This window comes from Esox lucius, chromosome 4 (assembly GCF_011004845.1).
Source record: "Esox lucius isolate fEsoLuc1 chromosome 4, fEsoLuc1.pri, whole genome shotgun sequence".
Taxonomy (NCBI): domain Eukaryota; kingdom Metazoa; phylum Chordata; class Actinopteri; order Esociformes; family Esocidae; genus Esox; species Esox lucius.
In genome coordinates, this window is record NC_047572.1 from 26,854,902 (window position 1) to 27,136,445 (window position 281,544).

A 281,544-nucleotide genomic window follows, 5' to 3' on the forward strand; every position below is an offset into this window, starting at 1 on the left:
AAATATATACACTGCTCTCCAGTATTGTACCCCTTGGTAGATGAAGATGAGAGAAAAAGACAATCAACAAAATGTAGTTGTTTTTTTGATCAGCGAGACCTTCAACCATCAATCAAATGTTTTTTATAAAGGTCTTTTTACATCAGCAGTTGTAAAGTGCTTTTACAGATATCTAGCCTAAAATCTTCAACTCAGAATATCAAAGAAGTGTAACCTTTAATTTAAATACTATTGTTAAAATAAAAAATAAAAAATTAAATCAGCGTCCTCCCATTGCCAAAATAAGAGCATTGAGTTTTCTGGTATAATGTTTGAAGTGATGGAAGAATGGAATGGAAAGGAATGTGTGACCAGAACCTCTCCAGATCCTTCAGTCTTTGGTTCTCACTTGGGGACTCTTCAGCTCGTCTGACGGGTTTTCAAGGGTTTCATGTCAGGTGCCTGGGATTCCCATTGCAAAAACTTCATTCTGTGATCAAAGAGATTTTTTTGTCTTGATCTGGAGGAATGCTTTGGATCAGTCCAGTTGGAAGATTCAACAATGCCTCAGATTTAGCCTCCTGGCAGAGACAGACATATTTTGGAAAATATATATAAAATGTCCTGGTATTTAATAAAGCCCATGCTGCTATTTCGAAATAAGGTTCAAAATGGCTAGATAACGTCACAAATCAAATATTTTCTGCATGACAATCTCTCCTTTTACGCCAAACACACCTCGGGTGTTTGCAACCAAGAAAACAACACTTTGGTCTCATCTGACTGTAGAATCTGATTCCAATCAAAGTTCCAATGATGTTGAGCTAACTACAGGTGCTGACATTAATGTCTTGATGAGAGAGGAGACATTCTTCTGGAAAGATGTCCAAATCGCTTGTTAGCAATAAGGTGGCATCTTGTGGTCGTTTTGGGGACTTAATGAGCCCAAGATTTAACCAACTTCTGTAACTCTCCCACTGCGATCAATGGCAAAACTTTTACCTCTCAAACCACACGCCCTAGTGTGCTTGAGGGAAAAAATACCCCTTGGGTCTCTTACTGGCTGTTTCATCACAGCACCAGATGATTTAAACTTAATATTTGTTGCCCTAATAGTGAAGAGGGGTATTTTCAGCCATGTATTTGTTTTCTTTTCAGCCATTGCCTAATTTATGTCAAACAGTTCATGTCAAATATATACCTTCACACAATTTTTCTTTTGTTGCAACATTCATATATTTATGTAAAACATTTTTGTGCAATATTTCCTAGCAGTGGAGCTGCTCACATTTCTCCACAGTATGCAACTCTGCAGAACGTGTCCATGGCCTGCACAATGAGATTGGTTTAGTTGATACATTTTATGGATTCTCTGTCAGGAAATGTTCAGTGCCTCCTGACAAAGTGTGTGTCATGTATATGTACATATTTCCATCCCAGTACCTTGTAGTTCTCCACTATTGCTCCTTATTCCCCATACGCTGTCCAATCTTCTGTCGTTTCTGGCAAGAGTTGCTCTCCGGGCCCGTTCTCTGCAATTTGAAACACATTTTTAGTAAGGTCTGCAGAAAACAACAGACTTGGTTCCTTGTTAGGGTTGAACACATCCTGATATTAGTTCTTAACTGTTGAAAGAAAAAATAACCCAGGAACCCTAAAAAAGTTACATTGTAACATCTTAACTGCAGTTATGAGGCCAAATATTTGCCGGGTTGCTATGCAAGAGGACACAACTTAGCTACGAGAGGTAAGTTGATAACTACAAATAAATTGGCTGAAAGATTGTCTCAGTTCCATCACGTTTTGTGAGTATTTGCAATTCATTTAAAAAAAAAAAAGAAGAATGTTGTCAGTGTCATTAATATTGGAAAGTGGGTGGATAATGCTGGTTGTTCAAATAGAAACATTGTCACTCAAACAAAATCCTAGGCCTTTCACTTTCAGGCCCCTGTGGGAGTTGTTCTGCCCCTGACTATATTCAACACATTTATAAATATTTTGGGAAGAATCTCAGCTGCCATATCACTAGTCCCATAATGGATGACAGCTTGAGCTCTTGAGCTACACCTGAACAAGTCCAACTCAACTAAAGCTACCTGTCCTGATGACCAGACTTTCCAAACCGCAACAATTCTAGCTATGAAAGCCTCTAAAATTCATGCCTGTCAGAAGTTATGGTGGCTCTTTTAGGTGCTTTGCTCCCCAATGCCCTTTAGCAAGGCCTCTCATCTCCTTCCCAGAGCTGTATTCACTACATATCATCGGTCTCTGAAAGACTGCTTGGCTACTGCCTCTGAGGCTGTGCTCACAGAGTGCCCTTAATTGGGGGAGGGTAGCACCATTGAGATTCACAAGCTGTTAATGGTTTCCATTCCACACTCCCACCTGCTGCCAGGACAAGAGAACAGTGAATGGATTCACAGTGAGAAGAAATCTCCCCCCAAAAATGTGTCATAGTAATCCAGTGGCGTGAGTTTGTTTTCCTTCCATGACCTCCCTACACAATTCTGTCAGGCTCATGATTTTATTAATGTTTAATTTATCAATATGCATGACCTGTACATCGGAATGAATATTCCCATCACATTCGACACATTCGACCGCGTGCACTTGCCTCACAGGGCAATGTTCAAAGTTCAAATTTAACAGCAATGTACATACACCAGGAACCATCAACATCAAAGAGCTGTAAACCACTCCACGTAAATATATTTGCACGAATTTTGGACTTTTTCCATGACATGTAACATTGCCTCTCTAATCCCCTCATGCGTTGGCAGCAACAACGTGTGCCACATTCCGAGTCCTCCAACTGTCATTTCAGAGGGTATTACATGGCATTATGTCATCTGGGACTCAATACCAATCCAGTGTCAAGTAGTTTTTTGCAGATTCATGCATTTTTAGACATTAGAAATTCTAAGTCGCGCATCGCAAAGTTGTTTAGTCAAGGCTTTTGATACGCTGTCCTATTATAGGTGTCTGGATCCCAAGAGTAATCAGTGTACCAAAACCAAGTTACATTATGTGCTGAAGTGTCCATGTCATCAGGATTCGCAAGAAATCACAGCGATTCGTTCAGTGTGTCTGTGGCTCAGCAAGAAAACAACCGCTCATAGGTGTTATAACTTCTATGTCAACGGTACTGTAGGTGTATTTGAGGTAAATCTATCTGAATGAAGACTCTGGGATTCTGTGTGGGTGCCAAGCAATGCTTTGTTTTTGGGTTGTGTAATTCACTGTTGCACAATCACAGTTATATAAAGCTTACATTACATGTTAGTCGATTCACTGGTGTTACCTGTATTATTCAGTTTAAAACTCCCAATAAATGCAGTTATTGTATGGGGCTCTTGAAAACATCCATTACATGAGGCGTAATTCAAAACCATGAGGCGGAGTTTCTAACAACTTTTCTACTCTGTCCTCCCTTTTTGACGGTGTTCTTATAGATTTCATCGAAGCCTCAGGTAACGCCACCTCCATCTCTCCAGAGCGCGGATGTGCTGTCCGAGGCTGTGGCTGGTCTTAGCACTGTGGAGGAAGTCATGAAGTACCTGGAGCCCGAGCGATGGCAGCTGGACATGGATGAGCTGTATAAGCCCACTCGGCACATCCTAGGAAAATCTTTCCTCCTCAACAAGAAATCCAAAGGTACAGTGACTGTGGTAAAGTGATCTGCAGTTAGGCTCAAAACTCTGTGGGCAGCTTCATTGAAAAGAGAACAGTTTCACGATTTTTAAAACGGCTATTAAAATAGTAGCAATTGATGCACTCTTTGTAGTTGAGTAAAATGTATTTCAATATTTTCAGCGATACTGTGTTCAAGACCATTGCAGTAATTTAAAGGTTGTTGGTTCTAATCCCTGAGCCGACATGGTGAGAAATGTAGTAGTTCTGTCCCTTTGGAAGACCGTTCACCCAAATTGCTCTCAGGTCATTGCTGTAAATAAGAATGTGTTGTTAGCATACTTACCAGGTAAAATAATGGTAAAAAACAACAACATTGATCAATAACTGGGATTTTTATTCCCAGGAATGGATCTCAATCTGTTGAAAGAAGAGGTGAAGCTGTACAGTTGCACGCCACGCAACTTCTCAGTCTCCCTTCGTGAAGAGCTCAAGAAGACAGATGCCATTTTCTGGCCTAGCTGCCTCCTGGTGAAGCGATGTGGGGGCAACTGTGCCTGCTGCTCACACCGTTGCTACGACTGCCAATGTGTGCCCACAAGGATCGTGAAGAAGTACCATGAGGTAAGAGTGTGGCATGGGAAACTTTTAATAAAACTATGTAGTTCAAATATATCTTCATTATCAGTACAGGATGAGCTGGAAAACCAGGAATGGTCCCAAAAAGCTTTTTGGAAACCTGATCATTCTGGGAAAGTTATATAATGTTTGTAACTTTTGGCTGGAATCAGTGAAACGACCAGCCAAGTAACTTTGGGTGATTAAAATGTGATATGGGTGTATTACTAATCTGTCGAATCTGTAGCGTAGATCAATCATGAAACAACAGTTTGAAATAATGAGCAGCATTAGTTCCGGTGTTGGGAGGGGAGATTTGGCCTCTGGACGTGCTGGTGATTTTAGAAGAGGGGGAGCTTCTGGTTCTGATCTGATCTGGTTCTGAACCCAGAACTTAATAGAGCTTCTGGCTAGTTACGTGAGAATTTAGCTTTGGGTTCTTAGTGTTTCAAAAATTCATAATTTAACAATTTCTGGCATGGACAATGTTGCAAGTTGTTTCTGGTGGAGCAACCTGTTTCAGTCCACATTCCTAAAGCCCTTTTCTACTCTGCGAAGGTCCTCCTGCTGAAGCATCGTAGTGGAGGACGAGGCCTTCAGAAGTCCATAGCCGATGTTTCCCTGGAGCACCACGAGGAGTGTGCCTGTGTGTGCAAGGACGACTGGGACTGATCTAAAGCTGTTTGTAGCAGCGCCACTGACTTCCCAGGAGACACTTGAGAGGGAGCAAATGAGTCTGTTTTGCTTGCACTACTATCCTCCTGCTAATTAAATGAGAGTAAAAAAAAAACTGACTGGATCTACTTCCTATGTGGATGGATCTGGCCGCTGTGGACTACTTTTGGTTGGCTTTGAGTGCAGTAAGGGGCAGGAGATTGATAAGACTGAACTTGAATGGCGGATCAAACAAATGATTTGCTCTTGGAAGGCTCTCTCTCTCTGCTTCTAATAGATAAGTAGGTGCTAAGAGACATCTTTTGGCAGCCTCAGTCTAAGTAGCCATTCTTGTTAAAAGTCAACACACGTGGCCTGACAGTTTCTCAGAAAATGTATTTTTCATTCAAGTACTTTTATCATGTACTTAAGTGAGCTGCTTCTTGGCCAATCCTTCTGGTACTTTATTATTCATATTAGAAGAAAGGTCCTTTTTTTATCAGTGATTCCCCAGTTCTTTTCCCTCTGTTTTCAACAGTTATATCTCTGGAGTGAATTAATGATTATATTGTTGAGTCTTACTGGTGCAAACTGTATTATGTGTAAATATTTCATTTTAATGGGTTTCTTATGTACCATCATATTTTTCTACCAAAGAAACTCTTATTAATTGTGGAAATACAGTTGCACACTATCTGGTTCTTGTGTTTTTAGTGTGTTTTAATGTACATACCGTCTCAGCAAAGGCGTCAAATCCGCTTGCTTCAGAACTTAGTATAATCCCAAGTAGTGCTTGGAACACTAGATTATTAGCTATTAGATATTTATTTGTTCAATGGAAGGGAAGTTGTTGTCCAATGTTTTTTCATGCTGAAATTGTAGTTACTCAGTTACTGTAGTAGTCATTTGCACACTAGGTGCGTGTGCATCTTCAGTGTTATTCATTTCTATGACCACACCTGGGAGTTCTCTTGTCTGCATACCAAAGTTATTGAACATGATGGCTGATGATGTATTGTGTTGTGTGTATCAGACAGAACTAATAAATCAGCACCACCGAGCACACCGCCACACGGACAAACGCATGTTGAATTCCCAATGTGTTATCACTTTGCCTTCAGTCATCTAGAAGCAGAACTCCAACAGATTATTTTTTTTCCCTTTGGTTACGTTGCAGCCCATGAGTTCAAATGGGAATACAGCGTCAGATTATGTTTGTTTATTCAACACAGCTGTTGTTTAATATCAAAACCAAATGACCTGAAGTGCATTTTGTACGCACACGATGCTGTACTGAACAACCCATTGGAAAAACATTTGAATATAGTCTGCTACATCACATGGCCACACCCTCACTACTCTGGCCATGGTTCATCCACCAAACAGGAGAAAACCTACAAACCTACAAATTGTAAAGAAAAACAGAATGCAATGATGTACAAATCATTTAAACCCTATATTCAATAGGAAATGGTACAAAGACAACATATCAAATGTTGAAACTGAAAAATGTTATGTCAAAAATAATGTCAAAAACATATGCCCGCTTTGAATTTGATGCCATTGACACATTTAAAAAAAGCTGGGACAGGACCAACAAAAGACTAGAAAAGTTGCATTATGCAAAAAAAAAAAGACATCTCCCAACTAATTAGGTTAATTGGCAACAGGTCAGTAACACAATTTATATAAAAACAGAATTCCAGAGAGGATTTCAGAAGTAAAGATGGGGAGGGGTTCACCACTCTGTGAAAGACTGCACAGGGGAATAGTGCAACAATTTAAGAATAACGTTTCTCAAAGTAAAATTGCAAAGAATTTGGGGATCTCATCATCTATGGTACATAATATAATTAAAGATTCAGAAAAATCTGGAGAAATCTCTGTACGCAAGGCACAAAGCTGAAAACCAATATTGGATGGCCGTGAGCTTTGAGCCATCAGGTGACACTGTATTAAAACAGACACAATTCTGTAGTGGACTTCACTGCATGGGCTGAGGACAGGTGTAAAAAAAAAAAAATATTCACGTGCATGCAAACGTAGCTTTCAGCTGGTGTAAAATAGTACTTGAACTGATCAAAGTTTTCCCATTGGTAATATACTTAAGGAGGTTTCCAGAATGTCTGGTCATTTCTTTGGCTTTGTACCAGGATTGCATATCTTAGACCACGTTTTGATAAATTATTTAATCAGTGAACAGAAATTCATAGTTATGTGTTTAGTTTTCCGAAATTCAACATGTCGTTTTCATAAAAAAACTGTTTTGCTGTTTCTGTAAGTACCACTGCCCAGAATTGTAATTGTCTTTATCAGTACTCAGTCAGGTATAACAGGAAAATGTCTTCACATATAGAGAAAGAAGTTGGTTACTTCTACTTTAAAGTTGCTTTGGGTTAGTTATCTACAACTTTGTAACCTGCCAATAAAGTTTCGCTGTGGTGTTGGGTGAGGCCTATACATTCATATCAGTTGGGATCCTCCACTGTCATTATCTTGCCTTATTTCTACAGGGGATTGTTTGTGCTGGCTGATTAAAAGTCTACAAACCTGTAAGCAGGCCTGCTTCCATAGATTCATTCTGTATGTGTAAAATATGTACAAAAGGACAGTCATTTCCTAAAACTATGCTTGTTTGGATGGTCCTAAGTCCTATTTTGTTAATCATGATTTGTTGACGGCAAAGAAAATGTGTTGACCTACTGCAATTTTTTAAAGACTATCTTGCAGAAATGTTGTGCTGATTTCTTTGCATACAGTCATGTTCCTTTGATTAATCATTTTGTAATGTTTATGTTTTGATGAATGTATTTATATTTTGAGATGCAACTACATTTTTAAAATATATTTACTGTTTTGCAAAATGCCAAAGTTCTGTGTCTTTAGAAAACTGTTTGCTGAAAAGGAGAGACCGTTTAAATGAAATATGGATAGTGGGAATAGGGGACTACTAAGATCATTCAGTTGGCTTAATAAAGTATGGATCTGTGATACAGTGGGGAGAACAAGTATTTGATACACTGCTGATTTTGCAGGTTTTCCTACTTACAAAGCATGTAGAGGTCTGTAATTTTTATCATAGTTTAACTTCAACTGTGAGAGTCGGAATTTAAAACAAAAATCCCGAAAATCACATTGTATGATTTTTAAACAATTAATTTGCATTTTATTGCATGACATAAGTATTTGATCACCTACCAACCAGTAAGAATTCCGGCTCTCACAGACCTGTTAGTTTTTCTTTAAGAAGCCCTCCTGTTCTCCACTCATTACCTGTATTAACTGCACCTGTTTGAACTCGTTACCTGTATAAAAGACACCTGTCCACACACTCAATCAAACAGACTCCAACCTCTCCACAATGGCCAAGACCAGAGAGTTGTGTAAGGACATCAGGGATAAAATTGTTGACCAGATCAAGCAGCTTGGTGAGAAGACAACAACTGTTGGTGCAATTATTAGAAAATGGAAGAAGCTCAAGATGACGGTCAATCTCCCTCGGTCTGGGGCTCCATGCAAGATCTCACCTCGTGGTGCATCAATGATCTTGAGGAAGGTGAGGGATCAGCCCAGAACTACATGGCAGGACCTGGTCAATGACCTGAAGAGAGCTGGGACCACAGTCTCAAAGAACACTATTAATAATACATTACGCCGTCATGAATTTGAATCCTGCAGCGCACGCAAGGTCCCCCTGCTCAAGCTAGCGCATGTCTAGGCCCGTCTGAAGTTTGCCAATGACCATCTGGATGATCCAGAGGAGGAATGGGAGAAGGTCATGTGGTCTGATGAGACAAAAATAGAGCTTTTTGGTCTAAACTCCACTCGCCTTGTTTGGAGGAAGAAGAAGGATGAGTACAACCCCAAGAACACCATCCCAATCGTGAAGCATGGAGGTGGAAACATCATTCTTTGGGGATGCTTTTCTGCCAAGCGGACAGGACGACTGCAACGTATTGAGAGGAGGATGGATGGGGCCATATATTGCGAGATCTTGGCCCACAACCTCCTTTCCTCAGTAAGAGCATTGAAGATGGGTCGTGGCTGGGTCTTCCAGCATGACAACGAACCGAAACACACAGCCAGGGCAACTAAGGAGTGGCTCCGTAAGAAGCATCTCAAGGTCCTGGAGTGGCCTAGCCAGTCTCCAGACCTGAACCCAATAGAAAATCTTTGGAGGGAGCTGAAAGTCCGTATTGCCCAGCGACAGCCCCAAAACCTCAAGGATCTGGAGAAGGTCTGTATGGAGGAGTGGGACAAAAATCCCTGCTGCAGTGTGTGCAAACCTGGTCAAGAACTACAGGAAACGTATGATCTCTTTAATTGCAAACAACGGTTTCTGTACCAAATATTAAGTTCTGCTTTTCTGATGTATCAAATACTTATTTCATGCAATAAAATGCAAATTAATTACTTAAAAATCATACAATGTCATTTTTTGAAATTTTTTTATAGATTCAGTCACTCACAGTTGAAGAGTACCTATGATAAAAATACAGACTTCTACATTCTTTGTAAGTGGGAAAACCTGCAAAATTGGCAGTGTATCAAATACACTGTACAATGCTTTGAATGATTCAAAATGATTCACCAAATTTCAGTGCAGGGTAGGCCCATCTGGAATAGACTGTGGTATAGATAACATGCAGGATTTCCCTGATGTCAGGTGACGCCAAAGACATTGGTGGTATTTGTCTGGGGTAATAATTTAACACAGTCATGTATAACAATGTGACTTGTAGTGTAGGGTAACCTTTTAACACATGGTCTGATATAATCAGTAAACATCTATTAAACATCTACATGTATTGTTTTATTTGAATGCAGTCTCTCTTTTCAAGTTGTAGTGGATTTGTGGTCTTAATTCATCTAAAATGTGACCAAGTTCTGTAGATTTGTGCTAAAGGTTTTGTAGTGGTAACGGGTATATTTAGATGTAAATAAGTCATCCACCCTCCAGTTGTGTAACTAAATCACTGTCACTAATTGTATCAAAAAAAAAAATCCATAATTTTGAGGGTAAAATATAGCTTAGAATTAGTATATATTCTTATCTTCAGGTATTTTTTAAAAAATGTTTAAAGGGTGCCAGTAATCATTTGGCCTTTGATGTGTCACGGTTCCCACCCAATCAATCTATCTTAAATTAAATATTACTGAGTTTCTGTGTCACCACACAGGGAGAGAGCCTGCATCGCCAAATGTCCAAACACTACCCTGTTCTACCCACCCTTCAGGGCATCAGGTCAGATAGATGTTCCTGACAATTATTCTGATCTAATGTAGGGGCCTGGCTGGCATTCACCGTGACGCCAGATGCTACTACATAAACCTGACGTGTCTGCTGTGGTTTTTGTATTATTAAACAGACTCCCTCCCTTGGACCCAGCCAGAGTTTCATTTTTATACTTGCTGGTGGAGGAAACCTCCCTATGCTGGCACAGGACATGAAACTCAGCTCAGGCAGTTGAGCATGCATATATTCCAGCGTTCCCCACCAATGTCACTATTTAAACACTCGTACAAATGTACCTCGTCTCGGTACGCTGCTGTAACAAAAACAATCACCAGTTTAATAATCACCTGACTTGTAACATTGTATTTTTTATGCCTGAACTTTATAATATTGTAACTTGGTTTCCATGTACATATGCTACTGCTCACGTTGTTAGCCATCAGTGTCCCATGTATCTCCGTTGGTGGAGCAAGACACTAAAATCGATTCCCACAGTGGGACAGTACAAGATATTTTCTTTTATTAGAGCATTCAGAATGCTAAAATGTACAATTACAGTTTTAAGGTCACAACGCCTTGAATACAATCAGTCACATCACAGTTTGGAAATACTTTCAACTGAGAGACCTCCAAACAGCCGCCTCAAACCCTTGTCTTGATTGTTGTCTCTAATGGCTTCAGTGATAAGATGTTTTTGGTTGAATACACTTCATCACAACATATAAACATATTTTTTTGTACAGCATGCAGCCATTCAGCACGAGTCCTTCACATAAAGAAAGGGATGTTATACTGTTGGAGTAGCAGCTGAATTCCCATTGACAGGGCGAGTGCAGTTTGATATCTGGTGACATTTAAAGTTTAAACAAAAAAAAATTGTTGCACACTAGTGTGTGCTGGTTATTGTGAATACAGAGAATGAGCCACATCTGTTGGAGTCTTTTGTTCCCTTGGGTTCCCCAAAACAAGAAAACTGGAAGCATTTCAGACTGCACTCCCAACACCTCAGTGGAAGCCAGCTTTCCACCATTGTCCACATTCTTTGAAGAATCTCACAGAGTAGGAGTGCTGATCTCGGATAAGGTCTCACTGGTCCATATAATCCTTATTCATTAAAAGAAAAATCCTAGATCAGCCGTCCTCTGAGACACTTCATGAATACAGCTCATATTTGGGCCTTCAAGTCTGATTTAAAATACCACACTGGAATATACTACTGCAGTTCATAATTTTTTTTCTTTCTAGCACTGATTTTGTTGGTTGCTATTTCACTGGCTGAAATGTAATTACTACTACTGGGTTGTGTGGTTTATCTAGCTATCTTGTGACAAATGCTGATTTAAACAGAGTTTTATAATATACATTTGACTGAATGATGAATGCATAAACTTTTAATCGCTCTATTGCTCTATACTCTACATTTAAAAAAATAATATTTGCCTTGCTCCGATGCTAAATGCAAAAATGTGACTACATTCTAGCATCGTTAAGATCAGTAAAGATTGCATTGTTGGAGTAGTTTGTAACTTTGAATGATGGGAAAATCCACGAGTAATACTGTTCGATCCTGTTGTCCAACATCTAATTGGGTCGTGTATGAATGAAGAGGCCAAATTGGAGGGTGTATGTTACATTCTGATAATTATAGTCCTGCTTAACTCTGCTGTTTCTAGGAAGCAGCTGCCTCATTGGGAAATGCACTGTCCCTCTGACATCAGATTGGTATTAATCATGGACCAGGAAACGGTTTTCCTGCACCGTAGAGGGAGGCCTCATGTTAAGTATAGGTTCAAATGTTTGACAGATGGTTCCCTTTTGGTTTGTGAGGGCATTGCTCTTACTCTTCATCTCCTCAGATGTCAGATGTTAAACCAACTGGTTTCCCCCTTAAACCCCACCGAAATGACAGAGTCAGGGAGAGCAAAAGTATCACCGGAATAACCACATACAACAACAGTTTATAGATTTTTTTTTCTTTATCTCTCTGTCAAGGCCGTATTGATTGCCATTTTAATCACCTAGTAAATCTTTTGATTCCTAGTGCTCTTTTTATTTTATTACGTTTCACTCAAGTCATTTAACAAATGCCAATTGGCCAACTAGGAAAATTGGACAGTCCAACGGGGCTGGCCGCGTGTTGCCCTGGAAGCCTGTGTTAGTGTATGGCCTCCTAATGTCTGGCTGCATGCGTCCGGACAAGGACTTTAGAATTCAGGCTGTGACTTACTGTATCAACCCAAAACCCCATGGCCATAAGGAAAAATGCATTATCAATGAGACTAGGGTCAAAAGTAAATTGTATTTTGCTTTACTCCATTAACTTTCAGGGCCTGTTGGTCACAGTAGACGGTGCTCTGACGTACATTTTCCTGAGGTACACATCTAGTGTCAGGTTCCCCTCCTTCAACAGTGATTTACTTTTAGTTTAAATGCAGCAGAATTATACTGACATCCACGCAACCCCCTGCACAAATAAAGTTGCCCAGACGTCCGAATTGAAGAGTCGTTTAGGCGGTCCAGTGATAGTTGCAAATGAGATCAGCTGCACAGGTGAATGTAGCGCATATTGCCGCTTTATAGAAAATTCAGCTGGTGTCAAAATTGGTCTGGCAGTAGACTCTTTAAATACCATGTTTTCTCAGGAATAATTGTAATAATAATCATAGAAACGTGTGGGCGGGAGGAGGTAACCACAATTGCAGTAAAACCACAGTTTTTATTCTGCTTGACAGATCACCAATATTGTTCCACTCATTTGCTTCCACATCTTTCTTCCCTTCTTTCATCCAACCCCCTCCATTCCCAGTCCTCCCCCATTCCCAGTCCTCCCCCATTCCCAGTACTCTCCCGTTCACAAGGCAGGCACTAGGCTTGACCTCATATTTACTGGAGCCTGTTCCACCACTAATCTCAGGGCAACCCCCCTCCAGGTCTTTGATCACTACTATGTTTCTGTCCCCTCTGTCATCCAATCCTACCCACTCAGCCCCCAGATGGTCATGCACTGTTGTATTTCTCTCTCTCATCATTCTCACTTCTTCTATCCCAGTGGCGTTGTTAGTCCTGGGTTTCCAGGACTTCAGCCCCCAGTTTTTCTTTGGACTGGTTCCAGGTCTTTCGATCGAATTCCAGAAACATATTTACTTTTGGGATCTTTTGTGTGAGGGGTTTGCATAACTGTTTGCATAACTTGCGTGATTGTGTACAGATGTCTGCTTGTTTTGTGAGCTGACATTAATGCAGCTGGCATCGTGTTGAGAAATGAGCGCAACTTGATAGCAAAAAAAGAGCAGACGAGTGCTTCGCATTTTCTTTCAATTGCACAGCTTTGTTGTATGACAGCAAAGGGTCGTGAAGCCCCTTTGAAAAAAGGTTGACCACATCCGCACCTCATTCACTCAGCCTAATGAGTCCTCTGGTCCCAGTCATACAGAACTACCCTGTGCCATGACGCCTTTCTATCCACTCTCTCCAGATGAAACCCTGGAACTTATAGTGTCCAGCCACCCACAACCGGCAGAGTAATTCCTATCCCCCTGCCCAAACTGCAGGTTTCTCAAGGCCTTCTGTAATTCCTTACTTTCCTCATCAACTCATCCCTCACCCCCTGGCTACATCTCAGCTGATTTTGATGGCCAGTGTCACCCGTCTCCTCTAGAAATCAGCACATTTCCTGCACACAGTTCTATTGTTCAAATTTAAAGCCATTAAGATAAGCTCTGTCTTCCAATTTTTTCCCCGTAAAAGGTTAGGGCAAGGGTCTAGATTAAGGATGGTAAGGTTTGCTCTGTGAGTGAGCAATGTTGAGTAAGAATGATGACAAACACATGACCAGGATTTGAACTTCAAAACATCATTATCCAACACATTTTAGAATGAAATGGGATTTATTTTCTGTATAATACAACAGTGTGGACACCTTCAAAATGAGTGTACTCCTCAGATGTGATGTCATTATTTATTTAAGGAGCACTAATACAAAAATGACAAGGGCTACAGTTTGTTAGTGGGTAGGTGAGCATGTTTTGCTTCCTCTTTTTCATGAATCAGCCTTGTTCTGCAAACCGTGTAGACCAGCTACCAGGAATCTAAGTTCATTCACTCCCAAACTTGCCACGACCCACTAACCACAAAGTTCTGACAACATTCAAGAAAGGCTTTGACCCCTGTGTTACCTCAACTGATGTAAAGAAGCAGGACTTCTCTGACGTTCATTTCACAAGAAAGTTGCACATGACAGCCAATAAGAATTGAGTAAAAGTCAGTATGTATGAGTAAGAATGATGACAAATGAATGATGACAAACACATGACCAGGATTTGAACTTCAAAACAACATTATCCAACACATTTTAGAATGATGAAATGGGATTTATTTTCTGTATAATACAACAGTGTGGACACATTCAAAATTAGTGTACGCCTCAAATGTGATTATTTATTTAAGGAGCACTAATACAAAAATGAAGGTTTTTAAGGTTATAGACACCAGCCCACATAATTAAGAATGTTGGGAATTTGCATTTTACAAGAGGAATTGATATTATTCTGCTGAAAGGAGGGACCCATCCAAAGTATTATATGGGGGTGTGTGGACAGTGCTCCTTAAATAAATAATGACATCACATTTGAGGAGTACACTCATTTTGAAGGTGTCCACACTGTTGATAATGATGTTTTGAAGTTCAAATCCTGGTCATGTGTTCTTCATCATTCTTACTCAACATTGCTCACTCACAGAGCAAACCTTACCATCCTTAATCTAGACCCTTACCCTAACTTTTTACTGGGAAAAATTGGAAGACAGAGCTTATCTTAATGGCTTTAAATTTGAACAATAGAACTGTGTGCAGGAAATGTGTTGATTTCTAGAGGAGACGGGTGACACTGGCCATCAAAATCAGCTGAGATGTAGCCAGGGGATGAGGGATGAGTTGATGAGGAAAGTAAGGAATTGCCAGTTGGCCCCACGAAAGTTGCCAGTACCTATGCTTCTGATTGTGTCTTATTAGTTGTTTGACTGTGGAATTCTTATTGGCTGTCATGTGCAACTTTCTTTTGAAATGAACGTCAGAGAAGTCCTGCTACTTTACATCAGTTGAGGTAACACAGGGGTCAAAGCCTTTCTTGAATGTTGTCAGAACTTTGTGGTTAGTGGGTCGTGGCAAGTTTGGGAGTGAATGAACTTAGATTCCTGGTAGCTGGTCTACACGGTTTGCAGAACAAGGCTGATTCATGAGAAAGAGGAAGCAAAACATGCTCACCTACCCACTAACAAACTGTAGCCCTTGTCACTACCACAACACTGCTCAACAGAAAGAAACACTGAGAAAGTCCTGTTTACGACAAAATATTTGCCTGTAAATGATATCTTCCAGGCTGTGATGTGGGTGAAAAATTGGCTTCCACTTTAATTTACGATTGATGTGACTAATCAGCCAGCTCACGCCACATTTCAGGAACAGTAGTCAGCTAAAAAGATTTGTTTGATACATCTTGGCCTCCTTTCTGACATCTGTCGTAGTTTTAAGATAATTATAAAAAAACATTCCCCATCAACAATTGATCCAACACATTTGTTTTTGCCCTTCCTCATCACTTTATTTACAGAAGATCTCTACCAAAAATAGATGTCATGGACAATTTGAAGACATTAGGACAATTTGTTTACACACTTTCAGAAGGACGTTCAAAATTACAAGACAGCTCTAGAATTTGCACAGTTTACCCACAAGTGAAGAATAAAACCATTCCAGTGAAAACCAAGATAACTACATTAAAGGACAATTTAATAAATTATTAATCTCATAGAGCAACACATTGTTTACTCAGTAAATTTATTTTCAAAGAAATGTTTTGCTGCCGTCTCTAATTTCTTTCATGCTGTTTGACACAAAGAACTCACAGCAATAAAAGTGAGACTTTTCTCATCTCAGAGAGAAATGGCTATACAGTAAACATATACATATCCATAATACCCACATGCTTTAAAACAACAAAGCCATAACCTCTATAATGATTTATTTTCTTTTAAGTGAGTTTTTAACAGATGTAAAACATGGACAGTAGTGTACTGAATACGGGTCTAATTCATTAAGTGTCAGACTGAGTCTGGCTGTGCATCTGTCAGTGTCTGTGGGGGTCTTAGTAGCAGTGTCCCTTGTCTTCCACTGGGAGTGAATAGTTAGGACCAGGCCCTTGGAGGCTTTCTGACCTCCATGATCCGGGGCCAGATGGAGCAGGCAACTGTCACCTGTGGGATACCTCACGCAAGCCAACACGCTCCACCTTATGTGAACTCTGTGACAAACACCTGGCTGCACGTTCCCTGAATCCAAAAATAGGTGACTGTACTCCATCCGCGATACTGTTCACGTCTTCATGTTTTCTTAGTGACCTTCGTGACCCACTCTCATTCCTCCGTTAACTTCAGGCTGTGCCAAACTGGTGGTGGTCTTATTGTGCCAATTGAAATGTAGGTACGCCACACGGCAATGCAATGCAAATTCTTTTTTTGTTTTTATGAGAGTCAGTCAAAAAGAAAAATCTGGTCAATTTAAGAACCCCTACTCTACCGCCAGTTAGTTAATTAACCTTAGACCTCCGGGCTGCATTTTAATTAAGCTTATTCTCTGTTTATCAGCTCAGCTAGTGAAGCTACATTGACTTGAGCCAAATGTTATCTCAAGTAGCTAGCATTTGCAAATGTAGGCTTGGGCAGTGAAGCTAAATGCGCCCACTGTAAATGTGATAAAAGTAATACTTTGGATGGGTCCCTCCTTTCAGCAGAAAAATATAAATTCCTCTTGTAAAATGTAAATCCCCCCCCCAAAAAAAAATATTATGTGGGCAGGTGTCTTTAACCTCAAACATTTTTATGAATTAATTCATTTTTGTATTAGTGCTCCTTAAATAAATAATGACATCACATCTGAGGAGTACACTAATTTTTAAGGTGTCCACACTGTTGTATTATACAGAAAATAAATCCCATTTCATCATTCTAAAATGTGTTGGATAATGATGTTTTGAAGTTCAAATCCTGGTCATGTGTTCTTCATCATTCTTACTCAACATTGCTCACTCACAGAGCAAACCTTACCATCCTTAATCTAGACCCTTAACCTAACTTTTTACGGGAAAAGAATTTGAAGACAGAGCTTATCTTAATGGCCTTAAATTTGAACAATAGAACTGTGTGCAGGAAATGTGTTGATTTCTAGAGGAGACGGGTGACACTGGCCATCAAAATCAGCTGAGATGTAGCCAGGGGGTGAGGGATGAGTTGATGAGGAAAGTAAGGAATTGCCAGTTGGCCCCACGAAAGTTGCCAGTACCTATGCTTCTGATTGTGTCTTATTAGTTGTTTGACTGTGGAATTCTTATTGGCTGTCATGTGCAACTTTCTTGTGAAATGAAAGTCAGAGAAGTCCTGCTTCTTTACAAAAAACAATCCACAGGGGTCTAAAGTCACCAGTCAGGCCAGGGTTGTCCACAGGGGTCAAAAGTCACCAGTCAGGCCGGGGTTGTCCACAGGGTTGTAAAGTCACCAGTCAGGCCAGGGTTGTCCACAGGGGTCAAAAGTCACCAGTCAGGCCGGGGTTGTCCACAGGGTTGTAAAGTCACCAGTCAGGTCTGGGTTGTCCACAGGGTTGTAAAGTCACCAGTCAGGCCGGGGTTGTCCACAGGGTTGTAAAGTCACCAGTCAGGTCTGGGTTGTCCACAGGGGTGTAAAGTCACCAGTCAGGCCGGGGTTGTCCACAGGGTTGTAAAGTCACCAGTCAGGTCTGGGGTTGTCCACAGGGGTCTAAAGTCACCAGTCAGGTCTGGGGTTGTCTACAGGGGTCTAAAGTCACCAGTCAGGCCAGGGTTGTCCACAGGGTTGTAAAGTCACCAGTCAGGTCTGGGGTTGTCCACAGGGGTCTAAAGTCACCAGTCAGGCCAGGGTTGTCCACAGGGTTGTAAAGTCACCAGTCAGGCCAGGGTTGTCCACAGGGTTGTAAAGTCACCAGTCAGGTCTGGGGTTGTCCACAGGGTTGTAAAGTCACCAGTCAGGTCTGGGTTGTCCACAGGGTTGTAAAGTCACCAGTCAGGTCTGGGGTTGTCCACAGGGGTGTAAAGTCACCAGTCAGGCCAGGGTTGTCCACAGGGTTGTAAAGTCACCAGTCAGGTCTGGGGTTGTCCACAGGGTTGTAAAGTCACCAGTCAGGCCGGGGTTGTCCACAGGGTTGTAAAGTCACCAGTCAGGTCTGGGGTTGTCCACAGGGGTCTAAAGTCACCAGTCAGGCCAGGGTTGTCCACAGGGTTGTAAAGTCACCAGTCAGGTCTGGGGTTGTCCACAGGGTTGTAAAGTCACCAGTCAGGCCAGGGTTGTCCACAGGGTTGTAAAGTCACCAGTCAGGTCTGGGGTTGTCCACAGGGTTGTAAAGTCACCAGTCAGGTCTGGGTTGTCCACAGGGTTGTAAAGTCACCAGTCAGGTCTGGGGTTGTCCACAGGGGTGTAAAGTCACCAGTCAGGCCAGGGTTGTCCACAGGGGTGTAAAGTCACCAGTCAGGCCAGGGTTGTCCACAGGGTTGTAAAGTCACCAGTCAGGTCTGGGGTTGTCCACAGGGTTGTACAGTCACCAGTAAGGTCTGGGGTTGTCCACAGGGGTCTAAAGTCACCAGTCAGGCCAGGGTTGTCCACAGGGTTGTAAAGTCACCAGTCAGGTCTGGGGTTGTCCACAGGGGTCTAAAGTCACCAGTCAGGCCAGGGTTGTCCACAGGGTTGTAAAGTCACCAGTCAGGTCTGGGGTTGTCCACAGGGGTCTAAAGTCACCAGTCAGGTCTGGGGTTGTCCACAGGGTTGTAAAGTCACCAGTCAGCCCAGGGTTGTCCACAGGGGTCTAAAGTCACCAGTCAGCCCAAACAGTCACAGTCCCTTATGTTATCCTATACAGTGGTCTTAAGGCATGCCACACAGTTGTCTAATGTTATATGCAGTGGTAGTCTTGAATCATATCATTCAGTGGTATTATGTCGTTTCATGCAGTGGTTTAATGTCAGGTCATACAGTGGTCTAATAGAAAGAAGTTGGCCAAAAGCCCTATAAGAAGTTGGCCAAAAGCCCTAAACCATCAAACTAGAAAAAATAAGGAATCATGAATGGGTGTCCTTTTATTCTGATGGACATTGTTCACAAGATCTCAGTGTAATGCTACTGTAATATCCTATATGCTGTTCTCAGCCTAGCTTTGACCTTCGTGAGGAGACACATTTGTCCTGCTTGTCATTTCAAACCCTCCAGAAAAGCGAGGGTGGTTTCCTCATTTTCATCAGACATTTAGGGCATGACAGTGTGAGGGAGGCTCACCTACGCTTCAGCAAAACACAGGGGTTCTCTGTGACACACCAAACACAGATTAATGGGACTTAATACCATCTGTTATTCTTTCCAAAAGGAAACCTAGTGAGCCTCTAGCGGTAAATCCCTGACTGAATGGTTTTTTTCTGAACACCATCGTTTAGTAATGAGACAAGAAACCCTCAGTGCCCTGAATAGCATTACCCAACACAAAGGTCTCAACGCCTGTTGTTATGTGGTGTCTGTGTGTGTGTGCGTGTGTGTGTGCGGGTGTGTGTAGTTTCACCTTTGTCATTGTATGAAAAAAATAACATTCATCTATGACTTCAAAATAATAATTTGAACATAACAGAATTCGGAAGTGACTTATCATGCTGCCGAGGACATTTATTTATTTAGGGAACTTTGGAAATTTCATGTTTTGGATGTTTGGAGAGTGACCACAATTTGGTATGACACCCAAAACACAAGAGTTTGTACTCAAATCCATGAATCTCTAATCTCATTCTGACTGAAACCTACCAAAGTGTTATAGCACATAGTCAATAATCTCATTGTGAGCATCACAAACCAACAGCAATGTATTTCCTATAAGCACTACACTGTAGTTAGTCATGAGGATGAACTGTGCCAGGGCAAATGGTTCACCAATCCTGTTTTTTCTTTTAGACCTGTTTGAAAGGAGGGTCATGACCACATATAAGAAATAACACAGCGCCAGTCAGCAGTCCAATAAATGTGCCATTCATGTCAAAAAAACCTCTCCCCGGGTCCTATAATCTACTTGAGTGATGTGGTCGGCCAGAAAGAAACAACAGCCAGAGTCAGTTTACTCTCTAATAGTGAAGGTTTACAAATTTAGGAAAACCACCCTTGCCTGACGACATGGGGCAGGCGGCTTCTTTTCTAAGAGAACGTTTCCAGCTATTTCCAAATCGGCTCCTGGAAAATCTCGACAAAATGTCGTACTTAATTACACAAGCTTCTCGCGAAGACATGCTACATGTTCACCGCTGATAGCATAAGCATGGAGCTAATCTGAAGCAAATGCCTGTTTATCTTGGCATGAAATCGACCTAGTGCATTTCACAAACTAGGAACTCGATGTTGTCCCTTAAATATCCTTTTAAGATTAGGTGGCACACATACAATAGGAGCGCTCTGTCTATACAGAATATTTCATCGGTTTCTCTTGCTTCCTTTCTATGTTAACAACACAGGCCAGTATTTCACATTCAGCACTGAACAAGCCTAAAATAAACCAAGATTCTGACCCGATAAATGCAGGTTTTTCAGAATCTTTAAAAGTGAGAAAGAACAATATTTGCCTTTGCATACCAGCATTAATGAAACATCACGATGGGCAACAAAGTATTATGAGGACACTCCAAGTTCAACAATGACTGCCAAGCGTTTTTTTCTGTTTCCTCTTTCCTGCGTAATATTTTTCTAACCCCACCATGAAGCCAGTGGTAGCAGTATTTGGTAAATAAAGAATGCAACCATGTTGTTCTACATTCAGATTACGTTGCCTTCCCCTTGTAGCCGTGTGTTCCACAAAGGCCAGTCCAGCCCATGGGGGGGCTTTTACTTTGAAGTGAATGTATCGCCAGCTGTGATCCCCTCGGCAGTTGTCAAGGGAAACAGGCTTACCTGCTGAGCCCGTCTTGGTCATGCGCCCACTGTGTGCATGCGTGTGTACACGTTTGCGTGTGTGTGTGTGTGTGTATATGCATGAGAGGGACATATATGGAAAGGAAATTCCCATTACAATATCCATTCTAATTATCTAAGTTTCGCATTGCTTGAAACCAAGTTGTCTACCTGAACTGCAGAGAAGTGTTAACGCTCAGAACTTTCTTAATCGAAGACGACACGGCAAATTTGTGAGTGTAGCTGCATTATTTTCTGTTCAAAAGTTGGATTGGGCTCAACTGGGCTTGCCTAGGAGGTGAAGAGATATTGCATGCAAAAGAGACTTTCTCTGAAACCTTCCCTTGGGAAAGCATTGTTTGATTGGAACAGTTCAGACGTCACTTGGGTGGACTGCATCCAAGACAAGCACAGCACGTTCTTTGGCAGCGCACCAGATCTTCATACTGGAGATCATATGCAAAAGCCTGTATGGGATCTTGAAACATTGTGGAAGCTCACTGAAAAAGCCTTTATCATTCACACTGAACCCAAAATGTCCCTCCCAAATGTGACCTGGGTTTTAACGATCTTTCAACGTCACAATTCACAGAGCCATTCAAATCTAGCATTTCCAATCTTCTCTATAATATTTTCACCTTTGATGTACAATCGCAGAAATGCACTTCAATCGCATCTCAGTTTGAACGTTATGAGAAGTTCTGTCCGTTTCTTTACCCCCTGGACAATGGCTGTGCACTTCGGGGTATTGTAAGGCTTTTACGGTGAATTAAACTTTGCAGTTGTCCATGTAAAAATGTCTTTGAAGTGTGTCTCGGATCTGTGAGATCAAAGACTCCAATATAAAACACTTATGGAATCACTAAACGTAAGCCGAATCAGAAACGTTACCCACCTGCACTATGGCCTATGAAACATATGAAGCTCTGATGCTTCTGACCTCCCTAGACATTGTCCTCTATGTTACCTAAGTATGATATGATTTCTGGATCAGCAACATATTTTCTTTATGTATTAAACTGCCCAGCTGTTTGCATTAACATTCCGTCTTGGATTATGCTGTCACCAAAGTCTGGATAACAGCACGGTAAATGAAAATTGTTTCTTTAGACATATCTATTGAGGTCACATTTCTGGCTCGGGTTCTCTTGATTCTGGAGATTTCTCCAAGCTCCATATTATCCTGTAAATATTTTCTAAATATTTTCCTCCAAATGATCTCTTGTGTTTATGTTTTACTTAATGGGATTATTTGTGTTTACAATGTGTTAACTTATTTTTAGTCTACTTTGTTTTCATTGGTATGGTTTATAATATTGTGTTTTGCCTGACTGCCTCTTTAGTAAGAAAGAAAAAGCGTAAATAAGACTAGAACAAACCTTGCTATTCTAAATGGGAACTTAGATCATAGCCCTTAAAAGCAGGTTGGGCTTTCAGATTTAACCTTGGCACCCAGGCAATTTAAACACCAGTGCCCTTTGGAATGCAGCCCAATTCAACAGGATCTAAAAATGGCAATACCTTATGCCAGCACTGCAGAGATTAATGCAAATTGTCTACATTTCACCATAAAAAGTACACTGTTGTTGTTTCAATTTAAATGACGACTTATCGCTTAAGACAACAAGAATAATGTCGCTTATCAGCAGAATGCAACTATGTCTATGTGAAATTGATAGGGTGAATGTGCCTTGTACCAGCAAGAGGCTTAAATGCAGGTAATTATGGTCTAAATTAGACCCTATCTTTTATTGGTCTCTTAGTGCTTGGCTTTGAGTGAGCTTAAGATGTTGGCATTGCACGTGGCATCATAAATAGCTTTTGGTCCTGGTCTCCTTACAACTTCAGAAATGAGCAAGCTAGGTGGTAAACATTTTAACCGTGCTACAGTGAATTATCTTCAACCAATTAACAACGCTCTCTCCCACATGTGTTTTACATCTCTGTATGACGCAAACAGTGGTATAAAACAAACCCCAGTGCTTGGAGCAAGACCAATGAAATAACCTTGTAGCAGACATTGTGGTCAGTTTCACTCAGCAAGCTACCAATTATACTCATGCAAGTAAATGCTTCCCTGTCTTGTATTGTCATCAACTATTTTTTAAATCAATAAAAGACGCCATCTCACAGCCGTCTCTCAAAGATACAAACTATACAATACACAAGTTTTTAAAAACCGCTTGCATTTCCATTCCGTCTGTGTTGATAATGTATACCTGTGTGTAACTCATTTGAGACAGATATGCTACAGTATCTCATCACAAATCAGCTTAAAGTGTTGGTAGCATGTGTTCTACTCACAAATAACAGTGCAGTGTTGTCAAAGACATATTAACTTTGTTGTAGTCCCGATCTGGTAAGCTATAACTCCAAAAATGTAGTAACTTATTTTTTACATCTTTGGAATTACCCATAATTTGTAATTTATTGTAACTAATGTAACTGGCTAATGTTAGGAACTAGTCATGATTTGTGCTTTTGTGTTGAGTCAATTTTTTCAAACCATTCCTGAGTTTGTATTATTGGAATCTACTATATCGACTTTGGAATTCCCCCACTGTATAATTTGAATTAATCAACTTTTGGATTTGAAATTTATGGGAATGTTAGTCATGTGGCTAAATAGCTCATGCATTCTTAACTGCATATAAAGCTTGTCTTGTTAGTGCCACTACTATGCACCTAAAATGTGGCCAGGGCTTGCCAACTCTTCGGCTCACAGTGTGGCCTTAAGGGCATCCTCTTCATGTCACCAGGTGCCTACAACACTAAGCCCAAGACGATGGGGAAGAGGATCTGATGATTGGTTGCACCAAGCCGGGGCCAAATGGGGCTACACAACACCCCATTAACACCCCCGGGGGAATGATTCGGGAGCGCGACTATGCCGGTCACTTGAGCTGATGCCCATTCGTTGACAGTTTGCAGATTCCTCGAGAAGACACCCGTCATTCTAGTTCAAACAGGTGTACATGAGAGATTGGCACCCAGAGTGATAAGCACCCTGTCCTTGTAGCATTTCATAACCCTGGACCCCAAAGTTAGATGGCATACGTGTTTTATGTAGACTTATATAGCCAATGTCAAGTACAAAGAATGACAAAAAATGGCAGGGAAATGAAAATGACTCACGTGGCCTTGCTAGTGTTGAGTGGAAGGTCCTTTTTTGTGAGAAATCACAAAATGTTTGCTCACTTTTCCACATGGACGATTTGAGGGAGAAGGTGTAAGATATTTAAATGACCTTGCTGAAGGTCCAGAAGATCAGATTGTTTTCAGTGTTTTCAACCCTTCTGACAGTTATTCGGGATTATGGATGGTGGAGCCTCTTTTCACACATGCTATAGCTAAACACTCAGATGGGACCTACTGGGTCATTTGCCTCACAATCTGGTGTTATGACAACAGTCTATGAAATCATTTGGATTACATATGCAGATATCAGTCTTTTTTTCTGTCCAGATGGTGGGTGTCATTAACAATGGAGTATACAGTCACAATGACATTTTGATGTCAGGGGGATTAGTACTGTACATTAGTTAAATGTAGTGAATGATTGCAAATCTGCTTTTAAATACATTACCAAAAATGCTTCTTATAATTTACTTGAATTCCTGTTTTTGATGACTTTATAATGTTAAATAATTTAGAAAGCGTAAGTAGAGAGAACGTTACAGTTTTCATGTGTTCTGTTTATTTAGTTCCATTTTAAAATGGTGAGTAAAAACCACATTAAACCAAACTAAACAGGAAATAATGTTGAAATAGAGGAATGATAGGGTGGCTTTTAGGAGTGGACCCTGACCCACTAAAGCACAGCTATTACACTACATCATAGCTCCTGTGAAAGGAGTAAAAGATACATTTGTATAAGGCTGTTAATGACATGAAATGACTGATAGCATTCTGTTAAGAGGTTATTTATCCTGTACTATTTCTAATTTAATCAACATTAAAAAAGGTTGTGACAACTACTGCATGTGACACGGAAATAAAAGTAATTGTATAGAGGTCCGTGCAGTCAAATTGCATTTTTCTTACAAACGTTGATGAAATGCTTTTAAATCAATCAAAGCTGTACGTTATTACTTGATAGCTGCTGCTTGAAAATACAACCTTCAAACGGCCATCTTATAAGTATATTTTTGCAGGTTTAAGTTCTGACTAACTTATGACTTGGATTAGAATCGCATCCAATTGCCATATAGTACACACATTGAGAACATGGTGTAACAGACATGCAGCTGATTTAGACATTCACAGTATCAGTTGTATATGTATGTATATAGTATGTATATAGGAGCAAGGCTTCATGGCTGTATAGTGGAGCTTTTTAGTTAAAAGTCTGGTGATGTTTTGATGTGGCAAGCAAAGTCCCTGAGGGACATAACGCCGGTTTCTGAGGCACACGGCACAGGGAAAGAAACTGCTCTGGTGGCTGCACTGATCCGTTTCTGCCTGACACTGTTTTAAACAGTTGGGGGTGACCGGGGTAGTGGTGGTCAGCAATGATATTTCCTGCGCACTTCCTCAACCTGAAACCATGTAGGACCTCAATTGGAGGGCAGGTGGCAGCCGATGACCTTTTCTACAGAGCGTGTACAACTGCAATGTAGTTCACCCCTGTATTAAAGGGATGCAGACCCAAATCAGACAGTCACACCGCACAATTGACTGGGACTTCATTACTTCACCAGAAAGAGGAAACAGCCACGGTAACAAGTGAATGCACAACCCTGCGGGGAACAAAGGAAACACAGGGTTGGCAGAGTGTGCCAGATCTGAAGAAGGTATCACCAGCCACAGCAACCTCCTGGATTCCAGTCTCCTTCTCATGGCTACTGGTAGACATTGACGAGGATCCAAAATGGCTTCCACACCATGCATAGTTGCTGTGACAAGAGTATGGAAAACTGTACTATAACTTCTGCAGCAGCAGTGTTCTCTGGTGACTCTTATTAGTGCTTTTAATGAGCAATTGGACTAAATATTGTGACTCATAACATTTTGTCCTGACAAGGTATAAGTGTGTTCTTTGCTTAAACTGTTGCATTACTCTGTATTGTTCATGTCAAAACACTTGGGTTTTGTTGTCATGTCAATACACTTGGGTTTTGTGGACAACTTATGGCCAAACTCGACAACATTGCTGTTCAATATTGTACACATATAACAGTATCATCATTTTTTTTATTTTTTATTAGAATCTAAAGTTTTGGTACGACAGATGTTTAAATTCAACACATAGAAACGGAGATGTTTGTTCACAAAGCCCGGTTGATGAAAAAAATCTAACTGCGAGACTAAAGAGCCAGGGCTTGTTACAGGTCATTGTTTCCACGGGCTCTGCTGAATGGTCGCGGGCACCGCCAAGGCAGAGACTAATCAAGGTGACGGGCCATGGCATTCCCAGTACAGGGATCACAGAAGGTACGGTCCGTGGGGTGCTTTGAAAATCTGGCGGTGGGACCGCTCCCAATTTCGGTGTGTCAAACCAAAGCTCCTGAGCTCAGACTGACCCAGGGCTGGAAATCTTCCGTGGCACATTTCATTTCAGATCAAAGAGGTCCAACCCAACAACCCAATTCCAGTTGTGAAAGAAAAAAAAACAACATTGAAAACATCTGCAAAAGAAAGCATAATATTTCCTCAGGGATTACTCCAGAGTGGGACGTATCCAAACAACCTGTAAGCAGCCACACCCACGACTACAAGGGCCACGAGAGTCTGACCTGTCAAAGAGCTTCTGCAACCCCATTGTGTTTTGACAGAACCGCAGTGGGCGTCTATGTCAGGGGAGTGGGATTGGTCATGATTTAAACACTTCAATTATGCTCTTAAACTGCCTTCTAGAAAATGCTCTGGTAGTCTGGCTTATGTGATGTGTTCTCTGTGGGGCCAAAAGTTACGGATTTAAGTGCATCCAGTTGCTTAACAGAAAAACCGTGTTGAGGCCCTACTAAAACTGGATAGCTGTTAATGTACTGTGTCAGATAGGAACAACCTACCGATTATTAACTCAATCAAGTCATGGGAAATAAAGCACACTGAAGTATAACTTCTAATTTAGCATTGCAGTGAATTACACTTTTCCAGTAAGCATGGGTGTTGGGTATTTACTGTAGGTTGTACAGGTATTGCCAATAGAAACAGAGTGGATTCTGTTTCCATGTGACAGTAACATCATGCCTTTATTGGACTCACTGTGAAGAGAGTGGTTTCTATGACAATCCAACAATCACACTCAACAGTGAGCCAGGCATGGAGAGCATAGCTAAAGAGTTGCTTCTCAAGCTGCCTGCGAGATGTAGTTGCTATGGTAATCAGCATCCTTAGTAAGTAACACTGAGGAGAACATGGCCACTGTGAGGAGAGTTACGCAACACCTCTGAGAAAGCGCATGAATGACATTGACGGCTCGCTGGAGGGCGTTTGAAAGAATCAGGGTAATGCTAGCTAGAATAACGTCATGCATGCCTCGTTCACGCTGCTCTTCCACGCACCAGTGAGGACTGCATGAACCATGTTGGATGCTTTCAGCTGCTGTCACTGGGGATATGCATGTTGTTTTCAGAGACCATATTGGATTTTACTCAGCCTAAGTGCCTTCATGTCAGCGTTAAACTGTGAAACACTGTATTTCAAATAACTAACAATTAATAAACAGAAAGCTATTGGTCTGTACTCCTTAATAATAAAAAAGATGCAATTACAATTTTATTGCAATAGCATAATTTATCTACATCATACTACAGTATTTGTACTTAAACAAGCGTTTGGCCCCTAAACAACAGTCCTTATTTGTAATTACCAATTTTGGATGTACAAATATTATCTTAATGACTTCTTTCCAGATTTCTCGCTCAAAGTCCAACATGAGATTATCGTAATAGCTCCTAAATGTAAAAGCTTGTAAAAGCACTTGGCTCATTGTTCGTCAGTAGATGAGTTCATGTTGTTTCAAGATTTCAAAGAACATATGATGTATTTTCACCATGTTATTTGTGATGTGATGCATATGACACCATATAAGAACTTTATTTCGTCAATCTGTTTACATGATTCAAGCAAATGGAGAAAAATCTGAGGAAGTAAGATGTCAGTGTTTGGATATAATGTATGCATAAGTATGCAAAACCGTGCCGTATTCTGGTGGAACATTGTCGGAACCTTATTGGTGTTTTTATTAGATCCATCTTCTTCTGCTTATCCGGGGCCGGGTCGCGGGGGGCAGCAGTCTAAGCAGGGATGCCCAGACTTCCCTCTCCCCAGACACTTCCTCTAGCTCTTCCGGGGGGACACCGAGGCGTTCCCAGGCCAGCCGGGAGACATAGTCCCTCCAGCGTGTCCTAGGTCTTCCCCGGGGTCTCCTCCCGGTGGGACGGGACCGGAACACCTTCCCAGGAAGGCGTTCCGGAGGCATCCGAAACAGATGCCCAAGCCACCTCAGCTGACCCCTCTCGATGTGGAGGAGCAGCGGCTCTACTCTGAGCTCCTCCCGGGTGACCGAGCTTCTCACCCTATCTCTAAGGGATCGCCCGGCCACCCTGCGGAGAAAGCTCATTTCGGCCGCCTGTATCCGGGATCTTGTCCTTTCGGTCATGACCCAAAGCTCATGACCATAGGTGAGAGTAGGAACGTAGATTGACTGGTAAATCAAGAGCTTCGCCTTGCGGCTCAGCTCTTTCTTCACCATGACAGACCGATACATCGACTGCATTACTGCAGAAGCTGCACCGATCCGTCTGTCAATCTCCCGTTCCATCCTTCCCTCACTCATGAACAAGACCCCTAGATACTTAAACTCCTCCACTTGAGGCAGGCACTCTCCACCAACCTGAAGTGGGCAAGCCACCCTTTTCCGACTGAGGACCATGGCCTCGGATTTGGAGGTACTGATTTTCATCCCCACCGCTTCACACTCGGCTGCAAATGAATTTGTTTTGAACCTGGGAGTCTACGTTCTCATTCAGTGTTGTTAAGTTACATCTGATTGTCTGTTGAACTAAAGACTAGCATTTTTGTTTAATAGTCAAGATTTGGCCAGCATTCTGCAGGAGCAAAAATCTCAGGATCACTTTGCATGTCAAAATCTTACTTGAGGAACTCCCACTTTGTTGTAATGCAATTCCAAGTCATATTACTTTATGTCTTTAACACTGAGGGGTGTGACTCATCATTTTAACATCTGTAGCAGATGATCTTGTTTAAAAAAGCAGAAGGCACCCCTCCAGAAATATATGAGTAATGATTAACTGTACTTGCAATATATTAAATAAAGTTGTTTAAACAATGTGACAATGTCACAGAAATACTAAATAGGGTGATGAGAGTTGTAACATTTTAGAAACTGACTGCTGTATTGGTTTGTCATCATAGATTTAATGATCTCATTATCTTGATTAACAGACCACTTAAATTACACACACACACACACATGCATTATCGTCAATACACAAACAAACACACAGAGACACGGACAGAAAATAATCAAAAGATTGCTGATTGTCACAACTGCATGAGGCTGTTTGTTCAAATAAATGTGGGTATCACCGTAGATATACTGCAGGGTTATACTACACATTCACCTTATTAAATCATGTCACATTTATTTATGGGCTGGAGATATCACAAAAAAGCTATAAGAGACATTGCCAAATGCAATCCTCTTCAATTGTTATCACTGTGTTTTTGTGGAACCAAATCACCAGGGCATGTGAGATGATGAAGAGCCACATCTGAGTTATATCCCAGGCAATTATTTCTGAACATGTTTGACACAATAAGACAGGTTGCTGAGCAACAACCCACAGAGTCCTTGACACAGTCGCCTGTTTAGAAACAACCATGTAGCAATATATGGCTGTCCATCCAGGGAGCGCCGTGTTAAACCAGTGCAGTGACAATACACAACTTCAAACAATTATTATAATGCTTGACATGTTCATTTTTTACAGTACGCAAGTGTGCAAGGATCAGTTTGTTGTTTAGAGTTTGTCTTTAATTAGTGTTTATAACAACAAAAGAGTACGTTAATATGAATATGACACTGTAAACATGAATGATTAAAACCTCTATTAGTCACCCCTATTTGGCACCATTTGAACAGAACTAAGAGACTTGGGCTGAGTGACCCAATGTACTGGTGATCACCATATATCCTGGTTAGTAGGCTGTATTTTAAGTTCATTTGGTGTTTTCAACCTTTTTGTTTGCACTGCTTGCCCACAGTTATATCAATTATGGACCAGGATTAGAAACAACATTATCCATAACCATCAGATACTTAGCATAAATATTATCATTTGTAAGTTGCAGGGCAGTTGTTTTCTTTTTATTTAAAATGTGTCTGTGAGAGTTCTTCTAAAGGAATTTTATACAAGAGTATTTTTCAACTTGACACAAATGTTATGTGTATACCTAAGGGATATCCATAACATAAAGTACATCAAATGTACCCATTTCAGGAACATTTCTTGAAAAAAACGTCAACAAGAAATTTAACAATTAACAAAACTGTCACACATTAATAGAGCAAAACAGAACTTAAAATATATTAAAATACAAGAAAAATCATACCACATTTTGAATTCTAAAATAGTCGACCAGCTACCCTCCCACCTCATAATATATATATATATATATATATATATATATATTATTTATTTTTTTTTTTTTTTTTCTTCAGAAAAATGACAACAGCCCTTTTCTCTCATAACAGGGGCGTCACCAGACCTGCCCTTTCGGGGCTCTATCCCGGTAAGCTGACATTACTGCAGCTGGGATGGAATTACGAAACCAGCACAACAAGTCTACAAGTGCTTCGTTTTCACACTGAACGTTTTGCACGGTGTTTAATGACATATCTGGAAAGAGCCCTGTCTTGCCTGATGTGAACTAAAGTGAGCGCTGATATCTGGAGGAAGCAAACATTAGCTACTAAGCATTTCAAGCTGGCTACAAGGAAAATCAACAGAGATGCTTGAAGCATATTTCAGATCTACTGTAGGGCAAAGTAATCGAGGAGCACAGTGACATTGATCAAACAATTACTAGGTACCCACCCAAAAATGTTTGATTGACACCCCCTCATTATCATATTGCAAAAGGAAATACAGAAATAAATAAATGAATACATTAAAATATAAATAAAAGAGTGATTATTAGATAATAGATAAATGTAATTAAATAATTGTAATAAAATACATTCCTTTTGATTAGCATTCTTGTATTTCTTAGCTCATTTATTGTGTATTAATAAAAAAATTAATTATTGTAATTATTTATATATTTCTGTGTGCATCTATTTATTTATTTATAATTATGGCAGGTTTGGTCCTCCATATTCTGGCAAACTAAGATAACTGGAAACTAGGACCATTTATGTCCCTACACAAATGTTCTGTCCTTGTTAAAAGGCCTGTTGTTAGTCTATTCAGAAAGCATTATACAGCTCTTAGACCAGTTTTTCTTAAATGGAACAGAATATTTATTCCACAACACAAAACTGTCAGTATAATCCATTATAAATGAATCAAGAATAACACTTCATCTTCCCTCTACACATCACGTTGCTTTGCTGTATCACCATTGTGTTATTGTTCGAGTACCTACACCCGAAAGTCACAAAAAATGTGAGAGAATGAGAATTAGCTTCATCCACAGACAATCAAACAACAAACAACAATTCTTGGCCTTGGGCGCTGCCATCGGTTGCAACTAAAATTTGGCAGTGCAGCAGGTGTTTCAAAGGATGCATTTCCCTCGATGCCTGATGGCAGAAAGCAAAGTATACAGAGAGTGTTGCCATTTATGAGGTGAAGATGTTAGCGAGATAATTAGCAATTTAGTGGTCTTTTCTCCAGTAATGACTAGGACTACAGCCGGACTACAGTGATGTTTTTAAAAAGTAACCACCTTGCCACGTGGACTTTGACAACAGGTCCATTTCTATAATTACAGATTCCACAAAAATGCACATATGCTGAAGATACATATTTTGTGAGCAGCATCATTTTTGGTCATAATGCATCTTTTGAAATTGAGATTTGTGAGACTTAGGCATGTTTTTAAATTTCCCAGATGAAGCGAGTTAGGGATGGATATAAAACATACCCTCCTTCCCACTAACATGGACCATAAAGCCCAGGGACCATTGCTGTGAACGAAGAAACCGTTCCATCTAATCGTAGCAGCAGAACCTCCAGTGAGTGAAACTAGCCATTTGCAGCAGTCTTGGACTTTCAGAAGACAACACAAATGTCATGTTGAAAGAATACTTGAAATAAAATATTTCTACACTGCCACACAGTAACTAAGCTGAAAAGGAAATTATCTAAAAACAACAACAATGTCCATTAATGTTTGGCACCAACATGAATAATTTGACACAACTTCTTTAAAAGCCTGATTTGATAAAAATAGGGTTGAGGTTGTTCAATACGGTATTGACATACTTCCCACACATAACACTTGTATAACCATGCTACACATATAACCCACAAACACGGCCAGATAGCACATTATATAAAGGGTTAATAGTTGTTGTTCCAATTTGGCCACATACACTCACCTAAAGGATTTTTAGAAACACCATACTAATACTGTGTTTGACCCCCTTTCGCCTTCAGAACTGCCTTAATTCTACGTGGCATTGATTCAACAAGGTGCTGAAGGCATTCTTTAGAAATGTTGGCCCATATTGATAAGATAGCATCTTGCAGTTGATGGAGATTTGTGGGATGCACATCCAGGGCATGAAGCTCCCGTTCCACCACATCCCAAAGATGCTCTGTTGGGTTGAGATCTGGTGACTGTGGGGGCCATTTCAGTAAAGTGAAATCTTTGTCATGTTCAAGAAACCAATTTGAATTGATTCGAGCTTTGTGACATGGTGCATTATCCTGCTGGAAGTAACCATCAGAGTATGGGTACATGGTGGTCATAAAGGGATGGATATGGTCAGAAACAATGCTCAGGTAGGCCGTGGCATTTAAACAATGCCCAATTGGCACTAAGGGGCCTAAAATGTGCCAAGAAAACATCCCCCACACCATTACACCACCACCACCAGCCTGCACAGTGGTAACAAGGCATGATGGATCCATGTTCTCATTCTGTTTACGCCAAATTCTGACTCTACCATCTGAATGTCTAAACAGAAATCGACTCATCAGATCAGGCAACATTTTTCCAGTCTTCAACTGTCCAATTTTGGTGACCTCTTTTTCCTATTTGTAGTGGAGATGAGTGGTACCCGGAGGGGTCTTCTGCTGTTGTAGCCCATCCGCCTCAAGGTTGTGCGTGTTGTGGCTTCACAAATGCTTTGCTGCATACCTCGGTTGTAACGAGTGGTTATTTCAGTCAAGTTGCTCTTCTATCAGCTTGAATCAGTCGGCCCATTCTCCTCTGACTTCTAGCATCAACAAGGCATTTTCGCCCACAGGACTGCCACATACTGGATGTTTTCCCTTTTCACACCATTCTTTGTAAACTCTAGAAACGGTTGTGCGTGAAAATACCAGTAACTGAGCAGATTGTGAAATACTCAGACCGGCCCGTCTGGCACCAACAACCATACCACGCTCAAAATTGCTTAAATCACCTTTCCCATTCTGACATTCAGTTTGGAGTTCAGGAGTTTGTCTTGACCAGGACCACACCCCTAAATGCATTGAAGCAACTGCCATGTGATTGGTTGATTAGATAATTACATTAATGAGAAATTGAACAGGTGTTCCTAATAATCCTTGAGGTGAGTGTATATTCACTGCATTCCTTAGTTGATGCTAGTGCACACTGCACACTTCGTCTAGCTAAACGTGTTTGTAGCTAGCTTATCATAAAAAAAAAGGAACCGCTTTAGCTAACGTCACATGACCCCTCTCCGTTAGATGCTAGCTGCGTCTGGAGCCGACCTTCTATCCTTCCACCGATGAGGCTGCAACGTTGGCAGTTGGCGGTGTTGCAGTTGTGGGCCTGTTTGTTCGGAAAAGGCTGCGTTCAAGCCACACTAGAAAGTTCGTCAGATGATGAACTTACTGAACTGAAAATTCTTTCCTTTTGTAGAAAGGAATCACGTCTGACACCTCAGCATAGAAATGAAATTGACTTTTATGTCAGTGCTAGATTATGGTGATGTGCAATCATTATGGTTATGTGCTATCATATTCAGTCTATCATGCAGCTCTGCGTTTTATTACTGGTGCAAACATTTGCACACATCGTTGTCTCTTATACATTTTCGTCGGCTGGGGATTCTGGACTACCAGACATTGGTTCATTGTTGTATTTAAGGCTGTCCTGCAGAAACAATCTCACAATCTCACATCACTGGAAATACAGCAGTTATCAGATACAGGATTGGTGATACATGACCAGATACTGATAGCATTTCACATAGATTCACTTTTTACTGTGAATACTTTTGATAATGTGTGTGTGCTTCATATCCATGTGTTTCTATATATTTTATCATTATTTTAGATATAATATTATGTAATACAGGGCTGAACTATAAAAGAGATCTGGGTCTCAGCTTGTCTTCTCTGTAGAAAAAAAACTTGGTTTAAAGAGACATTTCCAAAAATATTTTTCTACTAAATTAATCCAAGTGACTGACATATTCCCTATTTACATTTTCTTGCTGGACCGTCTATCAGTTAACAATTACTTTTAATCTTCTTATACTAGCTTTAGACACTCGCAGTACTATCCATACCTCCCTAAACCTCCCTGGACTAGCTAGTACTATACCAGTCTCATTTGGTTGGGGAAGACAAGAAGACAAGTCAGGTTATTGTTTAGGCAGGATTCTACACAGTGCCCTATTAATAGTTTATGCTTTGATGCACATCTCCCAAATCTCTTAATCTTTTATCACACTGCTTGCTCACCCAGGATGTATTTGTCAGCACACATCCAGGGGAAGATAACCAGGAATTCAAGTTTGCAATTATTCAGGATTGAGCTTGCAGGGACTCAATCTACTACAAGGAGTCACTAGAGTGTGAAGCAATTGTCAGCACCTTCTGCTGGATCCTCAGATTGTCAGTATGATGTGATAGTTCAGCTGTACGGTAAGGTCATTTTTAGACCACTGCCCAGCTTGGGAGTCCCATTGTGGACTGTTTCGGATTATTTTATACAACCCCATTTCCAAAAGGTGGGGTGGGGTACAAAAGCAAATAAAAAGAGAATGCAATGATGTACAAATCATGTATCCCTATATTTTATTGAAAATAGTACAATGACAAGATATCATATGTTCCAACTGAGAAACTATTATCATTATTATTATAAATTATTGTTTTTGGAAAAATACATGTCCATTTTGTGTTTTTTGTGATGCCAGCAACACGTTTAAAAAAACTTGGGACATGGGCATTTTTAAAACTGTGTTGCATCACCTCCTCTTTTAACAATGCTCTGTAAGTGTTTGGGACCTGAGGAAAACAACTGATGTAGTTTTGAAAGTGAAATGTTTTCCCATTCTTGCTTGACATACTATTTCAGCTGCTCAACAGTTCGAGGTCTCCTTTATCATATTTTTCGCTTCATAATGTGTAAAATGTTTTCTATGGGGGACAGGTCTGGACTGTAGACAGGCCAGTTTAGCACCTGGACTCTTTTAAAAAGAGCCATGCTGTTGTAGTATATGCAGAATGTGGTTTGGCAATGTCTTGCTGAAATAACCAAGGCGTTCCTAGTAAAAGACATTGTCTGGATGGCAGCAAATGTTGCTCCAAAACCTGTATATATTGTTCAGTATTAATGGTGCCTTCACAGATGTCCAAGTCACCCATGCCATGTGCACTAATGCACCCCCATACCATCACGGATGCTGGGTTTTGAACTGTGCGCTGATAAGAACCATGGGTATTACAGATTTTTGTGATTGCTTACACATTCCAAACCCTTTGTGTTTCAAAACTCTATACACAAGTCAATAAAACACAACACGCGGAGATAAACATCTCACTTCTATGCCACAATGAAACTCTGCAATCAAAACCTAAATATTCTTTTTAACATGGCATTTTTGCAACCGAATGATACACACATGAACAATGTGAATGACTCTTTCAAAGCAGCAACAACTTGAAAAGGACAGCAACAACAAAGCAATTTCTATGTATACGTTTATAATTTTCTCATACAAGCTTCTGTGAAAGATTGTTCCGGTACATCTACTCATATTTCAATGAACACAAAAATAGAAAGGCTTCAAAAAATATATACAGCTTATTTGTCTGTCATTGCAGGTTTTTATAACAACATAAACACACACAATATAGTAGAATTACAGTACAATAGTCAACACAAAATGTTAGTGTAAAAAAAAAAAAATTCACAGTAAAATTACAGTGAAATGGTTGTAAGGGATTGTAAGAGCTGGGACGGATGGTTCATGGATCCTGCCTTCTATTAGGGTCTGGCCACATCACCTCATCCACAACACAGGCAGTGTCCTCCCTGGCTAGGCAACGGGGAGAACATCGCCTTCCATTCTGTATCCAACCATAGGTTTACCACATGCCTATTCCATTGCTTGCAGAAGAGGCAGTAGGTTCACCAAAGTGTCGCTAATGTCATCGGAAATGTGTCCATTTATTGCCTGGTCCCCTTCTATGTTCTTGTCCTCCTCCTACTCCTCCTCTTCCTCTCTCTGTCTTCCTCTCGCTGCCTCCATGTTTGCAAAGTTCTCGCAAAAGAGGTGAGCTTACCTGAGGTCTATTTGTAGTGCTTATGCTCAGACTAGATGGTTTTTAATTACTGCATTAGTGTTTTTGTGTGTGGGGGTTTTGCCAATTTCAGGTACGTTTTGCATTTTGAAATTTTCCCAATGATTGCAAGAGATTTAATTATTGAACAAAGTGTGTATTGTAAGAAACAAGGTGTAGTGTTTTGCAAAGTGTGGCAAACAAAGTGCAAGGTGTGTTGCAGAATGGCAAACAAAGTGTAAACAAAGTTCAAGGTGTGTTGCAGAATGGCAAAAAAAGTGCCCCCCCTTTGCAGCTATAACAACTGCTACTCTTGGAGTAACTAATGACCAGACGGCCTGGCTCGTAATCACCGTTCCAATTCATCCCAAAGGTGTTCAGTGGGGTTGAGGTCCCACTCAAAGGGATGCCCTCCGAAAAGTCTCAGGTCTTTGGAAGCCCACCAGGACAGGACCCTAATGAGACTTCTCCCTCTGGTCTCTGTCTACAAACTGAACCTGCAGTGTGTCCAATGTAGAGCCAGTCGATGCATTTGGGGATATTGGAGGTAGTCAGACAAAAACATGACAGCATTTGGACAGTAGGGTAGGGTTGTGTCTAGCACCTTGGTTCGTTGGTCCTGGCCATTCAGCACTAGTTTGCTAGCTAGCTTTTCCCCACTAGCCCCACTAGCCACTAGCCTTATTCCTTCCCTTCAGCTCCACATAATTCACGTCACCAGCCAGCCTACCTAAATTCAGCTGCACCTGCGTAGCCCAAAGCCCATCCAGAACATCAGTATCTGTGAATCAGTGAATGTCAGTGAATCTGGAATGTCAGTGAATCTGAATGTCAGTGAATCTGGAATGTCAGTGAATCTGGAATGTCAGTGAATCTGAATGTCAGTGAATCTGGAATGTCAGTGAATCTGGAATGTCAGTGAATCTGAATGTCAGTGAATCTGAATGTCAGTGAATCTGGAATGTTTGCACTTGTGGGTTTGCTCTGCTTTTGCAGCCTGTGAGGTATCAGTGGTGAATTTCCTAACTATGTCACAGAGCAGTTTTGGGGTCAGAGGGAAACCACAGCAGTCACCAAATTGACCACTACCTGGCTCCATGATACCTACCCTTTTCCTTCCTGTCTCTTCCTGTCTGCACTGTGGATTGAACCACGAAGCAAGCACCTTGCCTGACAGAAACCATACTGGAGCCTTGTCAACTCTCTTTCTACTGGGAAAAGCACAAGTGGCCAATTAGGTAATTATGCCATCCTCTACTTATTCTCCTGTTCTGTTGTTTCCTTTTTCTTGTAGTTCTTTTGCGAGGGGGGGGCACAGAAGGAAGTGCAACTGTACAGAATGAAGTGTGTGTGTTTGTGTGTGTGTGTTCCTCATTGTCCATCTGTGTCATTAAGCAAATAAACATTAGTAAGCAAAAAAAATGTATGCATTACATTTATCTTAGTTGAGAAAGCAGTGAGGATTAGATTAGTTATCTGCTTCTGAGGTTTCCTAATGTGAGGTTAATTAGTTAGCAACTGTACCGTCTGAAGCATTTTTGAAATATAATGAAATTCTATTTTACCCTCAGTTGGTGTGTGATATTATTTTCATATTATATCTCACCGGTTTAAGAATGATTTCAAAGATTATTAAAAGGTTTTAGTGTTGAAATTGATAATAATTTTCTCATTACTTATGAGAGACATTTAATCATTCTCAACCGTATTAAACTGAGTCATGGATCCGAGAACTGACCATTCATGCATTTAAAATGATAGTTTTATCCATGTTTTAATGTTTGTTTACAGTTACTTTGATAACAATAAGCTTACAATGTAAACACGTCATTCTAGTACAATACATCTGATGCATTTGACCCAAAAATGTGGTTAAGTTGTAATTAATAAATTTGATAAATGCCATTGCTTATGTTTCACCCTCAGCACGCCACTAGAGTTTATGGATGTCCAAGAGGACTGCACAGCTGTTCTAATTCTGTGACCTATGCAGATCTGGGATTTGCTACAGATTCCACATATCTAAGCCTTTGAACTGAACAAAAACAGAAAACATTCATCAGCAACAGCAATAGCTTCACATCAAGTGTATAGCTGTGGCAGCAGCCTAACGACACTAAAGCTTAAACCTTGTCTAAATCACTAGGCTATCTGGCCCCCCTGCTACTACTGTACATAGAGGAATACTGTTACTGTATGATCTCAAATGCTAAATGTTAAAGACACATTTCCTTTTGGAGAGACCATTAACACACTGGGCCGTTCATGCCCCGGCTCTGAAGGTGGATCAAAGTGGTTGGGGGAGTAGCCTTCTTGCCATGCTTATGCCTGGTAACAGTCAACAATAAATAATGTAGCTCATACTTTATGTAGCCCCTGGCGAAGCAGAACATAGCCTCTCCCCAGAAATCATGGCTTCAAGATCAAATAATTATTAGTGAAAATCTATATTTCGAGGGTACAAAAATAACTCAACTGTCTGTGCGTATGCATTTGCTTGCACGCGTAAAATATGTTCCATGGTACTATGAATGTGTGAGTGGGAGAATGCAAACGAGAGAGAGAGAGACAGACAGGCAGCCAGACAGACAGACAGGCAGACAGACAGACAGGCAAACAGACAGACACACAAACAGACTGAGTAAAAAAGAAAAAATCGAGAACATGAACACAGTGAGTCCTTTCATTCTTTAATCAACACACGATTGGTTCCAGTGAACTGTTAATATTACCCACAAGTCATATTTCATCAAAATGAGATGATTGCAATACAGCATGGGAGCTCAGCGCTGGTAAGGCTTTCTGCTGATGCCATCCTTCATGTGATCCCCCCCAATGCCTCCCTCCTCTTCACAACCAAATGTTACGGCCATTTAAATTGGGACTGTAGCATCCAGGGACACACTGTAACCCAATTACCAACAGTCACACCTGTCTGGAGGAGGTTGAAGCTGACGACAAAGGTCATTTTTAAAGATGGACGCCGCTACGGATAATTTGGATCTGATGTGACTTGTCTGTAATGTCATTTTCACCCTAATTAACACAAACATTTGGTTTCTTCTTTTTTTACTCTGGGAGTCAACAAATTATAACACACACATTTACCTCAGGCAGCAGCACAAGTGGGTTTTTTGTTTTTACAGTGGCAGTACTTGACCCATTGAATCGTATGTACTATATTTGTCCAGATATGACATAACTTTACTTTAAATTTTTTTACAGAGCAAATGAAAAGCATTTATTTACACTAAAGTATTAGACTATTGAACCACAGTAACATGGGCTATCAGTTCAGAGGCAGGAAACTGGGTCGATGAAGGTGGAGGCCGTCTGGATATGTGGAGTGGGAACATTTCCTAGATTTTTGTTTCTGGAACATTCTGATTACCCATGCAGTATCAGTTTCAAAGCAGGTTGGCACCATCCACCAGAGCAGCTTGAGCTGTAGGACACATCGGGCAACACACCTCAGCCAAACCTTTGACAGATTCATGTGGTATGTGTACAAAAGTGGTTGATGCAAAAGTAATGGGTCATATTCAACATATCTAATGATGCAATTTCCGTATAAAGACTGTTTTGTACTAAGCCAAATTATATTTTTATACATTAATACAACAGTTGTTGTCTAGTGAAAATAAATATGAACTATGATAGTGTAATGACACAGTCATTGACACACTGTACAAAATGTGGTTATTCATTCTAGCTGTTATTATTCTTCATTGTAATAGGCCCACAATGTTGCTTTCTCAAGTCCAATTTAGATGACAGTGTTTTTGTTGCATAACAATTAGAAGTTGTCCTTTTCACGTTTAGAAGTGTCTGCTTAAGTACACCACCTGTTCACATTGCTGTTAGCATAGCTAGCATACAGAAACCAGGGACTCAAAGTTGTTTATAGCTGTAATGCTATTGACAGGTGAAAATAACATTAACATGTGCTAGAGTTTGAAAGAATTAACAAATGTTGGAGTGTCATACTCCAAATATTATCTGAACATAGTGTGAAATACATATATAAACAACAGCCTAAATGTTCCCATGCTTTGTCCCACATTTCCATTGTTTTGGGTCAAATTCCATTGACCTTTTCAACATGTGTTAATGACAATTTGAACACTAATTGGAACTGTCTGACAGTTCTGTGGCCTGATATAGGTCTAGAACCATGTATATTCTCATTTGTGATAATGATCAACAAGTAATGAGGAGACAGTCAAGGAACATTATCAGTGACTGTGACTTGATCAATGATTTGGCCCAAAAGTAGTCAATGCAGCACTGACTGGAGGTAGACATTACTAAAAGGAACAGGGCCTTGGATGTTTTCTCCTCTCTTCAGCCCAAGTTGAGGCAATTGACAGCGAGATAAAGAGCCTTCTCGAGGAACAAGAGCTACTTATCTGACCTGTTAATTGTCATCAGTTACTGTACATCCAATTAAAAAAGACAAAGTAAATTTTGAATGACAACATAAACTATGTGGATATGGAAGACAACCTCCACACAGTATTTTGCATTAAATGACAAAGGCTTTCTCTGAAAGGAGATTTTAGCTTGTAGATGTGTGATATCTGAGATGCCCGTCAACAGCCCTCCCAGAATCATGTCTGGCAAGGAACAATGAGTGGTGGCAAACAGCTCTCTCTAACTGACAGTTAATGATGAAGCAGGAAATACTGCCATCATGAGGACATATTAAAAATGATTCATGATTCCAAGTTGGGCAGCCATTTTGTTAATCAATACAATGTTCTACATCTTCTAACCTATTTATCTAAAACCTTTACAAGCAAATCTGGATGGATCCGAATTCGTCCACAGATCCCCCGTCTAAACATTAAACTATGTTTGCATATGACATTTTACTAATTTAGCTAACTTTATTTACCATTACCTACCTTGTACAAGGGCATATCAACCTGTTTTTTACCCATTTTTTGTTTCAAGATTCAACCCAATGACCTTTTAATTACTTGCCATAGCTGCTAGGCTACCTGCCAGCCATTCTCTCACCTCGGCTAGCGTGACAGACAATAGACTAACATTGAGGTGGTTCCCTTCCTGTGTTGACTAGTCATAACATTGCTGAACACCACACAACTTCATAGGGTCACACCTTACCTCCAGAGCCGCTGCTCTCGCACATTAGGGTGACCTTTTCCCAGAAATCACCACACTCCCGCTGAAAGGTGTGTGTGTGTGTGTGTGCGTGCGTAGCTGTGTGTGCGTGTGTGTGCACGAAGCAGGAGGTGCTTACACTAGCCTTTTGATGTGGTCATTTGGACCCAGGTTTCAGGGGAAGTGGTGGTTGCGTGACCTTGGAAGTTTACACAGATGAAACGTCGTCCTCCAGGATGTTTCCAGCTGAGAAGGGAACAAGAGGTACATTCTTAAGGATGTGGCGAGAGGGAGGGAGGCAGGGAGTGATGAGGTGTCTGTGGTGTTGCCTGATGTTTTGGGTTGTGTGTTACGCCATTCATTTAAATGACCCTCAGCCCCTAAATCAACTGTGGAAAAGTCAGATCTTTCCTACTCTCCATAGACCTAGACTGTGTGAAACAACATATTTATTATATCACAATATAGAATACATATGAGACAATATAGAATACATATGAGACAATATAGAATACATATGAGACAATATAGAATACATATGAGACAATATAGAATATTATATGAAGAGCACTTAGACATGTGTGTCTGTATGCGTCGTGTTGCCGTATTTCTGCATACGTGGTTGTATGTTGCCGTGTGTCTCCGTGCATGGTTTTGTGTTGCCGTGTTTCTCCATGCGTGGTTGTGTGTTGCCGTATGTCTGCATACGTGGTTGTATGGTTGTGTGCTGCCGTGTGTCTCCATGCATGGTTTTGTGTTGCCGTGTGTCTCCATGTGTGGTTGTGGTTTGCCGTGTTTCTCCATGCGTCGTGGTGTGTTGCCGTATGTCTGCATACGTGGTTGTATGTTGCCGTGTGTCTCCATGCATGGTTTTGTGTTGCCGTGCTTCTCCATGCATGGTTGTGTTTTGCCGTGTGTCTGCATGTGTGGTTGTGGTTTGCCGTGTTTCTCCAGGCGTGGTTGTGTGTTGCCGTATGTCTGCATACAGGTTGTATGGTTGTGTTGCCGTGTGTCTCCATGCGTGGATGTTTGTTGCCGTGTGTCTCCATGCGTGGGTGTTTGTTGCCGTGTGTCTCCATGCGTGGGTGTTTGTTGCCGTGTGTCTGCATGCATGGGTGTTTGTTGCCGTGTGTCTCCATGCGTGGGTGTTTGTTGCCGTGTGTCTCCATGCGTGGGTGTTTGTTGCCGTGTGTCTCCATGCGTGGGTGTTTGTTGCCGTGTGTCTCCATGCGTGGGTGTGTGTGAGTTGATGGAAGAACGATTGAATAAATAAAGGTTGGTTAGTACAGCAGCTACAAATCTAAGGAAAAACCGCTTCTGACATCACAGCACCGCAAACACTCATGAAGGCAAACTGAAAATGGGATACATACTGTAGGCCTGCCCTGTGACCTGTATGACCTTATCCACATTGTCCCTCCCACTAAGTCAATACATCACAGGCAAAGGACCTGCAGTTTTAAAGGTGTAAAACTCAAGGTGTATTGTGAGGAGGAAACACAACTTTTCCATAGGCATGTTTCTATCCAGCCTTCTCAGACTTTCTCTGTCACTATTACACTGTTATCTTACCATTCTCCTCTTGATGTTCGAATAATCTGTTTTGATGTAAACCAAAAAATATGATGAATAATTAAAAAAACAAAAAAAACAAAAAAAAGACATTTCACCCATGGACAGATCATTACATCTACTCAGGCCAGCCGATGCAGTCGTTGAAACATCGTCCTCAGGGCTTCTGATTGCAGCATGTGCATTTTTGATCGCAGTTGCGTAGCAACCCATCTCAAACCCGATCACAGTTTTACCCACCAGAACAGCTCCACCTCCTCCAGAGAACTGTCACTTTGGCTTCACAGCTCACCACATTCACTTGCATATGACAGTGTTCTACAGTTAAGTGATAGCGAATTTGAATTTAAATCTGTCTGACAAGGTGCAATATTCATTTTCAGCAGTTTTGCCACTATGTAATAGTTATTAAATATGGGCATACTATCAATTGTGTTCCTATGAAGCAGTTAAAGCTGTTAATTTCAGCCAATATATTTTTGGTGGATTGACATTTTAAAGTGGATAACCTAGAATAAATTAGAAACTCCCGGTGAAATGTTCATTTCAAACACCCACATAGCCTCTTGAATCTTTCAGTTGCACAAGACATAACCTTATTTCACCATTCGCTTAATAAAGAATTGATCATGCTGCCGTCTGCTGAGAAAAAACAGGGCTTTATTAGATAACTGCGGTTTAGTATTCTGGGTACATCATGACACACACACAACACACCCACATAATGAATTGAGGGGCAAGCCAAGCGGGATTCTTTATTATGCAGCCATGTAGCTGGACGGTGAGTGTGTCTGATTTATGTTGGGAGGCTTGGGACCGATTTGTCAGATTGAAGAGAGAGAGAGAGAGAGAAAGAGAGAGAGAGAGAGAGAGAGAGAGAGATGGAGAGAGAAAGCTTTTAGGGCAGGGGCGTCACAAAGCCTCAGTGTGCCTTTTATTTCCAACCAATGCCCACAACACACACACCAACAAACACATGTACACAACTTGAAATTCACAGACCCTAGACGCTGAGGTTTTTCTTTACGGCAACAGGATGTTCTAATGTCGACCTGCTCCCCATTGTGATGACAGGAAGGCACATATCTCCAGCACATGGCTAGCTGAGGACACCTGAGCACAGGTAGGCAGGCAGGCAGGAAGGCACTTATCTCAGCTCTTTTCCTAGCTAACTCTGATGTTTTTCTAGGCCACTTCAAATGCCTGGCTGGTCATCTGGGACTGAAACATAACAGTTGCTTTAGCAGCATGGACTGTATGTAACCAGGTGTTCTGTATATCTAAGATGAAAACCCATACATGCCCACTGGTCATTCGCTTGGTTGGGTTCACATTGCAGCTCCTCCCATTTTTCTTGACGATAAACGACTTCTGTTGGCACACTGTATTAGTCAGGTGTAAACTAAAATGCTGTGTTGAGTTGTTCTATAGCTCCAGCAGATCTATAGCAGCCCGTAATTTGAACCAGTTTCTCACCTTACCTATTTCCAAGTGTTCAATTCGCTTTGCCTTGTTGCCACGGCTCCCGTTGGGTTCTGGAGAGTCAAAAATAAGGACTCACCTTCTGATGAAAATACAGCTTTTGCCCTTTTGTTTCTTACAACACTGATCCCTCAAATAAGAAATCTTCCAAGAACTGTGCACATGGAGAAGAGGGCTTCTCTGACTAACTGAACAAAGGAAATAAACTAAACAATAACTACAATAAAGCTTGCTGTAGCTTAACCGGCCACAAGGAGTTATTAGAGTGCAAAGGGGCAGGGAAACCCGGTCCATAATCGCTCCCACCGCAGACGTTGCTGAGCCAATTTTCACCTCCCTTCTTGGACAGCCGCATCATTTAAATACATCGGGTGGTGAATCATTTTGAAAGGTCTTGTACGTGGCACTGGGGTATAGCACCACATTACCTCTTAAACATAACAAGACATGATCACCACAATGTTGACACTTTCAAAATACTGTTATTATTTTCAAGAACGTCTAAGACAGTGATTCATTTCTGCCCGGTCTATCCAATTTTGGGACCTGTTGCTTCCCATTGAGGTTAACAAAAGGGAGAAGAACGTTGGTCAAAAGAAACAGCGCCTTACAGTCTTCAACTCTAGCTATCGATGATGGAGTTTGTTTTGTTGTACAGTACTTTATTGAAATTAATTGTATTTTAATTGCCAAGGCGAGTCTCCGCTGCAAATGCTAGACTTTTTCACTAGCCTGTCAACAGTTATTATTTTAATACAAGTTATTTGCTGAGTGCTGACTTTTCGAGGAAGACTTGTCGTTCACTTGGATAGAAAATATGCATCCATTATCTGGCTAAGTATAGTAAAAAGGCGGACCTAACAAACTGCGGGAATTATGAAGGTGAACAGAGCAGAAGATTTATACAATAGAAATGTCCTTTCCCCTTTTTAGAATATTTAACATATCTCAGTATTTAACAAATAACATATCTCAGTAACTGAATGGTTTGGCCTGGCATATTATTGAACTGGTACAAAACAAAGGAATCTGATATTCAAAGGTAAAGGTAAAGATTGTTTTCCCTTGGTTTTCCCTTAACATTAAGTTTTATTACAAGCTGGGACGAAATATAGGGGAAATTAATCCCAGGATGATTTCCAAGTTCTTCAATTATATCATCCACTTAAACAACCACCCTATCTGCATGTCGTACATGAGCTACAAAAATTAGGCTGCAGGTTTTAATGGTACTAAAGCGCCCTCAAGTGGACTCGACTCTTTCCAGGAAACCATCACATACTTCCTCTGATTACATCGACGGTCAGATGGAAAACATATATTAACCTGTACAATCGATTCATTAAAAAACAAAATCAATTAATTCAGTAATGGCAACGTATTTAATTTACTATGGCCCGATTTTTCAACAATGGCTCAATTCAACGCCGATGAATTGGGGAATGCTCGATATGTCAAGGTACATTTTTGATCCAACCGACGTTTACATTGAAGGCAGCTTCCGCTATCGCTTAAATTCCATCACGTTAGGCCAAAGCCACATAACTCAATAGGGGGCGGTATTCTCCTGAATGGGTATATTCTCCGGAATTTGGATCAAAGATCAATTGCGAAACGAAAATTGAGCACGAACTTTAAACTATTTTATGCTATAATGTAGTTTGTTCTTCGCTTCAAATGACGATTGCAACTCTGTTTCTCATTTTCCTCCTAAACTTACTTGGCGATGTTACTCCTAAAAGTCGCGTTTGGGAAACTGTGAGGAAGTCCAACTTCTCTGCAGACACCGATGTTTATTTCAAGTCGTTTAGAGAACTGTTTAATAGGACTTACAAACTCCCCAGCGATTATTATCGGAGCAAATCTTATTTTAAGGTAGTCCTTTCTGTTTTATTTTGTATGCTAGTATTATGTGCGCGCAACGTTTGCGTTTTAGGCAGTAGTGAGCGTTCAGTCAATAGCGATTTGTGTAGGAAGAGGATATACTTGTCTGGTCTGGTACTGATTCTGTTTAACCCAATTTGCTTTTATAAACAGCAGCTATGTTTCCAATGTGGTCAGTTTAATTCAGACTGGTCTTTGAAGGTTACCAGATCTTTAAAGGTTACCAGGTGAAAACTAAGATAAACTCCATCACAGGTTTACTCAGGTTTACTTTCACTTTCAGAAAGTAGACTTGTAAATGAGGCAGCCTACATTGCTAGGTTGATTTGGAGGAATCCCAGCCCAAATATAGCTTGCCTATACACCAGTAGATTCATATTTTTTTTTACATTTATTGAAGCAATTATCACTATGACATTGTGGACATAACTGGCCTGGTTTTCCGTTTGATGAATGATTCATATTACGATCATATATATGTTTTCTGCTTACACTGATTACCCATATAGCGGCGCTATTAAAAGCAATTGATGCAGCATTTTCAAAATTACATGGTAGTACCCCCAGCATCGGTGCAGCAACCTTGGGGGACGGTGTTTACTGTACCCTTGTTATGAGTAACCAATACATGTCAGAATAGTAGTGAGTGATGCTACTAAATAAATTGTGGTTCTTCCCTGTGGAAAAGAGATCGCAGAAGAGTTGTTTCTTGGTCTACAGTGTCAATCGGCCACCTCTGTTTTATGTTTCAGAACTCTATCAAAAGGCATGCGTACCTCAACTCATTTTCAGCAACCCCAAACTGTGCAAAGTATGGCATTAACCAGTTTTCTGATTTATCAGTAAAGGAATTCAGAGGTAATTATTAAAAAAAATATGTAATTTCTGCAACTAAACAGCCTAATCATATTTCAGTTTTAAATCTTGCTTGCTGGGTTTGTAAAAAATAAATGACCTGTAAGATGCGCATTAGCCTTCTTGACCTTTGAAAATGTGTCTTTCAGAGCTATATTTGACCGCCTCGGTGGCAACAACCCTTCCGTACTCAGGCCTGAAGACTGGGGGACTGCCAGCCAAGTTTGACTGGCGGGACAAGGGTGCTGTTGGCCCTGTGCAGAACCAACAAGCAGTGAGAGATTCCTTCAACTTCAACCGTCCACATTATTTCTGAAGGCATCGACACACTTCCTTGTCCTTTTTTTTTTTTTTTTTTTTTTTTTTTAAAGAGTTCAATGAGGAGATTACCTCTGGACTTAATTTTCCCACCATTCAGATACTCTAACCAGGGACTGATTTAGACAGGTTGTTATCACTGTGAGAACAGGAAGGGCAGCAGACCTCGGTGGGTAACATTTGAAAATGCCTCCAGAGAATGGTGTAAGGTGTATATTGTTGTAATCTCAATCCTTAGGCTATTATGTTGAGTCATTTTACCCTGGCCCTAGGCTGTTGCACAAGAAATGCGAGACTGTAACTTTTACATTTTTGTTAAACATTTCCACTACAGTCAGTAGATGGCAGTGAGAGCCCTCAGGCTCTTTCATAAAAATAAAAAATAAATCCCCTCACACAGACATTCTTTTCAATATGATAATTTCTCATACGCCACTGACTAAGAATTAGCCCGCTATTTTCAAAATGTTTTAGCACATTTGGATTTTAATTTTAAGGGTATTTTTTATAACATTGTATGCAAGTGCATGACACCCAGTATCTCCCTTTACAGTGTGGAGGTTGCTGGGCGTTTAGTGTTGTGGGCATCATAGAGTCGGCCAAGGCCAGATCGGTCCAGCCGTGGGAACCGCTCAGCGTTCAGCAAGTCATTGACTGTTCCTACAAGAACCAGGGGTGTAATGGAGGCATCACGACCAGGGCTCTGGGCTGGTTGAATCAGGTCTACATACTGACATTTTTGTGTGTGTGTTTTAGGTCTAACTATACTCATGGGGACCAAATGTCCCATGAGTAAAGTAAAACCAGAAAATATTTGACTCATTGGGACCTTTTGCCGGTCCCCATGAGGCAAAATCAATTTCCGGCTCAGGGTTTAGGTTTAGGGTCAAACTTACAATTATTTTTGGAGTTAGAATTGGGGTTTCTTTAAGGTCCAGGCATTGTTGGTTAAGTTTAGGGTTACGGTTACGCTTTACATCTAGGTGAAGTTTAGGCATAAGTGTTACTTCATTGAGGTTAGGGGTAGATTAGGGTTAGGTTAGGGTAAGGGTTAAGATTAGGGCAAGGGAGAATGCAATTTATATTTTCTGGTCCCCGTGAGGATAGCCATGCAAACCTATGTGTGTGTGGTTGGGGGGGTTAAAGGATGCTCTGTAATTTGAAATGTTTGTAATTGACTGTTCAAGTGGTAACAACTTCTATTTTGTCGATTTGGTTTCTTCCTGTCAGACTAAGTTGAAGCTGGTGAAGCAGTCGGAATACCCATTTAAGGCACAGACTGGGATTTGCCATTTCTTTCCTCAGTCACATGATGGCGTCTCAGTAAAGGACTTTGCTGCATATAATTTCAGGTATTCGCTGTTTAACACCTTTTACGTTGAGTAGTATTTGCTAATATTTAACATTGACACAAGGAACTGAAGTAGGAACTTGTGTTTTCATGAAGTCTTATGACTTGGCTTAAAGCATAGTCAAATTTTTTTGTTGTTGCAATTATGTAGTGAAACAGCAGGGTTACTTTTATATTCTATTCCCAAGTAGAATGCAATGGTACTTTTTTGAGCAACAACAGTGTTTTTTCATGAGGTACTCTAGCAAAGGTTGATGACTGCTTTCAGTTTGAAATCTCTATTTACCAAACCAACATATTGTAGGCTTAGACAGTTCATTAACACACAGGTTCTTGCCATTCACTGCCATCTCTGTCTCTGAAAGTTGTACCCAGTTGTTTATTCAGACATACCTTGGTGCTAGTGCATTGTGGGTAAAACATGACCGGTTCAACATAACATGTCATGTTTATAGTTACTTAATACAGACGTTTATATTTACACACGTACACCGCTGAAGGTCGCACAAAATGTCCTTATGTGTCACTGTGTTGTTGTCGCTAGATGCACCTGCAATCTCTGGGAGCCATCTTGTGGACCTCTTAAAGCTGGGTTTACACCGGCTTTTATTTGTTACTTTCCTGTTTTATTTTTACAACTACAATCATATTAAAAAGTGCACCCCCCAGAAAGTTGTCTTTTACATGTTTGGACACAAGGATATCTGAGCTAAATTCCAGACACATTAATTGATAAAGGTGACCAAATATACCAAGTCACACAAAAAAAAATCTGGAACCCTCAAAGCAATTAAAATAAACAGAAATGCAGTTTCCTTACATGGAACAAGTTTGTACACTCCAACCTTTACCATCACATGAAATTGATGCCTCACGGCCTGGCCAAATTGCCCTTGTTGAGTAAAGCACAAATTCCATTTTGTAACAGGGAGTTCTTGAGGAAAATGTGAGGTCATCTGTCAGAAAGCTGAAGATGAACTGAACAATGATCTTGCAACAGGACATGGTTGGGTTGTGGTCTGTTGCTCAGCTCCTCCCCCGTCACTATCCTAACCAGGAAAAGTCCTTGTTAGGTTGAAGGTGCTTATGGTGGGTGTACTGTGCTGTTATAGTCTATATAAAGATTCCAGAGGTGAACATCACTTTATTTGGACAAAATTAAGCCTTGTAAAATAACACTGGAGACTGACTTAAACGGCCCCCGGACTAAAGTCACAACCTTGAATGAGACGTAATAAACATACAATAAGTTCCAATGCAGCAATTTTACTTTCCACATCAAATCAAGGTTGGGCCTTGAGGTTAAATAGTGCTTTGCTTCTGGTTCAAAATTATTCACTGCATACATTTTAACTCATTTCAATCAAACCTCAACCAGAAGTCGATGCTGAACTGATGCCTTTGTCCTGGGTTGGTGGGTGCACTCCTCCAGTGGGCGCGAGAAGGCTATGATGGGTAGGTTGGTTGCCTGGGGACCCCTGGCTGTGACAGTGGATGCCCTTAGCTGGCAGGACTACCTGGGTGGCATCATACAGCATCACTGCTCCTATCACCATGCCAACCACGCTGTCATTGTCATCGGTTACGACGCCACAGGTATGTTGTCTGCCTACTTATATACATACACCTGCCTGCCCACACTCACTCAGTCCCGAACATTCATACACACACACACACACACACACACACCCACCTATACACACACGCCAACCAACCAACAAGACACGCTGGCAGTGTAGCTGATGTGAATTTTGTCATTTATTATTATTATAACACATACTTATTACTTTATTGGTCTGATGCTGACTTCACAGGCACTGAATACTCTGGCATGAATGGTAGTCTTCGTGCGTGACTGAACAGTCTAAACAAACACTGGGTCCTCTGTTTCAGGCGAGGTGCCATATTGGATTGTGCAAAACTCGTGGGGAACGTCCTGGGGTAACGAAGGTTATGCTTACATTAAAATGGGAGGAAATGTTTGCGGTGAGTTGAGCTATTATTTTCTTCCCGATCCAGTGCTGACCTTGAATTAGTTTGATCATACCGGTCGCATGAGCGTAATGTCGGCAGCATGTTTTACATTCGGAGAGCGCCTTTCATTTAAAACGAAAAGTAACCCGTTAAACTACCTGAAGCATAGTCCCTGTATGTGTTGCTTCTACATGTGAGTGTTTGTTGTCCACACATTTAATTTACCCGCCCAGACCAACCAACCCCTCTGGCCATGTCTTTCTGCGAGAGCTTCCTGTAATGTAAGTGAATGCCTCGACCCTATGGGTCCAATCTGCTGTAATACAGAGCTGTGACAATGAACTTATGGGGCTAGATTATAACAGAGGCACTGACGTCATCACAACCTAGAAGAGAATTCCTACAACATGCAAAACATTTGGTCTGAATCAACGTCTTCATACAACAGGACTTGGAACTGCTTAGCCCCCAGTATCTTTCTCGGGTGTAAGCAACTTGTGATTGGCGGGTGTACATCACGTGATAGGACCGGTGTAGCTCTTCTAAATTAGAGGGTGATCCAGTGTAAGGAATATGTGAACTCTGGGCTTGTTCATTTACAATCTGTCCTTCACTCTTACACTATACTGTTATGGTCTGCAGTTATCTCTTAAGCTTGTAACTCCTGAGCGTTCTTACACACATTCTTCACATTTGAGTCATTTAGCAGATGCCCTTATCCCGAGCAACTAAAAGGAGCAATTAGTGTTGACTGCCATGTTCATGGGCACATCAACACATTCAAACCAGCAATGTTTGTCTACTGATACAACTCTAACCACTAGGCTGCTTGCTGGCCATGAACATCACAATAAGGTTGTTTTGATAATTATAACAAAAACCTGTACTGTAGATATATTCATCCCTAAGCAATGATTATTAATGGTTTCTGGTCATTTGTTTGTTACAGTGCCTTTGTAAATTATTCACACTCCTCTCCATTTTGTGTTCTAGGCTTAAATTATAATTGATTGCATTTGTTTTGACAGAAAACCTGTTTCTAGAAATGTGCCAGTTTATTGAGAAAGTGTTATATCATGAGAAGTGACTTTTGGCCGCCATCACAGCTTCTAGTCTTTTTGGGCATGTCTCTGCAGGCTTTGCACCCCTGAGTTTCTCACATTGTTCCTCGTAGATCCTCTCATGCTCTGTCAGATTGGGCTGTGAGTGTCGGTGAACTGCAATCTTCAGGTCTGCCCACTGATGTTCAATAGTGTTCAAGTCTGGGTTTTTGCTAAGCCACTCGGTGGTGTTCACAGACTTGACCGGAGTCACTCCAGCGTTATCTTGGATCGATTCTTCAGGTGTTTGTCATACTGAAAGATAAATCCTCAGCCCATTCTGAGGTCCTGTGCTCTCTGGATCAGGTTTTCTTCCAGGATGTCTCAGTATTTTTCTCTGTTAACCTTTCCCTCAATACTGACCAGTCCCATAGATATATGATTACTCAATTATAAATGATGTCTGTAACACAGCAAAATGTGGACGAAGTGAAGGTTCTGAATACTTTCCAGACCCCAAGGCATTGGAACTATCATCTATCAATGATTTATTTTCATTAAGATTGCCTATGTAATTGTTTCTGATAAGACAACTTATTCTCGTGCTATCGTTTCTTGTCCACTCTCTAGGTATCGCCGACTCTGTGAGCGCCGTCTTCTTGTGACTGATCCATGGATGACGTTCTTGATTTTCAAAGGGATTCAAGTGTCCAGTACTGCCATTCTCATTTAGCCCTTGTAGAAAAGTTGCATGGAAGTAAAGAAATCTAAAACACATTTTGTCAACCTTTTCCACAAATAATTTTATTGAGACGGATGCATTTTATATACTTCTGATACAATTAAATATATTCCTTTAAAGTCACTTATGATGCATCATTACATGTCTTCAATACACTACACCACAAACACTGTTTGTAGCACCAATGTCAAAATACTGTACAAAAACCTCTCTTGAAAATATTACCTATTAAATATGAATAGGCTTCTTTACAGCAGTGGTTTGCAACTGGTGGTTTGGTTAGTTACCTGTATTAGAGATATTCTGCAGATTTTTCTGTTGAGTTATTTAACATTATTCAAGAATATGAGTTTATATGTTACACAAAATGATTATTGTCAATGAAAAAGTGAGTGATCTGTTGTCTAATAATTGCTGCTTTTACTGTCATTATACCATAACATACTGTATATATTATACATATATTTCTTTCAGATAGCATTTATAATGCAAATATATTGCATCCACTGAGACCAACAAGCAGTGCTTGGCCCTGAGGCACACCCACTCAAGAGCCTCTACATTAGGGTACATGTTTCGAATAACCTACATCCATTTGGCATATGCTCAAAAATCTAATCATATTGATATGTTAAATAAAGCAAAACATTATATAAAAACAATATATACAATGTAAACACTAAATAACTATATTTAACAATATATACATTCATAATTTTTTTTCCTTCCAATTTTCTCGATTGAATTGATATGGCTTACGTGGTACCGATTTTAAGATCGAAATGTAGAAAAGTTATTTCTGTTTGAGCTTACGGCTTTACCTGGAATCAGTCCAGTAATATGGCTTCTAAATCTTGTTAATGTTGTAATGCTGAACCTTTGATATAGATACAGCTCTTTATTGGTATTAGTTCATTCAGGGTTGTTTTTTTTTGCACGTCTTCTCAGCTAGCTTATCTGCTGCTCCAGACCTGGGGCGCATCCTAGTCCGAATCCTCGCTACTGCAGTAAGAGCTGTCACAGCACTCGGCCGTGAACAGGAACGTGTGCTCGTGGGGGTCCAGCTTAGGCATCCAGTGGCGAGGTATCAAAAACGTGGCAAGGTTGAATAGATCCACAAAGACTTTGTAGCGATCACTGTGGAGAAAAAGAACCAAGGCCTAGTTAGCTTCTTCTTGCCGGGGGTGTAGAAGGATGTGCCTGCCAGTAGCTCCAGATTGGATTCGGTTGCTTCTGATGGTTTATCATCTGTGACCGACGGGACATACCTGACGGTAGAGCGCAGGTAGTGGTAGCCAGAAGAGCCTCCGGTGCCTGCTTTGCTGCCAATCATTCGGTGCACCATGCACACGTGGTTGTCTGACACAAAGGAGATGCCAAGGTCACCAGTCAGTTGTTATTACAAATGTTCCAGGTCAGTTGTCAAGGCAACAGGTCCGTTTTAATCACAACTGTCCTGGGGGTCAGTGGTCAAGGTCACAGGCTGAATCAATGTCAAATGATGGTCTAGGTCAGGGGTCAGCTTGATGGGATGGGTTTACAAAGACTTGCTGATGATTCAAATATATTTGCTGATGATTCAAATATGTATAATATATTTTTGTATATTATTATTTTGCTTTAGTTGTGCTTCATAGCTGCAAACTTTCTTTTGGATATTAAGCAAACCAAGTTCATATCATGTCAAAAATTGTTTTCTGAACAGATGTGAATTACATCATACAAATATAGTTGTACTGTATACTGTACTATTTGAAGAAACAAATGCAGGTTGTAATACTGTATTATCCAGTGCTGGTTCTAGGCATAAGCAACATAATGGATGCTTTTGGGCACCAGACCACTAGCTCCCCTAATGCAACTACTGGCAAAGATAAAAGGCTACCGGTATAGAAGCTCACTAACACAACAGTTTTTCAGAAACATCCAGTATGTCATTGTTTATAACTTACATCTCCATTTGGTCATGAGAGTGTCAATGTCCATCAGGTTGGACAGGAGTTGAAAGGGAACCTGGAACCTGGGCTCTTCCCTAAAGATGAGAACAGTCCACAATGCAACAATTACATCACAAACTGTGAAAAGACGGTGACAAACGGTGAAAAATAACTACAGAATCTTACCTGTAGAAGTAGATCATCAGGGCTCCTTTAAGAGCCTTGTACGAGATCCGTCTCTCACCTGAACAAAAAACAATATCTGAGACGTTTTCATAGACCTGATATTTTTAATTAATGTTACTGGATATTTGAGTCATCTTGCATTGGAATTAAAGTCAGATTCAAGCACTAACCTTTGCTCAAAAGATGCTCATGTATTTTGACATCAAATAGAGAAGTAAAAAGCTCCCTTTGCTTTTTCAGCTCTTCCATCATCTCCTCCTTCTCTTCAGAGTCTTGCATTCTCTGCAAAAGGACAAACAAGATCACAGTTTTTGGTCCTATTACTTCATGCTAGAGTAACCTAATGATAAAATAATGTTTTTCAACTTCTCATACCTCTATTTTGTTTTTTTCAAAACTCAATCCTTCAAATATGTTGACTTCCAGTTTTTTCCAAAAGTTAAATCCATCCTCTTCAAGACCCGGAGTCCTTTCCAGCCATTTCTGAATAGAACAACAAACAATATTTCTTTAGTATATTACACAATCAAAAGGTATTTGAACCGAATCTATTTTCATGTTTCAGTCGTTTTTTTTCTTCTCACCTCCACTAATTTCAGCAGACACGGTTCCTTCTCAGAACTGAGCAACATCTCACTCTCGTGTCCTTTGAAGTTGTCTCTGTAGTGTCGTCTGTTGTAGGGAACCCTCAGGTTGTCAGGGACCCCAATCTTGTTCTCCAACAGACGGAACTGGAGACTTTGGAATCCAGAGGCAGGGGCCAGATACTCTCTAAAAAATACAAAATAAAATTGATGAGTGTAAAGAGGTTACTCAATTACAAGGTTAAAGGTTTGCGATTTGTATAAAAACTAGATGAATGTTTTTGTTAATGTTACCGGAAGTCATAGAAGTCCAAGGCTGTCATTGTCTCGAGGACAGCAAACTGGTCAACGAGCAGCCGAAAGATCATTACAATCCTATGTATACGGGTGTTGACCTTCAGCATGTTACGCTCATCTCGAACCTGGTGAAACATTACTATTCAAATTGAGCTCTTAAATGGTTAACTCTCTAGGGAGTTCCTGATGCAAAAATCTGTGAAGAAATACATATTTATACCTACTAAATATTTCCCAGAGTAATTAAGAGATTAATTAAAAGTTAAAATACAATGTTTTCTGCAAGGCCTCATATTGTATTAAAAGGGGTGATTGTAATGAACAATTTTCACATTTTTATATACCCCTAAAATGTCTTACTCTCTAAGGTACTTACATGTCCACTGATGAAAATCTCTCGCACAGAATCCAGCTCCCATAGAATCTGCTTGAACCAGAGTTCGTAGGCTGGAATATAATGAATAATATGCACTTGATCATAATGCAGTAAAATCAATAACTGGAATGTTGATGGTCTATTATGATTGGTCTTTCAGAAGAATGTACACCTACTATTACAGGTTAAAATGCCTTGAACTGAATTGATTTCACATGGACCCCAATGTGCTTGCATGAATGCCATGCTGAAAATTCCACTATCGATTTTTTGTATCTAAATAACATATTATCCCAAACTAATACTTTACCTTGATGGGTGACAATGAAAAGATGTTCATCGTGAATTTTGTTCCCCTTCAGTTCACTCTGAAGAACTTGGCTAGTCACAATCTTGTCGAGCTTTAACAAAACATAAAAATAAAATCTAGGTCACCAGCTAACTATTGTATCTCTTACTATGATGGTATGGCTTGTATATGCAGAAGACCTTGTAGAAACTGAAAAAGAAAGCTAGAGTTTGTTATTGCCGATATTAAATGCTATACCTGAAGGTAGTTTCCATAGATAATACCACCTTTGCTGGCCTTGTTTATTCCTTCTTGAGAGTCATCTGCTGGTTCCTCTTTTAGATGCAGCTTGTTCTTGAATAACCTGGGAAATTAAAAGAAAATCTAAAATACTACTATAATTGCTTAACTAATGTTGATAATGTAAGTTAATGTGCATCATAAAGACAGAAATGTTAAATAAAAAGATTGAAATGCAATAATGCGTACAAGTGCCTTTCTTCGAAGTATGGACATCCACCGCTCATGACTTTCCAAATGATCCGAAATGAAAGATGTTATCCTTTAGTTAACTATAAATTGGATCCTATTTTTTTGTGTTACTGAGACTGTTGCTGTGAAGTATTTATAGGCTTACAACCACGTCATTTTATTGTCATATTACACCATCCGGCCCACCTACATGGGCATTATCCAATCCTCTTTTGTTTACCTTTCTCGTACGTGAATTTGCAGCATGTACTAATTTAAGGGTAAAAACGGTCACTCTCCTTATTGCAGTATGCTCTTTGCTCTTACCTATGTATATTTTAATCCCAATAAATTTAATAGTCAAATGACGTTATGTAATTTACCATCTTAAATTATATGTTTAGGTCTGTTAAATTAGTGTTTGTGCCTCTTGTTGTCTAAGAGTATTTACTGAGTCTCTTTTGGCACTTGTAATGTGGATGCTTGGAAATCATTCGGAAGATATACATACACAGACCAAGTGGCAGATAGGGTGTTGGTAAGCCCACCCCTTTAACCAGATAATTGGTTATTAACCAGATCGCATTGGGCGGTCATGTTTTGGGGCAAAAGTTCAATGTTTCAAGCATTTCTATTTTTCAAAAAGCTGTTTTTTTAGTTTTTTTTTATAACAGCTCATTCAGGTGTGTCATAACAAATGGGGGTGGGGGGGGCATACTAGTGCTATCAATAATTATTTTTATATTATATTTGTAATTATTTTAGAACAGTTGAAAGACTTTATTTGTAACTTTGATATTATGGACTTTTTGTGTAGAACAGTGGCAAAACCCGCTGATTAAATCCATTTAGATTTTGATTGAATGTTTTACCACAAGAAAACATGGAAAGGTCCAATGGGTATGAATACCTTTGAGAGCCATTGTAGTTTTAATTACTTCAAGTTTTAATTACTCTGTCTGGCTACACCTCATCCAGTTGCCTTGTCCCTTTTTCCAAGGTAATTTACAGAATTTTGGTGTGTTTCCCTGACATTGAGTTCATAGATAAATCTTTGGATATTTCCAATATTACTCCAAAAGAAAAAAGGGGATTATATAATTTTCTGCCTCTGTGGAAAAATTTGTTAGATTTTTTTTTTTTTAAATGCACATGCAAATACTGTCCAATGTGTTTATGTAATGTTGTTTGTCTCTTACTTCCAGCCATATTGACATAATAAAACAAATTCACACAAATTATATAACTGTCATCATAGATTACAAAGGAAAATATTTGTAGTTTGGTTAATGTGTAACCTTTGCCATAGGCATTCTTTGACTTGCTGGAATGTCATCATTTTTATGTATTTTGTTTTCTGAGAAACTCGTTGACACAACCTTGACATTGCTTTACCTTTGATCATTAGCTTGTCTGCTAAAGCACAGAGTCAATCAGGGTAGCCTAGACATCAGCACACATTTTAGATATTTATAAACCACATAAGTTAAAACAATACAAATTGGATAGTAGCTACACTCAGTAGTAGTTATATAGATGTACCAAATGTAAAAAGATGTTACATTTTACAATAACCTGGTGTTTCTGAACAACTATTTGAGTCTGTTTACAAATGCTATGTATACAACTGTAAACACAAATGCATCTTCAGTGATCCAGTAAGTCCATATAAACAGTGTGTTACTGTACATGTTCCCAATATGCCTTGGTGTTGTTGCAATAATGCAAGGTAATGACTGAGAATTGGACATTACAACAACAATCAAAAATCACGTTGTATCCCATTTTAAAGCAGAATTGTGCTGACAACACCGGTACTGCTTTATACTTACCTTAAACCAATACAGTACAAATGCAATTCAACCCAAATGTGTATTACAGCTTATAATTTATTTAAACTCGGCACTGCATATTCTATACATCCCAGATGAAAGATTTTTGGTCAATCGTAGCTCTTCATGGAACACCATGAATCACTAGTAGGCCACAAATCATGCACTCAAGTCACTCAGAGTCTCTCTGACATGATTAGCTATGGCTGCTGTTTTTCAAGTGCCTTTGTAATAACCCTTGGAGCTGAATCCTCTGAAGATCAGAGGCATGGTAACTCTTTCGGGTTCGGGACACTGAACCATCCCATCGTTGGCTTCACTGAGAGACCTGGAGCAAACCCACTCTGTTCTTCTCCCCATTCTGCTGTTACAGAGAACACAGAGAAGAGACATGGAGGACATGCTTGATTTTTGAGAGTGACCTAGACAGTCTTGATTGATTGTTGAGCCTTTGGAAAGGCCAAACAGTAATCAAAGGCCAGCTGTATGTTTACTTTCTCCCTGAATTGATTGGTTAATTGCAATGCTGGCCATTAATTACATGTGGTCAATGGTCTCAATCAGTATAGCCAGAAGAGTAGACACCGAACACCTTGTTGACAGCATATAAGAGGAAAGACTTTAGTGCTCAACCATATAAGCTCCAATAATTGCCTTTTATTGGCCGACTTCCTGAAATGGCTGTCAAACCAGTCATCTATATAATAGGCGGTTTTGAGCCCACAATTGCCAGCTTGGGGACTAATTGTTATTAGTGCAAAGGAATAGGCTAATTAAGAAGGACTAGTATAATTTTCACACTGCAAATCATCCACGTGTTTTTAGGACAATCGTACTGTGCCGGTTATCATTCTCACGGAAATCACCATGGCACCAACGCCGCCAACAGATACAGCTGGAAGTGTCTGGAGGCTACGACCTGGGCCAGCCCTACTCATGCCTCCTACTGGGACCTCGTCTGGGGAGGTATCTGAGAGCTCCCAGGGAGCAACTTGCTGAAAAAAGAAGATTAGCCAAACAAGGCTGGAAGCAGGAGATGGATGAAGACTGCCAGGAGATGGATTGCCGGATTAGCTGGCAAAGCTACGACCAGCGGCACACATTTCTCCCACACCCCCCAGGTCCAAGAATAGATCACTCTGGAATTAGGAGACATTTAACAGAATATGTAATATAGACTATTAAAATCGAAACACCACTTTTTAAGTAAAAATTTGTTCTGAAGACAAAAAAGAAAGGCGTCATCATATTTGATTTTCAGACTCCGGGACTTTGATTCACAGTCCAAATACACTTTTTGGAATATTGGCCTCATCTATTGCATGATGCTGTTAGTCTTTGATGTACATGCAAAGACGTTCCATTAGTTATATGCTTTTAAAAAAAGAAATAATTAGGCCATGCAGCTCTGCGATCAACTTCGGTTTGCTTTGAAGGTGCCTGTCGTGGTCACACAGCGATCATGAGTTGGTTATGTTGAGCAACACAATTCATCTTGTGGCACTTGCACAAGGACACTTTTGTTGTTCTGTTTGAAGCATCAGTAACTTCCTCTAAATCTTTGTAAACATGCCCTTTGCTGTGGTTGGTTAATGCTGTCTCTGGGTACTAGCTGATGCAGCCCTCTGATGCTTCAGTAATGTTTGATGCTGCTGTAACGATAGCAAGTAATGGAATCCTGCCTTCTCTGGGGCTAAAACTGGACTCTTTTGAAGATTCTACAATATCAAAACAAACAAACAGGAAAGATCGCTATATTATACAATACAATTTCAACACAATGATTGTTTGCACAGCATATTTTTCAGGTATGGTACAAATCCTCCCCAGCTTATAAACACATCACCTACTGTGCACAAACTACCCATAGAGAGTGCTAGAGGACTGTGGGTACATGAACAATGACCTTTCAAATGACGTGCTTTTTCATTTCCTTTCAAAGTGATTATTCAAATAGCTTAGACACAAAAAACAACACTCCAAGCCATATTTGAACAATAAAGCAACCACGTAGTCCCAATAGGTCAAAACATAACCCTGAACTCAACCAAAACAAATTATATATGCATCTGAGGATTTTGAAGACACTTGCTTGTAGTCATTAAAGGCTAGGATATGGAACCAAATACAAACATTTGGACTACTTTATTACAGTAGTGATTTATCAGGGGACTAGACATTTTGCGGTTAACAGTGTTTTCCACAGCTAATGTAATACTTCGCCTTTAAATGTTCTTCAAATTGTTGTGCCTGTAATTATAAGGGTCCATCTATATTTGAGCCTAACATCTGTTTTTACTTGGCCATTTGTTAAAACACTTAAGTCTTCGATAAATTCACTAAGAACATTAGGCAGTGCAAGCCATTACAATTCAAAATCTAATTGGATATTTTGTAGTGAATTTTACCTACCTGGACATCATAGGAATATAATGATAGAAACCATCAGTTTGTAGAGTTCCGTCCAGTCTAAAATACTGGTACACTAACAAATCAGTTCAGTCACTATATATATATATATACAGCTCTGGAAAAAATTAAGAGACCACTGCACCTTTTTCTTTCCTTTCCAAAAAAGCCGAAAAGGAAAGTTTTGGGTGAGGAACAGAAGGGTTCAAATTAAGAGACCCATGCAAATTGAACGCTTCCGTTCCTCACTCAGAACTTTCCTTTTCAACTTTTTTGGAAAGGAAAGAAAAAGGTGGAGTGGTCTCTTGATTTTTTCCAGAGCTGTATATATATATATATATATATATATATATATATATATATATATATATATTACTAACAAAATAAACTTTACCAAAAACTATTATATAAAATACAGTTATGATCATAGCTGCTAAGAACACAGTATGCATTATATACTATTTGGACAAAGTTTGGGTGGTATGCATTGATGAATTTATTTGTGTTCATTAAATATGTTTTGGACATGAAGGGCAAGTCACAGGGCAGTATGCATGATTAACATTATATTTAGAGGAGACAACATTTCTCTAAATGTACTATATAGTTAGTCTGTACCATCTTTAAACATAGTCAGTATTTACGAAAAATATAATGTTTCTTGACAGGTTATTTCATATCTTATTCTACAAAATCTGGCAGTTTTTATAATCCAATATCAACCATTCCTGTGTAACATAAGCAAAAAAATTCAAATACATGTTTGAGATTTTATTTTCAATGTATAAACACAACATAAATAAGGTTTTATGAGACTTGTTACATGGACAGTTAATTTCATAGAAAATGAAACAATAAAACTCTTGCGAAATTTACAAAACACTGTGTTTCTGTGCTCAGACATGACACATATTTGTGTCAGGCTTTTGTGTATCCTATTAACTTATTTTTTCCCTGATCACAAATCAAGGCAAAGTCTAATTTGCAAAACAAATATTTGGGGTTTTAAAATGTGACTTGTTGCAATGTCCTTTTAAAAGCAAAGCAAGGGGTGTATCAAGCTAGGGTCTATCAAAAGCAGTGCTTCTTAACACTACAATGTAAGTTGTGACAGTCATTGAGTGAGTCAAACCTCAAATGAAAGGTCACAGGTTTTAGACATATCTGGTAATTGACATTAAAGAGTAAAAACTCATCGTATTTCCAGAGAAGTGCAGATGCGTATATGCAAATGTAAACATTTTATTTCACTTTTAAATACTTTCTTTACATTTAAGCAGACATTTTGTTAAAAAAAAAAAAAGTACAACACTGTTTCCAAAAACGTTGTGACGCTGCGTAAACTGCAAACAGAATGCAATGATGTGCAAATAATGTATCCCTATATTAAATTGAAAATAGCATAAGACAACATATCAAATGTTGAAACCAAGACTTATTACTGTTTTTGGAAAAATTTCCTATTTTGAATTTGATGCCAGCAACACATTTAAAAGAAAGTTGGGACGGGCATGTTTACCACTGTGTTGCATTACCTCTTCTTTTAACAATACTCTATAAACGTTTGGGAACTGAAGAGACCAAGTACAACATTGGTCTCAGACGAAATACGTCAGAATCATCTCACAAAAAAATTATCATGGATTGCAGCGTCATTATTTTCTCGGAAACGTGGCTTAACAACAACATACCCGCAATTGAGTTAGAAGGGGGCGACATCTATAAGGCTGATCGGACGGCAGAGGACACCGGTAAGACCAGAGGAGGTGGGCTGTGCATTATGCAAACAAAACTTGGTGTACAGACACTAACTTAACCGGGAGTCACAGCTCAACCAATTGGGTGTACCTGATGATTAGGTGCAGGTGTTTTTACTTGCCTCGGGAGTTTATATCTATTGTTGTTATTGCAATCTACATACCCCCCGATGCTGATGCTAAATTAGCAATGAAAGAACTGCAGGCTGCTATTAGCAAACAGCAGACGGAACACCCGGTTTGTGTTTTTGTGGTTGCAGGGGATTTTAACCATTCAAATCTGAAAACAGTTTTTCCCAAATTCCACCAAAATGTCTCCTGCCCCACCAGAGGAGACAATACATTAGATCATGTCTTCACAAACATTCCTCCCCCTATTGGGACAGTTTGATCACCTTTCACCGTTCCTAGTCCACTGGAGCTTTTCCACTGCATGGTACTAGCGCGACTCTACTCGCCTCTTTTCGCTTTGGGAGCTTTTCCACTGCATGGTAACGGCTCTACTCTACTCGCCTTTTCTGCTTTTCCATTGGGCAAAATTAAGGATAACAGATACTTATTTTAGTACCTTCTCCGCCGAAGTTCCAAGCGAGCTGAGGCGTCATGAAAAGGTGACGATACGGAAGACTTGATACGGAGAGTGACTCAAAGCTTGCAGCAAGCCGTCCAGTGTTAGATAATGGTTTCATGAGACAAGAACGGCGCGTCTTAGCGGGTCTGTCCCAGGAGTCCATTGAAATGGGTTAATTTCATTGCCAGTGCACAAGACCAGACACTAATTTAAGCGAATCCCAAAACTCCTCTAGGTTTGGACCTATGCACAAGGGTTGAAATCAACTCGTTATCCCCACGAGAGACCTGCAAATACGCACTGTTTTTGTAGTATACAAAAGGACCTCTTCTTTTTCCTCCTCTGGGTTTTTCTATAGGCTAACTGGCATACATTGCACTGGTCAAAGTAATAATATCCAACCAAACGGAAGCAGCCTATTAAGCTTTCTAACAATTTTTGCCGTCTGCAATGTATAAAGACAAAAGTTACTGCTCACGCGTGCTTCATCGCTACTACCAGTATATACGTTGCCTTGTGTACAGTAGTCTACTCTTGAGTCAGTCGGCGTGGTATTATAACCGGCAATTAATAAGGCAATTTAATATACCTTTTGATCTGGATGGATGGGTTATGTAGGTTGTTTTAAATGTGTTGGTGTTGAGTTTTTAGGTGTATACTGTACACTTAAACCTAACAGATCATTGCAGTTATGCCCTCTTATACTGCAGGACGATAATTCTATTCTTATATTTTTTCACTTTTTCAAACAGGGTCTGACCATGCTATCTAGGTTTTGTTTACTTTTGATTTGCCACTTTATGTTCAAAGCTAGTCAATTTAAAAGAAAATTGATGGTATTCATTCAATAGATTTTTCTGTTGAATGAATACATTCGGGTCTTAGCCCACAGAGATCTCAGACAACAGCTAAAGGCACGTGACTCTGCTTTCAAATCTGGCCATGTAGAGGCCTATAGCTCATCCAGGGCCAACCTGAAAAAGGGCATCCTTTGTCAGCTCATCCAGGGCCAACCTGAAAAAGGGCATCCTTTGTCATATTTTTTTATGGTTATTCAGCCTTGTCCCTTGTGTACAGATTTCTCCAGATTCTCAGAATCTTTTAATGATATTATGTACAGAAGATGAAATCCCCAAACTCTTTGCAATTTTACAGTGAGAAACTTTCTTAAATTGTTGCACTATTTGCCTGCGCAGTCTTTAACAGTAGTGAACCCCTCCCTATCTTTATTTCTGAAAGACTCATCCTCTCTGGGATGCTCTTTTTAATAGCCAATCATGTTACTGACCTGTTGACAATTAATTTAATTAGTTGTGAGGTGTTCCACCAGGTTTCTATTTAGCATTACACAACCGTTCCAGTCTTTTGTTGCCCCTGTCCCAGCATTTTTTAAATGAGTTGCTGGTATCAAAGTGGGCATATCTATTTCAACATTATATATGTTGTCTTTGTACTATTTTCTATTGAAAATATGTATTAAATCATTTGCACATCATTGTATTCTGTTTTTATTTACATTTAACACAGCGTCCCAACTTTTTTGAAAATGGGGTTGTAATTCACTTTTGCTCAAAACACCATTTCTCCTGGCTTCTAGATGAAGGTCCATAGTCCAATTGGATTGTGCTACAGAGGTACATGTGCCTGTATTAAGGCCTGGCGTAGTTATATATTTACTCTGTAGTAGTCCCTTGTTAAACAGCATTGCACAGCATTGCTTTCAATCCCTTGTGACTTACAAAAACACACATTTACTCCGGCACATATACTCTTTGGCCGCGCCAAACTATTGTTGCTTTAGTTCCAACCATTGCTACGCTGTTAACGTACCAGGGCATTCAAAGTCTCCCTGGCAGCATGGGGACGACAGTTTGTTACCTTTTCCCTATTTCACTTTGCCGTAGAAATTGAATGTTGTTAGCGTTGTCTGCTAACTCTGGGTACTGCTCGACTGAGAGCACATAGTACCCGTCATACCCCTGCACTTTCCCGCCGCTCAGGAGCTGCCTCTTCTCTCCCTCAGTCCACAGGCGGACACCCTCCTCACCGTCACGCACCCGCTGTTGTTCCTTGGCCCAAGCGCTCACCAGAGCCCTCTGGCGGGCCAACTCCAGGACGCGAGCCTTCTCCTCGTCCACTGTGGAGCCGTAGCGCACGTGCAGCACTAGCGGCCCGCGCCGCAGCTCCACGTCCGCAAAGCGCCGTGTCCGGCTATCCATGACCGTGGTGGACTGGGATACGCTGACGTTAACGCCGTTCTCCAGGGTCTTGTGTCCGCTGGTGATGCGCAGCGCGGCCAGGTCGCCGTCAGGCAGGCCGGGCTTGACGAAGTGGTGGGTGTCGCGGCCTTCCACCGTGAAGTGCAGGCCGTCCAGGTAGAAGGCGTTGTTCAGGACTGTGGCCACCTTGACACAGTCCTCGTTAGCCACGTTGAGCGCGTGTGTGTGGGCGGTGCCCTTGTAGATGGCGAACATGACGGCTCTCCCGATGGGGGACGGGGCGGCCGAGAACCAGAACCAGGGCTTTTGGTCGCGGCGGCCACGGCCCGCATGGACTTCCGGAAGTCGCTCAAACAGCAGGAGTGCCCGGGCCTGTCGTGTCACTTCTTGCTGGACCCCAGAGATGGACTGTCAAGAGAATGTGTACAGTGATACGTTAGCAGCTGAGTGTGGCAGAAATTAACACTGGAGTCCATTCATGACCAGAAGGCGGATTCTTCAAATGCAAGTTAATCGTATAACCAGGCTTAACCAAAAAAGGTAAAGTGCCAGAGTGGATTTTTCTTAAATATAGTTTTGATTTCTATGCATTTCACGACAGTGTAGTAAGCTTTATGTAACATTGGCAATGTGTTAATAATTAATGACAATTGAAAATGTCACATATGCAGTGCTTTTATACTGCAGCTCTGTATGCATTGCTTCTGAATTTGTATTATCTGTGTAGTTATATTTGTGTTATGAATGTAAAATGCAAGGACAACTTGACTTTTTTGACCAAATAAAATAAATGAAAAGTAGCTACTCTTCCATATTTAGGAAAAAGTGGAAATGCAATTTGTACATGCAACAACTCTCAAAATAATGAAAATGCTCCGGGCTAAATAATATTTAAATTAAAAACAAGGGGCTACAGAAAGAAATGGAAAGAAGTGATGATATGCTAGAATTCTGACTGTTGGTCATAGAACTAGATAAGACGGCAAACACCTACGCACCTAAAATCACCCTAACTACCTAATATCTGGAACACAAATAGCATAGTGATGAAGGAATGATAATTGTCAGATAGGAAACCAACCGGTAGATCGTCCCAAAGCTGGCTTTTCTTGAGTTCATACGAGGGGTGAGTCAGATCAAGCTTGGGGACTGGGTAGCCCGGAATGCTGTTATGTAGATGGAAACCAAATGTCACCAGCCAGCTATTCACATCTACAGTACATGGGGGAAATCAGATATTTAATGGCATGATTATGCAAAAGAAAAAAATACTGTATTGTTTATGCCTACATTTATGTAATTTGTATCTTATAGTTGTTATAAACATTTAAAGATTAAAATAATATATTATAATACATATATTTTGTGCACATTAAATATCACTAAGTACCTAAAATGTGACAAATCATATCTTACCAGCAACATACTCTCTCACTTCATGCACTTTGCTGATGGGGTTGTTGTTCTGAAACATGTAAAGATTAAAAGGACCTGGCTCTTTCCCGACCCGTTTCCATGTGGTGATGTCAGGCACAGTCCACCTGCCGGGCATTATGTCATAGTCCCTCTCCCCAAAATGCAACAGTTTGGTCAGCGGGTCATAGAGACCACCATGGAACCCCAGCACCAGTTGAAAATCCGGGTTGGAGTCAAAGTAGATCTCCCCGTACGCTGTGTACTGGACCTGTTTGATCAGCAGGCCGTTGCTGGTAAACACAGCGAGGGGGGTTCCGGTGTTTTCGCATGCGATGTAGTACTCCTCGCCGCTGCTAATCTCCTGGGCAAACAGGTGGCCCTGCAGGTCGTAATACAGAGAGGTGATTTCAGAGCTGGAGTGATTGTAGATGTGGGTGATCCTGCTGGGGTAGCTCAGGTCCGCGTAGAAGAACTGCAGGTGCTGTCCCAGGCTGGTCTTGGTGGACACCCTCCTACCCAGGCCGTCGTAACGGTACTGGATGGTCCAGCCGTTGCCTTTGCTGTAGACGCGTGCCAGGAGGCCCTTGGAGTTGTACTCGAAAATCTCAGAGCCGCGCTGACGGAGGAAGCCGTCCTCGTCCACGCGGTACTGCATGTCTCCCAGGCGGGTTATGCGGTCACGGAGGTCGTAGCGCAGGGGGAGGAGGCGCGCGCTGTTGCCCGGGTTCAGTAGGTGGAGGTTCCCGTTCAGGTCGTAGGTGTAGCGCCACATGACTTTGTCATTGAGGTGGACTGTCTGGAGCTGGCCGTCCACATCGTACTCGTAGCCATACCTGGTGGTGTTTGCAAATGGCCCGATCTTGATCTCCCTCCTCGTGCATCGTCCCACGTTGTCGTACTGGAAGGTGATCCAGTACATCAGGGATCGGAAGATCTCGTATTGGATCTCTTTGATCCGTCCGTGGGCGTCGAAGTGTTTGGTGTAGGTCATGACCGCTGTGGAGATGATCTGGTTGATGTCATAGTAGATGACGCCGAACTTGCCAAATTGCTCCACTTTCCCTGAGATGTCATCGAACTGGTAGAGGTCGATGGGCAGCGGGGTCTCATTGATGACACCCTGTACGCTGGTGACCCGCAGGCTGCTGTCGTAGGTGTAGTCGAAGCGGGCGTTGACCATGCCATCCTCGCTGAACCGGAAGATCTGCCGGTCCACAAGGGGGCCCACTTGCCGGTAGCGGATTGAACAGATGAAGCCCTCACTCTGCAGGTTGACCGTCTTTAGCACACCTGCCATTTCATCGTAGGTGAAGCTGACCCGCGTGCCGTCGTACAGAACCTCGGCGAGCTTATTGTGCCGCCGGTACTTATATAACACCCGTCGGCCCGTGCCCAGGTGGGCCACTCGCTGGAGGAGCCCGTCCTCGCTGTAGTCAACGGCGACCGAGGCGTTGCTCTCTGGTGGGTGGAAGATGTTGCGGTAGTAGCCCACCGAGCGGACGGTCTGCATTGTGTAGCGGGCCACACTAGGCATGGTGACAGCAGATAGCCTGTCCTGTGGGTCGAAGTGGAAGATGTACTGACGCTGGCTGTGTAGCAGGAGCACCATAGACTAAAGGAAAGATAGGGCAACAGAAAAGGACATTATTAACGGCAATCAAAATATATATATTTTATGCTTTCGACAAAAGTTATGTTTTGTTAGTCCGAATATTGATGAACTAACATCACTAGGTCATGAAATGGGCTAAACAGTTGCATGGGGTGGTCTGGCGATTGAAGCTGATGCATGTAGAACAAGAATGTTCTGCTACAAACAAAGTTTAGATTCCAGACCAATGCTGTTATAGTACGCCTTTTCTTCCGGGAACGCCTTTTCTACCCAACCCCCCCCCCCCCCCCTCCCCCTCCGATCTCAACAAGCCTGCTTCACTTTTCACAGATAACTTAACCAGGACATCTTTGCCAGCACATACGGGCGAGGGTAGAGCTCATTCCCCAGCCAAAAACACAATTGAGCTCGCATGCATGTGCCCCATCTGCCACAGGGAGTCGCTAGAGTATTGCAAGACGATGCAACCCTATCAAACATACCACCCCAGGCGGCGTTAAGCCAGTTTGCACCTCCCTGGATTCAATATCCTTGTTGCAGTTTCTCAGCAGAGCTGTGAGGCCGCGACCAACAACACTGGGGCACTAAAAGGCCCACATGTTCATGTTTGACTCCTAAAAACCTTGCAGACTCAGAGTTAATAAATATACACTTTGGATGCTAGAAGTGCTTTTAGTGGGCTGCCACCCTTCCTGTGAAAATGCCATGCCCAGTCATCCGTTGCCTCACTGAGGCCCATTGAGCTCCCAAGGCTTTCAGTGTGCCCCATGTTTCTCTATTGACATTGCCTATTCAGGTCACGCAATAAGCTCAACGAGGGCCAAGTGCCAAATGCCAAGTGAGGGCAAGGAAATCTCAGCGTGCTTTTGCATGAGGGAAACGTCTGTGCCGTTGAACTTAGCAGTAAGTGATCTCTCTTTGAAGTTCTCCGAGAAATTATGTTCTTAGGGAAGCTGGCGAGGTGTTAAATAGACACTTTAGGATTTTGGATAATTCCCTTCTTACCCAGTCAGACAAACTCATGGAATCCTTTTCTATTGCTCTGTGAGTACTGTAAAAAAATATATTTAAAAGAAAACACACCCGGCCCCTCAGAGTAATTTAAAAAAGATTTTACAACCAGAAAATAACAAAGCAGGCAGTTTGGACGGTCAAACTATAAGTGGAATGGACAAGCATGCATAGGTTGCCTACATGGTGCTTTTGAAGTACCCTAATCAGATTAAAACATTATGACCGGTTGTGTTTACAGAACACACAAACAGCAGCAGTAACATTTTTAAGTTGATTGACAAACACCGCGGCTCTACTGAAGTGTTAGATTCTAGGTCAAGGAATATCTTCTTGGTTTGGAAAGGAGGCTGAATGCAATCCAATGGCCCTGCTGGGAGCATAGGCTTATGTGGAGACACTACCGCATGTAGAAAAACATGGTCATGATCCACATCAGAAAGCACATCAGTTTCTGATGTACAAATACAGCCAACTACTGTGCATTTTTAGGCATAATCTGTCAAAAGTAGACCTACAACAGATCCAAACTGAAAGAAGGCAATGAGAATCTACAAAGCTTATTGCAACCACAGTTAAAATAAAACATTTTCACTACATGTTAAAAATGACAGCCTGTTGTAGAACAGTTATGCAATAATTAATGGCACTGTGTTGTTTTAAGCTAGTCTAGGTAGGATCATTGTATAATCCCTTAACAAGATGAATAGGGAAGGTTTCTTTGCTGAATAGGTCCACAGAGCTTTTTTGTGCATTGGCGCACCTGGCCTCTTCACTGCTGATCAGCAATTCTTCTAGGTTGTTGTGTATTTATATGGAAAATGTGTGTATATGCAAATTTGAATGATTTAATGTGTGGTATGATTGCTATTTGAGGTTTTACAGAACTAGAAAACCCTCCATCTACTGTACCATTGTTGTGGATAGAGGACAGGAGACATTTCTTCTGACCTGCTGTATAATAAACGTGTGGAAAGACATGAAGTGCCTACCATTGGTCATACGAGGACTGCATCAAAGCATAGGGTCTCATACTAAGAGGGTCAGAGACAAATTTCATCTGCAAGCCATCAGAAGGATGAACACATGACCTGCCTGACCACCGACACTGACTCTGCTTAACAGGACACATAGACAAAAACTCACTCAGCCATGCAGAGACAAATATACACACAGAGATCGTAAATATCTACATGAGTGAAAAGGTGTGCAAGGCTGTCATTGGTGCAAATGGAGGATTCTTTGACAAAAGCAAAGTTTGAAGGACACAGTTATTTCAGTAAAATTATTTCTAACCTTGTCAATGGCTATAATTCCTATTCAAATTAATTTTCATGTATGTTGGTATGTGTGTGGGAATGCATGTGTGAAATCTAAAAGGTTCTGTTTAAACAAGGCATAATTTACATTCACTTTAATCATCAAAACTGCTTAATTAATGTGCTTTTGGGCATTAATCCACTTGTGGAAAAACCAAAGCATTTTACACGGTCGCTTCAAGCCTCACCTTGTCCAGGTAGGTGTAACTCCACGTCTTCCCGTCGGCAAACACTCTGGAGACCAGGCGTCCCTGGCTGTCGTATTCCACCCGCTCAGTGGTGGGCCCCCTCTGGAGGGCACTGATCTGCCCGTTGCTGCTTCGGCTAACGTTCACGGGAAGTAGCTTACTGCTGGGCACCCAGAGAACAGGGTGGCCCGTGCCGTCATAGATGATCTTCAGCAGGAACTTCCTGTGGTCGTCGTAAATCTTCTCAGTCCGCAGTGTTCGGTCGTAGTCAACGGACAGAATGTTCCGGCCGTTAACCTGTTAGTTTGTATGCGTATTGGATCAGGGCCCAAACAAAACAAAAACAAACAAAAGACAATGAGGCTTTAAAGTCACAGAGAGTGCTCTGATTGTTTTGGCTGGTGACCTGTTAAAATTGCATTTTGTGTGATTGTCGCTCATTGGCAGTCAGTGAGAGGAAATTAACAGCTCCTTCAAAAGGGCTTCATTAAACTGAAAGAAACTCTGGCGATTGCTTAGCAACTCTTAAATCACTGCACGCGCACACACACGCGCACACGACAAAATTGCTGTTAAATTAAAGGAAAGTAACTACCAAAGTTAAGTTCCTAATGTCATTTTTAAATCTCATTGGCAGTTTCTGGAGGAAACCACCGGCAATATACAGTATTGGGATTATAGAAAAAAGCCATTATTTAACTGCATTTAATTAAAATCATCTATTCTCAGTGCTCATATCTCACATGCAACCTCCCAATACGTCATTGATGCAGCCAGGAAGACATTTAAAAGATGTTGCTGTAGGCTCAGACTTGAGTTAAGTGCGGCAGTTAACAGAAGTGACTGAGAATATTGATACGTTTGGCGGACAAGTGTAACTTCGCATAACCAAGGAAAAACGAACCCGTAGCTTGCGTCCAAAAACGATGACTTTGCCTCGGGCCTGTTCCTTTCTGAAGCGCCACTCAACCAGATTCTGCCCACTATCCCCTGGCAAACTCATGTTACGCCGTGCCACTGTGGGGTTGGCGGTGCCCGCTAGGATGTGGGGCTCCGTCTGGTAGTGGGTGTCCATGCCATTGGCGTAGGTGATCCTCAGAGAGTTGTCATAGCCCACCTGATAGCTGCTTTTACACTGATCTGAGAATATCAAAAGACGGGGTCATGATCTGATAACACTAGGTTTATAGAACCCTAAATACAAGCTTTACTCCAACAGCCTGTTACAACCACGATTTCGAGATCATTGACAGTCCATGTCCGTGTCTATAGCGCCATCTATGAATTAAACAGCGTTAAAATGCCTCCACCCCATCCCTCAGCTTTTTACCAAAAGGGAAGTTGGGTGCTCTCTTTTTTATTGTTTCAAGTTCAGATAGGACGTTTGAACTTACTCAATATTGTCCTGTTCAGAATTGCGACCTTCAAAATGTCAGCCTGAACTTTTTGTGCCTTCATCAGTGAGACAGAGAGAAGTAGATGTGTGTCTTACCCTGAGCCAGTGTATAAAAGGCACGGACGGAGGAGACATTGGTGGTAATGCTAATGTCCTCTTCAGTGAATGAGCTCTCCATGTCCACGGTCAAGGCCTTGTAGATGTCAGTGTACAGGTTCTCCACTGTTCCAGTGGGGAACGTCACATTCATTAGTCTGCCTTCGCTGTCATAGCTGAAAGATAGAGGGAGAAGTTCATGTAAAGGTGATCATTGTTATTCATGTATTCTTGCATCGTGGCAGTGTCATTTTGTCAAGAGTATCTACGCAACAACATCACACTCCGTCACCATACTGTCTCTATTTAACGGTGGTAGAACAACATTTTAAAAAAAAGTGTACAAAAAAATATTATCCACTGCATGTGCCACCTGAAAACTCACACAGAGATGACAAGATGACAAAGTACATACTACATTGCTGAACACTCACTCATAGAATGTGGTCCAACCGATTTCACAGGTCTTGGTGGCCAGCAGGCCACTGTTCCCATGGTATGTGAGCAGCACCAGTTCCTGACCCTGCGCCGTCAGGGTCTTCAGCCCACCGTTGCTCCCCATGGTCAGCCAGATCACCTGGTTGTCCGGGGCAACTATGCGCACAGGCATGCGGTTTGGGTCGCGGCGAATCCTCAGGGTGTTCCCGTTGCTGTCGGTCACAGCAGTGACGTCATTCTCCGCGCTGTAGCTGAAGGTGTACTTGAAGTCGCCGGTCAGGAGGCTGGCTGTGTGCTGGTGGGTGCCATTGGTGTCGAAGACGTACACTTCCTGGGCATCGGGGGACGCCACCTCAAAGGTGTTACCGTTAGAGGTCAGCGCTGGGCCATTTCTGCCAATCGCCCGGATGCGGATGTTTCCGAGGTCCGCCACGTACAGGGTTCCGTCGGGCGCCACCGCCAGAGAGGACGGGGCGTTGAGACGGGCGTCTTTAGCATAGCCATCACCGGTCTGGTAACAGTCACAGTTGACATCGTTTTTACAGTCACAGTCGGAGGGCGATCCAGCCACATGGGTTATTTCACCGTCAATGGATACCATTCGGATTCGGCTCAGCCTCCGCTCGTCAGTTTCGGCGACAAAGATGGCGCCGTTGTAGGACACAGCGATGGCCACGGTGGACTCCAGGGGTGTCAGCGCTGCCCTTTGACCTCCGCCTACCCCACGACTGAACTCGGCCAACGGGCAGTGGATGGGTCGGCCTGCGGCAATGGTGACCTGGCCGTTCTCAGTGATTCTTAGAACGACATTGTTGTCAAGGACGAACAGGGAGTTGTCCATGGGGCTGACCGCCAGGCTGGTGGGCCACTCCAAGAGCACCTGCAGATTGGTACATTGTTATCGCACCATTTCACCAATGTGTCATAGAGATAATGCTTTCTCTCAGAGATGTGTCATAGAGATGATGCTTTCTCTCAGGGATGTCATAGAGATGATGCTTTCTCTCTGAGACATGTCATAGAGATGATGCTTTCTCTCTGAGATGTGTCAGAGAGATAATGCTTTCTTTCAGAGATGTGTCATAGAGATAATGCTTTCTTTCAGAGATGTGTCATAGAGATAATGCTTTCTCTGTGAGATGTGTCAGAGATAATGCTTTCTCTCAGAGATGTGTCAGTGATAATGCTTTCTCTCAGAGATGTGTCATAGAGATGATGCTTTCTCTCAGAGATGTGTCAAAACTGTGGGAAAACATCCTTAGTCATCCCTTCCAAAAACGGATTTATATTAAGTTATTTTTCCCTAGAGCCTGCATGAATCACTACTGTCTCTATGCCATTCATTACATCTGCCAGTCTGCCCTCTAATGGGACAACATGCCTCAGGATGCTACAGTCCAGCCAAAGAGATATCTGTGCTGGGTTGTAACATTGCAGAGACTTAATTAACTTAAGACATGTTGGACATGTTTAATCCTACGTATTCCTGGCTGCCTGATAGTGTGAAGCTGCCGTTGGGGTAGTGATAACACAAATGGAAAGGCTTTCTGGTATGTTCTCTTGCTGTAAGGGGGGAGAGGTAAGGGACCAAAATCCACACAGAGTTTGACTCTCGACCCCAATCCACTCCTGAAACGTCACCCCCCGAGACCCTAAATATACAACGTGTAATGGAGGCCCGTCATTCCATTTTAATATGATAAAAGCTTTTCTTCGTTTTTATTTTCTTCATTATTAATTTGCACCCCGACAGAGACTGTATGTAATGGAAGGGGATGGAGTAGAGATGGATATAAATGTTTGAGAGGAGAGCCAAAGTTACATTGAGTAAGTGTCTTGGCCTCATAAGGCTGTAACTTAGTGTCATCTGACCGAGCACCATGTTCATGAGCCAGCGACGACTGGCAGATTATTTGGGGGGGTATATATTTTGAGGCATTCTTCTGTATATTTTTAGTTAAAGGGATTGAAATTCATTTTTCCAGGCAATTCAAGTTACATTTTGGCAAACCTGATATAATCCCACCAACACTTTGCACCATGGTTTAACAGTGATGTTGAGTGGAGGCCCATAATGGATTAGTTCTATTTAAAGCAGTAAATAGTGCCCTTTTCACCCCCTCCATTGAGCAATGTAACCCCTTCTCTTTATAATCTTCCAAACCATATTCACCTGTTCAATCTACACCTTACTTTAGGACCTGCTCCTGTCTTACTGAATCTCCTAGCCGCAATTTCAACATACTGTCAACGAGTGTTCCAGTGTCCGTTGATGTCATTGACAAAAAGACATAGCAGGTCAACTACTTGCTCACTGAACCTAATTCCTGCAGCCCTCACAAAACCCACCTTCCCACTGCTCAGTCCAAGTATAACCAAAACCATAAATTATTCTTAGTCAGGCACTGTGCCAAATTTACTGAAAACTGCCTTAAATGCAACAACTTGAAAAAACCTGGACTGGACCCCAACACCCTAAATAATTATCGACAAATTTCTAATCTGCTCATCCTATCCATGGTCGTTGAACATGTACTCTCAATAAAGCTACAGTACAGAACAACCTTTTTCCCAATGATCTTCATGACCCTTTCCAGTCCAGCTTTTCTGTATGACACAGCCTAGAGATCCCTGCTAAGAGTAAAAAAATATATCTACAGAGGGGAGAACAAGTATTTGATACACTGCCGATTTTTCAGGTTTTCCTACTTACAAAGCATGTACAGGTCTGTAAGTATTTGATCACCTACCAACCAGAAATAATTCCGACACTCACAGACCTGTTAGTTTTTCTTTAAGAAGCCCTCCTGTTCTCCACTCATTACCTGTATTAACTGCACCTGTTTGAACTTGTTAGCTGTATAAAAGACACCTGTCCACACAATCAAACAGACACCAACCTCTCCACAATGGCCAAGACCAGAGAGCTGTGTAAGGTCATCAGGGATAAAATTGTAGACCTGCACAAGGCTGGGATGAGCTACAGGACAATAGGCAAGCAGCTTGGTGAGAAGGCAACAACTGTTGGCGCAGTTATTAGAAAATGGAAGAAGTTCAAGATGACGATCAATCTCCCTCAGTCTGGGCCTCCATGCAAGATTTCACCTCGTGGGGCATCAATGATCATGAGGAAGGTGAGGGATCAGCCCAGAACTACATGGCAGGACCTGGTCAATGACCTGAAGAGAGCTGGGACCACAGTTTCAAAGAAAACCATTAGTAACACACTACGCCGTCATGGATTAAAATCCTGCAGTGCACGCAAGGTCCCCCTGCTCAAGCCAGCGCATGTCCAGGCCCATCTGAAGTTTGCCAATGACCATCTGGATGATCCAGAGGAGGAATGGGAGAAGGTTGTGTGTTCTGATGAGACAATAATAGAGCCTTTTGGTCTAAACTCCGTGTTTGGAGGAAGAAGAAGAATGAGTACAACCCTAAGAACACCATCCCAACCGTGAAGCATGGAGGTGGAAACATCATTCTTCGGGGATGCTTTTCTGCAAAGGGGACAGGACGACTGCACCGTATTGAGGGGAGGATGGATGGGGCCATGTATCGCGAGATCTTGGCCAACAACCTCCTTCCCTCAGTAAGAGCATTGAAGATGGGTCGTGGCTGGGTCTTCCAGCATGACAACGACCCGAAACCCACAGCCAGGGCAACTAAGGAGTGGCTCCGTAAAAAGCATCTCAAGGTCCTGGAGTGGCCTAGCCAGTCTCCTGACCTTAAACCAATAGAAAATCTTTGGAGGGAGCTGAAAGTCCGTATTGCCCAGCGACAGCCCGGAAACCTGAAGGATCTGGAGAAGGTCTGTATGGAGGAGTGGGCCAAAATCTCTGCTGCAGTGTGTGCAAACCTGGTCAAGAACTAAAGGAAATGTATGATCTCTAATTGCAAACAAAGGTTTCTGTACCAAATATTAAGTTCTGCTTTTCTGATGTATCAAATACTTATGTCATGCAATAAAATGCAAATTAATTCCTTAAAAATCATACAATATGATTTTCTGGATTTTTGTTTTAGATTCCGCCCACTCACAGTTGAAGAATACCTATGATAAAAATTACAGACTTCTACATGCTTTGTAAGTGGGAAAACCAGCAAAATCGTCAGTGTATGAAATACTTGTTCTCCCCACTGTATATTTGATACATTTTAAATTCTATAATTGACTACCGCCTTTGAAACACCAAATCAAGAGAATTTTCAACAGACTTATGAACGTCTTGAATTCCCTGGATTACTCAAATTCTCTGTCATCTTACTGACAGACAAGAACGTTACACTCTGCAACTTTAAATCCAATCATACCTCGGTTTCTCAACTGTTTCGTGTCCATTTCTGTGTGGTATATAGATGTTTTGTCCAGGCATTATAATTTAAAATTGTTGGGATGAATCACATGCTGACGAAACAAATATAATTTAGGACAAATGGGGACACAAACTTTACCAACTAAACTCACATAGTCGATTGAGGGATTAACGTCTGGATAAAGATATTTAACATTAACAAATGAATAAACGTCCTGAATTTCAGCGAAAGCAGAGCTTGCGCTTGTTGGCTCTAAGAGTGCACACAGTAAGATGAACACATTCTCCCTTTACAGCGTCTGGACCATGACAACTGTAGCTCGCACATCTAATCACACCCCGCAACTCCAACCTCACATCTGTAACAACAAAGTAACATTGCTAGGGTCAAGTTATTCTTATCCACTGTAGATCCTTAAAAGCTTGTTCACGCCCTGCTAGCGTCTTGGCTACGGCAGCGTAAGGCTGCCTGGTGTATCAGTAAGACTCCTGTCTCAACTCCAGATGATCCATGATGCAGCTACCAGGACAATCACAACCCAACATCATGTTCTATTCAGGCACCTCTGGTTGCCTGTTCAATATCGGATGCCTCTGTTCACCCTGAAAGCCCTCAAGGGAGAGGCACCTAAGCATATTATGTCCTTACTCATTTGCTTATTGTTTTTAACATTTTGATCGCTTACAAGCCAATATTCATATCCAGAGTTACTTCTAGAAACAATCTTACGATAGCTAGGTGAAACAGTTACACAGCTCAGTACAGCCCACATTACTCAAATAAAAAGCTATCAGCAAAGTCAGTGCTAAGATAAATGGTGTATTGGTGAGATCCTTCAGCTAAAAGACCAACTATGTCAACGTCCGTTTTATTTTTTGCTTTCATTTGTACAACTCTGCAGCAACAAATATAGCAATTTTGTGATTTATTTATGTGCATTTAATAAAAGAATACCAGAAATAAATTGTGCTGTGACAAATGCTCAGACATTTTCTGGCAGCTCTGCGTGTGACTGCAGCTTGCAAACTAAATTGCTACCGGATTGATGATCCTGATATCATTCTGCCATGTAGGCATGTGACAAAAAATATTTTTGGGACAGAATTTTAATCACCTAAGTAACAGTTATCACGTTAGCATAAACAGCTACACAAACTGGGAGGCAAACTAGCAAACACAGACAATTTCCTGTTCAATATGCTAAAGTAAAAATCTGCTGCTCCTCCTTAGCTTCTTAGTGGGGAAGCAGGATGTGAAATGAGCTGCATCATTAGGCCACACACGTCTTTTACAGTTATGTACTCAAAATACAATTTGATTAATCTTTAAATTCTTTAATTGCCTAGGCTAGTTGAAATGTCATGCCTTTATGCAGGTGCCCACATAAATTCAACCAGACCTAATCAAGGACTGGGTGTTTATTTGACTAACTGAATTGGAAGTGCCACTGAGCTGTGAAAAACAGGACAGGTCTGGGAGGAACTTGACTGGTGGTCTGACAGTCACCTGATTGACGTCCATGCCGATGTCACAGGTCAAGGGGCGTGCTGACGTGAGGTCGTTGGAGCCAAGGAGGGTGGATATGATGCCGTTTTGGTCCACTTTTCGGATTGTGGTGCCATCTACAAAGTATATCAGTCCATTCTTGTCCACAGCAATACCTGGCGAAGCAAAACAGGTGTGGGGGGGACGACGACGACGACAACAGAAAAGCAAGGTGGAAGTGATAACAGACATGTCAGAGTGGGAGATGCACAGTTTTACTCTGTGGACAGAACACGACGGATACATGTGTTGAGTTTGGCTTCCTATTATTCAGGTCACTGCAAAAAGCACATCCTTCAATAATTAAACTGCCTGCTTTCCTGCTTTTGAATTATTTCTCAGGGAGAAGGGAAAGGCTGTATCCTTTCTCTAAAAACAGATCTCAGAGTTAGTGTCAATGACTTTGTGCCCCCCACCCCCACCCAAATTGTAGCTCCCATACCCAGCAATCATCAACCATCTTCACTCCATCTGTGAGATAGGGTGGGCTGGGGGAAATGACGGCTTTGGCCAATTTTAGACGAAACGAGCGAACGTCAGCCGGTTGCCATGGTTACGTCCCCGGGTGAAATTGCCCGACTGATTGAGTGTCGGCTGTGGGTTCCAGGCCCTGGTGTCAGGGGAGAGCACTTGCCGTAGTCATTTATCCCACAAAGGGGAAAATACATTAGCAACAATGGGAACACTCCACATCTTGTCGTGTCACTGTATGCCCCTAATGAAAACCAGCGCCTACATTTTCAATTAGGAATTGTTCACATTTTCCCTTCATGTTTTCCATCAACGCTAGTGTAAACACACTATGGCTGACTTCTCAACACAAAAGAATGAGGATTCAAAGTTCTTCACAGAGCTCAGGGATGGTACATACTCTGAATTTGACACATTATAAATGTTTATAAATCAGCTGTTTAATATCTAGCCCGTACCATTTTTTGTTTTGTTTTCACGTAATCAAATGGTAATAGGTGAGTGGTTTGCTTTGACCTGTGACTCGGTCTGCCCAAAGATTGCCTTGCTGCTGAAACATTAACGAGCTGCGGGAGCACAGAATGCATTTGGGGAGAGCTGGCTATTTGACAGACAGGGTAAAATTCTGAATGATGAAAAGTGTCACATTTGAGCATAGTTCAGCAAATGTCTAGGGAGAAAAAAAAAAAGAAGCCATCTGCTCTCCCTCTCCCAGCCTCTCCCCTGTCCCCCCCTCCTTACAGTCCCTCTTCCTTCTTTTCAACTCACTCTTTAAAGTGCAGTTTAAACATGGCCATTAGAGGAGATGTTTACAACCCGTGACTTGGCCACTGCGCAGGGTTGTGCCTATAGGCCTAACATTGATTGATTCCATGATGCTGGTTACCCAAGAAAAAAGGGCCAGATTCAGTCTGTTAGTGCTGGCTCGCTGGAGTTTTAGGCAAGATATCTGTGTAAGCACTTTGTGACAAGCGATAATGTACAATGGGCTTTTTAAAATACATTTGATCAATACATTTACATGGGCAGAGCAGTGCAACACCTTTGGTTATAGATGGTGAGATAAGGTGTGCTATACTAAGTGTGCTAAACTAATGCTGGTACAGTAGGCCAGTAACACCCACAGGAAAATATGTAGGACCATGCCAGGCCACTAATCGATTCATTAGTAGCCTGTCAATCTATGGGTAAGAGGTTTGGGATTTCTCAAACTCAAGACAATGGCAAATAATGTGTAACCAAACGGTGTCATTAGAGAGCATTCATACCTGCTAATTTTCTCCACACTCTGTAACATACTTCATTTGTAATTTATTATAATTGGTTTCCAACAAACTACACACAATAGCCCCAAAAAAACATTTGTGATCAATCTATTCAAAACAAAATAACTAAAATTCACACATTTATTCAGTACTTTGTAGAAGTGCTTTTTGCAGCAATCATAGCGGAAAGCTTTCTTGGATATGCATCTACATGCTTTACACACCAAGATTTGGGCAGGGATGTGTATTGTTGGTTCCAAACATCTTTCATTTTACCATGATGGAGCACACTGTGCTCCTGGGAACTTTCAATTCTTTAGCAATTTTGTTTATAATCTTCCCCAGACCTATGCCTGAACACAATTATATCTCTGATGTCTACTGAGAGGTCCTTGGACTTCAAGGTTTAGTTTTAGCTCTGACATGCACTGTGAAGTGTGTGCCTTTCAAAATCACGTCCAATCAACTGAATTTGCTACTGGTGGACTCCAATCAAGTTCACAAGGACAATGAAATGGCAGGATTCATCTTATTTTGCAGTATCATGGCAAAGGTTCTGACTACTATGCACATCAGATATTTCTGTTTCATATTTTCAATTGGCAAACATTTCAAAAAACTTTTTGTTTGCTTTGCAATTATGGGGTAATAATTGATGTCTCAGTAGACATCAGAGATATAATTGTGTTCAGGCATAGGTCTGGGGAAGATTATAAACAAAATTGCTAAAGAATTGAAAGTTCCCAGGAGCACAGCATCATGGTAAAATGAAAGATGGCAAAAAGTATTGAATAAATTCGAAATTAAGTCTATATAACAACAAAATGTGGAGAAGGGGTCTGAATATTTTCCAAAGGCACTGGATAAAATCTGACATAATATACATTTTACTAAATAAACCCTGTAACCATACAACAATCAAAGGAATACTCATGTTTCATCAGAACAGTAGACAGTATTGAGGAGAAGAATAAAATCCAAGCTTCTCTGGAAAAACTCTGCAGCTGTGCCTCAAACAAGACTCTGCAACCCCGTTATTGACTGGAAGTGTGTTCCTCAGCCATGGTGTACATAACATGTGTTGCTAGGTAGCCTAACTCACAACACTTTTTTTGGTAAACCTTTTAGCTAGCACAAAAATGTTTAGCTAAAGAAACTAGAAAGGGAAAAATGAATGGTAATAATGAGTGAGTACACTAGTGTGCACTGGGGCTGGACAAGCAAAATCCCTGCTTTGGAATTATTTAGGGGAGGTTCTTGGATAAGAACAACAACCCAGTTGATCACTGATGTTAAGCCTTAAACAAGTGGAAGCTGGTAGGCGCGTGGTAGTTGGTTTGCATTTGAATACTGTCCACAAATTTGTTAAATTAAATGGTTCAAACACGCAGAACCCAAATCAAATTAATGCAGGAGATCAAAGTTGAGAATTTGATAGATTAATTATGTGTGCCGGTAATGGTTCAGCTTTCGGAACTAAATCTGTGCGGGCGGGTCAAAGAAAATACTTTCTTCGGTCAGTTGTGGGGTGGTTCTCGGATATAGTCAACAAGGTCCCGATGGGGACTCCTCCAAAAAATCTACTGTTGTTCAATGTTTCTTTAGACTTTTTTTTTAGTTTCACCATAATACAAATGTGTTCTCGGTTCACCTAATTGGGTGACTGATGAGCAATAAAATCAGGAATGATATGAAACTATAATCTTCAGTAATGAGTTTGTCAAAGCAACAAAAAACGCCTAGGGGTGTAGAAAAACTGAAACGTGGGTTTGGAAACTACAGAAATTAAACCGGATTGATGAAGGAACACTCATCTTCACAGTAATAAATCACGCTTGAACATTAACAGGACACACTTGGGAATGAGCTCTTAAAGATGGCTGATGTTGGCTCCTACCTTTGGGCCCAGTGAGAAGGGCCTCTGTGGCCTTCCCTCCGTCCCCACAGTGAGCCTCGTCAAAGGGCAGGCAGTGCTCCCCTGTCCCTGCGACCACCTCCGTGTTCCGCTGCAAGTCCTTCATCCCCATCAGGAGCTTGGGCTGGTAGATCCGCCGTGAGTTGGTATCTGACACATACAGCTGCCCAGCCATTGGGTCGGTGGCCAGGTAATAGCGGTGGGCAGGGTTGTTGCTGAGATTTAGGGATAACATCGATTAAATGGGTTATTTCCTAACAAACATTATGGAAAAGCAAGAAAATGTGTGCTGTTTTTGGTTTTAATACATTTTATAATGTACTACTCTAAGAAGGTCCCCCCCCCCATTATAACAGAAGGAAAATGCAACATTGTGAACAATTATGACCACACAAATGGAAGCCTCTGCATCTATGTTTTCTCATTGTGAAATCCCAATCAGGCTTATGTTGTGCAAGGCTTTTTGTGTAACAGACGGCAGGAGAATAGCTTAGAGAGCTGAGTCAAAAATAATTTAACAGGAAATGACTGAAGCGGGTTTGCCATGACAAAGCAGCGACGACAACGTCTACTGCGCCAGATCATTTCAATCACAATCTTTTTCCTGTGGGGGGGAATCCTTTGGAAATAATGGAATGATGTAGTTACATTAATGACCGTCAACAACTGACGGCATTTTGTCAGGTTGTGCTGACTCGCATTCATTTTTAAATGCCTCAAAATGTGTTGAGCTCCTTTCAGAATGGGTTAGCAGAGATCTATTCAAGACTTGCCTTGACATCATGGGAAAGGAAAAAAAAAAAAAATCTCATCCTCAATTGATAATCTTCAATGTAAAACGCTGCGTATCACCAACATGCAGTGGACCACGAACTGACGGGGGAAATGTTTTTATGTAAAAGCGAATACAAACGTGTCTGGGACCGTTATAATAAAACCTATTAAATGATAACATGACACACTAAACGGACACATGATTGACTTAAGGTTTTTAATCCTTTGCAACAAAGGGAGAGGTAATGTGCGTGGTCGGAGGACAATAATAAACGGAGAAATAAGCTGGTTGATGTGAATAACACCTATTCTTACTGTCTGACAATGGAGATGGTGCAGGGAGTATGCATGGTACATTAATCAATACTGTTAGCCTTTGACACTTATTAATGTGATAATATGAGTGTTAAAGTAAATGTGAGAATGCATTTAACATTACAGAAAATAATCAATGTTCCATTACAAAGTGGGGTAATAAAACCAGACAACTTTATGAGCCAAACTAGATTATCAAATAATGCCTTAGTGGCATATCAATTTACCATAAAGAAATAAACCTACCTGTGTCTAAAATCTTTATTTCTAAGGGCAGGAAGGAAGGAAGGAAAGAAGCAAACATTAGAAAATACCATAATTAAGCACACCAAATCAGGTTCATCACAACTGGGGTTAGAGAGAAAACCTACAGTAGATCTCCTGGTACAGGATTGACAGCCGTGGTCTAAGAAAAATCTCAATGGAATTGTTCTAAATTAATTACAAATGGAAAACATAAAATAACTGATTGCATAAGTATTCAGCCCCTGTGCTATGACACACCTGAGCTGTGGTGCAACCGATTGTCTTTAATGTCATAATTTTTTTTTTTAAGTGGAGTCCATTTATGTGCAATTAAGGTGTTTCACATGATTTCAGGTTAAATACACCTGTGTCCAGGACCTGTATTGTATTGGTACGATTCCTTACAAAAGCAAAATCATGAAGACAAAGGAAATTTCAAAGCAAATCTGGAATAAGGTTCTTCAAAAGCACCAAGGCGGGGTAAGATATGACAACATTTCCAAGACATGAATATACCCCGGAGTATAGTAAATTCCACTACTAAAACATGGAGAGAATATGGCATAAATGTGAATGTCTCAAACAGGCTGTCCTCAAAATTAGAGTATCCGTGCAAGAAGGGCTCCAAGCTCTAGTCAGGCAGCCTGACAAGTCTTCCACAGTGGAGTTAGAAGATACTGTTCATGTTGAAACAATGGCCGGCATGCTTCACAAAAGTGGTCTTCAAGAGAGTATGGCAAAAAGAAATACATCAATTCTCTGCTACAGTTTGCCACATGGCCTTTGGGAGACACTGAGACCATGTGGAAGAAGATTCTTTAGTCTAATCTAGCTTTTAGGCCTTAACACTAAGTGCTATGTTTGGCGCAAGACTAACACAGCACATCAGCAGCATCAATCAATCAAATGTATTTATTACATCAGCAGCTGTCACAAAGTGCTTTTACAAAACACCTGATCTTAAACCCCAAGGAGCAAACAACAGTAGTGTTGAATTTCAGTGGCTAGGAAAAACTCCCTAAGAATTTTAGGGAGAAACCTAGAGAGGACCCAGGCTCAGAGGGGGGACCAGTCCTCTTCTGGCTGTGCCGGGTGGACATATCGAGTACAAATTGTAATAATTAATAAATGCTTGTGAGTCCAGAGTCTATTTAAACTTAGTCCAGGTCGGAAGCATGACCAGATGGACAAGGACAGGGACAACAATGGGGAGGATGGGGGTGTCAGCACAGTGGCAGCTAAAATCATCAGGTATCGTCTTGATCTGCAAAACAACCAGGAGGCCTTTAGACAGGGACAGCAACGGGTCTTTCAAGCCAGGTACTCCTCATGTCCTCCTAAGTTTAAAACGGCAGGAGACAGGGAACATTTTGAAAATGTATTCCTTATATCTACAAGGATTTATAGTGGAGAAGGAGAACTGACCCTACTCCTCCAGCACAATAATATAGCAGCGTAAGACCTTGGGGCTGAGACAGGGGGGTCCGGTGACACTGTGGCCCTATCTGGGGGAGGCCCAACAGGCAGGAAATGCTATGGGAATGCTCCTCAGACTGGGAGATCAAGATTGAGGGAAATATGAATGCAGCAAAATACGGAGAGGTTCTTGAAGAAAATCTGATCCAGAGCGCACAGGACCTCAGACTGGAGTTAAGATTAATCTTTCAGCACAACAATGACTCAATGGGCAGAGCCAAGACAACACTGGAGTGGTTTCAGGGATCAGTCTGTGAATGTCCTGGAGGGGCCCAGTCAAGGCCAAAATCAGAATCCTATTGACAATAAATGGAAGGAATTGAACAGTGATGTTTACCAAAGGTCCCCATTCAACTTGATAAAGTTTGAGCAATGTTGCAATGAAGAATGGACAAAAATTGCTTGCTGCGTCCAGATGTGCAAAGCTGGTAGGGACCTATCCAAATGGATGTCTGTAATTGCAGCCAAAGGTGCGTCAACGCAATATTGACTGAAGGGGGTGAATTCTCATGCAATCAATTATTTCCTGTTTTGTATTTGTCATCATCATCTTCCGCTTCATCCGGGGCCAGGTCGCGGGATGCACTGACTTCCCTCTCCCCAGACACTTCCTCCAGCTCTTCCGGGGGGACACCGAGGCGTTCCCAGGCCAGCCGGGAGACATAGTCCCTCCAGCGTGTCCTAGGTCTTCCCTGGGGTCTCCTCCCGGTGGGACGGGACCGGAACACCTTCCCAGGAAGGCGCTCCGGAGGCATCCGAAACAGATGCCCAAGCCACCTCAGCTGACCCCTCTCGATGTGGAGGAGCAGTGGCTCTACTCCGACCTCCTCCCGGGTGACCGAGCTTCTCACCCCACCCTGACACTAGTCTGTTTTGTATTTGTAATTAAGAAAAAATGTACAAAATTATTCAAATGTTTTACTTTTCTTGGGTTGATCAGCGGTGGAAAATCCTAATTAAATCAATTTCTTATTTAATGTTGTAACACAAAATGTGGAAATGTGCAAGGTAGGTGAATACTCTTGAGAGCCACTGTAGCCTACTGGATGTGCATTGCGAATTACAACAGCATTCCTTTTTACAAGTAATCCAACATGTGTTTAACTCTTCCCATGCATGTCTCAAAACATAATCTGCAGCAGGTTAAGGTACTTGTGGGTGTTGTATGTGATTTGTGGGCATGTTTCCTGAACTGATGCCTGGTGCACAATCACTGGTGATTGCAATGGGAGGGTTAGGGGCATCCAAACAGATCAACTGCAGCCTCTCGGTAGACAGATTTCATATGCTTTATAGTGAGTGGGCTTGGCAGAAAAACAGAATATTTTGAATATGCCAATTGGAAAAAGAAGCCTATTAGTGATTCAGGCCAACTTGTAAAACTGGTCTACATCGACCCAATAATATGGCAAATTGAGGTAAAGAATTTGGCAAAGATGCCACACTAAACTGTTAAACTTTCTATTTGCCCATTCCATCACATCGGACACTGTGCTAGTGTGTTAGTTGTGTGACCAACTTGTGAGTCTAACTACTAAATTACAGCTCAATGAACACGGCTAACAAAGCCGGTGCTTTGTTCAACCCTTTCAAGTTTATGTATCAGACTGGATTTTGTTCTGCCCCAAATGGGGTTGTAACCTTCAGCACAACAATGTATGCCCCTCAAAGTTAACTTTCCAAGCCAACAGAGCAAGAAGACTAGTCTGTCACTCATTTACATTTACATTAAGTCATTAAGCAGAGTACAGACACTAAAATCCAGAACGAGAGAGAGAGCGCCCACATTTTCATACCAGCCCCCTGCGGGAATCGAACCCTGAACCCTTGGATTTCCAGAACCAAGCTCTTACAATCAGAACCACACAGGAGCTACATGGAATCCTATGATACAGTGTCCTTCACAGATCTTTCGGCAGAGGCAACTTCGGTCATTAAGACATCAATGTCAGGGCCGTCAGAAAACCAAAAAAATAGCACAATCCTTAATGCAGTGCTGGAGGGAAGGGAGGCACTGATGGCAGCCAGGGTCCGCCAGTTTCTGCAGGCCTTACAGTGAAGAACATTGCAGTGGTCCCTATTCCTGAGCCAGGGATCCATCTCCACATAAGCCCTACGTATTTCTGCACCGTTTATTCTGTCATCATGCTTCTGCTCCAAGCCTGTCTTAAAAGTCTATATGAGATTCACAATGTCTTTCTGTTAATGTCCTATACATAGTTATACTATAAGCAAACGTTCAACACACTGTTGATAAACAGCTGCTTGCTAAGGTTAGGGGTTAGGTTTAGAATAAGGTTTTGGGTATGGGTTAGGGTTAGGGTGATGGTTAAGGTTAGGGTTAAAAGATAAAGTTACTCTGTTAATGATAATATACTGACTATTTGTAGGGCATCTACAGAAACACTCTGGGACACTCAAAATAAGGTTACTCTATAAAAAAAGTATAGAAAATATGAAGGAGTACGGTGTTCTGTACTTTTTAAAATAATACCACATCCATGCATTTCATGTTCAATTAAACAGAAACTACCTGCAAATAGCCTTAATAATCTTAATTTGAGGGTCGAATGTCAGAACCCAAAAGACCTGACCCTCCATTTCAGGCCCACAAAAAAACCTAAACACCTAAGGTTAATGGAGAAATAAACAGAACAATACAATCATGCACCACCGTTAGGGAGCTGTGCAGAACCTGAACCAACCCAAGCTCCATGACACTGGTGACGTTGCCCGACGGGTAAATGCGTCGGATGTAGTTGAAATCGCCCACGTAGAGGCTCCCCTCGTTGCCCCACGCCAGGGCCACCGGCGCCAGGAGTTTGTTGCCCAGGGCCTGCCCATTGCAGCTGGGGCATGAGATGCTGCGGCGTCTACCGTTTCCCATGATCGTGGAGATGACCGGAGGCTGCAGTGAGACGAACTGGTTCTCACCGCTGCCTTTGTAAAGGATTCCTGGGGAAACAGAAATACAGTAAGGAGCTTTCTACGTAACGGATGATTAATGAGTTGGATGATCAGTGTGAATTGTTAATATTACAGTCATTGTCTCTCTGAGATGAGCTTAATCCTAGTATTTTCCCTGAATACACCTGCAAATTGAGAACTGATTAGATTATGCAAAATAATAATGTAAACAAAATGTCTTGTGTAATCATAAGGAATTATTGAAAAACCTCCTGGACTGGCTAGGTATACAAAACTGCCTCATGTAGTAGTAATTCCAGTCACCTCAAATAATACAATATAAAAAAAACATTACTCTCAATCTAAAAAAGATAAGGGTTCTAGTTACTGGCAGCCCTGTTTTCAATGCTTAGGAAAGACACAGCATGAAGCCCATTACCTTTAATGTAAAACTCATACTTGAGAGTGAGGCCGAAATGTTAATTCAAGTGTTATGTATCCACACCACATAGTTCCAGCCACAAGACCAATGCATTTCCACAAATGCCAGTTGATTAGTTATTATTTTTCCAATGAGAATATTCAGCAGGGGGGCATGTTTAATTGTAGTTTGGAAGCGGTGGCATGGGGGCGTATCTAATTGTAGTTTTGTAGTGGTGGCAGGGGGGTGTGTATAATTGTAGTTTGGTAGAGGGGGCATGGGGGCATGTCCAATTGTAGTTTGGTAGAGGGGGCATGGGGGCGTGTCTAATTATAGTTTGGTAGACTTGGTGACCCCACAAAGCTACATACAAAGGTCCATAATTCTTGTTAGCCCTTGCACATTTCATTGTTTACTGATCCATTTTCCTCACTGTGGGCCAAAATACACAAGTCCAAGTGGCATGTTAAACTTTCTTCTGTTGATTAAAAAGATAACGTTTTAAAAAAACAATATCTATTGGCCAACTACACTCACCTAAAGGATTATTAGGAACACCATACTAATACTGTGTTTGACCCCCTTTCGCCTTCAGAACTGCCTTAATGGCATTGATTCAACAAGGTGCTGAAAGCATTCTTTAGAAATGTTGGCCCATATTGATAGGATAGCATCTTGTAGTTGATGGAGATTTGTGGGATGCACATCCAGGGCACGAAGCTCCCGTTCCACCAACATCCCAAAGATGCTCTATTGGGTTGAGATCTGGTGACTGTGGGGGCCATTTCAGTACAGTGAATTCATTGTCATGTTCAAGAAACCAATTTGAAATGATTCGAGCTTTGTGACATGGTCCATTATCCTGCTGGAAGTAGCCATCAGAGGATGGGTACATGGTGGTCATAAAGGGATGGACATGGTCAGAAACAATGCTCAGGTAGGCCGTGGCATTTAAACGATGCCCAATTGGCACTAAGGGGCCTAAAGTGTGCCAAGAAAACATCCCCCACACCATTACACCACCACCACCAGCCTGCACAGTGGTAACAAGGCATGATGGATCCATGTTCTCATTCTGTTTGCGCCAAATTCTGACTCTACCATCTGAATTTCTCAACAGAAATGGAGATTCATCAGACCAGGCAACATTCTTCCGGTCTTCAACTGTCCAATTTTGGTGAGCTCGTGCAAATTGTAGCCTCTTTTTCCTATTTGTAGTTGAGATGAGTGGTACCCGGTGGGGTCTTCTGCTGTTGTAGCCCATCCGCCTCAAGGTTGTGCGTGTTGTGGCTTCACAAATGCTTTGCTGCATACCTCGGTTGTAACGAGTGGTTATTTCGGTCAAAGTTGCTCTTCTATCAGCTTGAATCAGTTGGCCCATTCTCCTCTGACCTCTAGCATCAACAAGGCATTTTCGCCCGCATACTGGATGTTTTTCCTTTTTCACACCATTCTTTGTAAACCCTAGAAATGGTTGTGCGTGAAAATCCCAGTAACTGAGCAGATTGTGAAATACTCAGACCGGCCCGTCTGGCACCAACAACCATGCCATGCTCAAAATTGCTTAAATCACCTTTCTTTCCCATTCTGACATTCAGTTTGGAGTTCAGGAGATTGTCATGACCAGGACCACACCCCTAAATGCATTGAAGCAACTGCCATGTGATTGGTTGATTAGATAATTGCATTAATGAGAAATTGAACAGGTGTTCCTAATAATCCTTTAGGTGAGTGTATGTTAGAATTTAATATTTTTCTCTATGAGCATAGAGTACATCTCAGTATTTGTATTTATTTTATTGAGTCCTTTTAAATGTCAACGATTCCAAAGATTTGATGGTGACTCCAAATTTAATTGTGACCCCAGTTTGTGAGTAATGTTTTAGTGGGATTCTGAAACTCATCAATTAAGACTTACCTCTTCATCAAAATAAGTTTATTGTTTAATGTCTTTCCAAGACCTGGTTTCATATTCTCCCAGAAGTTACAGTGAAACGGACACAGCACACAACAATCCTTCCAAAAGTAAAATATTTTAACTGACAGGCAGACATGTTTTAATTCATTAACCAATTAATGTTTAGGCAAGGGGAAAATATAGTTCTCACTTTATTTGTAGGGACATGGTGGAGCAGATTTAAAGGAAACTCCCTCTGTCTTCATTAGCGTATTGATGGAGGTGCTTGAATTCTCCAAAGGAGCGCCACCACTTCCCTTGACATTACCATCACACGCATGGCAGCGCATCTCCATGTTGGCCTATGTGAAATCACGTGCAGTCTCGCTGCCGTTTGTCCCTTTCAGATAAGTTAAATTCACTGACTAATTAATGGAGTGGGAGATCTCAAATGAAGACACAGCAGGACAATCCCAAAGTCTGCGTCTTTTGTAGAGGACAGCATTTGCAAAAGCATGGCTAACAAAGACAAATAGGTCCGGGTGATGTCTTTGAGCGTTTAGCGATCAAACGCACAACCTTGGGGCTTTACTTGTCCGGGAGACGGCTTTGTGCGCGGCACCATCAAAAACCCAACCGTAGGGCTTTATCTGCACTGCAATCCATCTGTCTGCTCCGCTATATGACTGATCTAATGCTGAATAAGGGCTGACTCGGCAGCGAGGATCCCCAAGGGTTTAGCTACAAATAACCAGCTAATTATGCAATAAAAAGTCATATTTTACCTCGACTATCACTATTTATAATGTACTAATACACAACTCCCAAAACTCTTCTCTTTCTGATGGAGCTGAGTGGACAGTGTGTGGAGAACACAGCACTTTTGAGATGGGCTGTTCGACAGCAATGACGCAACCACTTGCAAAATGATATTTCAAGACTGTCACTAAATCTATGCTAAATTCATTCCAAACGGGATTTACACGTTTTATATCCAGTCAGGGTCAAACAACAAGCTGTGAGTCCAACTGTTACACGCTGACTCATGCATACTTTCAATAAATTCAATTAAAGAGGATTTTATTAGCATGGTAAGTGTTTTCACGGACAAAGCCTAAGCAAACATACAGACAAACATCAGCGCTGAAAAACTAGATGAGTAATATAATTAGCAGGACAACACAGAAATGGGACACCAGTGAAATATTGATAAAGTCACAGGTTGTGATGTTATTGTCCTGGTTGGTTTCTCCACTCTGGGTGTGGCAGGGAGCTATGCATTTATTACATCATTTTTGTAATTTGTTTTAAATTTGGGGAAGAAACATTCCCCGTTAAGTCTGCATAGTTAGTGCAGTGTTAGAGAAAATACAGCTACATTTCTACCTTCATCTGAGGGCAAAACCTCCCATTCCTTTAATCTCACACACACACACACACACACACACACACACACACACACACACACACACACACACACACACACACACACCATGTTTTAACTGATGGCCTATAGCCCCTTTACAGCTACAGAGAAAGATGTAGGGATGGCGAATTATGTGGTGGTTCGGGGAAATGTGCAGGCAAGAGGGGAATATCTCCAGCTCAGACAGAGCGTCTAGTCATACATTCCCCAGAGGGATCCTAGTCCTCGCCGAAGAATGCAAGAAGAAACTTCTTAACATCAGTGTACTGGCAAATCCTCCGACAGGGAAAGCAAGGAGTACTAGTAGCCTTCAAGAGACCTAGGTTTTAGTGAGCCAGGATGGTTTATATAGAAAGAGCCTATATCCTCCTGCTTTCATGTGAGGCAGCTTGAAGTACACAACCTGGATCTGAGGCTGGCCTACCACAGGGCCTCACTCCATCTCATATCCTTAATGCTGAGTGCCAAGCGGAAACTCATTAGCTCCCCATTTGTACAATTTTTGGTTTAGCTTGGCCAAGGTTGATCTAAAACGTAGGTGAGTCGCTCTGACAGACAAGGCATTCAGAGGGAGATTAAAGGACTGATATCACACTGTTACGTCTGGATTGCGACAGTATCCAGCCTCAGCATGCACCGAGAGGGATGAGCTGACAAATTAGCAGTCTACTTGGATGAATATTTTTAAAGGACTGTACACACCCACACCATTGGGTTATTGGGGGTACACCCGCACCATTTCAACACAGAAAAGCTGCTTCGTAACATACCTAATTAACATTATGGTGACAGAAAACTATTTCACTCATATTTTAAGTATTTATAGGTCATATATAATAGAAATCTGGATATACTAGGCAGTTACTTTAAGTGCCTACAGACTGTAAGACTATTCCGTGTGATTCATGACTCGTCCCGAACCAGCCACCAATGAGCAGAACGCATTAAGGCAACATAAAGGGAATACATTCTTTTTACATGAGTTATAAGCTTTTCCCTCTAATGTGCATCAATCATTTGCCATTTCGTGTGTGGGAAATGAACAAACGTGAAGTTTGGTGGCAGGACTGTGCAGCGTCTGTTGCCTGGGCAGCCGTTTAACCGCTTAACACTCCCAGATTCCACGTGCTATCTGTGGGGCAACGCGGATGGAACTGGAAACCGAGGACTCGGTGACGTCAGCAAATTGATTACGCTGTTGACAGGCAGGGAGAAGTAGAAGAGGAAAGTACGATCCTGCTAAATTCTTTTAAAGGTGTCTGATTGGGGCAAATGTAAAAATGAAAATAAAGTAATAGCGAAGCTGTGAAAACTATTTGGAAAAAAGGAAAATAAGACATCTAATTCCGCAGGTGTCGTTAAATTCAGTGGTTCATGTATCAATATAAAACCAAAACAATTATGCTCAACCTGCAAACCTAATAAACATAATATGCCTCATTTTTGGATGAAGACAAATGGAATATCATTACGCAGGAGATGAAACGCACATTGCATCTAAACATCTGCTTATCACTAAGCTTTACATCTAGAGAGTGCAATCCACCCTGCTGTGAGCGGAGGCTGCTGTGTGAAGGCGCTCAAATGAGCTAGCTCTGCACCTCGAGACAGGTGAGATGAAACACAATGCTCCGGAGCCCGTCAAGCTGGAACACTTTTAACGTTCTTTTCTAAATCTTGGCAAAACTTTTAAAGAGTGTGTTAGATGTTTTTGACAGATTTGGTTCAGGTAAATGTCAGATATTTTCAATGTTTAATAAAACAACCGGAGAATACATTTTTACTTGGGATAAACAATCGCGATTTCTTCACACTAGACTCTGCAGTTGAACATTTTCCTGAACCATATTTTTGCATACTATCCAAATGTTTTTTTGTTACTACAGTTAAATGAGTAGATGTTTCAGCAGATAAAAACAAGAAAGAAAAACTAGGCAAACGTAGTTCGAGTCCATGCCGCAAGAAGTGAATGTGGTGAAAAAGCTAAGGGGTTTAAAGAGCAGCTACTTATGGGCCAATGCCAGCACTATTGTGAGAAGTGGCAAAAACTCTGTTCCTGTGCTAATCCGAAACCTAGTGTATGGAACACCATTTTCATATCAAAAACGTACATTTAACGCTTAAATTAGAAAGTGATTACTGTAGATGCCCAGCCAATACCTATACAATACCTATAATAAAAACAATAAGCATCAACTAGTTTTTTTTCCATGTTCATAATATTTTGGTCACAGGCAACTATATTCACTTATTCTATTAAAAGAGTTGAACAAAAAATTGACAGAAGAGGAACAGAAACAAAAATACTACTTGTCTGTATACAACTCTAAGAACATAGTGGCAGGAAAAAATAAACTGCTCAAAAAAATCAAGGGAACACTTAAATCAGATCTCAATTAACTAAATATATTAAAGATCAAAATCTTTACTATACATTGCGTAATCTGTTAAGAACAAAATAACATAACAGTCAATGGAAAACAAAATTGCCAACCAATTTAGGACTGGATAAAAAATCTCACCTAAAATCTAAGTAAGTAATTGAAATCGCAGGCTGAAATCGCAAATCATGTGACTTAGTAATGAGTATGGCCCCCACATGCCTGTATTCACTCCTGACAATGTCTGGGCATGCTCCTGATGAGACGGCAGATGGTGTCCTGGGGGGGATCTCCTCCCAGACCTGGATCAGGTCATCAGTGAGCTCCTGGAAAGTCTGTGGCGCTACTTAGCAGTGTCGGATGCACAGAATGTCCCAAAGGGTTTCAATTGGATTCAGGTCTAGGAAACATGAGGACCAGTCAATGGCATCAATGCCTCCGTCATCCAGGAACTGCCTTCACACTCTGGCCACATGAAGCCGGTTATTGTCCTGCACCAGGAGGAACCCAGGGCCCACTGTACCAGCCCAGTACCTAACAGTAGTCAGGGTACAGTTGGCTAGCACATCTGTGAGGGTCTGTGCGACCCTCCAAGGATATGCCTCCCCAGACAATCACTGACCCACCGTCAAAACGGTCAGGCTAGAATAGATGATGTTGCAGGCAGCATAACGTTCACTACGGCATCTCCAGACTCTTTCACGTCTCTCACATGTGGTCAGTGTGAACTTGCCTATCTGTGAAGACAACGGGGCGCCAATGGCATACCTGCCAATTCTGGTGTTCTTTGGTTAATGCCAATCGAGCTGCACGGTGCTGGGCTGTGAACACTAGAGGATGTCTGGCCCTTGTGACACCTTCATCGAGTCAGTTTCTGACAGTTTGGTGGGAAACATGCACACCAGTAGCCCGCTGGAGGTCATTTTGTAGAACTCTGGCAGTGCTCCTCCTGTTCCTCCAGATACTGGTCCTGCTGCTGGGATGCCATTCTACGGCCCTGTCCAGCTCTCCTCGTGCTACAGCCCGTCCCCTGGTATCTCCTCCATGCTCTTAAAGCTGTACTGGGAGACCCAGCAAACCTTCTTGGTACAGCACGTATGGATGTGGCATCCTGGAGGAGCTGGACTGCCTGAGCAACCTGAATGGGCTGCAGGTACCGCCTCATGATACCAGTAGTGACAAGGACACTAGCAAAACTAGAGAAGAATCTGTCAGGAAGGATAAGGAGAGAGCAATTTCTCAGTCTGTGGATACCACCTGCAAATCCATTCCCTTTCTGAGGGTTGTCTTACTGTTGCCTCTCCAGCGCACCAATTGTCACTCATTTGCATCAAAACAGGTGACACTGATTCCCAATCGCTTATGCTTCCTAACTGGACAGATTGATATCCCTCAAGTTGAATTGTCTTGATGTTATACTGTGAAGATTGTGTTCCCTTATTTTGTTTGAGCAGTGTATGTATACTACTTGTTTGTCAATCAACATAGTATACACTGCTCAAAAGAATTAAGGGAACCCGTAATCATATAGCGCTGCAATACATTCACAGCGGCACTGAATAGTTTTTCCACAAAATGTATCCCTTGTATACATTATGGGGTATGGGGGTGTGTTGGAATGGAAAATAAAGTGTGGTTGGAATTAACACAATCTCTCTACCAAGCTTCTATATTATATATGTTCTCTACATTAACTTACTTAAGGTCTATTATGTTAGAAATTTTGTTTCATTTATATTTTTCCCACAGTTTTCCCTGTACCCAATATACACTATACATACACCGCTTTTGTTTTGAATAAAAATATGAAAATCGGATTGTTGCTGTTGAATCACTAATGTTGCCTGCATGATGTGAATCTATTGTAGCCGATTGTAGCTATCAAGCTGTTACAGTTAGCTAGCTAGCTAGTTTCTTTGGTTGTCGCTCAGATGATGGCTACTTTCTTTTTATCAGTGTGACAGCCACTTACTGACTGTTCAAAACATATGTGCACAGGCACAGACAGAGCTAGTTACCTTTCTCTGACTTAACTCGCTTGCTTGATATTACGAACGTCAGGTGCCGGACATTGTTACTTCGCTCTGATGCAATAGCGCACTGCGCATGATGGTAAACTGTGCACAGCTTGGTGGCGGCGCATCGCAATTTAGCAGCGGCAGTGTGCCACTCTGATTACAATAAGAGGGAAACACTGGTGTTGGTTCTGGGCATATTGTCAACAGGCCAATGATAACATTGCACTAGGCCTTTTCCTTTTGCCCATCTGGTTTGAGTGACAGTAACGCCTCTCCAACTCTCGGGGTTTGTCACAGTTGTCTCTAAGAATTTGTCACCCTTTCATCTGTTTGTGCCATTCAACTTGACTGTCTCCTTCATTTAAAATATCATAGAGGAGATTACAACCTATCACTCGCTTTGAGATGGTGCCTAATTTGTTTTTCACTAACAATCTGAAATCAGAGGTAAGAATTTTCACAGTTTTCACTGTGAAAGTTTGTTCAGGTGAGTTGGGCATTGCTTGACTGCAATTTGCAAATAGTGCCATAGATCCTCAATAGGATTGGGAACAAGATCTTGACTGGTCCATTGTAGGACAACTATATTTCTGTTCTTGAGCTACTCCATTAGTACTAGGTCTTAGGACCATTGTTTTGCTAAAAGAAGAATTTCCTCTTGCTACCTTGCTACCCCACAACAGTGGGGTTTTCCTTCAGCAAATATGGCAGAGGTTGTAATGGTGCAGCCAAAGGTAAGGTAATCTTTTGCAAACAAATATTTCACAAAAATATTTGCAAAGTTTACAATAAATAACTTTGCAAGTTCATGTTTCAAAATAAAATATTAAACACAACCAAATGGCAATGTAACATTCATAATTCAATGTCACAGAATTGGTCTGTACAATTTTGCAAGGCACTGTATTATTAAATACATTGTGAAATATGATAATGACCCTTTCCTTAACAAGACTTAGAAAAAAACTGAATCCATTCTTCGGTATTTAGAGATGTCTTCCTGTCTTCTAAATCAACTGGTAAGCAATGTATGGCTAACGCTTTGAGGGGGAGGGACTTGTAGCCTACACACAAATACACACACATACCAGCAACGATTTACAGCTGCAGGCTTGGCACACAAGGAGATATTTCAGAATAACTGCCTGGCACTTCTGTTGCCCTGAACCACATTCCAACATGTCAAAAACGTCTTAAAAATTGATTGCTCAACACAAGCAACTGAGTAGACCTTTAGCATTTCAGAAAAGCATTGCTAGGAATACAAAGCCAATGCAAGGATTGTGGTTCTTCTGTATTAACGATTCGCAGGTTAGGGAAACCGTTGTAATATTTTGTGATTCAGGTGAACTACCCCAAGCATCTGGAGAAACATATCCCCTCAGGGCCAAAGGACTTCTTACAAAACAAAAGGGAGACGAGTGGGATGGAAGCTCTGCAACCGGCGTCTTGGTAACAGATTTATTCCGTCATTACGACGAATGATCGATCTGTTGAAACTCTTCTATTATCTGTAAATGAGATGATGAAACACTTGATCTTTACCCAAGAATTAATAGCTGATTCATGTTTTAGACCACTTGTCTGTAATGCTGCCGTCCTACGCACACGCGCACGCACGCGCACAATCCATGTAACAAATAAAATAATTCTTACCGTTTTGAATGTCCAATACATGGTGCTTGTCCAATATCCATCCTCCCATGTTGGAAGCATCCAGTTCATAACCTTGTAAAATTGCGGTCCTCTTCTCCCAGAGGATCAAATCCAAGCAAGATTCATACTCATAGCCCACAGACACTAGAAACAACAAGGGTATGAAGTAAATTAGAAAACAGGTGGTTTCAACTCTGAATGCTCAAAGCTTTATCCAGGCACTGTGTTACGTTGGGCATGAGAAGATTCTTTAACTGTGGTATATTAGCCATGCACCCTGCAGGCCGGAATGCTTGAATGAATCACATGAGGACCTACAAGGAGCTGGTAAAAATATGAAGAATGAGGGTTATTCTTGTAAATCAAATCTTGTAAACCAAATCTATTTACAGCTGAAGAAACTTCTCTGTAGGTATTTACAGTACCAGTCAGAAGTTTGGACACACTCACCCATGGTTAATGTGTCCAAACTATGAGCTGGTACCGTATGCTCTCGGAAGAATGTGATCAGTATGCTAATATTACTGATTAATATAACTCCACTAAAAGAATGTCTGATGTACTACTACTCCTCTGAACAGAATGCCTCTGTATGCATTTGTGTTATATATTAAAATAAATACATTTAGGAGCAAAATACAGCAGTGTGGGCACAGTTTCTCTGGTGGCTCAAATATTGAGTAATTACACAAGAAAAAAAGTGTGAAGTCAGCAGAGCAATGCCCTTCAGAAATACAGTAATCTCAAAACAAACATTAATCCGGCGGTCAAAAAAGGGTGACGTTCAAAGAAAAGAAATCTGTGGAGTTAATTTAAAGTTCAACCTCCGATATTCCATTTGGATCTGACACTACTGGCCGATTACATTCACCTAACATTATTCGGACATTTGTGTTTCAGCATGGACAGACACTCACCAACAGCCTCTGCAAAGCCAAAGACCTTCTGGTTATAGGCGTCTGTCTTGTCCCAGACAAACGTGTAAGAAAGGTCAGGAAAGGCAGGTAACAGTTTCTGGAACAGTCTTCCCATGACAGCAATCGTCAGGTGAACCTTCATCAGTCCAACTGGGAGTCGTTCCTGGGTCATGAGGACTTTGAGGATGGGCTTGTAGCCAGACGTGCGGGAGCTGAGGTAGACCAGATTGAGGTCACTTCCGGGTATGGCCACTTCCTCATTGAGGACCTATGATTTAGGGTAGAAAACATAAACGAAAGGTACCAAAAATATTGAGATGTAGACTACCATTCAAAACTTTGTGGTCACTTAGAAATGTCCTTGTTTTGAAAAGAAAGGCAGACTTTTTGTCCATTAAATTAACATCAGATGGATCGGAAATACAATGTAGACATTGTTAATGTTGTAAATGACTATTGTAGCTGGAAACGGCAGATTTTTTATGGAATATATACATACTGTAGGCGTAATGAGGCCTAATATCGGATTAACATCAGTCCTGTATTACAACGGCACATTCTTTGCTAATCCAAGTATATACTTTTAATGTGATCAATAGAAAACACTTTTGCAATTATGTCAGCACAGCTGCAAAACGTTGTGCTGATTAAAGAAGTAATAAAATTGGCCTTCTTAAGACTAGTTGAGTATCTACAGAATCAGCAATTGTGGGTTTGATTACAGGCTCAAAATGGCCAGAAACTAAGAACTTGCCAAGAAACTGAACATCTCATACAAAGTTGTGTACTACTCCCTTCAAAGAACAGTGCCAACTGGCTCTAACCAGAATACAGAGAGAAGTGGGACACCGCAGTACATAACCTTATTTAAGAGAAAATATTTTTCACAAGATAAATCTGCTCCAACTAAGATAGCAGAGGGGGAGGAGGGTGTCATCAATCAATGAAATCAATCACATGTACATGAGGTCCTAGTGACAAACACATTTCTTATTAAAATGCGAATTAACTCATCCTTTTAACTCCTCCCAAGAAATAAGATTGTTGAGTTTAAAATGAGTCTGGAAAGCACTCCAGACCACAGAGCTGAACTAACACACGGTTAATATAATGACTACATGACTCACCGTTAATATAACTAAGCCTTTCATGGTGAGATGCCAACTTCAAGTGCAACGTTTCTAGTAAACATCTAACAAAAACATATGGAATAAAGACATTTCTGGAATCTGACAGTGCAGAAACATTTACTTCTTAACCTGTGCTTAAGTTTAATGTGCCTAATGTACTGAAGTGTCTGCCTTACAATCTCTTCAGAAAATTATTTAAACCCCTTCACTTTCTCCACATTTGGTTGTGGTATAAATTAAATTGTTAACTGATTTGTTTTGCCATCATTTTACCCACTACAACCCATAATGACCATGTTTTTAGATGAATTTAAAAGATAACTGAAATACCTCACATATATACAGTACCAGTTAAACATTTGGACACACTTACCTCACTTATTCTCTTGAATTCAAGTGTGTACAGACTTTTGAATGGTGCAGTAAGTATTCTGATCGTTCATTCAGCAGTTTGTAGAAGCCCCTTTGGCATGAGATAACAGCTTCAAATCTTGGGTTTGCCTCTAACTGAGCACAACTTTAGTTGGGTGAGTTCTCCCATTCGTTCTTGTACAGCCTCTCAATCTCTATCAGATTGGATGGGGAGCATCAGTGAACAGCAATCCTCAGGTCCCCCTGGTTGTCTTGGCTGTGTGCTTTGGGTCATTGCAGTGCTAAAAGATAAATTTCACTCCTCTGCACTTTGAGTCAGGTTTTTCATCAAGGATCCCCCTCTATTTTGCTCCATTCATCCTTCCTTTTAATCATGACCAGTCCCTGCAGTTGTGAAGTATAGCATGATGCTCCCAGCACCATGCTTCAGCATAGAGATGGTATTAGCCAGGTAATGAAGCGGTACCTTGTAGTCCGTGGCATTCAAGTGTAATAATTAGATTTTGGTCTCAAAATTAGACCTGAGAATGTTTCCTTATGCTCTCAGAGTCCTTCATGTGGCATGCCATGTCATTTACCCAGGAGTGGATTCAATGCTCTACTATAAATGCCTGATTGGTGGTGTGCCACAGAGGTAGTTGTCTTTTGGACAGGATCTCCCATCTCTGCAGAGAAACTCTGAAGAGCCACTGGGCTCTTGTTTACCTCCTGATTAAGGCCCTTCTTGCCCGGTTACTTAGTTTGGCCAGACGGTCAAAGTCTTGGTCTTGGTGTTTTCCAACTTCTTCCATTTTACAATGATGGAGCCCATTGTGCTACTGTGAACATTCAATGCTTTAGCAAGTTTGTCTGATCTTACCCAGATCTATGTTTTGATACAATTTAAATAAGGCATCCTTCAAACACAACAGTATTTGTAAAACATCCGGCCAATGCTTCACTGAGGCAATGTAATCTTTAACATTCCTGCTTAAAAACTCCCACGCAAATTAAATGTAACATATACTACTCAGCCATCTTTGTAACTCTGTACTTCAACAGTCTTCAAAACTTCACAACTCCCTTCACACTTGACGACTGTCACTGCTATCCACTTTTTGCTGACTTTCGTAATACCTGCTGTCAATAGTAACCTGCACTGCGGAAGAGCGCAACCGTGGATATCCCTTCCTTGACCCATCTGTATTCATTTTAATGTAATGTTTACTTGTATTCATAGTTTTGGGCCAGGTCATCCTCGAAAACGAGAATTGGTTCTCAAGTGACTTTGCTGGTTAAATAATAATTCAGTAAATATAAAATAAAAACATAGGGCAGAAACAGGCACAGGTTGAGGACTGTTATTGGCTCGACAGCACCACTTCTACTACCAGGGGCCAAAAATTGTAGAGTGCATCTTTAACTATACCGGTGCTGGTCATATAATTAGAATATCATCAAAAAGTTGATTTATTTCAGTAATTCCATTCAAAAAGTGAAACTTGTATAATGTATACATTCATTCCACACAGACTGATATATTTCACGTATTTTTTCTTTTAATTCTGATGATTATAATTGACAACTAATGAAAATCCCAAATTCAGTATCTCCAAAAATTTGAATATTACTTAAGACCAATACAAAAAAATCATTTTTAGAAATGTTGGCCAACTGAAAATTATGAACATGAAAAGTATGAGCGTGTACAGCACTCAATACTTAGTTGGGGCTCCTTTTGCCTGAATTACTGCAGCAATGCGGCGTGGCATGGATTCGATCAGTCTGTGGCACTGCTCAGGTGTTATGAGAGCCCAGGTTGCTCTGATAGTGGCCTTCAGCTCTTCTGCATTGTTGGGTCTGGCGTATCGCATCTTCCTCTTCACAATAGCCCATAGATTTTCTATAGGGTTATGGTCAGGCGAGTTTGCTGGCCAATTAAGAACAGGGATACCATGGTCCTTAAACCAGGTACTGGTAGCTTTGGCACTTTGTATAGGTGCCAAGTCCTGTTGGAAAATGAAATCTGCATCTCCATAAAGTTGGTCAGCAGCAGGAAGCATGAAGTGCTGGTAGACGGCTGTGTTGACCTTGGACCTCAAAACACAGTGGACCAACACCAGCAGATGACATGGCACCCCAAACCATCACTGACTGTTGAAACTTTACACTGGACTTTAAGCAACGTGGATCCTGTGCCTCTCCTCTCTTCCTCCAGACTCTGGGACCTTGATTTCCAAAGGAAATGCTAAATTTACTTTCATCAAAGAACATAACTTTGGACCACTCAGCATCAGTCCAGTCCTTTTAGTCTTTAGCCCAGGCGAGACGCTTCTGTCTTGTTCAAGTGTGGCTTGACACAAGGAATGCGACAGCTGAAACCCATGTCTTGCATACGTCTGTGCGTGGTGGTTCTTGAAGCACTGACTCCAGCTGCAGTCCACTCTTTGTGAATCTCCCTCACATTTTTGAATGGGTTTTGTTTCACAATCCTCTCCAGGGTGCGTTTATCCCTATTGCTTGTACACTTTTTTCTACCACATCTTTTCCTTCCCTTTGCCTCTCTATTAATGTGCTTGGACACAGCTCTGTGAACAGCCAGCCTCTTTAGCAATGACCTTTTGTGTCTTGCCCTCCTTGTGCAAGGTGTCAATGGTCGTCTTTTGGACAGCTGTCAAGTCAGCAGTCTTCCCCATGATTGTGCAGCCTACAGAACTAGACTGAGAGACAATTTAAAGGCCTTTGCAGGTGTTTAGAGTGTGACACCAGGTGTCTTCAATATTGAACCTTTTCACAATATTCAAATTTTCTGAGATACTGAATTTGGGGTTTTCATTAGTTGTCAGTTATAATCATCAAAATTAAAAGAAAAAACCCTTGAAATATATCAGTCTGTGTGGAATTAATGTGTACATTATACAAGTTTCACTTTTTGAATGGAATTACTGAAATAAATCATCTTCTTTATGATATTCTAATTATATGACCAGCACCTGTACCATCTGCTTTTTAGAGTACTCAGAAAATGGCTAGAGTTTGCAGTACGTATTAGACTAGAGTTCATCTGACCTGGGTTTCGGGTATGACAGGGCTGTCCTCAGGGGAACTTCTGTAGAAGGTGGACAGAGGTGAGGCCAGGATGACTGGGCTGGGCCTTTGTAGGCCGCTGAGATAACAGCTGGGAATGTCGTTGTCCTCCCTCTTCATCACTATTGTTTCCATCACGTGGAATACATTCCAGGGCAGCCAAACGGTGCGGTGCATTATGGGAAAAGGGGCACGCTCCAATCTCAAGGTCAGTGCCGCACCTCCATTGGCCAGCAGGTCAAACCTGGAGACGACACAATCAAGTGGAGAAATAACTTTAAAAATATATAAAATCATGGTATCAGCCTTAAACTAAAACCACCTTTTCAATAAGACTGGTAGACATTTGACATCCACTGTTTATTTTTACACAGAGTGATTGACTTGAAGGCAGCATTTTATTTATCCACAGTCTCACATTGAAACTTATGTTGAAACGCCATAGATCCGTATTCACAGAAAAAATTTCAAGTAGATTTGACTTATTATTCCATTGTTTGTCACATTATAGTTGTTCACTGAATCTATTTTAATGCTTTTGTGTAGTCAGCCATGCTGTAGAGAGTCACTAAAAATTGTTAATCTGGTTGAGTAGTCTTGTGTTTCACTGGTGGAGTGGTTATAATTAGTATCACATATCGCATGATAGAGTTACTGCTCTTTGAAGTGCTGCTGTGCTATATATTCAGTGAAATTCACCACCCAGGAGTAAAGTATCTGCACAGTGAAACTGCACACATACACTAAGCATGTCTGGACACGCACACACCAGTGTTCATTATGGCACCCTTTTCTGATTTAGTATAGTTTTTGTCATTTTGACTGGAATATCTTAAAGTTTCAGTCAGATTAACATCATTTGAATAATGATTTAGTCCAGTTATTGTCAAAAACAGTGAGCCACTTTAGTCAAAACAATCCCCATACATTTTAGTCCATTCAAAAGGATTACCTCATTAACCTACAGCATAGTAAACATATCAGACTTTTAAGTACACAAACGTACATTGGATATATAAAAGTCTACACACCCCTGTTAAAATGCCAGATTCTTGTGATGTAAAAGAATGAGATAAAGATAAATCATGTCAGGACTTTTTCCACCTTTAATGTGAGCCATAACATGAACAATCCAGTTGAAATAAAACATATTTGACCTGGTTCCATAAGTGTGCACACCCTTAAACTAATACTTTGTTGAAGCACCTTTTGATTTTATTACAGCACTCAGCCTTTTTGAGTGGGAGTCTATTAACATGCCACATCTTGACGTGGCAATATTTGCCCATTCTTCTTTGCAAAAGTGCTCCAAATCTGTCAGATTGCGAGGACATCTCCTGTGCACAGCCCTCTTCAGATCACCCCACAAATGTTCAATTGGATTCAGGTCTGGGCTCTGGCTGGGCCATTCCAAAATGTTAATCTTCTTCTGGTGAAGCCATGCTTTTGTGGATTTGGATGTGTGCTTTGGGTCGTTGTCGTGCTGAAAGGTGAACCTCCTCTTCATCTTTCTAATGGACGCCTGAAGGTTTTGTGCCAAAATTGCCTGGTATTTGGAACTGTTCATAATTCCCTCCAGCCTGACTAAGGCCCCGTGTCCAGCTGAAAAAAACAGCCCCAAAGCATGATGCTCCCACCACCATGCTTCACTGTGGGTATGGTGTTCTTTGGGTGATGTGCTTTGTACTTTTTGCACCAAACATACCTTTTGGAATTATGGCCAAAAAGCTCAACCTTGGTTTGATCAGACCATAACACATTTTCCCACGTGCTTTTGGGGGACTTGATGTTTGTTTTTGCAAACTTCAGCCGGGCTTGGATATTTTTCTTTGTAAGAAAAGGCTTCTGTCTTGTCACCCTACCCCATAGCCCATTCATATGAAGAATACGGGAGATTGTTGTCACATGTAGCACACAGCCAGTACTTGCCAGAAATTCCTGCAGTTCCTTGAATGTTGCTGTAGGCCTTTTGGAAGCCTCCCTGACCAGTTTTCCTCTTGTCTTTTCATTAATTTTGGAGGGACGTCCAGTTCTTGGTAATGTCTCTGTTGTGCCATATTTTTTCCACTTGATGATAACTGTCTTCACTGTGTTCCGTGGTATATCTAATGCTTTGGAAATTATTTTGTACCCTTCTCCTGACTGATATCGTTCAACAATGAAATCCCTCTGATGCTTTGGAAGCTCTCTGCGGACCATGGCTTTTGCTTTGAGATGCAACTAAGAAAGTCAGGAAAATGTGTTTGGTTAATTCTGAACACAGCCACATCCCCAGTTATAAGAGGGTGTGCACACTTATGCAACGAGGTTATTGTAAGGTTTTAATTTTTCCCCCTTAAAGATTTCAGTTGGTTTTTCAATTGAATTGTTTACATTATACAGTGGGGAGAACAAGTATTTTGCAGGTTTTCCCACTTACAAAGCATGTAGAAATCTGCATTTTTTTTTATCATAGGTACTCTTCAACTGTGAGTGGCGGAATCTAAAACAAAAATACAGAAAATCACATTGTATAATTTTTAAGTAATTAATTTGTATTTTATTGCATGACATAAGTATTTGATAGATCAGAAAAGCAGAAGTTAATTTGGTACAGAAACCTTTGTTTGCAATTAGAGTGATAATACGTTTCCTGTAGTTCTTGACCAGGTTTGTACACACTGCAGCAGGGATTTTGGCCCACTCCTCCATACAGACCTTCTCCAGATCGGGGCTGTCGCTGGGCAATATGGACTTTCAGCTCCCTCCAAAGATTTTCTATTGGGTTCAGGTCTGGAGACTGGCTAGGCCACTCCAGGTCCTTGAAATGCTTCTTATGGAGCCACTCCTTAGTTGCCCTGGCTGTGTGTTTCGGGTCATTGTCATGCTGGAAGACCCAGCCACGACCCATCTTCAATGCTTTTACTGAGGGATAGAGGTCGTTGGCCAAGATCTCGCGATACATGGCCCCATCCATCTTCTCCACAATACGGTACAGTTGTCCTGTCCCCTTTGCAGAAAAGCATCCCCAAGAATGATGTTTCCACCTCCATGCTTCACGGTTGGGATGGTGTTCTTAGGGTTGTACTCATCCTTCTTCTTCCTCCAAACAATGCAAGCGGAGTTCAGACCAAAAAGCTACATTTTTGTCTCATCAGACCACATGACCTTTTGCATTCCACAACTGGATCATCCAGATGGTCATTGGCAAACTTCAGACGGGCCTGGACATGCGCTGGCTTGAGCAGGGGGACCTTGCGTGCGCTGCAGGAATTTAATCCATGACGGCGTAGTGTGTTACTAATGGTTTTCTTTGAGATTGTGGTCCCAGCTCTCCTCTGGTCATTTACCAGGTCCTGCCGTGTAGTTCTGGGCTGATCTCTCACCTTCCTCATGATCATTGATGCCCCACGAGGTGAGATCTTGCATGGAGCCCCAGACCGAGGGAGATTGACCGTCATCTTGAACTTCTTCCATTTTCTAATAACTGCGCCAACAGTTGTAGCCTTCTCACCAAGCTGCTTGCATATTGTCCTGTAGCCCATCCCCATGTAGCCTTGTGCAGGTCTACAATTTTATCCCTGATGTCCTTACACAGCTCTTTGGTCTTGGCCATTGTGGAGAGGTTGGAGTCTGTTTGATTGAGTGTGTGGACAGGTGTCTTTTATACAGGTAACGAGTTCAAACAGGTGCAGTTAATACAGGTAATGAGTGGAGAACAGGAGGGCTTCTTAAAGAAAAATTAATAGGTCTGTTAGAGCCGGAATTCTTACTGGTTGGTAGGTAATCAAATACTTGTCATGCAATAAAATGCAAATTAACTATTTAAAAATCATACAATGTGATTTTCTGGATTTTTGTTACAGACCTCTAACATGCTTTGTAAGTAGGAAAACCTGCAAAATCGGGAGTGTATCAAATACTTGTTCTCCCCACTGTGGGTCACATTCAAAGTGGAAAAAGTTTCTCATTCTTTTACATAACAAAAACAAGGCATTTTAACAGGGGTGTGTAGACTTTTTATATCCACTGTACATAGCCTTGTTTTACCAACATATTTTTCTGCATAAACATTATTGGAAGAAATCATTTATCTGCATCAACTAAAGGGAAAGAATTAATGCAAAAATGTATTCACTGACTGTGAGATGAAATGTATTTTAACTCATATGCTATGTGTTTGTCCAATGAAATCAGTTATGTTTGCTGTGACTGGTAATCAGAAGGGGGAAAACAATTCTAAATTGTGTGAACCTAACAACTCCCACAACATATTGTGGCTAGCTAGCATCAGTACACCACGTGTCTTGTGGCTATACAAAGGTTTTATTAGGGATTGTGTATACTTTTTAATTCCACACTGATAGGTGTCAAACTAGTTCATTGGCACTACACACCATATCACATACAGACGTGCGTCTGACCCAAGAACTCCCCCTCTAACCCCCCCCCATACCACTCCATCCTTTCCATGCCAGGGGAAGGGAGGGTTCCCAGCTGCAAAAGACTATGCTTTGATGTTGTTCCTGTCCTCTTGACACACTGAGCTGATACGGTGGCTAAGCAACTGCGCTTGTCCTTTAGCATTTACCAGAGGGGAAGCAGGTTGGAGTCCCACACCTACGAGGCTCCTGCTTCATAAGATGGACTACGCCAGTCCCACAGATCACGGATCACAGTCCCACGGATCACAGTCCCACGGATCACAGTCCCACGGATCAAGGATCACGGATCACAGTCCCACGGATCACAGTCCCACGGATCACAGTCCCACGGATCACAGTCCCACGGATCAAGGATCACAGTCCCACGGATCAAGGATCACAGTCCCACGGATCAAGGATCACAGTCCCACGGATCACGGATCACAGTCCCACGGATCACGGATCACAGTCCCACGGATCACGGATCACAGTCCCACGGATCACGGATCACAGTCCCACGGATCACGGATCACAGTCCCACGGATCACAGATCACAGTCCCACAGATCACAGTCCCACAGATCACAGTCCCACAGTCCCACAGATCACAGTCCCACAGATCACAGTCCCACAGATCACAGTCCCACAGATCACAGTCCCACAGATCACGGATCCAGTCCCATAGATCACAGCATATTCAAAGCCTTTTAGTCCAGACAAACTTCAGCCACATATTTTGTTCCCATTGTGAATAAAGCGGTTCCACACATGCCAGTAACACCAGACAGACTATTGTATGATGATACACACCCCAGAGGAGTAGAATGTTTTCCCTGAAATGTATGTACGACTTTGTTAGATAATGAACCACATTACACGGTAATAGCCTGAGAAAATCTGACTGTAATCCTGTGATAGTCCACACTGCTGCCAGCTTGATTCTGCTGTGGCTTATTGGATGCATTTTAAACAGCCTTGGTCTATAAATGGTCCCAACATCTGTGACATTTGCATGAGCTATTGTTGTATGGCACACTGCTCTGTTGTTCCCGTTTTGAATTGTTTTTGGACATGGCTCCATTGATAGATCCGGGAGGCACTTTTATGCCCTAGAGAAAACAACTGCCAGAGATGTCAGGGTCTGGGGCATCCAGCAGGCCAGGGTGGCTATGTCTGGATAAAAAGTCAAGTCCAGTTTTTGTTTATCTTTATTCATAACATATTTAATGGTGTGATTTGGCCCTGTAGGCCAAATAAAGCTTTCCAGTAGGTGTATTAGGCCGCACCACAGCACGCAGTAAATCGCTTTGGAATATTTTCAAAACCTGTAACTGAAAATGTTATTCAAATTCTATTCAAGTTTCAATTGTATTGTCCTTTGAAATAGCGTTATTAATCGTTACACTGAAATGAATCACCCCCACCCAATTGTTTTCAATTGCCGATGCATCTCCTATAGGACAAACTTTCTGGCGGTGGGCAATTGTTCTTTATGCAGTGGTTTATGATAAAAATAAAGCATATATTTATTTAAACACAGCTGATAAACTTCAATTCCCTTTTTTTTGGAGAAAAAAAGAAACGTATTTCCCCCCACAAAAACACACACTTGACCTTAACAGCAATTCTGTGACTTGAATCAGTGTAGTATACCACACGCTGCCACAGAACGTCAAATATCAACTTAAAAATGTCAAAACTGCCAGAAATGTCCTGTAGGCCTAGCAGACCTTAACTGAACCCGCATAAAGGTCAGAGATGGTGTGTGTGTGTGTTTGTGACATATGGTATGTCTGTTGTGTGTGTGCGTGAGCGTGCATCCTCTTACATGCCATCCTGGCGCGTAATCGTGTAGCCGTACTCAGGGTTGTCCCGGAAAGACACGTTCACCCCGATCAGCGGCGTCGCGTCGCCCGTCAGCACCTGACCCCGGACGACTGACGCCAGGCTGTGTCAGTACATAAACACAAAGAGGGTCAGGTAAACAGACAGAATGGGAGACAGAGTCAACGAGCAGTCACGCATTTGTCCTTCCTCAGTTAGGTTACCAGCAGTCTGATTTACTGACCGTTACCAACACTCATGTCATGAAAACAGCAACAGCCTTCCCTATTTAGCACTTTTAAGTGTCCATAACTCATAGGGAATAGGACTCGCCGCCATCAAGGGCCTCTTACATCAAGCAGTTTACACGTAAAAGGTTTTGGGATATTCTACGTGGGTAGCCACTGCCATAGCAATTATTCCACGTACTGTAGGTTGTTCCAGGACCCCACGCACATTCTTGCATTTCTAATCGTGGGGTAATTTGTTAAGTTGGGCAGCAGTCTAAAGGGGGTAAGATGACAAAGGGATGTTTCTTCATCAGCATTTCAGCAAGGCTCGCTTTGGCTTGGAGCAGATTTTCACGAGGTATTCCGCCATTCCATTCATCATTAGCAGTGGACCTATGGGGCACGATGTGTCTCATTTTTGTGGCTTTATCTTTGGGTTATTATTGATATAAGGCAGGGATGATCAACAGCTTTTGCTTCTCAGTTTTCCTGAAATGCGACATGCCTAGCATAACAACTTGTTTTATATTTTGCAGTCTAGGGGATAGAAGCCACTTAGAGCTCTGGAGGTTCAATATACTTCCCTGACTCTACATTAATCTTCTTGAGGATGGCTGACCCCCTAAATAAACATTACCTCAAATCACCTACGTATAACCTTAGAAATTAGCAATGTAATTCACACAGTGCCTTTCTGTCAATGTCTTGCAGTGGTTTCAGTTCACATTTTACTGGGAGATTTCTCATCACAACGCATGTAAGCTATTGTTTTCCTATGAACAACATAGATCACTGCCATGACACCCAAACACACATTGAAAACACATTTCTTCTCTTTGGATCGCTGTTCTCCCCTGCTCTCATTGTAGCATATCTAGACAAAACCAACAATGCTACTGGTGGTGGCATTTTGATTGGCAAATTCATTGGAGTTTTGGTAAGAAAATAACTGCACAATAATACAAACAAGTGAAATAAAATTTATGCATTTACCGTATCAATCTTGTTCACTTTATTTTGCCCAAAATAGCTGTAATTCTATGCTTCATGATTGTAATTTACTTTGTGAAATGTCTCTGTGCATAAATACATAATACCATAATGTCTGCATCAAGAAGAAACGGAACCGCAGTTTTCTAGCCTACCAGTACAATTCCCCCAGCAATCAGGTTGGAATCAGGGTACCAAGGTTCCAAGCGACTAACTATACATTTTTATGTTGAAACCAATATCTTAACAGAGATAAAGCCACAATAATTGCCTCATTCTATATTAATGGCTATTTATATAAGGAATACTCTCAAAGTATTCTGCGAAGTTGAGGGAAATGCTATTCCCAAAGCATTCCACATGCATTTGGCAATTAACATCCTCTCTATCAGTCGCAAAACAAACTCTACTTATGATTCAGAACAGCCGGAGAGAGTGCACTGAGATTCCCGTTGAAGAAATAAATGCAGTGCTACTGAAAAACTTGCTTGCAAATTGATATCAGAGCCCTCTCGTGCTTTATTCATTGGGGATCGTCGTAGCGCTTTATGTTGACGAATGATGACACTTGGTTATTTCCATTACAAGCTTTTATACACCGCTAAGGTGGGGAGCAGCCAATCATTTTGCTTAACATGCAAATCAATAAGAACTTTCTCCCCTTCCTCATCAAGTCAGGGTCCCCAAGCCACAGTGAGTCTCGCAGAAGCAACTCCAGGACAAAATTGCTGCAATTCCATCAACTGAGCTTTATATCAATGATAAAGTACTGACAACTAGTTTTGACATGAGAATTACAATGGTTTTAACACGGCACAAGAAAAGTCTCACCTGCTGTTGAAAGGGTTGTCACCGGGAATCACATGACAACCACCGGGCCCAACCAGGAAGCTGACATGCTCATAAAAGCCCTTGGGGACAGACTGAGTCGAGGATGACCCTTGACCTTTGCTCAGAATTCGTGTGGGGTCTGGGGATCCACGGCAGTAGGGCTGGCTCTGGCAGGAGCTCTGCAAACAACAGTCTGGGTCCATACAGTCCACCAGTCCATCTGTCAGACCAAGATGCAACAGTGTTGACATTGGACAACACCCTAACAGAACTTGGTACACCCTCTGTGAGAACAGATGTGTCTAAAATATTAACACTGTGAGGAGGACCCTCGTACGGTTATATAAAGTTCCTTTGACCTACATTTTCTACGTTTTGTTGCATATTTTGACACCATATGTTGTCAGATCTTGTTTGTGTAAAAAACGTTTACTGCTTTGAAGTTGGTATGGCCAAGCCATGTGAAATAATGTTTGTTTGGTCACTTTCAATTGAACAGTTACATTTCGGTCGCAGTTCTCTTATTATTATTCCAATAATATTGCATTCACTGTAGAGCCTAAACAATAAATGCTACAAACACAAACCAAATTCTCAAATGTCCAGTTTTCATTTTCAATTGATGATAACCTTAAAGCTTTAAAGTTGGTGATACAGCAAGATTGGCTAAACCCTATTGAGTTTTCCTCTATATCCCCGTGGCTCTCATTAAAACCACTGTTAACGTATAATAAGTGTTTAAAATGTGTATTGAAAAAGTTAACAGCATAAAAAAAAAAGATTGAAGTGACTCAAGTTGGGGTACATTTGAACACGGTTTGGAGTTAAATCGCTTCTAGGTGGAGATGCTTGTATAATTCGTAGTTTCATTACCATTAAAGTCTAATGGTACCCATTTTCCACATTGAAAGGCATCACAAGGGCATTTAAATACTCTCCATACAAATAAAACTTCTCAAGCCACCCCATAAGGGGCATTTGAGAGTTGGTTTCGTGTTTCATAGCTCATAGTTGTTAAAGTGGATTGTCATTTATTTATTAGTCCCTAAAGGGGATAGAAGAAATTGAAATAATAGAAAGACTGTAAGAGAATTTTAGAGTCACCCAATAAGACAATGAGAGAAATCTAGAGTTGTGCTTTGCCTTTGGCAAGCACACCTAGTTAAGCGAACCAGAGTGAAAAGAATAAAATGCTTCACATACTTATTGAATTAATTCAATTTAACATCCAATGCCCCCACTGTGAAAAGGTGATTACCCCCTTAACTGACTCAATAACTGGTTGTATCAGTTTAAAGATTACACTCAACCATGGTGGTTAATTAAACAAAAGGTCCAATTGAGATAGGACTTCTAACCCCATCCCTCGTGTGCGCCAGAGAAAGCTGCAATGGCAGCGGCAAAACACATCCTCCAGTAATTTAACGGTGTCTCAACGCTGCCGGAGTGTCGTCGCACTGTTCCACGTAGACCTCAGACTCGGCAATATTGATGTGGAACAGACAGCATTTTTACAACGTGAAATCTTATTAAAAAAAAGTTGAAATACCCACAGTAACAACATGAAACCCTTAGAAAAATGTTCTGACAAGCTTTCATAGAATGTCGATAATGACATAGAGTAAGGATTTCATGAGAATTCTACCAGTGTAGACTGGAAATGGAAACTTATTTGGACATATAACAGACACCATAAGTAAATATAAACTTCAATCTACAATGTCATTCTTGAACTCTACACAGACTTGAGCACCAATCTTAGCTACAGCAGGACAATCAGTGAATTAACAAACTGCTTCACCGAAATGTCTGTTTACACGCAACAGCAAAAATGGGACTTCAATCATAACAAAACCATTCATCACTCCCTCCACTATTTGAACTGTTGACATTCCTAGCAATTTTTTGTACCTATTAATTGAACTGCCAAGCAGTATATTTGTGAATTATATGAATCATTACTTGAAATTCTATTTATTCATACAGCAATACATTTATGTCATGAAAGTTGAGTGAATAAAACATAAAAAAAAGAGAAGAAAGCTGATTTCGCAGCATTAAAAAATTAATTGATATATTTTCCATGTATAACCCCGATTCCAAAAAAGCTGGGATGCTGCAAAAAATGTACATAAAAACAGAATGCAATGTATTGCCAATAATTTATCCCTACATTTAATTGAAAATTATGTTGCCTTCTGTGAAGGCACCATTAATGCTCAACAATATACACAGGTTTTGGAACATTTGGAGCACAGAACATATTTTTCAGGGAAGGCCTTGCTTATTTCAGCAGGACAATGCCAAACCACATTCTGCACGTGTAACAACAGCATGGCTCTGTAGTAAAAGTGTCTGGGCGTTAAACTGGCCTGCATGCAGTCCACACCTGTCACCCATTGAAAACATTTGGCACATTAAGAAATGGCATATACAGCAAAGGAGACCCCGAACTGTTGGGCAGGTGAAATCCTATGTCAAGCAAGAGTGGGAAAACATTTCACTTTTAAAACTACAGCAACTGGTCTCCTCAGTTCCCAAATGCTTACAGAGTGTTGTTAAAAGAGATGATGCCACACCTAAGATTCAACATTTGATGTTGTCTTTACTATTTTCAATTAAATACAAGGATAAATGATTTGCACATCATTGCATTCTGTTCTTATTTGCATTTCACGAAGCATCCAAACTTTTTGTATTATGATTACCTGTTTGCCTGAGATCTGCAATGTACTTAAAAAGATAAATTGATTGATTTAATAATTAAGCAAGCAATTCTTGGTCCGGCCACAACATCGCCATTGGTTTTAAAACTGAACACTGACCAGGCGTTTTTTTTTTTCAGCTATGCTTATTCAAAACACAAATGTTGTTCTTACCCCCCTCATTGTCCTTTCCATCTGAGCAGAGGGTCTCCGTGGCAACATCACAGCCTAGCCCCCTCCATCCTGACTGGCAGATACAGCGCCACCCGACCTGGTCCAGGATGCATCTTCCATTGCTGTTGCACAACCCAGGGCACCCGTCTGCCAAAACAGCCATGTCATATACAAATACTAGCCAATCAGAGAGAGGGCTACAGGTTGAGGGGAGGAGACAACACCTGGTCAGGGGTGGTACAAAGGAACAAAATGAAAAGGACAATATAAAGTGGACAAACCAACAATACGTAGAATTTGGACTTTTGGGTGAGAGGGTGTAAAAATAGTGTAGTTTCACAAGGGTTCCAAAACATTTCAGTTAACTCATAAATGGAAATATTCTTGGCAAACTTATTAAGAATGGATGGAGGTCAACACAGTTCGAGAGCAGTTGTTAGTAATGCAAATACACTTTGCTTGCTCTGCTTTTTTCTAATATGCTGAATAGTCAGTTCTTCTCGTGCTATCTGTGATATTTTCCAAATTCAGCTCTAAAAAACAAGAACGTTAGCGTGATCTAAAACTAGCACAAAACCCGTGTGAAGTTACAATTAGAGACAGCTGTATAAAGGTTTAGACAAAAAGGTACATGGTGGTCTCAACCTCTCTAATTAAGGATATTGCACTTTGTCAGAAGGTGGAACGGAGAAAAGAGCAGACCAGGATGGACTAAAAGCTACATCAGCAAGGACAGGTAAAGGGCCAGAACAGTGTTTGACTCGTTAGGACGGACAGGTATGGAGGTAGTGGGGATCAGGATTCACAATAGAAACAGTGACAGACTGGGACATGTGACATATGGACGCCGTGCTTGGAGTAGAAAACAGAGAGCAGGTGAGTGATTGCTGGTGACAATCTCTCTGGGGTGGTCGTTCCATTACCTTTGTATCCTATCTTGACCGCTCCTATTACCATTGATGAGAGGGAAAACATTTGGAAAACAAAATTACTCATCTACTGCAGGAAAACTTTAGATGACACATCATCTGACTAATGACGGAAAGAAGACTCCCTTCCTCGCGCAAAGATTGTGTCACAATTTGAGGATGCTGCTAATTAAATCCTTTAAAAATCTAATGTTATGTTCTGAAAATAGTGATATTAAAATATCACACTAAACAGAGTAAAAACAGGAGGTATTTAACGGTTTATGACTTTCCAAAATTTTATTATTTATAGGAGTGGCGAAAAAGGTGCTCCAAAAACCACACCAAAGCAGGAAGACGGCATGAACCTTCTATCATAGCATAGCTTGATGTAATGACAAGATCTATACTGTGTTGATTCCTGCCAAAATGTTAGCTTGTCCATGGATAGACGTTTCGGCGTCATCTCAGTGAGGAGTCTGGCGTTTGACTAGCTATCTGAGACATGCACGAGCAGTTACAAGTCCGCTGCTAAGTGGCCGGTGAACCAGACACACACACTATTGTAGTATAGATAAAGCCTGATCTGGAATGTGAAACTAACTGTGAGCTTAAAAAAAGAAAAAAAGTAAATTGTACTTTGCAGGATACTACCCAGGTTGGTTTAGATGTCAGTAGCTTCGGAAAGTGCTGATGAGCCTTCGGTTATCAGTTTGTAGATATAATGTTTCTAGTCTGAGCAGCAATTTCATGTTTTGTCACATTCTGATACTTTTAAAAATGAACGTAACGTCACTCCATTCTGAGGTGAGTTTTTATTACATTTGTCATTTAAGTAATTCAGCAGATACTGTTATCCAGAGCAAATTACAGAAGTCATTAGGGTCACAACAACCGACTTCCCACCTTTTTGGGGATTTGAACCAGCGACCATCAGGATACTGGCTGATAATGCTCTAACCACTTGATAGAGATTTTGGTTGTTACAATTTAATAAATCTGATTTATTAGGAAACAAGACAGAGAAACATATATTACCTGAGACCCTGGAATCCAGAGCTGGTCGGGCAGGGGAAACGGAGAAGGACGGGAGCGGTAGATGGAGAGAGAGAAAGAAAGAGGAAGCCAGAGAGAGAGAGAAAGAAAAAAAGTGAAAAGGGAAAGATAGAAAGAAGGAAGGAGTAGTGGGAGAAAGGAAAAACACAGACAGAGTGAGGAGGAGAGGGAAAGAGGTAGAAAGCAAGAAAGGGAAAAACAGACAAGAAAAAGAGGTAGAGAGACAGAGAGAGACCATATGAGAGAGAAAGAGAGGGCGCAGAACAACAATTAGTTACAGCAGAGAAGACATGGACAACAAGGAGGACACTACTGATCAGTATGAACATGAATGTTTCACAACTGCATGTGTTAGGATCAGCTGACTATAGTTATTTGGCTCGCCTGATAAACGACAATGCAATTCAATGTTGCCAAGGTATATTAACTAAATAGACTAAGATACAGGAAGCAAAGGACTTTAGGTGCAGCTCATGCATGGTTTGGCACCATTTATCACCTGAATAGCTCAATTCTAACCCCATTAGTTTAATAAAAAGGCTCTACTCGAGGGTGAGACTCCAGTTAATCAGCCGAAGTTAGATTAATGATAGAAGGCATGGAGGTGATGCCAAAAATGACAGAATAGGGGATTAAAAGAATAATGCTGGGAGATTAGGATTTCCTAATTTGCTCAGACACTCTTATAATAAAGAAAATGTTGTATCAAATGTTAGCAGCTTGGTCTTTGTTACATACCGGTCGGTTAGTTCTTTCTTTAAAGTTTTATAATACATATTACACCTTATGGTTTTGGGTGCACAGAGTATGAAGTTCTGCTCAGACAAAACAATTGCAATGAGTGGTAATGTTTTGTTTTTTTTCAGATGTGTGTTACAGTAGTTCAGTGTTCGCAGGGCGTCTGTTTATAAGTTTTATGTATAATGCCATTTTTGACGTTTTGTGTGGAACCAAGGAAGAAATGGTGCTGCTTTTGCCAGTAGGTAATCCTAAAATCCCAGTAGGGACATGGTTTTATTCATAACACACATAACAAACAGTCCACATCATGTAAATAACAGTGTACACTATATTCACAAGACAGTTATTTACTGCATTGTTTATTGACAAACACTTGCCTGGCCATTTTATGTTGCGTGTTTAATACTTACTGGAGAGCATTGTAGTGTGAACTTCTGCAATTAGTTATGTTACTAATTATTCACAACTTTACCATTCATGTGGCTTATATGGCTTCTAAAATCCATCCAAGAGCAGCTTTTACTCATCCCAGTAAACATATGAGCATTTCAACCACTTTATCACTGGAACCAAGGATGATAGCGAACTCCCAGGATGACTTGAAAGAAAAAACATTGTTTGGGAAATGTAGAAAAAAAGTGGAATCAAAATGCAAAGCAATAGGAGCGTTGCTTAAGCCTCTAGTTTAAAAACAAGATTGTAACGGGTTCAACAATAGCTTATCCTGGGTAGCAGTCTATTTCAGCCCCTTCGTCAAGGTCTTGCCATGTAATGTGATTACAGACGCTTTCTGGGAATGAAAGTTATGCAGAGAGTCCAACAAGAAAAGAGTAAGCTCCAAGTTCCCGGTAAGAATAGGTAAATGGCTGCCTATTCATCACTGCAGATTTATGGCAAGGAATTTGTTTCCTTATGGGGGTCTTGAACAGGAAGACGCTGAATGGGATGGGTTCTTAGCTCGCACTGAGGCGGCAGAGACTAATAACATCAGGAATGTGACCCCACAAATCACCCTGCGGCAATCTGATTTTTCTCTCCTCACATTTAACCGCCAGTCAGTTCCACTCTCTGGAGGAGACAAGTGCTGATGAGGAGAAAGTCTTGTAACCATGTAATTACGGTTCAAGAGTTTGGGAACACCAGGGTCGTTGTTTCTACGAAAGCCCACTGTTGCCAAGGAAGTTCGGTTGACACGGCAGTGGCGCATCAAGCCAGCAGTTTAACTGCCACCCAGATGAGGCAAAGTGTTGAGGAAGTTGGGTCCAGGAGGTCAAGATGCGCCATTAAAGTGCTCATTATTCTCAATTAACGCAGAGATAAGCTGTCATCTCTTTTCCACTGAGAGAAAGCTGAAATGAGCCCTGGCTTGCCAGTACAGCAGGACAGGAGGTAGGAGGGAAAGGTTCACTGTAAGGCGGATCGGGCGGGTGAAAACGGCATGAGCTCCGGGGCAGGGGAGGTGAAAGGGAGGTGTGAAGGAGACGAAGTCTACAAGAGATGGGGTCAACTGTGTCAACTGTGTCCGTTCATGACTGATACAGCATTTCCGTACATTTATCCAACAGGGTAATTCAACTAGAACTGAAAATGTATAAGAGTGAATCCGGTCAAAACCTTGAATTGAATCATCCCTTCTATTTACAATTCAGGTTGCATAAGGGCGGCATGGATTGAGTGGAGCCAGATTCCTTTTAAGGTCATCCACCAATTCCTTATTCCAGGAATATCGGCGGAGCCGTTCACATTCCCGGCTATTGGCACACATTTTCTAGTGGGGTGTGGGATGAATCAAGACAACGCAGCGCAACTCACCAATGGTGCAATGTTCTCCAGTCCAGCCCTGGTGACAGTCACACTTGCCCTCTCGGCAGACGCCGTGGTCAGCACAACGGGGGTGACAGTCCCTCTGGTCGCACTCGGAACCAGTCCACCCTTCCTCACACTGGCACGTCCCGCCGACACAGGCTCCATGGGGGCCGCAGGCCACCTTGCACATCTCTGACACACAAAACACCCCCAAAGCAGAGTTGTCCGTCATGAAGCACACAGACATGAACACGCGTGGATGCAGCGAACGATAATACGCGTTTTCTACTCGTTACGGAGGTTATTGTGTTACAATTCAGCTGTGGCAGTGCGCCCCATGTTTACATAATCATAAAAGAAAACTGATGTTATTGCCCCTAAACTCAGCTGTCGGTAGAGACCAAAACACATTTCACAATGCCAAAAAAATTATAAAGAAATATGTATTTTGTCTTTTATTGCTTTGTTTTCATATAATATGCTGGCAGAGCAGACTAAAGAAGGATTTGTTTTGGCGGTCAGTTATCCCCAATGCCTTCAGCTTGATTCTGGCGCACTTAATCCCGCATTTTAAACACACTGCAGAAAAGGGCTAGTGAGAGACATCTTCGGAGACACGCTGTTGAATAAGCAGGGGCTAAGGTCAACTCGCTTATTTTAAACACTAAGGACTGCAAAGAGCATAAGACCAACTAATTAAGCAGATGGCTTCATGCAGTCAGGCAGCAGGCCAGGTGTGGGTGAGAAATTGTAATTCCTGAATCCATAGGTAGAAGGAGACCAGGAAGAGGGCTCCAGACACTGGCATATGCTACTACATCATATTAAAAGCTCTGTTCCTTTCTTTAGGGAAAACTACATAAAAACATAACTTTTATTTTCATAGGAACTGACCCAATATTGCCTTCAGAACACTTTGAAATCACCAGACTTCCTAAGGTTTGAAAAAATAACTCCAAGTAGGCTACATAACTCTGCCTCATCAGTGAGTCTGCAAAAAAGAAAAGTGTTGGATTTAGTCTAGAGATCAACACAATAAAACTAGTCCAATTTAAACCCTTGTGAATTTTTTGGAAAATCCAAAGAGACCTCAATACCATCCCTCTTTGTTTCTCCTAAATGCAAAAGAGCTCTCTGTAACTCCAAAAATGTTTTATCCAAACTAAACTGACCCAGTATTTCCTTCAGTTCATAGGCTCCAGAACACTTTCAAATCTCCATAGCAGTTGTTCAGACGACAAGATCAGACATCCTAAGTTACATTTTTTTTTTTAAAGTTCCTCCAAGCTACAACAGCTTTTCTCAACTGGCGGGTCACATCCAAAATGCTGCCCAAGTAGGACGTTTAAAAAACACTATATGCAACCCACTGCTCCTGGTTACTCTCAGCATTTTCGAGGCTGTAAACACTGTGTTGCAGGTTAAAAATACTTAGGCGATGGAGTGGATGATAGGCCACTCATTCAGCAAATGAGGGGAGAAAAATAAAACCGCCTCTTGAAACTGCAAGCTAGCAATGTTTGCTAACTACTTCGTCTTGAGTCATAGAGGTATTTCTGTTTAAGGCACATTCAAGTTCCAGGTTGTACAGTAAAATATTTCTGTGCACACGTGTGAAATGGATACACATTTGGGCAATGCTAAATCTAATGTATACTGACTTGTATAATGTATACAGAATGTCTGTAATTCTGTATACATTTAGCAAAAAAGGGAGTGGATAATATTTGTTGGTTAATATGATGTGTTTAAAAGCTGAGTTTCTATACAGAAATGAAAGCATTGAGCAAATTGTTTGTTTTCACATTAATCTCACCATTCTTTGAGTAGATATTACCTATTAGGTGGATGTTATTGTTGTTAGACCCAATCATCCCCTACATCAATCTTCACATGGCAACTACTTACAAAACACAAATTCAATTATTCCTTCCATATTATCAGAAATATGGAATTATTTACAACAAATGGGTACAAATGAGATTCCCTTTTCTAATATAGTTATGACATTTATATCATTAAAAAAAAATTATATCTAGAAAGCATTTCGGCAAACAAAATGTGAGATGTATGCAAATATTTGAATCCCAAGGCCAAACTAGTGAAAAACCAATCTTAAATCTCTCTCTTCACCTGCGACTGTGTAGATGTCTTATGACTCATGAGTAAATCCTCAGTAAGTCAAAGACAGCAACACAATAAATCAAGTCCAATCACCACCCTGAATTTCCTAAAGGTTAACACTTTACATTTTGCAGTTGTTCACTTCCTAGCAAATCCAGTGTCATTGGCACTTTTAAAGGGGTTGTTTTCATCTCCCTCTGAATGGAGTTTTTCTTCGATTGAGAGACCTTGGTGGGTCTCTGATTAAGCTTAGATGACACTCTAGAATATTAACCATGCCTCTAGAGAAGGACTGTTCGATTCTAAAGGGCTGCCCCTTCCAAAAAGAATCCATGTAATCAATTTTTCATTAGTGCAAAGGTGTTTATCAGCTTTTAGCACACCCCCGACTCCAGCGCAATAGCGGAGTGGGTGGTCGATCTATGCCACGCCGCTTGATAACGAACGTTTATTTAATTGAAGTAGAATTGCTGGGATAATTAAAAGAAAAACATTACAACCATTGAGGTGGGCAAACAAGTTTGAAGTTTGGACCGCTGCTTAAGCTAACCTTCATCCATTTAATATTCAATTTTTAACATTCACCAGCAATGCAGGTGTCAGTTGGGAAAGCATGACTGTGTCCTCAATCTTTCTCCCCACATTCGTTTTAGCGTATAGAAAAATCCCTCACCTACGGTGTCGGTTGAAAGTGACTAAATTGAGACAAAAACTCTATTCCCCTATCGGGCCACGCCAGCATTCCAGGTCTTTGGCTCATCCATCATTTCGGATTTAAAGTTCATAGTACACACTCGGATTTCAATCACACAATCAGGTTAACGTGTTGCTCAATCAATCTTCGCTCCGGATGGTTCAAAACCCAGAAGGTTTCTATTTCACAGTACTCAATTTGGGTCGCCGACAGTGAGCCACAGAAGCATGAACTAATTCTGCACTGCGATTAGACTAAACTAAATTATCCCAATCCAGAAATGGACGATACTACCAGCACAAAATAGCAACCTGATAGGCTAATTTCACCACGTTTTCCTCATATTGACAATGACATTCAGCAGCCTTTTCTTTGCTGGAGAAGCCTCCCCAGGGCAAACATACACCAGCCTGGCATCGCTCACTCTGTGGGATTTCAAGCTGGGTATCTGTACAAGCACTTTGTGACAGCCGCTGAGGTAAAAATGGCTTTATGAAAACTATTTGATTGAGGTTTTGACAGCTGAAACGAACGAGGAGCGAGAGAGGGGCTTCTGACCTACAGAGCAGTCGGAACCCGTCCAGTTAGGCTCACAGACGCAGGTGCCCGTCTCCGTCTGGAAGCTTCCGTGGACCGAGCACTGTTCAGGGCACGTACTCTTCAGGATCTCACAGCTTGTTCCGCCCCAACCTGGGTTACAGTGGCATTCACCGTGGTGGCAGGTTCCGTGGCCTGAGCAGATCGGGTCCAGGCAGTCCACTTAGGATAACAGAAAACCAGAAAAAAAGAGGGGAGCTGGATCAGGTTCTGTGTGTGTATGTATGTATGTATGTATGTATGTATGTGTGTGTGTGTGTGTGTGTGTGTGGAGAAAATAAAAAACATGCTTCACATCTACCTTATTAGTACAGTAGGTTAGCTAACACATTCATCACAGCAACTCATTTATTTGGTGCTCATAAACTAATGCCATCATCAAACCGGACACAGATGGCAAGTTGAAACAACATGTCCGCTGACAACACAGTCCTCCCATTGCTGCCTACTTCCCCAATAGCACTTGTGTCCATTCCCTTAATTCAGTTTACAAAGAGCCAAGTCGGGTCAGTGACCTGCAGATGTAAATTTGACAAGTTAATTGCCTCTGTGTCTGAATTGGGATCAATGAAGTTAAACCGATTGAACGCTGGGAGAAGAGGTGGAGAAGAAAGAGTGAGGTGATACGAAATAAAATAAACAAACAGAGTCTGGGTATGAGAGTGATTTTGAGTCTAACAGGTTTATTGTACTGGCGCACACCGAAGCAAGTGTATTGGATGGACAAACGGGAATCAATTCCAATCTATAGCAGGGTGGTGGCTAGCTAAATGGTGATAGGGAGCTAATGCGTGAAGACTATTGACAAAGGAACAAAGGGAATGATCTGCTCGGTGCAGTCCAAAGGGGCAACTGTTTCAGCACGGCAGGAAGGCGGGGGGAATGGAAGGGGTGCCAGTACATCCCCGGGGGGGTGGAGTACCTTGTTCACAACCGTTTCCTTTGTGGCCGGCGTTGCACACACAGCTGCCCGCCACGCAGACCCCATGCGCGCCACACTGGGGATCTAGACACTGAGTAGAGGGCACATCACACTCCGTGCCTTTCCAGCCACTGTAGCACTGACAGCGCCCCCTGGTGTACTGGCCGTTGCCACTGCATAGGACTGGACAGGCCGCTGTAGCGGTAAGTAACAAGGTTGTTAGAAAGAGCAGGAGGCATGACAGCAAACACTCTAACAGTCTCTGGTTTATAGCTGCGGTGTTGACACTGGAAAATTTCATGAAAAAAACCCAACAACAACTAATATTTGTCGCTGTATAGCAGTGCTCAAAAGACACAAAAACAACTTAATCTTAAAGATTTAACTCAAACCATTATGCCTACCTTTGGGCGTTTAGCCCAACAGCTCTAAATGAAGAAGAAATAATGGATTTCGAATATACAGCTAACGTCTGTCCATCTATTGATCACAACAGCGATACGTGAATTAGGAGTGTATACCTCTGGAACAGTATGGCCCGATGAACCCTGGGAAACAGTGGCAGGAGCCAGACACACACTCTCCGTTGCCGTAGCAGTTGTGGGAACACTCCATGACAGACTCTGCTGGGCCAAAAATAGTTTTTCAGAAAATTACACCAGCTACGGTGACATTGACATCAGAGCTGGGGTCATTTCGCAAGGTAATTAAATTCAAAGCATGAATTCAAATTGGTCACACATCACAGGAAGCAGAAGTATAATTAAAGGAAGTAGAATATAATTTAATGGAATTCAAACCATTTTCACTGAAAGATGAGAGTTTCAATTTAGCAATAATATATAGTCAGAAATACATGCCATTGATTAATGTGAAGAACAAATATTGAGAAAGAAAACATGGGATGTAACATTGTCATGGGAGGTTACATATTTCCCTTACATACAGCAGTGTATGATCTTACTCAATGTAGTACAATAACTTTTTCTGAAATGTATATATTTTTCTATAGTTCAACATTTCCTCAATCCTCTACATAGAATATTTTTTATAAAAAAATGATTTAGAAGAACTAGTTATACAGTGTAAAGGTTTAACATTTTAGTTTGGCAAATACAACCGTTTTCTGTCACAAAAATAAACAAAAAAACATTGAAATTGAATTTCATTGTCTTATCATCTACTTCCTTTATTTGAAATACAATACAAATTCTGATTCAATTGTTTGGTCAATTCAAATTAAATTATTGAATTGGAATTACAGATCAAATTCAAACAGTTAAAACACTTTTGTTTTTGTTCAAAATATTCTGACACCACACCTTTAAAACATAGCAACCACACCCATAATCTTTTATCAACACATCAGCTTCCTGGATTTTAAAACTCTGGTCTATCAGCTTGGAAAGCCTTACAAAACAGTTCAATTGGAAGAAATGGTCCCTTTCAGAGTTTTTAAAAAAGTGATGAAGGCTGATTTCTTGACCTGTCAATGTTTTTAATTTTCAGGGTTTTTTTTATGGTTTTGTTGTTTCATTAGATTATTTATATTCATTTTATGTTTTTTTGAAGGTCAATGAGCCCTTCATGGTCACTATCCCTTCACCAAAAGTAATTGAATCAAAGTTTCTCCCCACATCGTTTTAACCCACCTTATCACCTCAACCCAATGACATGGGCTACACGCATGCATTTCCCCTCCACACCGATGATTTGGCCAACACAGTCGTATTTGTTTCTCTCCTTCACTTTCTTACCTTTCATAATCTTTTTAGGTAGTATGACCTACACAACTTGCATAACATTGCACTTTTCTTTCCTGTTAACAGGTCTTAAAATGTGCCGTGTTTAAAACTTAAGCATACATATCACGTTTGCTGTTCGCTGACTACTGATACTGTATGTCACGCTGTCCATCTCAAGCCAACCCATCTCATACATTTTAAATGGCACATAACATTTACATTTTATTTAACACATTCTCTCTCTGTCTTGAAATCTTACTTGAATGACTGATCGTGCCCACACAAGCAACACAATCTCTGAACTGTTTACAAGCTTTTTAAATCCTCTCTTTGATTTTGAAGTTAATCTGACATATCCCGCTGTAAAGTCGTGTGTTGGTTCAACAGACCAGCGCTCGTAAAGGGCAATCCCCCAAGGCTAGGGGCTCACTTCGATTGGGTTAAAATGGCAAACTTTCCCCTTATTGCTTTCGAAGCCTTGTACTGGATGTACACTACAAGACCATCAGTTTCAACAAGATCAAGGCAATTTTGAAAGTGGATGTCAATAACCTCATATCTTTAGAAACAGATCGACAGATATCCCTTAGGAAAAAACATTAACTCAACCTGTTTTTTCCCCCACAGTAAAATGCATGCATTGTGAAGGCAGTCTGGGTTGACATTCTCTTGCTGTGTAGAGGCGTAAAAAAGAGGAAGTTAAGAAAATCTACAACGCCAACAGCCTGATCAATCTGCAAATGCAGTTTAACATTCATCTCCCGTACGCGCCAATCTAATACAAAGTAATTGATCAGTACCCAATATGATGGCGTTGTACGAAACGGTCTCTGGACTCTTCCCGTCGTTGTAGAAGGCCAGGTGCCACACCCCAGAGTCTAGGTACTGGATGAAGCCAGCTTGGTGAACGCTGACCTGGCGCTCCATCTGCCCCCTGGCCGGAGGCTCCATGGAGGAACGTCTCTCCTTGGCAATGAGCCGGCTGCCATCCAACAACTCCACAAAGTCATACTGAGGAACGGTCAAGGACAGAGGTCATTTGGCACCAATGAATGCATTCATTATATCAAACAGGAACAATAACAGTTTGTAGTGTGATGTGCATAGAGGTAAAACAGATCCAACGTGATAGAGATATCTTCAACTTGTATCGAGTCCACGCGTCAGAAGCTTTAAATTACGCATGTTCCATGAACAAGTAAACACCAAACAGAGTAATGAAAGCAGAAAAAATTATCACAAAAAAAGATTTGTTTTCTGCAATGGGATATGCAGGGGAGACAGCAAAAGCAACCCCAAAGTGACCCACTGCCGATAGGGAAAAAAAAGCATTAAAGGAGGAGTGAGAGAAGTCAACACTCAAGGGCTGAACCCTTTTGAGAGGAGCTGAGAATATTACCTGCGGATGTATGCTGCTTTGTGTTAGTGGCCCGAGGGGGCAAGCAATAAAACAGTCCAGGAGCCAAACATTCCTTTACTCCCAAACCAATGAGAGGATCTTGATTACTTGGCAAAAGCTTATCTCAATCTAACAACAGGGACAGATAATATTGGACAAGAGGCAAAGCCCGGTCAAACCATTCCATAACCCTCCAAGAATGCAAAGTAACTGGAAATCCTAATTACGTTTGAGATTTTCTTGAAAATCTAGTTCTAGACAATGTATCATGCAGGCAGACCTTCGATAATAGATAGGAGTTCTTTTTTTTTTGGGATGGGGTTGACAGTTTGCTCCTCCACACAAGCTGTGAGTGTAACCAAGGGTCAATATCTCTCATTGAGGTCTTTCATGCTCAGTCGAGTAAACGCATTGATTTATCTCCCTGGCAATTTAACGGACCGTTTCCAGGGCAGTGGCGGTGGACTTTGTGTCTTGTGCATTGACAGTCTTCAGCGGCCTGCGCAGCAATCGCCTTGGACATAAAAGGAGACTTCTTTCATTAGGATTCGTCTTCTTTTGGTTCCTTACTTCTTTCACCTTGGGCGTGTAATCCTTTCTTTCCTGTTGTCCTATTGAACTGTTTTCTTTGAATAGCAGCCCAACCCACCACACTGTAAAAAAAAAAGACTCTTCAAGAAGGTCAATTTGAAAGCTTTTGTTGTAGAGTGAAGTGGAAAATAGCCAATGCCTGGTCACAACCCTTTAACACAGTCTTTGTACACTTCCCCAATCACTTAACTTTAAAGACTGAAAAGAGGAATAATATGGGCATGAAATGGAATTTCTTTGTCTGATAGAAGAAAATAATTAAAAAAAGGTCTGACACCCCCCATAGCTGGTGTTTTTATACTGGCGCCATTTACCTGTGTGTGAGTGGGTGGGAGACCCTTCCTGCCATAGACGCCAACCAGTGCGTTCTTCTGAACAGAAATGTTGAACTTGAGGAAGCGTGGCTGCTCCATATTTAGCCGAGAGCGCCAGAACACACCGGGTGGTATCCCCTGGCCGACCAGGCGACCCACTTCCACTGACCCGGTGTCAATGGAGTTGTTCTCATGATGGACCACGCCGTTCTTGCCTGGAGGAGATGAAGACATCAAAATATCTGGACATTTTGTGATACGAAACCCAAATAAGGGTTTACAGTTTGAGTTGTTTATGGTTGTCATCCGCTTAATCTAATTTTCAAACAAAAACAACGCACACAATGTCACCTTGATTGAAAAATTTGATTACACACAAACACGCTTCAGTCTGCGCCCCTGAAATTCAGCAGGTAGATCACAGTCAAGCATGGAAATTGAAGACAGCCTCAGTAGTTGCAGGCAATTATATACACTGACACACATACAGTTGCTGACACTAACATATTTTCTCCCAACTCAAATACACTCGTGCTTATGGGCCGCCATCTGTTTGTGCGGTACTGGTGATTCACCACTTAATGTTTAGGTTCGAAATGCAGCAGCTGAAATGTGTCCCGGTACAGTACTAATAAATCAACAGAACGGGGAAACGAGGACTTTAAAGTGGTGATGCAGCGGCAAGGACACCCCCTTAAATACAGGGCAACTCACTCGTACATGAAAATGAGTCATATTTATTTAATATTACAAACTTTAAACTGTGCACCCTGAGGCCACTTTTTGGGACTTAAACAAAGGCGTTGTGAGGGAAAGCATTCCCAAGATTTCACCTGAACATCATTGCAATATTCCCTTTCTGAACCTAGCCGCTTGCTTCCTCCAGGTTACCTCAGGACCACTGTGGGGAAATGGAGTTGGAAAAGTCACTGATGAAGTCTGGGTGAGAGACTTCACAACTGCATTTCACACTTTCAACAGACTTTTGACAAAAGTGGCTCGTAAACGACAGAAATTTATTTTTTCAGTCAAGACGGAGGAGAAGGAGATTAATGATTTTATGCAATCTGTTATCAGATTAATCAATACATGTATAGATGATGCTGCCCCAGAAGCGGTTGTCAGCAAGGTCAGTGCTAGTAAGAAAGAAAACACCTACACCAGCTATAACCAAGACCCAAGTGAACACCAAACAGGGGACGATTCAAAAGTTTCAGTCTTCACAAAACAGTGTATGACTGAATATTAGAATGTGTTAAACAACTGAAGTAAGCAACTTGGAGTGTGGTGTGAGTGTATAATTCCTGATGCTCTTCAATATAACTAAGACTAAGAAAAAATTCATACAAAAATAAAACAAGCACAGGACCAGCACAGGACAGACATGCTGACTAACAAGGCGTTTCCGAAACAGCCCCAAACCTAAATCAGGTCATTCCAATCAAAACAACACTGAAATCAAGCTAAAACAATGGACACTAGGCGTCTGAAGATATCTGGCATGTCCCTGGAGACCCTCATGATCTCCTCTAACAGGCACCATCAACGACATATTCTGAGTCAATTCTCTATGTTATATCAGATACATTTATTCAAATTTAGTTGCATAGAAGAAATTATATAGATGCAGTTCATGCAATTCAACTACACACTGTAATGCCAAAGTTTTAGGCCTATATGCTAATCCTGACACTGACAAGCATATCAGTTAAAAAGACCCAGCCTGCAACCATCCAATCTAATGCTACAGAAAGGGACAACTGTACAATGTGGTTTATCCAACATGGAGGTAATCACTGTCCAAAAACAAACACTCAAGTGGCACTGATTCAGTGGTAAAAAGTGAATGCGCACACTCACCTGGGAAATGGACTGCTCTCGGCTGGTGCCAATAAAATAAGATACTGTACCTGGATGAACCAGACTGAGATCTCAAAGCCAGACTAGTTTAATCTAGTATACATCTTCTGTGCGTGCTGCCAAAATGATGGGCCTTCTGACTGTAGGCTATGTACCTTAGACCTATTTAAAATAAGCCCCAATTTTCGATAATGATCGTCCATGGCTAAATTGCGGTTTGCCTATTTGTATTGACTAAATATACTTATTAAGATTACATTTGTATACAGTGTCACCTATAGTTATTCATTAATTAAGTCACTAAAATACTTTAGAAGCGAAATTATTGTGGGCAATTGGAAGCTACAATAAGAGCCATCCCATTTTTAGTGACGAGAGAGGGTCAGGACAACCGTTAACCTTGTATCCACTAAACAGCCCTCTAGCCAGGGCATTAGAGGCTGGTAGAGGTAAATGGGAATTAGTGCATTTATAGGAGGCTATTCCAGAACCCTTTTCCTTCAGTCCCTCCTGTTTGTGTTGGTCAGATCTTTCTTGGTTGTTCCTGTTTGGTTTGAGTAAAATTACCTTTAGTTGTTCAGCACAGAACTTCACAGACATCCTAAACAATTTAATACAAAGCTAATGTTTGTTTAAAAAAAAAGAAAACGATGGATAGTTTCTCGAGGCCTAAATACAACATTTATGGGTAAGAAAGATTATCTAACGTCAAGTTGTAAAATAGTGAAATTGTATGTTCCTGGTTCAAATACAGAATTTGCCAATTTCAAAAAAATATTTAGGCTTTTCATATAATGGCGTAACTCTCATTATGACAGCAAACCATTCAAAGCTTAAAACATACCATAGAAGCCAAAACAAAGTCAACGTGTGCTTTCAGCAATCTGTCAAAGCTCTGTTTGCGCTAGGCCCTTCCTGTCACCTTACTTGCAAACGAAGATGCACTGTGGGGACAAGTTTATGTCCACAGAGAAAATACCCCCCTATTGATTGCCTTTACACAGTCTAAACCAGCTTCCTGCTACAGTATCTTCATTAGCACTACTTATGAGGATTTAAATCTAGTGCAGTTTAAACACACTAATCTTTCACCTCCTTAAACCCAATTAATACCATCATGGCTGTGCCTCTTCAATACCTAATCGTGTTTAGAGTTTGTGTCAGTGACCCTTTGCTGTATAGGAGAAGGAATGTGGTAAGCATGTGGTATTCAATGCATACAAAAATCACATAACTGGTGTGAGCAAGATGGGGCAGAAAAACATGATGGGGCAAAATTCAGTCTGGATTTACAATTCACTACATTACTGGCTACAGCTTGGTGCAGTGGTAAGCATAACACAACATCCATAAGCCAAATTGTCTAACACATAAACAAACGAGAACCCAGTGCAATTAAAAGGCAACAAGCATGCTTCGGAATACAGTGTGCCTTCCAAATGAATGCTGCAGATAAAGAAGGCAGACACAGGGAAATCTTTATAATGTGGAGGTTTATTAAGGACACATTCTTACTATAGTCAGCAGAGAGGGCGGTCCCCAAGCTTGGTGGAGTGGGCAACGTTTTCACCCCTCCATTCTCAAATGTAGGTTGATTTTTCGACTCTTGAAGTTGCCAGTTGAGGCCGAAGAGGTGCATTGCTGCGAGGTAAACAAAATGGCGGAAGACACAGGGTCAGTGCAAACATTGGCCGAACAGAGTGGTCCGATGACACCACACAGAGTTGCCTGGCGTTTAGTCAAACCATTTTCAGCACACTAGAGGCCATGACTGTATGGCCCGTCTGTTATACAGTCAACTAACCTGTATGCCCAAGAAAGATTTGTGACAAAAACTTGGAGGGAAAATCCTTTTTTTTGGTTACCTTCCAATGCCTGGCATGTAGGCCAATGCCTTTACTGTAAGATCAGAGGCTGGATACAAGACCAATCGATATTGAGCAAGAACACTGGTGTGTCTTTGTGGATGCCTGTTCATTAACACACCAGAGTGTAGGGACACAAACTGCACTGTATCAAAGTAGGCAGCGGGGCGCTTACTTAAAAACCCAAACATTTGTCACGAAACAGCCAGAAGGCATACAAGGGTCTCTTCAGCTCCTTTAGTACAAAGCAAGCAACACAAAGAGCCCAAATAAACTGAAATCTGAAAACCCCAAGTGTATCTGTGTGTATTTATCTGTCACAGGAAAGGTAAAAGTTGATTCCATCCACAAACTCTGGTACACAGGGGAGTGACCATCTGGCAAGTCTGGAAATGATGGGCTGGTAAATTTTTTGCCTAGCGGGTACAATATGTAAAGATATTTCTTTGGGCAATTGTCAGGCTTCATTGGACAACAAAATGGTGAAAGAGAGTTCTTGCTGAAGGCAGTCAGATTCAAACCCATGTTGCAGCGGTAGATGCAACCCCATGATTTGTTAGTCATTTCCTTTTTTGCAGAAAAATTATAATTATCTGAATAATACTGGGGACAATGAGGAAAAACAGAAGGCCGGCATGTTAAATCCCAGAGCCGATTTGTGGTCCTAGTCCGCCCCTGGTGTTACATAACCACCCAAACCATTGCTTTCTTCTTCCAAACTATGTCTCTGAATAGGATGCTATCAAGCTGTGCCTTGTTGTTTCAGGAAACTGGGTCTACTAATAACACAGTGAGCGGGCGAGCCTCCTTTAAAGATTGCCAGCTGGGAAAGCACAACTCCCCCGGTTCTGATTTCCAAGAGGTTTGATCTGAGGCATAACTTTGTTCAAACGCTCTCCTTGCAGGGCAGAGGGGGTATATAGTATTGACTGCAGAAAATACACAGGCAACTAGCAAGAAGGGGAGAAAGGAGCAGAGACAGAGGGAATATAGAATGGTATTACATTTTTGAAAAATCAAGGGACATTTTATGGCATGATATAGATGCGGACCAGGTGGCGTTGGTTATTTCCTGAAATGAAGAACAAGGTCTGAGTCTGGTTCACTGACTTGACTTGCCAATATACTGTATGTGTGTAAGACAGAGTGTATGTCTTAGAGAGAGTGAAAGGGAGAGTGAAAGAGAGAGTGAAAGGGAGAGTGAAAGGGAGAGTGAAAGGGTGAAGGATGGAGACAAATAGGAAGATCACATGAGTGTTGGTAAATATACTCATGTGTGGCTCTATGTTTAATCTGGAGGCTAGCAAAGGTGGATTGTGGGAGTGTTTACTAAAGCGATTTAAGACACTGAGCAGATGCCTCGACAGGAAGGTGAGAAACTCAACCAGAGGTTACTGGCAAAGACGATCATTTTCACTCACACCCACAGGAACCAGGCCTATGTGCTCAGGACTCCATACGCACAATCACTTGAAGAAACACACCCCAACGTAAAAAGACTGATCTGAACACACAGACAGAATAACAGCACAATATCGCGCATCACCATCAAAATGGGAAAACGCACATGGAAATCAATATGGCACTTTTATGGCCATCTGCGCTACGCAGAAAACTCCCCACGTTCTCCATCTCCATGCATCATTTCTGCACACACATTTTTGTCAATACCAGTCTGTCATTTGTGATCACTTCAGCAACATATGATGCTTTGGCACTTCAGGGGAAAAGTCCGACAGCCTAAGATTTAGAGAGTGTTTGGCTCGGGAGGAGAGCAAGGACAGATAAATCTTCACCCGTTTTATCATGTCGGTGAAGCCAGTAAAGGTTAGTGAGGAGTCATTTTTGACACATGCTGTAAAATACAGGCGAAGACCTTTCTGCGGGGCCATTGAGGGAGGACGGCGCACTTAAGAAAGGCCTGTTTTCCTAGTTATCTGGCTTACATGAATGCCTTTCCTGTAAGATTCCTTTTGCCACAACGTTTTTTTAAATACATTTTTCCCAAATACTTTTTGGTGAAGGTAGTCTTCAGGTTCTTAGGAAAGATCCCTGTGTTTAGACATGCAGTGGATATAAAAAGTCTACACACCCCTGTTAAAATGCCAGGTTTTTCTGATGCAACCCGGTTATTCTTTTTCATTTTTCCCCCTCAAAGATTTCAGTTTGTTTTTCAATTGAATTGGTCACATTATAGGTCACATTATAGGTCACATTAAAAGTGACATGATTTATCTTTGTCTTACTCTTCTACATAAAAAAAAAACTGGTATTTTCACAGGGGTGTGGTAGACTTATATCCACTGTAGTTAACTAAAACATTTTGTCATCATGTTGCAGGAAGGTCTGTCAGGACAAGCACATTAGCACAAAATCGCGACACACTAATGTTGTCAGCAGTAGGCTGGCCAATTATTTCTTTTCTTGACAGTGTCACGTGGTAGGGTGCAGAGAGGGATTTTGAGTGTCTGTCAGGGTTCCTGTGGATAGGAGTGGGGTAGGTCAGTGATGTCACCCGGCATTCAAAATAACCGGATGATGCGGAGCCCTTGTCAATGGAACCGCCATGGCCTGACACTAATTCAAACATGACTGGATCATCCTGAATCAGCCCGAGTGAAATGTCTCTGTACTCGACTGACAAAAAACTATTTTTGGCAGAAGGGTAATATCTTAAAATGTGCTTCATCCCAGCATGTGAAGATGACGCTTAAAGAGCAATTTTTAGGACTGGCAATCAAGATCAATCTGACTATAAGCCGTTCGGTCAAGTCAACTTGACAGAAACAGTGGAGTTCCTACGTTTTTTGTATAGTAACACAAGCTTGGTTGTTGTCCCTTCATTCTACAGCACATTGGATGTGAAAAGAAAATGTCTAAGAGCCATAAATCGTGAACTGTGTAGGCATTACCATTGTTTTAAACATGGTCCCTCCATTTTAGGCAACCAATAGAATTGGACAAAATAATCTTAAATACTAATTGTCAATAACTGTCAAATGTACTTCTTGGTTCCACATCTGTTCCAATGGACAACTGCATGAGATCTGCAACCCACCAACATCAGCAGACGCTGGCTGTGTTTACCTACTCATGCTCTCTGCCAGGCCATCTTTCATTTCTGTTTGTTTTGGAGCGTTTGTGCCTTCACTCTCGTCTTCAGCAAGTGAAATACACCCCAGTCAGCTAAGTGACTCGGCCAGTGCAAAAAGCCAACGCCTCCAACACATTTCACAGAAAAGGTGGAACGCTCAGGATCATTAACAGTTTCTTTCTTTCCATTTCCATTTTCCTATTTCTATCACTCTGTTAAAGGTTTCATGTACTGTTTTTGAGGCATTCCAGTGGTTATTGGTTTGTTAAAACTCATGTCTCAGATTTATTCATTTAAAATGTTCAGCCTAATGATGACCCTGTTTTACAAGCATTAATACTTCTTTACTCATGTTGTGAGGCAACAGACTCCAAATGCCACAACTAGAATCGCCGAAAGATCATCTGCTAGCTTTCTTTTGCATGCAACGACATGCACCTGGCCAAGAAACAGGTAAGAATCCAATTGTTCAGTTACTTTTGGGAAATAAAAAAGGGTCCTTAAATGGTTCACGGTTAATAGATGTAAAAACCCTCAAAACAACCTTGTCATAGCTTTATTTCAAATGCAAATGAGATGGAGTACAGATATAAAACAGGGAATAACCGGAGGAGTATGGCTAATTTAAGACTTCAGTTCGCTGTCATTTGGAACGTCCGTGGTTGGCACCATGGCACCAGTCCGCATAGTATAACCACAAAGGGACGGTAACTATGATGAACAAGGAAAATAATGAGGGGCCGTAGTTACCTATGCAATAGCAGAGCATTAATGACAGGAGCACAGCCACGCCCACTGCACTCAGGGCAGTGCACCTCCAGGAACAATGCTTGGGCGATTTCTTAAACTTGAAAGCCCCTCTGGAGAGGGTGTTTCGGGGTAGGGGGCGGGCGGGAGTGGAGTACACCGCCCCTGTTGCCATAGTGTAACCTGGGGTCGCCGTGCTGAAGAAAGGGGTTGTCCCGGTGCCCGTCTTAAACAGGAAATGTCTGGAGAAAACAAATCAGAGAAGACAAATCCAATATTAGATAAGGAATATAGAAACAAATATACATTCAGTTGCTTGGATATAAATTCAGAATAATCTATATGCCAGAACAGAAACCACGTAGTCGACATATTAGCACCCCCCGATGTGACAACAGGTTACCGAAGAACTAACCATGCCATTACCGAAGAACCAACCTTGCCATTACCGAAGAACTAACCATGCCATTACCGAAGAACCAACCATGCCATTGTGAATGGTGTAGCTAAAAGTACCTCAATAATCAAGGGCATAGTTAAAAAGCTTCAATCACAAGCAATACTCAGGGCTTTGCCTATTAACTATTTTAATCCCACGTAAAAAAAAAAACAACAACTCTCAAGTAGACAAATTAAGCCTTGATGTTTCTCTGGCCAACAGTTACAGCTGTTACCGCTAAATGTGTTGCAGTCCTGGTAAAATCTGACAGGCCATAACAGTCAGTGTATAATTACACATTAACAGCCCCAGGTCAGTATTCTATCACTATGAAACAACACTAGAGTCTATGGTTCAAATGGAAAATACGGTTAGTGGATGTGTTAGGGAATTGCAGGTAATTGCAGCCATTACTCTTTACATTGATTATCTCACTAACAGGTGTACATTTGTGGTTGCCGTAACTTTATATTAGGCCTTGTATTCACATTTTAATTGAAGTGGTCGGTCTGGCACCTGCAGGCAGACCTTTCGAACAGATGACCAAGTTACAGGTCTGGACCTCTACTAACAGTTAGCATGAATCTCACCTGTTTGTGTAATAAATAATGATAATAGAATCATCAAAACAAAGCCAGCATCATACTTCTCCATCCATTCCTCCTTGCCACAACATGCCAGTATCATTTTGACATTTCTGTAATGTCTTGTCGATACAAACATCTAAGATTTATGAATCGTCAGAACTTTCCATCCCTTTAAGTTCCTCTAATTGCCACACTCTTGCAACAACCCCAATGTTTTAACAAAGCACCTGATCAATGGTTTTCTAATAGGACACAGGTCTAATATAGATTGTCTGGCATCTCTAAGCCCCAATTGACATTCACAGCCATGGTTAGTTTCAGGCTCTGTGAAAGATTACAGCATGTCCCTCAGAATGGTGAGTGTGGTATCTAAATAGATATACAAGCAGGTACAGCTCTGATAGCCACTCTATTGTTTATTCAGAGTAGCCGAGTGCTTACTCTGAAAGCCAAATTAAATAAATGTGCATTACATGTTTTGTATTTTTCATGTTAACACTCAATGTGTCAAAAACAAACACTCCATTCCACCGTAGTAATCCCATACACTAACAATGGGTTAGCATGTTGATTTTTAGCTAGCACTGGCTAAACCTATAGCTGAAATGTGTAACGGTCTGTTGAATCATGGATTACAGTTTCTCTTGGGACATTTACTTTTTTAGGAGGAGGAACCATTTAGATTTTTTTTTGTATTATTAAAAAAAAAAAGCTTGACCGATTGGAATTGACTCATTGCACTTGACACTCATAAGGTCTGGTTTTGGTGCAGCCCACTTCGTTGTGAATGACCGTGGCTATTATTTTGTGCACGTGTGACTTTCGAAGAGGATTTGAAATATGCATCCATTATCGATTACTGCTGCTTGTGTATCATGGATACACATTGACTTGTGGTATAAACTGTTCCGGGCTAGCCCGTGTTACTCTGGGCTGTTGAACCCTCTGTTAAATGGTACCGAGCCAGTCACTATCCGTGCTGAGTGCTGTATATTATAATCAAGTCGCATGTTCGCTCTGTTAAATATAAAGCACTTTGACTGCAGAAATGCAAGCAAACGTCTTAACACCTCAAAATCCACAAACCCTGTACAAATGAACTGAAATGTCTGACTGTTGAAACGGTAGCATAGTTGCAATGCTGGCAGACAGGCATAATGCAAACTAACAGACTGTGTAGCGGGTGGCAGGTCACATTAAAAGCTTCTGGACGTGACCTCCAGGCAAAGCGGCAGTGTAAACACTGGCGGCTATGGACGTCGGACGACCGCCAGTAATCGATTAGAAAGAACGCGGCCTAAGGAAACATGTTACTAAACTAACTCAAGTAGCTAGACTGTCCGTCTGGGAGCCTGAGAGCGGGTGTGAGCGTGTCTATCTCATTAGAATGGCAGACAAAAGGAAAGGCAACGGCAGGGTCCCTTCTCTCAACACCGTCCCTCGTCATCAGGCTGACGTTTCAAACGGCCTTGTGAACGACAAAAGAGAAAACATTGGGTGGATTTGGACCTCAGTGTCAACTGTATGCAAGGGATTTGATACAATAGCCACTAACACCCTTTGACTATGTAATCTGCCTATTAAGCGCTGTATTGTGTTAGCATTAGCATTTCAAGGTGAAATAAAGCGTCTTTAAACCGCGACTGAGGCAGTCTACTGGTCTCTCATTCATGGTACTTCTCAGTCTCACCCTTTCAATGTCCCTCTTTAACTATTCTCATCTCAACTTTCCTTCCCCTCCCTCCCTCCCTCCCTCCCTCCCTCCCTCACCCTCCCATTTTCTTCCTTTCAGTCTTTTTTCTCCCCCTTCAGTCCATTGCATGGATGGAACCACCTGCCATCTCAACAGGGGACATGGTAGCAGGTGTTAGCCGTTGAAGCAGCACTCATGTGTGATGGTATTTCGGGGGGGAGCCCCATGGTGCTCTGATGAGAGGGTATTTCAGGGGGCAACTCCCTGGCATTTCTGGGCCATTGTGCATGCAGAGATCCACTTTCAGATGCTTCCCTGTTGCACACGGGCTGTTTCACACAAATATATTAGCTTCAGGACATGAAGGTGTTGAGCATTTGAGAACATTAACTTGAGTATCGTGACCGGATGATTGTTTCGGTGTAAAAATAAATAAATAAAAAAAGAACAGTTGATCATGCGCTCCTGTAACACCACACGATGGGTTTTATTCCTATGACCACACATATATAAAACACCTGCTAAATAAGATAATAATTTAAGATTAAATTATGTATATTTTATAAAATGATACTATTAGGGAATATATTCCTTCAAAATGATGTCAAATGTACTGAATAGAAGGTATTTAAATAAACAGTAATGCATTTCAATAACAGGTAATATATTTCAATACAGATAATGTTTTTAAATATTCCCACTAAAACATGGTCACAGCCTTTTTAAGCTTTTATGTAATTTTATGTAATTTTTCCTTTTACCACACTGTCAGGTTTGTGTGAGTTAGCCATTTTATTCTACAAACCTTTGGCAGCCTAGCTGCCTATACCTACATTGGGAAATAAATGCTGTTGTTATTTTCATAAAATGTAATGATCCATTCACAGACAATGTGTGCTTTCTGACGTAGGTCAATTGGTATCTAGAAACCATAACCTCCAATCCGCACGTCTGGACAACCTTGTCTGTTCTTGTGCATTAAAATAAATTCACCATGGGAGCATAGCAAAGTTACAGACATTCCTTTGTATTTTACAATTACACTTGCTGGGAAAAAACATTCTACACACCACTACACCAGCCTGTACAGTTAGGACAGGTCTGCGAATTCATGCTGCTTATACCACATCCTTCTGGTTTTTAGCCGATAAAATTGGAACCCAGAGCGGCCTTCTGCCGCGATAACAGATCTATGACAAGGAGTGACAAGTTGTCTTCAGAGACGCTGCTCTTTATTAAGCCATTATTACCCCTGTGGTGCATGGCTGCTTTCCTTTCATCTCTTTGTCAACAAGTTGTTTTCGCCCAAAAGGACAAAAATACTTGCACTTTCGATTTGCATCTCATTCGTTTGGTCTCACGCAGATCCTTCTGCTCTTCCAATCCTCAGCCTCAATTGTCTCAGTTCAGGGAAAGATGTCGGATAACGCTGTCAGCCAATCCAATGTCAAGACAGTCTTGATTAACAGAAACCTATTAAAATCGACCAATTGGGATTTCAGGTCTGAAAATAACCACAGTCGCCTTCCATTGAACAACTGCATCCCATTGGACGGGCGCCTCAGATGTATTGGCCCCCACTACAATTTCATGAATCCTAATTATGGCCATGACATTTTGGGAGACATTTGACACATTGGGACAAATGTTTACATCACCCAGTGACAGTTTTAAGAGTTAAGTGTCTTTTAAAATGCTGCACGAGAGAATGTTTTTTTTTTTATGCCATTTCTAAACATGGCAAGTTGTAAGAATATGCAATCAAAAGGGCAATCATACTACAGTGCCATCTCTCATGTATCGGCATTTTTATTTAAAGTGGCAAAACAAGCTAAATTACCACCGGCATCAGTGGCATATTTATATAAATGTACCTACACAGTTTGGTGGGCTAATACATTTCCTTCAAATTATAATTACTGGGGTGTCGATGAAGCAGGAAATTAAAACTATTAAATTACCTAGAGAAACAAATTTGCTTGCCACTAAACATCTCCAACTCCCTCTCACTTTTTTTTTTTAAATACTGGGCCTTGAGGCGATAGCATCTATGGAGGAAACCCTCTTGTTGAGAAGAAAACAGAGTACCTTTTCAAGTGCCGTGATTTTTAGAATTTCAATGGGGGATTTTGGGGAAGTAACAAAATGTGTTAGGGATATTTTGGTCCTTCCAAGTCTATTTACACAGTAATGATTAAATATAAAAAGTTTCCTTGCTTGGTTTATAGGTGGTGTTGAAAAGAGCCTCAATCACATAGCAAACCAAGTTAAAGTTGCCATTAGCAAGAATGTTCTTCAGACTGCATGTACAGCACTTATGGAAATTTCTTTTGACCGGGGTCAAAGTGTGACCAGAGAATCTAGTAAAATCGCTAGAGTGGCTATTTCATCATTTCAAAATTCCAGAATGGGATAACATGTATCCCATAATAAGGAGTCTGCTAATTCTAATGTTATAATTCTATGGGGGTGGCACTCCAAGTATCATTAGATGAATTCAGACTAGAGACTAAATACATTTCACAAGTGGACTCCGCTGACAGGAAAATCTGATGAGGACCTACAGACCATTGAAAACAGTAGCGTACGGCATAGCAAATTTCTCACTTTCTCCGTTTTAAATGAATCTAACAGACCTTTGAACTGGAATCCACAGAAAGTATGTGCCAGCCAATGTAAAGCCTTGCAGGAACTTAGAGAACAAACCATACATTATACAGCAGGTATAACATACATATATACTGTATCATACTGCCCCCCCCCCCCAAAAAATTGCACATTTCATCACGGCAACTCATAATGTGAGTCAGTAGTGTGTATTGCTCCCACGAGCCTGCATTCCCGACAACATCTGGGCATGCTCTTGATGAGATGGCAGATGGTGTCCTGGGGGATCTCCACCCAGACCTGGATCAGGGCATCAGTGAGCTCCTGGACAGTCTGTGACACTACATGGCGGCGTCGGATGCACCCATACATAACGTCCCAGAGGTTCTCAATTGGATTCAGGTCTGGGGAACGTGAGGGCCGGTCAATGGCATCAATGGCTTTGAAATCCAGGAACTGCCTACATACTCTGGCCACATGAAGCCGGGCATTGTCCTGAACCAGGAGGAAACCAGGGCCCATTGCACCAGTGTAAGATCTGACGATGGGCCTGAGGATTTCTTTGCGGTACCTAACAGCAGTCAGGGTACTGTTGGCTAGCAAGTGGAGGTCTGTGCGACCCTCCAAGGATATGCCTCCCCAGACCATCACTGACCCACCACTAAACTGCTTACTCAGGATGATATTGCAGGCAGCATAACGTGCACCACGGCATCTCCAGACTCAAGTCTGTCACATGTGCCCAGTGTGAACCTGCTCTCATCTGTGAAGAGAACGGGGCACCAATGGTGGAACTGCCAATTCTGGTGTTCTCGGGTGAATGCCAATCGAGCTGCACAGTGCTGGGCTGCGAGCACAGGTCCCACTAGAGGACATCAAGCCCTCATGCCACCAACACACAGTTTGGTCAGAAACATGCACACCAGTATTCCAATGGAGGTCATTTTGTAGGGCTCTGGGGGCAGTGCTCCAACCCTTCTTCCTCACACAAAGGAGCAGATACCAGTCCTGCTGCTGGGTTGATGCCCTTCTATGGCTGTCCAGCTCCCCTCGTGTAACGGCCTGTCTCCTGGAATGTCCTCCATCCTCTTGAGACTCTACTGCAAGACACAGCAAACCTCCCTGCAACGGCACATATGGATGTGACATCCTAGAGGAGTTGGACTGCCTGGGCAAACTGAAGGGGCTGCAGGTACCACCACATGCTACAAGTAGTGACAAGAACACTAGCAAAACTCAAAACTAGAGAAGAATCAGTCAGGAAGGATGAGGAGAGAGCAATTGTCTGTGAATACCACCTGAAAAACCATTCCCTTTTTGCTGTTGCCTCTTCACTGCACCTATTGTCACTGTCATTTGCACAAAAACAAGTGATATTGATTCACAAACACTTATGCTCCTTAACTGGACAGATTGATGTTCCAAAAGTTTAGTGTTTTACTGTGATGATTACGTGTTCCCTTAATTTTTTGGAGCAGTGTACATTCATTGCACACATTTGGTAACTTAAGATCTGAAAGTCTCCCATTTACGTTTGGTATTTAAAGAGCAATTACCTGGCAAAGTGCATGGGGCGACTTTCCTTGAGGGTCACAGCAATTCACACAATAATGGGATTCTAAAACACCTTTATATAATGCTAATTGAAAATATCCATATTTCTATAGAGCCAAGAGATGAAAAGTGAAACCTGAGTGGTTGATTAAAAGCCCTCCACAGTCCACGGAATGTGAATAAACGGTAGTAAGGAATAGCCTGGATGGAAGAGAAAAAGCAATAACGGGCCAATATTGGCAACTAATTGAGCACTTTAAATCAAAGAGCTGGAGTGTACTCAGAATGGACTGGAACAAAAGCTTGAGTGAAATTATTTCTGAAGAATATATTTTCGGTGAGGAAACCTGCATTTCTCATTTTGAAAGTCATAATTAGGTATAATTCAAATATGCATCTTCAAACCAAAAACCCTTCCAGATTGCTAGTTTAGTGAAATGTCAATTCATTCTGAAATTCTTGGGTATTTTCATGGATGAAGAGTTGTACTTTGATTCAGTGGCTGAGTAATTCAATCAAATATGAATACAAAGCAGTGTGAAAATGAATATATATCCCAAAAAATATGCCCTCAATTAAACCTGCATACTATACGGAGATGTCAAAAGACTTAAGACTGTTTAATGGCGTTCTTATAAGATACACAATACATTTTCTCTTGGAGAAATATTTGCCATTAGATGTAGCATATGAAAGAAATGTTTGTCATTAAAACCAATTTGGAATGGTTCCAAATTGGCATGCATTGGCATGCACAAGCTTTGAGGAGTCCATCCTTAATGGAGGCTGTAATATGATACATTTATCATAAAGAGTCATAACATTAGCTAATGTGGTCAATCATTGTGATTGGTCTAATAAGCCATGCTAAAGCTAGATGAACAGCTAGTAGAATGCGGGTTTTAAACACGTGCAAATCATTTAATCTCTGAATCTTTTCATAGTTATGACTAGGAGTGAAATAGAGGACGCAATATGAATCTCTTTTGGAACTGTAGGGGTTAAGTCTTTTAGGTTAACTAAACCCAAACCAGCATGCCAAATGCCTAATTCATGTTGTGTTGTATATGAGTTATTGGTTACGTTGAAAAACCCAGTTGTTTACTTACGGGTATTGGCAGTGCTATCCCAAAAACTGACTATCTGGATCCATTGCACAGCAAGAGACATGCTTTACAGCAGAGTGCATACAATGATTTTTGCCGCAGTCTGTTGATAGGTGTGTACATACTGTTCAGTCAAAACTGGCAAAGCATTCAAGGTCACAGCAATGTTAGTTTTCAATTACCATGTCTTCCTTGGCGTGGAAGAACAAATGCTACAAAACCAAATTGATTCTGTCGCATCATGAGAGGTTTTTACCGAATGCTGATAAAAAATTGCAAGGCCCACATTCATCTATGTTGTGTAAAGATAATCTGAACAACAGAAACATCAAGCTGAAATGGATTTATCCACTTCTAACATTTCAGGTAAAATGCACTATACCCTATGTAATGTTATACAGTAGATATTTTCACATCAAGGGGGATCAAAATAGCATTTTCTATGGGGAAAAGTAACATCCTAAGCAGGATCTTTAACGAATGAAAAATAAGCAATACAGAGCTAAACTTATTCTTGCAAATTATATCAATTTGAATTACATTTGGGAAGCCTCTGGTTACCTGTGCTCTTTCATAGCCATAATACCACAGTCAGTGCTATCAGATGTCCGGGTCATATTTTCATTCACTTCAATAGTATTCTGTTGCCCTAAAATGATCCTAGAACAGGCAGTCTCCAACCATCGCATTTTGTTGATTAGCTATAAGTGATGCTGCAATAGGTAAAGGGATCATGTCCAGAGGTAACCAGTGTTTCCCTCGAATGGTAATAACAGCGGCGGCCTGCCGCTGCCAAAATGTGATGCAACCCCACAGAAAAAAAGTATAAATAATAAATATAAAAATAAATCCAGGCTGAATGTAGTTTACCATTGTGTGCCGTTTACTATCACACAGGCATCAGAGCAGACCATCGTTCTGAGTATCACGCTAGCATGGGAGGTCAAAGAAACGCAACTGGCTGTGTCTGTGCATGCACAAGTTTGTGTGGAACTGGCACTAAGTGGCAGGGACACTGATATAAAGAAAGTAGCCATCGTCTGAGTGACGACCAAAGGTAATAAGCAAGCTAGCTAACCAACTGTCACAATTTGATAGCTATAATCGGCAACAATAGATTAGTGTCATGCAGCAAACAGATTCGGCAGCAACAATAAGACATCCGGGTTTTGGTAATTTGCCTTCAAAATAAAGGTCTGTGGTGAAACGTAAAATACATTTGGTAGCAACCACAATATTTCCACCAAATACACTGAACAAAATTATAAACGCAACACTTTTGTTTTTGCCCCCATTTATCATGAGCTGAATTAAAACTTTCAGTATGTACACAAAAGGCCTATTTATCTCAAATATTGTTCACAAATCTGTCTAAATCTGTGTTAGTGAGCACTTCTCCTTTGCCAAGATAATCCATCCACCTCACAGGTGTGGCATATCAAGATGCTTATTAGACAGCATGATTATTGCACAGGTGTGCCTTAGGCTGGCCACAATAAAAGACCACTCTAAAATATGCAGTTCCACCACACAGCACAATGCCACAGATGTCGCAGGTTTTAAGGGAGCGTGCAATTGGCATGCTGACTGCAGGAATGTCCACCAGAGCTGTTGCCCGTGAATTTAATGTTCATTTCTCTACCATAGGCCGTCTCCAAAGGTGTTTCAGAGAATTTGGCAGTACATCCAACCGGCCTCACATCCGCAGACCATGTTTAACCACACCTGCCAAGGACCTCCACATCCAGCGTCTTCACCACCAAGATCGTCTGAGGCCAGCCACCCGGCCAGCCAACCAAAGAATTTCTGCACAAACTGTCAGAAACCGTCTCAGGGAAGCTCATCTTCATGCTCCTCGGGGTCTCAACCTGACTTCAGTGGGCAAATGCTCACATTCGATGGCGTCTGGCACTTTGGAGAGGTGTTCCCTTCACGGATGAATCCCGGTTTTCACTGTACAAGGCAGATGGCAGACAGCGTGTATGGCGTCGTGTGGGTGAGCGGTTTGTCGATGTCAACCTTGTGGATCGAGTGGCCCATGGTGGCGGTGGGGTTATGGTATGGGCAGGCGTGTGTTATGGACAACGAACACAGGTATTTCATTCATGGCATTTTGAATGCACAGAGATACCGTGACAAGATCCTGAGGCCCATTTTTGTGTAATTCATCCACGACCATCACCTCATGTTGCAGCATGATAATGCACGGCCCCATGTTGCAAGGATCTGTACACAATTCCTGGAAGCTGAAAATATCCCAGTTCTTCCATGGCCAGCATACTCACCGGACATTGAGCCCATTGAGCATGTTTGGGATGCTCTGGATCGGCGTATACGACAGCGTGTTCCAGGTCCTGCCAATATCCAGCAACTTCACACAGCCATTGAAGAGGAGTGGACCAACATTCCACAAGCCACAATCAACAACCTGATCAAGGAGATATGTTGCACTGCGTGAGGCAAATGGTGGTCACACCAAATACTGACTGGTTTTTGGACCCCCCCCCCCCCCCCCCCCCAACTGCACATTTTAGAGTGGCTTTTTATTGTGGCCAGCCTATGGCACACCTGTGCAATAATCATGCTGTCTAATCAGCATCTTGATATGCCACACCTGTGAGGTCGATGGATTATCTCTGCAAAGGAGAAGTGCTCACTAACACAGATTGACACTAGATTTGTGAACAATATTTGACAGCAATAGGCCTTTTGTGTACATAGAGAAAGTCTTAGATCTTGATGATAAATGGGGGCAAAAACAAAAGTGTTGCGTTCATAATTTTGTTCAGTGTAAGTCTGCGGTGTGTCCATATAGCGTGTGTGCATACATTTTCAAAGGAAAAACTATGTGGAAAAAATATAAATGAAACAAAATTACTATTTACATTTTAAATAATACTTAACCTAGGTTACTGAATAGGGTGGAGCACACTGAGAAATTGTTAGAGCCTAAGTAAGTCATTCAGAGGACATACAGCTCTGGAACAAATTAAGAGACCACTGCTTTACTATTCATATGTATGTGTTTGGGTGAACAGTTTTTTTTTATTCTATAAACTACAGACAACATTACTACCAATTTCTAAATAAAAATAGTCATTTAGAGTATTTATTTGTAGAAAATAAATGGTCAAAATAACCCAAAAAATATGGATTGTTTTCAGACCTCAAATAATGCAAAGAAAACAAATTCATATTAATTTCAGTCTGTAGCTTTATTGTCCCCAATGTTTGTTGCTTGACCTTTGAAATTTTCAGGATGGAAGCAACCTGACACTCACTGTATCCCTCTGACAGTAAAGCCAGAATTGAACCCTTCTTTTCCTCACTCAAAGCTTTTCTTTTCAACTCTTGCTATGCTGAATAGGTATTTTTTATTCAAATTACCTTTGAGGTACTACTTGCACCATCCATCTGGTCCTATTGCAAGTGGATAGTGATGACCACAGCAGTGGTTTTTATACTTTTCCTCATTAAATTAGATCTGGTTCAGGGAAACAGCTAATCAGTACCTCATTAAGTAAAATGAGGTGTGCCTGTGTTGGAATTAACAGACACTGGAATGGAATGGCTGCCATACATGTGGAAATGCTGATTTAAGAAAAATCAGGAGTGGTCTCTTCATTTTTCCAGAGCTGTATCTAACAAAAAATAAATCCTATTTTGATGTCATTATTGTTGTTGATTTGCTTGTCCTCAATATCTTTGGAGAGGGATTGTGTTATAATTCCAGCCACACTATATTTTCCATCCCCCACTTAAATGTACCAGGGATACTTTTTGTGGACAAACTATTCAGGGCCGCAGTGCATGTATTGTACGAAATACTCAGGAGTTGGTAAATTTACAAATATAATGTGAAATCATAACCCAATGCAACACACTATACTGTACATGGAATTCATATTCACTCAGGAGTTAGTAGCTGGTGGTATTTATTAGGCGCCTGGGAGGCGATTCATGAATAGTTTTAGAGAATGGTTAATTGAGAGTGAGTAGTTAGGTTATTATTATGGAATGATAAGACAGTATTGTCAAATAATGTTAAGAAAATAAAGTTGACAAGCAAGAGAGACCGATGTACAGGGAGGACGTTTTAGCATTTCACGCATCAAGCCTTGTGTCGACGCCAGCGTGTTGGCCCACACCTCCCACACTATTGGGGGAAAAAGTAGGGGAAACACAGGATAACATTGTAAACAATTATTATTATACAAATGTTTTAGCCAGTTGTAGAGTCTCTACTGATCAGAATACCTTTCATGTAACCATTAATCCAAGCCAAATAATGGTTAACAAGTAAAAAGTATAGTAGTTATAACTCATAGTATTTCTTTGCCTGTACAGTATGATAAGCCAATCGGGACAGTAATTGTGTTATTTTTGGGGGGGCAGGTTAACATGTGTACTAAGGTTATTATCATGGAATCCCAGGAAGACAGACAAGCTTTTTGTTTCTTTCTGAGTGAATTGAGAGTGAGGAAAACCATAACGTATAGTTCCAAGCGAGTGAATTAAGAGTGAGATGCTGTTAGGTATGGATCCTAGTAACTGATTGGTTGATGGCAGTTCATGCATTAAATTCACTCTGATCACTGTTCACCATTGGCAATATCTCCCCATTTGATGTAGAATATACTCAACATGTTCATTACCAGGAATCATCAAATGCCTGTGAGTCTCTGGCAGACATCTCCGTAAACCAGATATCAAATACAGTTTATGTGCTGGGGCTTCATGTTTTGCTCAGTTTTTGTTTTCATGATTTGGGAAAATATGTCAAAAGCTGATTGGGAGCCATTAGATCAGACTTAAAATATGTAGTTTATTCCATGCTTTAAAATGGATATGAAGCTTTCCCCTGAGAATACCAATCTGAAAACCTGTAGTCTCCACCAGGTTTCAACATACATATGAAGCTTTCCCCGGAGAATACCAATCTGAAAACCTGTAGTCTCCACCAGGTTTCAACATGCATATGAAGCTTTCCCCCTGAGAATACCAATCTGAAAACCTGTAGTCTCCACCAGGTTTCAACATACATATGAATCTTTTCCCTGAGATGCGATGGATCATCATATCCGTAGCTGCACTGGATATCACAAACTGTCACAGACCCCCAGGTGCACTGTGGGACACTCACCTGCTCTCCAGAGCCACATTGCTTCCAAGCACCCAACTGTCCTGCAGCTGGACACATTCCGCTGTGGTCTGCAACTCGGCCGCAAGGCCAGGCGAGGGCGGTGGGCTTTGGCCACGCTGATTGGCCAGCGGGCCGCGGCTTAATGATGTGATGGACGGGTGCTGTTTGTGGTGAACAGGCGGGGCTGGCGGTAGAGGAGGTGGGCCTTGTTGACTGGACAGTTGGTCTCCTGTTGAAATGGAAATGAGTCTGTGTAAGCACCTATGACAACACTGGAATGGAAAAATCTATTCCTAGTACTCAGCAAAGTATAGCACATCATCTTGAGATGTTACCATCTTGTGAGGGATCTGCCTGCCATATAAACTGATGGGTATGTTAAGGTATGATGTCTTGCCCATCTGAAAAAGTAAATACAACCTCAAAGTGCACATTACATGCATGAGAAGACACCGCAATAAGAAATAAGAGCATTTTTATGTAGACGCACATTTATAATTGTTACCAGCTCCACCGGCTGAACCAACTGGCAGAATGAACGGTATTCTTTAAACCAGAAGGTCATTTACAGAGGCAGCTGTTTCTTTATGGGTGCTTAACAGGATGTTTCACGTTTGATTACAGCCCGAAAAGACTCTCAAATAACTAATGACCAGAACATCCATTAGAGAGCTCAGAGAACAGGTTTTCCAATTTCACACAAAGCTGTGTAATTGGCCCCCGGAATGACACGGCGTGATTATCTATCCATCTTTGCTGCTAAGAGGTAAAACCCACAATGCTGACGTTTCTGGTCTGCTCCAAATGGTTAATTCCAAACGGATACAGGTTTGTCTTTAGGAAAATCATAGAATGTACATATTGGAGTTCTGCTTGTGGAATATTCGATTTCCTGATAGTTAGCGTACTGCATTCACATTTGTATATTTTTTGAGGATCCAAGGCCAAAACAAAGACCTGAAAACACTGATATATTGTGGCCAGCCACAAGAAATATGTTAAAATAACATGACAAAGAATGAAAAAAATAACTTTGTTTGAAGGACATCATGCATTATTTCCATGACGCTGCCTGTCTTATTGGCTATGCAAATAAGACAGGCAGCATCATGGAGTGCATTTCTTCTTCTGTGACCCTGTCGACACAAGCAAACCCCCGGCAGCTGACAAACGAGCCCTAAGTTGCCTCCACCAGGCTGAAAAATTGTGTGCGCTATTCAGAAATTATTTTAAACAGGAATCGTCCCTTCACTGGGGATTTAATTATGGACCAGGGGCCTATGGGAATGGCAGGGAATGACAATGTCCTATTCCAGGATTATAAACTATGTTGATGTTATAATTCTTCAAGTATTTAAGACATATTTATTAAATATCAACAAAGCCAAACTGGGTGAACAAATAAATGACAATATTTCATGTAATAGTGTTTACAGCAGAAGTAAACACTATTATTAAATGTTCAATCTTTTAGTATAAACAGGGTTACAAACCAGTAAGCAAACCATCTTGTTAATTTCATGTTCAATTTTGTTCAATTCTTTAAAACAAAAATCACCCAAAAAATAACAACCAAACCCAACAACCAACCCAAAATCAGTAGCATTCTGGAAAGGGCCATACCATTAAACCCAACGGAAATCAGTTCAGTTATCAAACACTAAAATGAAAGTGAGGTCACAGGCTTGTATGAATATTTCCTAGTGAGTGAAACATCTGAAACATTTATTTACTATGGTTACCTTGTTACAGCATGTTGTCTGCAAAGAACACTACAATTTCAAATGTTGAAAATGAACATGTGTTTGTATTTTCTCAAGGCTATATGTTTGTTTGTTTGTTTAACTGAGTTAATAAGATAAGCTACGCTTCATACTAAAACATTCAGACTATTGTAATATATGCATTATGCTTTAAAATATAATGTAATATGGATGGCATGTAGCCTAGGGATTCAAGCATATGACCAGTAATCAAAAGGATGCTGGATCGAATCCCGGAGTCAGAATAGTGAAAAATCGGTTCTTCTGTCCTTGTGAAGTCATCAAAATGCATTCTTAACATCACCTTGTCGTGCCAAACATAAATGTATCCAAGTTATTTGAGTGATAGTGCTGTGTCAACTTTACAATCAACCAGTATCAGAGGCAGACCTTAAATGGGCAGTAAATCAGAGGAGACCACAAGCACATTTGTCTTATGTTTGGATTTCTTTTTTTTTATTATTGCAAACAGGATAAAACTTTTGATTTGCTATATGACAGTTAGGTGGATACTTCTATTGACACTGAAGTGATAAACATAATAATAAAAAATATATTACATTTTTTCAAAAGACCCAAAGATGCTTTACAATACATACACAAACAACTACGGATAGAGCAATAAGACAAACAGTGGCTAACAAAACAAAAACAACCTAGGGCTAGGCTTGTTTGAACAGATGAGACTAGAGGTGGTGTAAGAAGATGGCAACAGATTTGGAGTCACGGATGAAGTGTGGAAGGGCATTCCAAAGAACGCATTCGTCGGCAAAAATCTGCAAGATTCCATAATGCCATTTTAGCATCAACCAATCTGTAACAAACTGTTTTGCAAATTTGTGCAGACGATGTCATGAAACGATCCAAAAATGTACGTTAGTTGCAGGATGAAACTGGAATTGCCTAGCCTTAAGAAGCTTCTGTTCATCATCGTTTATGAGATTTGCTTAAACAATTTCAGAGAATTATATCAAATGTTAATGTTATGACTATATATTTTTGAGGAAATCAGGTAGTGATTTCTACAGAGACAATGAATGTGTGTAACTTAATTTCCTAGAGACATGTTTGAACTGGATTTGTGAGAATCACACAATTACATGTGTTCAATTATGTGAAACAAAGAGTCTCAAATACAACTTGGCATCCTCTTACACCAACACACGAGGGGAAAAACCGCAGGCTTTTAAGAGTGCTGAACACAGGGATGGCAGGCAGAAAGAAACAGCTGTGTGTTTTATGAGGTTACGCTTCGAAATCAAATCAAGATGGATGCATCCCTTCCATAATTCCTCAATGTCGACTTGTCAACGTCTTTTTCAGACGAGATGCTTTAAAGGCCTTTTTCTGGGTTAATACTGCATGCTGGCTGCAGAAATGACAACCTCATACATATCGTAATGGCGCTTGTAAAATCCATCAGGCATAGGTTTTGTGAAGCATCTGTACTTCACAGGAATTGTGTTTTGAAGTAAATCTTCCTTTGGCTTGATTTTTAATTCTGGGTTGGGAAGAATGCGTTTGTGATTATCCATCATGAGCCGTGACAGGTTCTTGAACTGACAGGTTGTTGCATGTCTTTGCATCTATATTCCTGTTATTATATTGATTTCAATAAAAAGGTTTTTGTTACAGTTGACAGCCATCTCCAAAAGGTTGGTGTGGGACTGGGGGGGAATTAGCAGGGAGAGTGTGGGTCCAATTTCAGAGGGGACTATAGTAGGATTTATATTATCAATATTATTTATTTTCATCATTTCTTTCCCCAATTGTTCATTTGTATTCATCATCATCAGGTTTGACTTGGTTGAATGTTATGTTGTAAAAATGTTTAAAAGAAGCACAGAATTTTCACTGCATTTTCAATATGATTGATGCTGCTTTGCAATAAATTGCCCTTGAAACAAAATGACCCACTTAACATTACAATGCCAGTGAGGAAAACATGTTTATTCTCACTGACCCATAAAGACGACCACGATTAGCCATACAACCCGGTCAACAGAGATGTTGTTTTGATGTCTGATCCATTCATAACAGCTATCAGTCACACAAAGGCTTTTCTGGGATTTGTCCTGATCCTTCAATTTGTCTTCCCTGAAAGCTTTAATGTTTCTCTCAGATATTCCATCCTTTTAAATATATAAATCCATTGTTTCAGAATACAATGTTTGACAGAAAAACACGATAATTCAACGTTGTTTTTCACTAAACAAATCAACAAACAGTAATCTTGGGCTAGCATTGTAAAATGGCTATGTTTTTATGAATTGTTTAAGAATTACCAAGGTCTTCAGACACTTAAGCCTCCATTAAAAAAGGAAAGCAGCTGATAATTGCTATGTAACAGCATTCATGACTTATCTGCCCGTTATTCAAACGTCAGCAAATCATCCCTGTTTTACTGACATTAATCAGAGCATGCACTTACGGCTTTTAATAAGACTTATTGTGAATAACTGTGTACAATAACACTGCCGTTTCATAGTAGTTCAATAGTTTAAACTCTCCATCTTCAGTTTAAAAAAAACTTTAACAAAAGGCACTTCAGTGGCAAGTGAGATCAGGATTATTGTATACCATCTACAGCTGGATTATCCTGGCTGCTCTGTATTAAAGAGTCGGGTCAGATCAAAGGCATGTGAGAGAACCACTTTGCAACAAGTGAGTTTTAAAGACACTGTATCAAAGACTGGGTCTTTATTTTTTCAGAGCAAAGGTGGTTTATTAAATGTATCAGATTCTTCATGACTTCATCAGACAACATGCTCTTAACTTCTGCATCAATATGTCTCTAGTCTCTGGGGACATTTAGAATCCAAATCACCTAAATTCCCCTTACATGGATCCATAACACATTACCAATACCACCCTAGGGTGTGGGGACCTGTATCAGTTATTGTGACAGGACAGTCCGATGCGGACAAAGAAATCTACCAATCTCTGTATCACGCATGACTGTGTACCATAACAAAATCCCTATTTCTACGCATACGAAGACCATTGGAATAAAGAGTCGGGTAATGGTATGATACTTAAGAATTAACAATCAACATCATGGGTTCTGAAAGAACTCTCTAGCCTGAAACTGAAAACAGTTTCACTAGTTCTGTGTAAGATCTGAGGTCTCTGGCGGTATCTGCTGGTGTGCTTCCAGGTTGGATTCTTTGGCTACATTCCTTCTTTAGTGTCAAGTGTGATCTCAGAATACCGCCATTACAATGACAATCTCTGTTTGGATTAGCTGGTCTGTAGTTGTAGCAGAGCTTGGCAGTAGAACAGGGCAGGTCAGAGTCATCTTGGACACCTTGCCCCCGGGTGACTAGAGAGTTCTTCAGCAAAGAGAAGGTAGTGCTTTGAACTGTAAGGGCCGGAGGTTAAGTAAAGTTCTTTTTGAATTCCCTCAAGTGTCCTACCTTAACCTGTTCACATTAAATAACCTTAACCAGTCCTACCTTAACCTGTTCACATCAAATAACCTTAACCTGTCCTACCTTAACCTGTTCACATCAAATAACCTTAACCTGTCCTACCTTAACCTGTTCACATCAAATAACCTTAACCTGTCCTATCTAAATCTGTTCACCTCATAGAAATTAAAGAACAGGTTAATGAACAAGAGATAAAGGAATGGATAGAATAGCAACATGATCTCTGGACACAAAGATGAGCTGTTAAAGTTTCTGTAATGGACTAAAGTTTTTTAGTACATTTCTCTTCCTTCCTGACCAAATGTGAAACATTACAGGTCATCACAGTAACGATCACGGCATGCCCATTGACCATTAGCTCATCATTTTGGCCTGCCAGCATTTCGGGTTAAACCAGGTGCTAGAAGTGAAGGCCTTTTCTTCATCAAAATGACTGTCATGACGTTCTGGATAGGCAGTGCCAGTACTCAGTACAGCTGCCTCTGGTTGTCATGGAGATAGACAGACGGAAGCAGGAAATTAATCCTGTACGAGAGGTTGGACTGAGGGGATGCTGGCATAGGAGTAGTTTCAGAAATTACATTGATTGTGGCACTGTCCCTGTCAGACAAATTATATTTCTCTCAGTTTCTAGATTTATTTCCCACCCATTACCAGAGTATTATTTACTTGTTGACTCTTAATAACCCTATTCATAGACTGTGTATATGGGCTACATGCAGGTACTTCCCTTCATATCTGCATAGTAAACACCAATAGAAAAAAACAAATCAGTATTTACATAGCAATTTTTTTTTTTAGTCATTTGCATAGTCTTTTTTTAATGGCGTTATTCTTCCTTGTGGCAATTCAAAGGGTGTCTGTACATTCTGAGAAATATTGATATGCCTCTCGTTCACTTAGGTCACACTCGCCAAATCACTCAAACAAATGGTACCAGAAAAAAGAGCCACTTGGGGTAATAATAGCTCCGTGGCAATATAACAATGCTTGCTATAATTGAATTTCCCGAGCGAAACACTTTGTTCACAGAGATACCCGAAGAACAGACCCATCACCAGATAAAAAAGGAAAGCATCCCCTTCACGATTAATGGTGATTATTTTTTTTACAACTCAACGCGCTTCCACATTCAGATAATATTTCTAATGGGCTTTATAATGTAAACAAAGGCCCACCCCCTTTAAAATTAGCAATTGTTATACTTGAATACCCTTTCTCAAATTCATGCAACAAATTGACAAACAATGCATCTGCAATCCCTACCTCCTGACAAAGCTTGACTGCAAATCCTGAAACAAAAATGATCAAGGCATTTTTACCCTAAAACTACTAACTAGGACTTTTATTATAGACCTGAGGTGGTTTAATACATTATTACATTAGCTCAATCTAATTGCTCCTAATTTCTGTGTCAATATGAAATATATAAAACAATAATTTCAAGCCCAGCAAAAAAACACCTACATTCTCCTTTGATTATAGGTCCAGCACAATTCTCTGAATACATGAATAACGTTGTGATTTCAGCCGGTAATGTCATCCACATTTATGCCAACGACACGCTCTTATATAACTGGCTTCTCACGCAACACAGGGCCTTCCACTCCTTAACAGATCTTCAACTCCAACATGCTGTGTTTGACCTGCGCCTCGTCAGTAACACCAGAAAAACTCAACTCAACCTGTCCGCCACCAAACATCCTTGGCTGCTTGAGTGACATTATGGCGACACACACAAACCCCCTAGTATATGGTTGGACTGATCACTCATTCCACACCAATACTACCCACCTTCAGTCTAGAGTTAAGCCCAGAATGCTTCTTGATCCACTGCAAGGCAAAACATTGCTAATTGTGCCTCTGGTCAATTGGTCCTCGCTACACACACAATGGCAGGCTCACTTGTACCAATTTATTTACAAGTCGCCTTTCAGATAAATCCCCCTCCAGCTTAGCTCGCTCAACATCTGCTATTCCAATGGTAACCTGCGGGTCTGGTTGATATCGCAGTCTGGTCACTCCTTTAAAAAAAATTACAAATAAAACACTACACCCCCTTTGGTCATCATTGAATTCAGTTCACTGATACCGATGACTGAAATCTTACCAACAATATTGATCCACACACACACACACACATACACGCACACACAGAGAGAGAAAGACACCCCGAACCAACTAGTCTTGTAGTCTTGGCTTCCTGATGTTTTCCAATCTTGCTTCATACCAGCACACTCTCCCTATATCTCTTCTTATCCCCCACTACATCACAAGAACAGAAACCTATGTTCCCTCTAAAGCTCCAGTCTGCACAATCAGCACTACAATGTGGCCCCAGGCTCCATGTGGAGGACACTGGCCGTCTTGAACATTGCATTATGCTCCGGGCTGGTAACAAAATAAGGCTGTGTTGATTTGCTGAGACAACAGAGCCTGAGCCAACTCCCAACTGTTCAACATAATGAAAACAACCTTCTCAGTCAAAGGACGTGATCAAAGCCACGCCATTTTTGTGGATTAGATTGGTAAAGAAATACAAATAAATGCCCAGATTGCATGTTTGTTTGCATCTTAAAAAAAGAAATATTGAACTGACCACTTCCTTAAGTGGGCCTAGCATCTGTAATAAGACCTTCATTTGAAATCTGAGCATGTGTCTATAATCTTTTTTTTCTCATGCATCTCCATCGTTATCAATTCATGGTTTATGTATCAAAGTCAGATAAGTGTGAGTGTCAACTTCAGATTCAGCCGATTCAACACACAATAACAGCGACGACGAAACCACCGTCCACCTCACGACTCCCTTTCGTGGCACCAGGCTTCAGTAACACAATTCATTAGTGGAATTGGCATGTACGTTTTAAGCTGATGCCTTTGCTGTTAATGTCAAACCTTCCCGCGCGTTGAAGATGACTGGTAACTCAATAACAGGCTAGACACACTGTCCTTCATACGTGTCCAATGCGCCATTAACCGTCACTGGTAGACTGGCACAGTCCTGATTCAGCCCCGATTCAGACATTACCTGCTTAGGCGTCATCTGTCAAATACATCCAAAACAGACACCGATTCTCCACTTCAATGCTTTCTTCAGTAGAAATGTTCGGAACAGTACGTTTTCCTCAACAAAGACGTTTAAGTGGAGTCTAGGTAGTATTAAATCTGGGTTTAGTCACTTGAGTGTGACGAGTTAAAGACCAGATCAGTTCAGTTTATGAACACATATGGAACACGTTGTGTACGTTCTACTACAGATCTCACGACGCTGTATAACGAAAGGCGCAGGACTTCACAACAGTTCTGCAGGATTTGGTCAGACATTCGTCCACGCACATCTGGTATTGCAGGGACAGTGGGTTTGAAAGTGGCTACATTTCCCAAGGCCCGTCCCTCATCTACCACAACGTGTCGGGGCAAGGCAGCGAAAATTGGAGCCTTCAAACAACTTTTCTAGGACTGAATCCAGCCAGAAGTGACTCTCAGCAGCATGGCCAGTTTGCCTGCAGGTACAGTAAAATCTGTGTGGGTGGTAGGAGAGCAGAAAGGGGATAGAGAGATCGATAAACAGACAAGCAAGTGGGCTGAAAACACTGCGTATCATGTCCATGGCCTCCATATGCTTCCTGCGCTTAAACGGAGAAACAAAATCCTGTACTATTTACCTTTTGACTCTTTTTTTTTTTTTTTGGGGGGGGGGGGGGCGGGGAATATGATCAAATATCACCTTGGCCCTGTGTAGCATCATTCGCCACTCCGCCACAATGCCATTAGCTATGAATCATAATAGCAGACATCTATTAGCATTCTAGCGAGCCATCATGGCCTTGCCACTCTCGTCCATTTCTCATCCCAGTGCATCTCAAACTGCATATCAAGTTCTGACCGGCTACCAGGATAATGGAGCGTTTTGGATTTCCCCCCGGTGGTTGAGAAAGAGAGGGTTTGTTTTGTAAACGGGTCACAACCTGCTCACAAACAATCCACTCCAGAACAAAGAAAAAGTACAACACCAATAATTGTCCCATTAGTCTCATGTCATGTCCCATCCTCACAAAGTCTAAAGAGTATCATTTAACTCCGTCTGATATCTGATATCAAAGGCACATTCCTCCCTCCCGCACTAATCATTCTTTGTTTTCTCCAATTAAATAAAAGAAAACCACATAATCAACACTCGCGCCATTTCCAGGCAGCTATTATCATCTGCTCCACGCGCTCTCTTCCCGTCTCACCAAACAGTAGCAGTGGGAGGTAAAGCCTGGGACACGCAGACGCCTGCTGTGTTTCCTACCGCTGCAACACAACACTCATGTGAATCGGCCCCCGCCGGGAGACGCAGCACACCAGGGGAAGTGATGAGTAGGCTCGCAGGACACCGAGTGAATGAGAAGTGTCCCAGCAGGATAAATGTTGTATAGCTTTGGTGTAGATCACAGCCTGTCAGAAAACTATTTATCTGTGTGGTAAACTACGAGAAAGACAAAAGTCACACCAACAATAACCAGTCTGCTGATATGTAGCTGCACGCTAAGGTCAGGGTCACGTGTACACGTGACCCTGGCGTGGCGGCTACCTCTAAACCAGGGTTCTCCGACAGTTCTCCGACTGCAAGCCCATTTAAGAGCGGTGTGCAAAAACAATTCGGAAGGTACATGCAGTTCACTTTTGTTCATGTTATGTAATCAAAACAGACATTACCCAGCACCTGTTTGCATAAAAATTCTAACCTAACAGAATCTCACAATACAGTAGATTTTCAGCATTTGACCCAGCTGTTCTGTGGTGCATTTTATCAATCAGACCCAACAACGATAAAGGTGTTCTGTGTATTGACAGAAAATAAACCTGTTTCTAAAATTAAACCTTGCCAGAACTGCACAGTAGGCTTACCTGGCAGAATAATATATTTATTATTGGTTATTTGTATAAAATAGCAGCAGGCTAAAGATTCAGCCAAGACGGCACATCCCATTTCTATTAGATAAGACACTAAAGGAACAGATGCGCTCTTGGAGTTTTTCGCCGTTGCTGAGATACTTTCAATGAAACTGGGTTACCAGCTGATCTCAATTATAATGTAATGAGCAAAGTAATATTCATTTTCTTGTGCAAATTATTTCGTCATTCGATCTCCTATGTAGTAGGTCCTGGTACTATTCTTCTCCGCAGAAGGGAACTGATTGGTCCCATTGTTGGAGCTGTAACAGGCATGTCATATTTAACTGCACTAAAAATTATTATTTCCTTGAACCCAATAGGGGGCATGTTGACAATTTGTGGACAGGGCCAAAACTGGTTCATCACTGCAACGCAGCTATATTTTCTAATTTTTTTACACACACACACACACACACACACACACAATGTCAATGCCGAGCACATTCAAACATTGCCAAACAGTAAAACCAACTAATGGAAAACATTTGTTATTTTTATATTTGGTTATAGCTTATACAAACTACTCCCTTGAATGTGAACCTCTTTAACAAGTTTATGAATTGTTCAATCAGCAATCAGTCCATACATGCAAGGTCTCCTGTGAGTTGCAATTTGCTAGAATGGACCAAGCAGGGAAGAGGGGTTCAGAATCACGGTGGTTGAGTAGCGCAAACTGGAACACAAATATTGTTTGAACAGAGCAACTGAGGCATCAACAGAAAAGACATTTCATGTTGAGTGTCTTACCGCATTTTGCAAGTGAAATGTGTCAAGTTGGCTGGTTTGAAAAGGGTGAATGCTGCTTGGACAAAACTACTCAAGCAATTAAGAAAAACTGCAGACAGAAAACTATTTGGGAACCTTTTTAAACAAAACCAGCCCCCCTTAGAGTTGTATATTAACCATTATGGAACCCACTATATTGACAAAAACAAAATGAGCTATAGTTCCTCTGGTACAATAAGACCTAGGAAAAACGTGCAAGAGAGGAAAAAAGCTGCTTGTTTTATTTTTGATATGGATTTAAGATTAAAGTTATTTAATCTAGGGTAAGGAGTTTGTTGAAATGGTAGTGTTACCTTTCTATCCAGAAAAGCACAACAATGTCTCCATTAAGGTCAGCAAGACAACAGACCTTATTGTGGACTACAAGAAATGGAGTGCAGGTCAAGATGAACAAGTTCCTCAGATCACACATCACTGAGAAATGTACATGGTCTACAAACACACAGTTGTGGGCACATTAGTGCCTCTCCAACCCCCGCAGGAGGCAGAAAAGATTTGGCACGGGCCCTTAAACCCTAAGAGAGTTCTACAGCTGCACCACAGAGCTTATTGACCGGCTGCATCGGGGAATGTTGCCAATTGCAGAGTTCATTACTGGGGCCGAGTTCCCTGCCATTTAGGCCCTTCACACCAGGGAGTGTCAGGGAAAGGCCCTAAAAATAGTCAGAGTACAGCCGCCCAAGCCACAGACAGTTTTCTATTCACCCAAATAGCATGCAGTACCGCGTCCACCTGCACGGAATGAGACTTTGAAAACATGATATGACATGATGTCTCGATAGCTTCCAACAAAACAGTTTAGTACAGACTTCAAGCACAGATAGGGGACACTACCCACGCACTCACACACTCATTGACGCATAACGCACACAAACATGCTGATCACACACACTCACACTTTATCCATCCTGTTTCCTTGCCACTTCACTCCCACATATATACATAAACCTCAACTACCTTGTACCCCTCACTCAACTACCTTGTACCCCTCACTCAACTACCTTGTACCCCTCACTCAACTACCTTGTACCCCTCACTCAACTACCTTGTACCCCTCACTCAACTACCTTGCACTCCTCACTCAACTACCTTGTACTCCTCACTCAACTACCTTGCACAGCCTGCATATAGCCATGCTATTGTCATTTGGTATTGCCACAACTTATTCAGTGTAACAACTCCTTATTAATATTGTCTCTTGTAAACTTATGCCCCTTTTTATGCCCATCAGAAAGCATTTTACTGTTAGTCTATCCCTAAGCCAAGGTATAGACTTAACCAAGCATGTGACAAATACAACTGGATTACATTTTGCTGGTCTATGAGTTTCATTTGATTCTAATATACCCCAAACCAAAAACAATTAAAATTCTGACTATAGACAGGTAATGAGGGGATATCTTTTTTGACTAAGGTAGACTAGCTACAGAATGACTGACAAGGGAAAAGGAAAAACCCGAACAAAACAGGAGATAACGAAGTAGGTTTAGGATGCTGTAGAGAGCAGAGCTCTACTGCACCTATAGCACAGGGCAAGGAATACTAATGTGGCTGCCAATATCTCCTCAGTACCAGGTCCAATAAGTAAACAATGCCAGCTGGTTTATCCAATAATAACCGCTGCGGATGTGATAGATAATCATTTCTAATACCTCCGCTTCAGAAGCATGTGCATTCACCATGTCTGGTGCTTGTTCTGTTTTTTATCCTTTGGACTTTCACTGTAGCAACTGTTGATGCCTTGAAAATTGTGTGTTGCAGATAAGGCTCTCGGAGGAAAATATATCAAGAAAGGCACATTTGTTTTCAATTGATGGAAAGAAGGTTTATTATTGATTACTCACTCTATTAGAGTATAAATATAAATTTTTATGAAGATTACAAAGATAAACACAGAATAATGACCGCAAATGTACTGTAACATCACTAAGGCTGGAATTGCCAACATATTTACCAAGTGCAATATTGATAGTATACTGCTCAAAAAAACCTAAGGGAACACAATCATCAGAGTATAACACCAAGTCAATTAAACTTTAGGGATGTCAATCTGTTCAGTTAGGATGTATAGGCGATTGTGAATCAATGTCACCTGTTTTGGTGCAAATGAAAGTGACAACAGGTGCACTGGAGAGGCAACAGCAATATAACCCCCAAAAGAATGGTTTTGCAGGTGGTGGCCACAGACACTTGCACTCTCCTTATCCTTCCCGACTGATTCTTCTCTGGTTTAGGATTTTGCTAGTGTTGTTGTCACTACTGGTAGCATGAGGCGGTACCTGCAGCCCCTACAGGTTGCACAGATAGTCCAACTCCTCCAGGATGGCAGATCTATACGTGCCATTGCAAGAAGGTTTGCCTCAAAAGCATGGAGGAGATACCAGGAGACGGGCCATTACACGAGGAGAGCTGGACAGGGCCGTAGAGGGACATCAACCCAGCAGCAGGACCGTTATCTGCTCCTTTGTGCAAAGAGGCACTGGAGGAGCACTACCAGAGCCCTAGAAAATGACATCCAGTGGGCTACTGGTGTGCATGTTTTCGACTGTCAGAAACAGACTCCATGAGGGTGGCATGAGGGCCCGCCATCTCATCAGGAGCATGCCGAGGCATTGTTGGGAGTGCATACGGGCACATGGGGCCCATACACACTCCTGAGTCACATTATCAATTGCCATGATGAAATTCACAAGTTGGAACAGCCTGTGATTTCAATTGTCTACTTAGATTTTTTTTTTCTCAACCAATTAAACAATGTACAATAAAGATTTTGATATTTCATATATTTTGTTCATCGAGACCCTGTGTGTTCTTGTAATGTTTTTGTAGTTTCCACGTACCCAGATTTTTGCTGGTGGTAGACAACATATAGGAACAGGACTGAAACCATTTAAGCTGGGAAAGGAGAGAAACCATGTGCGTTGCAAGATAAATCAAACCCCTGACCAATTCTTAAAATTCACTTAATTGTCACATTGGAATTTTCTTCAGTACACTATTTTATTTTAAACAATGACACTTAAAAACAATTATATTGTGACATCAGTTTGGAAATATATGTAAAAACAAAAACATTAAAATGTGAATGTCTTTCTACAGTAAGCTTCAAGTTCTATTGCAGAATTCCCCTGAATTTTGCGTCATCCCTTCTTCAGTTTGTGAAGGGACCTTCTTTGCCCAACCCTCTATAGGTAAATCCACATAATTTCTACAGGATTTTGGTCCAGTCTCTGACTGGGCCATTCCAGGACATTGACTGATCCTCCTTTCTTTGGCTAATTTTGCGGTGTTCTTCCGATCATTATTGGGCTAAAAGGTGAAATGATTTCTACCATTATTACCCAACATAAAACCATTTCCATTGTACAATATTTAATTGTGTTTGTGTGTACAATTAAATATTGTAAAATGAAAACAGCACACGCACTCTCCACAAACAAAAGGGGTGCTATATTTGATGTCAATCTGATGAGGATTGTTTAAAGTAAAAAATTGGGTTGCAATACATAGAGGGTTGGTTGATGAACAAAAGTGAGAGCAACAATTTGTCCTAATACACTTGAGTAGATGCGATCCAAACTCTGTGACCAGACGTCGATTTAAAGCGCCCTTGGTTTGCTGAGCCCGTCTTAAGCATAACCCTCTTGAGGAACTAGAAAAACTGGGAAAGCTTTAGGCATCTTTTGCAACGGGATTTGCAGTATTCTGGTCCCACATCAATGCATTCAATATTTTAGGTCTACAATATCCCTCATGGCAGTGGAACCTGGGGGCAGTGCCCTTTTATGGAGGTCAATGATGGAGGCATTTACACATGGCCGAAGAGGTCCCTTTCAGGCACATAACATCTCATAGTCAGGTTTTTGGACTGATACAGTAACACCACCCATCGAGGATTACTGCCTGCTTACCACCAATGTAATAATGTAAAACAGGTTAACCCAACGTTGTAGCCTGAATCATATAAAATAAATGCTAATTCTACCTCTTAGGGGAGTGAATGCCGGGGATAAACACTTCTGGATAAACAAATAAATTCAGCAATAAGAGAGGAAAAATACTTTTATATAATCAACTGATGAAATGTACCGAACAATAATAAACAAGTATGTACAAGGGAGGCTTATTTGTATCACAAAGAACACATACTTCACAACTTTCTATAAACATTTGTTATTTTTTATGTCCTATCAACATTTTTTGAAAATGGCCCACAAGTTGGCATTTTACTGTTATTCTACAACTGTTGCTAACCAAACACATGCCAAATCTCTTTTAGTATGACCATTAATCCTTGCAAAAATCCCATCAAAGGACCGCAATTAGAAGTGACGTTGCTGCCCTCACAGGATTGGTACCCGGGTCTCCCATGAGGGACTGTGTCTTTAATCACTACGCCACAGAGCTACACATTTGCAGAGTGTCTGTATAGCATCTCAACATTCGATCATTTTGTCACACACTAAAACCACACCGGTTTTTATATTTCGCTCAACACCATTAAGCTTTGCGTTCAACTGACTAACATTTCTTATTAAGTTTCCCTCCACCACAAATAGCATCCATGAACTGGCTTTTGCCACGGGCCGTTTTAACAGATTATTAGCCAGTAATAGGCTAACTAGTATCTACTAACTTACTGTTTGGAATTGTCATAAGAATGTATCAATTGCTAGCGAGACTGAATATGAACTTTACATTGCCAAAGCTATTTCATTTCAGGGCACAAATACGTTAATTTTTCTTTCTTTCATGAATGACATTGATACAATAATTATCAATATAGGTGACAATAACTGACTTTTTCGTCAAGTGAAAAGACAAGAGAATTGTGGAAACCCCTACTTCTTCTACTGCCCCAAGGGTTGTGATCTAGCCAATATTAACCCAAAAAGCATGCACTGATGCATACTTTGAAAATACACCAGAAATAGTTGAAATATAACCGTAAACAGTTTTATTTCAGGCTTACTATAAATTAACTACTGAAAGTTGCAGCCAGCAAAGTTTTTGTCTCAAAATCATAATTTGTTCAGACTGTGATGAGATTTGAACGCGGGCCCTCGTTCGGCAGTCCGCGTCTCTAACCACTACTTTATTTAACAAGGGGTAGTCACTCACTCACTCACTCACTCAGTCAATAAGAGACATTCACTCTTCTTGGCCGGCTCTGCATACGCTGTCCGGCAAAAAGGCAAAAGTAGCCAATTTGAGGATAACAAGGGTATAATTATTCTGGAACACCAGAACCTGAGGTAACCACCCTGCACACGGCTACACCACGCACCACAGCCCCGCAACACTGCAGAGCTAGGAGCAGTTAAATTGGGACTCGTGCTCGGTGACTCGTGCTGGAAACCCATGTTGCTCTTTGAGAGCGACGTAATGATTGCTATCAATCTCCTCCCCGTCGAGTCCTGTTAAAGAGCTGTCGGGAGGAGCTGTGGCAAGGAGAGTGGCTGAGCGCCGCAAGACATCCTCCACAGTGGCTGTGGTGAGGCATTAATCACGTTTGTGGCTGGGTGTCCGGACTGAAGTGTCAGGATAAGATGTAAAGCCAACACAGAGATGCTACTGTAGGTCTGGACAGGAGACCTGGGTCGATTCTCTCCAACTGGCCAGCAACAGTCCTTTTCTTCATGCCAAACCGCATTGAAGCTCCCTGATTAAAATTAATACATTTGTTCAGAAAGGGCTTCACAGATGCTAGTGGCTGGATGTTAAAGTTATTCATTTCGCTTGCAGTAACAACATTTCCATCGCAGCGCAAAGAAAAGAAATGCATGTGCAGTACACGTCTTGATAAGACGTGCGTTCACTCATATGGGGAAAAATGTATATTCTACGCAGAAAATAAAAAAATCTGTTGACCATATAAAAACATTTGACAACTAAATGTATGGATTTTTAAATGTATTTCCATTTGTGACATTAGCAAATGTATTTGGAATACATACCGTGCATTTTTACAGAAAAATTGCATCATGGCCGGTCTGCGAGGCGTGCTATATCACTGGGCAGACTGCTCATTGCTCCTGAAATATCCCAATAAATTCCCCAGAGTATATCCATCTCCACACCTTGCCACATCACAGCGAATAAACTAGCGCATTTCACCGTTGGTATGGGACGACATGTATTCATGTATTCCATTCGTCCCCGACCCAGCACATAGTGTACATAAAGCCTGAAGTGTGTTAATGGACACAACATACAGAGATTTTCAACAGACTCCGGTCCATCAGTTAGAGCAGGCAGTAACTGAAGTGTGCATGGTGGCGGGTGCTACAAACGTCCTGTCCGGGAGAGGGAAAACATTTGCAGGCACAACTTTTCCCTCTCTTTCTGTCTGCTATAGTGACACACACGTCACAGTCAAGTGGTTTATGAAAGCGCCCGTTCCTCTGCTGCCATCTAAATAATGAATTCTCTGCCACTAGCTGTAATCCTCCGGTAGAGCAGGCCCATAAATATACCGTAGCACAAAATCTGGCCTGAAAACATTACACTTCCCTGTCCACCTTTCATAACGCATTTCACTTTTAAATCTTGAAAATGTCCCTTACTATAAATGCAAGGTAGGAACATGCTTTATACTTCAGGCCTCCAGAAATGTCAATAATTCAATGCGTTAAGCTGAATATTGGGGTCTGGAGTTGAACGTTTACTTGGAGTTCATTTGAAGACAACATTAAAGTCAGGGTTGGCCAACTGTTTCAAAAGACCTAACCTTGAAAGGTAAAGCAATGGCAAAAGGCACCTCTGGGCCTCTTCTGACAGATGATAGACAGAAGTGACGGAGAAAGAGATAGAAAGAGAAAAAGAGTGAGAGACAGAGAGTGAGCGCCAGAGCGAGAGATTCAAATGAGAATGTAGTAACTAAAGGGTAGTCTTCATTCGCCAGAATGTTTGCTCTTTTCCAGGAACTCTTTCATTTAAAGCCAGAAAAACACCAAAGCAGACAAATCTGAGAAGAAATATCTGCTTACAGTAAGTGGCCTTTTATAGGGTGATCAAAGGCATCTGCTCTCTCTTTTCATCCTGTTTCAATGATTCTGCACAGGGTACAGGCTGGCATGAGAGGGTGCCAGCCATGTCTGACGAGTCCCTATTGTATGCAGATGTGTTGACAGGCTTGGAATTTGGGGCACAGGGTTGGGAACGCATTTCAAGCCGTCTGCCAGTTACCAGATAGAGGAAACATCCCAGCACAGCGTGCTGCAAAGGGCTGTGTGTACCAACATCTTAACATTAAGCACAAAGGTATCTAAATCAATTGCCTTGCACCGCCTGAAGGGCCTGGTTCTCGCAGTTTGCATGCACAATTGCGAATGCAGCGATCATGCTTACTCCCCAATTGCACCTACAGCATCACTACACACAAGTGTAGGTATTCTCAAGGCTTGCGCTTGTTCACCTTTTGCAACCATTTTATAACTAGGCATACAATTTAACGCATGCAATGGATAAATTCAACCTATTCACCATGTAACCATGATAATTTCTAGGAATTAACTTTTTCTTCACAGGGGGGCCAAATCCTTGTCAATTTTGAAGGGGAATTCACTTTCTTCACAGTGGAGGGCAATCCCTTCCATGTTAATAGAGAGAAGTCTTTACAGGTGAATGGTCTGTGCTGCTGAGAATGTGCCGGTCAAACTGGGTTGCAGACCTATCTGGAACTATAAACCACAACTAGTTATTGGTTATGGCCATATGATGAAAAATTATTTATGTTGGTTCAATTTAGGCAGAAATACATATTTCATTTAATTTCAGGTAAAAAAAAATATTGAAATTGAATAAACTTGTATCCAGCTCATTTCACAGCAATGTAAATAAAAAAATAAAAAAAGATTTTTTTATCCAATGAAATGGATACCAAATGTATATATTTGTAATTCACCATGTACATTATGAATTATTATGGAGATAATAGAAATAGATAATAGAAATGACATAAGCTTATTAAAACCACAATGACAATAAGTAACGTAGTGATCGCCGCCCTAAAACAGTTCAGCTAGGGGCTACTGGAGCCATTGATTTATGAAGAAAAACAGCTAATGAGAGCTTGGAGCAAGGGGAGTAGCTAGAGTCACTGACAATCCTCATCCTCGTGTGGCAAAACAGAGCACAGTGGTTTGCTATCATAAAGTTGCTAAATGGCTTTTTCTATCTGCAGAGATGGCAACCCCCTGCTGGCATTACTGTTGAGATAATGGTGCTCATAGCTTCAGACAATGAGAGAAGGGCACTGTCATCTGCAAGAAACATTCAAATAAATAAGGCTCTGTCATTGTTGGAAAATATGATGTGAACAATGTCCAAAATGTTAACAGGTTCATGTCTGACGATTATATTAAACATTTTAGAATAGAGGCTGTGTGGGTTAATTATGTGGTGCCACAATTTACCACACTCTCGGGCTGATGAAATAAATGTTTCAATGGTTATATAAAAAGGAGACCACATCTTTGTAATTCTGATTTTACCACTTGCTGTGGATTTCATCACTTCACTCTACTTAGTTCACAAGAAGTCAATGAACACACCCAGAATGAAATACACAATCTAACTTCCATCTCCAGTGAACAGTTTGTCCCCATATGTACAGTAGCTTTACAAAGTGTGTGTGTGTGTGTGTGTGTGTGTGCGTGCGAGCGAACCTTTTAGACTGCATAAGGCCCTAAAAAAGTCTCATAGGTTTTATAAGAATCCTGGGATCGATCAGGCAGATTCACACAATCTACTCACAATATCTGAAAAAACAAATGGTCACACACAATTTAAATAATTTTAGCTGCCGAATTAGGAAATGGATATATTAAAAAGTGTTATTCCACAAATCAATCTTAATCAGGTAGATGTAATAAAAGACAGCTTCCTTGCTCCAGCACCTCATCTTCTGGTCTAAGAAATAAATCATAGCCATCGCACAATGGCAAAACCTGGCATGATGCAATACTTACAGAAAAGCTCTGTGTGTACCTGCTGGTATTAACCTGTTTTTCTGCATGAATATGGTTTTCAACGGTGTGGCTATTTCACGGTGATAGATCTCTACTGCTTCATGTTTGTCGCCACATGCTACAATCCTATTACTCCTTGTCTTCATGGCTATTGCTCTGGTAAGCACTTTCGATCTGTAACTGTCTCCGAGGTCATCAAGCAGACCCCAAAATGGTTAAATCAGAGGAGTCAAGCCCGAGGAATCAAAACCTACCGTCCCAACATAATCCTTCTTAGACATTGTCAATACGCATTGGAGTGTGTCAATTGCATTGGAAATGTGCAAATATTGCAGAGTGCCAAAAAACCATAAGAACAGCCATCTGAGGTAAAGGTTTGAGCCCCACTGTCAGCATGTTCCATTATGACACTAAAAGGTATGAAGCCTGCCTACATTTTTCATAAAATCTTTCAGTGTTAGTTTTCTATTCAGAGAGCATAGGCAAGGGGAAATACTCAAATTTGAGGAGGAAATGAACTGAACATTGTCCGTTGAACAACAGTCTAAAATAGAGCCCCTGAAATGTGCCAGGAAACCACTGCTTAAAATGTGTACAGTAACTTGACCCTACTGTAATCTGTTTCCAATTTAGTTGCATATGTCCTGTTCCGGTGGACAGGGATTTTGCCAGTACATACTATGGAGAATGTGTCATTATCCATTTTTAAGTGTCAATTTAGTGTCTGGCAATGATCGGCAATCCAACGAGGGTAAACATTCTGGCTATGTCTGGAGAGAAAAATACACAGTCTCAATAACAAAATGAGAACTTAGAGGGGCCATACATACTTGTTTTTTTACTCTACTATTAACATAAATTAGGGATGCACCGATTTTCAGACCGAGTACAAGGATGAGTACTTATATTTGGGTACTTGCCAATACCAAGTACTCCAAGCTGCCCTAGGTAGGATTCTTTCTGGGGAAAAAAAACAAAAACAAAAGTGTTGCCCCTATAAACATGTTGTGGAGCGGGTTCTGGTGTTTCCATGATTCTCACGTCTTTTCACCTGACGAAAAAGTAAATTATCGACACCTATATTGATCGTTATTGGATAATTTACCAATGAAAGAAAAAAACGAACATTGTTGTGCCATGAAATTAAATAGCTTTGTCAGTGAAAAGTTCATCTTCAGTCTCGCTAGCAACTGCTCAATTCTAATGACTTCTCCAAGTAGTAAGATACATTACCAGAAACTGCGGATTGGGGAGCACTTCAACAACAACTCTGAAACCTGATGCATGTGGCAGGGCATCCAAGCCATCGACTGAGTCCTGCCTGAATGATTTCCGACCTGTCGCACTCACCCCCCACGATCATGAAGTGCTTCGAAAGACTAGTTCTGGCCCACCTTAAGTCCTGCCTACCCCCAACACTGGATCCCTACCAGTTTGCCTACCGGTCAAACAGGTCTACAGAGGACGCCATCCCCACAGCATTACACTCTGCCTTGACCTACCTGGATAAGACCAACACCTATGTGAGAATGCTATTCATACAGTTCAGCTCAGCATTCAACACGGTCATCCCTTCTAGGCTGGTCAACAAACTCCATGACCTGGGAATCAGCCCCTTTCTCTGCAAATGGTCTTTGGACTTCCTCACCAAAGACCCCAGTCTGTCAGGTTAGACAACTACTCCACCCTGAACCTGAACACTGGCGTTCCATAAGGCTGTGTGATGAGCCCCCTTCTGTGCTCCCACGACCGCGTTCCTGTACACAGTTCCAACACCATTGTCAAGTTCAGACGACACCATGGTGGTAGACCTGATCAATGACGAGTCAGCCAACAGGGAGGAGGTCAAGCACCTGGCACTTGGCGCCAAAGTCATGGAAGGAGGGTGCAGCTTTCAAAATGGTGGTTTATTATAATTACAAACTCAATCGCCAATTCCCGTGGGCATTTGGCGGTCCTAGTGTTAAAGGGACAAATATAAAATGTTTCCAGTGCCACCGGCATAAATGACCAGAAGACATCTGCAGAAAAAACATTTTTTATAATTTTTTATGCAAGGTTGACATTGTTTGGAATGTCTTTGTTATGACAACTTGACATTAACTGTCATGGCTATGATAGTATCATGAAAATGGCATGTCACTCTTATGCAAACCCCTTCAAATAAAGTGTTACCCAAAAGTGTTCAGTGTCTGAGTAATACCCCAACTGAACTCTCGCATTGCATTGACATCTAGTCACCACATACTTGCCTCAGACACTCGCAGTCCTACCCTCCACCCTGGACTAGCCAACACTGTTCCAGTTTCGATCGGTAAAACAAAGAGGAGACAAGTCAAGCTATTCTTTGAATTTAGTTGTGTAAATTTTAGAGGCAGGATACTACAAAGAGTTTAAGTACTGGGAAGGACAGTACAGTGCTGGAGTCCAACTGGGGCCCAAGCAACTGGTTCAACAGCTGAGCATACACGCACGTGCACAAAGTTGTGCTCAAAAGTTTGCATACACCTGGAGAATAGGTAATATAACGTACCATTTGTAAAGAAAACATGAGTGAGCAGGCAAAACGTCTCGTTTCTTATGGGATTCACATTCAACTGTAGGTCATAACAGAATGGCACAATCATAAAACAAAACATGGCAAAGATTTTTTTTTTTTACTGACCCCTGTTCAAATGTCTGCATACCCTTAGTTCTAAATACTGTGTATTGCCCCCTTTAGTATTAATGACAGCGTGCAATCTTTTGTAATTGTTGTCTGAGGCCCCAAATTCGTGCAGGTGGTATAGCTGCCCATTCGATTTGGCAAAATGCCTCCAGGGCATGCAAAGTCTTTGGTCGTCTGAGATCTCCAAGGAGCGGCTCGATGATATTAAGGTAAGGGGACTGAAGGCCACCCCAGAACCTTCACATTTTTCTGCTGTAACCACTAGAGCAGGGGTCTCCAAACCAGTCCACGGAGGGCCATTTGTCTGCTGGTTTTTGGTTTTTCCTATAAATTGGTTCCCAGTTCACACCTAAGAATCCAGGTGAGGGTAGAAACGAACCAATCAGTAACCTAATTAGTCAATCAAATACAAGGAGAGAGCGAAAACCTGCAGACACTCGGCCCTCCGTGGAATAGTTTGAAGACCCCTGCACTAGAGGGTCAACTTGGCCTTGTGCATAGGGTCATTGTCGTGCTTGAAAGTCCAAGAGCGTCCCATGCGCAGCTTTTGTGCAGAAGAATGAAAATTGTCGGGCAGAATTTTCTGATAACATGCAGCATTCATCTTGTCATACATTTTCACAAGACGCCTGTTCACCCCACTCCAAACATATGGTTTATGGTTGTGACCAGAAAGCTCCATTTTGGTCTCGTCAGACCAAATTAATGTGCCAGAAGTTGTGAGGCGTGTCAAGGTGTTGTCAGGCATATTGTAACCAGGCTTTTTTGTGGCATTGGCAACTCGACTATGCAGCTCATTTTTGTTCAAGTATCGTCGTACTGTGCTCCTTGAAACAACCGTCTTTTTCCAGAGCAGCCTGTATTTCTCCTGAGGTTACCTGTGGGTTTTTCTTTGTATCCCGAACAATACTTCTGGCAGTTTTGGCTGAAATCGTTCATGGTCTACCTGACTTTGGCTTGGTATCAAGAGATCCTTGAATTTTCCACTTCTAAATAAGTGATTGAACAGTACTGACTTGCATTCGTAAGGCTTTGGATATCTTTTTATATCCTTTTCCAACTTCATAAAGTCCCATTACTTTGTTATGCAGGTCTTTTGATAGAGCTCCCCAATGGCTCAGTATCTTGCTGGCCCAGTGCTTCCAAGTGAGAGCTAACAAACTCAGAAACTATTTATACACAGACACTAATTGCAATTTAAAAACCACAGGTGTGGGAAATTCACCTTTAGTTGCCATTTTCACCTGTGCGTGTCTGTAACAAAGCCAAACATTCAAGGGAATGTTAACTTTGGTATTTAAATTTTTCAGGGCCATGTGGGTGATTTCTGTAATCATTATGATTAAAAAGGAGCAGAACAACTGTGATAAATGGCTTCATATGGTCACTATCCTGAAATAAATGACCAGTTATATTTTCAAAATCAATGCCAAAATGTCTGCCAGGGTATTCAAACTTATGAGTACAACTGTATGTATGTATTAATGCGCACACACACACACACACACACACACACACACACACACACACACACACACACACACACACACACACACACACACACACACACACACACACACACACACACACACACACACACACACACACACACACACACACACACACACACACACACACACACACACACACACACACACACACACACACACACACCTGCACCAAATCAATAAAAATTTTAAAAATCTTGTTTAACAAGGCCAACAAATCAGGTAAGACTGTAAAGCATAGAGAAAAATGCACCATGTAAGTTACAGTAAAAGACTAGGTCATCTTTTAAGCTTTTCTGATCAACATTAAAAAAAAAAAAAAAAAAAAAAATAAATGTTCTGGATGGGCTGGTTTTACCTTTGGCAACGGCTGTGGCTATTCCCCCCAAGAAATCCTAGGGCGCTTCACTTCTGTGAGAGTCTTTCTGTCATTGCAGCAGAGGTACAAATGCCAAGGATATCCACCTTGCCCAGTTAAACAGTGCACAGGAAGGCTTCCGCCTGAAACATGGACACAGGCAGTCACTGGCTGCCACAAGGGTTAAATATGTACTGAACTGCAAAGCCTCACACGCGCACACACACAGACAGTAGCGTCGTTCTAGCCCCCCCACCCGCCCCCCCCCCGCCCCGCCCCCCAATCGCTCCTCCCTCTCATATGCAATCCATCTCTCGCTCCCTTGCTTCTTACGTGAGGCGGTATACAGAGTGCTGGACGATTTGCACTGCTCTATCACAGATCGCGTTACGCTGTCTGGCTCTGGCTGCAGTCACAGACGATAGGCTGATCCGTGTGTGTGTGTGTGTGTGTGTGTGTGTGCTGTTTACCCTGCACGAGCAAAGGGAGGGAAAGGGAAGGATAGAAGAGCAGGGCTGGAGAACGCCACCAGCAAACACTGAACCCGGAAAGACTGATAGTCTGGATCGGTGGTACCTCAGATAAACAGTGACACGATCTTGCATGGGGAACAGCGTGGTAGTGTCATCCACCATCACTAAAGCCGTGCTGACCTAAAAGTGTGACCTTGTGCCAGTCTTAGCACAGTTTTGGATGCATGTTAATGTGTCCATCAGATGGGACCCCCAAGTGTGTACACGGTTTAAACAATTACAGATGTCTCTTTTTCCCAGAAGTGTTCCTTCACACAGCATCACAAGTAATAGGGAGTTAATGCATGCACGCACGTGTACTGGCAAACACGCCAATTGCACACTGACACAATTTTTTAAATAAATAAATAAAGGAATATATTGGCATTACAGTATATTTGCATAAATATACTATAATATACAGAGCCTTCTAGTCTGATCATAAATCATCAACCAAGCCTTGTTTGAAAGCAGATTTCTGAGGAAAAAAACCCTTAAAAAATTTATCAAAAAAGAGCACAGTAAATAAAAAATTGTGAAATGCATATATTTTACGCTCTGTATTTCAACATGGACAGCTTACATACACTTTGAATAAATCATGTTGGATTATAGCTAAAAATAGAGCACAGATGAGATACTTTGTTGTTTGTTTACTTCTTTCCTTTATTGTGGATGTCAAGGAGTCTCAACAAAAATATAATAGGGATGTGACTGTATGTGACACAATTTGATTAAAATTACATTAATTATCTAAATGTTTATATGCCGTGAAAGGGACTTGGTGTCCTCATTAGTTTTTGATGAGTCTGTGAAATGTATTTAGCTATGTTTTAAATGTTCTGTTAACCCTTAAAAAAATGTCAGAGTAAAATATCCTTTTCAAAGAAATGTGATTGATGGTGCTTTAAAAGAATCTCGACAGTCTGTATTTTGTGTAAGCCCAAATGTTCTTTGTTTTTAAATAAAGACAACTTAGGAGGAAGAATATGCAAAGCACAAAGTCAGTCATAAATACACTCATATTTCTAGACCACATTGTTTGTGTATGAAATATAAAGTGCAACCAAAGGTGACAACTAAAAAGAAATGCCTTAACACCAGTGTCAAGGTCATATTTCAAAAGAATAAAAGATCGCCATTGTATCCTCTATGGTAAATAAATGCAAAATAATGAAATAAAGTACGAATATTTGCATTAAATCGAGGATACCCTTGCCCATTTTTTTCATGCAAATGCTTGTCATTTATTGAAAAATTATAGCCACGCTCAAGTTCATATTATGTTTATTAAGAGTGCACTTCAGTAGTACCCAAACATATCCTTGGCCCAGCGGCAAACATTATAATGCATTCAATGTTAGTTTTATAATATTTCATAGTCTGTTGACAAACGATTCAATTCAACACTCAGAAATGCATAATATTTTATTGATCTAGAATGCATAATATAAAACCTTGTCACAACAATCCAGCCAAATAAATGCCTGAAGTGGTACATCATAGCACACCATCCATATTGTAATCATTTGATATGTGCAATCGGGACAGAATGTGGTTAAGACTTAAATGTAGTTTTTGTAGGTTTTTCCCACAATACACCAAACTCTTATCAGATGAATGCATTTCACAACTATATTTTTATGTAATGTATGCGTTTTAGTACTACTGCCAAGTGAATATTTGAAACATTTTAGTAGTCAAAAGGCAACACGTACGTGATGGATGATATTGTGCTTTCACTGATACTCTACAAATAACTTGAAATGGGTAGCTAGCAAAAATACTGAACCCAAATGCTAACCTCATCAAGAGAATAGAAAAAATTGGTCTCCATAATTGCATAATCTCTTTAGACACACACACACACACAAATTGCATGCTCCCTTGCCCTATTCTTAACCCTAATCTCAATAGAGTAACATTTATGCCTAACCTTAAACCTAAACTTAACCAACAACGCCTGGACCTTAAAGAAACCCCAATTCTAACACTAAAATGAATTGAAAATTTGACCATAAACCTAAACCCTGAGTCGGAAATGTTGCCTCATGGGGACCGGCAAAAAGGTGTATAGTATATATAGGTAAATAGTTGGACCTAAAACACACATGCACACTTCCCGAATTAATGACAACCTTTGTGAAGATGGGTAAACTGGTATGAGAATGTAGATTTTGTTTATCAGCTTGACCTTAACACTCAAAATTATAGATAAATCTAACATTAAGAATTTTCCATAAATGGAATTAAAAAAAACGTATATACATTTTTAAAAAGTTAAGAATGTCTTATTAACCAAAAATAAATGTACTCCATTGATATCTGGCTATAAAATAATATATATATTTGAGTAATTAGGAGCTCGTAAGTGGTCTTCCATGACTTCCCGTTTCTCTAGGGTTTAAATATAAAGTGCCACAAATGACAAACTCCATTAATCATCTATCAACATGGGGAGGGTCAGAGAACACATTAAATGAGAAAGAAACACAGTTGACCTTCAATAATAGGGCAATATTAAATCACATATGCTTAAAAAGAAATTGCAAGCCAGAAAATACTGATCTCCACAATCACAAATAAGAAGCTTAAATCTGGAGTTGTGATGACCCTGTCCGGAAAATACCAAAGTGTATTTCGCCCACCGAGCAGACCGTTTAAAGGTAAAACATTCCCTTAGGATCACAGTTTGAGAATTGCTGATGTTTGTTGAATATGGGGGTCAAAGTCTCCAATACTACAATGTGAGGTCATCGTCATGCCAAACTGCTATGTGCTGTGGAAAGAAAGCCTCTAACACTCATTACAATTTTGATAGGAACCAGGTTCTATGATCAGTGCCAACAAACAAAGGTTGGTTTGGTATAAGAGATGGTCATGCAAAAAAAAAGGATATGCATGACCATCTGTGAAGGATATGCAATGTTATGGGGTTTAAGATTAACCTGTTAACCTGTTTAAGATCAATGGAATCATACAGTCCTAAAACTGGGTCATTATTAGATCCTTTCAGAGCGACACAAAATGGCGCAATAAACACAGAACCATGCTTTTGCAATGGCCTTCCATGTCCCATAACATAACCCTTTCAAATCCTGTGAGCAGAAAGGGAGTCCATAAGCATGGGCCAAGGACTCTGAAGGATCTGAGAGATTCTGCATGGTTGAATAGTCTCCGATCCCTTGATATTTGTTCTACCAACACACCAAACACTGTGCAGTTATTTTGGCAAAGGGGTAGCACTGAATGCAGGGGTGCCAATATCATATTTATTGAATACCTCATAAGGGTTTGATTTCAAATGTCAGGTCAAACCAATAAACAGTTACATTTGTCCATCGCTCATCTTTACCAAGAGTGCCAATAACACGCCTGACCTTATACAGACGTTGCACACACCAATCACATGCTTTTTTTACTGCTGATTACGCACTGCTACCCTTACCTACATGTACAATAGGGATGCAACGGTACACAGTATTTGTCGAACAGTTCGACACGCCCCCTTCAGTTCAATACGCACACGTAAACCGTGGAGTTTCCATATGCAGGTCATTTTCCTATAATTTCCAAGACATGCTTATTGCGTTTGCAGACTGTACGTACGTTGCAGATTCATAGTCTCATAAATCAGACACAGGTAAGGCAGGCAACAGCTTGGGGCCCCAGGGTGTTAGGACTGCAGTTGCAGTGACCACGACCCCCCACCCCTTAAACAACCAATGAACGATCTGCAATGACATCTCGGAAGGAAACCTCCCTAATTATTCCCCATGAAGAGAAGAGAAACTTAAAACAAATTGTTGCAGCTCCAACATGCCAATGGCGAGCGCTAGCGGGACAGAGAAGCAAATTTGAAGATGCACCGCATCTTGTGGAACATTTTGGCACACTTTTTTAAATTTACTCTAGTCTTTGTCATTCCAGGGAAATAAATCTGTTACAACAGTGGGACCGGCAATCAGAAGGCAAAAAGAAAATGTAACTTCTGTGAATAACTCAAAAACACTTTTCCAAAATCCTCCAATCCAATTATGGTAGTTATTTAAGACTTTTGTCACAAAGATAATTGTCTTGTTTTTGTCAATTTTTGTTATTGTACTTACGGGATCTATTTAGTCAGTTATCGTCTCGCCACCTGCAATTTAAAAATAGGTGTTTAATGAATATTGGTCTCAATTTCGGTTGACGAAATGAACACTGGTTCAATACGATGACGAGAGTAAGAAAACCGTAGACAAAGTACAGTATGCAAGCACTGCTTTGTCACTGTCGGATACGCGAGTGGAAACACTAACGCGATAACGTAATTTATTACGAAACCATACTGATAACGTAACCCGCAAACATGGCAAATAGCGGGCCCAGTGTACCGTTGCATCCCTGACGTACAACACTGTAAATAATCAGGTTAAGTTACGGTTATTCCAACCATTTTGTCTTTCATTTCATTTAAGGTCAGAATGAGCTCACTGAGAATGTCATGTTGAGTATCACTGAATAAATGTCATGGATCTTTCCACTGATCGACACAACATGAAAGATATTCAGTGTCAGCAATTTATTTTCAATAAAATAATATATATTGGGATATAGTTTAGGAAACGAAATGTCAAAATTGTCCATGATATTCGACACAAAGCAATGTTATTTCTGCATAACAGGTTTCCAGCTTAAAATTTTCGGTCAGTGCAAGAAATAAAGTCTGGTTGACCTTTAGTGAGCAGTAAGAATATAAACAATACTGCCTAACAAGACCACATTTCAACTGGATTAGTATGTCAAGGCTAACCATCCTTCATGGGACCTGTGTCGATATAATAGGTAGGTCTACACTGAGAGTGCTTAGTTAGGGATATGGTGTCGTTGGGACCTTTGAGAAGGGAAGAAACGCTGGGCTTGGGCCTGTTTGGTTTGTCTGGAGAATCAAAATCAATCTGGCTTGAATGTCTCACTTTTTCCCCCATATTCTGCCACTGTTGATCCACCCTTTGTCAAAACAGGTTTAACTAAAAAGCCCATGGATACACAATGACCTATACAGCAAAGTCGCTTGCTTCACGACAGCCGAAAGGGGGGGAACATTGCAATGAATTGTATTGGACAGCACAATTGGTACCAGAACAGACTGGATGTTTCCTGCTTACAGTACCTCATTCCAAAAACAAAAAAAGGGGACGAAGCAAATATACAAATAAACCCCTGAATTGGGTGTGACGGTGGCATTGCTCTCTGGGTGATTTGAGGTTCAATCTGACATGCTGTGCACGTCTGCGCATGATGAGCTGATGTTTGCTGCCGGGATGGACGCCGGCGTACTGTTGTGGCTTCAGCGTTTCCTCTTCCAGCTGGCCTTTAGAATATGGATTACAGGACGAGGCAGGGACCAAGGGGGATCGTTTGGGTGCCTGGCTCCACGGACCCCCTATAGAGACCTCTGCGTGGAAGAGGGGGCGGGGCGGGGGTTGAGACTATAAGAGCCCCCCCCCCCCTCGGTCCTCAAGGCAGGCCTCATTAAGAACCCCCTGACGGATGCTTCTAACACTCACCCATACGCTGGAGCGTGAAAAGGGAGAGGGCGAGGGAGCGTGAAAAGGGAGAGGGCGAGGGAGGGCGCCTCAGACGGAGTCAAAGCTGTCCGCTGGTGCCAACCAGTCCAATACATATATCCAGTGCCCTGTCAAAAAGGAAAGGAAAGTCCTGGTGGGGAGCTACGGCTGATTAAGAGTCGGCCGTAACAATACGTGAGACATGACAGTCACACCACAGCGCTGGCGCTGCCAACCCAACCCAACCAGAGGTCGTTGAGTGCCAGCTCGGACACAAAGGTCGGAACAGCGGGGGCGTCGGGACTGCTGGCGCGGCGTGGCTAAACGGCACAGGTGGTGATTTCCCGCCTCCTCCTGTGACCCCCGAGGCACGGGCCAATCACGGCCCGGGCAACCGTTACCCCGGCGAGCCAGGCAGAGAAAGGTAGACGACGGCCGGTAGTCTTTGACAGTGCATTATTCACAGGCACGGCGACCGCACAAACAAGCAGACAAAGAAAAGGACTCCGGTCACATCAACGGCGGCGTGTTTCAGATCCATTATTGATGGAGGCAGTATACCAAACACCACACATTTCCCTGATTCACTGCATTCTCTTATAGTTTCCTTAGAAAAGCACATTTCCAGCAAAGTAATTCACTGCGGGAAATATTATTCCATATTACTGCAATAGTATTTCTTCTGAATCGAAAGTCATTGAATGCTCCGGGGCCTGAATTCTCATAAATAAGTATATTACAGACAGTAGTTATTCTGTTGGGTTTCCACAGGTATTTAGCTACCTTGATAGATCTCTCCCCCCCCCCCCCCCCCCATCAGATACAGCCACAGGTCCCATAATCATTAACATAATACACAAACTATACACTGTAAATACAGTCGAAATCACAATTTCCAACAACAATGCAAATTAAGGACTGCACATTAAAGACTGCTGACGCCAAATATGTTTTTAGCCCTAGGGGAGATTGCTTCCTGGCTTTTAACTTGAAGGCAATTGCTTTGCATTTCATGGCATCAAATCCTAGATTATTACCAGGCACACTTCAAAGATTTCCCCTCAATCTCCCCGGGAAACACAATCAATCTGCTCAGTATGCATGGCCGGGACCGGCTGCCATGTTCCCTTTGAGGATCACCACGTATTTGACCAACCTGCAGTCGATCCCCAGATTGTGGCTAATCATTATTACCAGCTGCTGAAACAAGGACTTTCCTTCAGTCACCGCCACTTCAAGAACAACACCAGGGATCGAGGAGTTTTCATTATGGTGATTAAGGGCTTGAAGATTCATAGAAATTAATGGGGAGGATCAGACCTAAGCAAATGTGTACCCAGGTTGGACAATCAAGTAATGGTGTACAATAGTAGCCTATAGTTTGTGTTGTAAACACACCCAGCCAAAGTATCCAGATTTGCAACACAGCTATCCACATGCTCAAGCCTAAAATAACCTAAAACATATTTCAGAAACACACAGCATTTGACATGTAGGAGACAAAAAACACACTAGCAGAAGTGGACAGATAGACGCATCAAAGGAAACAAATCTTTTTTTTTTTTTTTTTGATAGCGGATTATGAAAAATGACTGCTTCCAAAAATGACTGCTTAAAGGTTAGCTCTCTATTACACACAGAGTCAAATGTCAGTGGTGTCCCCTGAAAGAGTGGACTCCAATATTAATGGAGAGTCCAGGGAATCGGCTTCCCCTCCAGAATTTCCCATCCTTCCAGACACATTATTCATTTAGTTGTCAACCAGCACCTGGTGCATGTAACACCGACATCTACAAGCTAAATGGAGCGAATACGGCCCGCCCCGAGATTCAGACAGTGTGGCTAAATAAAAATTGCTCACACATACTGGGATAATGGAATATAAGCAGACTGGTGCTGGGAAATGCTTTGGAGTAGTTTTCTGCGGCACAACAGAAGTAGACTCCCTAGAGAGATTAGCCTAATGCCCAGTTTCCGAGCTAATATCTCACTCTGGTTTGGCCTCAGCTACCTCTGATGCTCGGTCTCCACAGTCCCAAATGAAGCACACAATCAACAGCATGAAATAATTGTCATCAGCATGAAGAGAATGAAAAAGCTATCATGTAGAGGGGCTCTTCTTGCTTAGATAACCTCCTCATTGCCCATTTGCCTGATCATGTTTCCAGGGACGTAAACAAAGGCTTTCATCTCATGAGGAAAAACTCCAATACCTACAGTGTTTCTATGGAGGCAGAGGAGCCAGTTTGATCCACAGGAAAAGGAAAATACTTTCATTATATCATTTTGTTGCATAACATTTTATTTCAAATACTGGACTTCCTTCACACCACTGTATCAAATAATGGAAACTTTTTTTTTTAAATGAAATTCCTAGACAGAATAGAACCTAGGAAGAAATCTGGAAAGGAGCCAAGCTCAGGGGAGTGGCAGCCCTCTTGTGGCTGGGGTGGAGATTGAGAGTACTTTACCTTTAAAGGCCAAAACCTACATCAAAATATTAAAGTACATATGACCCACAGGCCAAAAAATACCTAAGGAATACATGTACATTTCATTAGGATTTTTATGATAGAGCATTCAAAAGTGATGAGTGTACAAATATCTAGATCCGTACCTGGATATTCATTTTCCTGATATACTGTATCATCATTTTGACAGTTGGTGTTAGTTGGCAGTACCAAAAGTCTACAATGTACGCCATCTCCATCTTTTCTCCGTGAGGTTCAATTCGATTTAGCATTTTTATTGATAATGTCCATGACTGCTGAAAACTTGTATTCTCAGGTCTCCCTCTGCTCCTGTGGCAGCAGACTCCCGGTGAGCTACAGTGTCTGGAAAACTGAACCCAAAATAATATCACAATATCAATTGATATACATATAGAACAGTAAAAATCACAATACATATTGAATCAGCACCTAGGTCTGAGGATATAATTGTATCATGAGGTCCCAGGCAATCCCCAGTCCAAATAGGAAATGTGTTAAGAGGCCAAAAATAGAAGCACACAGATGTTACATATAATGACAACATGTGAAAACACATTACCACAGCCCCCTACATCCTTATCCACCACAGACGCTATCAACTAGTGTGAATAGCTGCGTTTTCACAGTGAGACTATTATTTTATTTTTTTGTTTCTTGAAATGTCTGGAGCACACAAGTCTTCAGAACGCCATTCTGTACTTTGTAGAAACACCTCTGACAGCGATCACAGCTTTTGACTCTTTGGTAATCCTCGACCAGCTTTGCACACACAGATTTTGGCAGTTACTCCCATTCTTCCTTGTAGATCTCAAGGTCTGCCAGATTGGATGGCAAGCATAGGAGACTCTTCAGGGCTCCCTGGATGTTCAATGGGGTCCTGGTTTAACATTCCAAGACTAACCCCAAAGCCTCTCTGTTGTCTCAGCTGTGTGCTCGGAGTGGCTGTTACGCTGAAAATGAACCTTCGCCCCAGACTTACGTCCGTTGCGCTCCCAGTTCCTGCTCTATTGTAGGTATGGCATTAACCAGGTGATGAGTGGTACATGTTTTTTTTTGTACCAGTCTTAGCGCTTGGCATTTAACCTGATATTTTAACTTCATCAAAACAAATTATTTTCTTAATGCTCTCAGAGTCATTTAGGCAGGAATTTATATTGGGGTTTTTTTTAAGAATGTTTTCCATCTGGCAGCTTCACCATAAAAGTTAGTTCAATCAATCAATCAAATTTATTTAAAAAAGCCCTTTTTACAACAGCAGTTGTCACAAAGTGCTTTTACAGAAACACCCAGTCTTAAACCCCAAGGAGCAAACAACAGTAGTGTTGAATTTCAGTGGCTAGGAAAAACTCCCTTAGAAGGCTGAAATTTAGGAAGAAACCTAGAGAGGACCCAGGCTCAGAGGGGTGACCTGTCCTCTTCTGGCTGTGCCAGGTGAGATATTAAGAGTCCAATTAGAATAATATGTGGGCTAAATCCAGAGTCTATTTAATTTAGACTAGGTCAGAAGTATGGACAGGGACAGCAATGAGCCCCCCAAACCAGGTACTCCGCAGGTGTGGACCAGGACCTCATGTCTTCCTAACGTTTAAAACGGGAGGAGACTGGGAAAATTCATGTCAACAACGATTTATAGAGGAGACAGAGAACTTAGTGGGGAAGGAGAACTGACCCAATCCCCCAGCACAATAGTATAGCAGGGTAAGACCTTGGAACTGAGACGGGGGGGGGGTCCGGTGACACTGTGGTCATACCAGGGGGAGGCCCCGGACAGGGTCCAACAGGCAGGAAATCAATCCACCCACATTGCCAGGCATCAACCAAAGGGACACCCACCAACCGCAACCACCCTAAATGAGGGCAGAGTATTGCCAGCAGAGTACAGCCCACAAGTGCGCAACAGAGAGACAACAACAAGCCAGTGACTCTTCCCCCGAAAGGCATTGGAGGAAGGGCATCCCAGTGGTGACGAGAGCCCACCTGGGAAGACAGCAAGGGTGGGCAGTATCAATCCTTCTGGTCACCTTCACGCCCCCAGGCCAGGCTACACCTAATCATAAAACAAATCGTTGTCCTTCTGGCAGGTTCTCCCATCTCTGCAGACAAACTCCAAAGCTCAGTTTAGAACACTTGGGGCTTCCAAACTTACATTTCCCAATGATGGAGCCCACTGTGCTCCTGGGGACTTTCAAACCTCAGCAATAACCTCCCCCATAACCTTCCGCCGATCTGTGCCGGAACATAATTCTATCTTGGAGGTCTACCGAGAGTTCCTTGGACATCACGGCTTGATTTCTGCTCTGACGCACGGTGAAGTGTTTGACCTTGAATGGGTGCAGACTTTCTAAATCATGTCCAATCAATTGAAATTGCCACAGATGGACTCCAGGTTCTAGAACAATGGCTGATTGAAAGACAGGATTCATCTGAGCAGTATTGAGTGCCATGGCAAAGGTTATGTATAATTATGCCCATTAGAAATATAACTAGCACTAATGTCTAAACACTTATTTGCATGGTCATCGTTTGATATTGTGTGTGTAGATTGGGGGGGGGGGGGGGGGGGGGATTAAGCCTATAACGCAACAAAATGTTGAGAAAGTGAAGGAGCCGGGATACTCTCAAGACATTGTATGTACATTTTAAGTAAGAAGTAAGCATTTGTCTGTAGCTGGAAAAGAAAACAGGATTCCATGGGAGGCCAACTGCAGCGTATCATACATGAGTAATGTTGTTGAGCAGCCGTAAATATTGTGCCATAAAGCATAGCAGTGGAAGGAAAATTCACTCAGTTATAATGAAGTCCCAATTGTAATCCCTTATTTCTAAAGCAAACTCAGAGAGAAACTAATCCAGAAAGATCAGGCTATCCCCTTGGTTAAACTTAAGGGATTTGAAAATGAACATCTTGGCTAAACACCCTAAATAGACAGTGTCCTTTTCAGGAATCTCAAAGTCTAAAAAGAGATAAAACAGGTCGATCCTGCATTTAGGTGTCATTTCATCTCAACAAATAAATGAAGATATATAAAAGATGTAAATCTGGCTTGATTTTGCCCCTAATGGTTTTACACGACTATCGAAATTAGCCCGGAAAACATTCCCCATAGGCAACTTGTCAGTTATGCCTCTTTTCCACAGTTGCCTAACACTGTTGTTCAACCCAAAAGTCAAGATTATGTTCTGTTTCCACTGACACGGACCAGTGCCAGTTGGCCAGTAGGCTGTGGCCTAAACCCGGCCCTCACTTGGTGCCAAGCACCGGACTTAAGGACTAGGGTGAAGTTTAAGGACTTAGGGCGGGGTTTGCGGGTTGACACGTTATGTGCTGTGAAAACACTGCACGTTGTGCCATTCAAATAGCATCATGTCTTCGGCTTCTCATAATGGTTTTCAACCAATCTAACAAACAGATCACTGATAAAATAAAGAAAATAAAGCAATGGTACAGCATGCCGTTATTGTTATTTTTTATTATATTACCAGAAACATTTCGCCTTTGGTTTCTCATAACCGGAAAGCCAAATTGTATTGATAGTTTATTCTTCCCTCATCGTCTGAGCCTCTCAAGTCCTCGGTATCAAATGTATATTCAAAACAGGAAAGTCTAGAGCCAACATTAGCATAAATCACCGATGTAGCCCTGGTAACAGGGTAAAGCACCAGTAGCACCAGTGGAAATGGGGCATAATACAATGATGAGCAAAAATATTTTGACCACTCACAGGTGAAACCAATAACGGTTGATCATCTCACAAGGATACATGGCAAGGTACAGGTAGATTCGATGGTAAGCTGGTACTGGATGCAGGAGAAATTGACATTGTTCAGGACTGGTTTGAGGAATGATGAAGAGTTCAAGGTGTTGCCCTGGCCTCCAAATTCCTCAGATCTCAATCCGATTGAGCATCTATGGGATGGGCTGGACCAACAAGTCTGATCCACATGGTTATTTAGTAATTGAAGATTGTAGATTTATGGACCAACATCCAAACTTTATTTATGGTTCTGACCACTAGATACTGCGGTTTCTGTTGTACCAGCAAAATTTGTTTTAAAAGTACTGATATGTAACAGACACTTATCTGGTCCAACATACAACATTCAATTTGATTCCAATGACAGTTACTGCCAACACACAAGTTCTGTTCACTACAGACAGGATACAGTAGCATAGGTTGACAGTACACTGACCTGCAGCCCCCTTTTATCCAGGGAACACTGTAGTTGAGATTAGGCTTAAGCAGTGGTTTGATAATGAGTGCTGGACTGAAATAGCAGAAAACATGTTATGATAAATTTCATGCAACAAACGTATCCAGCAATGTGATTCTCTTTGCCAAACAAAGAAGAAGCGATTATGCACCATGCAGAGTCATCTGTACCATTGTTCTGATTGGGATTTGCTACCAAGATTGGCTAGCGAATGACTACCCAAAAGGAAAGCCCCATTTTTGGCAGAGTGTGATAATCTTCCTCCAACCATGCCAAAATGCAAACTCCAGTATAATGATAGTAAGCCAGATCCCAAGTCCTTAAAGGGGTACTCCACTGACTGGCATCCATTCTGAACTTGACCTGCGACAAGAAGGTTCCACATCCCTCCCACTAATCGGGCAAATGTAAACTTAGACTCCATTTTCATTCCGGAGATTCGAAACTGTTTCTCAGAATTGCCTTTATTAAAGCCTAACACAGTAAGATGGTATTTTTATAACTTAGAATAAGCGGTCATATACCCATCTGACCCAGATTCAAAAGTATAATTCAGCGTTTTTGAACAATAATTGGGTTATCGGAGGGATGCAGAGTTCTGTTTTAAATAAAACAATTACAAGTAAACTCGTTTTAATCCGTGAATGGAACAGCTAGCAGAGCTGAATAAATCACCTAACGGTTGAAGACCCTCCTTTAAGTGTGCATTGCCATTCCTCTCCCCCCTCCAGAGGGGTTTCGGGCCACTTGAAGACACCAGTTACTATTTTTTCTCAAATACTGGTCATTTGTCCATCACAGATTGCACCTACTCCACAATTTTCCAGGAGTCGTTTCTTACTGAATGGATCCAGGGTCAACAGTGTAATTCCTGGATTCAGTCACATCAGATTAACTTGCGTCTCCAAACTTATCCCTGTCACTACCTAATGTAGAATGCAATTCATATAGATTTTTTGAGAAAATTACCCCTGTCTAGATGGGCCATTGTTTACCAGATAACGGGTCAAAGGGAACACAACAAGAGGGCATGTTTCTTTCTACCATGTCCTCGCAACTTAAATTTTGGTATTTGGTCATCCGTATGTTTGAGAATGGTACGAAAAGGCAGTGCAAAGATTATTATTATTATAATATATTTTTTTAGATTAGAGTAGATACCTGTAAACCATATACTATACTAGCATCATATTTATTGATGCGTACACACCTACAACCCACACACAACCACCTCACACATAGGATACACAACTTTATACCGCGTTCCAATTTTCCCCACAAACTGTCATGGTTCATTTTAATACCACCAATTTGACCCTGTACACAGATCCTTCAAGAACCCAAAAAAATAAAATAAAAAAAGAATATATCAAAAAAAGAATTGGCCAGCCAGTGCTGTAACCTATTTGCCAAGCACTCTGTCATGGAGTCCCCCGTGCTACTCCATTGTCTAATCCCACTTTTGAGGCCGCTAAAAGGATACCGTGGGGGTAACAAGATGAATGGGCTGTGACCTCCAAGCTGCTAAAAAGCAACCCAACCAATTTATCTGAGTGACCTCCACCAATGCCCTAACCTATCCCGCAGACCTGCAGGCTCGATCTATACACCACACAGGATACCGGCCTGGAAAACGACACGTTGGATAATCGCAGCTCCCGGTCACATGTTTCAGCCTAATTTAACCAGGGAAGTTCACGTCACCAGGACTCCATGTTTTTAGAGAATTTTTTTTTTTCAAGAATAAGAAGAATAATGTAGACAAAGGCTGCACAAAGTCACAAAATAAGCAAAATACCCCCTTAGTTTAACTGACCTGATCAAACAGAATGAAAAACCACATGCATTTGCGAATACAAGGTTTAAGAATAAAAAATCTTTCAAAGTAGAAACAAGATCAGTCGTCTGCATTGCAGATTCTGTTTCATGTTAGTTTTGTTATTCAGCTAATATAAAAGGCAATGCTTCCATGGGCTGGTGGAATCCTACTGTATGTGGGAGTCATCGGCAGACTTAAGACGAGAACGTGGTTTACTCCAAAAATATATCTGTCATGGAATTTAGAATTTCAATCACAGTAAGTGCTTAATTAAGTTGGCGTTGACAACTCAAACTGAATTCAGAACAGATTGTTATTTGAGTAACCCCTCCATAGTCATGACATACAAACCGGCCCTGGGGCCCAAAGTGATCACAGATTCATGATACTTCACTATGGGACAAGTGAGTTATGTTTGTGATAACATCCTTTATTGGTTTAATCATGAACAGAATGTTCCTAACTCTAACCATTTCCAAGGCACAGCAGGCTGAAGAGACTCCATTACAAGACAGTCCATGTGACACGAACATCTTTCTAGACCTTCACTTGCCTTGTGCATGTGTTCCTACTAGAGTAGGAAAGAAAAGGGCGATAAGTTGGGTTTGACTATTGAAGTAATACTGTCCCCCTTGTTCACCATCATGTGATTAATCAACTCAAATGGAATTATCCATAACTTCTTATGTATAGTGACCTTTAGCACGAATGAGGTGTGTGTGTGTGTGTGTGCGCGCGCGCGCGCATATTCAGTCTCCAATCCAGACAACTTCAGTGTATCAAAGGGAAATGTATACATTTGATGATGAATGCAATAATTTAACATTTTGAAATACCACCACATGCATATTCAGGGTAAGAATGCCCCCCCCCTATAAGATGGACTTTAATGTGGGTTCCCCTTATGTGAATCATGTTTAAAACCTGCCATGTCTGTAATAAGATTTCTAAATCACACTTTATAGCTGCTTTTACACGCTCATAAATTCCCATCTTATCTACAAACCATAAATTCGCATAGTATTATAATGATGTGTCAAGCATTTTTATTTTAAATCAATCGCAACACACTGGAGAAGAGCTGTCATTCAAAACAAATGTGTTTACAGGCGACGGGAGCATCAATAAGCAACAAGGTGATCAGACATATAGACAACTAGTCTTTACCCAAACTTCACTCCACAATAAATCATCAAGGTGATTTAGACATTTTGACAAGTAGTCTTTAACCGTACTTTACAATAAATCCTGTGCCACAACAGGGGAGTACCCCATCTGTGTAAATGACCTCTGTAACGGACTAGAGTATCATGTCTTATTTGACACCAATAGATCTCAGATAGCAACGGACAACACAGCCTTTAACACAGTCAAAATCCGTTAGAAATAATCCCTTAATTGTTACCATGTTGGTAGCTAATAAAAATACTCCATTAGGAGGCCTGTTGAAATAAAAAGAGCAGGTCAGGGAATTGATAATGCAAGGGCAGACGTTAATTAAAATGGCATCCTCTGCAAATGAGTGCTACTGCTTAGAGACAGTATAGGAATGGCAATCACAAACGGGTTTGGAAAGCAACGCTGGGTTCAATTCCACTGTAACTACACACAGGATGGTTTTAAATGAAACATTAGGCACTGTCATCACCGCCAAAATGGTTAAGCCATTGTTGATAACAAGTATCCGATGTATAAACGTGACAGACTTTGCCTGTCTGTTTTATTGGTGCTGACGCTTTACCAATGAAAGAAGCAAGGAAATCCTCCCCACCAAACGCTCTCCCTCTCTGTCCTCCACCAGAAATAGAAAGCAGCGTGGCTTCAGGAGACAGATGAGCGCTCTACCTGCCTTGACACCTTTGCGCGGTACACACATCACACAGTCAGTGTCCCACATACACTGTCGCAGACCAACAAAACACAGAGGCAACTTCTCCCGAGCGGTCAATGGGACTAGGACGGAAGAAAATAACACTACATTCAAAGGGGAAAAACCTCGTCCGTCATGCCGTTTCGCGCAGCTGGCACTCAAGCCCTGTCGAGCAGACCAAGCGGATAGGGTTCGGAGGCACCTCACATTACTGTTGCAACACGTTTCACATTTCTGTATGTATTGAGATTTGATTATTGCCATTTTATTTCGAAACACATTCATCAACATGGCTGCTGCAGAGGGTTAAGAGAGACAGAAAAATATCCATCACAAAATACAAAAGGTGAGAATAACCTTTTGGCACTAACCATACTCAAATTACATAAGACACTTATCACTGGGGACTTCGAGTTCTTCTACAAATAATATTTCCTGGTGTACTGGTGCTGCTATTACAGTGATAGAATACATTAAATCTACACCAAGTTTACTTACAAACGTACCAAATTCTTCTAAGTGCCTTCCTCAAGGGCCCATAACATTTCAGTTGGTCGGCTCTGGGATTTAGATCAGCGACCTTTCCATTCCAAATGCCCAAACTGGTAAAGGCTATCTGCCAAAGTTGGCACCCCACCCCCCCCACCACCACCGCCCTGAACCACGATGTAACACGTATCTGAAGTGGGAGATCTGACAGATGGTAGTGCTTTCATACACTCAGACATCAGCATGGTATGGTATACTGCATGTGGCGGTGTCTTCTCGTGTGATTCAATTAACCTTTTACTGGAACGGTTCACCCACACCAGAAAGGGGGGGGGGGGGGTCTGCTCCACTTCCAGAACAGAGTAGAAAACTGAGTTTCTTTGCCAGTTTCCTTCAGTGCTTTGATAAACTGGACTCATTTTGAGATCAGTGCATTGATGAAATGTCACATAACGTGTGGTTCATAAGACATGGGATTTGCTGCTGTTGATATGATGTGCTTTGGGGCAATCGTCCAAATCAATTAATCTCACCATAATTGGGCGCTAATTACACAACCACCTGTCACCACAGCCAAAACCACCGACCAATGAAAACAACTAACAAAAAACTAAAATCACAACCAAGAAAGTGTGGATTGACATTCCCTGGGTTATTTTTGGAAGAAACACAGCCAGGAATGACACCATCTTTAAGCTTTCTTTTTTCTCCTGGAAGAAAAAAAAGAAAGCTTAAAGATGGTTAACAGTCACAGGCGCTATGCACCAACAGTCTGCCAAGACTCCAGTAGTCCTCTGTGTCTCGCACTCCCCAAATGGTGAGAATTACAATGAAATATTGAGTTCATTTATGAATAAGTGGAGCTGAACGCCCCTTTGTAACGGCTTCCACATGCATATTCAGTTGATGGAAACCTTTGGATGGGTCATTTCTCTTGGCTGCTTCATTAAATAGTGAAAGTCGAAAGTGTAATGCCTCATGACACAAAGAAAGATGAAGGCAGATCTATAGCAGTCGGAAAGAGTCCATTTTATCCCTTTGCTCCGGTTGAAAATGAAACAAGGCATCAGATCTGACATATGAATAACACGATAAGTAATCAACAACGTAGCCGTTGGTTGCCGCATGACCCGTCCCGATCTGAACGCTGCTGTTCAAAACCGAACGTTGAAATAAGTTTGAGACACGTACAAACAAACAAGCACAACCACGGGAAAAGTTAACAGCAGTTAGGGCTTAATTACAAACGAGAACTCTGGGCATCTTGCCTCATATTAAATAATAGGGGGGAAAGTGGGCGAGAAAAACACCACAGCAGGGAGTCCCACTAACAAGACCCAATCAATGACAGCCCTCCAGACATCTCCAGAAGAGGACTCCAAAGGAGAGGCTGTGGGGTGGGGTGGGGGGCGGGGGTGGATACGAGGCCAGGTCACAGCTTTCCAGCTCGGACGCCCCTTTTGAAGCCCACCAAATCCAAACCGTTTCAAAGGCATATTGGCGCTTGGGTTACAGATACCACGATCCGGTGTGTGGCACTGTACCCTAGGGGTCTACCGCGTTGGGCCAGTCAACGGGTCCAACCCCCGGAGACGACGAGGTGGATCGTTCTGTCCCTGAGCAAGACTGCTGACCCTAATCAGACCCGGGATATTGCTGTAAATAAGAATCTGTTAATAGCAAAATAACACGACAACACAAACAGTGATCTGGATAAGAAGGTGCCTAATTATGAATATTGCCTGGATTTTATTGGAAAACATTTACAAATTGTGCTTTTGATTCTGTAAATACCTTTCCACCTAAAAGCGAAAGAGCGATCGGTCACTTGATAAGCAGTTTGGAAAAACAAAATTTCCATATTTTTCCACCCGACATTTGATGCATAAATCGCCCTTCAAAAGAATACCCCAGTCTCAAGTTCCAGGTTACACATTTGCACTTCAAACCACTGAACCCACTTAATCAGCTATTGTGCGTGCTCATTCAACCACAGTGGAATGTCATGCAAAACCGCAGACCAAGGCTTTACAAAGCTATCTTTGATTACATGCTTGCCCATGGGGAAACTTCATCAAACCCCCTGTGGGGAGGGGAGGGCCAGGTGGACACCAAATGCTCAAATGGAAGTCCAAATTCTTATCCACAAGCAAGAGGCCATGAAACATGCCTTTGATCCCCAAGACGGCAATGGCAAATACCCTTACTTGCCCCTCAAAATACACTTCTCACCAATCAGAATACACTACTTATTGCCAATCACCAATGAAAAAGTGATTTCTGGAGCACCAATGGAAAAACTATAATACACTGCTGATTACGAGGATGAGCGTTTCATGGGACATATTTAAACCTCCAGAAAAACAGAGGTTTAAATATAACAGAACTAGTAATAAATCACAACCAACCAATGCAAGTGTGGGAGACTCACCAATTTCGTTGTCCGACTTATTGTCCATTTCCGTGTCTGTGAGAGTTAGGGCCGAGTTGGAGCGACTAGATAGGCCAGAGTTTTGGCCCGATTTGGCACCCCTGCCCCATAGAACCATGGTACATTCCGGAGATGTGGGCTCATTATTCTCTGTTGGGACCACGCCTCGGGAGTAGTTACTAAGGGGGTGCGAGAGGCCCGTTTCAGGGCAGAGGGCCAGACCTCTGCGTGTGGAGGGCTCACATAACCCAAGGTGCCTTAGTGAGAAGGCCTGTCCTGTATGGACAAAACCAAAAAAGATGTTAGATAACAGCCGTATAATTTGACAATTTTATCAATGACGTTTGTAAAACGATCTAAAGTGGGAATTCAATAAAGAGAAATAAATGGTTAAAAACAGATAGACAGAACAAATTAAAATAAATACATTTAGGTAAATTCTTGTGCACTATGAATTAGCATTATCACTATTATTGCTTCTTTAAATATGTGTATGTACCATTAATAATTTTGATTTGATGATAAAAATGACCATTATCACAGAAACAAGCATCAAGGATAATATACAGTAAGTTAATTCATGAATAAAAACGGGAATTGATTTTCGATTACATTTTGTTTACAAGAAATATTAAGATGAAGGTAAACATCCACAGAAATAAAGAAATTGTCAATATTGCAAATTGTTTTAAACTTACTAAGGCTCAAAGCGTGAATTTACACCAAATACATAAATACTGAAATGCGTACATAATTTAAAAATAAGGAAAAAGCTGAAAAGATATTTAAATCTAGGAAATGTAATTTCCTTCAACAATTTTGCTAGGGGTAAAAATTTCTTTAATAGTTTTGAAATAATTCAAATTGAGATTGAGAAAGGACAATATTAATTTCAAACTCATTTTGCCATGATGTGCTCTAACTGGATCAGAGGTGATCAGTAAAAAATAAAGTGTATTTTCTGTTTACTATAAATTCTAATTTTATCTAGATGTAAAGGAAAAAATTTAATATTCCTTGCAGAGTAATTATTTTTTACTTGCCGACAATTAGCAGAAAACTATGAGAAATATGCTACAAAATGTCTAATTACATTTGCATGACCGCTGAATAGATAATAAAAAATGTCTGTGACTAACTGAAACCCCTTAATGTTCTCCAATTATAAACACCCCAACCACTTTTCAACAACCAATTAAAAAGGTAGGTTACTTGTTCTTCCATGGAGGAGTTACCAATGGTATGTGGAGGGTAATCATTGAGTTTGAATGTGTATGTAGTTCAAGGACAGATACACTTTTCATCAATGGAGTAAAAAATAAAATCCACTCTCAAGCTATGAATGCTACAAAATGGATAACGCATACAGAAGACCCACTTCAGCTTTCAAGTAAACCAATGGGAGGTCATACTGGAGACAACATAAGGTTTCTAGCATAAAAGACCCTTCCCTACTATGTTAAATTCAGTTCTGTACTTTACCTTGGCAGGAAAGACCAACCACCATGTGCTCCCAATAAGAATTTAAAAATACAGGTTATAGCATGTCCAAGAAAAAGTACAAACCAGAAATAAATCTAAACAAATGATATGAAGCCCAACATCACCTCACATAAATTAAACAAAGCTGGGATGGTACTGACCCGGCCTGCTGTAGTCGCTGGGGTCCGGGGGGCCCACCTCCTGGACTCGGCATGAGAATAACAACCGGGCGGGGTCATGGTCATAGGCCTGCAGTGTCTCACTAGAGTTGTAGGACTTCTGGGTAGGCACCCGGCCGGGCCCTTCTCGGTCCGTCGAGGATGCTGGGTAATGCCGCTCCAGATCCGCCTCCCTCTCGCGGCCTCTCTCCCGGCCTCGCTGGCTCTGCGAAAGCGAGCAGAAGGGCGGCTGCTCCTTCACCTGGTCCATGCTGCCAGCATGCTGTCCTCCCTCACACCGAGACACTGGGGTTTACAATGTTGGCCAGTCTCTTCCTCCGTCCGTCTGTGTTTCTGTCAGTCCATCCCTTTAGCCGTGTTCTGGCTCTATCTGGACAAACAGAGGAGCGGGGGGGGGGGGGTAACACCAATTCGTCCACTTAATCTTCAAAAGCCCACACCCACTCCCCGCCACAGTGCCATCACCTCCTCTCAAACCCCACCCAGAAGCTGTGCATGAGCTCCCCTCCAAAAGGGAGATATCTTACCGACCCCACCCTAAATTCTTTCAGCCCATGTTCAGTCCATTTTCTTCACCAAATTCCTTTTGTGCGCGTCTGTACGCGCAAGGTATACACACACACGCACGCGCACGCACGCACGCACGCACACACACACACACACGCACGCACACGCACACTAGCCAACCCCATTACAGAGTGTGCAAATGGCGGATTCCACCTAGTGAGAGTGTTCGGGTAAAACGGGGACAGACGTGGGTAGACAGAATGAAATAAATCATTGGAAGCCGCAGGCGGAGGTTGGAGTGCTGTGCCTCAAGTGTTTAATATGAACCGCTTTCCACTCGTTCTCAAAATATCACACTTTCATTTCTGTCTTGAACCAGCAGGAAGCCCACAGACAGGTGTATGAGACACGGCCAAAACCCCTCCGCTGAAGTAACTGAAGCATACATTTAATTGAATCGACGATATATTTGAATGAGGGCATGTTAACATACAGAGACCCCCAGAAGCCACAATGGCACGAAAATCTTTACGACCTGACATCTTCTGAACTACATGAAATCATGAACGACATTAAATCTTCTGAACGACATCTCGAAACTAGTTCAAGCATGGAGAATACAGAAACACTAATTGTAGCTCAAAGGGCAACCATACACCTCAGGAATTACATCTGTATGGAACTATTTTTGTAAAACAATTACATTCAGCCTGAAGAAATATTGGTGCAATTACATTCGCTAATGACATACTGTAACCCCACTGGTCCTTAATTACTTGCTATTATGTTATTCCTTAACAGAAATGATTCAAAATCAAAAATGCCTCATTCCAAATAACACAAGGTTAAAGGTTAAGGTTAACTTAGTGTTACGATTTGGCATAAGGATACGGGTGGTAGGATTGGGATTGAGGTTAGGTTACCGGAAAGATAATCACAATACTGATGTCAGGTTTAGGATGAAGGTTAAGGGTAAAAGGTTACAAAAGCAATAAATAATCAAGCCCTCAATGAAAACGGCCATGCAAACACCGGACTGTAAGTCAGTTGCAGGAACTTCCACCCACCGCCCCTGACCAAAAGGTCCGAGCAAACAGCCACTCTAACGCAATCATTTCATAACTGCCCCTAGTGGCCGGTTTCCGGTGGTAAGTAAACAATACTTAACATATGGCGACTCTGAATTCAACTGAGTCATTTAGCACCACTGATACGTAATCACGTTTTCCAGAATAGTTACATATACACATCATTCTTGCTATTTGAGATATTTCTTTACAGGCCTGATGGTAAGATGTCTTTAAACAGTAAACATTTCTAACACAGACAAGATGTTTTTAGCAGAAAGTCAAACAAAACACAAAACTAGGCTACCTGTGACAGAACTGTACAAAAATACAAAAAAACATTCAGCATCTAAGAAGAAACTGTGTTTTGTGACCTTCTCTCACACATAAGGAACACATGCTGGTCCCCAGACTCAAAACCATAATATGGTGACTTGGTTAGTTGGTTGGTTTCAACAAGAGTTATGACCATTTTTCTTTTAGCAGAACTGGTTCTTTTTTGTAGTTCACATGACCTGCTGGCTGAAAGTAATTCTACAGCAGGATTTGTACGCTCTCCTATGGCTCCTTGGTTCCGGAACCTAGTCTGACCAAAGACTGGATGAGGCACCAGAGAGAAAAAGAAATGTTGAGCACTGATAATCGATATCATGGTGAAAGAATGAATCCAATATGTTGATTATGAAATTATTTTGATGGGCTTTCCTCTGTAGAATCAAAACGGCCTACCCAACACGCCTCTGTAGAATCAAAACAGCCTACCCAACACGCCTCTGTAGAATCAAAACAGCCTACCCAACACTCCTCTGTAGAATCAAAACAGCCTACCAAACACGCCTCTGTAGAATCAAAACAGCCTACCCAATACGCCTCTGTAGAATCAAAACAGCTTACCCAACATGCCTCTGTAGAATCAAAACAGCCTACCAAACACGCCTCTGTAGAATCAAAACAGCCTACCCAATACGCCTCTGTAGAATCAAAACAGCCTACCCAACACGCCTCTGCTCAACACTTGGAACTTGGAAATACACCTTTGTAGTTGCTCAATGACTTTGTGCTCATCATCCCAGCCTCAATCAAGCATTTGACAAGGGCAGCCAACTACATACTGCAGACATAATCTAAAAGGGTGTGGGATGTGTGTTTATTTTCATATTTAACAGCGTAAAAACATGTATAATGTAATGCAGGGCCGGCGCAGTGCCCCCAAACCTGCACCTTGATGGCAAGGGTGAGCAAAGGATTTTCAAACATTTTTTGTATCGTTAAAAGTGCTGGTCACCTCGTCTGTATGTCACCTTTTGACAAAGTGGGTGATTGAAACAGCCAGTCACCCATGACCTCATGAAGGAGAACCTGACACTGCAGTTTTATATATTAGCACAGTGGGATCCTTTGGCAGGACAGTGAGACAGGGGAATGTGACACTCTGTGATCTATGTAGTGTGACAGATCACTAGACAGACCAAAGACTGCGCAGCCAGTCACAACACACCCATGAAACCCTGCTTCTTCTGTTCTGCACAGTCCCGGGTTTCCTATAAACATTACTCAAACACCACACACACGATATATTGACCAGCAACACATTACAAGTAATTTGGTAACAGCCTTTATGATCTCCATTCACCTGTTCTCTACACAGATATTAATTAAATCGGGGGGGGGGGGGATCTCTGCGTTACACCCACGATTCACAATGGAGGACCAAAGCCGAAGCCACCGTTGATGTGGCTAGGATCCAATACAACCAAATACATCAGTTTCAACAGACATGGCAACTAGCCTGATGTCTCTGAACCTTTTGTAGACACAACAGGCATTCTGAAAACAGCCAGTGGGATAGCCACTGGAGACCTCCCTGCTGAAACGGCAAATCTTTGCTATTTGCTATAAATCCCCCTTTTATCCAAGTAATTACATTTCCGAGGGCCTCCTACTCTAAATATTAACCCTCAACCCTGACCCTACAAAAAATTGCAAGCTTGTCGTTTGAGTCCCTTCTCCAAGACCTACCACCTGATAGCAAGGGGGCCTAAGCCGCTGCACGTCCCATCTTTTCCCCCCAGTGAGCTTGCCGTTTCCGATTGGTTCATGCAGGGACCGGCGGTCTTCCGCCAGGGGAGGGGGGGGGGATCGTAATGTCTCGCTCTAACACAGCCGGCACCTCCAACAATAGCCAGCTCTGACAGCTTTGCATAATTCATTTTGTCGAGTCTGTTCTCTCTCCTGCTCTTGAGCCACACTCTCCCTGCTTGCTTTCTGTCCAACTCGCTACAGCCTCTTTCTCCCTCTCTCTGGAATGAGGTGAGGTGAGGAGAAACAAGGACATTCTTCCATCAGCTGGAGCCTCTCCCCACTGACACCAGTCCTGAGATCCAGGAGTGTTTGTCTGTTGAAGGCACACTGCCCAGCCCCTGCTGGGTCTTCAGCTCTGGATGCCATTAAAATAAGACTGCAGTCCATTCCGCCCAGAGCTCAACAACAGGGACCCTTCTGATGCTAGAAGACACGGATTTGAGACAATGATATTCCAGACTGCAATACTCAAGAATTGTAGGTCAACCATTTTACATTAGTGTACACTGACAGACTAAATCATAACATATTTACAGATATAACCCGACAGAAGTAAAGATTTATTTCCACAGAACACACAGACAATTGAGGTGGGCTTGACACCCGAGGAGAAATGCATCTCTTCATGTGAGCCAGGAAATTAAATAATAATCAGCTTTAACCACCACACCACTCGAATGAAACGTGCATTGAATCTTAACACAAAACAAAAACCTGCTGAAACGAGCAGTATGAGGCAACTGTAAGAGCTCTTTAAGTGACAAATTGGATGTAAATACAGTTGCTTATTTCCATAAAAAACCATACATGCTAGTAGAAACACCATGTTTTTCCACGCATCACTAGAATGAAGTGTTCATCTCCTCCGAGGGTAGCATGACGCCTATATGGTTATCTGTCTCCCACTCCCTTCTTAAAGGTGCACACAATTAAAGCCACAATTCAACGTCCCATTCATTTTCTCTAGAAGACAACAGCACAGAGGTAATTAGTTAATACACGACTAAACTCTCAATGAGTATCTAAATTCTTTATGGAGAATTATGTAGGAATGGCTGCAGGCCAGGATTGTGACTATTCTCCATGTTTAAATCATGTAGACCTGTTTGCCTGCATTAGTTGACGGCATCCTTGGGGCAGGGGGGCAATACTTTTGTGATTAAAAGTCAAATGTCTCAAGGATCGTTGTGTCCTTAGAGGAGTTGTTGTAATGAGATTGCAGGGCTAAGGCAGTGACAATGACCAGGGGACGAAAAATGTATGACCGATTTAGTTCTTTATCAAAATATGAGACTGGTCAAACACTTCCTAGTAACTAAATTGAAACGGGGACTAAAGACCAACTGAAAAAAAAGCAGACAAAATGAAAAAGAAGTGTCACACTTCAATTACAGATTGGCATGTCGGTCAACAAAACATTAACTGTTAAATGTTCAAATCAAACATTTCTAACTGTTAAATGGCACTTAACTCAGTCTCAGCTGAACATGTCAAGTGAAGAGCTTGTTATTTGAAGATTTTAAGTAGACCTGAGCATAATAAGCGGACAGATGAATTCAAGCAACGTTCCGACTGGAAACTAGGTGCATTCCAACTGTAAGCTCTTTGCATTCAAACTGTGTCATTGGTTATAAACATTTAAATGCTGCTGGATGCTACTCAAAAGTGCGGAGTCTGAATGCAGATGAAATGCATGTATTCAATTAAGATGCCAGGATTTAACTAAAAAGAAAATTGCAAATATAGTGGATCTTTGGGCACTCTGCATTATCACAGGTGTGTGGAATTATATCTGGACTTCTGTGGCCATACCCTATCAAAAAAAAGTATTAAATAAATGAACAATAGAATGATAAAGCTGTAAAAGTATCCTAATGATAAACCAACAAAGTTGAGAATATAATGGGTGTAAAATGAGGGTTTCACATTAAATATACTTTATATATTCGTACAAAGGTCTTTGATGAAAACAACGTCAAAGTAATTTCAGAGGTAAATTGTTGCTGTGATGCATTAAACTCATCAGTTAATTTCCTAAATTAAAGCATGGAAGTGCATGAGTTAGGCGACGAAAAAATCATTTCTGACAAACATGAAATGTCTTATATAGACACAGCTTACACTTGTTTAGAGAAGTGTTCATGTGTCCTGTAATCTTCTACAGATGGACTGACTGTGATAAGTTACAGACTTATTTACTTTTAAAGCAGTGTTTCCCAACCCTGGTCCTGGGGACCCAAAGGGGTGCATGTTTTTGTTGTTGCCCTAGCACTCACGCACCTGATTCAAATGAAAGACTTGATGATAGGTTGATTACACCAAGCCAGTGCGTAAGCGGAAGGGCAACATTTGAATCAGGTGTGTGAGTGCACCCCTTTGGGTCCCCAGGACCAGGATTTAGGAAACACTGTGTTAAAGAACACAGTTTAAGAAGCCAGGTGGAACAACCAAACACAGTATTAATAAATATTAGGAATATTTGGAGAACATGGGAAAATGCATAGGATCACTATGAAACTTTCATCAAAGCTTCGAATGGACTAGAGTTTGTTTCTCTTTATGGTTGGTATCCATTTGATGATTTTGATATCTGGGTCCTCCATATCCTCATGGGACAGCAATGGATAATAATCTCCTACAGTATCAAGCCTGAGACATCTAAAATGCACATTCTATTTCAGACTCCTTAATATGCATGTCTAGAACGGACCTGTTGTTTTTAAATGAAGACTTAAAACTCAATTCTGTCCCAAAAAGCATGTCCTGGTCAAAGAACATCCTATTTGCAAAATTTCTCTAACATGCCGAGAAGTCCGCATTTTTTGGATATGCACCTTCACCAACGGGTACTTGAGACAAAACCATCTAAAGTTCAATATCTATTTTGTTCAAATCATTATTGTCACAAGACAGATTCAATGGGTGTGCCCTTTACAAAGAAATGCATACCCATAAACCATTTCCCAATGGTGGAATTAGAAGGAAAAATTAAGATTAGAAGAAGAAAAAAGAATAGATTTAGAAAAAGGTTTGCAAAAAATAATGAGATAAAAGGTACCATAGAACATGCATGGTACCAGATATAGGAGGAAACATTTTAGGGAAAAAAAATCAATAGGGAATGTTGCAGCAGCAAATCTGAAATAGTGTGTGTGTACAGGGTCTATATGTGTACACAGGACTGCACAGGATAGTGTCAGTGCAGATAGTCCAGGCAGCCATCAGTTTAACTATTAAGCAGTTTGATGGCTTGTGGGTAGAAGCTGTCCGGGAGCCTGTTCATTCATTATGTGAGACAATAATGCAGGGACATTGTGGACCACTGTAACATCCAGTGCCGGAACTGGCCGGCAAACGGAATACGAGGGATATCCTCTCGCCAATGCCATTCAGGGGCGGTGTAACTTGCTTACTCATGTTCGCCCATTCCTTCCCTAACAGTGAACTATAGGCTATACTCAGCCCTCTCTCAGGTGGGTTTACAATTGGCTGGTGTCCCTTTGGTGGTGGCAAAGTGGTGTGAAGCAATTTCCTGTCTAGTTGGCCCTGTCTGGGGTAATCTTTAGACAGGGCCACAGTCTCTCAGGCAGTCTCTCATCCCAGACCCAATATTTTTACATTGCATTAGTTTGTGCGATGAGAGACATGATCGGAATTAAGGCTACGATATCCTTTTGAATCCATAGAATTCTCCCTCTAGTATTTCTGGTATCCTATTCGATCTTAGGAGGACCAGAGCCCTGGACCATGCCTCCAGACTACCTGGCCTGACAGCTGTCCCAGTCTAAAGTCCTAATGGCTGTGTTGAAGACCTAGTTTTGAGTTACTATAATCATCCAATGTGATCTACAAAAACATTAAACCGATGAATTGGACACACGAAAAAGGGATTATTAAGAGTCTGTGATTCCATGGGGAGTCCACGCAAAAAAAGAGTCTAAAGAATCAAAGCATATTTTTACAGGGTTAAGCGTGTCACTGCACAGTCAAAATACAGGAGCCATCTGTGAATATTTATCAACACTGATGAAAAATGTGGAACAATATAAGAAAGTAAGTAGTTCACACACTTAACAGAGAATAATAGAGAATATTACCACTTAAAGGCGTGCACTGCAACATTAATCAAACAATAGAAAATGAAACTAGGGGTTTCTATTCTTCGGGTGTCAGCATTTTGTTGAAGAATATGTAGGTCATGATAGCACACCATCAGAATACAGAAAGACCGCAGCCCTTATTAAAGAAACATCCATATGAAATTTCACCGATGTCGTGCTAGCCATTTATCATCTGGGCCAAAAGAAAAGTCAAAATATCCTTCCCATGTGGAAATGTTCATGAATGACTTTTGAATACAAGCGACAAAGAGCTGGATGTCAATGACCATTGACCTGCAAATCATTACAAAGACTCCTACGCGCCACCGCTTTCCCTACTATTTTATATCTTATTCCACCAAACATAGGTGGGGGCAGAAAAGTATTGCTGAGTGCGATCCCTTGTGAATGGGCACCGGTCCCTGGTCCTTCATCGCTCCTCATCAACCTGCCAGACCAGGGGCATAACCCAGGTCACGTCAACTGAATTATTGAGGACATCAAGTGGGTTCATCGACAAGCATAGCTGACGCTTAACGTCCCACTGGGCTGTCTGAAAGATACAAAAGAGCATGACCTGAAGCCCTTGGCAGCTCCATTTTGGAGGAAGCTTGCGAAGGCCAATATTGCATTATACGATAAAAACTATGCATCTACTCAGAAACAGACAGTTAAAAATCTGCTACAGGACAATCAAAAAGTTTGCCCTGAGATTTTCAAAGATCACCTAAAAAGAGTTGGCTTCACACATTAACATTTGTGCCTTAGTAATATCCTATAGCCAGAAACAGCGTAAAGGCATAACAGGAAATAGCATAATTCTGCCTCAATTAAAGGTTACTAATTATGAATAAGAGGCATATAAAGTATGTATAAGAAAAAAGGGTTCAAGTTACACAGGCAACCTCAACTAGATGTGAATTCAGCATAGCTCAATGGAACCACAGGCTCATCTCACTACTGAGTGCTGATCGTGGGACCCTTGAGTGAGGAGGTCCTTTGTTACAACGGCACTCCTCCAGCTTACCACTACAACAGCTGTCTGGCTATAGCAGTGTGCTCCTCAGTAATTACGGTGATACATACACGCATCCACGTAACTCAACTCTATCAATGAAAATCAGCTCACTTGAATGCAAAATCTAGCCACAGTTGTCCTTTGAAAGGACTATCAAGCACGCAAACACACAAGAGCCCATGGTTAGGACAGATATAACAATCAGCCCCCAAAGACATAGCGGTAAGGCATAGCTCTAGAGGAGACAATATAAAAAGGAGAATATAAACAGTTTAACTGATTCCTTTGTAGCCTATTCAAAGTGACAAACGAGTCGATTACAACCATCCAAATAATCTATACCGCCCCATTATATCAGATGATTTCAAATGGTTAAACTCATGACAATGGGATTCTACAGCTCTGAGCCCAGTGGCAGGAGCAGATAATAGAACCCAGCATTTTCTTTTTTTATAGTAAGCTCTGGAAAAAGAAAGAAAAAAACAACAACGGGAATGTAGCCGCATTTAATAAGAAGTATATGTTTCTCTGGTTAAGAGAGTCAGCTAAATTACTTTTATGTAAAATCTAAATAAGACAGAAACACCTCTCCTTTTGCACTGTGATGCTAAACGGCTGACGGCCAAATTCCAACCATAAGCAATTGAAAGTTAGTTATATTAGGCTGAGTAAGCAGCAATGAAAAGGCAGAAACTAAACTAAGCTGCAAACAGCTTTGTTTTTAAAGGAGAATTATGTCCTCCCTTAGACGGGAAAGCTACTATTTTGTAAAAAAAAATATGCTGCTCGCCTCAAGCAAAGCTAAAGCGCTAGGAGAGATGGCGAGACTCAGATTAATCATCACACAAGCTGATGTCACTGCAAATAAATGGCAGCGTTAATTTCATTACCTATGTTATCGCGGCAAATGATAACCTGCCATAATAGACTAAAACTAAAATCAAACTAGTCCTAAGTGGAATCGACAAGAGTTTTTTGAGCACCTGAGAGGTCAAGCAGAAAAACGCTGTTCAGTTCCAGAAGGGTGAGCCAACGGGCCAGCAAAGGGGCTATTTTTAATGTCTTTTTTTTTTTTTTTTAAGAAGTGTTTAAGAAGTTTTCGGAGCCTCTCAGAAAAGCTGGTTCCCCCATTGTGGTGCCTGGACAGAGAAGAGCTTTGACTTGGCAGAGTTGAAACAGGACTCCGGTAGTGATTGGACAGCAAAGAGGTCAGAGGTGGCAGATCAAAGAGGTTCAGTAGGTGTGTACGGTTTGATCATTCCTTAAAGCATATTTCAGGAAACTCTAAACTAGATTACCTGCTATCCCTGACCATTGATTAAGCTACATCTTAATTCTGTTTACCTCATTAGCTATTTTTTGCAAACAAGCGTCATATTTAAAATGTACTTGTCGCAGAATGGAAATACGTAGCTAACAAGGATAAAAACCCTCTAGCCACTACACTATATATGACTAGGTACATTTGCAAATATGGATCCTGTGATTCCGATCAACCAAGATTAGCTTGGAATATTGAATATCCATTTCAGCTATTTACGGAATTCACATCGCTAGATACATATACTAATATAAACAAAGTATGTTCTAATTATACTTTTGGGAAAAGGACAAGGTAATAAGATGTTAGGCAGAACAAAGGTTGGAAAGATCAAGCGGTGTATTTGTGTATATGGAATGCAGTGCTTTATGGCTACCGTATAGGATAATAAGACAACGTAACTGACAAAAAAAAAGCAGTATAAATAATTACTCAAATGAAAAACTGACGACTTAATGCTATTTTAGTCAAAAGAACTAAGATTAATAATTTAAATACATTTAGAACTGCCAAATGAACACTGTAAAGATCTCCCATTCCCAATTTTGCCTTCAGGGTTTGGCTAGTAATAAACAAATACACACCACAAGCATACCAACAGGGACCTTGAGATTGTAACTTATTTTCTTTGTGAGTCATTCAAGTAAAAAAGGTGGACAGGTTTTAAAAAAAAAAAAATAGTACACCGTAGCAAACATGGTTCTATACTTAATCAAGACCCCATTGGTTTCAAAAGCAGTATCGCACAACAAAGCTTAACCAACCTGGGTCTGAGGAGAAGCTCAGATTCCATAATCTGAGGGGATGTCGTGTACCGTTACCTGAAGCATGCTTACAGACACACTTTTGCTACTAGAGATTTCAGTTTTTACTTGTGAAAAGGGGCACCCGTTAAACAGCAAATTAACGTTGTATGGTCTAACAGTGTTTCAATAGCAGTCATGATCCAACACATCTTAAGCCTGAGAGTGGTAAAATAAAGAGCCAAACAGTTTTACCATTTAAATCTTGGGGGCCAACTGCTCTTAATATGAAAATGTTATTTTCAAATCGCACACTACATGGTTAGCAATCATACAGGCAATACTTCAAAAGCTGTCATCAGATATCCCTGCGATAAGCACATTTCAAGAGCAAGCAAACTTACAAAATCCTTGGGTGACTTTCAGAACAAAACCGGCCAGTTGAAAAAGAAAAAAAAGAAAAAGAAAATAAACTTTACTGCCTTACAGTCGATTGTGCTTATCCAAATGATTCCTTGGGAGATAATGGAATACATTGGACCAATTTTCACATATATATAAGGAAGGAATTATGGGCCACAATCATCTAATCATCATTCTGACTGAACCCATGCATTGCCTAATTGTAAACTTTAAAATGTTATTAAAGGTATAGCAAAGAAATTGTGCAGGCTGCCATCACATTCATTCGCAACAAAGTATATTAAATAAAATGCATAAGGACTCAATTCAATTTATAAAAACACACTCCAGCCATTCTGATTTATAAACAACATGGATGGGACCTTGTGAAACCGACGTCTCACATGTACCAGCCAATTAACCCAAAAATAGCAATAGCATTAAGTAAGAATTCTGAAAAAAGAAATTGGTAAGATAACACATCAGTCAAACAACGACATTTCCAGCTGAGTGTTAATAGACGCAGATTGTGGCCAGCAATTATGCAAAGCAAATATGGCATAAAAGCGATCTGCTGAGCCCAGGGAACAGGGTGGTGGTTGACAAGCTGCATTAACCTTCACATGTTTACTTTGATGTGTTGTAACAGATGTGCCAGCCATGCTAATCCAATGCAACAGTCCATGAGAGAGACAATAAACATGAAAATATATTTGAAAAAGCATCATAATAAGAGGGATGAATGTCCAATCTAGCATCGTCCCTCTGGGCAGCAAAAAAAATAATATTTCAGAGGCAACTATTGTGTGAATACATTTATTTTTTATCTATCACTATAGAATAAATTAACGCTTCCAGCCCACAAAAATATTGCGTGCGGCGGTGTTGATAATTGTTCAAAATAATAGGGAGATCATTGTATAGTGTTTTTAAGGTTCTTATCAGGGTCTCGATTAGATTCAACCAGAAGCAGCAGCTACTTTTCCGCGATTCAAAAACCATACATTAGCCTAAATAATCTGGTCAGCATAAAGCCTGAAAGTCACATTCAATGTATTAATATAAAGCTTATTAGGAAGTAAGATTTCAGGATAGCAAGAGAAGTGGTGGATTTCATGTAGGCGGATCAGGCCTCAGTAACTAAATGCCTGTATCACCAGCTCCAAACTGCGAAGAACACTCAAATGAACTAATTATGCTCAGTGACAATTGGAATCAAGCGATTTATAGGTAATGTCAGCGATAAGGAGGTAATGACCTAAGGTTCATTGGACTGCAGCTTAAACCCCAAGTCACAGCTCCAGTGGCATTGCACTTAATGAACGTCACGGTGGAAACAATTCCTATTCATTATGCATTATTTTAGCAAGTATGACGCCTTATTAACTACGCATGAAAAACACGCACTCAATGCCATGTGATCATTTAAAATAATACCCCAATGCAGACTTAATGATGAGTGTTACAGCTACTAAACTATTAAAAGTAAAGCTTGACACTGATCAACGTTACCAACGATATGCGACATTGGAGAAGTAGCGTAGATGCCGTCTGACTCACCTGCACCAGTAGTCTACCTGTATATACTAATGAACAAAATGAGACACTCGCTTTGACAGCTAGACAATATTTACAAACAGTGTCGATTAGATCAAATATACTGTTCACAATCCACATGAAATTACTGCACGGAGACTGTAGCCCATAGACAATGTGGAGGACACTGAATTTGTCACGTTTACTGAACAGCATTGTCAATAAAAAAAATTAAGCTACAGTAGGTAGAGCGTGTGCGTGCGGATAAAATCAAGTCGATTTGAATCACGTAAATAACATAAAATCTGTGAATATTTATTAGTCAAGCATGGGTCATCACGGAAGGTATTGCTTTTTGATCTCAGTCTATCGGGTTTACTTACCTGATGCCACTAATTGAACAAAATCGTAGTCCAGAGTCGTAGAAAAACTTCACAACTGACATCCAAACTTGCGCACCGCGTTGTACGTCGTTGACGACCGTGAGTGAAATTTCCCGCACTCACACCCTCAATATCCTTGGAAAAAAAATGTGTGCTAAGCAGTCTTCGTTGTAGCAAATTCCTTTGCAGACCGTTAGACAACACTATCGTGCATTGTGAATATGTGGGGCGCTAACTGCCAAGATTTCAGAAACCAAAGCGGTGTCATGAACACATGTGCTTACAATCAAGATTTCTTCCAATCATCTTCGTCCGCTCATGAGTATCTATTCCGTATTGCCTTGCCAGCAGCTCCTGCTATGTTTAGGTAATAGGAATTCAATCTCTCTTCCTCCTCGTCATGCAGGTGCGGACATCTCGGAATTAATAATGTGGCTTTTTAGTAATGGTGAGGATGACGCTCTTCAATTACATATGCTGTTATTTTGTCCTGTATGAATTTGTTAGCAAGAGAAATGCGCAGAAAATCCCCCTGCCTTAAGGGTTGTTTGCGCACCACTATATGGTTGCTTCTGATATGCTTCTAATCGCCCCTTGCCTGTCATATGCCACTTTTCTTGAGAAATTGCATAGAGCATTTGAGTAACTGAAGAAACCTGCAGCATTAATTTTCAGTTTCCTTTGAAACAAGCGAAACAGTAGCTTACCTACTAACAAATAAAGTAATAGGTAGCCTTCAGCCCGGTACAAATTGGATATCCAGTTTTACTCATTACTCAAGTCACAGCTCTGAAGGCTTCTTATAATAACTGTGTGTGTATCTGTCTGTGTGTGTGTGTGTGTGTGTGTGTGTGTGTGTGTGTTTGTGTAAAAACTTTCTAGAAGGCATCTTTGAGATTACAGCCTGCCCCCTGCCTCTTTACCCATGTAACATTTGGCTTATCATATTGCTAATTTTTTTTGTCAAAAACAAACAAACAAAAAAAAAAAAATCATGAAACTCAATCAGATAGTCTTCAAATGTTAGCATTTCAAGGATCGACAGGGGGTAAATGAGTTTCATGAATTACAAAAGCATTGGCTAATCCCACATACAAAAAAAAAACTCTTGAGAGCAAGAGCTCTGCCAGGTTCTAAAGAGAACCTTGTCTATAAGAAAGGTCTAACAATACCGTGGCACTTTAGAAATGTAAGTGACAGCGGCGGCAGGGCCACTGCACAGCATGGGGCTGTAACGATGCCACTCTGACCGGGCAGGTTTTTTTTAATCCCTTTTCTTGAATTTCCCCCCACGTTCAACCACATGCAGCGGTGACGTTATCACAGAAGACAGCTTCTCTCCCCAACGAGGCCAATCCTGGGTTTGTATTTATCCTCCGTGTAAGGCAAAACATTGCCTTCATCAAATGGCATTATCTGCATGAATGGCAAGTGCCCAACAATCTATATCAAACTACCTTTAAATCTTCACCCAAGGACATGCCAAAAGGGGGGGGGAAAGCAGTTTTCTAGTAAAAGGTGTGTCACGATACAGCTTTCGCAGGCTCCATCACACAGATGTCTCTCTTCTGCAGTAGTTTAGTTTAAAGGGTAGGTAACATTTGTTGTCTCGCCAACACCGAAGTGTGGACTACAATTACAACAGTGTTTCTCAGACCTCTGCTGTGGAGCCCCAGCCATCTCAATTTTGTCGTAGCTCACCTTAATCAAGCAGTCAAGGGCTTGATAATTAGTTGTCTGGATTGCAAGTGGATCACGGTGTGCAAGCTCTGGAATATGCTGAATACATGGAATGGGTGGGGGTCTGCCGGTGAGTTTTGAGAACCACTCAGCTATAGCCAACCGTTAAAGAGTCACTGACATTAAAAAAAACACAATACCATATTGTTTCACAGAGAATCCACTGAGCTGGCTATTATTGTGATAATTTTCACATACGTGGAGAGTTCACCTTTTGGTTACTGTATTATATGTACACTGTCTACAAAGATACCAATATTGGATGTCCTCTTGAACTTAAAATATTCAAATTAACTGAAAACTGGAAATTCCGACTATGGGATGTCACATTTCGTAGCTGCCTGCCAAGCTGCATTCAATGGCCTCTGCAGTGGTTCCCTCTCGGTTGGACAGTGTTGTCCTTGGTCCCGTAGGCACCTGGCCGGCTGTGTCTGACAGAACTATCCATGGTCCTGTATCTCCAGGGCCTGTTGGCCCCTGCAGGGCGTTGCTACGGTATTGTGGGGCATCACACAGCTCTAACACTAATCATTTGTTTTTCGCTGAAGACACAGTGATGGGAGGCCTGAAAACCACAGCCAAATAGGAAGCATGTCTGGATCTGGAAAATGAATGTCTCCCTTAACATGGATAAGACAAAGCAGCTGTTCGTGGACCACAGGAAGGGAGGGAGCAAGCATGCCTGTTCACAGCGATGGACTTCAAGTTCCTTGGGTCCACATCACCAAAACGCCGACTTGATGTTGATTTGGAATGGTGGTGGACATTTTGTTGTTACACACACATCGTTCACGGAGTCGGCTTTCATCATCCTTGAAGGGCTTCCCCACCTACAAGTCAGAATACAAGCTGTGTCCAAGGGACTGGAAGGCGGCGGTAAAGCGGGATTCGAGCCGGGGCTCTGGTGCAACTTTACCAGGTCTTTGTCCTTTCCAGCATATGCTCACTTTGGAAACACTCTGCTTTCCAAATCCAAGTCTTTTATGTTAACATAGTGAATCCTCCTCTCCAGACCTGGAATCTCTATTTCATCCACTGCAAATCATTTCTATTCTACTATTTTTAACTGGAAATGTATAACACATGGTGCCTGGGCATCCACAGCTACTGGCTGATCTGGTCATTGAGGTGGAAAGAAAGTTCCCAAATTCTACAATGACTACCAAGGGGAGTTATCACCACAAACAGGATCTTTCCCAGAACAAGCAACTGGTGGCAGCTCACAAATTTGGGCACTTGGGATTGGTCGAATCTAACTTCACCAATGAAATTGAGGGGATTTGGTCACATTACCTTTACAGCACAATATCAATGGACCACTTTGAGTGACGAAATTAACGTCTGGGTCTCCATCAGCTACTTCACAGATGGCAAGATCAGGATGCAGTTGAATAATAAAACAATCACAAGTCAGTCATTGTAATCTTAAAGGCCCCCACAGTGACCGGTCTGTCACAGAGCAGTACACATTAAATTGTTAAAACACCATTGGAAGTCAGACCCTTTCAGAAATATGTGATCTGGTAAACCGGACTTCTATTAAACGGAGAGAAGACAGAGGAAAGCAATACACTCATATTTTCCTGCTTACCCTGTTTGGAAAAAATTTATATCTGCATTTTATTCATTTCATCAGCTCACAGAATGGATGACCCACTGTGGAGGACAACAAGCAAAGTTCACTCAAACTAGCCATACGTTAGCAAAACTAACACAGCACACACAATACATATTGATAAGAGTTTCGTTGTTGTTATTTCCTGGACATCCTTACCATTGCTGCACCTGATACACTAACCTAGTGAGCACACTTGGAGCTCTGCCCAAGCATTTGATTAGTTGACCAATAATGCATTATTCATTGTTGTAGCTTGGCCACAACTGAACTAATGGATTAGTCCCAAACTGCCGTCTGAAAAACTATGCGTTACCTTCTGAAAGAATAGCGATTGTGCCTTTATTTTCCGTGCTGCAACAACCTTGGCATTTGTTCATGAAGAAATTGTGAACTAGAAACATCAGCAATGAAGCCTGTGAGCATAGCATGCATAAAAGGGCCTCAATACTCCAACACTCTATGTGTGTTAAACATGCACTTACTCACCTGAGAAACAGATGGGCCGTAGGGACAGTAGTGCTACTTGTGGACAGTATAAAGCAAACATTGACAAATTACTCATTCCTTTTTCTACCTACTTTTACTCGATGTGGTGATCTCCCCTAGCTTCTGCAGCCACAAACTGATGCGCAGCAAACTACAGTTTGTCTTGCTAAAGTTGCATTTCAGAGCTAACCAAACCTCAGCCCACAACTAAATCCCACCGTTAACTTCATGCACTACGGCAAACTTGAATTAAGACCAAAATGAAAATGGTTGACTGTGGAATCAGATTTTGTGGCAGTGGAATATTAGTTTGGGCCTGTAGAAGCTAGGGGCAACAGGAAAATGCTGCTGTGAAAAAAGACACCATGTAACTACCAGTATGTTTAGATAATGGCTTTTCTTGTCAGTTACATGGAAAGCTACATAAACATTAGACAGCATTAATGGCTATGTACACTGTACTGCAGCACAGTGTAGAGGATAGAGCCTTTTGTTGACACAGCATGTGCCCCACAACAAAATTGAATTTTGTAAACGGATTGGACAGAACCTCCTACATGGGAAAGTGAATCCATTCAAAAGGGAATAAAAAGCTTTCACCTTAGGTTGTACGTAAGGGATTCTCTTGCCTGAGGGAAAAATCACACATCCACAAAATAGAATGACTTGATTAGTACTTTACAATTTGATATAGAATGACTTGATTAGTACTTTACAATTTGATGTTGATGAAATTATGGAGAAACTGGAACCAGTGTTTTTATTTTATTTAAATAGGCTTTATCAATGTCCAGCTCCATGATGTGCCAATACCATGCATTGGGTCGATGATCTGATACATAAAACAAAAATGTCAATTCCCATCCATTCTTTTCGATTTAAGATTATGAAATCCTTTTTGGAGTGCTTGCTGTAATGAAAATATTTAGCATACGGGGCACTGAAAGGTTAAGACAGATCACACTGCTATAAAAAAATAAAATAGAATTGTATGCTATTTTAATTTCTATTGTTGCCGAATGTCAAGTGAGTCAAGTTCACCAGTGGATGTCAGAACATAATATCAGGGTGCTACTGCAGACTATACTGGTGGGGATAGAGGACAATGGTTAATCAGAAGGAGACATTGTCCTTCTTTTGCGTAAAATATATTGTTTTTGTGGCAGTATCAACAGATCCGATACAGATAGGGAGGTTAAAGAACTTTGTGAGACCTGAATGGAACAATAAAGTAACAGAATACTGGGAAAGATGATCTATGGACGTTGGAGGTTCGGAGTTGAGATCTTTGGGTCCTGCCAACCTTGGGTCCTGCCATTCATGTGGATGTTACTTTGACACATACCACCTACCTAAGCATTGTTGCAGACCATGTGCACCCTTTCATGGCAACGGTATTCCCTGATGGCATTGGCCTCTTTCAGCAGGATAATGCGCCCTGCCACAAAGCAAAAATGGTTCTGGATTGGTTTGAGGACCACAAAAATAAGTTCAAGACTTGACCTCCAAATTCCCCAGATCGAGCATCTGTGGGATATGCTGCACGAACAGGTCCGATCCACGGAGACCCCACTTTGCAACTTATAGGACCTAAAGGATCTGCTGCTAACGTTCTGGTGCCAGATACCACAGCACACCTTCAGAGGTCTAATGGAATCCATGCCTCAATGGGTCATGGCCGATTTGGCGGCAAAAGGGGGGCTTAGACAATATTAGGCAGGTGGTCATAATGTTACGGCTGATCGGTGTACATTTTTGGAGTTGGTTTGGACTGCTAAGCAATGTTTTATTACACGCTTCGACATTGTTTCATAATATGTTATGGTCAATGGAAAATGACAAATTTGACCCCTTGAAACAACAAAATATAAAAAGTCTTGCAGAATCAATGACAAGCACTAGAAGAGAGAAAATACAGACACACGTGTGAAATGCTTGAACTTTGCCTTTAAGTCAGTAAAAAGCATTTGGAATGCAGTGTTTCCATAAACCCATCAATCTGCCACCTATTATGAATTAGCACATTCTATGTTGTACACAAGGTTTAGTTTTACACTGGCCTAAGATACAGTACCATGTGCTAAAAGTGCAGGGGCAGGTTGGCTACTGAACAGAGAGACCAGTATATCATATCCTTAACCATACAGCAGTGTACTGTACTCCTATACCCCCAGTTAATGAAGAGATATGTTCTCCATTATCGTCCTAGCTGTATATCCCTGCAGCAGCGGTTATGAACTCTCCAGAGAGGATCTATCGTGCAGCGTTCACTGAGTCTAGACCATTGCAAATCTTCATATCCCATGCAATTTTCCTAAATTGAAGTCTAATGAGCAGGCTTGACATAACTGGGATTTATTGTCTCACAGGATTACCACATTTACCGTAGTGTGATGCGATGAGATGTCCCGGGTTTAATCCTATTTGAATGTATTCGCAACATGGGGATTCTGTCCAACCGTGCGCACATGACAAATGTCTTGGTCTTTTTGTTGTCTGGGTGTTACAGTATCATCCGACACGGACACGCGCACACAACCCTTACAGGGCGACAGACATTGTGACGGCTGAATATATCCTTCGCACATTTACATAAACGTAAAATAAAAGGGTGTGCGCGAACTGAAATAGCGTGAACATTGTCTAATTGAATGTTATTGAAGCTATTGTATTCACGGCTAGTGTCCCAAAGCCTTGCACTTTCATTGGCCAATGGCCATGCAGGCCAGTCAATTGACCAATTAGCCTTTCATTAGCATTTCCCCAGTCCACTCATTGTTGGATGGATGACATACACCCAAGCTAAAGAGCCCCAGGGCAGTAAGGGCATGGTCAGAATCGAAAGCATGCTGTACACTCTAGATATGATAACATTTCAGACCGGGGCAAAAGTGGCACCAAGCACAAATAAATTGAGACGGATGATCAGTCGATGATGATTTCCATAATCGTTATACCTTCCGTAATTCATCAAGTTAATGATACCCCACATCCCTAATGCCACATTTATTCCATTTTGAGCCTAGTAGCAGGGCCCACTGTGAATGTCTTTCTCCCAAAGGATTGATTACACACAGAGTGATTTCTACTTCTGCCTGTGAGTGGATGAGCAATCTGTTATTTGCCCCAAAAATAACAATATGAGACCAGGAATGCAATCTACTGTAAATCCACTCACACAACTTCCTCTCTCTCTCAGCTGACAGACAGGCGCACAGGAGGCAATTACAGTATAAGTCACAGTTACCTTGGTGAAGCCGGTAGAAAGAAGGACAATCAGTTATTTTGGCCAAACAGAGATGTCTAGCTTATGCTGACTGGCTAACGGGAAGGTTTGAGCAACTTGACTGAAACTAAAATCAAGTAAAATGCATTATTGTGATTTTCATTTTTTTTTTTTGGGGGGGGTGGGGGTGGGGGGGGGGGTAAATAAAATACTACTATGGATAACAGACTTGAAACAAGACTGTAAAGTTGTATAAGTCCTTAAGTGATTGTATATGTCAAGAAATCTAAATATCTGAATTCATGATTATTAACTATAGTCAAATGTATTGGATGTAAACAACCTTGAGGGGATCAGCACATTCATTCACTGTGTGCTGTGTCTTCTTGGGGTAAAGCAGGTCATTTGCCAGACTTTTTTTTTTTTTCATCTGTAGCAAAGGAAGATTCTGTGAAATATGTTGAAACCATCACAAAGAAATGCTTCATCCCAAAATGACATGGTTTGAGAGACAGATTATCTTTCCATTAAAATATTCCATGAATACCTTATTGTGAACGATAATGTGTGGCTTGGCGTATACTGTCTATAGACTCTATAGATGTGGGGTTTCTGCCATGTAGAAACACAATCTATATCAGATTTATTCCTTAATTGTTCCCCCTCAATGACATTGCAGAGGGGTCTGAGGCTCTGTCCCTGACATGTCTGTTCAGCCATTGGCCAAATATTGAAGCAATTTCGAGGAATTAAACCCCTGGCTTTGGAATATCATGGCTAACTGAGGTAAGATACATATAGACTATGAAATATGAACAACACTTAACAACCACGCTAATAATGGAAGACTTCAAAAATACTTTACTTATCACAAACGCTGCAGAACGCATCATTCTTCAAACGTTGCAGAACACAGTATTATTCGGATTAGCACCTAAAACAAAATGGCCCCTATTAACCGACAAAATACACGTGGTCGGGCATACAAATCAGTCACAAACATTCTTATTGCATATAACATTTTGTACACATATTCAAAACACTCTTAGGGCTCTGGTTTTTACTTCTATCAAAATTGACTCCGCGATTGTGTGACATCCAGTTCAGAATTAAGGCCATGCTTCATAGCGACATTTCCCAGCGGACCCAGGAGGGTCGTTGACGAGATGTGTTTCTTCCGAAGCACATCCAAAGCCCTTCTGGTTCTTATCACACTGCTCAGTCAACCAGTCATTTGTGTGGGATGACATGTTTACTGTTGCCTCGTTCATCCATTCATTTTCAATTGCCCACGGTCTCAGGAGTGTATGCGACCAGTGTGAGCTTTCATTTTAGATTCATATTGGCTTAGCATCCATAAGATCTCTGTGTTACTCTTTCAGACGAAACATCCTCTTGATAAACTGAACTGTTGACGCAACGTCTAGCTACAACATGAGCGGGAGTTACTTCAGATTGAATCATTTAATGGTCATTATAGTTTCAGATGGATCCACATAATTATGTAACTCAATCAAACTTTCAGTCGATGATGCATTACAAGCGCGCTGTAACTGAGGCGTGCACACACGGAAACATACACACACACACACACATACAAACCCAGGATTTTTCTCACTTAGTAATCACACCTTACACCAAACCTAACTTAACCCAGCTGGAGGCCTCAGACCTTTTCAGGAAGCAGTCTGGCTGTCCCATCGCAACCCACGCCATCCTAACCGGGCCATCGTGTCCCCTGCCTGGCAGAAACAGGGCGAGAGCCTGATCCAGAACTGGTATGAAAGAGACACTACAGAATTGAGACCAAACACAGCAGTGGAAATGACATAAGCCATGAACATCCCTTATATAAACAATTGCGCCAGCACACACTGCAAGGAGCAGCCTCTCCAAGTCAAAATACACACAGTCAATCGACCTGTCAATCATGGTAACAACTGCAGTGTATGGCATATAGAGGCGCATATAGGTGTCCATTGAGAATTGGAAACACAGAATGGAGAACTAGTCACAATCTCGTAAGCAAAAGTAGGGCGGCTTGGTGAGTAGCAGCCCAGTGATCATTTTTGGCCCTGCAACATTTTGGTTCTATTTTGGGGGGATTTTATGTTTTCGTCACACAAAAGAAAACACCAAAAACAAATAACCAAGAATTCTGCAAAACATTCATTCAATTAAGGAAATGTATTCCGAAACATAAAATAACATTGTGATCTTATTTCAGTGTAATTACGGTATGAAATGATTGTCTTGCAAAAAAAATTTTGTTTGTTTGTTACAGTCAACTTCCTGTTTACAATGTATGTACATGGAGTATTACCATGCTCCCGCCACAGGACTATCCACTCCGTAGTGAGTCATTTCACATCTCGTGAAATGACCCTGCGTCTGAAAGTAGAGTTGCTAACTCCTGAACTGGGAGAATCAACACTTGTTTTTCAAAGCTGTCGAGTATGGTTGCTCTGTGGAATTCTGAAGTAAGTCTTAAATTTGCAATTAAGAAAATAATTACATCCATATCTTTTCATGATGAGAGGAGTCTCACACGGCTACTTGGTTGAGGACTACAGAGGACAGACGCAGCAGGCAGTTGATATAATTGACTTGAAATTGGTCTCCCATGGCAATGAAACTTTGTTCTGAGCAGTAACTGATTGGAGGAGTGAGTCATGTACTCTTTTGTTAAAAAAGACCTATCCATTTGGTTTCTTACCATTTCATCTAGGCCATAATTCAGAGTTTAGGAAGATAACAAGATACGTTTTCTCATGAAGTGACCTATTCTTTTTGCCAGTGAAATTGTTCTGTGACATAGAAGGCTAGTGATTTGTCTCTTGCTTTGATTTGTCCATGCTGATTTTAATATTATCACTAATTGATCGCCTGACATTGTGATTTAAGTTCACGGTATTAATGGGGCACATTTACTTTTCATAAAGGACGTTTACTTAATTATATGGTTAATATATTTATTTCAATCACCATTAAGTTACACATACAAAATGTAACATTACACGTTTCCCTACCCTACATAAAGGAAAAAGTTCTTACGTGGATATTATCCATTCCTTTTTAATAATAGTGCCACAGATTTTCAAAGTAATTGAGATCAGGACTTTGACTGAGCCATTGAAGGACATTCACCTTTTGTTATTAGGCCTCTCCAAAGTTGCTATGGCCTTGTTCATTGTTCTGCTGAAAGGTACATTTCTACCCATGTTATTTAGCTGACTGAAGTAGGTTCTCTTGAATCATTTCCCTGTAGTTTTATCATCTGTATTTTTCTTCCTTCCCTCAAGTTTAACACGATGCCCGGTCCATGCTGATGAGAAGAATCCCCATGGCATGATGCTGCCACCACCATATATCAATGTAGGGATGATGTATGTTTAGGCATGGACAGTGTTAGGTTTACACCACAAAAAGTCAAAAAACCTGACAAGAAAACCTACAGTATAGCCCAGTTTTAAACAGGAATACAGATGTGATTGATTGGTGCAGCACAACCTCCCTCCCAGCCATATACCTCTTCAGCTCCTTTAGAGTGATTGTTGTACCTGGCTTCTCTCAAGTCTTCTTCTCGTTGAGCGCTGATTTTGAAGTGGTGGGATGCAGCTTCCACTTATTGATAATTGATCCAACTGTGCTCACTGGGATGTCCAAACACCTGGCTATTATTTTGCACCCTTTTCCTAATCTATGCATTTCTACGATTTTATCTGAAAAATGCTTCACAGGTGAAAGCAAATGGTAAGGTGATTGTGAGCATTTTAGGGAAGTTCTTTCATCCACAGCACAGGGATTGAATACTCACACCAAGAACTTATTTCAGATTTGTATTTTTCCATCCATCCATCCATCTTCTCCCGCTTATCCGGGGCCGGGTCGCGGGGGCAGCAGTCTAAGCAGGGATGCCCAGACTTCCCTCTCCCCAGACACTTCCTCTAGCTCTTCCGGGGGGACACCGAGGCGTTCCCAGGCCAGCCGGGAGACATAGTCCCTCCAGCGTGTCCTAGGTCTTCCCCGGGGTCTCCTCCCGGTGGGACGGGACCGGAACACCTTCCCAGGAAGGCGTTCCGGAGGCATCCGAAAAAGATGCCCAAGCCACCTCAGCTGACCCCTCTCGATGTGGAGGAGCAGTGGCTCTACTCTGAGCTCCTCCCGGGTGACCGAGCTTCTCACCCTATCTCTAAGGGATCGCCCAGCCACCCTGCGGAGAAAACTCATTTCGGCCGCCTGTATCCGGGATCTTGTCCTTTCGGTCATGACCCAAAGCTCATGACCATAGGTGAGAGTAGGAACGTAGATTGACTGGTAAATCGAGAGCTTCGCCTTGCGGCTCAGCTCTTTCTTCACCACGACAGACCGATACATCGACTGCATTACTGCAGAAGCTGCACCGATCCGTCTGTCAATCTCCCGTTCCATCCTTCCCTCACTCGTGAACAAGACCCCTAGATACTTAAACTCCTCCACTTGAGGCAGGCACTCTCCACCAACCTGAAGTGGGCAAGCCACCCTTTTCCGACTGAGGACCATGGCCTCGGATTTGGAGGTACTGATTTTCATCCCCACCGCTTCACACTCGGCTGCAAACCGTCCCAGTGCATGCTGAAGGTCCTGGTTATTTGTATTTTTGTTATATCAAATATAACAAAATGTATGAAAAAAAGGAGAGAATAGTCCTTGGGTTTGAAGGTTTTTTTAGACTTATATTTATTAGTTTTCATGTCATTACTATGCAAAGAATCCCAATACAGATACACAATTTTGGATTTCAAATCTACAATGCCCACCCACCTTTGGTAACAAAGCTCTGGTTCAACAACGACCTGTTTTTGAGAAAATTAGAAATTATTACTAAAATGATGACGTCTATTATCAGATACGTTGCCTTGTCAGGTCATAGGAGATATTGTCCTTCCATATTATCTCTATTCCTGGCTCTAAGCTTCCCAATTAACGTCAGACCCCTGTAGCTGGCTCCAGACTGAACCATTTTTCCAGTGGAACATTACATTGACTTACACATTACTGGAATTGTTATAGATAATACCAAACGGCTTGACATAGTGTATATACCAGTACATCCAAATGTATAATGAGTCGGGTGATATAAAGATGATAAGGCTTTGAACGATTTAGGAATAATACATAGAAAATCTGGTTCATTATAAGTAACATGATATATGAATAGACAAGTCAGGACTCTCTTATCAGGCCTGTTTGGCCTCCCTTATCAGTCCTTTTGCAATTGTTGAGCAAAATGTTCATTTGCATATGAGGAAAGTCATCAAACCAAAGATGAGGAAAGTCATCAAACCAAAGGTGAGGAAAGTCATCAAACCAAAGATGAGGAAAGTCATCAAACCAAAGGTGACCTCCCATTCCGATGAATATACGCAACAAGTATTTGGTCACTGACAGAGTTATAGTTTCTTTGGCTTTGTATTCCAGGACTTTGGATGTGAAATAATAAAATAATTGTGGGGTTAAAGAGAAGATGGACAGCTTTCATTTTTCGGGTATTATTTATCCAAATGGGATACCAAAAGTAGCTTATTATGCAGGTGTGTTTTCAGCTGTGATTGCATCGTCTGGACTCTAGGCTTTTACCTTTGAATTATGTTGCTGATGTCTGAGAAAATGAGGTGCAAAAACAACAGAAGTCAAGCTGGCCATCATAAGGCAGATACATCAGAATAAATTGATCAGAAACATAGCTAAAACATTAGGTGTGCCAAAATCAACTGATTAATACATTAAGAAGAAATAAACCTCTCCTGAGCTCAGGAGTGTCAAACCTGCTAGAACAAACTGTATTGTACATAATGATCATATGTCCAAAAACAAGATACTTTAAAATGGGGGACTATGTACAACATGCGCTGTAATTTCCAAATGGTTCCTCTGATATTGATGACAAAAGCGTCACATTAAAGATGACAGTCTGCACTTCAACCCCACAGTCATTGTGTCATTTCAATTTCAAAGTGCTGGAATACAGAGCCAAAAAATAATAATATGTCAAGTACGTCTGGACACGGTTTACTGGACATGGTAGATTACCTTTTATCAGGTGAACCAATTGAGACTGGGTTCTCATTTTCAATGGTGCTCTTTCCACATTGTGTGCGACAAAAAAAAAAAAAAAAACTTTCAGACTTTATTTGACATAAAAGCACATTTATAATAGCCTCGTAGGGAATTATAAATTAACTTACTGTTAAACTAAGACCTGATGGAAGTTTTACCCATTGATTTGCCTCCTCAGCTTTGAGGATTGCGGGGATTGTTGAGGCAAATGGTAAAGCAGGTCTTTCTGTGAAGTGAATGACGTTGCTCATTAGAAATTCATAGGAGTGACAAGGCTGAGTGACTCTCCGGCCGTGGGTTAATTTGTCAAGAGGCCTTCTGAAGCTATGAGCCATGGCAGCGTGACAAAGGACGTCACCCATTTCACTGCGTAGGAAAGGAATAGGCTGACTATATTTAAATGGCCTTATACATAATACTTCTGAATATTATGCTTACAAAGACACTACGTCACTGCGGAGTAGTTGAAACTACGGTCGTCTCTTTTTCCTTCTTTATTCCTTTTGACATCCGATTGATTGATGATGAGCTGTGGTCTCTAACCGTGTATGCAGTATGTATGTGTTTACGGGTGGATGTTGACAAAAAACTAAGAAAAAGAAACACAACGTGTTGGACCAACCACTACAAAACCACACTTCAAGAAAGGTTTTAATAAAAAATGGATACAAAATAATATGAAGAATGCCTTGGTCCTCCTTTTATTTTTTGACCAGTTCATTCCCTTGTCAAATAACATAAATCTATAACGATTGCTTCTTCAATTTTCTTTCTACAATATTAATTTTGTTTCTCTCACCTGCTTTCAAAATTATTTGTGTATTATGATGGTTGCTTCATTTCGGCAGTTACCTTTGTATAACAATGTAGTACATTCATACTACTATGTATACCAGCTGTAGTTTATGTATACAATATATAATTTATACCTATAATATTGACTGTATGCACACACACTAGATTCTACCCCCCCAAACACAAACACTCATACACACAAACAAACACACTCATTCACTCTGGCCTGTAAGTAAACATTTAGCTGTAAGTCTACACCAGCTTCATTGTTAATGAGGGAAATAACATTTCATTTCATTTATGAACACAGTACAGAACACAAAACTGAAGCCAAATTAATATTGTTGAATGGAAATCCTCAAATATGCAGTAATGCTCCTACAATAGACACAGCAGCCTAATTTAGACCATTCACTACTTAAATGCTTTCGGTAAAGATATTTTCAGGAATCTATGTGAGTCAATGTGTTCATTTCGGTAAAATAGAAAGTTTTTTTCAGTGAGTGTGAATTTATCAACAACAACAACAACAAAAAAGTGTAATGATGGCATTCAAATGCCAATGCACACCATTGGCATTTAAGGTTCATAATCGAGTTAGCATAGATATAATCATATTACCATATGCTCTGTTCTGGGATGAATTAGCACAGTTATTTTTCCAGCACCCTAGGTAAATATGAACAAAAAAGGCTGTGGAAAAATGTCATTGTTGTTTATCAGCTTAAACTCACATTCAAAAAAACCATATGAATCTAAATTTTAATTGAGGGAAAATAGTTCAAAGAGAAAATAAATTGTCATCAGGAAATAATTATTTTATTCATAAACACGCATGTACCTAGGGTGCCAATAATTCTGGAGGGCACTGTATAAATGCATCTCTTTTTGCATGATTTAACTTTTTGCCACTACACCGTTGACTGTGATTATCTACTGATTATATATTTTGCACGCTATCTGCAAAGCAGCCGGGGAGTTGGGGGAAGCGAAAGCATCAAGGGCTCGGCGGCTGCAGGACCCCCTGCTGAGATGAGAGGGGAGGTAAAGCCGGTGAGAGGCGGGTGTGAAGAGGGGCTAACCAATCCGCTGGGTTGGAACAGGACCTGTCATGGCCACAGCATTTTTCTCGGTGGCTGTATTTCCCAGCTCTCTCTCTCTCTCTCTCTCTCTCACACACACCTACCCCATCAATCACGTGGTTTGTCCACTTCCTCTGGCACCGCCCCCAGAGCCCCCCCACACCTCTATCTCCCCTCATCAGCAGATGATTATTCTATCCGCAGTCACTATGGAGATACACACACCATTCATCACGATGCGCACGTTCTCAGTGCGACGATTGAGCGTCAGACTCCTAATTAAAAAGCCTTTTCCAACTCGTTTTCTTGGAGATAATTATACTTTCATCTCACCAGGATGCCTCGCTCACCCAAAGATCCTTTTCTTCAAGCCAAGCTCCAAAAGGAATAACAGAGAGGGTCTTTAACTACATTCCCTAAGGGCACGAGTCAATAATTAAAGATACATATGTTGAGTTATAAAAAGATTCAAATATTATATAAAATATAAATATATCTATATATATATAACATGCATATATATATATATATATATATATATATATATATACACACAGAGAGAGAGAGAAATAAATCATAAAAAATTTACAAATGTCATCAATTCAAGCAAGTAAATAACTCAATTTGGGAGGGATGCAGAATAAATTTTTCTAAGGTTACGGTTTGATTACATTAGTGTTTTGGCTTCTAGGACAAGCAGTTGACATTAGATAAGCTAAACTAGCTAAAACAACATTGTTATGTTGTTTACAAAGGGTCCGGTAAAACTCTAACATAAGTATGAAATGAAAATGATGAGAGCTGGAATGGGACAGAGAGCTAGAGGCAGCTAGTTATGGGACAGCTGTGATGGTTGAATAATTAAAGAATGCAGAGCAGCTCACAAACATAGGCATTGTCTGGCCTGTGGTTTACCCCGATGGAGGTAATACTTATCAGACGTGTGGAATTAAACAGGATGCATCTGTGAATAGAATAACGAACATTGTCATTACAAATGGAGAAATAACTCATTATTGTGGTAAGGTGTGACCAAAATAGTGATAACGAGGTTGACAGAAGTAGTTATGGTGTTATGATGAAGATGACGAACATATTAGCCATTTTAAAAAATCATTATGGTGACGCTGATGATACACATAATGATAAGGTAGAAACGTAATAACTAATTAAAGAAAATAGATTTAGTGAGACTAAAAACGGAATGATAAATAACAGTCATAAAAAATCTTTAATTCATGTATTCTGGTCTAGTGAAACAAACAACGCGGCATAGCTGAATGTACAGTAATTGTTGACAGCTGACCATTCAAACAGATGCTAAACTGAAAACTCATCATTTTAATGTAGAACAGCAGTGCATTGAGTTGTGTTACCTTAGAAATCAATAAGCACACCGTCTTTCATTACATAAGTGAAATAGATATTCATCTCAGAGAGGTATATTTATCCCAATGTACATCCTTTGGCCCTGAAGCAAATTCATTTAGTAATGATTCCCTGACTCAGGTAAAACCAATTTCCATTCATGTGCTACCTAAGTTGGTGACAAGGGCACAACCATGCTTTTATTTGGGCACGTTTTTGCTCCAATCAGCAGCTAATGTAATGGTGTCTGTGTGGATGCATTAAATTAGCCTGGGCATTTGTAACACAACGCCTCCACTCAGCCTCTACCCACCACAACCCCCACCCCCCCCCCCCCCCAAGAGTGTATTTCTTTCCCCTATGCTGCATAATTACCAAAAAGATAATAATTCTGCCCACAACATAAAATAAGAGTTGGACTGGCCCACTGGGCTGAAGATGGAACAGACTAACTGGCATTTATATGAGCTAACATCAAGTGATCAATATTTGTATAAAAATTCTGCACAATCTAAGAATGTCTCATGTTTTTGAGTAATTACCCTCCACACTTCTTGATAGCATTGTCCTTATTTAACAAAAAAATTCTACACACCCCTGTTAAAATGTTAGGTTATTGTGATGTAAACTAATGAGACAAAGATAAATCATGTCAGAACTTACTCCACCTTTAATGTGACCTATAATGTGAACAATTCAATTGAAAAACAAACTATAATCTTTGAGGGGGAAAAATAAAAAATAAAAAACACAAAATAACCTGCTTGCATAAGTGTGCACACCCTTAAACTAATACTTTGTTGAAGCACCTTTTGATTTTATTACTGCTCTCAGTCTTTTTGGGTAAAAGTCTATTAGCATGGTAAATCTTGATCTGGAAATATTTGCCCACTCTTCTTTGCAAAAGCGCTCCAAATCTGTCCAATTGTGAGGACATCTCCTGTGCACAGCCCTCTTCAGATCACCCCACAAATGTTCAATTGGATTCAGGTCTGGGCTCTGGCTGGGCCATTCCAAAATGTTAATCTTCTTCTGGTGAAGCAATGCTTTTGTGGATTTGGATGTGTGCTTTGGGTTGTTGTTGTGCTAAAAGGTGAACTTCCTCTTCATCTTTCTAATGGAAGGTTTTGTGCCAAAATTGCCTGGTATTTGGAACTGTTCATAATTCCCCGGTTCCAGCTGAAGAAAAACAGCGCCAAAGCATGATGCTGCCACCACAATGCTTCATTGTGGGTATGGTATTCTTTGGGTGAAGGGCAGTGTTGTTTTTGCGCCAAACATACCTTTTAGAATTATGGTCAAAATGTTCAACCTTGGTTTCATCAGACCATAACATATATTCCCATGTGCTTTTGGGGGACTTGATGCTTGTTTTTGCAAACTTTAGCCAGGCTTGGAGGTTTTTCTTGCCACCCTACCCCATAGCCCATTCATATGAAGAATACGGGAGATTGTTGTCACATTTAGCACACAGCCAGTACTTGCCAGAAATTCCTGCAGTTTCTTAAATGTTGCTGTAGGCCTCTTGGAAGCCTCCCTGATCAGTTTTCTTCTTGTCTTTTTGTCAATTTTGGAGGGATGTCCAGTTCTTGGTCTCTGTTGTGCCATATTTTCTCCACTAATGACTTCTATTTAACATGAGTTTGAATGTGATTGGTTAATTCTGAACACAGCCACATCCCCAGCAACCAGGTTATTGTAAGGTTTTTATTTGGAATTTTTCCCCCTCAATGATTTCAGTTTGTTTTTCAATTGTATTGTTCACATTATAGGTCACATTAAAAGTGGAAAATGTTCTAACATGATTTATCTTTGTCTCATTCTTTTACATCACAAAAAACTGGCATTTTAACAGGGGTGTGTAGACTTGTTATATCCACTGTATATGTATATAAAGAATCTCACAAAAGTGCTGGCCTTGTTACACCACAAAGACTTTCAAAAATTAAAATTGCCAGTCTTGGAACTGAATGCTTTTCAAACCCAACATTGTGTAATCTCGGCAATGGTCATCACAATCATCACAAGTTTGCACATCCCTCACACAAACCTCTACCAAGCCTCAGTCAATTTATATGCACTTGTAAATGAACCTAGCATCTCCGGAGACAAGCTTCTGAGATGCTTTTTCTCATTAGTGTAAATGTTGACATTGGTCCCACTTGTTCCAGTTTAGTTTGTACAGTATATTTCAATACCATGTAATCTACATTCAAAACCCATCTTTAGACTTGGGCATCATTATCGTGCTGCCTTTCCGGGTGTTACTCAAGTGTAGTCTTGTTATTTATGTTGGTCAGTACTCTGCATGTGACTACCCATTTGTTAGACTGTTTGCTGGATACGTTTGGGACTCTCACAAATTAGTGACCTTGAACGCATGAAAAGGAAGACAACCTCTTTCTTGGTCAACAGGGGGTTGTCGAGAGGATCACACAGCACCCAGTTGTCACTGGCAACAATTTTTCACTGGGATGAAGGACAAAAGCGATGAAAATAATAAGAATCAAGTCCATTTGCATGTGCCACCCTCAAAGCAAATAATTGTAATGGTAGTTTCACGAGTGGACATACTTCTCTCGACACATTTTCCTCTTGCACTATCCTGTTTGGACACGTACCTATCAGGAAGCATATAAAATGTTTTCAGAGATGATTCTTAACAAGTTGCCTATCTATGGCTGTAACGCTTGAGGTGTAGCCTGTTACTCCTTTTGAATCCACCCCGCTTTAGGGAGAGACCTTCAAAGCCTTGCTGTGTTGAAATGCTGCCCTGATTTCAAAGACCTCCTGCTGTTAATGTCAGACCAAGAAATCTCTCTGTTCTCAATAAATGAAATGCATCCCATTGGCCTTGTGGCATTACATAGAGGCTTCATCACTTTTTCTCAGGGAGCTCAGTTAATGAGGGAGGATAGAAACACCTGAGAAACAAATTGTATGTTTACATTGTCCGTGAAAGATTATAGACTAACACAAGCAAAATATTTAAGCAATAGCTTAATCAGTACTGCATGTTTAATTTGGAAGTTACAGTTAAATTAATGTGACCACATTTTCTTGTTCAAGCACAAACACTTTCCAAAGCACATTATCATACACAGTAATGTAGTGGATAAACTCTGATCGCTGGTCAGGAAAAAAAACAATTGAAGCTCCTTACACTTACAATACATTTTTCCTCAAAAGAAGAAAATCTGGGTAAACTCCATTTACCTCTCACTACACCACCACTTATTGACGTCTATGGGGATTAGACCCCAGAGGTGAAAGGATTACTGTGCAGTACTCTTTCATGCTTTACCCTAGGGGTTTTACACATAAACCTCAGGCTTTTCAGTTGCCACATTCACAAACTGAATCTAGCGCTGAACTGGGCCAAGGTCCTATCGGACCAGCCCTGTCCTTAGCCTCATTCATTATCTCAGGGAGACAAAGCACTTAGTTCAAACCAAATGTTATTAACAACTTTCCAGTGGAGCACTAGTGAATCCAATGCTTTACTTAGTTTTTTTTTTTTATAAACATGCAGACTGTAAAACACTGTATAACATACATATGACTTCTGGAGTTGATGCTGGATCTGTGGCAGTGTGTGAATGCACAATTTCTAATTACGATGTTGTTTTGCTGTGAAAGATCACTGGACCTGCATATTCATGGCCTCCCCAACCAGATTAACTAGATGTGTTCTGACCAACAGAAAAAGTAGGGTATTCAGTATTCATGCTGTAGACTGTCATTTATACAGCAGTTGCATTTCTGTATGATACAAATATATATCAATATTTACATAAGTGATTTAACAGACACTCTTATCCAGAGCGACATAGGGGCTGAGTGTCTTGCATAAGGGCACATTGACAGGAAATGCATTAGCATAGCTTTTGTTGTAGGTTTATTTTTTACATTTTATTCATAGTTGTATAGAGGACAGACAATTGGAATGAGAGACGAGAGGGCAGAAATAGCTGTGGGCTGGATGTGAACCCATGCTACTGCAGTATATGAGCAACGGAGGAAGTGGCTTTGGTCACCCTGGGCTACAGACTATGGTTTCTAAATGAGATCCCGCTCCATTTTAACCAAGAGAGGCAGACGGTGAGGAATATGAAGTTGATTACATTGATTTCTCGACAGTTGCCAGTCAAAACACTGTCACTGATCAAAGTGATGATGACGGAACACGGAAACGAGTCGGTTATTATCCTCATCATTTGGAGTGAGACATGCAGCACTTTGACAAACTAATCTATTGCCTCACAACAGTTCCATATGAATCCAAGTCAATAGGATTATCTCTCTTAAGGGACTATACTCGCCTTAAAGGGACACAATCAAAGCAGGAACTACAATTATCTCAGTGTTTCCAGGGACCTTTGTACTGCCTTGGAATATACAACCTTTTAATTGCAATTGGGTATTGGTGCTCTTTAAACCTTTAAACACAAATGAATGTACGCTGTAGATTACTTTATTTTGTGTGGCTCAGTTGGTAGAGTATGGCACTTCCCATGCCAGTGTTGTGTGTTCACTTCCCATTAGGGACTTGTATAAAACATTTATGCATTCATTACCGTAAGTCACTCTGGACAATCTGCTAAACGACTACAATACATGTGTCAATGTCAACTGAGAGAGGTGAGATACTTAAGACTGCTTGGGAGTTATAGCACATGAACCATTGATTCAAAATTCAGTGTAGAGATTGACATCAAGTGAAATTACAAGTAATCTAATTATTGTCATTTCCATACTTAATTTAATGTCATTATGCATGTTTTCCCGAAAGAAAAATAAACTCAGTCAGGTCAGTCAGTAATCAAAAAACAACAGAGGTTGATTTAATTAATGTGGTCTTTAATTGACTGAGTTTATTCCCTGAAGTGTACCTGCTAACAAAGACACTAAAGCCCTTTAAGACTACAAGAGAGGAAGAAAGTAAATGAGAGGGTAAATTTGCTTTACTTTAAATAATCATTTACATAATGTTTCAGTTTAAATATGCAATTACTGGCAGACAAGCCAGAAGAGGATTTGCGTGCAGATACCTGACCAGCCCATTTGTCCACTATCCATGTCTTTTTACGTATGCATGAAGTAACCTATATAATCGCTACGGCAGCTACACAAAAACTGAATAATAACTTTTCACGAGCAGGTGAGACGTTGTCACGCCCTGATGTGTTTTACCTGTTGTCTTGTCCCCGCCCACTCGCCAGGTGTTCCCGGTTCCCCATTAGCCCTGTGTACTTAGCTCCAGTTCTCTGTTCTGGCAGTCTTGTCTTGTCTTGTACAGTCGTTTCCAGCGGTCTATATGTCATATCACCCACTCTGCCTGTCGTTCTCTTCCCCGGTTGCGACCCTTGCCAGTTTTCCCGGATTAACAGCCTTTGTGAGTTAATAATTACCTTGGTAATATCACCTACAGCAGTAGGTAAAAAAAAAAATTCACCCCAACTGGAATTTTTTAAAGTTTAGCAAGTTGACATTTTTGTCCGCGATCTCCACAAAAACCATAAAAGATTAAGAAAATATTTATTAGGTTTTAAAACAAATTGGCCAATTAACATTATTTACAGTTGCCCATGTATTGTTCATTATTTTCCTTCTGAAAGTTGAGTTCTTCTCCCAGTCCGTGGTGTAAAATAGACTGAATCATGTTTTCCTCTAAGATTTTGCCTCATTGCTGCTCCTTAGGATTTCCATGTCAATTCACTCTTGAGTTTATGTGTTGGTATTTGCACACCCTGGAGTGTATTTGTGTTTCTACAAGCTCTTGGACTCTGACGCTAAGCTCTTGTGATCTTGTCTCAGTCACAGCCTTCAGCCTCTGGAGTATTGTTTTCTGTTAATCACTGGATTTCCTTTTTCTGGAGTGTAATATCCCTTCTATTGGCATTTTTCTGCCAGAGTCTGCTAGAGTTTGTTTTGGGAGTACCTGTTTCCTGTCATAAAGACTGCTGTGCACATTGTTTGCATTTTTTTAAAACCGTTACATAAACAAAATAAGAGAAACTGTCTGTTGTGGGCCTTGCTTATTTTTCCCACCAGTCTCGGTTATTTTTGGTTCCTCCCCTTAACAGTTCAGATTATTAAACCACTGTAGTCATAAATGTACCTTGATACTGCAACTCCAATGTCCTCCAGTGACTCTTTTCCTTTCATGGTTGAAAAAAGATATCCTGAGAACAAATGAAACACACAGGCGCACACACACACTAAAGGCTTAAACAATATGTTCTGAACCAAATAGATTAGTTAATTTCTTGGTTTTTACATATGTTTGAGCATTTATAGGACTTATTTCACAGAGAAGATGCATGGATGGTGGAGTGTTGGAGTCACTCATAGATCTGCAGGCTGGAATCTAATCCAGGCTACCCTGTTCCAGAGGACCACCATAGACCACACACTGAGATCAACGCATTTGCACTAAGTTAATAGTTCAAAAGTACGGCAGCAATTCAAAATGGCCAGAAGAAACATGTCAAAATGTTTCCTCTGGCCATTGTCACCTCTTTCAGCTCAGTGGACTGTTGAAGATGGATTAGAGTTTATCAGTCACCTGAGCACATTAACGTCCACAATGTTTGCCTGCAACGGGAACGCCTGATGCCAACCGGTTTTAAACAGCGATCCCATCAACTCCCACAGGGTCACCGTCCCACATTTTCAATAAAGCGAGATCATGACACAGGCATGACAGGGGTTTCCGTGTGTTGACATTTCCGTAAAGGCTGGTGGCCGCATAACACAACACAACTACACAGTTCCTCTGCGACTCCATCGAAAGCTCGACATTACACTTCAGGTACTTCCAGCTGCCTCTCCGCTGATATAATGTGTGCCTTATCATGGGTGCCCAGGCAGTGGGGAATAGAGAAGGCAAAGGCAAATACTTCATACTGTTGCCAAAGTGAGGATAGGGCTCATCCTGCTCTCTTGTGTGTGAAGAGGAATACCTGAGGTTTTGTGATACTAACCAATGGCACAGCTTCCCCTTCTCGAAATGGCTTTAAACTTGTTTAAATTTGTTACGTGATCCACCTCTTGCCAAATATGGATCCGGTACACAGCAGATTCCAGGACGAAATGGTTTTAAAAGAAACACTGAGTAAACTGAAACGCAACATCTGAAGTTTGGGATGATGTTTTCCTGGACTTTGATATCCATTCACAAGCAGTACCCCCATCCCCAAAACACAACTAAAAAATTTACATCTCCTTGTTAAATTCTTTAACAAGTACAGTCAGTTGCAATATGTGCACTGATATATTCTGCAAATCATTTCAAAATGGCTAACCCTGACTTTAATAACTAACTCTAAACCATGACAGCAGGATGATAGGTTTGAATGAGATGCAACTGTGACCAGAGGTTACACTGCAGCCCCATCCGCTGGATCTATAGGTCAACTACATTATGAAAGCAAAGAATATGAAATGTATTGGCCAAAACAGCACATGAACCTTCAAATCCTGTTCTTAAAGCTCAAATCCAGTTCTCATAGATTAGATACTGTTCTTATGGCTCCAATCCTGTTCTCATACTGTAAATCCTGTTCTCGTAGCTCAAATCCTGTTCTTGTAGCTCAAATCCTGTTCTCATAGCTCAGATCCTGTTCTCATAGCTCAGATCCTGTTCTCATAACTCAAATACTGTTCTCATAACTCAAATACTGTGCTCATAACTCAAATACTGTTCTCATACCACAAATACTGCTCTCATACAGCAAATCCTGTTCTCAAAGCTCAAATCATGTTCTTATAGCTCAAATCCTGTTCTCATAGTTCCAATCTTGTTCTCATACTGCAAATACTGTTCTCATAGCTCAAATCCTGTTCTAATACCGCAAATCCTGTTCTGATACAGCAAATCCTGTTTTCATACCGCAAATCTTGTTCTCATTCCACAAATGCTGTTCTCATTGCTCAAATGCTGTTCTCATGGCTCAAATCTTGTTCTCACCCCTCAGGTCTGAGTGTTTGTTAATTCATACACATTGCCAGTCAGCAGAGGAAAGATGTTGGCTACCTAATAAGGGTCCTGGTCAGAAGAAGACAGTCCATATTCTAAATTATTCTGTATACTTCATAAAATATGTGTTCATCCACTGGTAGATTGCATGAGGCCATTCTAGTCCACTAAGGCATCTGTCTTATCGTATCGATTGCACTGTTTGTCAGATTACATTCACGAGTTGTGACAGCAGCAACCTCTGAGAAATAACACAGGAGTCCATTCCAAAAGTCATTCAGTGCAGCTGGAGTAAAGCACAAAGGACTTTATACTGAATTAACTGCTCTCAAATGAGTTAAACAAGGAGTATGTCCCAAAGTAAATATTTATTTGGATGCAGTACTGTGATATCTCTTGACTTCCTCTGAGTTTCATTTGTCTGGATTTGAACTGTTGACAGAGCTGAATAGAAGACACTTGTGTGTGTTGAATCTCTGTAGATAATAGGAATATTCAAAGTTTCAGACACATGTTTTGAATGTTCTTCACTTGATACATAAGCCTGCACAATTAGAGAAATATAAACATTTATTTTTTAAAGCACTGCATTTTGAGCCGTTTTGCTCATAGTCCTTGCCTCTTAACATAGGGGAAATTAATTGTTAGGGGAAATTACTTCGAAAAAGGATATGACAGTTATCCTTATTAAAAACAAAAAAATAAAAGGAATTTTGATGAGCCTTTTATAATAAATAGTGATGGACAGCTAGTCTTAGACTTTGTCCAGAAACAAACCTTTAATTCTGTCTCAGTTCTTTTGAATGCCTCAACCGAAGCAAATGCTGAAATCAATTTGGAGGATATTCAAATCTATTGGGAGTATTTACCTCATTCAAATGCTTTGTCAAAAACAATGATTATCCATACCTAAGCTTCCTAAACTTCTTGAAAAGAGTGCTTGACTGAACAAAAAAGCACTTAATCAGCAATTTTTTGTGCTTTCCTAAATTAACATTACACTGGTCTTTTAAGTGACATTTTTCACATTTGTCTTTGGGTAATTCTATTTTTAATTACACTTTTGGATTTGAAGTTCTGGAGGATGGTTTCAAACCAGTGCCAAATTAAATTAAATCATTATTTAATTTTTTTTTTTTTCTCATTGATGTGTTCTAAAGTAATTTTCATAAAAATAATGAGTGTTACTCGTCCCCAGGCTATTGCACATGACATATAAGCTAATGATATCAACTTTTCAAATATTACCTTAGTAGGGGAGCCCACATATTTATATGGGAATGACTGTAACCTTGAGTGACCTCGCTAAGTAAAGTTTGTGTATGTATTTAATTTGAGAAAATCAAATGACAGCAGGGCATGGCTCCAAACATAGATGAGACATGTAGAAGTTACTAAGGAAGGTGCAGTGCAAGATGGCCGGCCGGTAGATTAAAAGGATTAAGACAATGGCTACCCACACAGAAGTACTATGTTTTTACATATATCTGGAAAACATTCCTCCGTGTAGGGAATGAGGCGTTACCCCAAGTAAAGGAGTTCAAGTATCTCGAGGTCTTGTGAGGGGAGTGAGGGGACAATGGAGCGGGAGATTGGCCGGAGAATCGGAGCAGCAGGGGTGGTATTGCATTCGCTTTTCCGCACCGTTGTGACGAAAAGAGAGCTGAGCCGGGAGGCAAAGCTCTCAATATACCGGTCAATTTTCGTTCCTACCCTCACCTATGGTCATGAAGGCTGGGTCATGACCGAAAGAACAAGATCGCGAGTACAAGTGGCTGAAATGGGTGGTATTCTCTTTGAGTGCAAGACAGGCCCCCGTTGGGCGTGGACGCGTTGGCTCACCGGCCGTGGTCGAGGGTACTGTTGTACGGGTTTCCCCCTCTACAGTGCATTCTCCCTGTCATGTTTCGGGTGCGGTCGGAGGGGTTGTCGCTCATACTGATTGCCCCCTTTCGCCCAGGTGCCCTGTGGTTTGCGGAGACGCCATGGCCGATCCCGTACTGCCACGGGGCGTTGTTGCAGGCGAACGGCTCGATTGGGGCATTCCCTGTACTGGGTCAGCCGCTGCGGGCTTGGCTCCTGAGAGGGCCAGGCTGCGGCGTCAGGGACTGACTGCAGAAGTGGTCGCGACCATTCAGGGCGCAAGGGCAGCCTCGACGGCGGCTAGCTATTCTAGCCGCTGGGGTAAAGCCCCTATGGGCAAAGCTTCATGATATAGAACGATGGTTACTTTCGTAACCCCAGTTCTATGAGTGGAGCGTCGCCCATAGGGTTCATGCCCTGACCTGTCACTGGCTGCTTTTCTCATGAAGAAAGGTATGTCGGGAGGCAGATTGGGGTGTGAGCACCTCTTTTATAGCCATGGGGCAGATGCCCTAGAGAGGTGCTATTTGCATATTTAAATTTTCAGTGACTGCCTATTGGCAGAGAGGGTAAACCAATAGGAGCAAAGCCCCTATGGGGGACGCTCCACTCATAGAACTGGGGTTACGAAAGTAACCATCGTACGCTGCCTGCTGTTACCTACCTGGCTACCTGACAAACTTTTTTCGAATTTACTCTATATAAACTAATTGTTCAAAATTCTATTTTAAGTGTTTTACCAACGCAATATTACCCAACTTTACTACACCAGGACTCTTTTTGGACATAATTAACGGAACTACTCACTTCTGAAGTATCATTAAAATGCCTTACCACTGTAATTGTTGTAGCAACAACACGGAGAAGAATGTTCGTCTTCAGTTAAAGATAGCAGAGTTAGAGGCTTGGCTTCTGACGCAAATGTCAGGCAAGGATTATGCTAGTGTAGAAATAGAAAAAACTGCATCAGTGCCACCAGGAAGAAACAATAGTTTTGTTTGACCCCCAGCACAGCTCCTGCAGCCGGGCAAGAACTTTCTCTTGGTCACCGTCGACCAGTTAAACCTGAATCGTTGTTAAATCCAACTGAGACTTTCAACAGGTTTTCCCCACTGGAGTCGGAGTCAAGGCCCGAGTCGTCTTCGGAGGGGAATGATCGGCAGGCATTTTCTACCGGTGGCCTTGAAAAACTGAAAACTTTAATAATTGGCGATTACATTACCCGCAGTATTAGACTAAAGAATCAGCCGGCGATCGTACCCTGTCTGAAATCTGGGGTTGGTGCTAGCGAAGTCTAAAACTGGCAAGTATAGAGAGTACAGAGATATTGTTATTCATGTTGGCACCAACGACGTTTGGATGAAACAGTCAGAGGTTACGAAGCAGAACATAGCATCAGCGTGTAAACTAGCTAGAAAGATGTGTCGGCATCGAGTAATTGTCTCTGGCCCCCTCCCAGCTAGGGGTGGTGACGAGCTCTACAGCAGACTTGTGAAACTCAATCGCTGGCTGAAAACGGAGTTCTGCCCGTTGCAGGAGGTAGAGTTTGTAGATAACTGGCTTTCTTTTTGGGACTCTCCCAGAAATAGGGCCAGGCCTGATCTGCTGAGGAGCGACGGACTCCATCCTAGCTGGAGTGGTGCTCTTCTTTTTTATAGGAACATTGACAGGAGTCTCACTCCTATAGCCTTAACATGAGATAGGGTGCAGGTCAGGCCACAGGCTGTTAGCCAGCCTGCTAGCATAGTGGAGTCTGTTGATAGCATAGCCAGAGTAGTTAGTACAGCTTTACCTATTGCCACTGTGACTCGTTCCAGGCTAAGAAAAGTTAAACAAGGTAGTGCTAACAAAAACAACCTTATTAAGATAAAACCTTCCTCCGCCTCGTTCACAAATAAAAATAAAAATGACTGTATCACTTCGCATCTCAAAATGGGACTCCTAAATGTTAGATCCCTTGCTCCAAAGGCATTTGCCGTAAATGAATTAATCTCTGACCATAAACTAGATGTTATTGGTTTATGTGAAACATGGCTAAAGCCTAATGAATTCACTGCCTTAAATAACCTCCTCCTGGTTATACTAGTGATCATATCCCTCGTGCATCCCGAAAGGAGGGGGTGTCGCTAATATTTATGACAGTAAATATAAATTTACTCTCAAACATATCACTGAGTTTCATTCTTTTGAAGTTTTACTCATGAAAGTTAACCAGGCCGATAAATAGTTTTACATAGCTACTATTTATAGGCCCCTCGGGCCATACACAATGTTCCTCACTGAGTTTCCAGAATTCTTGTCTAACCTTGTAGTCATGGCAGATAGTATTCTAATTTTTGCCGATTTCAATATTCATATGGAAAAGTCCAATGATCCTCTTCAAAAAGCCTTTGAGGCCATAATTGACTCAATGGGTTTTATCCAACATGTCTCAGGTCCAACACATTGCCACAATCACACCTTAGATTTAGTCCTGTCATGAGAAATAGATATTATAATTTCCCCCCAAAATCCTGGATTATCGGATCACTGTCTTATTACATTTACAGTTCAAACAAGAAATCCACTTGCTTCGCAAACAATGAGTTTCAAAAGCCGTACTATACATTCTTGGACTACAAATAAATTCCTTGATATTCTTACAAGTTCGCTCATTAACGACAGAGTAAATAAATCTGTAAACGATCAAATCAAGGATCTAAACTCAACACTGCGAAATACAGTAGACACAGTTGCACCACTAAAAACTAAAGAAATACGCAACAAGAAACTTGCTCCCTGGTACACAGACAATACTAGAGCACTTAAGCAAGCCTCCAGAGAATTAGAGCGAATTTAGACTTAGACTAGCCTGGTTAGACAGTACACTACAATACCGAAAATCACTCACGTCTGCTCGATCAGCTTATTTCTCCAACCTGATTGAGGTGAACAAAAACAATCCAAAATATCTCTTTGATACAGTTGCAAAGTTAACAAAAAAGCAAAGCTTAGCAAGTGAAGTGGGTCTTCATTTTAGTTGTTATGAATACATGAACTACTTTGATGAAAAGATCATCACCATAAGAAAACAAAAAACTGACTCCTCCTTAAATAGTTATAATCCTCAAAATCTCAGTTGTCCTAAAAATGTCCTGAACCTCCCTGACCAGGTGTCAATGGGGACACTTGAAATTTTTGATACCGTATAGCTCGACACATTTAATAAATTTGTAATGAGTTTTAAACCCACAAACTGTCAGCTAGACCCGATTCCAACAAAATTACTTAAGGAGTTATTTCCGGTGCTAGGTCAGCCAATGCTGAACATAATAAATTGCTCCACTAAAAATAGCGGTAATTAAGCCTCTTCTAAAAAAATCTAATCTGGATCCCGACATATTAAACAATTATAGGCCAATATCAAACCTCCCATTCCTCTCAAAAACCTTAGAAAAATGTGTTTCCCAACAATTGAATGCCTTTCTAAAGACAAATAACATTTATGAAATACTCCAGTCCGGTTTCAGATCCCATCATAGTACTGAGACTGCACTCGTGAAGGTAACAAATGACCTTCTAATGGCCTCAGACAAAGGTTCCACATCCGTCCTGTTGCTTCTTGATCTTAGTGCTTTTGACACTATTGATCACTCCCTTCTCTTAGAGAGATTGGAAACCTGTATTGGGCTACATGGACATGTTCTAGCCTGGTTTAAATCTTATTTATCTGAAAGATATCAGTTTGTTAGTGTGGATGGCATAACCTCTGACAAGTCAAAGGTATGCTTTGTTGTTCCTCAAGGCTCGGTTCTGGGCCCATTATTGTTCTCACTATATATGCTCCCTCTGGGCGATGTAATCCAAAATCACAATGTAAACTTTCACTGTTACACTGATGACACACAGTTATATATTTCAATGAAGCAAGGAGAAGCCCCTAAATTAGCTACTTTGGAAGCATGCGTTTCAGATATTAGGAAGTGGATGACTCTTGCTCTTAAACTCAAGGAAAACAGAAATGCTCGTTTTAGAACCCAATACATACCTACATGTAACCTACGATCGCAAGATGGAGGCCTTTTAATTGTACCTAGAATTTCTAAACAAACAGCTGGCGGCAGGGCCTTTTCTCATAGAGCTCCACTACTGTGGAATGGACTGCCAATTAAGGTTAGAAATGCAAACTCAGTGCAAACTTTCAAGTGTCTACTAAAAACTCATCTCTACAGCACGGTTTATAATTAGGTGTAGCCTGGGCCGGGGGCGTGAAGGTGACCAGTAGGCTTGATACTGTCCATCCTTGCTGTCTTGCCACGGGGGCTCTCGTCGCCACTGGGATGCCCTCCCTCCAATGCCTTTCGGGGGAAGAGTCACTGGCTTGTTGTTGACTCTCTGTTGCGCACTTGTGCAATTGGGCTGTACGCTGCTGGCAATACTCGGCCCTCATTCAGGGGGGTTGCGGTTGGTGAGTGTCCCTTTGGTTGATGCCTGGCAATGTGGGTGGATTGATTTCCTGCCTGTTGGGCCCTGTCCGGGGCCTCCTCTGGGTAGGGCCACAGTGTCGCCGGACCACCCGTCTCAGTTCCAAGGTGTTACGCTGCTATATTATTGTGCTGGGGGATATGAGGAAGGCACTTTCTAACTTTTCTCAGTCTCCTCCTGTTTTAAATTTTAGGAGGAGATGAGGTCCTGGTCCACACCTGCGGAGTACCTGGTTTGGGGGGCCCGTTGCTGTCCCTGTCCATGTCCACCTGGTCATACTTTTGACCTAGTCTAGAATCAAATAGACTCTGGATTTAGCCCAGAGAAATGTATTTATTATTCCAATTGGACTCTCAATATCTCACCCGGCACAGCCAGAAGAGGACTGGTCACCCCTCTGAGCCTGGGTCCTCTCTAAGTTTCTTCCTAAAATTCAACCTTCTTAGGGAGTTTTTCCTTGCCACTGAAATCCAACACTACTGTTGTTTGCTCCTTGGGGTTTAAGGCCGGGTGTCTCTGTAAAGCACTTTGTGACAACTGCTGTTGTAAAAAGGGCTTTCTAAATAAATTTGAAGAACAAGTATTTGATACACTGCCGATTTTGCAGGTTGTCCTACTTACAAAGCATGTTGAGGTCTGTCATTTTTATCACAGGTACACTTCAACTGTGAGAGACAGAGAATCACATTGTATGATTTTTAAATAATTTATTTGCATTTTATTGCATGACATAAGTATTTGATCACCTAACAACCAGTAAGAATTCTGGCTCTCACAGACCTGTTAGTTTTTCTTTAAGAAGCCCTCCTGTTCTCCACTCATTACCTGTATTAACGGCACCTGTTTGAACTTGTTACCTGTATAAAAGACACCTGTCCACATACTCAATCAAACAGACTCCAACCTCTTCACAATGGCCTAGACCAAAGAGCTGTGTAAGGGGATACAATTGTAGATGAGCTACAGGACAATAGGCAAGCAGCTTGGTGAGAACACAATTATTAGAAAATGGAAGAAATTTAGTTTACACATGCAGGTGAAAATGGCAATTAAAGGTGAATTCCCCACACAAGGCTTTTAAATTGCAATTTCTGTCTGTGTATATATAGTCAATGTGTTTGTTAGCTCTCACATGGATGCACTGAGCAGGCTAGATACTGAGCCATGAGGAGCAGAAAATAACTTTCAAAAGACCTGCGTAACAAGGTAATAAGGAAGGTAATAAGGAACTTTATAAAGATGGAGAAGGATATCAAAAGATATCAAAAGCCTTGCAAATGTCAGTCAGTACAGTTCAATCACTTATTAAGAAGTGGAAAATTCAGGGATCTCTTGATACCAAGCCAAGGTCAGGTAGACCAAGAAAGATTTCAGCCAAAACTGCCAGAATAATTTTTTGGGATACAAAGAAAAACCAACAGGTAACCTCAGGGGAAATACAGGCTGCTCTAGAAAAAGACGGTGTCGTTGTTTTAAGGAGCACAACATGATGATACCTGAACAAAAATGAGCTGCATGGTCAAGTTCCCAGAAAGAAGCCTTTACTGCGCCAATGCCACAAAAAAGACTGGTTACAAAACGCCTGACAACACCATGACACGCCTCAAAGCTTCTGGCACACTGTAATTTGGAATGACGAGACCAAAATATAACTTTATGGTCACAACCATAAGTGCAGTGTTTGGAGAGGGTCAACAAGGCCTATAGTGAACAGAATACCATCCCCACTTTGAAGCATGGTGGTGGCTCACTGATGTTTTTGGGGGGTTGAGGGAATCTTGTGGCACAGGGAATCTTGTGAAAATGTATGGCAAGATGAACGCAGCATGTAATCTGAAAATACTGACAGACAATTAGCATTCTTTTGCACGAAAGCTGGTCTTTCCAGCATGACAATAACCCTAACCACAAGGCCTAGTTGACCCTCCAGTGGTTACAGCAGCTATACCACCTACAAGAATTCGGGGCCTCATATACAACTATTACAAAAGACTGCATGCTGTCATTGATGCTAAAGGGGGCAATACACAGTATTTAGAACTAAGGGTATGCAGACTTTTAAACAGGGTCAGTTAATTTTGTTCTTTGTTGCCATGTTTTATGATTGTGCCATCCTGTTATGACCTACAGTTGAATGTGACTCCCATAAGAAATAAAAGATGTCTTTTGCCTTCTCACTCATGTTTTCTTTACATGTTTTCTGGTACCTATATATTACCAATTCTCCAAGGGTATGCAAACTTTTGAGCACAATTGTATGTATTTTTCCATGTGGGTAGGCACCTGAGAGGAGGGGGAGGCAAGTTAACGCATGGCTAGCATTATCATGTTGTTCTGTTTTAGCATTTTAAAATAAAATAAAAAACATCCCAAATGCAAGTTCACCTGTTATGATGTTTTGTGTGTGTTTTCGGGGCTAGTTCCCAATCTTGGATATAAAGAATCTATTGGTGTTCATAAGGGGGAAAAACATCTGTATTTTTGTATACATGTAATTATTCATACTTAATTGACAGACTAGAAACGATTGGGAAGCACAGTTGGAGGAGAGTGGCTAGGAACTCTGTTCTCCGAGAGGAGCCCCATGTGAAGAGGTGTGACAAAGTGTGAGAATGCTTAAACAGAGTGTTAGTGGGTGGCATAATTTTTTTAATGCCAGCTAGAAATGTGATTTGACCCAGCTGAAACGTTCAACCTAGGTAATGGTCGAAATACATGTTGAGTAAATATATACACAAACTGTACTGCTTGATATTTAAACAGACCCCTTTTTTATATAATTAAAATAATAAAAAAAAATCTATACACAAATGTTAGTTTCTATTTAGACACATGAAGAAAAAGGGTTATTCGTAAGTTGATGAAAAGCATAAAAAAAACATTAAATAAAAATACTGTAGTTGGCTGTTTGGCCTGACATTAACAAGGAGTTAAATCTCTGAATACATAATTGTATTAATTAGCCAGCAATTAGTATTTTATTGGCATTGTTTAACAGACAGAAATGTGGAAAAGTGCCCGACCCTTACCAAATAGCAATTTAATTTATTGTGGAAATACTTCAATAAATTGGTTATTTGCATACTTATTCCTTTGAATGCAGATCTGTTGTGCTCCATGCTTTTACCAATGCCAGACATTTAGAAGAACGTTTTTTTTTCTTGTGGTTGGGCAGCTGCTAATGCTGTTTACCTAGCTGGCGTCTTACCCCATTCGCTAACTTTGAAAGAGTGCTGTTCTTTTATCGGACCATTAATCGCTACCCATGAAGCTTTCATTGCGCATGTGTTACAAAGCCTGGTCTCTTGACAAATCCCTCACCCATCTGTTTTGGTTTCAATGGGTTTATTCCAACTGGAGCCCGACTTTGGTGTTGCTTGGTATCATGGAAGCTTTATTAGTTTCTACAGTGATTCGCTACATTTCAAGGATTTATTGTGTTTAAAATAGAAAACACTTTACGTAGCATTTACTAAATTCCTTTCAATAAAGACAGTTAATGATCTTGCTTCCTCTTGATACAAACTGAACACTATCAAGATTTTTCTTTTGCGTTATTTTGCTCTGTTACCTTAACGTACTTGTGATTCCAAGATAGTTCAAAGTGTGTATTTCACAAGTATTTACATTGAAAAATAAAGAGTGTAATGAAAAGCAGTCGTTCACCATCACCTTGATTGTATGAACAAGTTTTTGTCTTGGACAACATTTGCCAATGCAGTAGAGGCAGAGCATTTGCAAACATTATTACTAGCCCTTTGTTTTGTTTTTTTATCCAGTGGCTCATTTATATTTTCATATTTTAAACAGACAGTCTTATTCAGAGTGATTAACAGTAATAACTGCCTTGCTTAAAAACAACATGTTTTTCATGTTGCCTGATCAGGGATTCAATCTGGAAGCCTTACAATCTGGTTACTAGCAAGATGCACTAACTGCTATGCTACCATGCATCCCTCACCAATAAGTAGATATATTATGTATATCAGTTATATTACAGTATATTTAATGGATAATATAACCAATCATTCAACAAATTAACTATTTTAGAAAAAATAATCACTCTATTATTAAATTTGTAACTATTTTATTTGCTCTTGATTATTAGCACTCTTTAACATCAATAGAACTTAAATATTTCTAGATTTTTTACTTAAATTTTTACCAGGTAAACCGATCAAGAACTAATTCTCATATACTATGATGACATGTCCAGGATAACAATTGCAAGACAAAACATTTAGTTACACATGAACACGCAGATAAAAAAGAAAGACAATCAAAGAACATAATGTACAATGAAATTAGCAAGAGGCCAGTAAGTTAAACTGAATGAGGTGATACATATATTCATATTTTATTTATCAGATAGAGGGTCAAATTTTAACAAATAAGCAGTTATGAAAACAACTGAGAATCTTTGGCAGTTCATTACATTCATCCATAAAGCCAAAGGTGTTGACTTTATGGATGACTAGTGTGAAGTATCTACCAGAGTGCAGCCTTCTGTAAAGTAGGCTGATGTGGAGGAACAAGCTGAGGTATAGAGGAGATTTGCCTAAGATGAAAGTAAAAAAACATTACTTAAATCAATTGAGTCCAAGGTCTCATTCTCCACTAAGCCCTGTGCTACAACAACAAAAATAAAAAATTGAAATACGTTTGACATACCTTACGAAAGAATACCAAAGTCTGGCAATAATGTGTGCATCTAAGACCAGTTTAGCGCTGGTGACAAAGCGGGTGGTGCTGTGGTAAACTACGTTTAACTTATTGAGGTGAATATTAGCAGGGGGACGTTACATACATTTTCACAGGATCATGTTTCACAGCGAGGGTAAAGGATGCTTTAATGCAAAATAAGAAACCAATTTTGGATTTTACATTGGAAGGTGCCAATGCGGGACTGGAAAGGGAGTTAATGATCAAATAAAATACTGTGGTTCTTAGGTAGGGAGTTAACAATCAAATGCCAAAGTCTTAGGTAGGGAGTTAACAATCAAATGCCAAAGTCTTAGGTAGGGAGTTAACAATCAAATACAAAGATTCTTAGGTATTCTTTTTTGACTGAAGATCCTTTATTAGTTTATGTTGAGGAGTAGTGGGAGCTCCAGACAAGAGTGTGTGATGTTGGTGAAGATGTACTTTGTCATTACATTTTATTGCATTAGCAGAACATCAAAACTAAACTTTGCACCAAACTTTAAGTCCACAATGAAGGTCAGAATTACTGACTCTTTGTATATCAACTAATAATAATAGTAATAGCCTATTTGAATTGACAGACTGCCCTGAATAATTGCATACATTTCCAACACATTTCCTGTACAGCTTCTACCCCAAAGCCCTACTTGCACGATCCCTTTAGTTTGGAATATATGAACACACACTGGCCTCTACAAACACGCACACACACACACATACACACACACACACACACACATGCGCACACTCACTGACACACAGAAACACACACATGTTTATAACATGTGTAAATGTATATACTGACACCAGACACACAAACACACCAGCGTACATACAGATACAAACACAAACACCGCCGTTCACATCTGCTGCTACCCCTACAAGTCCAAAGTTCCCACCTATCTGCTGCTACCCTTACAAGTCCAAAGTTCCCACCTATCTGCAGCTACCACTACAAGTTCAAAGTTCACACCTACCTGCTGCTACCCCTACAAGTTCAAAGTTCACACCTATCTGCTGCTACCCATACAAGTTCAAAGTTCAAAATTCTATCTAAATGTACGTAAACCTAAATGACCCTGCATACCGACTCAGTAATGACCCTCCCTGTAAATAGGCCTGTTCATGTTCATCTTGTAATTAGTAATTGTTATTTGTTATTCCTTTTGTTCCAATTTTTTATTTATTAGATTTTCCTCTAACTGCATTTTTGTAAAAGTTTACAGTTCACTGTAAATCAACACCTGTTGTTAATGAAGCATATGTGACAGATAAAATTCCATTTGTGTTGAATAAGGAGCTGTCTGAATTAAGAGGATGAAACTACACAACTTTAGTGACATTGCTTGAAAAGCTATGGAGGTCATCATGAAATCGCCTTAAAAGTGTGATTTATAAAGTGATATATTTTCAGGGCAATCCTTTTAGCCAGTGCTCTACGATTTTGATCAATAACACAGGAGAAATGAATTCTAGCTACTCTCCATCTCTTTGTTTTCCTCCACCAGACACCTTGTAACAATCATAGTATGACTAGCAAACCAATGAATAAAATATAATTGAACATTTCATTTTTCATATGAATAATGGAAGACACTACTTGGGTTCACTTCTCAAGGTTAGACTCGATTGTTTTGTTACTTCCTGTTGTTTACTGTGCTTTGCTATTGTTTTGTGTGATATGTGAAGATTAAATTATATCCATTGTTTCGATTTCAGCAATATTGTCCTGGGCTGTTTTAATCCAAGCTGATTGAGTGAAATACCGCGATCAAAGCTTCAGATGCAGTGCACCGGATCTGATCTCAGCCAGGATAAAACAAATCCTTCAATATGTCCCATATGGCAAATAAATACATGTGAAATGCTTGCAAACATTTTAAAAGACATGTTCAACAACATTTTAAATGTGTTATCTGACATTTTCACATGTATGTCAAATACATTAAAAAGGTATGTCATGCAAAACGCCTAGAAAAGTATATGATTAGGCCAATTTGTTTTACATTTGTTTTACGTAGCCTATGCGTTCACAAATACATTTTAAATCACATAACATTTAAAAGTTTTTCACAGTCGTTTTGGCTCATTTCTCGATAGAGAATATTTATTTTCAAAACAATAAATTCAAATTTGTTTCTTGCTGACTGACAGCAGATTAGAATCTCATTCATTTAAGCAAATTGCACATATTTTGGCACGTGTGCAAAAGAGTACGTACAATTGTCTACAATAGGTACAATACCTATGCACATGGCTTGCTAAACAAAACTGATGAGTTGATTCTCAGCGAAATTGTCATACTCTTCACAACTTCTAAACGTTCTTTCATCGTTCGAGTCATCACATGCAAAATGACCCATTCAATTATCAAAATATGTCAGACACATGTATATTTCATAATATCTATGACATGAAATGTTTGTGATATCTGGTATATTTGAAAATTACCTGCCAGGTGGTAATGATATACGAATCGACAGGAGATTTCTCCCCCGGTGCATCGCAAGGGAAAACATCAGACGTGATCTTGATGAAAATCTTTCCCACTCCGGCAAGAGTGACGGGATGCCCACCATGAAGATGCAAACGTGTAGTGGTACCGTGAGGAGGTGCAATTCATTATTTTTTTTCAGAACTACCGCAGGATCTTTCATTGTTGCAGTTTATTTGTTTTCATTGATGTTATTTTGTGGCGCATTTTCAGCTCACTATATGACTTTACATCTAAGAAATATGTAAAATATGACATGCAAAAGTGAATTTTGTGTTTATATGTAACACATCGCTAAATTTACTGTCTACATGCAGATATCCTTTTTCTGTGTACTACAGAATTGTACAGTATTCACCTTTCCCAGTAAACCTTTCCCACTCTTGAAACTGGTTTCTAAAAAGCTCAGTGTGATACACACCAGCATTCAGCTAGACAGAAAAGAAGAATAAAACCGAAATGTATATATAACAAACACATGGTTGAATGCTATGGAGAAAAAACATCCAAACATTTTGACCAGTACGGCACGACGAGAAAATAACTTTTCATTTCGGTTGGCACTGGCCAATTTACAGTCACAATAGCTAGGTTTTGAAGCATGAATTAAATGTTTTGGTTGAGTTTTGCAGACATGCCATAGAGTTGTGATGTCCAATGAAAGAGTTGTGACTATTGTTCTTAAAGTTGAGAATGTTAGGACTGTTTCAAATAATGAGCCAAAGTGATTAAGGAAAACTGTAAAACGCATTGAAAAGAGATACTGGCCCTTTAAAGAAAAAGTCATGTGCTAACACAACCAAACTAAGGAAGTGAAAGAAAACTTTTGCAATTCGTAAACGTTCATAAAAGCCTTGCTTCTTCAGTGAACTAATCTAAAACACGTCTTTCTTTTACGAAATACTGTGGACTTTAAAACACATACCGGTGTCATGTTTACATCCAAATAGACGTGAAATGAAAAATAATAATCGGACCTAAAAGAAAGTTGCTAGTTGAATCTGAAAGCCGCTTATTTTGCAATGCGTCTGTGTTTAATTTTGCTTTTTCTGTTACCATTTGGGCGGGCAACATTGCCTCTTGTTATAAACACATGGGAATTCCAGCATGCTGCTGACGCAGGTAACTACATAACCTTTTTTTGCAGCAGTGACGTTATCCTGTTTGATACGTTGTATGAGCTCATTAATTTATAGTGATTCATATATGAAGGAAGCCACTAAGACGTGCAGCTAGAATATTTAATTTCGTTTTTTATTTTTTTAGCCTAGCTATGCCTTTTCCTTTTCATGGCCAGTCCCTTGAGATGGTCATGTTTTCTGTGGTTGTTAGGACTGACACTCTGAATATACAATACCTAAATTGTGCCTAATATTGTAATACTGAGGGGGGAAACAATTCTAAGTTCAATCTGTGCAGTTTGTGATTGTCCCCATCTGTTTAATCAGAACCAAAATAATATAATATATACAAAATATGCCCTTGGGACCCATTAATAACAAGTTGGCAAATCAGGAGGTATATTCACCTGATTTAAATGAAACAACTCTATTTTCATGTCCTATTTTGTAGGACGATTCTATTGCAAAAGTCTTGACTTTCTTTGACTGTCTATCTCCTTGTCAAAGCTTGGAGAGCTCTGCAAGCCGGGGGCTCAGTGATGGACGCAGTGGAGAAGGGCTGTTCCCGCTGCGAGGCCGAGCAGTGTGATGGCAGCGTGGGCTTTGGTGGGCACCCGGACGAGAGGGGAGAGACTACCCTGGATGCCATGATCATGAACGGGCGAGTCATACCCACCGACCAAGAAAAATCTGCGCTTCTTGTTTTAGTCGATGCAAGGTTTGGTTCAGATGGTTGGGTTGTGAATTTAAATAGTAAAATGTTTTTTCTGTGTTTTGTTTTCTTGTTGTTGTTCATGCAGTAATACGATGGAGGTGGGTGCAGTAGGGGACCTTCGGAGGATCAAGAATGCCATCAGTGTGGCAAGAGCTGTGATGGAACACACAGAGCACACGCTGCTGGTCGGAGAGTCAGGTATTTCAGGATTCAAAAGAGGCTCTTATTTTGCATAGGGCAGTGTCTTTCATACCGGGTAATGAAGAAGGGCCAGCTTAAAATAAACAAATAAATAAATAAATATATATGTGTATGTATATATATGTGTATATATATATATATATATATATATATATATATATATATATACATATACATATACATATACATATACATATACATATACATATACATATACATATATATACATATACATATACATATACATATACATATACATATACATACAGCTCCGGAAAAAATTAAGAGACCACTCCTAATTTTTCTTAAATCTGCATCTCTACATGTATAGCAGCCATTCAATTCCAGTGTCTGTTAAATTCCAACACAGGCACACCTCATTTTACATAATGAGTTGCTGATTACCTGAACCAAATCTAATTTAACGAGGAAAAGTATAAAAACCACTGCTGTGGTCATCACTAGCGTCTTGCAATAAGACCAGCTGGATGGCAAAAACAGTGCAAGTAGTACCCAAAATATTCTTTTTTTTTACTGTTCAGCATGAAAAAGAGTTGGAAAGTAAATATTTGAGTGAGGAAAAGAAGGGTTCAATTCGGCCTTTACTGGCAGAGGGATACAGTGAGCATCAGGTTGCTTCCATCCTGAAAATTTCTAAGACAGTGGTTCATAAGAACAAGGTCAAGCAACAGACATTGGGGACCACAAAGCTACAGACTGGCTGAGGGTGAAAACGACTGTCCACTGACCGAGATGACCGTCAACTCATTCAAATGTCACTCAACCACCTTAGGATGACATCAAGTGACCTACAAAGATAATGGCAAACAGCAGCTGGGGTGAAGTGCACGGCGAGGACGGTTCGAAACAGGCTCCTAGGGGCAGGGCTGAAGTCATGCAAAGCTAGAAGAAAGCCCTTCATCAATGAGAAGCAAAGAAGAGCCAGGTTGAGGTTTGTAAAAGACCATAAGGATTGGACCGTAGAGGAATGGAGTAAGGTCATCTTCTCTGACGAGTCAAATTTATCCTGGAAGAACACCTGCTTCCTTCTCCTCTGACAATGTTCCCCAACTCTGAGAATAGTTTTTTCCAGCAGGACAATGCTCCATGCCACACAACCAGGTCAATCAAGGTGTGGATGGAGGACCACCAATCTCGAGACCTGAACCCCATTGAAAACCTCTGGAATTTGATCAAGAGGAAGATGGATAGTCACAAGCCATCAAACAAAGCCGAGCTACTTGAATTTTTGTGCCAGGAGTGGCATAAAGTCACCCAACAGCAATGTGACAGACTGGTGGAGAGCATGCCAAGACGCATGAAAGCTGTGATTAAAAATCAGGGTTATTCCACAAAATATTTCTGAACTCTTTGTAAGTTAAAACATTAGTATTTAATTGTTAAAAATGAATATGAATTTGCTTTCTTTGCATTATTTGAGGTCTGAAAAAATTTATATTGTTTTGGTTATTTTGACCAGTGGTCTCTTTATTTTAACCCTTCTGTTCCTCACTCAAAACATTCCTTTTCAACTTTTTTGGAAAGGAAAGAAAAAGGTGCGGTGGTCTCTTAATTTTTTCCGGAGCTGTGTATATATATTGTAATTTTAAACTAATGGCAAAACATTTAAAATTGCTGAAAATCTTAACTAGAAAACCCAGTTGTCAAGACTGACCCCACCATGACCGTCGATTGTGTGAATGCGCTTTTCAGTATTCAAATAAGATCCATTTTAGGACAGGATTCAATATGTATGTCATTCTGATATGTCACTCCGACTCATTTGTATGTCACTCTGATAGGCTAATAGATAACTTTGTTTAAATAGCCACAATAGTCTATTGGCTACTGTCTAAATCTTTAACTTGAATTCTTACAACTCTCAGAATTCTGCTTACATGAACAGACATTTGCAGTTTTAAAAGACATTACAGAGAAAAAATTTTATCCACTTTGTATGGACATCTGTTGCTATTTGCTGCTTTTAAAGAGAAGTTGTTATTTTTCCTCTCCAACTCCCACAATGATTGTAATTTACTAAAGCTTCACAGTTTGCTGAGAACATGGGGTTCACTGCTGAAGACCTGACAACAAACAACTCTATCAGCGTTTTCACACAGTGGTTGAAGGACAACTGCCAACCCAACAATCGGAAGGTGCGTTTCTTATTTACTCAACCTTCGAAGAGTCAGTATCTTGTATGGATGATTATTGCATTGTGTAATAATAATGTCAAACAAATTTGTCCATTCAAGTCTGGTGGGCCGTACTAAATTTATTTCTGTCAAAATGCACATTTCTTTTTTTAGTTTTTAACTTGTTAGACATCAGCACATAGTGTAGTCCAAAAAATATTGTTAATAGAAGTAATTTCTGGATTGTTTCAATAACTTTATTTGTTATTTAAAATTATATTGTGTTTTTTTTACATCCAAAAAAGCATATGCTAAATTAAGTTATAAATAGTATATTTTCTTTTATACTCAAACCATATGGGCTGTATCTTTGGTAGTGGATGTATGATAAAGGCTATTCTTTATCTTAACATGCGGTTAGTATTGGCACTACTAAAGTCTCGCAAACAATAACATGCATATTTACTGGCTACATAAACTGTGCTGCTTGACAATATCTTTATTAAATCAGTAGGTGATATAACCATGATTTTTTTATGCATTAATGATATATACACTGTATATACACCTGGTATACACCTACATTATGTAAATGAAAGAGCTGTCCTATAATATTAGAACCTAAACTTTAAGCTTTAATCCATAGTTTATAAACAAAGTAAATGTAAACATACACTATATGTAAACAAATATAATCAAAACTATACTTTAATATCATGGTCAGTCCTGGCATCCATAGCCCTCTCTATGAATCTACGTTGTTAAATGTTTCCGTCCTATCCATTAGCTATTTACAAAATTGAGGGGGGAACAATTAGTTTTTTTCTCCACTGTTGATTGACGCTTTCAATTAGAAGCCTCTTTGCTATACTGTGATATCACAAACAGCCACATTGTGTTTACTGTTCCTGTGCTTATAGTTAGTGTTACCACTCAGTGATTTTGACATTGACAAATCTTTCCCCTTCAATATCAACAGAATGTTTCCCCAGATCCTTCGAAGTACTGCGGACCATACAAACCTGGACCCACGCTGAAGCACAGAAGACGTCGAGAGATTGATATTCATGCACATGATACTATTGGTAGAATTCATTATGTTGATTAATTGTTCTGTAGAGATATTTTATATTTTACAATTTCACATATTTCTAGACCTATGTGCATACATTTCCATACATTTGAATTTGTCACTTGTATATTAGGGATGGTCGTGATTGGTCGGGATGGCCAAATTGCAGCAGGAACATCAACCAATGGAGCGAACTACAAGGTCCCAGGGTATGTCATGTTCAGTAAGAAGTGCATCAGAATGTGTCTAATGAATGCTGCGTAGCGGGCCTGTACATGCTGTCCTTGTCGCCCAGGCGTGTAGGGGACTCTCCGATTGCTGGAGCAGGGTCCTATGTTGAAAGTGCTGCAGGCGGCGCAGCTGCAACAGGAAATGGAGACGTCATGATGCGTTTCTTACCTAGGTACAGTCTGTCCAGGTTTAATTTCAACTGATAGAAACGTAAGATGTACAATAGATATGACCGTCATAGAACAAGGTCAGCTCAATGTAATTTGTTTGTTGTCTTCTTTGCTCAGGACATGTCCCCGCTGAAATGCACACCAGATTTCTGGTTTAGTCAACTTTGGGTCTTTGTTTTAGTCACGACTGAGCTGTCATTTAAATGTTTTAAGGATGATCATAAAATCCCATCACTGCTCAATCCCAGATCCTAATTTAATGTGTTTCGTTTGTTGCTGAATGCAGCTACCTTGCTGTTGAGTTGATGAGGATAGGAACGGAGCCATCCACTGCTTGTGAGACTGCCATCTCTCGGATTAAGAGACATAACCCAGGGTTCTTTGGGGCTATCATCTGTGCCAATTCAACAGGCCACTACGGTGAGGGTTCTAGATCGATCTAGATCCGGTTATAGTTATAATTGTAATTAACTCAAATTAGGACATTGGGAAAAATGCTCCTTTGACAAAACCAAAAAAACTAATTCAAAGTGGGGTGGTAGATTTTAAGTTGGGGTTCAGTTCAGTCATGGTAAATCAAATCCTGGGAATCCAAACGATATGTGAATGGCGATTCTCGCTGTAAAAGCCATGTTATAATTCTCACCAGGAGTCTTAACCCTGAATGATGAGTTTAAGGTTTCCTTGCCCCAGGTTTCACTACAATACCAAACATTATAGTGAGGTTACTAGGTGTTGTACACAGGCAGTTCCATATTAATTTGAGGGTTAACATGCTGACTGGTCTCACTTAAAACATTTACAGTGAATGTTATAAAGTTATTGATATTTATTATATACACTTTGTTATTATTGGTATTTATTAATTTGGCCTTACCAGATTGTTCTGTTGTCCTTTATCTAAGGGGCTGCTTGCAACAAGATTCCTGGATTCACCAGATTCCCTTTTGTGGTGTACAACTCACAGACCAACACTCCTCTTTTACAATCAGTGGACTGTTTTTAAAACCATTCATTGTTCTTTTGCGGTAATGTGACCTTGATGAAATATGTGTATGATGAAGCATAGGCGCCGATTTATGTTTTCCTCCGTGGGTGCTCATAGGCGCACGCCATTTATTTTTATATATATATATATAGACACACACACACACACACCTATTACTTATTAATAAAGCCGTAAAGTAGATCTTTCAAAATGTACCACTTATCACAAATAAAGGATTGGAGATGAAAAGTTTAACTGACACGTAGGCCTAACCGCGATCAGTTCGTGGGAAATTAATGCTTTGCGCTATTATCTAAATATCGATTAAAAAAAACTACTCATATAATTTCTGGGAGTTTCTCCCTAATTTCTGCTACGAGTTTTTGATAGTGGCATTTTTTCATCTGAGAAACGCTGTGATTGGTGGATAGGGAGCACCCGGAGCAGGCGACTGGTTATGTCGCTGTCACTAACATCGACATAACCAATCACAGTGTGACAGACGCTTTACATATCACCAACGGCAAGTTTAATTTTAAATGAATGTAGCCTACTGGCGGACTGGCACACGTGGGTGCTCGTGCTCGGTATTTTCGTGGGTGCTCGCTATTTTCCGTGGGTGCTCGAGCCCCGGAGCACCCACGGTATCGGCGCCTATGTGATGAAGTAATGAGTCATTGATTTGAATCTCAATCGTTTGAATATTTGTTTTAATAAATACAGAAATAATTTTGACCCAAATGTTCATTATATAGCTACTTATGTTTGTGTATTGTACTTGTCTCCAGAGTTTGCACTGACTATGCTGATTGCATTTAGTAAGTTGTAATTAAAAATGCCAAGAGCGATTGTATTAATATAATATTGATTTGACATTCTTAATGTACGAACTGTAAACTGCTTTAGATTAGAGCATCTGCTAACTGCCAGAACTTGTAAAAGTGCTTTTTATTAATAATTCCATAACCCATAGGATTAATTACATTTAAAATCCTGTTACATACAAAGCAAACTAATTCTTACATCATCAATGATGCATGCAAATAATCTAACTCATCACAGCAAAACAAGGAGTTAAAGACAAATTCCTATAACATGTTATAGATTATGCACATATAAACAACATTTCACATTCCACCCAAAATGGGAGGTTTGTAAAAAAAAAAAAGCTTTATTTTAATTTTTTTTAAACAAGAGTCCCAGACTACATCTTTAACAGAGACACAGTAAGACATTATATATTCATATAATTATTGCAAAAAGCAGAGCTGGTCAAAGGTTCTGTAAGATTCCCCACTCCATCAGCAACCAGGAAGGACAGCGATTCCTGGACCGTTTTCTGCCCACTGGAAGAACTCACACTGCTTGCCCTTTGGGAAACTGCAGACGTAAAAGTTACGTCCGTTGTTTGGTCCTAGTTTAAGTACAGTCCTCATCAGGCTGCGTTTTGCATGGTGACAGGATGGGAAATGTGCATCTGCCCACTAAGGAAATAAGACAGAAAATACAGTCATTCTGAAAGCACAGTTTTTGCTGGCTAGTCTTCAACATCTCAAACATTAAGACATACAGTATTTGTGTTCCTTTTAAATTAACCTGTTTATTAATGCACATGACAAATAGCAACCAACATCTAGAGCTTAGACAATAACCTCAAAATGATTCACCCCAATTAAGGGGAAACAACTAGCCAATAGACAGAATGCAGGTTATATTATAGATATTGTGTATGGGTATGTGCTATTTCTCTAGGGCCGTAACATTGGGGTATATTAATATCAATTAACCTGCATTACTATTTCCAGCCAAAGCTGGAAAGTGACAACTCACTACAAATGTGAAAGATCTCATAAACCAACACAGCCATTAAAACTGCAGAACAGCATCAAAAGCTTTGTCCAAACTCTGGTTTACTCAGCAAATCGTGTCCAGTAGAAAGGAAACATTTTTAAAAAGGAATGATGACGAGCTGAAGAGGTGTAGAAACCTGATCGCTGATTCAGACTCCGCATGAAGAGACACCAGCGTCTCAGTGATTTGATGACAGCGCTGCAGTGAACGTGGGCCCCAGTGGTGCAGTGGTCTAAGTCACTGTTTAGCTGCACCACTGCAGCGACCATGTTCAAATCCTGGCGGTGGAACACCAACAGTGCCAGAGGGTCTGGCATAGGGTAGTGGTTTTTCACCTGGTCGGCTTGGAGATTATAACCAGCAACCTTTAGTTCACTGGCAGAACACTTGACCACTAGGCTTCTGTTGCTGCCCACTTGGTGTTGTTGCAACGAGACGAGCCATAAATGCAAACTGACGAATCAGGAAATTGGGATTGGAGAAAATAAAAACATTCTAGGAGAGCAATGCAGGAAATTACAAGTGTCTAGAAGAACAGTCAAAATAATGTAGCGAGTCTCCATTTGAGACACGGAGGAGTCCCACAGTCTCCATTTCTCCTCAGACACAAAGGAGTCCGAGGAGAAAGTGAAGCTTATCTAAAGCTGTTGATGCACTGATCATAGGAGGACTGAGGCGGAACATGCCACAGAACTCAAACTCTGGCACAGGTGACCCCCCCAGTCGATAGTGGTAATATCCTGAGGCACACTGACAAGATTGCTGTTACAGAAAGAAACCAGAGAAAATAAAAACATCTTCCTCAACACAGACTACACCGAAGCTCACAGATGGAAATGACAAATCTCAGCCATGAACGAACACAGTGAGCGAAGGGAAATTGCCTTATACCCGCAAAAAAATTGTGACGCAATCTACAATGTAATTGGTGACATGCAGGGACTTCACACCTCAGACTGACTGACTGATTGAAAAGGGGAATAGTTTCATGCATGGTTTGTTTTCAGCATCCTACCTCTCTGTTATGACCCTCTTAGTAAGGGATAAAAAATAAAAAATAAAAAGTCTGTACTAATATACTGTTAGAAATAACGTTCATGAATACAATAGCATCCTGTGACATATAGGCAATCTGAGCGTCGCTTGGATCTCTGCTACAGTAGCAGTAAAGGTAAATAACATCCATAGAAATTACAGAAGAAATACATGGAGTTGTTTTTTTATGTCCAGAGCCATATTTCTGTGAAGCTCCAAGAACACCTCATGCTAAATATTATCGAAGCCTTCTGGTTGCAGGTTCAGCCATTTCATTTAAAGCCTATTCTGTGGGTAGCTGACATAGAGCTGCTAATGGTATCTAGATAATATGTGAAATGCTTGACAGGTTGTCACCAAATTGTCCATTCAATAGGAAGCTTCGAACCATAACCACTGCCTGCAACCTAGTTCAATATATTGAAAAACATACCAGGGTGTTTCCAAACACTACAGGAACAATCTGATTCACATTTTCATTATTTTGTTTCGTACTAAAGCTGCAAAAACATTTGTCTTTTTATTATTATGTCCACACTTACAGGATGCAGTAACCAAAATATGTACAAATGTGTCCTCCAATATTATTCACTCTTGGTAAAGATAAGCGAAGAAATATATGCACAAATGTCATTAGTCATTCATCTGTAATAAATCTTTTTCTCAAACAAACAAGTCACGACAAGTAGTACACCTAGAAAGTTGACACCTGCTGTATATTTCCATCATTATACCACAAGAACCAAGTTCTATGGTCAGATGGGACAAAAGCTTTTCTGCCCCAAACACCAAAGGTGCAGAAATAACCTAATCCCCACTGTGAAGAATGGTAGCGGACATGTGATGTTGTCGAGTTAAGATACATGGCATCACGGTCACTGTCAAAAACCATCTGCTTGCCTCTACCAGGAGGCTAAAACTGGGTCAGTGTCAGCTTGTCCAGCATTACAATGATCCGGAACATTCCTACACATCAGAGTTGTACAGGAGAGTCCACGGGCAAGGACGAAAGACTGGAGGATCTGGAAAGACTCTGCATGGACGAACGCTCCTAGATCCCTAGCTGTGTTTTCACACCTCATAAAACCCAACAGAAGACACTGTGTTGTTGTCTTGGCAACTGGTATACAAGGTACTGAATGCAAGGGTGCCAATATCTTTTTTTTTTCTTTTACCCGTATTAAATCTTAATCTTAATTAAATATTTGGAGTGTGATTTCAAGCTGATACACAATAATGTAGTGCCCACAATGTTTAGGAGGAATATTCAGCAATTCAAGCCAAGAAATGGCACCAATTAAGGAACAAGTGGTTAGTGATGAAACAAACCGCTAGAACAGTGAAGTGTCATAGATGGACAAAAAAAACGAAAAAAAACCTGTATGGGTGAAAGACATTACTCAAAGGTCGTGGTTCATACCACTAGCAGCCAATGTGATTGGCAAGAATCCTGTAGACTGAGCAACGGTGTCTAAACTTAGAAGAAAAACCCATTATAAAACTAAGATAAATAATAAAAAAATGCTAAGGGGTGGAATGATGACATTGAAGTACTTTATATTGAATAATGTGGAGAAAGACCAATTCAGAGACCAGTCTTTCATTGAAGATGGCGCACTCAATGCAAACCCTCATAAATGTGGCCAAGTATTTTAATTACTATTTCACAGATGAAAACACTCACTTTTCCCTAACCCAAAGTAAATACAAGGCCAAACAGTCTTATTCACACCCGTGGTCACATGGAATTCACAGCCATGTCAACTCACTGGAGCCAAACATTTATGCCAATAGAACTGTACCTCACAGAACAATGTCCTAACCTACCTGGACACATAAACCGAATTTAAGATATTTGGGCCTGATCTGAAGTCATAAAGAACCACAAATATGTTTCACTTAAAGTTTAAAGATAACACAAGAACCCAAGGATACAAAGCACTCCCACATATAAAGCTCGTCCAGATTCCCTTTCTTCTGAAATAATTGCTGCGATGGAATGATGGGTGCTGCAGGGCAAGATAAGCCGGACTGTGGCTTGACAAATAAAGCCCCCGATCAAAGTAACCACCCCCACCCCCCCATTTTTTGAAAACTGCAAGATGAACAGCTATATTGGGGCACAGGTATTAAAACTATGGTAAACATATTGTTGTGTGAATGTATTTTAACATTCAATGTGCTCTGCTGTTGTCATCTTAGTGTAGGGACAGGCTGGGTAACAAAAAGCAACCGCAACAGTGGGACAAATTGAACTGACCTTTCCGAACTTTATATCAAGGCACAAATCATTCTGTGGGACTCCCAGCAGTTTGAGGAGTCAGAGCGAAGATTAAGAGTATCGGGTCTAAGCACTATATTTCTGCCAAATGATTAAAGCATTGCTTTTTATAGAAACTTCCAGCAGACTTGGGACAGTTAATGTTATGTGTCTTTCGAAGTATACCCAATGTCGTTCTAGCACTTATCATGCTGTAGGCTCAATCGGGAAGTCACCACCAGAATCCTTAAATGCTGGACCAAAAAAAAAAAGCGTTCTCCAGCCTTCTACAGGGATTGAGCTCACAGAGAGCGCGACGAGAGAAGGCAACCACATTCAAGTATTAATCCCCAAACCTTGACGGTGCTGGCCAATTTCTCCACTCTCCAAAGGACCCCTAATCTCACAATAACACAGCGGAGAGGCCCTGACTTTACAGCCAAACCATTCAGGGCCCCGCCGCTTTTGGCTTTTATTTTATAGTGAAAACAGACTATAAAAAAAGAGAGTGAAGTACTTCAGGTTAACTTCCTCCGTGGTACTGTTCTAACTAACCCTAAGAAACAAACAAACAGAGCAAAGGACTTAAGTCAGGTTCAGAACACAAAGGGAGCTAAATCTAAAAGCCTATTTAAAAAGATATATACTGTATGTTGCCTTGCTAGAGCAATGGATTGATATGTTGTTTTAAAATCTATTTATAGATGTGGACAAATACATAGGCACATTTATTTAATCATTCAAATCGTTTGTATTTTTTATTGAAATATCATATTATTTTTGATTAAACATTAAAAAGGTTACAATGGCAAAGGCAGAAAGACAGGCAGACCATTGTTAAATAGCATAGTGGATAGAGTCTCGGGCTGTCAAACAAGATGTCCCGCGTTCAAATCTAGTCACAGTTAAAACCAATTATGCATTAGGATTTGTCTTCCGGATTGACAAAAACTTCACTGGCTACTGCCAGGAGCTACGTTATAGTAAGCCTGAAATAAAACAATTTCTGGTTGCTTTTCGAAGTATTTGCAAGTGCATGCTTTTTGGGGTAATACAGGCTAGATCACAATCCCTTGGGTTTCGTCACCTATACTGATAGTTATTGTATCAATGTCATACATGAATGAAAGAAAAACGAACATTGCTGTCCCATGAAATTAAATAGCTTTGGCAATGTAAAATTCATCTTCAGTCTCGCTAGCCATTGCTTAATTCTTATGACTATTCCAAGTAGTAAGTTAGTAGATACTAGTAAGCCTATCACTGGCAAATAAGCTGTTAAAGAGGACAGTGGTAAAAGCCATACATTTCATACATGCCATTTGTGGTGGAGGTAAACTTTAGTAAGTTTAACAAAATGCTTAATGGTGTCTAGCGAAATATTCCGTAGCGTACTGGTTAAAGACACAGCCTCTCACGTGTTGGAATCCAGTGCGAGCAACAACGTTCATCACTTGTGACTGATAGTGTGACAACTGATAGAAAATACTGATGGTAAATTAAATAGTAATTTATAGTTATAATACTAATGCACTATAAGCATTAGTGATAGCCTACAACCAAACTTTCCCAGCTTCCCCACAAAGCGCGGCCCTGCCGGCTTCCCCACAAAGTGCGGCATAATCCAGCTTTATCAACGTCCAGACATAACCCGGCCCCAACAACGTCCAGACATAACCCGGCCCCAACAACTTCCAGACATAACCCGGCCCCAACAACGTCCAGACATAACCCGGCCCCAACAACGTCCAGACATAACCCGGCCCCAACAACGTCCAGACATAACCCGGCCCCAACAACGTCCAGACATAACCCGGCCCCAACAACGTCCAGACATAACCCGGCCCCAACAACGTCCAGACATAACCCGGCCCCAACAACTTCCAGACATAACCCGGCCCCAACAACGTCCAGACATAACCCGGCCCCAACAACGTCCAGACATAACCCGGCCCCAACAACGTCCAGACATAACCCGGCCCCAACAACGTCCAGACATAACCCGGCCCCAACAACGTCCAGACATAACCCGGCTCCAACAACGTCCAGACATAACCCGGCTCCAACAACGTCCAGACATAACCCGGCCCCAACAACGTCCAGACATAACCCGGCCCCAACAACGTCCAGACATAACCCGGCCCCAACAACGTCCAGACATAACCCGGCCCCAACAACGTCCAGACATAACCCGGCCCCAACAACGTCCAGACATAACCCGGCCCCAACAACGTCCAGACATAACCCGGCCCCAACAACGTCCAGACATAACCCGGCTCCAAGAACGTCCAGACATAACCCGGCTCCAAGAACGTCCAGACATAACCCGGCCCCAAGAACTACCAGACATAACCCGGCCCCAAGAACTACCAGACATAACCCGGCCCCAAGAACTACCAGACATAACACAGCTCTAACAAATTCCCTCATCATTCTTACCTCAAAGAAGTTGCATTGTCTCTCCCTGGGGAGCGAGCAGGTGAAGAACTGTCTTCCTTTGTTTTCTCCCTGCTTGGTGACCACTCGGAGCACACTGGGAAGACCATGGGAGACACAGCAAGGGCATTTGGGAGGGGACTTTGTTGTACCCCCTGTTGGTGCTTTGATTTGAGTGGGGCTGAGAGCAGAAAAGTCTGTTGTCAGATTAATTATCAAACGCACGGTCACAAAATAAAAGGAGCACCTGGTAGTGGAACTGGAGAATTTTGTCATTTTAATAAAAATCTAATTATTTGTTGCAGCATACAACGTTATTGAAATAAGTTACAACTTATATCAATGAAAAGGTTGTGTTTCAAAATGTTCAGGCAACATTTTCTTTAAAACACGACCCACAGAGTATGCTCCTTAAAGATAGTCTCCAATTTGGGGTGAACTGTTGGCGAGACAAAATGTGTCGATTTGAAAGAATGTCACCAGAACTCATCCAGTCCAAATGGGGGGGGGGTTTAAAAAAATATTACTATCATTCAAGTCCCAGAATCTGTAAATGTACATAGGAGGACAGGACACTTCCCACCACCAGTTACTGAGGAAAGAAATCAAACCTACACAATTATAACTTTTTTTTTTACTCATGAATACCAAAAAACACCAATGACTCACCTTGAGTAGTTTCCATTTTTGGGTATGTTACCAGTGGAAACAAGACCGTGATCAAGCCTTATTTTCTTATGCGGCTGACTGCAGGAGGCCCCTGTTGATTCCCCTTTGGAGAGCTCCAAGCTCCTGTCCTGCCAGCCACCAGAGGCATAATTGGGACCACTAGTTTTGCCATGACAGACGTATTGCTTATTTAAACCTCTTGCCGTGGCCAAGGAATTTAATTGACTGTTGGTGGAAGACAGAGGAGGGGGAACGTTGACGGGATTCGTCTTAGGGCTGAGGTCAGTGAACATCAGGGTGCTGGTCCCGAACACAGCCCTGCGATTGACTTTGATGCCCTCTGGTGGTTTTGTAAAAGCATTGCAGGGGTACTTGATGAGACCACTGGTGAAGAGTGAACTCTCTGGGGTGAAAGCCTCTTTGGGGACTGTGGAGGAAACGAAGAAAGTAGGGAAAACTGTTGGTACATTGTCATTATAAAGTTTTGGGAGGTGTATTTTTGGCCTTAACGCTGTTAAGTTGGGAAACTAAATTGACATTGTCCGTTGACAATGCTTTATTAATTCAGTATGATGCCGTTTCTGTGCCAGAGAAACCTGCCCTTAGTCCCCTCTCCAGACACACCAATACAACCTATTCCTGAGTCCTGGGTATTTGAGATTAGCCTTCAATGGGATTACATAGGGTGCACGTTAAAGGGGCGGGCTACCCACCCTCAGGCCTTGGTGTCAGGCAGGCGTCGCAGGCCTTGCTCCTTGGCTGGTTGATCAGAGTGCAGAGTTGACAGGCCCACTCCTCTTCCTCCTTCTTGGCCACGTGGTCATTGCTGCTCATGTCGCCTTGGTACGTCCAGCCAACTGAAGTATTCCTGGTTGGGAGCTTGCTAAAGAATACACGGAGAGGACAAGGTCAACGTGCTTTGAAAATACACCCACTAGTTCTTCACCGGTACTTGGCGTCGTTTGCGTTACGCTTTTATTGCACCTGCACAGTTGTAAACGATACAAGAATGCCTCCAATAAGAACTTTGGGTCTGACAGGACTTCGGGTCAGACCACCTGCCGTGATGACATACTTTGCATGCGCCATGACTGACCAGGAGTTGAACCAGCATAAAGTAACACATCAGCTCATTCAAATGATGGTACTGCTCGAGGTTTGTTTACACTCCATTTTGTGCCAATGAACGGAACATTAAAACGGAAATATATGTTATGCATTTTTTATAAACCCACGATTTTAATAGACCTGAAAACAGCATTCCAACTGAGTTGAACTATTGGAAATGAAATGTTCTCTCTCATTCATGGCCTGAATAGTGATTTTATGTGCTTGTGCGCTGTTTAGCTTACACCAGCAGGATGGGGGCATTTAGGAAGTCTTGAGCAGATTGATGCAAATAATTATGATCACATTTCAATCAATTAATCATGATCACACCTGAATCAGCTTAAATTAAAAACTATTGCATCAGGCACCATTTGGGAGCCAATCTTGAGCGACCAGAGGCTGTTACTGCCAAGACATGTGGGAAATACATTCATGTCTAGAATTTTTTTTTTTTTAAAAGCAGCCTTTGGTCATTAAGAAAAAAAGAATGGTCTGTGTGGATTAAACATAGCCTTTTCAAAACGTTCTGTGGAATATTATAGCCATTCTGAGGTAATAATTACATATCTAGCATTCTCTAACAACACTAGAGCCATAGCATAGGATGGAACCTTTTGGTGTGTGTGTGTGTGTTACACACACACACACACACACACACACACACACACACACACACACACACACACACACACACACACACACACACACACACACACACACACACACACACACACACACACACACACACACACACACACACACACACACACACACAGTGTATACACATTTTCGATAGACAAAATAAAACAAATACTACTAAAATATTTATTAAAATAATCTAGATATAAGCCCTAATAACATTTAGACTTTACCTCAGGTTAACCTCGCTTGGGTCCAGAGTCTGGCAACGGTTGCAGAAATAGGTCATCCTCCCGTTGTCTCCGAGGCGACAGACCGTGATGGCCCCATTGCACTGACCACAGTGAGGCCGTTTGTACACTTTGTAGTGTTTGTTGAGAGCAGAGCCTGTCTTACGGCACTGAGGGAAAAGAAGAGAAGCAAAATGAGATGGCTGACGAATCCATGGGTTTAACACTACTTTACAGGGTATCTGTTGAAATCAAGTGATAATTAAACAGAGTTTCTTAACAACAGGGTCTTGTAGTTTGCGAAGGCTGGCGGAGAGTTTCGGTTGCTGGGAGCTAGGAATTAGCATTGCAGGGAAGATGAAAAGACGTAATACCATATTCACTGTTTCTCAACCTGGACGCCCCCCTGCCCTGCATCAGGTATGTTCGGGGAGGGCAGAGGGGCGTCCAGGAGCAGGGTTGAGAAACACTGCTGTATATGATAATTGGTAACTATAAAGTCCAAAATAATACTGTCACGTGCACTCTTTGCACAAGCCAGCTGCCATTCCAGGGCATTGGACTGTAATGACAAAAGGTTGGTAACCCCTGATTTAGCACATAGGATATTTTTATTGCCTTTGCCAAGAGTAGCTTACCTCGTAAAATAGAAGTGTGAAACCCAAAAGTAGCTTACCTTGTAAAACAGAAGCGAGAAATCTCGTGTCATTTTAACAAGATGGTGGACCTGGGTATCCGTTAGTTGCTTGACCTGAAAGGTGTTGATGTCATTTGTTATAATTGTATGCACGCCACTGACTCAAGTCCATTCTAACCACCAACATGAAATCTTAACCCATTTTATCAAATGTAAACATTCAGCATCGTCGCTTTGAATCATAAGGGCACAACAGTCACAGAACTATTTTACATCTTGCTGTATTAAAATGTATAACATCTAATTGATAATCTGTATGAAAAAACAAAGCCAAAGGCAACCCAAATCATGACCTGAGCTGGCTCTACGGTAATGCGTTACCCACCTTGACAGAAGGATGAAGACCGGAGTCAAACAGGGCCTCGTTTTTGATGATGTTACCCACTCCTGGTAGGACGGCCTGGTCTAGGAGCACATCGCAGAGCATCCTAAGGCTCTGGCTCCTCATCCTCTCCTCCACGTGGGAGAAGATGAACTTAGAGGAGCATACGTCCAGACTCTCCATAGCTCTCACTCTCTGTTCACAGTCCTCAGAGAGTCTGCCATGGGGGGTGTGGAAAAGGACAGAATTTAATGGACGAATCATTACAGTACGAGTTGATTTCAGGAGCAAAAATTTGTTTGTGCTTCACTACCAGGAAAGAGGTTACAAGCTTTTGTTTGAATTAACTTGGCATAATTATGTCATACCTGATTTCCACAGTGGAGTCAAAGAAGCAGACAGTGTCATTGGTGAGGTGGATCTCCAGCACAGCGGGTAATCCCTTCCTACTTTTCTGCTCAGCTTGGTTGATTCGCATAGAGCCATCCATACCAAAGTGGACTCTATTAGTGTGAAAAGACAGACAACAAGGAATGGAATTAAATGCAAATATTTAACAAACGCATCGACTTAACCGCGAGTTAACCAAAGCGAACGATACCTGAGAGCTCTTTGGCCAAAGTAAAGAAAGAGTTCCTTTCCAAGGGTCTCCACTCCTGTATATTGACAGCCAAGGAAGACCTGGAAGTTGTTCATATTGGTAGCATTTCTCTGCAACAAATAGTTTGTTAGTTCACGTAACAACTAGTTGGCATTACAATACAATAGTAAAGTTTGTCAAAAAACCTACGGGTGTTTTAGATGTTAAGGTTCCGCTGAATCTCTTCACTTTTTGTCCTCTCTGGACCTTCGAACGAATCTTTTCTCCGTTCAGTGTGCATCCTGGACCCTCTACCATTCCAGCTATCTAAAATAAAGTATTGCGAACGATTCGATAAATAAATGGAAAACAAACGAGGGGCTATGTCACCGATTTTAAAATCAAAACATCCGGATTCCCGCCATTAAAGTTCAGATAATGAGCGCATGCGCTTTATGTTCCAGGAAATCCGACTGTAAGAAATCATACAAAGGAGATGACATTTCTAAAAAGAAATAATATACATATCTCGGGTGTAGGAAATAATAGTGTTATTATTGTTCACGTATTTCGTGCAGTTTTTGATGGTTAGATCAACGTTCAACTGAATTCCTTTCCAGAGATACTTTAAAAGCCAAATTTGCCCTGAGATGGGCTCAATGCCCTTGTCACGAAAGTCAGGATGAGTGTAGAGGGAATCAGTGTAAATTAATCAACCTCGTGATACAATGGGATGGCTATAACTGTATGATATTCCTTTTTCCACTTCGGGGGGATTCCACCTCGCCCTATGAGGCTGCAACGTTGTACGCTTCCTGAAAGGTCGACTGGAGGGTCGAAATAGCCCCCATTATCGATCATTGTCGGTTCCTGACAGAAACATACTCGAATCAGGGTTGCCACATTTATTTTATTGAAAAAAGCTCGCAGACTCTATTTTTTGCCCGAACACTGTCATGGAAAATGACATATTTACAGGGAAACCATCACATCTGGCAACACTGACTCGAACACTCCAATATCGCCCAATAGCATCTCCTGGTTCTTTACTTTCTCCACCTTCTTTCCTAGGTTCCGCCCATTCATCTTCACAACCCTCCCATTGAAAACAACAGATCGTGGGTGGGTTATCATGGATTAGTTAAGATCTTTGACTATACTGCCCTCTGCTGCATATACAATATTCTACCCAGTCATCTGTTCAAACCTCTCACCATTTTATATCAACAATACCTATATAAGAGATAGTAACATGGTCAGTTTGATTGGGCTTGTTCCTGGAATCTAAAGTGCTCTCAACCTATACATCTTCATACTCCAAATGACTATTCTTACTATATCCTACTAATAGTTACAACATATTTTACCACATAAAATATATTGTAATTAGTACCAGTAAACATGGTGAAACATTTAGGTCAATTTATTATTATTTATCATGATTACAGATTAATATTGGCTATGATAGAAATTACACTACGCAAGACCACAATGAGAGACACTATTTTGTCCAAGGAAGCAGCAGCTGCACAATATTACACCAGCAAGTTCATTTGAGGATCCGTTGAGAGTGGCATGTGGTTCCCTCAGAAGATCAGCCATGTTCAAAAGAGGGGGCAATATGACAGAGGCAACAGAGAACCCTTTTGCGTCGCTCCATTATTCAAATGTTTACCTCACTATACTGGCACTGTTCGGCTTCAAGCTTTTTATCAAGATAAGTCTGAACTGCCTGTCTTACTTTTACATCATCAGGGGGAACCGCAAGGAGGCAGCCAGGATATCCGCGGAGTTCTATGATTTTGGTCAAGGACATAGTAAGTAGCATCCACACAACTGTACAACATGGATCTACTATCAAAATATGTATACTTTGGAGGATGTCGATTGTATTCAAATGATAATGCTATGCATAGTAGGAAATACTAACACAGTCCCAAAACCTCTGGGTGTTGGATTTTGAACTTAGTAGATAATTCTTCATGACAGAATGCTTTGTGAATAATGCACGCGGCTGCATTGACTTTCCTTACCATAACAAGTTCCTGAAACGTAACTGTTTATGTACAGCACATACTGGTCAAGCTCATTACGACCCTGATCTATAAATAGAACGGGGAAGCAGAGCCTCCCCGCCCCAGTTGCTCCAGTTTCCATTCCTGACAGAGCGTGTTCTGTAGACAGACCTGGAGACCAAAACAACCTTAAGCCTCGTGTCACTGACGGTGTGCCAATATGCCTAGTCCTTGGATAGGGAGCTTCTAGTTCACACAGAACCGGTTTTGTTCCTGATTTATAGTGGCTTTTATTAGACACTGATTATTACGTCAACTAGGTTATTAAAAAAAGACTGTGGACCAAACGCCAGGTCACTTTATGGCTTTTTCCAGTGCAGACATACTGGTTCAGTATTGCACATTTGTGAAAGTACATTAGGGAAATAAAATATTTTCAGCACTGCTAAAGATCCAGTACATGGAAGGAAGTAACGGTGATGATGCAATCTGGAACACATCTGGCGCTATTCTGGATATTGATCCAGGTGTGTGTGCCAGGTGACATGTGAGTTTTTGTGGTTCTGAGTGACTTAGCTGGTAGAGCAATGCCAGGGTTATAGTTTAAATGGGGGGGTGGGGGGGTTCTACATCAAAATCCCCTTCAGATGTTGTTTTGTTGCAGACGGGCATGTTTGAGTTTTCTGCAGGGACCTGGGCAGACCGATCTCCCCTGCATGATGTATCATGTCTGTGTTTTCTGCAGGGTCCTGGGCAGACCGTTCTCCCCTGCATGATGCATCATGTCTGTTTTCTGCAGGGTCCTGGTCAGACTGTTCTCCCCTTCATGATGCATCATGTCTGTGTTTTCTGCAGGGTCCTGGTCAGACTGTTCTCCCCTTCATGATGCATCATGTCTGTGTTTTCTGCAGGGTCCTGGTCAGACTGTTCTCCCCTTCATGATGCATCATGTCTGTGTTTTCTGCAGGGTCCTGGTCAGACTGTTCTCCCCTTCATGATGCATCATGTCTGTGTTTTCTGCAGGGTCCTGGTCAGACTGTTCTCCCCTTCATGATGCATCATGTCTGTGTTTTCTGCAGGGTCCTGGTCAGACTGTTCTCCCCTTCATGATGCATCATGTCTGTGTTTTCTGCAGGGTCCTGGTCAGACTGTTCTCCCCTTCATGATGCATCATGTCTGTGTTTTCTGCAGGGTCCTGGGCAGACTGTTCTCCCCTGCATGATGAATCATGTCTGTGTTTTTTGCAGGATCCCGGGCAGACCGTTCTCCCCTGCATGATGTATCATGTTTGCATCTGTTGGTGTTTTCTGCAGGGTCCTGGGCAGACCGTTCTCCCCTGCATGATGCATCATGTCTGTGTTTTCTGCAGGGTCCCGGGCAGACCGTTCTCCCCTGCATGATGTATCATGTTTGCATCTGTTGGTGTTTTCTGCAGGGTCCTGGGCAGACCGTTCTCCCCTGCATGATGCATCATGTCTGTGTTTTCTGCAGGGTCCTGGGCAGACCGTTCTCCCCTGCATGATGCTGCATGCCAGGGTCGTCTTCTGGTCCTGAGAAATCTCATTTTAAAGGTGAGCCAATATATAATCAAATTCAATTCAGTATGATGGTATTATGTATTCATCCTTTTGATTTGTCGTTTTTTTGTACTAGTCCAATCTCACTGTGCTAGTTCTTTATTCATTTATTTGTCTCACCTGAAATGCACCTTCAAATGAATGCAACTACTTTGAAAACCATGTACAGTATTTGTAAAACCAAATGAATAAAAAGGACCATATCAATAGGGTTTGATTGATTGCCACTAGGATTGTGTTCTTTTTCTCCCTAAGGGCCACAATGTAAATGTCCTGACACTAGACCATGTGAGTCCTCTCCACGAGGCCTGCGCTGGAAACCACGTAGCGTGTGTCAGAGCGCTGATCACTGCAGGAGCCAATGTATGTAACAGCAGAAAACACTGAAAATACACTGCTCAAAAGAATGAAGGGAACCCCCAAATCACACATCGGGTGTCAATGAACAAAAAAATATTAAAGATCAAAATCTTTACTGTACACTGTGTAATTCATGGAGAACAAAATGACGTAACAATGGTCAGTGGAAACCAAAATCACCAACCGATTGAGAGCTGGATTAAAACTCAACACCGAAAATCATTGTAATCAATTGAAATCACAGGCTGTTCCAACTTGTGTGAATTTCATCAGGGTCACTCATAATGTGACTCAGGAGTCTGTATGGCCCCCGCGTGCCTGTATGCACTCCTGACAACATCTGGGCACGCTCCTGATGAGGAGCGGATGGTGTCTTGGGGAATCTCCTCCCAGACCTGGATCAGGGCATCAGTGAGCTCCTGGACAGTCTGTGACACTACATGGTGGCATTGGATGCACCGATACATAACGTCCCAGAGGTTCTCAATTGGATTCAGGTCTGGGAAATGTGAGGGCCGGTCAATGGCATCAATGCTTTCGTCATCCAGGAACTGCCTACATACTCCAGCCACATGAGGCCGGGTATTGTCCTGCACCAGGAGGAACCCAGGGCCCACAGCACCAGTGTAAGATCTGACGATGGGTCTGAAGATTTCATCCAGGTACCTAACAGCATTCAGGGTACCATTGGCTAGCATGTGGCGGTCTGTGCGACCCTCCAAGGAAATGCCTCCCCAGACCATCACTGACCCACCACCGAACCGGTTATGCTGGATGATGTTGCAGGCAGCTTAATGTTCACCACAGTGTCTCCAGACTCTTTCACATCTGTCACCTGGGCTCAGTGTGAACCTGCTCTCATCTGTGAAGAGAGTGGGGCACCAATGTCAGACCTGCCAATTGAGCTGTATGGTGCTGTGAACACAAGTCCCACTAGAGGACGTCGGACCCTCATGCAGTCTGTTTCTGACAGTTTGGCCAGAAACATGCACACCAGTAGCCCGCTGGAGGTCATTTTGTAGGGCTCTGGCAGTGCTCCTCCTGTTCATCCTCGCACAAAGGAGCAGATAACGATCCTGCTGCTGACTTGATGCCCTTCTATGGCCCTGTCCAGCTATCCTTGTGTAATGGCCTCTCTACTGGTATCTCCTCCATGCTCTTGAGACTGTACTGGGAGACACAACAAACCTTCTTGCGACGGCACGTATGGATGTGCAACCTGAATGGGCTGCAGGTACCACCTCATGCTACTGGCAGTGTCAAGGACACTAGCAAAATCCTAAACTAGAGAAGAATCAGTCAGGAGAGTGCAAGTGTCTGTGCCCACCAACTGCAAAACCATTCCCTTTTTGGGGGTTGTCTTGCTGTTGCCTCTCCAGTGCACCTGTTGTCTCTTTCATTTGCACCAAAACAGGTGACATTGATTCACAATCGCCTAAACATCCTAACGGGACAGATTGATATCCCTTAAGTTTAATTGACTTGGTGTTATACTCTGATGATTACATGTTCCCTTAATTTTTTCGAGCAGTGTAGTGATACAGTAATGAATAAGAATTATTACTAAATTCCAAAATGGTGTTGTGTATTCAGCTAAGGGGTTAGAGTTAACATACGACTGTGTGCAGGTGAACGTCACCACCATTGACGGGGTGACCCCCCTGTTCAACGCATGCTCAGTGGGCAGCGTCTCCTGTGCAGAGGTCCTCCTGGAGAACGGAGCCAAACCACAGGGTTTGGTGTTCCAACCATCGCCCATTCATGAAGCCTGCCGTAAAGGTATGTTAAGTATCCTGATCCCTCAACGTCCTCACCATTCAGCGTCTTTAGACGCCTCAGCCGTGATGGTGAGGGGCACGGTACTGACTTCCACGTGTGTGCCCACGGTCGGCAGGCAGTGGAAGGTGTGTGGATGCCCTGGTCAGAGCCGGAGCAGACGTGGAGTTTGACACCCCCCACATGGGAACGCCCCTCTATACCGCCTGTGTCTCCCAGGAAATGGAATGCGCCCGCAGGCTGCTGAGGGCAGGTGAGACGTGCTCCTCTGCTCCGCCAAAGCACAGTAGCCAGGAATAATGAACGAGAGCCGATGGTAAGATTATGACTGTACTCTCAAATGGTGACATGGTATCTGTTGTTCTCTCACTAAGACCTCACCCGGCCACTAATATATTGTTAGCTTAGTCCTGCTGGGTTAGCTCAGCACTAATATCTGTAGAATAATTTTACTAAACCTAAACGCCTCATGTTAAGCCAACAACGGAACGACAGGACCAGTTACTTTGAACTCAATCCATCATTGTTCCACCTTTGTGTTTCCCTTTGTGCAGGTGCAAACGTACAGAAAGGTAAATACATGGAGTCTCCGTTGCACGCTGCCGCTGGCAAGGACAGCACAGCCATTGTGAAGCTGCTGTTGGACTTTGGTGCCGATGTCAACGCCAGGAATATGGAGTTACAGAGACCCGTCGACGTCGCTCCTCCCAGCAGTCTGACGGAGGGGTTCCTGCTGGTCTACGAGGGTGAGCTCTTCGGGACATTTCACAAGCATCTTTTGAAATCAGCGACTACACAGCCAGCCTCGTTGCATTTTGTTTTACAGTCCAGCAAGGCTGTCATTGTCTAGAATAGTATAGAATAATCCAATGGTAAGGTGGCGTAAAAGTAGCATAATGTGTTCAAACAATGGTTAACTAGCCTAGATGCAGTGTATTCTGGTGTACAGTGTATTCTGGTGCAAACCTTTTTTTTTCTATCCCACATTTGACAGCCACGCCGCGCCTCTTGAGTCAGATGTGTCGACAGGTCATCCGTGACCGTCTGGGCCGTGACAGGTTTCATCTCATTAAGGCTCTACCCCTGCCCAAGCGCCTCAGGAACTATATTCAGTACATGTGATGAATCACAGTCTCATAGGTCGCATGAGGGTGATGGCATCGTTCTTGGGTCAGTCATTCATGGGAACTCAAACGCTTTCATGGATTGGTGGAGGATGTCTGACGCAGCAAGCACATGGAGACATCGCCCTGCACAGGGGCATCCAATGGGTGTCCTGACTCTCTATGGTCACAAAAAAATCCAATGAAATTTATCAATTATTACCTCTCCTCCGCCAGTAACACATTATTTAGTAGTACAAATAAATGTATGCAATTAGTGACATTTGTAACTTTTTCTGGATACAAAGAAATATTATAAATGTGAAGCTTAAAACAAAAATCGATGGTGCAACATTTGGGATTGGGACAAAGACTCGCAACAATTTGACGATGGAAAGATGGACTATAAAACTAGAAAATGTGTGCCTTTGCAGTGACAAATCTAGTCAAAACATTGAATACACTTCACTCATGCATTATTATTATTATTCTTCAAAATATATACAGTGCCCCGATCCGTCATTACTGGGAAAGGGGCTGTACACTCTAAGGACCAGTTTCGCAGACACAGATTAAGCCTAGTGTAGGACTACAAAAACAAGCTCAATGGAGTGTTCTATTGAACCTGATTTTTTTGTCCTAGACTAGGCTTAATCCGAGTCTGCGAAACTGGCCCTGAATGTTTGTATTTCAAATCAATAACTGCCTGAAATCAGTCACCACACCAGATGCTTGGCATCTTCTCGGCTCATGCAATGGCAGGCTTGTACTGTCGCCATTGTCTGCTGCAAGTTTCGGATTGCTGAGCTCACCAGAGCTATTCGTCCTTCACGGATTTTGCTTACAGGTCTTATTAGTTAGCCTGTACGGTTTTAGCTATATTTGGTCCTCTTGTTGGTTGACACCAAAGCGTTTGGTAAATAAAAAAAAAAAATGCTTCCACTGGGTGGCAACGATGTACCTTACCTCGAAAACATTCACCAACATGGGAGAAAGAAGAAGGGCCGACCGTTACCATGGAACTGTTGATAAACAGGTCAGATGTTTTGTATATGCTAGTAGGCTAGTTAGCTTAACTAGGTCATTTACCGTAATTGCCAACAAAAGCCGGTACTATATAAGAAGGACTTTAGCTAAAATGTGGGAATGGAAAAGTTATATATTCGTGTAATGTCATAAGCGTGAGTAGTTTGTGCGTCGATAATCAAAGCTAATATAAAAACAATGTCTTATGCCCCGCGTCCCAAAAAGACCGGACTACCAAGAGAAGTTCTGAAGTGGCTGCAAAGCCTGGATTTGTCGTTTTTTCCAAAGAACCTGCGCAGGTGAGTGCACATTTGTTCGAAAATTTCATCTAAACCGTCGTAAAATGTATTTGTTAATGCAATATAAGCTGATCGACTGTTATTAAGAAATATATCCGGTTCTATTGCATTTGGGACATAGACATTCGCTAACACATGGTACAATAAAGGTAGCGTTATCCTTATCCCATTTTCTATTGCGCAGGGATTTTTCTAATGGCTTCCTTGTGGCGGAGTTGTTCTCCTGGTATTATCCAGAAGACTTTCCAATGCACTCCTATGACAATGGGACATCACTTCCGACCAAACAAGGCAACTGGGCACAAATCGAGAGGGTAAGGGATGAAGGGCATCGCCAATTACCACACGTAGTCAAGTATAATAAGTATGAAGTATAATAATTAAAGTGGAGGTTAAAATTGACTCATTTTACAGCATTATACATTTTCATGTTTTGTTAAAAATGTAACTATGTACTGTATTTAGTTTCTAGCAAAACAGAACATCAATTTTCTGAAGGAGGCTATGGATGGTACCATCCACTGCAAACCAGGGGCAGCTGAGCTGTTAGTGCAGGAGATATACACTGTCCTAACTAACAGGAGGTGAGCCATGCTGTAACACCAGCAACACTTTATTAAGGGAAGGTCATCAACCAGTCAACCATGCATGGAAACTGGACTGGCCTAGAGTGACGTTTCTCAACCCCACACTTACATTAAGAAGAGTTGAGTGGGGACTATTGTGGGATTCAGCTCTGGGGAGCTACTGTGGATGTCATGTGAAATGTGTTTCTTTAAATATAGTTTTTTAATCAAAATCTGTTGATTTCAGAACCTAAAAAATAACTAATTCCTTTGTAAACTCTCCAGTCTGCCATCTAAAGTGCCTTCCTTACCCCCTCTGAAATGTGAGGTTAATCAAAGCTAATATATATTAGCATTGTCCATCACTGGGCTGTTTTATAACTACCCAGGATCAAAGGGTTGCAAGACAGAGAGATTGACTTCACAGACAGGGACTACCAGGAGCAGCTACCCATGGTAGCTCGGGCAACAGCCTCAAAGGCTATTAAGAACAACCTGCGACTGACTGAGGTCCTAGCTGAGCCCAGCATCTCCACCAACCAGAGGAAGGTGCAGGCTATCATCCACATGCACCTGGAGCGGAGGGCGGCCGAGAGAGCCCAGAACCCCAGTGAGTGCCCCGAAATAATCCGGATAGGATGGAACCGAGTTGGGTCTCAGAAAGACCGTGACACTGGGAATGTAAGGGATGTGTTATTCCTATTAAAAGTAATATGATTGAATTGGGAGGAAGAGCTGCGTTTCTCTCTCCGCCAGAGCGTTTTAACGTAAAGCCTACCCTGGGTGAACTGGCCGTGAGACTGCCCCCATCCTCGCAGCGCAGAGAGGACGTCTCCGATGGCAACGCTGGAACACACGCTGGAAACCACTAGTGAGTTATTCTCTGAGTTGTATTAACATTACAGCCTTTCTTTTGTTGTTACCCGCTTTCCATTCTCCTTCTTTTCTCTAGAATCGTGTGACTCCTCCATCTCTGTCCATTTTAAGGAGGTTCCGGTGCGTCAGATGGAATAGAAGACCAAGAGTTTCCTGTGTGTATGTGAGAGATTCCTCTGACACCATACATTTTATAAAAGTACCCTTTATTTTCGCTATGGTCCAGTGCGAGTATAGAACTTACTATGGAAGGTATTATCTTAAAGGTTTTGTTGTAAGAGTGGTTCATTGGTACATTACATTTACAGTAGCTCAACTTTTAGTATTTGCTCTACAAATACAGTTTAAGCTAGTTACCAGCAGGTGGCGGTGCTGTGTGTGATTAATAATCATGGGCGAGGCTGGCTGCAAAATCGAAGTGCAATCCACGACTGTTTTGATCAAATAACATTCCAGTTATTAGCAGGAAAGCTGTAAATAAAATGTATTTTAATTGGACATTACTTTTATCTGTTGATCTCATCTGATGTAATGTACTGTCACGTGTGTTGTCGCATTCTTCTCACCATCACTTTCATCATGACCAGAACCATGAACTAATGTTTATTTTAAACCCATGACTGACGATGCCTGGTCAGTTTTGACCGAGCACGTTTGAACCCAAGTTCTCCAACTCCGGAAGACTGAAACAGTTCCATTTTCGGTTGGCAGTTGTGCCCCGGTTTGAGTCAGCAAAGATAAGGGAAGAAATTACAAGATCCTGCTGGTTCCTCCCTGACAGCTAGACTGATTACCCAAAGCAAAGTAGACTTTTCAATAGATTCTGTCTACACAAAGTCAGTCAAATCATGCATTTGTATCTGCACTCAATTTCTCAATTTCCAACCTCCAAATGAAAACGTCTCACCTGCTTATTAATTAAATAAATGCTTGACATATACAGACCCCTGAAAGATACCAATGTTTTGTATCAGTACCTGATTAGTTGAGGATAAAAAGTGATTTCAACCTCCATGACTGGAAAAGCATTTTGGAACCGTAAACTTTTGCCTTACAGCCTGCAACCAAGAAATGTGGCCCAGTTATCAGCTACTGTAATGAAAGTATTTATCAACAATTCAATAATTTTGTGCAACGAAAGAATCCTGACAGACTTTTGTTTCAGCAGTTTTCAGAAATTGTGACTCACTCGACGAAGACCATATAAGGTTAAGACATTGTGTTCTTTGTTTGCACAGCTTCCAGATTTCCACCTCCGGGAATGATACAGTGATAAGCAGATGTTCCTCTTTGCATTGCTCAATAATGAGTGCTCAGAAATGTAATCATTATGATTCAATGTGAGCAGCATTTATTAAATGGACACCAAATAAGCAACAGTTTGGTGGATTGTAACTACCTTTAATGTCAGATACCATGTCAGTCCAGTCCTCTTAAGAACATACTTTACTCTGTTACAATTTTATTTCAATACATGTAAGGACAGTTGTTATGCCTGAGTGATTTTGAGTTCTTGTGACAGTTTATGACATCTGCTCTGTCATTATATAACAGCGTTACACTTGTACCTTCAAATGCACACACCCTAAAAAACACTATGTATTTTGGTTGGAATTAAGTATATAGTATTTGCTCGTCATCTGGATGAACTCTGGAATATTTTCTGATGGATAATTTAAATAGAAAATCACCACTGGGGTTGAAAGAAAATGCTTGCTGCTTCTCATGTTTTCTCTGTCTTGGCTTGACAGTACCAAACACTTAACTCCCAATGGGTGGCTCTGTTGGTCCTGAATATCTCTGCAGCTGGCACTCTTGCTGCTCTGTTTATAATTGAACTGTAAACTTAGTGTAAAAGGATGACAGCAAGATAAATGTTTTCTGGCTGCATGCCCAGCCCTCCTTGTGCTCTATAAAACAGTTTCATCAGACAGGACAATGCACTGGTAGTCCATTCCATCAGACTTGACACCCCTCCATAAGGCTACAGATCTTCTGTAGATCATTCAGGGATAAAAAACAAACAAAGATAGACTATATCCAGTGATAGGATATTTTCTTTATATTCTTCAAGAGATGTTGATTTATTGATTATATTAATTACCTGAACTGTACATACAGTAGCTTATGCAAGATTGCCCATGATTCTAGCTCTCCAATGTGTTTTGTTGCCTTTCCATGAAAAAGAAACATATATTAACTCCCCATGACTTCATTCAAAGGACCCCATGTTGTTGTCATGGTTGTCAAAGAGAACCAAAGCCTTGTTCAAGTATTTACCTTCTCACTGGTGTGCTGTAAAGTTTGACCTCATTAATCTTCCAGATTCTGTTGATTCCTCCCAGCTCGACTGGGCATGAACACAATAGCACTTCACACACAGTACTCTTTTCTTGTTTGGTTGCCCAGCGATTTCGATTGAAAATGTTGTTTTTTCAGGGTCGATTATAGTTAGACCAATCAATGAAATGTATTTTATAAAGCCCTTTTTACATCAATTGTTGTCACAAAGTGCTTTTACAAAACATCCAGCCTGAAACCCCAAAGAGCAAACAACAACAGGACAAGGAAAGGGGAAAAGCGGAATGGTCAGCTGAGTGGCAGCTGAAATTGTCAGGTATCAGCTGCCACAACCAGGAGGACTTTGTACAGGGACAGCTACAAGTTTTCGGGCCTGGTAGTCCTGAGGTGTGGTCCAGGGGCTCGTGTCCTTAGTTTAAACGGAACAGAACACAAGAGAAATGGAGAGAGTGTTTTCCTTAGATTTGAAATTAGTGGAACCATAATCTGAAAACATTTGAGATTATCAAGAAACATTTGCAGTGTTATTTTGTTCTCCTCAGCGTTCTACAATAACTGATTCTTCAGTTTAGGGATTGTTTTACATAAAAATTGGGATTTCAAACACTCCTTCAATTTTTGTATTGATGAAGAGGAAGTGGCTGTGTTACAGAGGTGATGTTTTCATTAACTACATATCTGCTTCTTTTTTCTATTGAACAATATCTGGCGCTGCTTGCTGCGGCAACTTGTGAGCAGATACGAGCCCTTTCTGGATAAAAACCAGGAGACAGTAATACGACCATTGTGGGCTTATTTGGCTTCTTCATTCTTTGATGAGAAAAAGAAAACCCTGGCATTTCATTTCACGCACATACACACACGCACATGCGCACACACATACAAACTGACACACACAAATATACATTCACACACACACACACGCACACACACCGATTCTTACAAATGATTTCATCAGGGATTGGCAGTGCCCTTCATCTGGCGAGGGATGCACACCACCAAGATGCCCGCGCTGGGTTTCGCCATCTGCCGTTTTCTATTGCCGTCTCTCACTTACCCTGTCTTTCTCTTTTCAGTGCTGTCTCTTCTCTTTCTCTCACACCCTCTATGTCTCTTTCGTCCTTTTTATATCTCACTCTTGCTCTTTCTCCCTCCATTAGTACCCACAGTGCTAAACTGAAGGGATGGGGGGAGGGATGGGGGGAGGGACGGGGGAGGGAGGTGTATAGGGGGTGGGGGATAAGCCCGCTCATTGGAAGCACAGACAGGAACACGACCAGCCAGAGGGGTATGGAGGGAGTTTGTGAGCTAAGGATTTCCCCAGAAAAATACCCCAACCCCCATCAGCGAATCTCCCACCCCGGTCAACAAAGCAGCCACGGCAGGTCTGTGTGTATGGATGGTGTATTCAGGCCAAGGGTGGGGAGTGCTGAGTGTGTGTGTGTGTGTGTGTGTGTGTTTTAGCAGATGTTAATATGGTATTTTCAATTTGTGCAGGCAATGAACCACATTGCTCATTTGCATATTTTATTCAATACAATAATAAAACATGCATTCATGACTAATTAGCTGTCAGCTGCTTTAGTGTACAGTCTATACTAAATTCTCATGAGGCCAGCTAATATATTTTGTTATATCCCAGGGATACAAATTGAAACCTATTATCATAATTTTATAACTGCTCTATTTAGATTCGTTTATTTTCTGCAGTATATTTCTGCAGTGTTTATTTTCTGCTCTGTAGAGCAAAGTAGGTACAAGAAGTGTTCAACTATAAATAAGGAACACAATCCCCCAAACTGCCAATGAGAATCTAATGACAAGATGACGCCGTGGGAGGACAGTTGGCTTTGTTCCAGGAAGCACTCTATTCCCTAGAGACCCCGATCAAAGTAATGCACTATGTAGGGAATAGGCTGACTTCTGTAGTGCAAATGGTGAAACGCAGTTCTTGTGACATTAACAGCCTCTCGCCAATCTACCATTGTTGCCACTATCATTAGATAGCCCCTTTGTAAAAACGGTGTTCTCTGACAGGGCCCCTAAAGATACACAGCAACGCCAGGCCCTAAATGTAACCATTTGTATTACGTCTTTTCAAGTTAAATATAGCCAGCATTGTGAGAAGACAGCGGAGCAGACCTACCCCCACATCCTACTGTTCCATTTAACATTTCAGTCATTTAGCAGACACTCTTAGTAGTGAGTGCATACATTTTCATATGAGCACCCATGGGAATTTATCCGACATCCCTGTCTTTGCTATCCCCATACTCTTACCAAACATAGCTACACAGGACCCAGTTAACACATCCTGGGATAAACAAGGTGAAACACAGAAAACTAGATAATGTTTTTATTTTTGTGATCACACCCTCTGTGACGTAGTCTTTTTGAAAATGCTTTCTTTGACATATTTGGTTCAGCTTTTAAACAGATGTCCTCAGATTTTCCACAATATTTCTCTTGTACAATATGTAATTAATGGTTGACTCAATAATGGCAAGTTGGCCAGGCCTTGAGGCAGAAAAGCAGCCCCAGACCACCATGGCCCTGCCTCTGTACTGTAGACAGTGTTCATGGAACCTTTGAGATTAAGAGGATTCTTCCTCCCTGACCTCCCTTGTAGGCCATGTTTGTGGATTCTCTTTTTAACAGTTGACTCATGCACTTTGACAACGATTGTGGCAAGAGGCCTGTAGATGTTTTGGTCAGATCTTGGCCTGCATTTTGATGGAATGACCTGTCCGATGTACATTGCGAACGGTCTGTTATTTTTATCCATTTGTAGATGATCTGTCAGACTGTGGAATGATGTACTTTGAATTGCTTGGATATTACTCCTCCCAGACTCATGGGCATCAATAGATTTTTTCCCCCAGTGCCTCAGATAGATCTTTTGATCTTAGCATGATGGGTTACCACACACCCCAATTATTAAGCCCAAACCAAACCAAGTGTCCAATCTTCATGGGTTCTCTTTGCTCTGTAATGAATTTCTACTAATTTGTGCCTGTTTTGGTGAATCTTATTCTAATTTTATCCTAACAATATGTCACTTAAGGAAACTTTGGTTGATTTCAATTGCATGAGTCATTTCAAAGCTGAATTCATACAGAGGAGATCAACTGAAATCAGATGAGACCCTTTGCATGGTAATCTGTTACCACCCTGTGGAGAAAAACAATGTTCACTTGGTCTGGAATGGTCCAGCGGTCTTAATCAATTCCTCTGGTGGGCCAGTACTGTCGCAACATCGGACCCCATCTGGTTCACTGCTCATTCAGCAACAAATCATTTACATATCACTGTCTATCCAATAAAGTAGAACATGCCAGATAAGACGTCTTAAAAGTGCTCATGCATCATAATGACATGGGAAAACTTGTGTAGGTTGACAGCCAGGTGGACTGGCATTCAGGATAAGGTTGCGATAGGCACCATCCTCTCCACATCGCCTGGTACAAACAGCCCGGCAGGTAGGTTGCAGAGCCTGAGACACCCAGCCCTGGGAGTGTGTAGAGGAGTATCTGACGGCTCACAGTGTTGGAGGCGGCAGATTGCCCCTAGCAGGATGAGAACAGATGGAAAGACAGTTTCAGCAGTGACAGTCAGTGACACAGTGTTGGACCTTGTTGGTTGAGTGGCATTTTGAAGCCTGACTGGTATGGGTCAAAGACATCTTTCTGGGAGAGATAACAGAAGAGTTGTTCAGAGACAGCAGGCTCAAGGGTTTTGGAAAATGGATAAAATGGATCTCAAATCAATAAGAATCTCGAATTAAAAGTGTTTTTTTATCTAGAATTAAAATGCTAGGACAAACCCAAAGGGTTGTCCCAGAGAGAAAATGTATGTTTATTTGGGACTAAACTTTTATTGCTTCTTGTGTCAAAAGTGTGGGGTCACTTAGAAATGTCCTCGTTTTCCATGAAAACATACATTCAATTAGTTTGAATAGCAAATATAGAAAAATTAATGGGAGATATAGTCATTTACAAGGTTAGAAATAAGGATTTTTGACTGAAATAATAATTGTGTCCTTCAAAACGTTTTCGTCAAAGAATCCTCCATTTAAAGCAATTACCGCCTTGCAGACCTTTGGCTTTGTAGTTTTCAATTTGTTGAGGTAATCTGAAGAGATTCCATCCCATGCTTCCTAAAGCAGCTCCCACAATTTGGATTGGCTTGATGGGCACTTCTTGCGTATCATACGGTCAAGCTGCTCCCACAACAGCTCAAAAGGGTTGAGATCCGGTGACTGTGCTGGCCACTCCATTATAGACAGAATACCAGCTGACTGTTTCTTCCCTAAAGAGGTCTTGCATAGTTTGTCGCTGTGCTTTGGGTCATTGTCCTGTTGTTGGAGGGAATTGGCTCTAATCAAGCACCGTCCACAAGGTATGGCATGGCGCTGCAAAATGAAGTGATCGCCTTCCTTCCCTGTAAAAGACCCTGTAAAAACCTCCCACTTTGCCACCACCAAAGCACCCCCAGACCATCCTATTGCCTCCACCATGCTTGACAGAGGGCGTCAAACACTACTTCAGCAACATTTCATTTGATCTGCATGTCACAAATGTTGTTCTTTGTGATCTGAACACCTCAAAATTTGATTTGTCTCTCCATAACACTTTTTTCCAATCTTCCTCTGTCCAGGCTCTCTAATGTACACCGATCAGCCATAACATTTTGACCACTGACAGGTGAAGTGAATTACACTGATAATTTCGTTATCATGGCACCTGTCAGTGGGTGGGATATATTAGGCACCAAGTGAACATTCTGTCCTCAAAGTTGATGTATTAGACGCTGGAAAAATGGACAAGCTTAAGAATCTGAGCCACTTTGACAAGGACCAAATTATGATGGCTAGACGACTGGGTCAGAGCATCTCCCAATCTTCAGTCCTTGTGGGGTGTTCCCGGTCTGCATTGGTCAGTACCCATCAAAAGTGGTCCAAGGATGGAAAAGCGGTGAAGCGGCGACAGTGTCATGGGTGGCCAAGGCTCATTGATGCACGTGGGGAGCGAAGGCTGGCCTATGTGGTCCGATCCAACCAACAAGCTACTGTATCTCAAATTGCAGAAAATGTTTAGGTTGGTACTGATAGAAAGGTGTCAGAACACACAATGAATCACAGTTTGTTGTGTATGGGGCTGCATAGCAGCACACCAGTCAGGGTGCCCATGCTGACCCCTGTCCACTGCCGAAAGCGAAATCCAGTTGAGTGTCTTCTTGCTTATTTGTGCACCTGGGCCTCCCACTCCTCTTTCTATTCTGGTTAGAGCCAGTTTGTGCTGTTCTGTGATGGGAGTGGTACACAGTGTTGTATGATATCTTCAGTTTCTTGGCAATTTCTCACATGGAATAGCCTTAATTTCTTTGAACAAGAACAGACTGGCAAGTTTCATAAGAAAGTCCTTTGTTTTTGGCCATCTGGAGCCTGTAATAAAAAACACAATTGCTGATGCTCCAGATACTCAATTAGTCTAAAGAAGGTCAGCTTTATTGGTTCTTTAATCAGCACAACAGTTTTCAGCTGTGCTAACATAATTGCAAAATGGTTTTGTAATGATCAATTCGCTTTTAAAAATGACAAATTTGGATTAGCAAACACAATGTGCCTTTGGAACACAGGAGGGATGGTTGCTGATAAAGGGCCTCTGTACACTTATGTAGATAAAATCAGACGTTTCCAGATATAATAGTCATTTACAACATTAACACTGTCCACACTGTATTTCGAATTAATTTGATGTTATTTTAATGGACACAATTTTTATGCGACCA

The 281,544-nt window shown here is 41.2% G+C and overlaps 8 protein-coding genes across 14 annotated transcripts in view; 5 read left to right on the top strand and 3 right to left on the bottom strand.

Moving 5' to 3' along the window:
* Window positions 1-6,485, top strand: part of pdgfc (platelet derived growth factor c) — a 50,454-nt gene extending 43,969 nt beyond the window's left edge. The window contains exons 4-6 of the mRNA XM_010899818.4: window positions 3,432-3,633; window positions 4,016-4,233; window positions 4,786-6,485. Coding sequence (XP_010898120.2) covers window positions 3,432-3,633; window positions 4,016-4,233; window positions 4,786-4,899 — 534 coding nt within the window. The 3' untranslated portion in view covers window positions 4,900-6,485. The remainder of the gene's footprint in view (window positions 1-3,431; window positions 3,634-4,015; window positions 4,234-4,785) is intronic.
* A 40,095-nt stretch (window positions 6,486-46,580) lies between these two features.
* ctso (cathepsin O) lies at window positions 46,581-53,305 on the top strand. Its single transcript, XM_010899797.4, has 8 exons — window positions 46,581-46,893; window positions 47,655-47,760; window positions 47,907-48,031; window positions 48,629-48,796; window positions 49,306-49,427; window positions 50,859-51,022; window positions 51,320-51,412; window positions 53,071-53,305. The coding sequence occupies exons 1-8, from the start codon at window positions 46,696-46,698 to the stop codon at window positions 53,103-53,105; spliced, it is 1,011 nt and encodes a 336-aa protein (XP_010898099.1). The 5' UTR covers window positions 46,581-46,695; the 3' UTR covers window positions 53,106-53,305.
* A 102-nt stretch (window positions 53,306-53,407) lies between these two features.
* On the bottom strand, window positions 53,408-57,455 carry tdo2a (tryptophan 2,3-dioxygenase a). The gene is made up of 12 exons (XM_010899809.4): window positions 57,341-57,455; window positions 57,110-57,215; window positions 56,873-56,963; window positions 56,563-56,633; window positions 56,184-56,311; window positions 55,890-56,076; window positions 55,681-55,788; window positions 55,476-55,587; window positions 55,306-55,363; window positions 55,135-55,214; window positions 54,451-54,541; window positions 53,408-54,319 (listed from the first exon to the last, which is right to left on the bottom strand). Exons 1-12 carry the CDS (start codon window positions 57,376-57,378, stop codon window positions 54,166-54,168), a joined length of 1,224 nt encoding a protein of 407 aa, XP_010898111.1. The 5' UTR covers window positions 57,379-57,455; the 3' UTR covers window positions 53,408-54,165.
* A 7,925-nt stretch (window positions 57,456-65,380) lies between these two features.
* On the bottom strand, window positions 65,381-207,908 carry si:dkey-237h12.3 (teneurin-3). 5 transcript variants are annotated; one of them, XM_020046120.3, is made up of 31 exons: window positions 207,474-207,908; window positions 194,297-194,684; window positions 192,654-192,929; window positions 148,847-149,075; window positions 135,721-135,959; window positions 131,527-131,652; window positions 128,152-128,366; window positions 126,648-126,858; window positions 124,624-124,725; window positions 124,103-124,297; window positions 123,142-123,342; window positions 119,772-119,957; window positions 117,201-117,221; window positions 116,178-116,201; window positions 115,255-115,401; window positions 112,376-112,595; window positions 110,329-110,448; window positions 104,081-104,342; window positions 99,531-99,798; window positions 98,614-98,757; window positions 88,613-88,862; window positions 84,432-84,452; window positions 83,079-83,311; window positions 79,407-79,561; window positions 73,583-74,466; window positions 73,149-73,324; window positions 72,561-72,796; window positions 71,657-71,953; window positions 67,527-69,138; window positions 67,192-67,322; window positions 65,381-66,518 (listed from the first exon to the last, which is right to left on the bottom strand). In XM_020046120.3, exons 2-31 carry the CDS (start codon window positions 194,562-194,564, stop codon window positions 65,766-65,768), a joined length of 8,202 nt encoding a protein of 2,733 aa, XP_019901679.3. In that variant the 5' UTR covers window positions 194,565-194,684; window positions 207,474-207,908; the 3' UTR covers window positions 65,381-65,765. The 5 variants fall into 5 exon arrangements, with proteins under 5 accessions (XP_019901679.3, XP_019901680.3, XP_010898089.4 ...); XM_020046121.3 differs by lacking the exon at window positions 116,178-116,201; XM_010899787.5 differs by lacking the exon at window positions 84,432-84,452.
* Window positions 207,909-246,186: 38,278 nt separating this feature from the next.
* On the top strand, window positions 246,187-252,175 carry aga (aspartylglucosaminidase). Its single transcript, XM_010899777.4, has 9 exons — window positions 246,187-246,515; window positions 247,022-247,175; window positions 247,315-247,427; window positions 249,474-249,586; window positions 250,545-250,650; window positions 250,771-250,846; window positions 250,933-251,040; window positions 251,325-251,458; window positions 251,944-252,175. Exons 1-9 carry the CDS (start codon window positions 246,416-246,418, stop codon window positions 252,042-252,044), a joined length of 1,005 nt encoding a protein of 334 aa, XP_010898079.2. The 5' UTR covers window positions 246,187-246,415; the 3' UTR covers window positions 252,045-252,175.
* A 605-nt stretch (window positions 252,176-252,780) lies between these two features.
* On the bottom strand, window positions 252,781-264,654 carry neil3 (nei-like DNA glycosylase 3). The gene is made up of 10 exons (XM_010899766.3): window positions 264,066-264,654; window positions 263,877-263,986; window positions 263,644-263,778; window positions 263,279-263,492; window positions 262,933-263,007; window positions 262,260-262,426; window positions 260,991-261,160; window positions 260,278-260,704; window positions 259,612-259,789; window positions 252,781-253,510 (listed from the first exon to the last, which is right to left on the bottom strand). Exons 1-10 carry the CDS (start codon window positions 264,171-264,173, stop codon window positions 253,328-253,330), a joined length of 1,767 nt encoding a protein of 588 aa, XP_010898068.2. The 5' UTR covers window positions 264,174-264,654; the 3' UTR covers window positions 252,781-253,327.
* A 535-nt stretch (window positions 264,655-265,189) lies between these two features.
* asb5a (ankyrin repeat and SOCS box containing 5a) lies at window positions 265,190-270,967 on the top strand. Its single transcript, XM_010899734.3, has 7 exons — window positions 265,190-265,672; window positions 267,362-267,441; window positions 267,703-267,810; window positions 269,436-269,586; window positions 269,702-269,836; window positions 270,138-270,329; window positions 270,578-270,967. The coding sequence occupies exons 1-7, from the start codon at window positions 265,456-265,458 to the stop codon at window positions 270,703-270,705; spliced, it is 1,011 nt and encodes a 336-aa protein (XP_010898036.1). The 5' UTR covers window positions 265,190-265,455; the 3' UTR covers window positions 270,706-270,967.
* Window positions 270,968-271,050: 83 nt separating this feature from the next.
* spata4 (spermatogenesis associated 4) lies at window positions 271,051-275,799 on the top strand. 3 transcript variants are annotated; one of them, XM_010899754.3, is made up of 7 exons: window positions 271,051-271,722; window positions 271,938-272,011; window positions 272,196-272,325; window positions 272,477-272,595; window positions 272,967-273,187; window positions 273,334-273,448; window positions 273,565-275,799. In XM_010899754.3, coding segments are annotated over exons 1-7 (1,017 nt in total). In that variant the 5' UTR covers window positions 271,051-271,365; the 3' UTR covers window positions 273,566-275,799. The 3 variants fall into 3 exon arrangements, with proteins under 3 accessions (XP_010898056.2, XP_010898049.2, XP_012989025.2); XM_010899747.3 differs by having other exon boundaries at window positions 273,530-275,460; XM_013133571.3 differs by lacking the exon at window positions 271,051-271,722 and having other exon boundaries at window positions 271,729-272,011; window positions 273,530-275,460.
* Window positions 275,800-281,544: the final 5,745 nt, after the last annotated feature.

Excerpts from the sequence above, each read along its gene's own strand:
- neil3 (XM_010899766.3), bottom strand. The coding sequence starts at position 264,173 with ATGGTAGAGGGTCCAGGATGCACACTGAACGGAGAAAAGATTCGTTCG. Across the intron at positions 263,493-263,643 it reads GACTCCACTGTGGAAATCAG|ACTCTCTGAGGACTGTGAAC; the intron begins GTATGACATAAT and ends CCCCCATGGCAG. Across the intron at positions 261,161-262,259 it reads CCAAGCGAGGTTAACCTGAG|CAAGCTCCCAACCAGGAATA; the intron begins GTAAAGTCTAAA and ends TGTATTCTTTAG.
- tdo2a (XM_010899809.4), bottom strand. The coding sequence starts at position 57,378 with ATGAGCGGTGGATGTCCATACTTCGAAGAAAGGCACTT. Across the intron at positions 56,312-56,562 it reads AGATTTTCATCAGTGGACAT|GTTCGAGATGAGCGTAACAT; the intron begins GTAAGTACCTTA and ends ATGTTTCACCAG. Across the intron at positions 55,364-55,475 it reads TGAGCATCTTTTGAGCAAAG|GTGAGAGACGGATCTCGTAC; the intron begins GTTAGTGCTTGA and ends TTTTTTGTTCAG.
- si:dkey-237h12.3 (XM_020046120.3), bottom strand. The coding sequence starts at position 194,564 with ATGGACCAGGTGAAGGAGCAGCCGCCCTTCTGCTCGCTTTCGCAGAGC. Across the intron at positions 123,343-124,102 it reads AGGAAACGGTTGTGAACAAG|TGGACTGCCTGGACCCGATC; the intron begins GTACTCCACCCC and ends TGTTATCCTAAG. Across the intron at positions 66,519-67,191 it reads AGCTTTGGGACGATCTACCG|TCCATCTCTGGGGTCCAGCA; the intron begins GTTGGTTTCCTA and ends TTCTCTTGACAG.
- ctso (XM_010899797.4), top strand. The coding sequence starts at position 46,696 with ATGACGATTGCAACTCTGTTTCTCATTTTCCTCCTAAACTTACTTGGC. Across the intron at positions 48,032-48,628 it reads CTGTGCAGAACCAACAAGCA|TGTGGAGGTTGCTGGGCGTT; the intron begins GTGAGAGATTCC and ends CTCCCTTTACAG. Across the intron at positions 51,023-51,319 it reads CATCGGTTACGACGCCACAG|GCGAGGTGCCATATTGGATT; the intron begins GTATGTTGTCTG and ends CCTCTGTTTCAG.
- asb5a (XM_010899734.3), top strand. The coding sequence starts at position 265,456 with ATGTTCAAAAGAGGGGGCAATATGACAGAGGCAACAGAGAACCCTTTT. Across the intron at positions 267,442-267,702 it reads TGAGAAATCTCATTTTAAAG|GGCCACAATGTAAATGTCCT; the intron begins GTGAGCCAATAT and ends TTTCTCCCTAAG. Across the intron at positions 269,837-270,137 it reads CCGCAGGCTGCTGAGGGCAG|GTGCAAACGTACAGAAAGGT; the intron begins GTGAGACGTGCT and ends CCCTTTGTGCAG.
- aga (XM_010899777.4), top strand. The coding sequence starts at position 246,416 with ATGCGTCTGTGTTTAATTTTGCTTTTTCTGTTACCATTTGGGCGGGCA. Across the intron at positions 246,516-247,021 it reads CCAGCATGCTGCTGACGCAG|CTTGGAGAGCTCTGCAAGCC; the intron begins GTAACTACATAA and ends TCCTTGTCAAAG. Across the intron at positions 247,176-247,314 it reads GATGCCATGATCATGAACGG|TAATACGATGGAGGTGGGTG; the intron begins GCGAGTCATACC and ends TTGTTCATGCAG.
- spata4 (XM_010899754.3), top strand. The coding sequence starts at position 271,366 with ATGTTTGTATTTCAAATCAATAACTGCCTGAAATCAGTCACCACACCA. Across the intron at positions 271,723-271,937 it reads ATGGAACTGTTGATAAACAG|ACCGGACTACCAAGAGAAGT; the intron begins GTCAGATGTTTT and ends CGTCCCAAAAAG. Across the intron at positions 272,326-272,476 it reads ACTGGGCACAAATCGAGAGG|TTTCTAGCAAAACAGAACAT; the intron begins GTAAGGGATGAA and ends TACTGTATTTAG.